Consider the following 288,358-nt stretch of genomic DNA (forward strand, 5'->3'; position numbering starts at 1 on the left):
TTTTTACATTTAAATATAATAATAGACGATATTCGATAATATGCATAATACGTTTTATATAGCAAATATTTATAAGTTTTGCCTAAAATACGTCTCACTTGATCACTAATTTTAAAACAATCTTTTTTAAATTACTAATGGAGATAAAATAATTTTGAAACACGTTTTAAAAATGTATTATCTTAATATATTAGGCAATTAAATTTGATTTAGTGTTCATTTGTGTATTATTTATGCCTAAAATACATATTGGTGTCTCTCAGAACTATGATTTGTTGTTGTGTTACTTTATTACATGATGTCAGTTAAGTGGTTAAGGTATTTAAGTACAAATAAAAATTATAATATTAATTATTATTAAGAAAATGTAGCCTCAAAAAGTGTTTGATATAAGTAAACAAATAATAAACCTTTTAATACTTTAGTAATTTTTATCTGTACAATGTACATAAATATTTGATCACTACATATAATTCAATACAAAAATGAAGGCACTAAGGTAGTTAAAACATATGACAATCTGGTTTACAATTCTTTATTTACTTCATTTACCTTAACCTATAAGTATCTGTGATGGATTCTTTGAATTCGAAAATGTACTCATGAACTGTATGATGATTGCAGAATGCCGGAGAAGCAGAAGAAATCAGCAGAGCACATAAGGCTAAACTGATTCTGCTATTTCTATACGTAAGAAAAGATTCCTTGGGGTGTATTTACCCTCGGGCCCCCAAGGACATCAGATAATACGAGCCCTTAAAAAATTGATTGGCTTCTGTAAGTCACGAGATTCCTGAGGGTGCAAACATAAGGGAGGTGCAAAGGTCTCAACTTCTACTGCATTTCCGGTAGGCAAACTGTTCCTCTTTCTCCTTCAGAAATATATAAAAAAAAGTGTAACTAACAACTAGTGTAAAACACATTTAAAAAATACGCCACACAATCCAAACACACTGAGGATTCAACACTCGCAGTGGTTAAACTACAACTTAAAAACTACAACTGTGTCAAGCGTATAATGCATTATCAACTCTGAGCGTGACTTTCCAGCCATAAATAGATACAGCTGTGCCCAGTCCCTGGGGATTTAAGGTACATTATACAGTCTGTGAATATTCCATGCGTGGAAAAACAACGTTTTTACCAATTACACTCCGGGTAAAAATTGAAGACGACAAAAAAATATATAGCCTAAACTTGTATACTTGTCAAAGGTGTTAAGAGCAAAAGTCATGAGATCATGTATACAAGTGAACTGCGTCTGAAGGTTTAATTAGAAATTCTCTTACATTTTGATATTTTCAACAAAAATTTTAAAAATCAAGTGCCTTAAAAACTACTGGGAATCTGTTTTAAGTGGAACCTAATCCCAAAATGAGTTTCAATTAATGTATTAAGAATAATTAAACATTGTTTAGTATATAGTTTTATAAACAGTAAAATGTTTTTTGTTTGAAATTGTCAAAGTTAAGGGGATTCCTATACTAAATTGGCCCTATTATACAATAATAAAGGCAAGTGCAAAGTTAAAATATTAGTTTATTTGAAGAAATTTTCACTCTTCATTGGGGTTTCATTACAACTTTTCAAAGGTGTAAAAGTTATTTTTCTACATTTGTTAATAGCCCCCTCCTCCCATATTAGTAATTTATATTTAAAAAGGTTTGATTTAGGAAATATAATAAGTTTTTGTAACTTTCATCTGAGAGAGAATTGACAAAGATCATTATTGCAAATCTACATGAAATTTCATTTTCATGTCAATATTGGAGCTGTGCTTTTTTAAATTTAGTGAATGAAAGATTAATATTCCTATTTTTCCAAGTGCAAGCAATTTGCTAAGTAATAAGAGAAGGTTTGTTCTGATGTTGGCGTAATTAATTGTTTGGATATAGATAGAATAAAATTGAATTTTGTTCTTGGACTTATTTAGTTAAATCCATTGTCTTTCAAAGCTTCATAAATATTGTTTATATTAATTTTCCTAATTATAGCAATAGGTAGTAGACAACTAAAAATCATCAGCACAATGTGAAATCAAGGAAAGAGGACCTCAGGATGATTGGTTTTATAAAATAAATTTAACACTTTAAGTGCAGGCCCTAAATAACATGTAACCCTATAGAATGCTGGCGTTTTTGGTGGTTTATTCCTTCTCATAAAATTAAATTAAAAAAAGTATTTATGGTATAAAGAACAAATACATGCCTTAAATTCCAGCTTAACTTTTTTCTTTCCTAGTGAAAATTGAAATTGTTAGTGTTTTTTTTAAAAAACTACACATAAAAAATGTTATTTGAAAAACCATTTTTTGAGACAGTTTTCGCTTATCTACCAAACTAAACTAAGCATATATACAAATATTTACAATGACCCATTTACGAATATACATCCTGTTCTTTGAATAATACATACAAATCATGGTTTTGTAAATTTTTTGTGTGTGGTACAAACCATAAAACATATTTTTACGCGTCAAACGTCAGCGGCACGTTAACAAAGCAAACCGCAGTTGCTTTGTCAATCAAGCCTCATTCAAATATAATCTGACGCTTTTCCTAGCGGTGAATAGGTGTTACTAAAACGACCCCAAAAAACATTTGTAGAGTAGGCAAAACCCTGTTTAAATACGGACAACGTAATATTAAGATACCAATTGAAATGACAACCACGTCAAACCTACGGAGATTAGCACTCTAAGTGTTAACAATAGAGTTGGTCCTATGATTGATTCTTATGGGACCTCTTCCAAAACTAAATATAGATGAAGTAGAACTGATGTGGTTAGAATCTTTTAAAACAAATTATGTTATCTTATTTTGCATTTACTTATATATTACTGTATGATACAAAGTGTATTACTCGTTATGTCAATACTATTTAATCTTAACTGGGCAAATATCTCTATTAACCCCTACCTATGAAAAGGGTGCCTAAGAGAGGTTACAAAAACACCAGCTGTTAACTACTGAAAGCGTACCCATTCAAAAAGACCTCCATACGCCATTAGCAAGTTGACTTGAGAGGAACCTGAATGTGTTCCTCTATTACTTCCTAAAATACAATATTGCGTGTTGTAAGATAAGATCATTTGTTGTATCTAAAAAGTTTTTCACTACGCAGAGGTAGTCAACATAAATGTTTCTGAAATATTTTTTGAAGTAATAGAAGTGGTGAAAATCTTATAACTTAAAGACTCTTGCATGCCCAATTACGTATTAAGTTACACCATAAATATTATAATTATATATTACAGTTACCATTCGATATAGGCCAAAATTGAAATTTAATGATAATTTCCCTTTCTCCTCTGTAATGGAATAAAAAAAAACAGAATGATTCCCTTAGTTTGTCATGTAATAATAAAATAAACATATTAAACCCAAAAAGTGTCCAAGGGGAGTAGTTACGCCAGTTTGGACATACTGTTGGCCACCAAGCCCTTGATACAAGGCTGCCTCTGCAATAGGGGAAAGACAGACATGTGGCTGCCAATATTTTTCATGATAGGACTTATAGGTATTCAGCTGGAAGCTCGGAGTGTGAAGGACCAAGGGGACAGAGTGGGGGCCGACACCTGGTCCCCTAACCACCAGCAACAGGATCTTGGTCCAATTTGTTGGAGTCTGAAATACATGTGAATATTCCATAATGAAAGAAAGTACAACACATATTTGCTTCAAATTTTAGATGGCTCCCGCCTACTTAGGAGTAGGCCTTAAGGGGAGATGTAACGCTCTATATTGTAAAAAAAAATCCAATGATTTTTTTATAATTTTTATCTTAAAGTATATTATTTTTCTGAGTTCAGTGATATATAATACATATATATTATGTGTTTATATATTTATAAGCTTAAAAAAAAAATTATAAACAACAATGCTAGTTCTGAGTGCGCACACGGATCCTTGTCCAGACATTATCGAAGAATTTCCTGACCGATATGATAATGTTTTTTTGAGCATATTAATATACATTAACTTGCACTTTTTAATATTACTTAATAATTATTTTAATAATATTTTACTATTAATTTTCACCAACCCTGCTTTAAAATGTTCTCCCATGGTCCAAACACTGAATGTAAACGAAAGTTTTAATTCTGTGTTGTGGACGCGTATACCTAAATTAAATTTTTGTAGGCCTGCAAACTACAAAGATTTGGTGTTTTTTGACAGTATTATTACTTTTTAATGAAGGAAGTCAAGGCAGAATAAAAGTGCTTTAAATGATCTAGGTATAAAGCTAAGGGCCAAAACTGAGTTTTATAACCCTACGTCAGATTGATGAGGACCGAGTGAAGAAAAGCCTAAAAGCTGGTGAAGAAGAGACAAAGCAAGCTAGGAAACGGGCAAGAATGGTGAGTGAAGAAACAAATTGATGATGGACATAAAGGCCAAGGAACAAGGACTATGAAGGCAGGAATGTTTTAAAATGGAACTTTTCAATCATATTTTTGTATACATGAAAGTGTTTTGTGAATTACCAGAAAAATTTACTTTTTTGACATAAATGTTCCTTTTTTTTCCCTCAGGAACTAGACTAGTTGTCCAATCTTCATGAAAATTTATATCATAAATATAAGCGTACCTATTCATTACAAGCCCTGCCAACTTTCATAAGTCTAGGTCAAAATAAAAAAAAAAAAAAATAAAAAATTTTTTTTTAAAAACAAATAATTGAAAAAAAATATTGAGTATCCCTTAGAAAATTTGCTAAAGCCAAAAATATTGATTGGAAAATCTTTAAAAAGTGGCAGGGCTTGTGAATAATAGGTATGTTTTTAAGAAGTGCTTAAAGAATTTCAATTCGTTAGGTATCATAGTTTCATGAGAATAAAGAACATAAATATTTGAAAATTAACAAAGCTGTGTATAGGGCGTACATCTGCCCTGCTTGGTCTTTAGTGTGGGCTTGGGTATTAAGATGTTAATGCTTAATTACTACTTACTCCTTGTTTTTTACAATACAGTTAGTTCCGCTAATCCGAACAGGTCCATAGAGGAGGGTGAAATTCTTATACTTTATTTTATAACAATAAGGCACAGTTCTATAGCAATCTAATTTCCTTAAAAAAATGAAAAATTTGTGCGAACATTATTATATAAACAACTTTCATTAAATTCAGGTGATACCAGAATTATAAGGATTAGGACAAATTGCGTCTGGTACAGTACAATACACAGAAATAATGCAGTTTAAATAGCAGACCCAAATTGAAACCTTACAAGGATATAAGTACAAAATTGTAAAATTATAGAAGTCGGAAATCAAATACAAACTGGACGTACAGAACTAATAATTATTGTTGAGTACACAGGAACTGTCAGTAAATAACAAAATAAATTTCAGTAAATATAATTGTCCATTTGGTTGTACGCAGTGCAAATATAGTCTATTGAATGGCATGCCTCCAAATGTGACAACAAACTCTGTAACCTAAGGGTTTACGATTCATGATGTATTGGTTTTAAAGAATCGCACTACACCTTTTTTGCTACTTGCATGCAAAATGAAATTAAAAGAGGGTAATAGGAATTAATGCTACACATTTACAGGAACTAGTTATGTGTGATGATGTACGAAGATATTAATATAGCGCTTATCGGGTTATTGGTTTATTCTGGAGGTGGAAGGTGCAACCAACACAAGGATGCGTTTGCGGAGTTCTAATAGTTTGCATCCAAGTTACAAGAAGGCAGGAGTTCCTAATAGTGCCTATTTTATTAAGAACGAAAGACCAGGAAGAGTTCCTGCATATATTACGGGCATAGCATTGAGAGTAAGGGCTATGTAAAAGCACACATGGATACACCACATAAACCAGATAGAGGTTAATAGATCTTGTCAGCATTTAGAAACTTCATGATACACATTAGTCACTATTCTTTTGTTTGTTAAATAGATTATTATAATTAAAAATTAGGAGAGGTTTTTGAGATCCTGAGAATTTGTATAATAGAAAAATCAAGCATCCACCTTGTTCAGATACCAAGTTTTTGCCTTAGAACCTGCCCTCCTTTGGTAGTTCAAGATCAAGGATCGTTTGGGGAACGACAATGCAGTTTTTCAAGCTAAGGCAGGGACTCAACAACCCTCAACTTTTTTATTGGGTTCTAGGCCATGGTTTGGAAATTAGAGGTAATGGACACTGATAAACGACAAATACTGCATCGACCCAACAAGTGATTCATGAGGTTACATTCATTCTGTGGGATACCCATGATAATATTAATGTGCTCAGTAAACTATCAATTCCTGTGCAAATTACAAGCCTTAAACAAAGTAGATTGGGCCACAACTTTTTAAGCTGTAGAACGAGCAATATTGATGTTTTAACAACTCTACACACACTCAATCCAGAGAAAATTTGCCTGTTGCAGGCACTACCAGCTGGAGAGAGATGTTCATGTGTCATTGTAAACCAAGTTCCTCTTACAGGTCACATCACTAATGTTTCTTTACATGTCAAAAGAATACATTAGATCCTTCTAGTGCCAGGCGTAATTTTTCCTATTGATGTAATCAAAAGTGCCGAGTATTTTAATACTAAGTAGTATAAAAAAATGCCAACCAGATGCTGCAGATTTTTTTTTTCCAAGTTTTATAATTAATTCAAAAGGTTTTTCTATATTTATGAGTTACACTGTATCGTAGTGAAGTCTGCTACGTCCTGTTCGGATGAACGATTGCTGATATCGGCAGTTGTGCAAATTACCAATCACTAAAACTTTTCTTGATAGGAATCTAATTAAAACACAAATATAGTCATAGCTTATAAAATAATATCTTGCCTTCCCATTCTGTAATTTATGTACATAGCTTTGCCGTGGTGTGATGTTGTATATTTGCGAAATGGCAGCGCAGATCGCAGTACAGAAATTTAATCGATTGCTGAAAACATATTAGTTGTCATAGAAACCTTTGTGTTTGAATAAACTGGTAAATATAGATAATCTAATAAACAAATTGAGCTATTGTAAATATTTTATCTCTTGGTAAATTTAAATTATTTCCTATATTTATGTTTGTGCCATCTCTGCAAGTCCTGCTGAGTTTTATTCATCGGATGATCACTGATTGGCAGTATACAAAATTATTTATGGCTCAAAGACTAGTTTTTGTTGTACTTTCTTTTATGAAACTGTAGATAATCTTAATCTAATAAATTATCATGCTTTTGTAAAGAATATTTTGCTTGCCAATTGTCTTTTCTGTGTTTATGGTTTGACGTGCAAATGTCACGCTTCTAGCTGCATCTATGTCACGCATGCCAGCTGATGTTTGTGATTAGACATTCGTAACTGCGGGGTGATCTGTAACGTCATTCAATTATCAGGCTAAATCAACAGTAACATAAAATAAATACTGATACCGCATAGAAACTGTGTCTTATGGCTGTACTTTTACTATTAAACCCTTAATATCACGTCACGAGACGCCTTACGGCGCATAAGACAAAACTAACCTCCAAACGGCAAAGACCCGCGGTACGGCGCATCGACACAAAACTGCGTCTATAGCAAATTTATAGTTCCTTTTAAATCCAATCAAATTCACTAACGGTAGTGCGTACAACCATGTGTGTTGGTTCTTGACATATGTCAAGTCGATCAAAATATAGCTGTCGCGTTACATTGTTTGAAACACTAGACGCGGATTTCTTAGACACCTTCCCCTCCGCCACAACTGCACAGACGCCGTCTACAGGCGCTGGCGCTTTTGTTTTCAGTTTGACTTCCAGTGTAGTGCGTGTCTAACCATCTGCTGAGTCGGTTTCCTTCGTCGAGTTTTTTCTATTTATATGGGTTTTTTTTATTTGTTAAAAGTATATGAGATCTTAGATTTAGTATTCAATTTATGTATGTATATATATTATTTTTGTCATGATTTAGTGTTTTTTTTAATGTGTCACCTATTTATTGTTCAGGTACATTGGGATTATACACGACAACACCATTATGAGAGAACACAAAGATAAAAATTTATAGCAAAACAAACATGATAGAAACGAAAAATACAACTCTTTAATTACAAAATTACAAACTTACAAGCCTTTCCTCCAGGACAATTGTGATCGGTATTGTTGTCGCTGTTATCTTATCTTTCTCGAGAATCCCGAATAACGACCCAGGTCCACCGCTCATCACATGATTTTGCGAGCGGTACATAATTATGCATTTTCCATTACAATTCAATTTATATTTCTGATCAGATCCTCTAGAATTTGATATTTTTACTGATTAGGTACTATTCTCGAGGGATGTTTTTCTTCCTTTCGTTGACATCCACAGCGAGAAGGTCATATGGCACCTGGCTCATATGTTTGGGTGGCGGAGTATGATCAAGAATAAAAACAAGTTTTGAGTGTTTTTCAAAGTTTTAGTTTGATCATGTTTGTTTTTATTGAATTTTTGTGTTTGGAGAAATGTAGAGGTAAAACACGGAAGTACAACAAAGCGATGCATCAGCTGAACGGGCGGCGAGACTCTGCAATCACGTTATCTACTAGACCGCTCGACTTTCCCCCCCCCCACCCCCCCCCCCCCCCACCCCCCCCCCCCCCCACCCCCCCCCCCCCCCACCCCCCCCCCCCCCCACCCCCCCCCCCCCCCACCCCCCCCATTATAAGCTTGAGAGTGATTTTGTTTTAAGAATGATAGTAAACAATAAGCATAATGTATGTTTAGGAGAAAGAGAAACAGCTGATTTTGCATGCCTGTGAACAGTTGATGAAGAGATGGAAATACATATCTGGAGATATCCTGGTTTATTCTGGGAATGTTTAGGTCACACTAATCTACACTCGACCTATAGCAAAAGTAATAAAGTTGGAAGATATGTTCATTTGAAGTTAAATTTGTAAGAAATTCCTCAATCCTTTTTTCTGATGTAAAAGAAAATAACTTTGCAGGAAATGATAACAGTCCATCTGTAAGTGTGATTGGATATGAAAATAATGACTTTTTGGAAACAGATCTGATGGAAATTTGGGAAAACTGCACATGATGGGAAAGAAAGTTGGGTTCATATCCACAAGATGATAACTGTGTGTCAGGACATGCGATAACACCACAGAATTCAACGTATGCAGTTTTGTCTCCAGCGTAAGTCCTCAATCCACTCCAAGCAACCAATCGGTAGGTGGGGCCATCTCCAGTTATAGATACTTGTACAGATATTTTACATCTAAACCCTTCATTATAGTATTCAAGATTTGTGTCTGGCCCTGAAATGACTGTAGATGTAAAATTTTCCAGATTGTAGTGAAAGAAATCAATATCCAATTTATGTTCTTGGAAATTTACACCAGTGATTGTGATCTTTTCAGAATGTGATAATGGTGTGCCACGCTGTTTTGTGTTGACAGTACTTATAAGTAACCTTGTTGTTGTATCACGAGACATGTGTGCCACAGCTTCTCCATCTCGTCCCTCATAAATGCCACTCCCTGTGTTTTTGTTTTTGGGATTGTTATAGCCAGCAGCCAAGAGATTCACATCATTGGCATAGGCCCAGCCAGCTTGGACTGATATAGCTGCAACACATAAAATCAGAAATAAATACAAACTTAATAATGTTACTAGTAATCATTGTACAAATGTTTCAACTGCTGATTTATTAAATTGTATCAACTGCAACAGTGTTGTGTATAATCACACTGTAAAAATTGATTGCTTTATTTACAATAATGCAATGAAAACAAAAGTATTATCATGTACTAATATGAAAAAAAACAAGAATTGACAACAATGGGCATAATGATGAGGTAATTTTAAAACATTGTATTCCAGCAACAATATTGTTTTGTTGTATATAGGAAATTACAAGTCCTCGTTGTTTTATTTTGTACAATCTCCTTCAGAACAAAACTTCAATAAGGTTAAATGTGGATTTCATGTAAGCCTATGTACAGTGTACACCAAGGCTGTAATGAGGAGGCATAACCTCTTTTTTCAAAATAATGTCATTCTTTGATATAATAAATTGATGGAAAAGCATATTTTTTATTACATTTAAATAAATTCAACATGTTATTGTTGCATTTTACTTCATGAAGAATGGATTCTGAAATATACATACCAAAACTTCTCATCTACTTGTTGAGGCACCTAATCATACAACTATTACTATTTGCAATAACATTCACGTGAAATGTTGCTTAAATTTGAAATAAAATACATTTTAAGTAAAAAAAAAAAAATCTGTGATTATCTCAATGAAGATTTAAACTGTAAATGAAACATGTTTAGGGTAGTCAATAGGTTGGAAATTATGTAGTATTTGGTACTATACATACATATGCAACAGTTAAACTTATTTTGTGCAAAACTTCTGAATCATAGTTTTATTTTGGTATTTCTGACTATAAACTATGACTAACCCAGGAGTATGCATTTGATGTTTTTTGATAATTTTAAGACAGAGATGTTGTGTTTTTGCTTAAAACATCTTCACAAAGCTTTGTGAGCTGGAACATTGTCCTGGTGGTATATTTATGACTTGTTTTTCCACAAATCATTCTGTTGTCGCTCACATAGGGTAGTCAGGACGCTAATGTAGTAATTCTGACATTATTGGTAATGTAGTAGAACAAGGTTACCGAATTTTTCAATGTTAGCATAAGTTTTTGATGACAATGGTCTGCCAATGCACTTGTGTATTCGCGGCAATCTTTAAATTGTTTATACCACTCAAACACTGTGTTAAATATAAAATTGTCCACCGCACACTTGTAACATTACAATTGTTTCATTTGAAGATTTTCCAAGGTTTGATGTTCACATGCTCTTAATACTTAACATTTTTCCGACGGAGGGACAAAAGTTTAACTGCTTATAATGGGCGGAATAAGAATGGGAGCTAGAAGAAACATAAGAAGGGATGGGATGGAAAGTCACGTGACCAGCAGTACGTTATTGAGCCATATTGTGTTCTTTTTGTGGCTTTGCCAATACTAGTCCAGTTATTTTATAGCCACAGCTCATAATGGAGGTTAGGGGCCTGCTGCTGGGGGGCCTGTGGGGGTGATGGGTGGTGCTGCTTGTTGTGGTCATGTGGTTAGAGGGTGTGTTAGAGTGATTGAATGTTCTTCATTTTGAATTTTTCTTGTATTTATTACAATACGAGTATATATATATATATATATATATATATTATTTTGTATTTCATTTAATATTATAATATATATTTTTACTTTAAGCTCATTTAATTTTGTGTAGGTTAAGAAAGTTTTGTTATTTTTATATTTAAATTGTAATATAATGATTTACCAAAATTGTATTAAACTATTGTAAATTTAATGTATATAATATGAGGTAGAGTGGTAGAGAGGGCTTAATAGCCCTAACTTCGCCTCTTTAATAAAGCCATTTTTCATTTCATTCATAATACGCTGTGAAGACAGTTTTATAAAAAAATATGTTCTAGTGATGGTGTGGAGGGACAAGTAGAACGGCTGGACAGCACACTTTATAAATCTATTCTCTACTGTATCAAACCACATGTTGTCACTACCCACACAATCTCACCTCGGCAACCTCACCCATGACACTAACTGCTCCAAATTACTAAGAAATTAGGTTATATTATACCACATATAACTTCATTATTTAATTCATTAATTACACTTTATTCATTTATATAGGTAATCATGAGCATAGAAAATATTTTAAATTCTTTATTCAGTGTCAGAAAAAAGTTTCAAATGTCGTAATTTCATTATTATTTTTTACTTTCTATTTTTAACTTCTTCTTATGTACACGCTTGCCGTTTCCTTCCTGTACTTGTACGGGAAACACCTCCAATTATGTTGGCACTGGTTTTCATCTCTTTTTGCCTGATCATATAACTTTCACATTCATATTATCAGTTTCCTTGAACAACTCAAAACCAGCATTTTGTGTTGTCACTTGTAATAAACATATCAGAAGTACTGTTGGATACATCATGGAACTCATTGTGCCTTCTCCTGAGTAGTCGTCACTGCACAGACTGCAACATGGAGAGGTCTGTAACTTGTCATGGCAGATACACAATCATGTCTATAAAACTTGTGACATTTCATAACTTAATTTACTTTGGTAGTTATGATTTGGATATATATATATATATATATCCCATCTTTATATTTGATGGTCCTCTATTGGTTTAAACAAAACCAATGAAAATTTATGAATTTCTTCCTGGTGACATTAATGTTTATGTGGTTGTATTTCATGTACATGTTTATTAGTAAAAGAGACATTATTGCCAACAGTAATAATAAAAATATCACTGATTACTTACCACTATAAAAAGGCAGTTCGGAGAACCATGCTGTAGGGTAGACGAAATCAGTAATGTTTTGCTCTCTGAGCAAGGTAGCGGTTGGTTCCTTAAACAGGATGTCAAAACAGGTGAAAATGCCAAACCTGACACCAAAGTCAGTGTCAAACCAGCTGTAGTCAGGGATCTTCATTATACTGAACTCTGGTTCAATAAACAAGTTGGTTTTTCTATATCTGAAAAAGTATGTACAAAGAGTTTTATACACCATAAAGACAAATAAAAAATGTTTAGATTTTGCAGTCTAAGCACGTAAATCTATGATAACTTCAATAACATCTATAATTATATATAATACAATTTTGAAAATAAAAATAAACTGACTTGAATACTTGTTAGAAATATCAGAGGGAATCCTATATCTAATCAGATATGTAATTGATTCAGTCTAACAAAACTGTTAATTCAGTGTTGGTTTTCATAGAACGGTCTAAGTAGCATTGCATCACTACTAGAGTGCAGCTTGCGTAAGTATGGTATTGATAGAGGCAAATAACGCAGACTTATCTGCGTTATTACTGTTTTTTTACTAATGGCCCTCAGAGCATTGTACAATGTAATTACATACATACTTATTACTAATTCATTAGGCATGAATATTTGAGCATAAATTATTTAACACTAAATTAATATTGATGTTTCATATAATTTACGTGATAGTACTGAATATCGACAATATTGAGTATATCAAATACAACAAGGGTACAAACGGGTGATTTGTTCAGGCAATAATGATAAAAATGTTATTCTACATTGGCAATACTGGTCCCATGCCACATGCTCACAGCTCATCTCAGTTTTGTTCTTAGTAATGTTTTTGCTGCGAGTAGTTTCTTATAAAGTCAGTCTGTTAGATTAAGTTGATTCTTTTATCTACCTACATGTAATACGGTACAGTTACAATCATATGGCATAAACAAGATTTTATACTAATCATGAAGCAAACTGTAAATGCGCAAAATATATCTTAAAATATTAACTAATAAATTAATATGCTTATAATTTTAACCCTCCTTATGATCATGATTGTCAGGCAGTTTAGTAACATTTGCATAGTAGTACTATTAAAATTAGGATAAGCTGAAAAATTAGTTATGACAGGTCGCTGCATTGTACTCGTGTTACATTTCCTCATTATCCCCAATAAACGTATCATGTAGGTAGATAAAGGTAACAGAATATATATGTGATCTCTAGTTTCTGTCATTACTGCATTGTATCTGTACAACATATCTTCATTATCCTCAATAAACGTATTACGTAGGTAAATAAAGCTAACAAAACATATGTGATCGCTAGTATCTGACTACTGCATTGAATATTTATAGTAGCTGAAGGAATTTTAACATGAGGGACCAGACACTAACATGACCACTCTCCTGCCCATGGTAATAGTTTGAAATAACATATAACTTCAGCAAGACTTTGAAAAATTTAAAATGTAATTATAATGCAATGCATCAGACAGAAAGTGCAATTTTTTTACATCTCAGACAACCATAAAGGGAACAGTGAGCCCATATTGCACCGATACTACAAATACAATACTGATTAGGTATATAAAAATTGATTTAACCAAGACTGAAGCAAGGAAATAGGATAATATAACTATCAGAGATTAGAAAGCGAAGACACACACTATATTGTATCAGATTTACACACATTCATACTTTCCAAGAATGTTACAAACAACACACGTGGCCTCTGAAGTAGGCTGATATTCCTTTTAGGAATTTAATGTAAAAATCATACATATTATAGATCGTTACAATTTGAATGTTTGTGCTTGTCACTCAAAGCTACTATGTATAATTATTGTGAATTTTTAAATGAATATTAAAATAATATGCACCTTAAATATGGTTAATTCCATTTAAAAATTATTTTAGGACTCCATCATAAGTGCTGTCACTACGAAAGCTAGAAAGCTACAGACTCTAACTTTAGGATTCCTCCTCACTGGTGTAAAATAGTTTGAGTGCTAATGAAATCTTTTGATCTATCAATCAAATATCATGGGATGTTGCATAGTAATTCGAGTTATTTCATTGACACCAGTATAGAAACTGTTTCACTCTCGGACTTCAAGGCCCTCAGCACTGACATTATTTACACTTTGTAACATATTCTAAAGCAAATATTACCACAAGTGTTTCATAATAAATTAACTCCAAAATGGTTTTTACTGATTTAAAGGATGTGTTGCATGAAGTCATAACTAAACAATACACTATAATGTTTTGTTTTCATTGGGGGATGAAAATTCTTAATGAGAAGCAAACAAAGAAACAAAACAAATGACTTTCTTTTATATCCCTACATGAGAGGAGAAAGCCAATTGAACACAACTTGATTGGTGTGACAAGATATGTATCCTATGGTATATTGAATCAAAAGAGCAATCTATTATATTAGAAAATAATTTCTAAACAAAGTTAAAAAAAAGGCATAAAACTATCTGCTAGAAAAATTATGGCTAGTGTTTTTGGGAGGCTAAAATTTGTTGCTTGTGGAGTAACTATCAATGCTGTATTCTTCTTGTGAGTCCTTCAACATCAGATGAGCCACCCTACACAAACCCTGTTTTGTAAGTTTCAGCTTGGTTTGGCCTCAAATAACATGTTTCCAACAATGAATGCCAAATTTACCATAATTGGTCGGTTACAATCATCACAAATGCTGCAATACTCGCTGATGATTAAAAGATAATAAGTGATATGATTTTTGAGAACGTTGATATCAGGGAGATTGGCCTGTAGCTATTTCTTTCAGTGGTTGGTCCAGTTTTGTTTTTTGGGTAAACTTTTGCAATTTTCAGTTTATCTGGGAAAACTTGTGAGAATGACTTGTTTATTAAGTCTGTCAAGGGTATTAACATTTCATGTTTACAAGATTTTATCACTTTGGCTGATATTTCATCAACTCCGGTTTAGTTTTTCGGTTTCAGGGAGTCAATGGCTGTTTGGACTTCGTCTTGCGTCAGGTCTGAGCTGGAAGATATGATTTGTTGTTGATGAGTCTAGTAACATATTAATTATTGCGTTATTACTACTTTGAAGTGTCCTTTCAGCTAAAAGTCATTCAGTTAGTTTGACACTTCTATTGGGTCGTCTACTATTTTTATTGTTAATTTGTAAGTGAAGCTCTATATGTTTAAAGAGCATGTGTAGAGAGCATCTTCAGCACATTTATTTGTTGAAGATTCTTAGTCAATTTGCACATAACATAATAATTATGATTTTGTACAGGCTGTTGACCTATACCTTAGTTTACTGATTATTTGAGGAACTACTAACCGTGCAACAATGTGGCCACTCTTGTTGAAGGCAATGTTAGTGTTGTAGAAGAGACTTCCATCAGGTGGGCAGTCAGTCTCGCCGACAGAACAGTGTGCCAACTCACTCAGGTTGACCACAACATAAATTGCATTATGTTTTGCCGCACATGATAATAACTGCAGAACCTACCAAGATTAAACAAGACATTTTCAATTTTATCTCAGCCAAAGCACTGATAAAACAATTGCTTTTTCCAAACAATTAAGGCAAAAAAGAAATAAAAAAAAATAATAAAGCCGCAAAAGTTGGTAAAGGTTTAAAGTTTATTAGTAGTTATCGAACTTCATACTTTATATAGTTTCAATTGAAATAGATTTGTAGTTTTTAATAGGTATTCATTTTTAGTAAAATAAGAAATCCTGTCAAAATATTCTAAAATGCTGTAACTTAATATTTAGAATTTACTATAAATGACTCAAATTAATAATAAATCATATTTTTTGTGTATTTTAGGGTTGAAATAGATTTAGTTTGTATACTTTATAGTGTTGAGTAATATTACCTTTGACAAATGTTTTGTCAGAATACAGTGTCGGAATAGTGAGAAAAGTAAACTCTGGGGATCAGAAAGGTCTGGACCATTGCCTAATTAATTTTGCAAGCATTAGCATCAATGGCCCATATCCAGTTACTTATAGAGGGTATTAAAAACTCAATAATAAAGTACCCAAAGAGCCACAATTTTGTATTTTTAAATTATATATTTTTTATTTAAGAATGGATTGCTATATTACGTTGAAATTTGTAATATAGCTTTAAGACCTAAATGCCTAATTACAGAAAAAAATTTTTACAAACTACTTTCACTGTTTATTTTTTACAATTGTGATGCATGGTAAAATTTCCATTGTTTACATCATCGTTAACCATGCATTATAACCGTTAAAAACTTATTAACACTACATTATTTACTGAGCGATTTTTATGACATAGGTGTCAAAATGTTTATAATTAGATTTAATATTTTATTATTCTTTAAAAAAATATCAAGATATTTTTCCTACAGTATTAAAGTTTCAAAAACTTCAATTATCTTCTTATGATAATATAATATTAATAGTTCTCTTGATTTAAGATTGAAAAAATAGTTGCACCCAATTTGAGTCCTACATCTTTACTAATTTTTGAAATACAAAGTAAAAACTAAAAAACACACATATGGTAACAAAAAGAGATAGACCATTGGTTGCATTTAATTTTTAGCTCCTCTTGGTCCATAGAACAATATCCTAAACTTTGTGTAGAGAGTTTTGTTTTTTTTATTACACACATACATATACATATTCTCAGTCACTAGGCTAGGCCGATCGCTACGACTATATCATTAACATTGGTGCGGCCATTTCTAAAGTCAATACACCACTGCCTTACTTTGCTTTCAGTCATTATTCCATTTTTATAAACTTCACACAGTTGGTCATAGATTTCAATTGGTTTATGTTTTTTGACATACAACACCTTATTACTGAACACACTTCACAAGTGGCAAGATTTTCTTGTGCAGCACACATTTTATTTAATCACGGTGAGTAAAAGTAAAAGAGATTCAGACCGTACGCAACTACAGCTTGATACATACTGAACTCCAGAGTGTTTTGACACCAAGATCGTGGCTGTAGCCTTACCCACTGCCGCACTATCAAAAAACGTCTGTTACTTTTTGGATAGCCCTTGTACATAGAGTCAAAATTCATTCCTATTTATTAAAAAGGTAACAAACAATTTCCTGATAACTATTACCCTATCTCTATTTTTGCTATATGTTTTAAAAACATGATGCACAAAAATTTTTAATTTTTTTCAAGCATTCCATGTTTTTTCTTAAGCCTTAATTTGAATTTCTAGAGAGGCACTCAGCAACAACTGCCATGCAGATCGTAAATAAATTCCTTAACCCATTGCTGGAAAAAGGCACAGTGTGTGTCCTACTGCTCAGTGAACTAAAGGCCATGAGGCACTCATGCTGTGTTCCCTTTTCTGCATTTAGCAATGTATTTCTTGAAATTTCCATTAGAATGCTATCCACTATGTTTGGTGTTTTGTTGTTTTCCACGGTAATACAATAAAAATCTGGTAGAATCAGATCAGATGTTCTGTTAAATTAATTTTGTTTATAAATGGTGTTTGGTTGTGTGCTTTGTTCATTTCAGAGTTTCAAATAAATGTGAGTAAAAAGTGTGTTTTGCTTCCTGTTTATTAGTTCAGATCTGTTTATCTAAGACATATAAAAATAATATATACAAATATTTTTTAGAATATCAAATTAGTGCAATAAAGAACTACTACGAGTAAGCTGTGTATGCTCCATGGATATTTCATTGTCTGTTGCCACTGCATATCCGTCACTGCAAATATAAGTAACTTCGGCCTCTAGGTGTCAAGTATTGATGTTTTTCATTGCCCGCAATTGGTTCATGCAATGGAACTGATAATGAGGAATCTGCAGCTCCTTATTGATTATTATGGGTGCAGATTATTTTATCGGATATATAGGATTTGTTTATACTTATACATTCTTGACTAATGCGAAAGAAGTTTGTCAAGGGAGAAATCTTCCATAGGAATGCCACAAAGCTCTATTTGGCCTATTTTCTTGAATATACATAATCAATATATGTTATTGGGTTTATCAAATACAAACAATTTTTCAAAGGTTTTTACACTCTAGAAGTGGCATATATGGCCCACTGGTCAACTAAAAACTGAGTCCTATAAGCTGCTGATTGGGGAGCTTGGGATACACTCTGGACTGTTCTTGTTGAATATAAAGACAGATCTTTGATAAAAAACTCAGATCTTTTTGTTACAAAAGGCTCTTTTCATCAGTTTCTAACATGATCAATAGCCATGTTGCCTATGTCTGCGGACTCCACAAGTGGTTTCGAGAAAGTCCACTACTGTGCCTGTTTAGCAGTATATAATAAGCTACATCAGACCTTTCGCAGTAATACTGAATTGTCTAGTTATACAAATTTAAAAACACTATGTGTAACACAACTATAGTATGAAACGTTAATTCAGTGTAAATATTGAGTTTAGCTCCAATTCACATTTCTCTTATGTGCAGCATCTGAAATCTTAGCTGTTGCAGACTTGATTCCTGAAAATTGGAGTCCATTCATCTGAAGGGATCTAAAAATGCTTGTCTGTCCGATGTAAAAACTATAGCAATTGGAACAACTTAGTTTATAAATTCAGCTCCAATTATTTGTTCAACACATTACTCCATCGTTACAGCACCCAGCCAACCAACCGATCAGCTGATGATGTAGATGCACCAGGAACTAGAATCATCTAGTGTCAGTTGTCCTGTCTTTTGCCGGCTGTGATGTTATATCATGTTAATATTTGTGTGTGATAGACTAATCAAGTGTTGTGTTTTTCATTTATTCACTGTGTTTTGTGCTGTGTTCGTTAATTTTTTAAATATGACGACTCCAGATGGATAATCCTCGCTTTTAATATTTATTAACCCTGATGTCAGAAGATGATTTGCTAGAATATGAAACTATAGTGGTATTATGACTACATATTAAACTGTTTGATGAAGGTATGTGTTATTGTTATTAGTCAATCTGGAGTTCAGGGCTGTATAATATGGAAAATAGTAGATTCTAATAATAAAAACAGTGTTACTGTTAAAAACGCTAATTTTGTAACATCTACCATTGACAAAATAATGTTTAAAATTCTGTTATACTTTCTTTGTTAAATCCAAAAATCTGCTCTACACAGCATAAAATTACTAACCTAAACTTTAACATTTATATGGAATCTAATAAATATTCCTAATATTTAAGTCTTGTACCTAAGAGTTTTGGTGCTACAGAAGTTAAAACACTAATATTATTAGGTTCTATATCGATAAACTAGATTATATGATGGTGGCCAACCTGGTGCGAATCAACGAGATCACAAGGATTGGTACCCACTTCTGGTAGTTCTATAAGAAAAGGGAAGATGTCCTGCCGTACAACTGGAATCTTTATGGTAGTTAAACCACATTCAGGGAACACCACAATATTAGCATTCTGTAACATCAGCACTGATTTAAAACAATAATTTTTAATAATTTCAATTATTACAAATTAAATAACGTACAATATGTTTGTTCCTACTCATATCTATCTAATGCACAATAGTTTATACGAGGCCTGTCTGGAAAGTATAAACTACGAAGCCCAATATTCAATGATTACTTCTTATCTACAGCAGCTACTGTTATCAGATTCAGTATGCATTATCTCTGTATCCTCCTGCTTGCACAGAGAATACATCTTATTCATACGTTTAATAAAGTCGGCTATCAGTCAGTGCTGATTGAGTGTTTCAAGCCTTCCTCAAGTTTGTTCTTAAAAAATGATGGAACATGTTGATCAGTGAATTTTGATCAAGTTCTTTTCAAATTTGGGAAATTATGCATGGAGAAGACTTAAATAATCCAGCAAGCCTTTAAGGTGAAAACCATGTTCCAGGCTTCTGAATCTGTGGTTCAATTGCTGTAAAAATGATTCGGTTGAAAGTTAACTGCGTTCTGTTCGGCCTTCATTAACACGAACCCCTGAAAATATTGAATGTGTGTGGTTAGCGATCAAAGCTAACAACATAACAGTGCATGAGTTGGAGGAAGTTTCGGACATAACAAAGACCACTGTTATCAAAATTCAGTCCGGGGATTTGATTTTGAAATAAGTGGTTGTAAAATTCGTCCAACAATTGTTTATTAAAGATCCAAACCCGCCAAGTGCCACATCCTGTCCTGATATGGTACTATGTGGCTGTCCTAAAATTGAAATCTCTCAAACGAACCAGATTTCAAACAGATGAAGAGATCAAACTGAATGTAATGGCGGAGCAAATTTTGATACACAGATGGACTTTAAAACCTGTTTTTTGAAGTAGGAGGATCATATGAACAAGTGCATTATGTCCAATGGAAAGTATTTCTAGGAGACTGAAGTTGTGATTTGTATACTAGTTTTTTGGTAATATAAAAATATTGGATACTTTTCTGACAGGCCTCATAATTATTTATTTTTATACTTGAATTATGTTAATTTTTAAAGAAATTCTGTATACCTTTTCTCTTAAGGAGTTCAGTTTCATAGAGCTACCATTCTTTTAAATGAAAACTTCCTTTGATTATAACTGTTTTACAGACCTTAAGTGAATTTAAGAGCTGGCCTTAATACTGATAAATTCAATGCAATACTTGCTATATTTTTTCAATGGCTAATGAAGGTAAGAGTACATCAGATCACATTACAGGCTTTACTGAAGTTTTCATGCAAAATTTCAAGTCTATAGCTCATTTCATTCTTGAGATGCCCTTCAGACAGACAGAAAAGAAATTTATACAACTTCTACACAGACAGAAGAAAGAAATTTTGCCAGTCTTTTGAGTGATGCTTGAATGATGCTCAGCCAAATCCCATGGATAGACATGCATCATCATCGAACTCATTCTTGTTTATGTAGAAATGAAGTTAAATGCACAATTTGAAATGCATTGGTCAGTTTGTTCAGAAGATATTGTGCGGATAAATAGACAGATACAAATTAAATTTTTCTTAGCCCTCAAACGATATGATTCACTAATGCTCAGCTAATAGGTGTCATCAGGCAGGTGACTTAATCATGGCTGTTAACTTCTACTGCTGGAGTTCTTAGACATATTTCTTTTGTTTCATGTTATAGCACTTACATGCGTAGCAGCTGTCTTGATAATATCTATGTATCTGCGGGCATTGTCAAGAAGAGTATCTGCAGGTCCATGATCCGATTGCGTTGGAGCAAACTCCACAACTGCTGCTGTATATGAAAGTCCACTCTTCACTGCTAATTGGAGACATATCTGAAACAATTTAGAACTTTTAGTTATTAAAAAAAAAATATTAATTATTTTTTTGGAATATTTTTGTTTAGTCTTCTCATTGTTTAGTAAAAAAAAAAACCCTTAGTCACATGTGTCTCCATCATTTGTAGCATCAATTTGTATGTACTTAGTATATAGGTCTTATTTAGCTCACATTACATATGTTCTTAAATTCCAGTATTTTTAATTTATTTTCTTTTTCTGTCTTCACCATAATGAATTCCTTTTCTATTACATGTTTTTCTTTTTTTATAAAATGTAAAGAATATAACAACGTGATCTCAGCTTGTTTAAGCCAAAGTGGTCCATGCCGTAATAGTTCATGGTTTACTATCTGAGTGGGCATGAAACCTCTTCAAACTGTCAGCTGAGTTAACCATGTTGTCTGCTTCATGCTCTAAAAATAAATGATTTTTTCAATATTGTTTTTTGGTTATTGAATTCTTAACTTTTTTCTAATTCATAATTTAAACAATACATAACTAGTACATACCCGAGGCTTTGCCAGAAATTTCTATGCTACATTCTGTGTATTTGTTTGAATAGCACCCACAATTTCAATAAAACTTGAACTATTTTAGGTCAATCTAGAGGAAATCCAAAGTTGAAGTTCATAGTTTTCTTAGTGAAAGCACTTGTGATGTAATATGATAGGATCCTGTGACATATTTAAAGTGAAATCAGTCATATATCATGCATCAAGTAACCATTTTACAGTGTTCATGATCAAGAAGACCAGAAATGAAGCAAAAGTGTAATTCTTATTTCAGATTGTGCACTTCCTGTTGAAATTAATTATATTTCCAACAAAAAATTGGAGTTTGCTATTTTGTCCCAAAAAACAATATCAATAGACCTATATGTAATTTTGTAATGAGGTGGATTCAAATCTGTACAGTTTTCTAAATTGTATGGATGTGAATATTGTTATTTAAAATTTAAAAAAAAGTCAACATAAATAATACTAACAAATTTCAATACTTACATTATGACAGGTGCCATCCATATGTAAATATAATACAATACAGTAAAGTTCTTGTTTCCCAATCCATGTTTGCTATATCATACTATTTCCCTGGTTCAGTCTACAGGTAGGAGTTAAATCAGTATTTATATATCTAATCAGTATTGTATACCTCATCACTGAGAAATGGATGCGATGTCACTGTGACGATTTTCTGTCATAAAAATTGCATTTAGTGACTTGTGTATTGCTTTATGACCCAGAATAAATAAATTGGTTTGCCTTTTTACCACAATATTGAAATAAGCAGTGTGTGTACTTTTTTTTGCTTTCACTCTATAAATGTAAACAAATTGAAAATATTGGTTAAAATAATTAAACGTATGGTCATACTGTCATAATACAATGTTTCCACGTAACAGTTGAATACATTTAACTGGGTCTTTGAATTAACATTACACAACTTAAGAAACCAAGATGGAAATTTTTTCTGCTTTAAAGACCAGTGGGCATAGCCTGGAAGGTTTTACGAAATAAGAATAGGCCTATGTTCAGCCTAGGGACTATAATGATGTCCATGTAAACTTTCAGAACAATCGATTGAATAGTTTATATGTGAAAGCAAAAGAAACAAACAAAAGCACGTTTGCATTTATAATATTATTAGGATTATACTCTTTACAGGATAAACTTAAATGAATTTGGATCTATTTTAATAGCATTATAAAATGATACATCTGCCACAACCAAAAATAACGGAGTAAGAGTTGTGAAATCTTTTGCACTCGGACAGAATAATTAGAAATGTCCCTGTAGGGAGTGGCAATGCCTTTTTCTATACCAACTCAAACTTAACTCCACAGCTTGTTCCTCCTAGCTTGTACAGGCACTATGAGTGGAGTCTTCATTTTAACTTTAGATAAAGGAGATAGCAGATGCATTCGCCACCAATGGGAAGCCAGGACACCCAACCTCCCAAATGACAAGCAAACCTCTTTCACCAGGCACAGTGTCACTTTCGGGAAACTCCTATCTTTAAATAACAAACCAAGTCCTAAATAACTCTTTAAGGCAATCACTGTTTTCTAATTAAATGTATTTATATCATTTTAAAAGGTTTGACATAATTTTTCTTCTGATTCTAAAATTCATGCTGTAACAGAAATTCAATAGTAAAATGCCATTTTGGTAAAAAAATGTACATTTTGTGGGAATTTCAGAATCACAGCTAACATGTTTTCTGAACATTGTTGAACTCAGGCTCTATGTCTTCTTTCATAAGCGAAAGATTTGCTCAATTGTTAGGTTTTAAACGTTAGTCTTCTCAATTACAGATTGTTAGCCTATCTCAAACTTCAGCCCACACTAAATGGCTCATTTGTGGAAATGGAATCTCTTTTTCAGGAAATGTACTGGCTCAACAACTCCCTGTACATATACTCGCAAAAATAGCTATTGATCTGCTTCAAATGTAATTGTGTTCTGAAGTCTTTAAAAAGGTTTAATCACCCCTTTAACGAATCCTAACAACATTGACAAGCTCCTTTGTATCTCAACTTGCCCCATATTCCTGACAAGCAGTTCGGCTATTCACATTCATTGGTACTGATCCTTCTTCGCATCCAATATAACCTACATCCATTCTCTCTATCACACTCCTTTCAATGAGTGATGTAGATCTGCATTATTCTCTCTAATTATTCTAGTACCAAGAACATTCCTTATGCAGGAAAAAACTGCTGAGGAAACTCAGTGATGAGTTTTTAAAGCCACTCACATACCTAATTCTCATCTAGTTGTATATTGACTTTATGTTAAAATATTATTCTCTTGGCAACATGGATAAGTGGTCATTTCCACTCCATGTTTCCAAAGCATACAGTAGTACACCACATTTGTGTAGCACCGTCTTTGACACCGATTGTACAAACTAGTCCAGGCATGTCTTTCAATGATGTTCTACTAACAGGACCAGAGCTAGAACACAACATTGTCAGCATTTCATTGAATTTTAGTCTCCACTATGTGTTTTCTCCTGTAACATCAGGAGCATGTTTTGTGTTATACAAGTTCACCCATATGGCCGTCAATACCAGTTAATCTTATGCCACAACAATCCCACTCAACCTCTGTCAGTATATAATTTGGCAACAGTCACTGACTGATGGGATGAAAAATGTACAATACTGAATCAATAAGACAAGGTAAAAAATTTCTCTATGTGGCAAAAATACTATATCAATTGTACGTAGATGATATATAGTCAGGAGGGCAAACAAAAGAGGATTACTCAAACACAGTGGTTTTGAACGATGTAAATGGGTGTCAAACTCTCCTGATTTTCGTCAAGGGTTACCCGTGAAACACCAGTTTTTTGCAAGCCTCTGCGGATCCCCAATTCTCCATTTTAGGTCTGCATTAGTCAGCTCAAAGTTTGCAATTTTCACTAATAGAATTGTTCTAAGTCATTGCAAGGATTTATGACCCTTGTAGACAGAACCAGATTGGTTCCAGCTCCCCCCTTTGGAGTGACTCACATCGAGCTACACTCCAACCAACCTTACCTCCCTTGGTGAAGTTATGCCCTTCACAGTACTTTCTCAATACAGACTATCCAATGGAACATCTTCACCAGGTTCTCTACATGACCCGAACTTCAGCATGTGATGGCTTATGTTCTGCAGTTTGTCCACAACAAGTCATCGTCAAAATCTAGTCTCTGGTAACCTGTTGACATAGTAGTTGAAGACTTCTCAGTTTAAGCTCATCCACTCTATGTGAGGATCTCGCTTCAGCCCAGAAGAATTAGTTGTGATCAACTAGACTTCAATGTCTCTCACCTGTTCATGACTAGGTTGAACTCCTATGGGTCGGAGGAAAAATCAAAAATTTGGATTTCTCTAATAAAAATAACTCCCTAGTTTACTTTCCAAAGAATACCACTTGTTAATTCTCATACATGTATGTGACCAGTAGCGTAGCCAGAAATTTCGTTCGGGGGGGGGGGGGTCCGAAACCGGGGGATCCGGGGGACGTTTTGTGTGTTATTTGCCAATGGGTTCACTGGTAAAAGATGCACCGGAAAAACTCTACTGATTAGAAGTTCGGCTACTTTCGATTTCACTGATTGAGGTATTTATGAATGAGTTATAATGACGATTTTTTGTATCATTACACTGTAGACGAGTATATAGGCCTAATTATCGGAAAAAAAATTAAAAAAATCACTTTCGGTCGGAAATAAAATACACCTGAAAAACTCTAATGATTAGAACTTCAACTACTTCGGACTTCAGTTATTGAGGTAAACGTGGTATTTTTGATTGAGTTAGGACGACGATTTTTTTAATCATTAAAACTGTACTCAACTACCTATATAATTATCGAGAAAAAAATCACTTCCGGTCGGTAAATACCGAAGAAAAGCTCTCTACAGATTCAAGTTTTGACGATTTTTAATTTCACTGGTTGAGTGGTTGAGGTAAAAGTGGTACTTATAATTATGTTAGGACGTTGGTTTTAGGTATTAATACAACACCGAATAATACCTATATAATTATCGAGAAAAAAACTAAAATAATCACTTCCGATCGGAATCTACTAAGGAAAATGAAATAATACCTCAGTCAGTGAAATCCAAAGTGGTCGGAACTTCTTATCAGCAGAGTTTTTCCGGTGTATTATCGGACCGGAAGTGATTTTTTCAATTTTTCTTTGATAATTATATAGGTATTAGTCAGCGTTCAATTTATACCTAAAATCAATGTTCTAACATAATTCTAAGTCCCACTTTTACCTCAACCACTCAACCAGTGAAATCCAAAATCGTCAAAATTTGAATCTGTAGAGAGCTTTTCTTCGGTATTTACCGACCGGAAGTGATTTTTTCTCGATAATTATATAGGTATAGTGTACAGTTTAATGATAACAAAAATCGTCGTCCTAACTCAATCGAAAACACCACGTTTACCTCAATCACTGAAGTCCAAATTAGTTGAAGTTCTAATCAGTAGAGTTTTTCAAGTGTATTTTCCGACCGAAAGTGATTTATTTTCTTTTTTTCGATAATTATATACACGTCTACAGTTTAATGACACCTAAAATCAACGTCGTAACTTAATTCTAAGCAGTCATTATACGTCCGCAAGACGAATTTGAGCCAAGTTGTCGCTAATTTAAACTGTTCGCCGTGTTACAGTTCAGGTTACTTTGCGACTTCACGTGACCACGCCCTATAGAAATACCGTGATTACACTACACTATCTGAAAGGCGAGCCCAAAAGTATTGTTTGATACTTTATGATTTACACGAAAGGACAATTAAATGTTTAACAACGGTCACTTTAATCAATTAAATCAATGAACTTAATGTTTGTAGACAAGAGTATGGTAACTCTCCCTTTTTCTCCTGCTCCATGCTTTATTTTTTTATATCCAAGTCTTAAAATTTCGGGGGGGGGGTACGGACCCCCTGGACCCCCCCCTTCGCTACGCCACTGTATGTGACTCACTCTTTCTCTTCTAGTTCAACATGTATGGACACCTCTTAACATGGTGCGATCTCGCATATTTCAATGTTTCGTATACTTCACAACAATAACACATTACAACTTATAAAAAAATCAAGTTGTTATTTTAAAACACATAATAACTTTTTAAATATTTGCTTTAGACTGTGTTCTACTTCAAGGCAAAAGTAACAGTTAGCTCATTAGAGGTATTAATTTTGTTACTCAATACAACTGCTTTAGTCAACATTTCTTATTTCTGAATTAATTTTATGCTTAATACGCTTACTCGTGTGCATAGTGCTGCTGGTGATAAATGGGTATGGCTTTACTCCTGAAAGTTAATAGATATTTTTGACTCGTAGCTTCCCACCTATTAATACAATAACTAGCTCACAATAACATGAAACAATTGATTAAGTATTACAATAGTAAAAAACTTACGACTGCTAAAAGAACAGAGGAATATCTGCACATAACCACCATTTTACCTGAAACATATTTTTCCAGTGAGTATCCTAATAATACAGTAAAGCATATACATCTATTTACAAATCACATTAAATGTTAAAGGGCTGATGATTGGTCATATTTTGCTGCATAGTCAAGAGGAAGAAGTTGTGGATATTTTGTCAAGGTGCATCATTTGCACGCTTCATATTTCTACAAAAATGGTGATGATTTTCCTGCTGAAACACTGGAAAATTTCTAAAGTGGTTATTGCATAAAGTTTTTTTAATTGTTTCAGGATGAAAATGAAAGATATTCAGTGTTTAGTTAGGGAACATTAACTTACACCGTTATTGTGACGAGCTCCTCACGCCTGAGATTTAATGGGGTGATCAACCGAGGCGGAGAGAAAGAGTGGGGACAGAGCCGAGCAGAGCCGAGCAGTACCGATAAATCCCGAAAATTCCTGACAAACTCTGTACATGCGGCTGATAGCGACCTCAGTTCGGAACGGTTCTGATTTCTATTATCTTACGAATTAATGAGTCGTTTTATATCCGAATTAATGAGTCGTTTTATATCCGAACATATCTGCAAAACATAGAAAATTATATCGAATTAATTATATTAATATAGAACTTTCTTTATAACTCCAAAGACACTTTACACAAACATATCTGCAAAACATAGAAATTATATCGAATTAGTTATATTAATATTGAACTTTCTTTATAACTCCAAAGACACTTTACAAAATGTGAGATGGTGCACAACGAATAAAATGTCATAATCTTTTTGTGCTATTGGAATATATTCAAATTAATAGGGCAAAAGCAACATATTATAATGTGGAGTCCTTAATTGGTAGTAAATAAATTAATAATTACACTACAAAATCTGTAATAAGAGTTATGTAATAGCTGTAATAAACTAAGGGTATTAAAAAAGATTAAAAAAGAAACTTGCGAGTAAATATTCAACCAAAAACATAATTATAGAAATATGACAAAATCAATGACAACTACCTGACTTAAATACCTAACATAGCACGTGACATCATTAATAAATACAAAATTTTGCTAATTATATTATATTACTGTAACTGACAAATTCAGCTTAAGATCATATATGAGTATATTTTTGGTTTACAATTTTAAACACTTATATTTATGTAAGAAATATTACACTTATATTACAGAAATTTTATGTAATACGGATGATGAAAATAATTTAGTCCTACTGATCTCTAATGCTACGAATATAAAGATTTATGATACAATTACAATATATATATATATATATATATATATATACATATATATGTTGTTGTACCAAATTACTGAAATGTGTTTAATTCAGAGTAGAAGCTAAAAACACAGTGGTACATTTTAAGAGGCTTGTCACATTGATTGCCTGCAATTAAATTGTGCTGCATCCTGCAACATCCAGCTTTGAAAATGTAATTTAAATATATGTATGCTGTACTAAACTACGGAAAGGGGTTTGAAAATACAGTGATACATTTTAATAGGTTCGCCAGGTACTGAACTAAATTAAATTCAGATGAGTACAGAGCGAGAACGCGCGGACTGCCCATTCCACTATTCTAATACACGGGCTATCTGTAGTTGGCAGGAGGGGCCCCTCCATCCCCACTCTTTCTCTCCGCCTCGGTTGATCACCCCATTAAATCTCAGGCGTGAGGAGCTCGTGTTATTGTGCAACACAGCAAAAAATGTGGTGGCCATATCCAAGAATAACATGGATAGGCGAGTTTGTAATATTGTTAGATCTTTCAAGCATTAGTGACCAAACATATAATACAATGTTTTTATCTTACCGATTGGCACTATCCTGAGAGATATTTTTACGGTCATTAAAATCAGCACGGGGCAAAATCGTGCTGTTGCAGCCTGTGCTGACGGCCAGCAGTATTACTGTCTAGCCCATTACCCTTTTATCGTCACAGGCTAATCTATTCGGCTGTCAGAACTGACTCGAAGTCCATTATCAGCCAATTTGTTTGGTTTGGGCATATTTTTACGGTCATTAAAATCAGCACGGGGCAAAATCGTGCTGTTGCAGCCTGTGCTGACGGCCAGCAGTATTACTGTCTAGCCCATTACCCTTTTATCGTCACAGGCTAATCTATTCGGCTGTCAGAACTGACTCGAAGTCCATTATCAGCCAATTTGTTTGGTTTGGGCATTCAAACTGATTAGATTAGTTTTGTGTATTGCGTTTGCTAAGCAGGTATCTTTTTACTGGTAAACGCAAAATTTATACTAAAATATAGGTAGAGAACCACCAATATTTGGTTTGTATAATATTATAAAATAAATATATCTAAGAGTGATAGACCAACAATAACAAGTAAGCCATACCACATCGAGTGAATGCGTACGTGTATTAAGATTGTTTATAACATTTGTAAATAGAATTCGAAACTGATTTTTACTATTTTATTTCTATAATGTTCAGACTGTGTAACTTGCACTGGTTTTTCTGTGAACTTTGGATTATTGGAATAGCAATAATAGAATTACGATATAACTTGACTAAAGAATTAGTTTTCCAGGATTACAGCTGTCATTGTTATAAACTATGTTTGTAATGGGAAATGTAATTTTAAGCACAAACATATACAGTGTAAGAACCCAAATGGCGTTATTGTAAGAAATTCTTTGTTTTACAAAGAATCATTTTTATCAAAAGTACATATTGTTCTTTTTTTACTTATATTTCTTTATTTGCCAATATTTCAGCTTATAATTGTTGCTGTATTCTTATAAGATAATTACGTTTACAAAAATATATAGTTAAAACGTAATCAAAATGTACATATACAATTTTTATAAATTAAAAAATAAAAAGTTTAGAGAACATTCTGTCTTATTTGCACTAATAAAATTTAAAAGTAGGTATAGACTTTTCAGTTTACACATAAATGTAAAATAATTAAAGATGAACAAAGAAAAGCAATAATCACAGCTCTAGCTATTGTATAGGCGGATTTATGAACGTTTCAACAGGTGTCAGTGTCAGTTCATTAACGAAATTCACCACGGCGGCGTTCGTAGCGGGGGAGTCTTCTAGTCGGCGACTCTCAGCGCCTTTGGTCGGTCTGCACCAAGTTGCGTGGTACGTCTGTGACGGTAAAAGGTTTAATCAATAGTTTATTTTAGATTTTTTCGGGTTTTTCAAAACTTAATTGTTTTCGGTTATTTTTCATTTTAATGTTCTTTGAATTTTTCTTTTCAAAGAACAACAAATAATATGATGTGGTTAAAGTAAAGGTGTACCTTGGGTTAAACCTTAGGCTATATTGTTTTCTTCAGTAAGACGTGTGTAATACAGTAATAAGAAAATAAAGATTAGCCAAATACCATAATATTTACCCCCTATCCAAGCAAAATTATTAATATTTGAACATAGTGAAAGACATAACTGAGAACTAAAATAATCATACAGTACTTACAATCTATAAAGTTAACTAACATTAATTTATTACATTAAACCTTAAATAAAAGTTACTCTTATTGTGATAATTATAAACAAGTGAAATGTGAATCACTAACTTTTTTTTTCTTGGGCAATTGAATAAGGAAACCGAAAGCCTGCTTTGGTTGGCTATTCCCCAATCAACTCAAGACCAAGGTCAGAGTACAGTACCCATAAGCCGACCCGGTTTTTATATCGCTTAGTACAATCATCGATACTTTATAAATAGAATAACAGAACTGCTGTTGTAAGTTAGATAGACATAACCTTATTAATCGTTATCTAAATACTAAATAAGTCATATGTTTCAATTTAATATTAATAATTTAACATAATTATACAATTACATAATGGGGGAACCATAACCATTAAACCAACAATTTAAATAATAGAGAAAACAAGAACTAACCTTGACTTTGACATTGCCTGATTAACTACAGTACGGTGACGGGTCTCGGGTCGGGTGTAGTGCAAGGACACGGGAGACATCAGGAGCAAAAGTGGTGCGCGATTGTTAAAGTCGAAACTTATGCAATTCGAATGGTTAATTTGAATTTAAAACGTTGATACGAATGCACGTTATTTTGTTATCATCAGCCTAATTTGTTTAATGCAATAATAAATTTAAGCATAACCTAAACACAGAAATCTGGTTATACAAACATATGGATTACTTTTAAACCATTTAAAAGTACTAACACAACAGCTACAGAGTTTGTGTTTTTTAATACGTATATATATATATATATATATATATATATATTAGGAGTTTTATCCCCTGTCGTTTCGTTTGAGTAATTAATAGTGAATATTGACGTACCCTGCATTATACAACATCGTATTAGTGTTTAACTAATTAATGTCACATTTTTATTAACAAAAGTTTTGCTGAAGCAGCCCGCAAAAAACAGTTTCAAGATCGCTGGTTCGTCAATCTTTCCCCTCTGCACCACACGCCTAACAATGATGCCTATGGAAATTCAACATCTCAACATCAGTTGTAATAAATAGACATCAGCTGATGCCGAAAAAAATATACTTTTAATTTTATTTAATGTATCTGTTTTGTAAACAACAGTAAATCAAGCAGATAGTATGTGACCAAACAACTCATAGCGGGAATAGCTAGTTTTGGCATCAGTGATTTGGCAACACCGCCTCTAATGTAATTAGACTTTCGTGCACATTAATTCAGGCTTATGCTGTGGACAGTACAATTGGTCTTATATTAGGAGACATGTTTATTGTATAGCAAAAACTTCTGCCATTAATTTTAGATTATCAAATTTTTCATAAACTGAATACCTAGAACATGGTTTGCTTACTGCAGTTAGGTTTCACTAGACTGCGCTTCAGGTCTGACCATGCAAGGCTACGGAATATTAGTATGGTTAATTAATATCATGTTTTGTTAGTTATATTCCCCCAATCATTTGATGTCCAGTATTTAAAGACTCGCCCACTGCAACCGCTTTTAAACCATGGCTGGCGCTATCTTAAGACTTTTTATGGGCTTCTTGCATTTAGGGCTACAGATTTGACGGTTCATATAAAAGTTCTGGGAGAAATAATTACTGCGTATTCTGTCCTTTGCTCTGCCAAATGCTTTTTGGTGTTCCTTCTGTTTTCTAATGTTATATTCATGAGTTGTCTTGTCAGTCAATTGATGAAAATTTACGCCCACATTTTCCAATGAATCTTGTTTCATAAACTTTACTGCTATCCGACATAATCCTGCTCAAAGTTTTTGTGAAATTTTAAGTCTTTTTATATTTTTCTTTGAGAGTAGTTATTTTCCTTTCAAAGAAATATATGTTTAACGTAGAAAAACTAATATATAACTAAAGCACTAAAATAGCCAACCAAAACATATAGTAACGTAACACAACATAGGAACATTGGCTAAAACAAATTTGAGGTTATGACAAAAAATGGGTTGGAAAACAGCTGACCCTGAGCTATTTTAAGACATCGCCGAGCTCTTAGAGTATACTGTCTCATCTGCGTTTCTAAGCATTCTGACAAACCAAATAAACACTTGCAGTAACAACTTTACAATATTTACTAAGTAACAAACATTGTAGTATCAGTTATTCGTCCCTCGTGTGTTCTGTGTTGATGCTCTGTGCGTCTTTACTTTTCTTACTGAGATTCGTCTTTTTCTTCCCCTACCTCCATTAAACTCGCTACATAGTCTTCATTCCACAAAATACAAATCAGTAGGAAATAGCCAACTTGAATGTAATAAGCCGTTTGATCATATTACTATTTGACCGATGTCCCAATATACGACAAAGTAAAATACATTTTAATTCATCTTTACCAAATGTTGCTTTTAACAATACCAATGGGCCTATACTTTTATACAGTCAGTTTAAATGTTACCCACTTTATTTAACTTTACTGTTATCGTTATATAAATAGTAATTAGGCCTATGCAATGTTAAAAACCCGTATCTTTTGGCTGGTTTTAAGCATATCAAGTAAGATAAGATAATATTACGTAACGTTTGCCAAATTTATAATACAGTAGTTATAATTTTTGATCGTCTAAGATGTTTAATTACTTCGATAAAGAGTTCTAGTTGTTATGTTCCTGTTGAGGACCAGAACTGATTATAAAACCATAACCAAATAAACTGTAATAAAACATCACTGTCTGATTATGATTATTTCGCACGGCGAGAGAGAACAGTATATTTTATGAAGTGTTCTGTTTGTCGTGTTCCTGTTGTTGAGCATAGTAACTGATGATAAAACCATAGTGGAGAAAGTAAATTGTAATACAACAACATAGCCTATAAAAGGTTATTATTGTACACGGTGAGAGAACAGTATATTTCATAAAGTGTTCTTTGTTGTCATGTTCCTGTACAGGACACTACCATGTTATGGTTGATTAAACCACAATTGAGCAAGTAAATTGTACAAAATTGTTATGAATTTATAGTGATAAAATCCTTAATGATGCTCAAAATTATCTTCTGGCATAGATGCATTGAGAATTCTAATTAAATATTGCACAACTATGCAATATTGGGCCATACTGGCTTTATATATATATATATATATATATATATATATATATATCCTCGCTAAACATCTGGTATTCCTATTTGGGGACGTTCTAATGGACGTTTTCTTATAAAAAGTACATACAAATTATTAAAAACTACAGCTGAGATAGTCAGGTAAATCTGCTTAAAATGTAACTTCTGACCTCGCCCTGTTTATATATTGTAGGAACGATATTGCATTCAAAGTTTAAATATACATAATTTGAGACTAAATTACCATGATCACAACACACGATATACTGTAATCAAATCCCAAGACCGCAGCAACGCAGACTAAATTTATTTAGAAATTTGTCACAAGCTGGAGTCAGACACAATCTTTCAGAATGTACAAGCGCCAATTTACACAGTATTAGCACACAACCTGGGCTTTCTTGACATCGACAGATGAATATTTCCTAAGAAAGAAATCGATCGTCTAACTTTGTTGGAGGTTGGAATATTATTGTTTAAAAAATGTTATAAATATGAAACGATATTTTTCACATTATAATTTTCTAGCTTCATACAATATGGAGTCTGACGTCAATTTTTGGAAAAGTTTTAGATTTTATTTTTATATGTTTTTCTTGTTCTTTATTATTGTCTGATCATTTTGATATGCAATACTTATATATTTCACTTTACTAAGCCACATAAATAAATTTTACAAAGTTATAACACATGTTGTTTGATTTTTACACTCTCGACTTTCATACTGTACTCATTCTGTAACTTTTGAAATATTAATATTTTTGTTTGATATTTTATGTTGGCTACACTGCTCCCTTTACTTACATCACCTGATTGATTTTAACAGCTGTTTGTTTGTTTTGGTTTCCGTATTGTTGGCTTCTAAAATTGCGCAATGACAGCAAAAATGAAAAACTTGAGGATGGTAAGGTGTTGTCAGGTAAACATCGGCTTACTATAGAAGCAGCTACTCAAATTGCAGACATATTATGGTCTAGCAATTAGAAGGAACATTGATAATCTTGACAATATGTACAAGGCTGTTTGGTCAACGTTTTTTCACATTCTATCAACTGATGAAAACCCACAACGTGGACTTTGTCCTAAGGGAGAAGATTCTTGGTGTAAATACCAACGTTCCCTAGTAACTAAAGATGCATTCATCGATAAAAAGTCACACCCTTTAGCTGTTATGAACAAAATTAAACCTATCTACAGAGATTTGTCTAACAAAACTCTACTGGGGAAATGCCTACACGGAAAGACTTAAAATCTGAACGAATCGTTCAATAATATTGTATGGTCACGGGTCCCAAAACGCGTGTTCGTTGGGCTTGAAACACTCAAAATAGGAGTTTGGGATTCTGTAATAACTTAAAACTCAGGTTATGTAGGTAGGGTAAAGATTTTGCAAGAACTCTTTAGTCAGGTTGGTGCAAATTGTGTCCTTGGGCTAAAGGCACTTGACCAACTGAGGTAAATAAAAACCGATAAAAAAGCTGAGAAAGTGACCAAGGCGGCCAGAGTAGCAGCAAGAATTAAAAAGAGGAAGCTGGAAGAAGAAGAGAAGCTGTATGGACTTGAGATTGATGCTGTTGTGTGAAAAAAGACAATATTTTCTTTCCGCTTCGTTTCCCGAAAGCTTCAAATTCTCAACTTCAGGTACACTTTTTTCCAACATTTCTCAATGTATTGCCTTCAAATATTCACCACACGTTCCTTTCAACCTCCTTTACATGTTAAACCTAACAAACAATAAATAAATATTTAAATCTTAAAAGTCTTTTAGCGGTTTTTTCTTACAAAATATATATAATATTTTTGTACATAATCCTGATCATATATAAATTTAATTTTAGGTTTAACAGTCAGTTGAAGAGTCATAACAACAATTTATGAAATTTGGTTTACCTTACTGTAGTAGTTTTTAATAAAATGGTACCGAAATATGACAAATTTAATATTAGGTTAAATGAGACGTCAGACTCCCCTTAAAACAACTGTAAGACAAATATACTCGTATAATAGTTATGCCATCGTCAAATAAACTAAATAAAAGGACAGGAACTAAACTATTTAAACGTCTATATCTAGTTAGCTAATACTGATTTAACTTTTATTTGCGTGTCTAACGGTTGGTTTTAAGCTAAGAAAAATATTACCACTTTTTATTTTTTTATACCCTAACGTTTCTCCCGCCACCAAAACGTACGCACTGACCAAGGTTACCTTGCGCACTGACGACCAATTTCTTTATTAGGAGACATTTTCTCTATTGTTTTCAAGCAACACTAGGGTGTGTGCTTATACAATGCAATTTTCTCCTGGACTATTCTACATACAATCTTAAATCTATGATACCCAGCTATTCCAGTGAATCAAGATTTTTCTGTTAAATGGTTCTTTTTTCGAATGTATACTTGATATAATAATTAGTTGTTATGAAATTAGACACAACATTATGTTTAAGTAATCTTTATTTCAGTATGACAAAATTTTCAACTCAATTTTACATTTTATACACATTTTTGGAGTTTTTCTAAGCTTGTTTTTACTATTGTCGCATATAATTTACTATATTAGAGGTGAGCTAAAACTGCTTGACAGATTAATATTTTTATAATAAAACTATAAACAGTTATATACACAGATACTATCAATCAAACTTACACCTAATTTTGCATTTATATACATTTCGACTAGTGTTATTAATACTGAATACGTATTATCAATTATGCATGTAAAATTACTTAATCATAGAAAACTAAATATGTACTGATGATTTATAATGCCAGTAAAAGTTGTAACATTGATGATTTATTATTATATTATTGTTAATTAGAGTGATTTAACCTACTCATACTGTGAACCAGTGGTACGATTATGTGCAGCCATTATCAATTTAAACGCCGTCAGTAATTCCGCCATCTTGATGTTTAACGCGATAAGAAAAAGGTTAAATCTCAAATATTACCTCGCCCTTATCTTGGATATTAGAATTATGGAAGTTATCTCATTTTGAAGATATTATTAATATGCATCTCAACAGTTTTAGGTTCTATATTTTCGTTGGTTATTTAGAAAAAAAACTCAAACTTTCTTGTATTTCACTGTTTAAATGCGCAGAAAATAGAAATTTCATTTTAAATAAACTAGGTGATTAGATGCATATTTATTATACCTTTAATTAGATTTATATAATAAATATACAATAAAAAATAATGGAGTAAAAGTGAAGTTATTGGGATAATGCCAAGGCCTTTTCACTACAGCCGGCGATCAGGTAGCCTTTTCACTCACAAGGTAGCTGCGATCAGCGGATAACATTTGATTAGGTGTCCCTACTGTAAGGTTAGGCCAGAATTGTAATGAACTAGTTTACGTATTGCTAGTTGATAGCACCGAGAATTTTCTCACATTTGATATTAAATACAAAATGTATTGCCGAACAAGTCAAAACCGTCTATAACAATAATAAATTCAACATAAATGAAATAATTTTTGACGTGACAACGTCTTAAATTAGGTTGCGGCTTGGAGTCACTCATGAAAAAGTGTAACGCCCGGTAACGTTACGATGCCCGTCCAGTGGGGTCCGCCGCACGGGATAAAGCAGATAACTATGTTTATTCGTGAAAATGTGGAGTGCTTAGATTCGTCATTTACAACAACTACAACAATAAAGGTAAATAATTGTACACTGATATTTCATTATCGTAAACTATGATTGATTGATTAATTGTTAGATTGACACAAAAGTTGAGAAACTGAGTTTATAGGTTATGTCATACTATTGACAAAATGTTGATAGTGTTAAGTAAATTATTAGTTTAAATCACTCTGCAATCAATCGTAATTCAGTCGATTGAGAAGAAACAGCGCGTATTGCTAGTCAAACATTTAAAATAACAAATTATAACCTCTAACCTGTCATAACAGTGCAACCAAACAAACGAACTAAACCGACCAATCACCACGCGCAGAGTTAGAATTTAACTGTGTTTAGCAAGAATTTCAAATTCCAATTTTAGTAAATGTTTTTATTCAACTTTACCATTTACAATAACAACTTTTAATTAATTTCAAATTATGTACAATGTTTTAGTAAACAAAATATATTTCTATAGTTAAAATTTGTGCAATTCTTATTTTCATTCAATTCCTTGTTCCTATTGTGCAATTTAATAATATTCATATCAATAAATATTCTACCGAGAAAAAGACGTTGTCACGTAAAATCTTCGCCCGTAAAACCGACTTTACAGGCAACCATAATTTTTTTTTTCCGGAACGTTTAAATCATAACAAGGCGTATATCGTATTACATTCAGTTGAAGTATTGTTCTAATCATATATTTAATGACTTTGTCGGTGTTTTAGTACGTTTTTACGTCAGGTTCCAGAACGTCAAACACAGATGACACTTGGTGTCGGTGGCACTCGTATATTACTTAAAAAGTTTATGCATACAGTACATTAACTTTTGTCCGTGACGTTCTTAAAATAAAGCAAAGGGATCTCGTCCACTGCCAATTATTTTTGGAGCCACTGTGCATTTTCCCAGATACCTTTTACCTTTAGTTCTTTTCAATGCAATTCATATTGTCGGGGATCTAGGAGAAGAGAGGTATGATAATTTACTAACTGTTTTTTTTTTCAAAATAATTTTTTGTTTCTTTATAAAAACCATCAAGTAAAGCTTCACAATAATTAAATAATTAGTTTTTTAATATGTTGACAAATTGTAAAACTTAATCTTGTAATAAATTATCGTTGATTGGGACGATAACCTTAAACTTAAATTTTATGAGATTTTCAACCAGAATACTACCTTGTAATCCTCTATGACGTGTTGCAAAATGTTTTAGTCCTTATTGTGCCAATATAAATTGGATTTATTGAATCTGCCATAAATCTAATTTATATTGGGAAAATAAGGACTACAGTAGAACGTTTTGCTACACATCATATTAATAACATTATAACATATTCATAACAGTATATATATATATATATATATATATATATATATATATATATATATATATAAAATGTTTGTAATGTTTTCTTTGAATTGTGATGGGTGGATACTTAATATAACTTAAACGTTAAAAATGCATTAATATTTGATGATGTTTTATACAGTTTTCCATTCATTACTGCGTGTTTATTATTTACTTCACGCATGTTACGTTCACTTATGTTACTCTAATTATATTCTTGTACAATAATTATATTGCTTTTGATCTTTGATATCCGCCACTTGCTGATTGACGACTAATATCACTCTATTCAAAGTGTCCAGATTTCACTCAGTCCAGGCCACGCCCACGTGTGCTACTGTCGGGAGTTGGCAGCGCTAGTGGGAGTGAAGGCGGATTTAACAGGGCCTGAAGACTGCTGCCGAGGGGGTGGTGTCTGCTTCAAAACCTCTCCCTTGCCATTATCGCGCCTTTCTCGCGCCCTTCGGTTTTGGAACCATATTTTTATCTAAAACAAAATATTAACAATTTAAAAATTATTTAACTACAATACCTTGGGTAATACATACGTTATATTATTTTGAAGGAGAAGAGATAATAAAGAAGAATAAGTATTATAAACACTGGTATATAGATAAATATTGATAGGGCAACAGACTCCATATGAGATAAATGTCGAAAGGCTCTCTACAACAGCACTCTCTTCACTAACAAGAACATAGGTCAGGGTATTTACAGTATGGTATATATGGTAGAGTAACACAAATAGTACTTTAAGACAGACTCACTTAAAGTAGAATTAAAATCTCAAAAACATTGAGCAATAATTTTAAACACGTAGAAAATACCTAACATTCAGAAAAATGTTCTAATCTTAAAAATCTCTTTAAATGGCATGCAGGTAACGTTGAATATGCATCTGGTACATGCGCTAAGTGTATTAAAATACAAGTGATGAAATTAAATTTTATATACATACATATAATATATATATCAAATTTTATGTTTGATTAATCCACTTGGTACTATAGCCTCCTGCTTATCTTAACTATGCTAATATTATAAATATTATGTACGTTTTATCACCACGAAGGCTCTTGTTCTCAAATATATGATAACTATTAGGTTTATTTATTTTTGGATTTAAATTAAATATTTGAATGTATGTTCACACTATATTCAAACAAGTATTTAAAATATACTTAGAAATTTGTTAGAGTTGAGTTACTAGTTTTAATCATACAGACTATTTATAGTTGACGTCAGCTGATTTTCAGGTTTTACATTTTTGACATCCACCTCCCATGTGTGTAATGATACTACAGTACTTATATAAGAAACAGTTGGGCAAGGTGCAAACAGTCGGTGGAGGGGCAGAGCCTGAAATAACAGATCAAATCGCCAAACTACCCCCAACAATGCGGTATTGTGAGAGTGCAAGGGGCGTGAAATATGTTTGTGTTGTGTGTGGGTGGTTCCAGTTTGACGAGCATCATTTCCTTGTCAAAACAGTAACAAGTTCCTGAGACCATCCTAGGTTCGCATCGCATGCGTTATTGTGCCTAGTCACAGGATGTTCTAATTTATTTTATATCGTTATTATTGCTCATGGTGGATATGTCATACAAAAAGAAGTGTGCAATAGAATAATTGTAATTTAATATGATTACAAAATTTCGAATTAATTGTTACTAAAATCAAGTCCAACAAAGTGCAATTGAATCAAGTACAAAACCTGCACCTCATAATCTTGTTTAATTGCTCTAGCTTGTATTGGTATTTTGCTTTGTTTGATTATTTTTTTAAATATTAAAACTTTAAGAATTTCTCAAAATATACCAAAGAATTGAACTTTTCTGATCCTACCTTAGATCTGATATATATATATATATATATATATATATATATATATATATATATATATATATATATATTTTTTTTTTTTTTTTTTTTATAGGGAGAGGCAGGAAAATGCTTTTGCGCATAGATCTGATAATGGTATGATTCGTAATGACAATATTATTATAGATTAAGACTCATATTGGCTTTATGGCTTTAAAATATTTATCTACAAAACACCATGTAAAACTTAGCATCTTAAATAAATTTATGGTGAGTGATGTCTCGCATGATATATTTCACGACTGTACATGTCATCAGTTTTCTTTAATAAATTGTACAGAAACTAATGATTTTATCAATGTTCAATTTTTTGGAAAGTAGAAAACCGGTCATGACCGTGTTCTAAGCTAATTTTACAGAAGCAGACAAGTCAGCAATAGGAATAATATTGCATGGAGACAGAGTAGTATAGAGAGCGATAACCCAGAGTTGACACTGACCCTAGTGTCTGATAACCTCAGTAGCGTAGACAAGTGGCTGACGTCAGATGCCGACAGGTAGGGGCTGGCTCTGTACTTGTCCTCTAGTACCTCCACCTGAGCAGCGGAGAAGGGGATGCGAGGGTTCCTGCCGAGCTTACGGCGCACCGATCCTTCCTTCTTCTTGGACCCTGCAACATTCCAGATTGGAACAAAATGAAATATTATCCTGGGCCTCATAAAATCACGACAAAAATGACAGTGTACTTGAATAATATATCGTTGAACCATATCTGTAAATTCTTATTATAAATTCATATTCGTAAACTGCTATTTCTTTCATATTAATTTAGTAAGACGATTAAGCAGTCCTTAGAAAATAATAAAAATGAAAATTAGATGCAGGAAAGCCATCGTTGACCTTGCCAAGCGTTGAGAAAATCCATAGTCCTTAAACCACGTCATGTCACTTTTTATCTCGTCCAACCTGAAGAGGGCGTTGAGACGCTCACGTGATATGAGCTAAATTTGTTTTACTATCTCGAGGATGTATTTCTTTTCCTGCCAGAAACATGGGGCCACAGTAGCCTGCACTGGTAGCCAGGAGAATTGTGGTCGGTTCTATTCAAACCGCAAAATCACATTAGATCACATTGAATGCACTGCAAGTAGAAAAACATCCTTCAAGGTACATGAACTCTTTGTTTGAAGTTTTTTTCACGATGGAAGGATTGTAAAGGAAACAGGATTTTTTCTGATATTTGCCATAGTTCAGTGATACGAAATCTCAGTAACACTACGTTTCGAGATCTGCAATCTGATCTTTTCTTCAGTTAAATAACTAACCTAACACATAATTACAAACTAAATAAAGTGAACAATCAAACCAGAGCGTTATGACATCCGTAAGTCAGGATTCTCGACTACCATGTTGTGTTTCAAACTTCACTAACTCCAAAACATGCACTTAATAAAAAAGAACATTAAAAACATGTTTGCGCTCAAATTTCGATGGGTATGACACCGATTAATTAAATTTATTAAAGATAAGTATACACTTTTATTCATCTTAATATATATTAAATTCACCATCACTGGATTGACTGATTTTATTGTTTTTACGCTTACCACTGAAAACGTGAAAATTCTGAACCTTCCCATCGCTCGCTATATCAGCGTTTCTTTCACACATTTCGGTTACCAGTGATAATGTGTGAACGCTGAACCTTCTTATCGCTCGCTATATCAGCGTTTCTTTCACACATGTCGGTTACCAGTGATAATGTGTGAACGCTGAACCTTCTTATCGCTCGCTATATCAGCGTTTCTTTCCTTTCACACATGTCGGTTACCAGTGATAATGTGTGAACGCTGAACCTTCTTATCGCTCGCTATATCAGCGTTTCTTTCACACATGTCGGTTACCAGTGATAATATGTGAACGCTGAACCTTCTTATCGCTCGCTATATCAGCGTTTCTTTCACACATGTCGGTTACCAGTGATAATGTGTGAACGCTGAACCTTCTTATCGCTCGCTATATCAGCGTTTCTTTCCTTTCACACATGTCGGTTACCAGTGATAATGTGTGAACGCTGAACCTTCTTATCGCTCGCTATATCAGCGTTTCTTTCCTTTCACACATGTCGGTTACCAGTGATAATGTGTGAACGCTGAACCTTCTTATCGCTCGCTATATCAGCGTTTCTTTCCTTCCACACATGTCGGTTACCAGTGATAATGTGTGAACGCTGAACCTTCTTATCGCTCGCTATATCAGCGTTTCTTTCCTTTCACACATGTCGGTTACCAGTGATAATGTGTGAACGCTGAACCTTCTTATCGCTCGCTATATCAGCGTTTCTTTCCTTTCACACATGTCGGTTACCAGTGATAATGTGTGAACGCTGAACCTTCTTATCGCTCGCTATATCAGCGTTTCTTTCCTTCCACACATGTCGGTTACCAGTGATAATGTGTGAACGCTGAACCTTCTTATCGCTCGCTATATCAGCGTTTCTTTCACACATGTCGGTTACCAGTGATAATATGTGAACGCTGAACCTTCTTATCGCTCGCTATATCAGCGTTTCTTTCCTTTCACACATGTCGGTTACCAGTGATAATGTGTGAACGCTGAACCTTCTTATCGCTCGCTATATCAGCGTTTCTTTCCTTTCACACATGTCGGTTACCAGTAATAATGTGTGAACGCTGAACCTTCTTATCGCTCGCTATATCAGCGTTTCTTTCCTTTCACACATGTCGGTTACCAGTGATAATGTGTGAACGCTGAACCTTCTTATCGCTCGCTATATCAGCGTTTCTTTCACACATGTCGGTTACCAGTGATAATGTGTGAACGCTGAACCTTCTTATCGCTCGCTATATCAGCGTTTCTTTCACACATGTCGGTTACCAGTGATAATGTGTGAACGCTGAACCTTCTTATCGCTCGCAACTTAAACATACATACTATGCCAAACTCCACATCTACCTCAATAGTATTTTGCAGAAGTTTTAATTTTTAAACATTTCTAGCATGAAAGTAAGGTGAAGGGTTCCAATGGCAAAACTGCTTTTTCTGCTTGTATATTATGTATCATTATGTTAATGCACGTGTTCAGTATAAAAGTGATGTAATTATCACTAATGAATTAGTCAATTGGAATCAGCATTTACAGCATCGCCGGTGTCTATATTTTGAAAGAATGAACAATAAAATTTCAACAGTTTAAAACCCATTTAACTGTACAATAAATACATGCCAAATATCATAAATTGTTTGTCCATCTGATTTTGACGTAATGCATTATAAACAGGGTATTCACAAAATGGTGTCACAAACTTCTATAGCTGTAGTACCCATGATTCCAAACAAAAAATATTCTATAAACGTAGGTCGATAAATTTGTCGTTTACCAGCTAGCCGCCATTTTGTATTAAACAATTATTATCTCTACAATAGTTAAGCTACATACTAAACTTGGCAAATAGGTTGTGACAAAGAGAAGAAACTCAAAAATATAATTGTGCAATTTGCTTTAATAAGTATTAACAAAATGGCGCCTGTTGAAATTTGTTTCAGACAAATAACAAAACAAAATCAGTATAGTTATAAAAATGTACGAGATACCAACTATTTTATATTCTTATAACAATGCGAACGGTAATTTTCTCAACGGAATCTGTCAAAGAATAAGCAAGCACGACCACTTTAGAGGTAGCTTGCACAAGCCGGGAGCAACAAACATTTTGTTACTTGAAAGGCATCAGCTGTTTTGCATCAGTTAAAAAAAATGTACAAGATGCAAAATATTTCGCAATTTTTACATGTCAACAAACCAACATATCACAGTTGAGTGGGATCAGCAGTTAATAATAGGTAACAATATAACGTTTCGGCAATTTGATCAAACACATACCAGTAGAGTTGCAGTGGGAAACTACTTATTCTACTGTAGGAGTCCTTTGAATGAAACATTGCATGTAGACGAGACGGAATAAGAAACAGACACACAGTTTTCTTCGAATGATCACAACACCTTGCAGATGCTGGGGAACAAATTCCCGTTGTTCACAGAAATTATTCGAATAACGTTCGAATAACGCCTGTTCGAGGCAATATGAAATTCCTGTTGGAGCAATGAAGTGCGGAGATTGTACTTCTTTAAATCACTATTTCTTATATAAATCTTCTGATGTCAGAGTTGCTGTGATAAGCTTCGTAGTATACTTTACAGTTTTACATAATGGTGAACTCCTTTGAAACCCGATGTAGATCAACAAGACAAATAAGTTGTTGAGATGTACTTTCCTTCCCATGACCATAATCTATCCCCTAAAATAATTAGGGGATGTCTAGTCTCTGTTAGAGTCAATCTCGAATCCGTCTGGAGCAATAAAAGAGGGCTTAGTGTTGATATTTTTAAATCATCACCTGAAACTCAGAGTACGACAGTAGTAAGACACTTCTCGAGTTACATCATGATTCGAAACGACATTTCCCTAGTAGCCGTTGAATCATGGCACGGAGCGATGAGACGTAATAAGTTGCTGAGATGTGTATTTCTTTTAACGACCACAATATAACCCAAAGCCTCTAGGGAATACATCTCCGTTCATAGACTATCCGTTTGAGTGTAATTTCTATTGAAGCAATTTAAAATCTGTCTTAGAACAGCAACATACGAGCGAGTCCTGAAAATAACGCTTTACATAGCTCACTCCACAGACACTTGGTAAATAATTCTACTTGTATCACAATTCCTCTCAGAGGCGTTTGAAAAATGAAAAAAAGCAACAAAATATACGGTTTTAGCTGTTACTATTATTTACCTAATGGATGCCAAGAAATATTTCAGTACAACAGTATGGATTATGTCAAGGTTCTTAGCTTTGTTTAAATTAACGCCCCATTAAGAATCGGTACGTTCTGCTATAAAATAACACATCTACTAAATGGAGTTACCGAATGTTGCGTTGTCCCTGAACATCTGTATCTGTATTCCTAAATACAGGAGAGAATACACATTAGCAACTAAAATTACAAGATTAATACAATTTTTTAAAATAAAAATTTTCCAACCCAACTTCAATACTTTTACAAAATCAAGGAACAAAAAAGTAAAACTAATTTTAATTTGATAAAATAAAAGTTACTCAAAGCCAACATGGAAACATTTTTGAAGGCGGAGCCAAATGTTAAATATACTCTAACTTAATTATGTTAAAAGAATATGCGATTTGAAGATAGAACGCGATTATGTAAAATAATTTTAAAAGGATTTAGTTTTCTTAGAAACATAGTCTTAAGAATTAAATGATGTTACTGAATTACCTCGCTCACAAGGCAGATTAAGTATTGAGACTTGCGAGCACATTACATATATTGATCAATTTATGAATTTATCAGATTACAATCTTATTAAGCTTTCTACATTCACTTAAAAAACACACACACACACACACAGATTAGTTGTTTTACCTCTTATATAAAAAACATGTTAATTAATTAATGTGTAGAACGTGTTTAATAGTTTATAACGCGTAGAAATATCCTACGTGTTAATAAAGTAATAAAGTTTATAAAGTAATATCTTCTGTACGGTTTGAAATAATTATATATGAAAATTTATAATATATATATATATATATATATATATATATATATATATATATATATATTTACAAAGAAACCTCCAGTAAAAACTTGGTTTGCGCTGCTGCTAGTTTAATAGCATGAGCAAATTCGTATGTATCTTTTATTTTGTTTTGCAATGAGGAGGTTACACTCCTTTAATTACTGTTTACGCCTTTTAATGGTTTAAACAAATCAGGCATTTCTCTCTGCAGTAAGGAATTGGAATTGTAACGCTATGGGAGCGGGAATATTGTTTAAGGATGGAGATATGCTTCAAAAGGAAATATTATGTTTTTACTTAGTTTTGATGAAATCATACATAGTGCAATCAATGAAACTAAAAATGTTTATCCGTAGCAAAGTGTAACTTCATATTCAGGTATTATGGAATTACTTGCCTAAATTCCTCTTCGTTGCTCATTATAAAAGATTAATTATTAGAATTGATTAGGATTATTGAAAGGTGTCACCAAGTGTTTATTATAAAAATGGCTAATCAAGTCCATATAAGCCCATAATTCAAAGCGCCGCTAGCTTTGAATTATGGGCTTATATGGACATTCTAAGTCACACTAGTCAGAAATCACATGTGGGCAGACAAAATTCAGCAAATTGGCTAAAAAATACCTGCATATTCTTTTCATTCCATTGAGTTGTTGGTTTTTATAATTTTAAAATAGTTAAACAATAGACATGGGGAACAAGTTACAAAACGGAAAAAAAACGTTGCTTATGTTATACGCTTTATCAAAGAGACAATTGTTTTCATAATACTGTATCAAAATTACATTTTTAAGATGTGCCAAACAAGTTAAATCATTCATGCCTTTTGTATACGAGTAAAGTAAAATATTACAGCTGTTTCTCTCGGTACGAGTAGAACACTGTAAAATCAGCTTGCACGCATAAAGCTTTTTAATCTTTTATGCACACGCGTTAGTCTAAAAATTATTTATGTTATGTTTAAACTCCCTCCTACGTCTGGTATTAAATAGATACTTGAAATTAGATACACGGAAATAGGTCGAACATGAAAAAGTTCTGAAGGAAATTGCGTGTTTTGTATATAAGAATTGTAATTTCCGTTAATAATATTTCATTAAAACCACGTCATTTTTGTACTGAGTAAAATATTAAAACATGTTATTCCTCATTGTACTAAGAAAATTCTTTTTTTACCGAAACGACCAATCTCATAGAGTGGTCATTATACGTTTCTCTCATCGGAGGTGTTATCTTAAATATTGTACTCTAAAATGTAAGAAAACAATACAATTAAAACCTACCGCTCTACCTTAAGCACACAATTCTGTAGGCCTACATGTGTATTATCAATCAATGAAAGCTTTGCAAACGAAATTTTTTACTCATGCATTACATCGCTAAATTGGGGATGTTTCATTATCTGTATTTCGATCATGTTTCACGGAACGTCTTACCTTGATGGTCAACATTATAATTTAAATGTTTTCTTTGAGACAATATTACTGTGTTTCTTATTCTTTATTCAGTTACAGTTATCCTAAAATATCTAGCGTTAAAATTAGTTAATATTATTAATTCTAAATTGAATTTAAACGTGTTGGTATACTACTTCAATAAATAACGTACAGTCAGAACAATATAATATTGTCAATAAGGTGTTTATTTACATTAATTTAAACCTTGAAAAAATCATGTGGTTTAGTGTTTTTAGAGTTTAGTTCCAAAATTTTCTGTCCTCACAGTAGGACTACCCGAACATCTTAAATATTGTAAAAGTTTAAAGAACTAACACAGCTTTAAAAACTTAAAACATAAAAAAGTTATTTAGTATACAGGAAATGGTTCAAAATCATCAGACTGGAAACGCAGAGCAACTTAACTATCGTTAATACAATTGCCTACTTGTTGTGTTGTGGTGCCTACTTAAAAACACCATTACCACTTTTTAGCAAACTTTACAGTTTTGCTACACTCCCTAAGAGATACGATGCACAGCATTCACATGAAATTCCAATTCAATAATGGAAGAAAATAAACATATCCTTCCGAAAATATAAATTAAATTAAAAACATAACCTTCAAAAATAATAAAATAGAATTATAGTTTATTATAATTTTCCGAATAATACCAATGTGATAAACAATATCTTACACCCCTCTATCTGTCAATGCGCGGTGATATTGATAACATTAATGGGGTACTTTAATAGTTGAATATAGGGAATGTACGAGATTAACTGTATGTAAATATGTATTCAATAATCAAAACTAATGTATGTGTATTACCATGAAAGCAAAATTCAGGTACAAAATTTTGTCTATCTGGAAATTTGATTTGTTTAGCAAATTTAGATTATATTTCTAGATCTTGATTACTTGAGGTGGTTCAATCACCCTATGTTGTCGACATGGTTGTTTTTTTTTTACTTTAAATACCACTTTAGCAAGCACTTTAAATGCCAACTGTGAACAGAGGATAAATAGAACGACTTCTTAACCATTCTATGAGTTGTAGGCATTTAAATAAGTAGTAATTTGGGACTTTTTAAAATTAGGCTTGTAGAAAAAGATTATATTAAAAAAAAGGAGGATGTTACATATTGGTAATATGTTGTATATTTTATATAGTACATATCTATATTGATATGAATGTGGCAGTGTACCAGTATTGTAATGGCACACAGCTCCATGTAAGATAGATTGAAGAAGATGGTTAGAAGAATACATTGTGTTGTGAACAGTGCCGTATTATTTAAATCCTATTAAATCCTAATTAATAAGTAATAATTAAAATATCACCTAAGTGATATTAAACACTTGTAAGGAGATAAAAAAGTAATTTTCTCACAAACATATGGTTTCCTTAAGTCCTACGTACATTATGTAAGAAACATGTACTTATTTTTAGCCGTTTTCCCCCCCCCCCCCCCACCCCCCCCCCCCCCCACCCCCCCCCCCCCCCACCCCCCCCCCCCCCCACCCCCCCCCCCCCCCACCCCCCCCCCCCCCCACCCCAAATTGAAATTGTTTGAGAATAATTTTAAACAAACATTTCAATATTATTGTTGGTCATATGTTTTATAAGGCAAGATATAATGTGGGAAGAGTAAACATATTGTTATATGTTAGTGTTTTATATAATTTCTAATGTGAGATATCACAAACGTAAGTTAAATTAATTTTTTATGTACTGTGGCAAGAATTTCTGATGTGTAAGAAGGACAACTTTTACCAGTTTGTGGATAGATTTCGTTCTTGTAGCCTATGTGTATGATACGATCAATAATCTCTTGCTCTAATTCTGGATCAAGCGGGTTTGTTTAGATTTAAATATATATTTACATCATGACTTATGTGATATAGAATAACAATTCATTACAATATTTTAGGGATCAATTTTAGTGTTATTACATTGCTAAAATGCTAAAAATTGGAAGAAGTTCAATTTGTCACATGACAATATGCTTGATAAAACTTTGATTCTAAAATGGATCTTATTGTTGGTTTATTACAACAATCATTATCATATAAATAGCTAAGGATACATAATTCTTGTTATTTGTGCATGGACTCTAATTCCATAATCGAGAAAACTACAGAAACCATTTCTTGTTCAACGTACTTATGTTTCATTCACAATTAGGCCTACTAGTGTTTGATAAAAAATAACTAAAACATGCCTAGGATGTTTGTTTCTATTTAAGGGCCACTGCCATATACAAAACGTTTCCCCACACCACTGTATGTGTCAATAGTTTCTCAACTTAAGTCTGAATTTTCCATTTGTTCAGGCCTGGCATCTTAATTTCCTTCCTCTATGTTTACAAAATCCCCAACTTGATCCTTATCTATCACAATAAAATCTTCACAATAACTATCATTATCTATCAGAATAACTTTGATCAAATTCAATCAGTGCACAAACCCACTCAGTTGCAACTGAATAACCGTCACTATCAATAGACGGTTGATTTCACTATTTGAAATATGGACCTGTATTGTTTCAATGTCTTTAACTTTTTGGACAACATATTACTATTTATATCAATAGCTAAATTCATAAACTTCACATTAACCCTTTGAGCCCCGGACCTAAAAATATAGTTTGTGCAAATTTTTACCACGTCTAGTTTTGCAAGTAACTGTCTAAAAACCCCAAGGCCTTTTCAGTATGATTTTGTACGATTTCATTTGAAAAATCATACCATCACTAATATACTAGCTAATGACCTAAATAATACATTAAAATGTTTGAAATAAGGTACTTTACAAATAAAAAATTCAGTAAGGGCTAAAAAATGTTTGTGTACTTTTATATATGTAAAATAACGCATATGTGCAAACTAAAAAAAAGAAAAAAGTTACATTTAACATTTTTTAGAAATAAAACAAGGAACAATTAACCCGTGGGAAATAATTTTATTTCATTTGTCATGTTATTGCAAACATGGAAAAAAAATTTCAGACAGATTAGTTCAATAACAAATATTTTTTTTAATCACACAAAACCTGTGACGTACTAGGCCTAGGTTGTGTAACAGGCTACATTCTGAGCTGATGTAGATGGTATCTCAGGTGTTAAGTCTTTAGCACTAAATAGGCCTACATTTCTGCCATTGTCACTATCATATTTAGGATCATACGTAGGATCAAGGTCACTATCATCGTCAAAAATATCAGATAATACTGAATCGTCATCTGAAAAGTCAATATTCAATTGTCTGTCAATGTCACTTGAATGTTCTGCTAGGTTTGAGGGTACTTTGGGATTATACCGACCACACCCAGACATGAACCGTTATTTGACATTTCGCTTCTGCTGATTACTAGTTAGCGTAGAACAATATTTCGGTAATATAAAACAGGAATTGTCTTATCGCAAACCCCTCCCCATCCTCAGACAGAGGTCAAAGTTGAGCGATCTAGTAGATAACGTGATTGCAGAGTCGCGTCGCTTTGTTGTACTTCCGTGTTTTACCTCTACATTTCTCCAAACACAAAAATTCAACAAAAACAAACATTACCAAATTAAAACTAAACTCTTTATTGAAAAAACACTCAGAACTTGTTTTTATTCTTGATCACATTCCGCCACCCAAAATGCGAGTGCCCCAGTCATCAGCGCGGGCTTCGGCAGCACCCGCGCTGATGTCAACGAAAGAAAAACATCCCTCGAGATAGTACCTATCAGTAAAATATCAAATTCTAGAGGGGCTGATCAGAAATATAAATTGAATTTTAATGGAAAGGCAATTATGTACCTTGCAAATCATGTGATGCCGCGCGGCCTGCCGTAATCGGGATTCTCGAGAAAGATAAGATAACAGCGACAACAATACCGATCACAATACCTGGAAATGCTTGTAAGTTTGTAATTTTGTAATTACAGAGTTGTTTTTTCGTTCTATCATGTTTCTATAAATTTTATATTTTTGTGTTCTTCATACTGGTGTGGTCGGTATAATCCCAAAGTACCGGTTTGAGTGACCCATTATTTACAAAATAAAACAATATTTCATACTGAAAGTACCGAAACAATAATATAACTGTCTACTCACACAAACGTAATGAACATCAACACAGTCTACTAAACGTAAACAATGTCACAGCAGATGCAGATGTTGTTCTTAGTAACAGCTGATCTTCTTACTCTTTCTTTAGGAGTAGTGTAAATATTATTTAGTAACATTTGACCATGAAATCATAATATTGTATATGTATGAAAATAAAATTATAAGTTCTAAAACCACTGGTGTCGCTAAAATTAAATACTTAAGAGCCATTTATAATAACTTATATCATGCCGACGACATATCGTCGGCTGGGGTTTCTCGCACTATTTTTACCGCCGGAATATCGTCGGCCTGGGGTTTTTAGACAGTGAAATTTACCGACGATATACCGGCGGCTGGGGCTCAAAGGGTTAATGTCATTTATGGATAGTCTGATACTCAAATGACCACCAAATAGAACATAGTTGATATATCGTCTCGTGACCCGGCATAGTGTGAGTATGTTAGGTATGTCAAAGTGTTAGGAAGAATGAACACATTGTATAAAGAAAGGATGTGCTACTTGGTAGAGTGTGGCCTTAGCAGAGTGAACTGAACATTACTTACTTTTCTTCCATCATCTTGTCCTCCGTTGCGGAAGAATGGTGGTGAATGGGGAATTTGTATCGGACTTAATCTCAGATCTGGAACAAATTTGATTACATCACGTACTAGTTCAACATGACAACTTTATGGAAACAAGTAATTTTTCAGTAAGAAAATAGTAAGTATATTATTTTGAATAGTGAAAATGTGGTACCTGGACCGCTGCGTCGTGGGGAGAACTCTAACCCTCTCTGAGCTACGTCCAGGGGGCTAGAGCCAAGTAGTCCAGGACTAATGCTAAGCAAAGGACCTCCTCGCACTGACAGTCCATTATCCTGTTAACAAAATAAGTCAATTATTTCCTTATAGCTATTTGATCTGAAAAGAGTGTACAAGCAAGTTATGTTATGCACAACATGGCACAAAATCTAATCTTACTCCAGCATGAAACTTATAATGAATTTAGACTTCAAATCTTACTTGCTTATAGGAATTATGGTTAGGTTACACCACAGCTGCATATGAGCAAGTAGATTGAAATGACACAGAGCTGAAGATGGACTGCCAGGTAAGTACAATAATAAAAGTTAATTACCTTAAACCATGCTATCTCATATCAGTTACTTTGGTTAGTGCTCTGTTTAGCACTTTTTTACTTATTTACTTTCATTTGCACTTCATTTTTTGTTGCTGTCTTCAAATTGCATTCATTACAGTAAAAACCTTTGATTGGCTGAGCGTTAGCAAAGTCTATCACTCAAGAGCCTAGAAAAATATAATTTCTGTCTGTCTTTCTGCATGATGTTTAAAAAACAAACTGATCTATAGATTTGAAATTTTGCCATGTTTGATGATGAGCATGTCCTATGTGATTTGACTGAGCGTTTACTTAGCCTATCAGCAGGATATTTCAAGAATGATGTCATCTATAGATTTTAAAGTTTACATAAACTTAATTTTCTACATGGACAAGAATGAGTTTCATGATGGTGCATCTCTCTCTCTATCCATGAAATTTACCTGAGCATGTACTCATTCACAATTTTAGATCGTTTTTGTCTTGAGTTGTAAAATGTCATTTTTTCTTTTGTAGGTAAAAATTTGATTTATGTAATCATCAGTATAGAGCAAATCCAGTTTACCCTCATCAAAGTTCACCAAATAATAATTAACATTTATTGACAATATTAACCCTACTATATTTGTTTTACAACCTTTAATTAAATTACAATATTAAGGGTACTGGTAATATCCAGAGGTCACTATTTTTGGAAGTGGAGGAAAAAACTACATTATTAGTAGAAACAGATTTTATTTTACTTACTGTGTGAAAACTACATGTCATTATGATGATCGACTTTTGTTTTCTACCACCCAAAAGGAAGCAATGTCTGCGAGGAGTAGGTCACACTTTCCCTATCTATTTCTTGTTATTACATATCAGTAGGTTTAGATTATGTTATCATAAACATGTTACTAGTAGTACCAAAGGTAAATATAACCTTACAAGCACTCATTTTAGCTAATATTAAATTTGGGTACTATCTCTAGGGACGTTTTTCTTTTACAGAAGTGCAGGGGGGCACCAAAGGTGTCACCGAAGCCTGGACTGATGGCAAGGGGCATTTCCGATCAGTACTTTCCCGAACTCAGATCACGCACCTAATTGTCAAACTTTTCCGATATCAGACTACATTGTAAATGTCGACTTTAACTTTTTATATTTATGATACGTACATACATGAAGACATGCTGGAAATGTGAGAACAAACTTAAGCATTGACAACTACTCGATTGGCTGGGTAGAAAGTGTTAAATATTTGGGTGTAACAATAAACAGCAAAAACGTGGAGGATATAGAGATACAAAGCAAATTAGCTAATGTAAATAGGTGTCTTGGGGCGTGTACAAAACTCTTTACGTCAAGATTGTTATCACAATGCTCCAAAATAAGAATTTATAAAACAATCATTCAACCAGTCCTAATGTATGGAAATGAAACATGGACATTAACGAAGAAAAATGAGGGGCGGTTGATTGTTTTTGAGAATAAAGTTCTCCGAAAAATATTTGGACCAATATGTGATGAAGGGGTGTGGCGAATAAGAAAAAATAGAGAATTACGCAATGTATACCAAGATCCTGATATTGTGGCTTTGGTGAAGGCAAAGAGAATTAGCTGGCTAGGACATGTACATCGGAGACAGGAGGGCACAAGGTTAAAAGAGGTCTACCAGGCGGTACCGGCAGGAAGGCGCCCTTTGGGTAGGCCAAAGATAAGATGGTGCGATCAAGTGGTCGAAGATGTGACCCGGTGTGGAGGGTCTGTGGATCTGGCGGAAGACAGGGTGGCGTGGAAGAGGCTCATAGACGAGGCAAAGAATCGACTGAGATTTGTTACGCCCCGGCAGTAAGTAAGTAAGTACATACATATAGCCAAATATCAAATAGTAGATAGGGACAAAGTGGTTTCTTTTTTTACAGACATTGCTTCTTTTGAGGAGGCAGTACACATGAACCGATCATCATTAATAACATTTAATTTCCACATTAAGTCAAATAAAGTCTGTTCTTCCTAATAATGTGTTTTTTAGGTCCCTGGTAAGAAAATCTGTTAAAAAATAGTGGCTTGTATACTACGAAAGTACCATATTAAGTAGTAACACAGCAAAAATAGAAATGAAATTAAGAAAATGTTCATTTTAACATGAATTTAGTTCTTACTCACATAGGTTACATGAGGCATTGTTAATTTAACTATATTGTATAACACAAACCACTAATACTTTACTACAAAATTAAAAAAAAATCGTATAACGTAATTTATTTTCAGTGACATGCAGAAGAGAAATATTGCTAGCCTATCAGTTAAACCGATCCTTGTAAGATAGCCAAAAACAAGAACTAAGTTATCTCAGAAAATTTAAAAGTTACATTACACTTAAATGATGAATCTAGGCATTTTGTATAGTTTTTTACATATGAAATATTTAAAACATATTCATGTCAGTAATATATTTGCCAGAATAAATAATTAAAGAATATTATAAAAAGAAGAACATACCTAAAACTTTTATGATTTACAGCTAATGAAACATTTAAACAGGCAATACTTGTAAAATTGTATTTAGTTTGTGAAAATACACACCTACTTTATTTTGCTTATTTAAAACAATGTCACAACATGAATGATGAACAATAAAATATCCAACTTGATGTGTTAACAGATTAAATGTTATCACTAAACAACAGCAATTAAGATGATATTTTGATATAAGCCGCAAACTACAATGAGATCTTACCTGAGCACGAATGTTGACATGAAGGGGTGGAGACAATTGGCGCAGTTCACCCGGCAGATCACCTGGATGTAGTGGGGGATAGTGGCTTGGACTTTGTCCAGCCACAGTACCTTGGGGCTTAGGGTAGAACACTGGATCTTTGCCAGGTGAACCTCCATCACTGGAACAGTATACACCCATTAAACTATTGTTCATTTCAATTTAATGATAAGTGACACAAGTTGACTAATGAAAAAACACAGGGCAGTTTATGTGGTGCTTGTAGTAAGGATTATTCTAACAGTTGTTGTGTCTCTAGCTGTATCACTGACACAATCTAGAGAAAGAAAGACAGGAAGAATGAGCTAATGTTCCATGAGCTAGTTGTGATCAATATTTTAGGCACTATATCAATGTAGCTCAGACTTTGCAAGAAATATCACCATCATGTTTATATAAATTAAACCATATTTACTGGCAGAAGCCCCAGTTGTCCTTGAAGGATGAAGGGTAATAGGACTACTCTCGTGTTGGTTTTGGATTTTCCATATATTAGACCATGTTTACATACCTCTGGTTGTAGCACTGATAGTCCTTGTGGGATGAAGCCAAGTGGGACTGTACTGAATCCAGGTTTTGGAGTTTCCATACATTAGACCATGTCTACATACCTCTGGTTGTAGCAGTGATAATCCTTAAGGGATGAAGCCAAGTGGGGCTCTACTGAATGCTGGTTTTGGAGTTCCCATACATCAGACCATGTTTACATACATCTGGTTGTAGCACTGATAGTCCTTGTGGGATGAAACCAAGTGGGGCTGTACTGAATGCTGGTTTTTGGAGTTTCCATGCATTAGACCACGTTTACATACCTTTGGCTATAGCACTGATAGTCCTTGAAGGATGAAGGCCATCGAGGTCGTCCTGAGTGCTGGTTATGACGAGAATTTCTCATGCTTGCGCCTCGATTGTTGGGATTCATTGTTTTTCTGAAAACAGAGAAATAGTATGATAAAAATTATAAATTTTTTTATATTCTATCTCACAAAATGTAGTAGAAAAATTTGGAGTGTAGATTACTCGATATAAGAATGTGTACCTGATGATGAATTCATAGAATTTGAGATGTACATTGTAGAAAATAAAATAATATATCAAAGTGTTCAAAGGTTTATTATTGTATATAATTTCATCAAACACTTTTTGAGGCTACATCTCTAATATGGACTTACTATAGTCTACATGAAATGTTAAGTGACAACTTAGAACATTTAAAGCTTTATACAATACCAAATAGAATGATCTATAGACTTTTAGCATAAGTATGTACTGTTATTTGTTTATTGATAGTCTAATAGAATGTAATAAATGTTTCAGAATTAATAATCTAGTAAATATTGTTTTATTTTTCTAAGTAATGATATTCATTATTTATGTTAGTTATTTATATTTGTGTTTATGCTCTGAAATAGCACATAAGAAATGTTTTATAATTAGCCTAAATATTTTAAAGATTGTTCTAGAATAAGCTGTCTTATGTACATGACAAGATACCTGTTTAATGTTATTAAATTATAACTATTTCATATGTCATGTACTAATAAAGACCAACTTATTTTGCAATAACTAAGGTCTTTCAGAATGCAGACCTGTATGAAATTACCAAGCTTCATCAACATGTCTTAAATGTATTATTAATCAGCAGTTTTTAAAATTTTCTTAAAAATACAAAAATTTTGTCAAATGTTCAATCCTGGGTTTTGCTCGAACCATAGCACTGCTAATGCACCTCTTAAGATATTAGATAATATCCATCTTGGCATTAGTAAGAGCCAGACAACTACTTTAACTCTTTAAAAGGTCTTTGGGAGTGTTTTTATTGCATTCTCTTCATCAAAATTAAGAAGGGTGGTTTCTCTGATGGTAGTGTTACAATCTTCCTAAGCTGTATTTCAGGATGATGCCAGTGGGTCAAGTTGGGTGGGGGAGGAAAACTGGCACTGAGATACGTAGGTTTCACAGAGATCTCTCATTAGGTAACTTATATTCTGAATGTACATTAATCAATATTACTAGCCGAATTACTCAATCCAACTTCCACTTATACACTTATTACTTACAAATACTTCCAATATTAATACCGTTACCCAATGGGCTTGCAAATGTTGGACTTAAATATTGATAATGTGCAGTGTATTATGATTAGCTATTCCAAACCTGTTAACCCGCTGCTACTCGCGCGTGTCAGACGAACACTGTTACTCGCGCTGTGCGTTAGATTTTATCTAACATAAGAACTTGTTTAAAAAAAACACCCATTTTGTTACAAAATGAACTTATTATTGAACATGTTTCACAGCAATATAAATGTATAAAAAGAAAAGACCATATTAACTTATTTTAACGATAAAATATCAGTTAAAAATGTAAAATAAAAATATTTTTTGTATTACGTTAAACAATACTTTAAAAACGTAATTATCTTTAAGTAAATATTAAGTAGTTTTAAGAAGTATTAAGGAAGTAGTTTTTAAAAGTCTTAGAAATAAAATATACATTGATTTCAATAATAATAAAAATAAAACTTTCTGTTGTAAACATAATCAGGGCCTTTCTAATCAGAGTCTGCTTCTACATTCTCGCACTCTAGGCAGCTAAGTAAAGTCTTCGCCGTGTGTTCTTTACATATTGGTTTCTCACAGGCATTGCACGATGTTGTGTGAATCTGTTTTTTCGAAGAGGGTAGAAAGCACACCATGGTTTTTGTCTTTCTTGACGAGGTGCAGGCTCAGGTGGAGGAAGTTGAGCAACATGTCTTATTTTCTGACGAAGTTCGCAAGAAAGGTTTGGTACTATTGCTCTTCTGACTAGATGCGGTTTAATCAGTTGTGTTGCAAGTTCTTTACGGTAGTTTCTTCTTACCATGGGCACTTGAGTGTTGCTGTTGAGGATGATCTGTGCGTTTATTCCACCAATGTTCAACATTGAACAAAACAGTGTCAGAGGCCACCGATGACTGATTCTGGATACGCTGTAGGCCTAATCACTCTTCATCCTGTCTACAACGTCAACTCCTCCTTTCGTCAGGTTGTAAAAGGATATCACCTCTAGTTTACAGAAGTCTCCAGAACTTTCGTCGATAGTATCATCTTTGTGCATTGTAGAGATCATGAGCACATTTTTGTTCTTTTTAGGCACATAAGAAGCAAGAAGACAACTGTTAGGGGATTTGCCATAAAAAATAGAGAGCTGTTTACTGGACGATCCTTGATGAAAGTGGCCTGAGGTGGCAACTGAGGGTTGTTTTTACGGATGGTACCAACTACCGTCAGTCTATGGTTCGCAAAAAGATCATTTGCAAGAGGGATTCCGGTGAAATAGTTGTCCATTGTGATGTTTCGGCCAGAATTACTTATAGGTGCAATCAGTCGCTTCACAACTCTAGCTGAATCGTTATCTACATAAAATGGCCCCGGAGGTTGTTTGGCAGCATACAATTCCAAATTGTATGTGTAAAAGATACGGGAATCTACCAGAGCATAAATCTTAATCCCATACTTCGATGGTTTGTTCGGTATGTACTGGCAAAACTTACAACGCCCTCGAAATCCATCTAACATATTGTCTAAGGTTGCATATTCACTTATTGTATAGGAACCTTGACACTTTTCTACAAATTTGACAAATAGATCACGAATTGGGGCAAGATTATCATATCTTTGTCGCTCATCTCGGGTGTTCATGTCATCAAATCTAAGAGCTTGAAGTAACGTTTGGAACCGTCTCTTAGACATTGTTGCCACAAAATTATCAGGAGCAGTTCCATCAGTACGCCACAATTCTTCAACATGTAAGTGACCAGCTTTTTTAACACCCATTAGGTACAACATACCTATTACAGCTAATAGCTTAGTGGCGTCAGTTTGAGGACAATCTCTTTGTCCTCTTGTGTACGAATCACACATCAAAAGTAACCTTTGATTCGTATAACGGACTATTTCTTCAATTACGTCATCGGGGAAAAAGTCTCCAACTATCTAAAACTGATTTACTGTTTTTGGCTAAGCCTTTGGTACCAGGCAATTTCGTTACTACATTTTGTGTAATAGTTCTTGTAGTTGCAGAGGTTGGCTTGTGATTGTGCCAAGATGTAATGCCATCTTTTCCAACAGTATGGCCTACAGTGACATTTTGACGTTGATTTATTTGTGGAGCAGGTTGAGGCTCGGTTGGTTCTTGATGCCCTAAGTCAACATTATCTATGTCCATAGATTCTATACCTTCCTCATCACACGTTTGTTCAGAAGCAGTGTCGTGATTGCTGTGTTCACTTTCTGCATCAGACACAGAAACGTTTCCATGTGGATCTCCATCAACAACTTCATTCTTGTCTTCCTCTTCATTCAACCATGATAGTATACGAAACTCACTATTTGGAAGATCCATTACGCCTCCACCTAAGCATAAAAACACTAAAAGAATCAGATTTATAGTATTAGTGTCCAAACAAAACTAAAAAAATACACTCACATGGTTACTCGCGCCCTTAGCATTTTACTAACATAAAGAGTTACACGATTACTCGCGTGTTAAATTCCTATTAACACTATGTGTGCGGCGCTCTTTTATCCCCTCCACTGCACCATGACGCCACTTAAGAGATGGAAAACTTCAAAAAATGGCAGCAGAATACTTAAGGGAGGCTATGAAGAAGCGGCGGCACTGTTAACATTTTTTTGCAACTTTTATATAAAAAATGGCAAAAATGTTAGATATTTTCTAACACGGGAGTAATCGCGGGTTAATACAAATGACTATTATGGCTTCCAGATCACACAGTAATTTGATGAACTAACAGCAGATTTTGTTTGGTGTGTAATAATGATTTTGATAGTGTCCATACTTATGAGGTGGACATCTCTCACTGGGATTCTAAAATAATGCTGATAAAAGACACTTGACTATCTCATTTCAATTACTGTGACGTAATCATAATGACACTTAGTGCAGTCATTGAAGCATTATTGCTCCGAATTTTTTTTACTGTGAACCGAATTGCATACAATTTTGGAATTAGGTTCATCTTACCCTTAACTTCAAAAGTGAAAATGATCTGAACTCCGCAACCACCCTGGGGGTGGTTGCCACCCCTTCTCGGGGGTGAATTTTTTTTGTTTCAAAATAACCTCGGATATCGATAGAAGGCATCATTTTAAGCAAAAAATCATCTATAAAGTTTTTCGAAAAATCCAATACTTTTCAAGTTACTGGTAATTGAAAATTCGCAATTTTGTCACGTTTTTCATCGGTTTTTTTGCAAATATCTCCAAAAATAAACGTTTTATCGAAAGTTTTATAAAGAACAAAATTGTAGCAGGTAATAAAATGAACAATTTGGTTTTTTATAAAGTATTCTAAGTGCAATATTAAGCTAGATATTAAAGATCAAAGCAGTTTTTTATTTTGTCTGAAATTTAATCAATGTTGTCAATGCCATCTAGCGGCGAGCAGATGCATTTTAGGCATTCTAATAAAAAAGAGTTTTGTAGTGCTTGAAATAAGCTTTAAAATGAGCACTATTAAATGTCTTTTGCACGTAAAGTAAGTGAGTTGTATTGCAAATAAGAGGAGCATCTAATGTTTTTTCTTTGAAATCAATGGGTTTCATAAGTGCCATTTCCACCAAAATTAAAATTAATTGGATTCCGCCTAGAATTAACTTTATTATGAAAAGTTTGATAGATTGTATCAGTTTTACTGCTTCTGGACACATATTTTTCCAAAAAGTCACGATTAAAAACAATTTCAAATTTTTAAAAAAATCACCTTTTTTCATAATATCTCAAAAATGACTACAGATACGTATAAAAGGTAAAAGGTAAATTTAGGTATGTTTTTGACAAACAATTTGGTTTCTTTGTTTTTTCTGACACACAAAAATTGACGGAGATATGATTGTTTAAAGAGCGCGTGGCAGCGCAATCACAGCCTCTCTTCAGCCATTTAACCCTTCACCGTTTGAGGAAAAGGTTTTTTACTATATATTTCAATAAAGGATGTTGTAGCTCTCTTAATTACCTTTACAATGGTTTTTTATAAATTGTGATAGCATGAAAATTGAAGGAGTTGTGGTCCAAAAACTTATCGTATTTTTTTATACTTAGTAACTGAAAATTTCGGAGTGTGAATATTTGGAGCAATGTGAAAGTACGCAGCATAATAGAGACCCAAAACTATTGTAATGTGTATATATATACATAATATGGCTCATATATTTTGGAAACGTAGGCATGAATACATACCAACGTTCTTATATGTATATATAACACATTTGAGTGAATTTTATATAATTTGTAAATTTTTTATTTAATAAATGGCAATTTTTTACTCTAAATAAAATGTTTTTAAATATGTAATCATATATATTTACTGTTTTAATTTAGGGGTAGTTTTAAGGGTAGAAAAGCTTAAGAATATGATAATCATTTTCGAGAGTGTGGAATAATATTTAAACCCTTTTCCTTTTTAAAAAAAAAAATGTTAAAAATTTTTTATCAAGGGGTAGTTTTCAAGGGTTGAAGGGGATTAAAAATTTGATAATTATTATAGAGAATATAAAATATTACTTACTCTATACTTACATCTTTTTATGTCATACCAAAGTATTTTTTTGTGGATTTTTCAATTTAGGGGTTGTTTGCAAGGGTTGTAAGATTTTCAAGGGGTTTAAAATGATTTTAATATGAGGTACTTGTGTTAGAAAACACTTTACAATTTCACCACTTACTATTAGACATGTGTTCTAGCGATAAAATGGCTCAATGTCAATTTTTCCATTAAGGGGTTGTTTACACCCCTTAAAAATAATAGGCGGAGTTCAGATCATTTTCACTTTTGAAGTTAAGGGTAAGATGAGCCTAATTCCAAAATTTCATGCAAATCGGTTCACAGTAAAAAAATTCGGAGGTAAGACCGTATTTTTCGCTTCAATGACTGCACTAACTACCGAAGAAGAAAATCTTGTTGTTTTAAGTATTTTAATATTCATTTTTTATCCCAACTTATGTTACAGACAAATATTATTTAAATACAGGTATGCAAAGGATGTTCTGTTTCAATATTCATGATCATATTTATTATAATTTTATAATGAGTATAAGTGGTACAAATTCTTGTAAGTAACTTGCAGTGAATCATTTAGACAAAATTACAATTTCTTAGCTATTGAGCCAAATTCTGAGCACTACCTATATAACTATTAGTGTTATATATACCTATACATACAGTCATAGACCTTTAAAATATAAATAAATCAAAAGCCTATTGAGTTGTTTTTAATGTTTAGTGATTTTTTATTTTCGTAAATCCTGTTTCTAGATAGCAATATGTGTGATTTTCCCAGATCTGATTTTGTTTTTAACTTATTTTTGGTGGAGATTGTTACTTGTAAACTAATCACCTTGACCAGAAGATTTTTTATTGTATCAAACTATGCAAAGTTTTATCTTACACTGTCTACGATACACTGTCCTTGATTCTTTTAATTGAATTTGTTTATCAATTATAGTTCACTTATATTGCTAATATATCATAATTAGCTTATCATCTTATTGTAAGCTCATGTAGACATTATTTTATTGTTAGAGAGAAGAATTGGTGCAGTCGTAAATATTATGGGTAACATCTATAATATTTAAGATAGGGTCCCCTAGAAGTGGTAATTGCTGCTTTTCAGGGTGTGGGAAGCATCAGAACTTTCACTCCCAGACGAGAATGGGCCTTTCATGAACCAAGGGATGTCAACCCCCAAGTTCATGGAAGGTCTCCTTGGCTTGTGAAGGGCAATACTTTCATCTCATTACAATACTTAGGACAGACAGCACAGCTATCTGTATGTCAATACAGTTCACTAACAATCGTTGTAATTATAGTTGTATTATAACATTATATAATTTCCTGCCTTAGGACTAACATTCCAAGACTCTAGGCGTACCACGTGCCACAATATACACTATTGATTATAATACTTCAGAACGAAAATAATCCTTATGGATTAAGTGATAGTAAGTTGTGATATTCTAATGGAATCTCATATAACTAACTTTGTGAAGTCTGAAGTAGAAATTATCATATATTGTTTTCTTTTTTGCTAATTTTAAAGTAAAAAAAAAAAATTATTGCTGTACTGTTTTACATCATGCTCATGTTATACTATGCTTATTTTATTGTTGTTTAGGTACTGAAAATGGTTATAAATTTACCACCATGCGCTTTTCTCTTAGGCCTACTATTGCTTTTTCTGAACACCGTAAGACTATATACTTGTTTTATTCACAACTAAATTTCTTACAACTTGGCTATTTTGGAATTTTGAAACACATTACACTTTTTTATGATGCAGATACTTTATTTAATATATTTTGCGTCTAACTTACTCATATGCTGTTTTTAAAAATTCTAAAACAACTCTGCAACTCCTGAAGTGGATAGCAAATCATCTCATTGACCGTGAATTGGTTGTCAAGTGTGAGTGAGCTCTTTTAGCACCTTTCTTTTCATGTTCTCTCCAGTATTCCTCAGGGTTCTCACTTGTGACCATTACTCTTAATGTTTGGGTCATTCCATATCAAATCAACACAGGGTATATACATGACTACCTCAGAATGTGATAAAATTTGGTATGAAGGTAGTCCTTATATAATTTAGGAAAATTTTTCAATTTATCCCCCAAATATTTAAAATGGTTACAAAATTTCTATATGAAATCCCTCCAAATGCACCAAAAAAACAGCAACCAACATATTTTGAAATAATCATATCGATTTTCCTAATTGAGCTTAGAGAAAGAGAGTAATGTCATTTTACTCAGTATTAAATTTTCTTTATTTTTATGTTCAACACAGCATAATTTGTTATAAAAAGTTTATAAAAATCAAAATCAACATTTTGATTTTTCAAAAAGTACATGTTAGATAATTAAAAATTCTTACACGTTGTTTAAACTTTTGTTAAGTGATTCTAAAAACTTAAAAGTGGGAGGCTAATGGATTCATAAGTACAATAATAATTTAAGAAAGGGTTCTAACAAGTTTTTGTACAAATGTCACTATGTATCCCTTACTTTTTGAAGGAAACAGGATTTTTCCGGACAATTGCCGGTTTTCAGTGATACAAAAAAGAGTAACACTACGTTTCAAGATCTACAATCTGATCTCTTCTTCAGGTAAATAACTAACCTAACACATAATTACAAACTAGGTTAAAATAAACAAATCATACCAGAGCGTTGTGACACGCCTTAAGTCAGGAATCACAACCTCAATGTTGTGAACATTAAAACATGCACTTAATACAAAATTAAACACAACACTAATTATTAAAACTGAACTACAGAATACAGGTCACAATAGCTCTGCATTCACTGACCAACAACCTGCATTCACTGACCAACAACCTACAACTGACCAGAGGCCAATAGCAAATGGTGATTGTCACGGCAGAAACAAGATGGCAGCAAAAAAGGAAGGGAACAGGAGTAGGCCTTCTTTTTTTATTATTGGTTCATGCTAGATGAACTTCTTAAAACCATACTGTGACTCAGCATTGGTTTATTACAAATATCTAATCTGTTTGATACTCTAAGTTTTCTCTTTAGTTCATTTTTCAGAATTGGCAACCAAAGCGGCCTTATCTCGGCCTCCTGACCCTCCACTTGATGCCGACCCTCCACCGGAAGCCGACCCTCCACCTGATGCTGACCCTTCACTTGATGCCGACCCACCACCTCATGTTGTCCCACCAGATATTGATGATCATGCAGCTAATGAACCTGATAAGTCACACCTGGGCCTGCACCTGATACACGTCTCTGGATCCCACAATCTCGATTCATTCGTGCTAAAAACAATCATTTATGGAACACACTGGTCCTATCAATATACGCAACCCGAGAAGAAACATTGTGGTTACAAAACGGGATGTTGTGGGAGCTGCGAGAGAATCACTCCGACACCTATCATGTTTCCTTTGTATGTTTGATAAAACAATGCTAAACAGTATTGTTGCAAACACCAATGATGAAATGATTCGTCTCAGAAATTATTCAAAGAATACAATAAACACACTACAACCATTAGACCTTCAAGAGCTGAAAGCTTTTATTGGACTTTTGGTGAATTCAGTATGGAGTAAAGACAACCACCAAGCTGTAAGGGAGATGTTCAACATTGAATGGAGTGGTTCTCGCTACAAATGTGTAATGACTAGTGATAGATTTGAGTTTATTCTGCTTTGTCTTCGATTTGACAACAAAACAACAAGTGATGAGCGGAAAAGGATAGACCCTTTCGCACCCATCATAGAGTTATGGGAATCTTTCACATTGAATTGTAGATCAAAGTATAAACCAGGCAATTATGTTACCGTTGATGAGCAACTACTGGTCTTTAGGGGAAATTGCCCTTTTATCATATACATACCTAACAAACCCGCAAAATATGGGTTAAAGATTGTGCTTTGCTGCGATACAATAACCAACTATTTGTTTGATGGAGAACCTTATGTGGGGAAGAAAACGCCAACCGGAGGACAACCTGTAGCAGATTATTTTGTAAAGAAAGTGACCAGAAGCATCCATGGATCAAATCAGTGTGACCACAGACAATTGGTTCACGAATGTAAACCTAGCAGATGAACTTTTAAATGATCCCTACAATTTGACAACTGTGGGCACCATTCGTTTAAATAGGAAAGGTGTCCCAAAACAACTGGCAAATACGAAACAAAAATCTATCCTGTCATCAATGTTTCTCTTCAACAGGGAGAAAACAATTGTGTCAATCAAGCCAAAGAGAAATAAAGTGGTAGTGCTTTTATCCACTACTATGCACTTTGGAACAGCACTGAACAACAACACTAACAAACCAGAGATAATCCACCACGACCAAAGGGGCTATGGATACTCCAGACAAGATGTGTGGAGACATGTCATGCAGCCGGAAAACTCGACGTTGGCCTCTTTGCGTATTTTTTTGAATGCTGAATATTGCGTTTGTAAATTCTTATGTGATTTACTGCATGAACAATATTAGACTTGGTAACAAGCCTTTAAAAAGGAAGGCCTTTATGAAGCAGTTCTGTAAGGAGTTGACAGAGCCGCAGATGCGAGCATATCTTGAGACACCCAACATGAGGAGACAAACTAGATCATTCATATGTGAGGCGCTTGGCATTCCAACTACCCCAGATGCTCCAAGGCAAGCAGGAGCCAGAAAAATGTGCTTTTACTGTCCACCTGCCATCAGAAGGATGACGACAAGCTACTGTGTGCACTGCAATCACGCAATATGTGGAAAACATCAAGCCATGTGCTGTCTAGAGTGTGACAACAACTAAAAGTGCTTGCTACAGGACAAAAAATGTATATTTTCTTCTATCCACCAAATTAATTAGACAATAGAAAAACTGTTTTATTTTATATAGCAACTATTTTATAACTCATGAATTGACTATTTATCTAGTTTGTTTGTAATAAATATGTGTTTTACTTGATTTTTGGTTTTTGTTTTACCCATACACTTCAGATCAACTCATAATTATTGTATTCTTTATTATTCTACAAATGAGTTTATTCTGAAATAAAAAAAAATGTTCTTGTATATTAGAGGTTGTTAGGGCATTATCATAATTATAACTAAATTAAAAATACTATTTTTGTAATTAAAAAAAAAAAGAAAGTTGAGTAGTAAAATTGACGATACATAAGTAATTCCGTGACAATAATTTGACTTCAGTAATCTAGGGTTAAGTTTGTCCATATCAAATTGTAACACCTGTTACATAAAACATACAAGTTTGTATAGCATAAAAGCTATAAATGTTTAGTAAATGAACATTTGCAAAAGTAAAGAACATGTTTACACCAGTCATATCTAAAAATATGACAGTCAGTCTCATGTAGAAATGTTTTCTCACTGATCTCTACATTGAAGTTTTGTTTATTTCTTTATGCTTTATTGTCATATATGACTGTAAATTTGATCATGTTTCATGTTAGTACATACAATAAGCTTACACTTATATTAATTTTAATTTTATTAAAAAAAAATCTAAGCCCAAAGATTGAAGCCTGTTCATATGCTACTCAGGATGCAATGGGTTAAGAGATATTATATTTATTATTATTTATTTTACTATTGTATGATAAATTAGAAATATTTAAGGTACTGAAATATAAAAATGACAATTTCATAACATTATCACTTTATTATTACAATACAAAAGCCACATTAATACAATTGGTTTCAAAATATCAATATTTCAAAGTGTTTTGTAAACACAGAAAAAATAAACAATTTAAATAGTGTCTTTATTCTTAATTGTGTTGGACGCTTAGGCCTATTATACTGCAGCAACTTTAACAACATTGATAGTATAAATATAAATAATTTACTTAGAGGTACTTTATCTCATTGAAAATATATCTAAGTTTGTACATGTAACACACGTTACAATTTATTAAATTAAAAATAAATAAAGTAAAATATTAATAACAATGTCAGTAAACATTTGTGAATTGTTATTTAATGATGAAATACATATTTTTATTCAGATTTGTAAACTGAGTAACTTTACAGAGTTTTGGAATTATTTACTAACACCTCTCTTGCCATGTCCAACTTGTAAAAAAACCCGTTACAATCAGCTTTTAATGTGTAGCTACAATTACAGCTGAAGATATATCAATATGATGCTTGGGATAACGATTTAAGGTTACAAAAAAAATTAATTTAATTTTTTTAATTTGGGGTTTACTGTAACAAAATTTAAATTCTAATGTTATATTATATTTGTGTATTTTTATAAGGTAGACTTAATTGAAAACATGTCCAACAGTAACACCCATTACCATGAAAGGGTAGGGTATGATAAGGTTGGTTTTTTACATAAAAAAATATAGTCATCGATACCTAATATTCGCATCTCATATCCTAGACTATTAATCGATATAAAAGTACCTATAGTCTGCAATACCAATCATATGTTTTTAATTAAAATATGAATTTAATATTTACGATCAAACAAATTATTAGGCTATAACCAAAATTAGGAAAACTGAAGACGACCATATTTGCTCCTCTCACAGTATATGGGTATGATTAAGTAATATTGTTTTGCAATTATTTCGATATGAAAAACTGGGTCCGCTTATCGTACCCTACCCCCATGAAATCCCTATATTATTGTCATTCTTTGTTATCAGTGTTCTATTTATTAACAATGTCATGTATTATATTGATTAATGTATTTGTCACTGTATTTAAGTTAGGTAGTTGTGATTGATTTTGTCATATTTATTATGTTTTTGTTCTCCATACGGATGTAGGCTATGCTTTATCAGATTAAATATAATGGCTTGCCCAACATAGATGAATGAAAGGTACCCAACAGCTAGCCACCACCATGTACCCAAAAGGGATACTCCCTCTTAACAGAGTTATTTCTTTATGCTTTCTAGGCCTTTCCTCACTTTATTTAATTAATATTATTATCCAAGTACACATAGGCTATGCTAAGTACTTTCGATTAAAAAAACCCAACAAATAATATAAAGTCTAGGTCTTGTAAACTAGTACCCTTATTAAAATTAACCTATTGGGTACATTTTCATGGAAAGTTAAGTTAGGTTTGTATTATGATGGATAAGTTAGCCTATGTGTCCATTCAAAAGGAAAGAATGTGCTTCCAGATTATTATTTGGAAATTGCAGAACTGGCCGTTCATAATAGTAATAGCAGCATGTGAAGCATAACCACAAGCAACCCATACAATATCCCAGCCTAATAAAATTGCAATAGGCCAAAAAATTGATTGAAATTGCATTATGTCTGCAGTTGTTCATGATGCTGGGTTTTGCCCACTCTTCTTAGGACAAGCAAAAATGAGTAATTATTTCTTTCTCTATCCATACAGTACGAAACTAACAATAATTATACAACTAATTATTTGTGCTTATAAAACTTTCATCAGATATTGACTAATGCATTAGATACGATTTTGTGGAAATTCAACCAAACCATACCTGTAATTGGTAATTCAGGTTGCTGTTAAGATTCTATAACTTGCAGCACAAGCAATATAATAAATAGGCACAATTCACCACAAGGACTATCTACTAGCAATCATTATTTTCGACCGAGGACGAGAAACAGAGACAGAATTTCGACAGATAAAACACGCCTATTTACAATGTCAACCAATCATGAAAGGGAACGCAAGTCAATTTAGAGAGCACTGTTGTTTGGATTAATTGTAATACTAAAATAAGGAATACGTGGTAATACAATTTTTACAAATTTGTTAAAAATTAATTTCAATAAATTTTGTCCAATTTCAACACGGATTTTACTAGGAGATGTCACTATTGAAGCTCAATAAATAAAAACATTTTTGGTTCGGCAATCTCCGATACACTTCGGAACTTCTCGGTAACCAGTTTATGTCACGTGACTGAAATACGTACATTCATTGGTCGATGGAAATCAGCTGGAAGCAGAATTTCCTTTGTTTATGACGTATACGTTCAAATTATTGTAATACGCAGTACTAGAGGACTGAAGAGGCAGTAGCTGCAGCAGAAGAAGAGAGTCGGAGTTAGATATTACAGTGTAGTTTCAGTTTATTGAAAGGAATTTTCCGTGTTGTACGTACTTAATGATTGGGGTTCATTGGAATTGTAGTGAAGAACGTGAACTTTGAAGGTACAGAGTGAGTAATGTATTATGCTTGCATATTGAATGTTAGTGGTTCAAAAGCTGGAAACTTAAAACTGCCAGCGCTAGAAGCCATCTTTGTTGTATAACATCGGTTAGTCCTTCCGGACGCTAAATGAAGCAGCTGTTATTTGCTCACGCACACAAAACAACTGTAGTGTGTATCCCTAAATTGTATTGTTTTGCAGTAAATATTATTGGGAGACTTATGCACAATTTAACACCAATAAGTGGAGAGCATAAGAGACTAAGGTTCAAGTAATGGCTCAGCCTTGAAACGGACGCCCCAATTTAGAAAGTTTTCTTTGTGTTATAATTGTTGTATATAAAACGTCAGTTTTCTTAATTTTTGTTGATAATTTTGAATGTTTGACTTCGAATTTACAGGTGCACTAGTATAAGTGAGGCCTAGGTACTAAAAGTAAACCATAATTTACATAATTCCATCCAAAATTAGCCTATACTTAATCTGCTCAGTTCATATCAAAGGACATAGCCTATGCAATGCACACACCAATCATGAAGTGCCAACCAGTCAAATATTCAAAACATTCATCACAAAACCAAATTTCCATTGTTCATCCTAAAGGAAAGCATCGCTTGAGTCAAGCTCATCAGGAGGCTTGTCGTGACATTCAAAATAATCATCAAGATCATAATATGAGACAAGGAACTCAAGGTGTTCGCCACAGTAAAACTGTTTCCAGTGATATTAGCCCAAGTTCGTCACCAACTTTTGGTTCCTTTTATGCTGGTGCAAAGTTTAGTGGAGCACCATCACCAACTGACCTTCCAAAACCTCCTCCACGTTGGACGACTCCAATAAAAATGTCATCTGGTGGTTCGTTTACTGATCTCCATGGCAGAGCTGACAAACACTATGAACTTCCTAGCCAGTGGAAAATTCTGGTAAATGCTCCAGCATGACTGATTCTAAGACTTGAACATCACATTATTTTAAGTTTTGGCATAACGATATCATTTAGCCTTAAGATTTTTTGTTGAATGCACAGATTAGACCATATTTAGCCTATATTGAGTTTGGTGCAAAACAATGTGTAATGAATAACCTAATCAGTAACACAGAATTTTATTATGACCTAATTTAAGTTTATATAAAAGTGTACACCGACTTAAAATTGGTAACTTTTATGGCCCATTTGGAATTTTCTATCTCTTGATGTGATATTATCGAAGTAAAAAATTTGAATAGGCCTAGGCCTGCAGATTTAATATGAATTGTGAAATAATTTTATAAAATAAATTTAAGTTTGTACATCATTGTTTCATTTATGTTTTTATTGTTGATTATTAAATTACTATCAATAGTTTATTTTGGTTTTAAGTTTGTAACTTAAGTTTTAAAAACGATGGCCTAAATAAGTCGCAGACACATATCCTACTTACAGGTTCTTGTTTAAAATTGGTTGCTGCTAGATTTTCAGCCTCATTATTTGATTTTTATGTTAAATAAACAACCTATGGTTCATTCAACAGACACTAATGAATTTTAAATTATGTATTGTTAAAACTTACTGACTTTAATAAACAAAACTGTATTATATTTTATGCAAATAACCAAATTTTATTGATTTATTTTGTGGTTACATAATACCAGGTAGTTCAAATGTCAATTAAGATATTTTTATCAAAAAAAAAAACTTAACTTATTGCATATTACTTAAGTGTAGTGGTTACCTTTGCAGTGACATATGTAAGTTATGCCAACGCACAATTTAAAGATGCATATTAAAAACAGGACTGGTTTCTGTATGAAATGGATGGTAACTTGGAACTTGTAAAATGAATTAACCATAGTGAAATCTCAAAGTAATTCAAACAATAAATTCATTATAAATATTGATCTCACATTGTTTTGCTAAGTTTTAACAAGGAATTTGTTGAGATCACGTTCTCTTCACTTAATTTCTTGCAACAACTTGGAAAAATGTCGTTTTCAAAAATTAATTTTAAATGTAAGAATGGTATGGAAATTATTAAGTGTAGTAGATTGCATGTTTAGATTATACAGTTTAAAAATTCAGAATAGCCCATAAGTATACAGGCTGCAACATTCCTTTCTAAGGAGAAATTTAAATTTTTCTCTGGGTTGATTGGCTTAAAATATAAAACAAGGAAATAAAAGTAAGTGAAATTATCCAGTTTAATATTACCCAAAAATTGGTAGAATGCATACGGTACGATATTCAGAGTTATTGCATCATATAGACATATTTAACTAGTTACATACAAAATTTTGCTAGCCTATATGAGATTATGCTGCCAGCTTTTAAGCTTAATGTTCATCAGTCAAGAAATAATTTAAAATTTACTTAAAACTTAATGCATTGTGCAAAATCACATAATTAATATCCTGTCATTATTAACCTGACCAGGCCTATTCATAGAACATGTCTTAAGTTAATATTGAGTCTACTCTTAAATTTGAGATAAATTAAGTGAATAATTGCAATACCCTGTTGTAAAAATTAAAACATTTTTTGTTGTTATCTATTATAGATAAGCACAAAGATTGCTTGACTAAGTTTATACTTATGGGCTGTTCTCTTGTAATGGTTTAATATAATAGTTATAAGTCTACCCGGTGGAAACATACTTTCTGTTGACAAACACATACAATTTCAAGAGTTTATTTTTTGTTTTAAAATAAATTTATTTTATTTCATCTTGTTCTAGTTATGAAATTAAAAGTTATTAAATATAGTCCATTTTGTTTCAAACTAGTTCTAAGACAATTTTAAATATTTCATTGATGAAATTTATCTTAGATTTAAAATTAAAATGTTCATACTTTCAACTATTATTAATTCTGAAAATATAGGTTGAATATTCTAGCGCTTTAGTATGACCAATTCAATTTTAAAAGGCTATTATTACTTTCAACATTTTATCATCAGCACATTATACAAGAAGTATATTTCTTAAAATCTTTGTGTAAGAGAAGTCTTTGTCAAGTGGTATGTATGGTTCCACCAGGAGTTAATTCATTAATGCATCATTGTACTAAATTCTTGCTGATATCAAACATTGTTTTATAATTTTCTTGATTTCTCAATTGCAGCTAAAATAATTGAATTATTTTGGCACTTTTTTGATGTTTTCGATTGATGTAGGCTAAAGCGTTTGTCGATGTCATCAATTTTTAACATTGCTGATATGAATAAGCTCCAATGGTAGATTGCATCAGATTTACGTTTTATCACAGATAGTTATTGACCTATATGACCGAGGGAAGAACAAAGATTGTTTTTTATCTAGATCTAGTCAAAGGTCAAAAAGATTGCTTTTCTTCTAACAATGTAAATATTTGTAAATAATTAAATGTCAGATTACCTATTTTTAATAAAGATGCCTGTGATTAATAAAACAAGATTGTCCACAAGCTCGAATGTGGTATGAATATTGTAATATGTAACAGCATCAGTACAGTAATTTGTTAGTGAGGTTCGAGAAAACTCAAGTCTTTCATTTCCTTCATGTGATAATTGTTCCTCATTTTCATAAAAATAGTTTACTCAAAATATGTTTTGGGTTTTATGTAAGTGAAAAAGTATTTAAATTTCTAAAATTAATCATAAAAACAGTATTATACATTAATAAATGTAAGTTAATCAGTATCAATATAAATTGGCATTGAAATTTGGCTAATTTTCATTGTATTATGAAAATGTGTTATGAAAATGGGGAATGTTTTGGAAGGTTTTGGGTAATTCTGGACAGTGGAATGTTTGGTCAGTGGACATTGGATAGACTGAGTGTGATCACATTCCATTAAATTTGGAGAGTGACCAATGTTCCTGAAGTTTACTGGCAAACTTCACATTTACGGACCAAGTGATAAAGTTAGTGTTGGTGGAAGCAGAAGCAGCACAGTACAAATCGCCAGAACATGAGGTTTGGCCGAGCCTAACGTCGGCTACAAGTGCCAGTTGTCAGTTTTTATATTCTTTGTAAGGACTTATAGTGAAGACAAATGAACTTTTTAGTCTTCCATAAATATTTTGCTATTCAAAATTATTGCGTTGTGCAATACTTTTTGTTTTGTTTAAATAAATTATATATATTTAATGAGTTTCCATAGATTATTTGATCAGTTGTCTATTTCTTGTTAGAAGTATTTCATGATATATTTTATGTGTACTTTGATCTCAAGTGATACCTGCCAAAAATGTCAGATTCTAATTCATCATTCATCACTCTTATTCTCATTATCTTGTATTCATTTTAATTTTGTAATGATTTTCTCTTAAGTTCTCTAGTCCTATCAATGATACTCTTTTAACCAAATATAAAAATAAAAATTACAAAAAAATACCCTTCTCTTCCCTTCCTATAATCCCTTAATTCTTTTGACCCAAAACTACCATTCAACTCCCTTTTCCCTCCTTCAATCCCATTCAATCCCCTCCCCGGGCCCTTATGGGCCCACCAAATTTTCACAAAGAGCAAGGATTATAAATCCTTAACCTCCTTTAGGAGGCTTCTCTTTCAGGATTCTGCAATACATGTGGTGCCGATGCTGAATTATATGGGTGAGTTCATAATCATTCATGACTTATTGTGATGTTGTATGTTACGCATGACTTAAACCCTGCAAATACCATAGACGCCTCATGCATCAATTCACATGCCGTTAACGTTTTATGTATTTAGTTCACTGGCTATTGAATAAAACCCATTTGTTATGTTCTGTATTCCTCTATTTAATACTCTGAAAATATCCAGACTTTGGCAGATGTTTTTAACTTCTTTTTTTCTGTCATGTGGTTGAGTTTATGTTTCCTTTTTTAATACTAATAAATAAAGAAACCCAACTAAAAAGTAAGGAAATACTTTGTAATCTGCACGGTACAGATAAAGTCTGAAAATATTTTATTGTGAAGGTGTAAAAAAGCTATATTGAACACAGCTATATTTACTGCAATTTTAAGTATACTAATTTTCAACAAACTGAATAAAAATATTGAGTTTCCAAACACTATTATATTTTTTTTCAAAGTAGATAAAATTTGAAATATAAATTACAGGTTGCCATGGAAACACAATTTTAGTATTGACTTCAAGGGGCATAATACAACATAATGTTTACTTTTTTAGTTTATTATAATTTTTTACTTGTTACACAAAAAACAGCTCATTATCAGTTGGATACTAATTTATTATTATTCAGCATCCAATACAGAATAAATTGATACATATCAACATAATTATGCAAGTAACATTATTTTTAAACAATTTTATTCCTAAGATTTTTAAATTCATACAAATCCACATATTCTGTGCAAACTGGCTGGTGTTTTTGGGGTGAAAGCTTAGTATTTCTATTCCTAAATCTCAAGAGTGCCACATTGATGTTTGGTTACAAATTTTCTATGGCAAAAAATATACATTTTAACAACGGCATATTCAGTTATCACCACTGTACATGAGAAATGCTAAGATGAGGTTTGTTCTAATCTTTTATTTTAGTAGTGTTTTTAACTTTTTAATTGTTATTAATTATTGTATTATTTTTTACCAAATACTTTTAATATAAGTATCTGTGGGTTGGGCATTACAAAAATCTGTATTTTCTGAAAAAAAGCAAACAATCAAAGTAGGCCTTTGCTATCTTTTAATTAACATTTTCCTGAAGTCTTTTCAGTGTTAAAATGTCAGAAGCAGAAGCCCTGTTTTCCTCTGCGCAAATGACAGCAGTGGCGAAGGTACAGAAAAAAAAAAACTGTGTGTAGTGGTTGGGGTGGGGTAGAGCTGTCTCCTCCCTCCTCACTGTTGGCTTGTATGTCTGCAATCTCATCTTCTGTCATGATTTGACTCTGTTCGTCATCTGCTCCTTCTAGCCAGGTATTTACATAAGCTTTTGTGAGATTATCATGTTTTTCTGCTAGCTGTTCAATCATTGCTTCTCTTAACTCATTTAATTCAACATCTGTGCCATCTTGTGATTGTGAATCACTTTCAGCCTTCTTTTTATAAGCCTGTAATACATCTAGAGAAAGCTACAACTTTTTTCAAACAAAAACTTGTTTTTGTAAGAAGATTTTTCCACGTGTTAGCCAAATTAAAAACAACATTTTCAGGTTAGTTTCCTTCAAAGATGTAACGACACTCTTATCTTTTGATAAAACACTGTACAATAGGTTTTTCTTGTAACGGTTTTTTACAGTTTGAATGGATCTTTTGCCAATTTGTGACTTGAGGCACTAGCTTCTGCCTTACAAACAAAGGTTTTTTTACTGGCAAAAGAGGCCAGAAAAAACCGCTCTCGTCTGTATTATATACTTGATTTGGGCCCAAACTCATTTCTTCGTGGGTGAGGGAGAGGAGAGAGAGGGAGGCAGGCAGAGAGGAAAGACAGACAGACAAAATGGTGTCGCCTTTTTTTTAGTTTTTATGGCTGTCTGGCTGTGTTTTTTAGAAAATGATTTGTAGCTGCAAAATGGTTTGAGGTATTAAATTAATGATGTGCAGGTTTAATAATCTTATTAGTGTACATCTTAAGTAAAAGTTTGTAAATAATACAATCTGCAGAAATAAAATGGTGGCTATTTTAAATATTGTTTAAGCCTTATAACTTTAAAACAAGTGATTTTCATCTAAAGTTATAAGAATGATAAAAAGGCCTTTTTAAATGGAATTTGTTTTAAATAAATAAGGTCTTCATTTTACAGCACTTTTCAGTAAGCATTTTTGGTTTACAAAACAACTCGAGTCTTATTACTAGTCTTAAGAATAAAACTTATTTTATAACATTTAAATACCAAAACATAAAATTAGGCATTAATTACAGGTATATATTGCTATATCAGCTTGTATAGTACATTAAAAACTTATATACGTGTTTTCAGACACATCCTGACCTGTTACGCTGGAGAACAGTTTATTATATATTTTGGGAGGAAAGTTCAAAAATTCTTTTTTTTCGCATACCGGCTAAGGCTAACACAAGGCAGCTCTAAAACATGGTCCTGTTTAGTACTACGAGATCGGACCTGAAACCAGTTTCTTAGTTTCTCCTTCAGGTACCAGGGCTGCCAGTGGTCAGGATTCTATGAACGAGACAGCGCAGGCAGCTCTAAAACATGGTCCTGTCTAGTACTACAAGATCGGACCTGAAACCAGTTTCTTAGTTTCTCCTTCAGGTACCAGGGCTGCCAGTGGTCAGGATTCCTATGAACGAGACAGGAGCGCAGGCAGCTCTAAAACATGGTCCTGTCAAGTACTACGAGATCGGACCTGAAACTAGTTTCTTAGTTTCTCCTTCAGGTACCAGGCCTGCCAGTGGTCAGGATTCTATGAACGAGACGGGAGCGCAGGCAGCTCTAAAACATGGTCCTGTCTAGTACTACGAGATCGGACCTGAAACCAGTTTCTTAGTTTCTCCTTCAGGTACCAGGGCTGCCAGTGGTCAGGATTCTATGAACGAGACAGGAGCGCAGGCAGCTCTAAAACATGGTCCTGTCTAGTACTACGAGATCGGACCTGAAACCAGTTTCTCCTTCAGGTACCAGGCCTGCCAGTGGTCAGGATTCTATGAACGAGACAGGAGCGCAGAGTACAGGTATCAGTTATAGTCAATAAACCCATTAATCGTTATGTCTCCAAGACATGGTCAAACTTTCTTAGTCCACATACTTTACCTGACGCACATACTTAGTACTCTCTGTAATTTTTCTAAATCTCTTTTAGATACAATATTGTCATAAATAGTTTTATAATAGTTCATGTCTAATAATACAATATTTTTGAGCATCATTGTAACCTCAGTATGCAGAAACGGTTTTCCTCTTGTCTTCCAAGGAGAGGTAAACATTTCTTTCTGGTATGAGTGTCGTATATGTCTACAGCCCATGTCTAGTAGAATAAAAAAGTAGATTTATAGTAAAGCCTATTATATGACACATGATATGGCGTATTCCTACCTTGTAGGCCGAATCCAGTGAACACATTTAAGACCAGGCTGATTCTGAACCAATAGAAGGTGGTGTATTTAGCTCAGAAGTAAAGCCGCCTATTCCGTTCTCTGCCATGACAAGTATGAGAGTGTGCAGATGTGTCGCAGCATTTCTTTTGTTATGACACTGTATCAGTCTGTTAAAAATATTCACCATCGAGTAAGGCTGATTCATATGTCCTGACTGATATATCTTTATCATAAATATTATGCAATTATTTCAAATATAATTTTACATGCCAGGCTACGTTTATTTTGTTAAATTGTTTTCTTTTATTTAATGAAATAAATATGTTGCAGTTGATATTATTTAGAAGACTGTGTTTAAGCTCTTGAATGCTGTAGCTGTGTTACCCCGTAAGTTGCCAGCCTGTGTGTTGTATACTTGCAAGCTTTTAAAAAACAATTGTTTAACAAACACTTGGGAGATTTGACTGAAATTTTGTTACAGTTTTTTGCAATAAAGTGGAGAGTATAAAACATATTTTTTCTAGTTAAAATTAAATTACAAAATATTTTTAATGTGTGTTTAATTGGAAATGATTTTATGAGTTTCATAAAAAAATTATCCATATGTATTATTTTTTAAGATTTTTAACCCTCTTAGTGTTAGAAGCCGCTCTAGCGACGTTCATTCATTTAATATGAATGATAGATGTCGATGCGTCGACGTTCAAACATGCCTTCGAAATCGTCATCGCTGCTCGGCTATCTTCGGTTAAATTCGGCTGTTATTTACTGCATTGTGTACAGAAACGTCTTCTCTTACCTCGAGATCTGTCTCCAGATGAATTGTTAAAAGAATAAACAAATAGCTGGTATTTGTTACGACGTTGTTTGTGTTTTACTCGCAGTCGCTAACCTATGACTTGTCTCGGCGTGTTTACCGGTGTTATTTCTTTTATTCCGATTGTAATACGTTCGAAATGGCGGATGATTCACGTTCACAAGATATTAGAAATGTTTTAGAAGAACAAATGAGTGATGTGAGTGACAGTGATATCAGTGCAGACAATTTTCCCGATGATTATAATTCAAATCCTGGTGCAGGCCATTCCCTCCAACGCTTACCAGGAAGGCAAGAGCGGCTATGTATTGTATGTGGCCACACAAAAAAGGGGAAGATCGCGATTCTAGTGTCCAGGATGATCGAGAGTGTTTATATAAATTGGATTATTTTTGGAGACCAAAGTATCAAGGGAGGAAGAGAAAGCATGATAGTAGTAGTGCCTCGGAGTGAATGCAAGGGTTTCTTCCATGTACATAGTGTATAATATTTCCATCATAACAGTTTTTTCAAGTACAATATTGTGCGAAAACTGTATAAATTGTTTATCTTCATGAAATTTAGAAAAAAATTGCTATCTTCAAATCTTTGTTTAGTGAGTTTTATACTATGTGGTTTTTGTGGTAAATAATTTTGTTAACAGTTTTTTAAATTTTTGAGCAAGTTTTAAGGGATATGTACAAAGGAAAGTAGTTTTATTTACTTTAAAATCGTTCTTTATGTTTTTATGAATATTTTGGTATATAATATATTGTATTTTCAATAAAATTAATAATTTTTATTAATTTTTAAGAAACCCCCAGCGAAACACTCCAAATACACCTATCATTCATAATAAACATATTCATCACTAGGAGGGTTAAGCTAAACCACACAAAAGGTCATGATAAAAAACTTTGTGTATAATATTAAATTTTTCAGAACAATATACCACATCCGATAAATTAATTGGCCGATGGACCATGTCATAGTTAATTATTCCAAAGACATACGAGGATAAACGGGCATTTACTGATATATTGAAATGTATCAAATGCAGCTATATGGTTACTTGGTTATTTCAACTGTGTACTTTATTACATATCTCCTTATACGGATCATCGCACCAATTGATACCAACAATTAAGCAAGGTTTTTAGTGCACCTGATTAGCCAATGCCACGGCACTCACAGGGTGTAAAATGTTTTATGTCTTAATTAAAGTTCTAATAGTATTAACAATTAACCCATTGCGAATCACTGACGAGCTGGGCCTAATGGCACGATGACGAGCTCAGGTCGCAAAGGCGGTCTGCGTTTAAGTTTCCCTCCAAATAGTTTTATTAATGTCCGATAGATCGGGCGATCGTCTTCACTTGTCAACTAAGAGTGTTTAACAACGGTCTACGTTTAGAGTTTTCAAAATTTTTATAAATATTCTACAGATCGCATATGTATGTTGAAGTTGAAAAATCATTCATATGAGTTTACTCTCTACTTTTTAGTGCTTCTGATTGGGTGTTTTCCTTAGTTGTTATTATAATACTTTTGAGGTTAGTGACACAGAACTAAACGACGCAGACGTACATGTTGGCGGGTTTAGTCTAGACAATGGCCCGGATGTTGTAATCGCTTCGCCCGAGCCGCTTTATTTAGACTATGATTCAGACATCATCCCTGCCACCCTGGAACCTTGCTCGCGTGTTATCATCCCTACATCACTGATACCCCAGCAGACCCATGTTCCATCTGAACGAATACCTTCACAGCTGAATTTTCTAGTATATAATAGCGAGCGATACCGTGGCGCACCATTGCTGTTTGTGCGGCCACTAAGCATAAATTAATTCGTGCCCGTGCGCCAGAAAAATATAATCCGCAATGGGTTAATTATTGCCGCTGAAGGGCCAGGTAGCCACCTCGCACACATATACCCCCTCACATTTAATAAGCGCAGGGGGGGGTTTGTGAACTAGTGTTACTGACCAGGCTTACAACTAAGCAATACTTTGGAACAGTTTTAGTGTATTATATGTGGTTTGGTATAATTTTTCTTGTTATGTTTACAATCTATATAGACTAATTGCTTTAGAATAAAATTGCAAATAACAAAAATGTGGATTTAGTTTGTGTGTGTGGGTGTGAACCAACCTAGGCTACAATCCCTAATCGCTAATACTATAATAGTTATATCATTATCAATGTAAAGATGAAGTAATACAATTATATTACAATTCTAATAATATGGTGCAAGTGTATAAATATGAAAGTGCAAGACCGACACACACAGCAGCAGACAGATGTATCCATGGGTACAGATGTGTTTGGTCAGAACCTAACCTGTCGTTAACCATCTACAGTAATCCTGGATAACCCCCTATAGTACTACTGAAACGAAATCTATTATTGACAACTTGGCATGGAAAGGTGATTCATTGTCAAGAGTGTAGTGTATGTACAGCAATTGTTCAAAGTTAAATAAAAAGAAAAATGTCTGTTTTATAGAGGTGGAGTTAAGGCTGTCAAGCCCTCTCTACCACTCAGTCTCATATAATAAAGGTAGTGTCAGTCTTCGTTTTTATATATAACATTATCATTTATACTTCTAGTGGGGTATATTTGTTAGTATTTTCTTGTTAGCTTTAAATTTAAATGATATAAAGAGGAAAACTTCAGTCTTGTTGATCCAAGTTATTTGGCATGCAGTTTTGCCACGATTTCTCATATTCACTGTGTTTTTATTTTCCAAGGTTTTTACTTTTGGTGTTTGGGTTTGCTACTATATTCATGCTAGAAGAAAAAAAATCATAGTGAGTTGTGTTAATGCAGGACTGCCAGAATCGCAGAATTGATCATGTCAAATCATTGTGCATGCTTATGTCACCTCTTATTAAAATATCAGTAAGTAACCTTAGACACTTTATTGGTTAAAAATTGTAGATTTGGAATTATATTTCAGTTGAGTGAAACTTTCTTGCTTTAATCAGTTCTTTGTCCAAAAAATGAAAGTTGTAAAAGCTAATTAATTGTTTTGTTTTAAATTTTAAAATTCATACAAGAGTAAACATTTCTACATCCATTTAAAACATATAGGTGTCTCTGTTAATGACTTTATCCCAATGTTATTGCCAGGTTCTAACGGTGAATATGCATGTGAAATGTGATGATACTCAATCCCAAGTGTGTTAAACTTTATGTTTATTTGAAGTCTATACATTAAAAATAACTGCTCTCTAAAGTCTGGTTTTCTCTTTCTATCCACTACAAGACAGTGGAGTTAGCAGTAATGCACTGGTATTGATATAACATTTATTTTATTTAGTTGAGACACAATATACAAGTTTAATTATTGTTTATTCTACGAGATGGTGCACTAAAAACCAACCTTAGTCTATTTAACCGATTGGCTTTATTTTTGCTTTAGTCTTAGTAACCTAGTTGTAATTTTAAACATAGTATTAAAGATTTAAAATTTTATATACTCAACTGATTGCTTGTTGTAAAATAATATTTCTTCCTGTACGCCAAATGTATTCAAATCATATACTAATATTTATTTTTCACTGAATTTGTAATACTAATTGCCTATTTTTATTTATTACGCAATGCAGTATCAATTATCTGATCTAAACTGTGGCCCTGGCATCTAAAGTGGGCTATAATTTATAAATCCACTAGGCTACAGTAAAAGCTCATTACGTTTTTCAAAGATATAAAAAGATTGAACTTAAAACATAAAACATCAAAATAATTCTCATTATAAGTTTAAGAAACCACCACTAAAAGATCAATCTTTGTAGAACTGTATTTCGTAGTCACCACACCATTGTAAGAGAATATACTTGAAATATTTAGATTTTTAGGTGATGATAAAATGTTTTATATGCATTTAAAATGTACAAAGTATTTGCAGTTCAGATGTTTTTAAAGATTTTATAACAAGTTTGTTGTTAAGTAAATGGAATTTTATTTAATTTCAATATCTATACATTTAAAAAAATAAAACTGCGTGCAATCATGTATCTCTAGGATTAATACAACTTTCTGGACTGACTGATAAGTACAATAACTAATATAGCGTAGTTTTGACAGACTAAAAGTAATCTTGGAGCAAATAATGCTGTTTAGGGTGCAGCACTCAGTATTCTCAGTTTTGTATTTGTTTGAACAGATCTTCTACCTACTACATCCTGAAAATCATTTAGGAAGCCTATGGAAAAGATTGGTGACGTGATGCATATTTCATAAGGATCAGTAGAAGAGCTCATTTTCAATGAGTTGGGCTACAGGAAGGTCGCAATAAAATGGGTTTTACATTCTGTTATGGGAGGAACAGAAATATCACCGGGTCATGACGTAGCAGTAATGGCTGAACATACTTTAGCGTGAATCAGATTCTCTAGACAAGTATCACCACATGTGATGATTCCTGGTTTTTATGGCCCCGAACTGTAAAGTCAAACTGCACAGCGAATATCTGTCAAGCCTTTGGACAAACAAGCTATAGTTACACCTAGTGCTGGAAAAGTCATGCACCTTATCTTTTTTGACGAAATTGGGATCATTTATGATCTTGTCATCAATACACAACTTACAGTGACTGCAAAGAACTACACTACTGTTCTTAGAGAACCATTATCTCTCAAGCTGACAACCGCCTTAAAGTGTGCGGTTGGTACATGATCTGTAAAAACACTTTTTATAACGTATTTCCGTCTTGTACTAATATATAGGCACCATTGTAAAGAGGACGAATTACTCTTTATTTTAGCAGAGTTTTCATTACCTGTATAATCTGTGACTCCTAATGCTAATCTTCTTTGGTTTATAACAGCCACTTACGTTCTATCTAAACATACGAATTCTGAGTTTGCAATGTTTGTAGTTGTTTGTTATTGTTTGAAAATCTACTAAAATGAGTTATATTTATATGAAGTAATTGTTATTAGTGTAATTTATGTTGTAATTTGTTGTGTGTTTTGTAATAAGTGTTAACTTTGTGTAAATTCATAAATAATGAATTAGTAGTTTTGGATTTTAGGTTTGCAAGCTAGATTAGTTGCTTGGGACTTTTCTCCTTTAATGCTGCCAAAACTAATGTTATATAGTAAAATTAATCCTTTTTTCTAACTAGACTTGCATTCTTAATTTAATAAAATAGAGCCACGGCTGAGGAAAACTTATATGACAGATCCTCAGATCTGAGAGAGCTTAGATTTGTTTTTGATGCTTTTTCATATCCACGTATTGTTTCAATATTCTGAAATTATAAACATTTAGACCCATCACACAAAATTATCATGTTACATATTTCCATAAACTAGATAAAATTTCTAACAATTAGGCTATCATCTTGAATTTATAATTAAACAATAAAAATGTTGTTTTCCAGGGATGACCCCAAATTTTATTTTTTTGCCTATAAGCTTTTATGTTGGGTACTCTGTACAGGATGGTTGTACAAAATGTTTATTTTTATGCAGATATATGTTTTGTACAATTACTTAAGAATACAACCATATATAATATATCATGGTTATATTGATTTTTATACTTAAACTTTTTTTTTACGCCATACACCCAAAAGTAGCCAAAAAATACTGAGTAATCTAACTGCCAGTTCTAGGGTTAAAGAAAATAGAGACTACACCTTGCTTGCAATGAATGAATTCTGCATCAGGATAATGTCCCTGTTCATCGAGTGAAGGTAACACAAGACACCATGCAGGATCTAGGCATTGGCATCACGCCCCATCCATGTACTCACTGGACTCCTCCTGTCACTTCCACCTCTTCCCACAGGAGAATAAGGAACTTCATGGACACCAGTTTAAGAGTTTTACCATGCTCTTTCGGATATATTTAAACATATTCAGATAACGATTTAGTGAATGTTTTTAGAATTAGAAAGAGCATTGGAATTGTAGTATAAGATCAAAATGAAAATACTTTGAATAACAAAAGTATTTGTTTATTTTGTTATTACATAAGAAGATTGTTATATAATAATTCTAGTCATTTTAAATAAATAACTGGGGCAAACTAATTTACCTGATAGAACTGTATGAGCATGCACAAAACCAAGGTTCTAGACACAGTGTCTTTTTAGCTAAATACTATTTCCAAAAGAAATGTATAAATGAGTTTTTAAAGTGAAGTAACATTTTATATTTCTCACAGTTTAATTGTATTTTTTAATTTTTGGTTTAATTTACCTTTGTAAATAAGATGCTGAATCTATTATACAGGGTGTCAATTAAGTCTGGAACCTCTTTTTTAATCTTTAAACCACAATATAAAAAAATACCAAAGTTCAAACGTGCTTACTGGTGATAGTAACGCATACATCTGCCCAATTACCGACCGGATAATCCCTTTGGGGGATGGTCCACAAGGAGTCAGACAAAATTCTTAAATAGCAGCATAGGTCAAGTTTGGTACCCAATTAAAGGTCTTAAAGTAGCAGAGTACAATGCTGCAAATCGGACTTCAAAAGGTGGATTCATTCAGTACTTATAGCTATTTGAATTTTAAAACAATTGAACAATGTCAATTATTAAGTATTACAAGTAAACACCAATTTTTAAGTACCTGTGATCAAAGTAAGTGTTCAAAATGTTCCCCTCCCATTGTCTGGCAATGTCCTAGGCGGTTGTAAAAGCCATCCACTGCATTTTGAAGGTAGTCACGAGGAATATCTTGAGCTTCTTGGACTATGAGATTTCTTAGGTGCGCCAAATCTCGAGGCTTAGTACGATAAACTTTATCTTTGAGGTATCCCCAGAGAAAAAAAATCCAGCGGAGATAAATCAGAGGAACGAGCAGGCCACTCAACTGCACCATGTCTTCCAATCCATCTGTGAAGGAATATTGTATCCAAGTATTCTCTAACAAGGAGAGCAAAGTGTGGTAGCGCGCCATCTTGTTGGAAATAAATTCTTTGAAATTGTCGACCAAGAGCAGCTTGTAGTACAGGAACTATCTCATTTTGGAGCATTGCTAGATACGAGTCACCATTTAAATTACCATTGATAAATAATGGGCCCATAATTTGATTTCCTGTAATACCTGCCCAAACGTTAAGTTTCTGTGGATGCTGTGTTTGACTCTATCTGCCACTTTCACATTCTAACAGTAGTTGTGTTATTGGTAATAATTATTGATTCCTGGCTTCGATTACTACATTGTCAGATGATGGGAGGGGAACATTTTGAACACTTACTTTGATCATAGGTACTTAAAAATTGGTGTTTACTTGTAATACATAATAATTTACATTGTTCAATTGTTTTAAAATTCAAATAGCTATAACTACTGAATGAATCCACCTTTTGAAGTCCGGTTTGTGGCATCGTACTCTGCTAAGTAAGACCTTTAATTGGATACCAAACTTGACCTATGCTGCTATTTAAGAATTTTGTCTGACTCCTTGTGGACCATCCCCCAAAGGGATTATCCGGTCGGTAATTGGGCAGATGTATGCGTTACTATCACCAGTAAGCACGTGTGAACTTTGGTATTTCTTTCTATTTTGGTTCAAAAATAAAAAAAGAGGTTCCAGACTTAATTGACACCCTGTATAAGGGTTTTTTTGACATCTTTGTTTTAATATGTTTGCCTAATAGAGTATAAAAATTGTATAACTGCCACTATACTTATTTTCAGTAATGAGTTGGATCTAAATAGCCGTGCAAAGTAACTATACTTCAGTTATTAAATAAACTTAGAGTTGAAAATATTTATCATTTTTAACATGGCATATTAATGGGTGAGAGTAATGGACAAATGAAAATGTAATCATGTGTTTTTAACTTGATCAACCATTTCTTGACAAGTATCATTGATTAATAAGCCAAATTACAGACTACAACCAAGAGATCACTATAGTTTTGAACCACAGAGGTTTCAATCTTGTAAACAGCTGAAGTACAACTTCAAATAGTAAGTTTGCATGTTAGTACTATTACTATTGTTATAAATAAATAAACATTTGCTCTAGGCTGGTGAGCATAAATTTCAAGGGTTTTACACTCAAAGCAAGTGAATATGAAGTTGAAGAGTGCTTGTCAAAGAGCATAACCAATATTTACTCTTGTAGTTGTTTCTCCAAGATTCAAAGAACTGTGTTACAGGACTTCATATGTTTCATAATAACATGGTACTCTCATTATCCCACTGAATGTTGTTTACATAACATGTTTGGGATTTATAGCACTTATTCCTGAATTGAGTCCAGTTAAAATAAAATGACCAAATCTTCTGTATAGTAAATATTCTGTTATATGACTTATGTATTACTGGTACTATGTGGTAGACAAGACAATTAATTGGTCTGTTCATTATATTTTTTCTGCTTTAATTTTTATTTTAGTGTAATATTTGTTCACTGAATTATTATTATTGTGTACTATAACAAATTGTTAGGTTGTCATTCTTTTTTAATTATTAAATTTTTTAAATTACAATGATACTCTTCACTTCCAATACGTAAATAAATGTATTTTTTGTAATCCAAATAGTATTCAGTAAACGCAAAATATGCTTAATGTCTGCAAAGCAAAAATGAACAGCTCTTACTATCTAATTTGTTTAAGTTTAAAGAGGTTATAATTAATTTTTTATTCTTTGACCCAGGTGGTCAATTACACCTCTAGCTCAGATAAGCAAAATATAATTAAAATCTCTTAATAGCATGACAGCAAAAGAGAATGCTTTAATATTTATTTCTAAATGTGCTTCATGACTGTAGTTCTGTTTTGTTCTCAGAAACTCGTGGATGCATCAATTATCAGAAGCAATTGCACAGGGATATAGGGACACCATACATACATGGATAAATCTTCTAATTTACTTTTGTAATTTGTGTTGTACCTTATGTATGTTCTTTTGTGTCACGTATTTCAAATAACGATGTGTAACTTATTAACTTGCTTAACAAATGCATTACAAAATGTAACTAATCAAAGTGATACTTTTTAACAAGTTTTAATGTTTTAGTACATACTTAATTCAACTGGAATTTTTTCCATTCGTACCTGAATAAATTTATAAGAACATGTCAGTTTACATTTTTTCCCTAATATCACATTTATTCTAGCTCACATATTTTTAAAGCAAGGCTAACAATGTCTCTTAATTTAAATTATGTGGGGCATGTTTTCTCTACCCTTTTAATTTAGGTCATACTGCATATTTTACTTATTTCCCATGATTAAAGCTTTCTTTCATTTCTGGGAGGCTGATTATTTCTGTTTGTTCCTACACAGTAGAGTGTCAATAATGCAGATTAATAGAGGTCAGATCCCTTCTGGATCACCGAATCTGATATGAACCATAAAACCAAAACAAGTGACGATTTAATGATGTCTTCTCTGGTGAAACCTCACTAAAATCGGCTGTAATTCGCTTTTAAAAATAATGATGAGAGAGTACATAAATAAAACCATTATTGTCATGTTTTATTTTGAAAATAACATTCATTGGTTAAGTATTGCACTTAATAATTGAATTATTTTATGGATAGCACATCTATGCCACTACAAAATACATCCGATTGCAGTACTAAAATGTCACTAACACATACTTTTTATAGTGTTTGATATTTAAACAAATCATTTACACAAAATTTAGATGCCTTTCAACTGTGACATGTTTGTTGCTCCCGGATTGTGCAAGCATACCTGTTGTAATAATGTTTAGCAGCTCCATTATTTTTTTCTTTATTTTCGTCAACTGTTTGAAATCTTCATCCTTTCAGGGGTCTCTTGAGCTTCGGGAAAAGAAAAAAGTCAGCCAGAGCCAGGTCAGGTGAGTAGAGGGGCTGAGGGATGACAGTCATTGTGTTATTTGCACAAAACTCACGGATTACTAATGCAGAGTGAACAAGAGTGTTGTCATGATGAAGAACCCAATTACCACTTAGCCACAGCTCAGGTCTCTTTCTTCTCACAGCATTACGCAATTGTCTTAGGGTTTCAAGATAAATAAAATGATTAATATTGTCTGACCTTGGGGAAAGAATTCATAGTAGACAACACCTTTACAGCCAAAGACAACCATAAGCATGACCTTCACATTTGATTTGACAAGCTCTCTTGGTTCTTGGAGAGCCTTTTGATGGTTATTATGATGGGCTTTTGTTTTCACATCATAATCAAAAACCCATGTTTCGTCTGCCATAGTGACATGTTTCAAGAAGCTCTCGTTATTTGCTATTTCAAGAAATCATGAATCCTGTTCCTCAGAAATCTGAATTCAGTGTTATTTGTGGTCTTTGGTCAATAGTTTTGAAACAAACTTTTCCATAACACGACGCATCTGAAGTTTTGGATTATTGGATCAGTTAACATTTCTTGACATGAACTTAAAGAAAATGTTACATTCTTCAGCCATTTCACGGATTGTTAATTAATGGTCTGATTGTACGAGAGCGTTCGCTTTAGTAACATTGTCATCGTTGATTGATGTTAAAGGGCATCTGGAACGAGCATCATCTTCTGTGGATGTTTAGCCATCGTTAAGCGTCTCTTGTACCACTGTTGACAAAATGATCGGTTTAAACATTCTTCACCAAAAGCATCTTGTAACATCAAAAAGTTTTGTTCAGTTTCATACAAACACGTTGCTCTTATTTCACATTCATTTTTATTAAACAAGAAATAGACAAGATCCATAAAACTAACCTCAGATAAAATGCTTATTTTTGTTTAAGTGATGTTTTTATATCACTGATCTGAAACTACTGTGTTACTGTTGAGTCAGAGAATGCACTTATGCCAACTGCATCGTTATGCAACATTTCTTTGTATCATCCCTTGTATCATTCTTATAACATCCCAAGCTATTTAACATACTATACTATGTTCCCTTATTGGGGAATGAGTTAGTATTCATGCATTTTTATTCATGCCTAGATGGATTGGACCTTTAATTTGAGTTTGCTATACCTGACACTATTATATGCTGCCACTATGACCAATTTGGTATATGATCAAATAGCTAAATCCAGTATTAAATAACTGTAGGTTTTTTATTAGGTATAATGATTTTAATATCAGTGTTTATGATTTGAATACAATGTTCTTAAAATATACATCATATTGCCTGTTATTATATAATAAACCGAAATCTCAAATCCATCAGATGTTTAAAAAAAATTGATCGTCGGTATTCTAATCGGCTGTCATTAGTTATCAGCTGATCGACTGTATACAATTAACTGTTGGAACGTTAATACGTATTTTTGCTAAATTTTTAAAACCGTAAATAAATAACCTACTCCAATAAACATAACACTTTTGTAAATAATATTTTTCTTGCAATTAGTATTTTCTATATTTATGTGTGCACAACGACATGAGTCTGCTGCGTTTATTCAAGGATGACAGATGATCGCCATTACGATAACTACCAATCACTTTTCAGAACTTTTCAAAACCGTAAGTACATAACATAATTAAATAATTATTTTACTTTTCTTAATAATAATATACCTGCCTCCAGTTTTTTATAAAATTCAATAGGTTGCGTTTATTCGTGGACGTCAGCTGATCCATTACGTAATTCACTGATTGCAAACATGTGTTTTTAACACTGTTTGTAACCCTGTAAATAGATAACCTAATTAACAAATTATCATTTTGTAAATAATTTGTGCAATGCCACGCGTCTGCTGTGTACAACTTTTGTAGTTTTATTATTAATTCCTTTATTCAATTATCTTCTTTATTATATTGTAAAGTATTCCTTCATAAATTTATGCCCATATTTTTTGCAAATCACAAGCATATATTCCAGAAGTTAATATTATATTGGTGATTTTGTTTAAATCTTACTTAGGTTAAGCTATTAGATTTAAGAATCGGGAACAGATTTTTTAAATTTGGAATCAGATTCAAAAATTCTGGATTTACCCACCACTACCTATTATACTAATGAAGTTGTCTTAATCTTGTATTTGAACAGAAGATTAACTTATTAGTCCGGTCAAATTAGGAGAAAAATTCTAATAGTTTTGATAATAGGTACATTTGTAACTTAAAGGGTCCTTTTAAATATACTAAAAGCCTCTCTGGAAGGAAGGGGGAAAGGAGGGTTCAAAGGTACAGTTTTCGCAAATATCTCAAAACCAATTTATTTAGCGCTAAAATTGTTCAGTATTAAATAAAAGAGAATAACATTTCATACAATCGATATTATGTGTATATATGAGGAGGCAGTAATACATTCTTTGAATATGATTATTAATGCCTCAAGTTATTGAAAATATTAGAATTGTTTATCTAGATCGCACTTTTTAATGGCAAATTTGACAGTCCTGGTATTGAAAACTGGTACATTTGTACAATAAAGTGCCCTAATACACATGGGCTGGAACTATAGTCCCAGATTGTAGGGGATAAGCAAAGGAGGGGAGGGAAAGTTCAAATTCAGCTTTGCACAAATATCTCAGAAACCATTAGTTTTACTATAAAAACTGTTCAGTGTTTAATTGAATGGGTCCCTCAAACAACGTTGTAACTGACAAAAGTGAAATTTTTAAGGAAGTGAAAAAAAACTTTCTGGTTGGGATATTTTCTGTGGAGATGAAGTTATTTTGATGTAAAACTATTCATTGTACAAAATAACAACTATATAACAAATATTAACTTTAAATGTATTGCGTAACTTGAGTTGTAAGTGGATTTATATCCAAATTTTATGGAACAACTTTGTAACTAAATTCAGTTACAATGTTATTCTTCGGACAAATCACAGTTTAAAATATGGGCTTTGAAAAGATGACACTAGAGTTCAGTTAAAACAGTAGTTTATTGTTATGTAATACTTAAGTAAGACACAATTGATATGTATTTATAAAAAAGACAATTGATATGTATTTATAAAAAAGGACTTTTACAATAGTCATTGTTTTCATTTTACTAAAAATATTCAATCATGTAAAATTTTACATTTTATTCATTGTAAACTTTGCACTATATTGGTTATTCCACTGCAATATTTTCGTAAAATGGAACAAACTCTTGAGGTATGTACCTGCGCATATTCAGTGTCTTTTTTCTTAGCAGCTTTGATTGGTAAGGTGCTTTCATATAACCGTGGGAATTGTTCAACTACAACGGGAGGATGTCTACGCACCTCCTTCTTTGAAGGCCTCTTCTTCTGTGAAGTGCTTGTCTTTGATGTAGTTATATCATCTCGTTCTCTGATTATTTTGGATAATACATGACCATACCATGACTGTAAGACATTGTGAGCCGTCATGCCGCGCAAAGTAGTTGGGTCGTCTGCAGTCATTTGATACCAAAACATGGTTTGTTATATTGAACTTATTTGTGGCCAAGCTATTCAGCACAATGTCTTGTGTTTTTAAAGTCCTCAGTGTTCATAAGACAAACAGTAAAAGGGTAATTTGAATTTGCAAAATGATCTATTATTTCAAACCCATTGGAAGGGGACATAAACGAGCTTGCCTTTTCTATCAAAGCAAAATCTCGATCGCATGGGAGGAAGCTATGACCTGTAGTCATGAATTTTTGTTCAACGGTAGTAAAGAAATGAATGGTCACCAGGTGCCTGCATTATACCAATCAAATCTCCAGTTATTGTTTTGGGCCAATGGCAGCGGTCTGACCAAAGCTTCATTGTACGGGTTTGGCCTGGTTTGAGCTTTTGAAAGTTGAGTTCAATATACTTTAAGATACATGATGCTATTTCCGCTGATCCCCGTTTGCCTACAGTTTCATTCCATAAAAACATACAAGCTTCATGCTTGCCCATGTCGTATACTGCTAAATTGTAGCATGAGAGCTGTCGTTGATAAAATACATTGTTGTTTGTGAGATTAGAGCAAAACAAAACCTGCTGAAGGTCTATACACAAAACTACATCGGTAGATTTTGTTTGAGCATCTACCTTGTCTTTATCCAGAGCCTTGTAAGCAGCATCTGCCCTAAAATGATGTATTTTAATTTCGGCCTCTGTTTTCTTTCTTTCATTTTCATTTTTACACTCTGCAAGTTGAATGTATAGGCGATCACAATAGACACATGTATCAGACCTTGGCAGACCAAATCGTAATTTAAAATCACTGTTAAAAATGTCACGGTATAAGTGAAGTTTTACATTGTTCTCTGGATGCTGAATGCGAAAAAGTTCCCACATTTTTTGTAACATTCAATGACGGATCCAAACATTTTGATTGGCTGTCTCTCCGTGAATAGTGATTTTCCATATATGGAAATGAGAGAAATTTGCTGTTTTATAAGCTCTTTGATCTCTTCAGAAACATGTCCATGTTTACCATGGGACCCACAGCAATCAGATAAGGGCTTATTAATTTTGGTTTTGTCTACAAGCATCTGGATACGACGAGGAGTGATTTGAAAAATGTGGCACATTGTTTTTTGACAAATGCGAATGTTACTATCTGTTCTGGGGGGAGAATACTCAACAGTACAATGCTTCTCGGAAATATCTTCACCTCACCGTATGGCGATTGATATCAACTACCTTGATACACGAGTTGGGCGAGGAATGCAGTCTGGCTGTTGTAACTCAATCCATGAAGTTCTTGAAGTGTTGTAGGATTTCCTCATGATTAAGTTGACCACATTGGAACTTGCAGCTGCATTGTCTACCCTGTAAGCAAAGTGTATTAATATAGGTGCCTTTTCAATTTATTATTTTTGTTATAACTGTTTAACATTTAAATTTTAGTAAAAGATTAACAAACACAAAAGGTTAAATTAAAAAATACATTGGAATCTTAGTTTAGTTATTATTATTAATTTTAAAAAAACATAGTTTTTTGTGAAGACATTGTTTATACCAGGTTGTTTTATACTATAAGTATAAGGTGTAGATACAACGTTGTTCTCCTTACCATTTCAGGTGGCAATTTTCCAGGAACGGGCTTCTTCCTCTTGGAAATGTAGCCTAGGGGTTCCTAGCATCCCTGGCTCTTTTGCGATTGGTGTCTTTCCATTGATTAATCTTCATTTTTCGTTTTTTTCCCTTATTCAAACGATTTTGAACGCCGGGTGAAATGACAACGCCAAGTTCCGGACAACATCATGCTAGATACAACGTTGTTCTGAGCGCGGATGCCAGCAGTTTCCCGCCAATTCGATCAGCCGTTCAGGGCGGTTTTATTCAAAACTAAATTTACCACATGATGCAGAATGATAGTTACAACGTTGTTCCGTGAAAAAGTCATTGTCATAAAAGTTGTTAGTTACAACGTTGTTCGAGGGACCCATTCATTTGTTTGAAAATAAAATTGTAAGTAAAAATTTGCCCCCAATTACAGCAACACAACTTAAAGGTAAAATGCTTGAAGAATTTTTTAATGGAAACACCTACAAGAAAAACAATCAAACTACCAGACATTGCTCAGGACAAAATTTCAGATACCAGCGCTTCAACTCATTTTTTAGAAAAACATTGACACAGAAAAATACATAACAACACCAAACCGGATCATAATGCAAGACAACCGGACCATGACCAGACTGTACGCCAACATAGAGTTAACAAACCTGCTAAACCCAATGTAACTCCCCAAAAATATCCTAAATAAAACAAAAAACCAATAGATGCAGCACCCAGAAAAAAGGAAAGACCCACAATTTCTACAAAAAAAAGACACTTCACTAACATTATTACATCAAAATACAGATCGAATCTCAAATAAAATAGATATGATGACTGACCTCCTCACCAATACCTATCCAGAATATCCTCATAATAACATTAAACAACAGAACACAGCCTCTCAAAGTCAAATCTAGAAAATACCAACCTAGAAGGCTATACAATAATAGAGAGTTTTTTTGTCGAGGGCACCACCAAAAAGGGGGAGTGGCGATACTAGTGAAAGATGAACTTAAGAACTACGCTTCTGGAAAGAAAGAAACATACATAGCCAGGAACTTGTATGTGAGCTGTCCGCAATAAAACTGACAGTAAAAAAACAAATCACATACATTGCGGAATCTACAGACCAAACACAAACTTGGACGAAGCCATTGACATCTTATCTAGCACGCTAGGAAACTACCTACATTGAATAGCCCAGTACTTAATAATCGGTGGACATCAACATTGACTGCCTTGGAGACAAATAGAAACAACACAACCAACTCCAAGAGACTCTTAATTCATACAATATCACAATCAACTCAACTACCACCTAAACGTATCACCCCGAACACTGCAACTTCCATTGATATGGTCTGCTCCAATCAAATTCCCTGCAAACCAACAGTCAATGTCATTACACCATTTCATTATCCATACCAGGACAATGGTCAATGAATAACTACAGGACAACTGTGACACTGAACAACAACAAGTTCAATCCATTTGACTAAATTATGTATAGTAGACATTTCACTGACAGAAACTTGGAACTGCTTAATAGGTTACTCAAACAGGAGACTTGGAATGACATTCTCAGATTGGAAACGGTAGAAGACACTTATAACATATTCCTAAGAACTCTGACGTATAACATGGATGTAGCATGCCCACATACTCGAAACTCGCACGAGGAAACCGCAACAGCCAACTGTTCTTAACCAAGAGACAGTGGAAAAGCGAAATCAGTTCCTAGCTGCACGGGGAAAAATATCTGCTTACTGGCTCACATGAAAGCAAGGTTAAGGCAACAGAAAAGAAAAGGGAATACGACATTCATCTCAAAAACCAAAAGGAAACTTAAGACATCTGAACACATTAATAAAGCAGAAAATAAAAGCAAGGCAATCTGGAATATAATTAATAAGGAGAGACACAAAAGTAAAAATGGTAATGAAACGATAAAACTTAACAATAATGGAACTTTAAATTTCAGATCCCATAAAGGTAGCAGATCACTTCAATAAATTCTTTGCTAATATCGCTAATAACACCGTACTACAAGCTACATATGACGGTCACCTAGTTAAACGACCTTCCACTATACACAACATTCAAGACACGCCTTACTCTCTCACCGACAACTGAACAGGAAGTTAGGAAAAACTATACAGACAATGAAACAGAAAAACTCAGCTGGTTTTGACGACATCTCAACTAAACTTATTAAAGCATGTAAAGATCATCTAATATTACCTCTGACCAACATAATAAAATAAGTCATTTACACAGGGCATCTTCCCAACAAAATTGAAGTTAGCTAAAGTGTACCCTAAACTCAAAAAAGGGGATCCAACACAAGCCAGTAACTATCGGCCAATATCCCTACTGCCTGCAATATCCAAAATTATCGAGAAGATTGCGTTATCAAGACTATTAAACCATCTCAATACTAACAACCTTCTTCCCCAAGAACAACATGGATTTATGGGAGGTAAATCTACATCAACTGGACTGACAAGCATTGTCAAATATTTAATAAAAGCAGTAGACAAAGGAGATACAACTGCTATTTTCTGGGATTTTACAAAAGCTTTTGACTGCTTAAGTCATGACATGCTAGTGGAAAAGTTGAAGGCTCAGGGAATGGTAGGGAAAACTGCTGACTGGTTTACGAGCTACCTAACAGACAGAATGCAAACGGTAGAAATAAGAAGCACAACACAAGGAGTGACAACAAAAACTACCTCGACACCACTGCCAGTCAGTAGAGGAGTCCCACAAGGCTCAGTTTTGGGTCCCATACTGTATATAATTTTTGTTAGTGACTTCCCTGACTACCTCAGAGAATACTGCTCTATGCTATTGTATGCTGACGATACAGTACTCCTGTTACAAAACAAAAAGCCCACCAGACTTGAAATAGACTCATATATAGCTATTAATATGGCAATAGAATATTGTCAAGCCAATGATCTAGTACTGAACAGCACTAAAACTCAGCAAATAATACTTGGACGAAGCAAAGGAGAAGTTTTGGAACTACCAGAGGCTGAAAGAATGCAAAATGTAAAGTACCTTGGACTAGTCAGACGAAACTCTCTCCTGGAATGACCAAATAGACCAGCTATGTGGAAAACCCAGTACATCATTGTATGTGCTAAGGAGATTAAAACAAGTTGGTAGTCCAGAAATAATTAAATGTGCATACTACGCTCTCTTGGAAAGCCACCTGAGTTATGGTATAGCCATCTGGGGCAGCTCCTCGAAAACTAACACTAACAGGATCATGGTGCTGCAAAAGAAAGCAATCCGCATATGTCAGGATTAGGACCAATAGATTCATGCAGGGAAGCTTTTAAAAACTTAAATATTCTAACAACAGTTGCCCTATTCATATTAGAAGTAACTGTCCATACCAGTCAACAAAACATACCAAGAAGAGGAGATGTACATTCACACAACACAAGAGCAGCAAACAATTACTCACTTCCCTCTTATAGATTGACTCTATTTGAGAAGCAACCTACTTATACGGGCGCCAAATTCCTGAGCATACTACCGCCTGAAGTTAAAAATCATACTGCAGACAAACAGCAATTCAGAAGGGAACTAACCAGATGGCTCCAAGAACGTCCCTTCTACTCAATTGAAGAATTTCTTAACTGGAGAACTGATAACTTATTCTTATTTACACTTACACAACCATCGTAAGCTTTATTACATGTAAACTTTATGACACCATTCTAATCTTGAAGATTATGAATAAAGAATTCTGTCTATTGTCTATAGCCCTATAGTAGTTTTTGAAAAATCTAAAGAATGTCAAGGAATGTTAAAGATTTTTTCAGCTGCCACATACTCGGTTGAATATTGAGAGTTTCACTCTCTCTAAGAGGACCATCAAGCCATGTAGAGGACCAAACTCTACTATGTTCATTCCGACCTAATCTTCTCCAGGGTCTTTCAGACACCCATTCTCTTTCTTCTGATTCAGAATAAAGAATGCAGTGACTGCATTCCAGTTGTTTTAAGTTTCAGAGCATTTTATCAACATAATCATCTATGTCAAATTCCCAGATTTATGTTGAGAACCCTTCTCATTACATAAAGCACTCGCATACAATACAGGTAAGCCTAGTATCATCAATCTTGTCCACACAGTACATGCACATCGGGTTTGCAACTTTGCGCATCCAGTGCAGGTACAGATGAAAGGAGCCACAAGTGATTAAGAACTGTGTGGGGTAAAACTACTTTCCCATCTGAGCGTCCTATCCTTGATCTTGGATCCCTAACAAGTCTTCAACTCCTTTAGTAGTCATTCTCCTAGCAACATTTTCAGGAATTCAGTATGTGATAAGAGAACCTTGAAATTTGAACTAAAATGTTTTTAAGTACAGTATTTGTAGTTTAAATTGTATGTTTTTAAAATATCCATCATATTGCATATTATATTAATGAAGTTTTCTTAATCTTGTACTTAAACGGAATATAAACATATAAGGATTAAAAAGAACAGACACAGGGTATGTAAACCTCTTTATTAATATTATAAAATAAGTCCTGACCAACTTTCACTTAATGGACAGCATCTCATTTGGCTAGTGATGTATTCAGGTTCACAGAGGAACAATTTTTGTGCAACAATCCCAATCTATTTGGGTTCTACAATTTCTAATCACATCATTATGAATGTGTAATATGTAACCATACAATGGCTACAACATAATACGTGTTAAGACAGAAACACGTGTAATCATAAACTGCAAGTAAAATTACGTGATATTTTAGTGAACTTAAAACTACTCCTCACAAATATTACAAATGCATAGGTTTAGTTGGTATATGTGAAGGTATTTTCCAGACATGTGTAGTACCTTCTATGTCACCAATAGCAAACAGTCGGGTACTGAAACAAAAAAAATTAAATTTGCAATATAAAATGAAAACTTACTAATCCAAACAAATAGTCCAAAATATCTTTCAAGTGGATAGTCGAGTGATGATCTTAAATAATGTTGTCATGTTTTTAGAAAATTAGCTGCATTATTATTTTCTGAACCATATGCACTCGAAGGCAGTATTTATAATTTGTCCTTGGATCTCATATGGCCAGCTCTACTAGCCACTGCCATTTTGTCGGAAGTGCGGATTAATTTTTGCTGTATTGTTATCTCAGCTTGTATGTCTAGCTGTACTGGCCAAGATATAATACGTCCATAGCTTGTAAGGCCATCACCTCTGGCTATTAAACACAGCAGTTATTTTATAATATTCTCTTTTTTTCACAGGTGAGTGCTGAAACCTATCGAGCAGTTTTATTTTCAAGTAATTTTTAAATAAAGCAATAAATATTAAATTAGCCTATTATTTTTCTCTAAACATTGACTGTGCAAACAAGATGAATGATACGTAGTGGGCCTATACACTGAAGTGATAGACGGGATAGAAACCTAGACAATTTTACTAGAAGACGTGTGCTAACTATTTTTGACTACACATTCATATGTATTTTTAAAAGTTTTATTTCGTAAAGAATGAGAAAAATGTAAAATAAAATATCTGAGTATAAAATAACTGTAAAAGTTTATTTTATTACATATCTTTGTTAACAATATTCGTATAAGAGTTATATTTCCTTAATGTATGTTTATCTTTTTATTAGAAAGATTCATTAAAAATAAATTAAAAATTATTTTTCATTTCTTTTTTAAACATTTAAATTACTATGAAAATAACGAATAGGAAATTGAAAAATAATTCCAATCTGAAGAGGCACTTATCGATGGAAGGGAGAAATGGATTAAAAAGGAGGCCTACCCTACAAAACAAGTCCTGAAGTTTTACACAGATGGTTCACGCCTTGACTCTAGGGCAGGATACGGATTATACGAACCAGGAGTTAACATGGCAGTGCCCCTGAGAAAACATGCCATGGTATTCCAAGTGGAAGTCATGGCAATAGACTCATACAAATGAGGACAAAAGGATTAAAATACAAGTCTTGATACTTTCTGATAGTCAGGCTGCACTACAGGTACTTGATATCTGATTGTTTGACTCGAAAGCAGTCTGGGAATGTAAGAATGCTCTAGCTTAGCTGGCAACGAATAACAGAGTAACACTCGGTTGGGTGCTGGGTCATGAGGGCATTCATGGAAATGAAAAAGCAGACATCCTCGCCAAAAAGGGAGCGGAGTCCATAATGGTGAGGCCTGAGCCAGGTTGCGGGATAGCTTTCTCCAACAGCAAAACTCTTGTTAAAGATTGGGAAAAAAGGATAAGAAACATTAATTGGAGTAGAGCCTCAGGATTAAAACTATCCAAAATGTTTATCTCTCCTAACGTTAAACGGTGGGCAGCTCTTGGATCAGAGTAAGGAGGATATAAGACTGATATTAGGGATGTTGACAGGACATGGCCCCCTAAGGAAACATCTTATGAGCCTTAACCAGACTAACGAATGTAGACTCTGTGGAGAAGAGGAGGAATCAGCAGAGCATATTTGGTTAGATTGTCCTGCCATCTTAGAAACTCTGAAAAGATTCCTGGGAGCATATCTCCTCAGCCCCAAGGATATCAGAGAACAGGAGCCCTCAAATCTGATAGGCTTGTGCAAAAGCCCTGGACTTTGAGGACACAAAAAAAGAGCGCAAAAGGTTAAGCTCTTAAAAACAATGCACATAAGTCGATTTGGACAATTTAGGTGGCCATAAGTATATTTTGAAGAGTTAACTGAGTAGCAAAACCGTTGTTTATTGATTTTCCTTATAGACAGTTCCAGAAACAATACTCAACTCCTCCTATCCCTTATCATTACACAGGATCAGTCCAAAGGTAGTCGGAACTAGATCGCCCTACACAGTTTACACACATTAATGACATCCCGTTTAAAGTTGTTATTTTTGCTACAGGTATCAGTTTTTAATTTAAGGTCATGGAACACGACACTTCAGGTAAGTACATATAAGATATTATTATTTTTTCTACATGGTATTTCTACATTTATTATTATTATTCTACATTGGGTCTTAAAAATAGGCCATCTAAAAAATTATTTTGTTGTTAAAGGATTAGTTTTGGAAAACTTAGTTGTGTTTCCCTCTCTCCCCACTGTATTTTCTTTACAACTCATTAATTTGGATTTTCAGCTAATATACATTAAAGATTACCCACAAGTTTTAATAATAATTGAGTTTAAAGATATTTAGTCACATCAAACAAACAAAATTATTTGACTTTTTCTGCAATAAAATTTGTTTTAACTGTAACAGACTCAAGTACCTAGGGTGTGGAAGTGGTGACGCACAGACATTTGTTTGAGCAGATGTGTGAGTAAAATTTGCCATCAACCAATGATAAACTTGAATACTTGGAAAATCATCTCTTATCTAGTATCCTTGATCTTCAATGATAAGGTCTGCAATGCAGCCATGGACATGTCTACAAATCCTTTATCCACAGGATTTTAAGGAGAAAACATGAAATCAGTCCAAATGCTCTGGATTTTGGAATTTCCATCCTACATGCCAGAATTCGGATATTTAAATGTATATTACATTTAACCTACAAATTGGCAATACAAATTTATCACAAGAAAAGGACCCAGGAGCAGAGAATTTTAGAGAAAAATTTAGAGCAGAGAGGAAACAAAAAATACAATAGAGAATTTGTCATGAAATTAGTGTCTTGGTAAATGCTCAGATCTCATTTTGGCAACTCCAACAATGACAACATTAGAAGACAGATTGTTTGATTTTTAATGATCCACAACTGGTTGCTGACATCTCAGGGATTAGCTATGATCTGATTTATGGACTGAAAGTTATATTGGAAGCTATCTCAAGTGGGCATTTAATAAATGTAGAAAAATATGACCCTTACACCTTAGAAACAGCAAAGCTCTATGTTGATTTATATCAACGGCATCCTATGAGTCCAACAATGCACAAATTCCTGATTCATGGTAGGGCTATTATAGAGAATAATTATAAGAGGTAGCAGAAGCCCAGAATGCACATTTTTGGTATAGCCTAAATTATGCTTGAAAGTTCTTGAGGGAAGGTTGCAATGAGAATATGTATAATAGACTATTCTTAAGCTCAGATCCATTTACAAGTAGTACGTAAAGGATTAATAAGAAACCAATGGTAACAACAAACCTTACCCAGCCAAATAAGGTTGATGAAGTGGAAATAATGAGATGATTTTCAAATATGGTGGTTAACAAATTGTTTTTATCGTGGAACATCCTATATTTAATTTATAACAGGAAATGAGATTTATTCATGTTAAGAAAATTTTGTTCATCCAAAATGACAGAATCGAAAATGGTGCTGTGTTCAATGCAAGCTTTTATTTACTTAAAACATAATCAGTTAGTGAATGGTTTTTTTAGTACAAGGAACATACAGTCGACTCTCGATAATTCGAAATTGGCGGGACATGCAAAAAAATTCGAATTAGTGAGAGTTTTGAATTACCGAGAGTTTCGATTTATTGAGAGGAAAAGAAAACTATTCGAATTACCAAGAGTTTTTTTATTAAACACACAATGTCATACGGCAAACTAACAAAAACTTAAAGAACATTAATTTCTAATGATTCAATCGGAACACACACTGTCGCTAACGCTAGCGCTCTCCCCACAAACTTTTTTAAAAAATATACCATTACGTTTTTTGAAATTAGTCAACCAGCCTTCGCTTGCTGCAAAGCTGGGGATGCCAAGCTCTTTAGCATATGCCTTGCCCTTTCTTTTAAAAGCGAACCTCCAACAGGAACATTTTTATCTCTACACTGTCTAAGCCATGTGACTAAACACTCTTCTAATCTAGGATATTCACCTTTTGTCGTTCTTTTTCTTCCTGCTACGGAACTCACTTCAACTATTTTTTGTTTATTTTTTAGAATGGTAGACAAGGTACTCGCAGGGATTTGTAATGTTTTTGCAACTTCTGACTTCGCTTTACCACTTTCTACCGCCGCGATCACTTCTTTCTTTTCCGAAAGAGAAAGATATTTATATTTTTGCTTAGTAGCCATCACGACAAACACTTCTTACACACAACAAACACGACTTCCACACAACATGGCGCAAACATAACCAACACTGCAAAGAGTATGCTCTGGGACACAGGATGCAAAGTTTCTTGTTATGATAGGAATAAGTTGAAATGCGTGTTTCCCACCGGCCGACTCTCAATTCGAATTACAAAGAGTTCTGTCGAGTGAACTTCGAATTACTGCGTGTTCTGTATCGGCCTAACCTCAATTCGTTTACGTCATTTCGAATTATAGAGAGTTCCGCCGACAAGACTTCGAATTACTGCGTGTTCAAAATTAGTCTGTCCTCTGTGGTAAGTTCGAAATACCGAGTGTATCAAAATGCATTGAAAAATTTCGAAATAGCGAGAGTTTTTCAAGGGACCGGCCTTTTCGTTCGAATTACCAAGAGTTTTGAATTATCGAATGTTTGAATTATCGAGAGTCGGCTGTATTAGTGTTTGAATATGCATTTACAAATATTTTAAAACCAATAGAAAATTTTAGAATTTAAAATTTTAGATTTACTGTTTTAAATGAAGGTCTGTTTAAAAAGTTATCTGTTTCAAGATAGCTTTCAGATTTATAGTCTGCAATACCATAGCCTATTTAAAAAGACATTCAACCTATATTTTTCTAACAAAGCTAATGTAAAAATCGTTTTAAAATTAACTTTTTTTTATAATTTAACTTATTAAATATAATTTTTAGGGATTTAATTAATGTATTTTAGTCCATTCAATTATCTTGACTGCCTAAATCAGCCAAATTAACCTAAGTGCGGCAGACAATATATCAGTTTTTTTTTACACCTGAAGAAGAGGGAGGATTTCAATCCCAAAATGTAATGTTATACTTTTGTGTAACATATACCAATTGTAAATACTGAAATCCTACTGTTTTCGAGTTTTTGAATGAGATACAGGTTACTAGTGACAATCTCTAAATAAGCGCTTTGTGACCATAGCGGAGAGAACCCAGAGTGAGGAAAAGGTTCAAAATCAAGCCTATATCAGAAACAACCAGCAACTTTCGGAAAGACAGCTCAGCACTTCTACAAGTATTGTAACTGAATGAAGGAAAAAGTTCCCCTGATTGAACACAGATAATAATTCTGTGAACTTTCTCACTCCACTTCATATACATGGCATGACATACAGACATATTGATGAAATTTAACAAAAGGCATTTGGGTTTGGTTTATTCCAAACCACAAATCCGTAATGAAACTGAATATCTATTTTAGAGCCACCAAAGTACATTTTCCACTATTATGTAACCAGGTTCCAGGTTGGAGTGCCGATGGCCGAGTGGTCTAAGTCGTTGGACTTTGGGTCTGAGTTAGAGATAGCGCAGGTTCAAATCCTGTCTGTGACCATTGCACTTTTTATCAGTACCATTGGCCTTGTACTGTATCGACTCTCCCCCTTATTCTGTTTGATAAGATCCACGCACAGGCCAGTGGCCCATGAGGGCGGACAGAATAAGGCTTAAAAGGAGATCGGCCTCTCCTTAAAAAAAAAAAAAAAGGTAGTAAACAATAAACAGTTTACATACCTTTTGGTGTTAAAGGCAGCAGCAGATATGTGAGCTTTATTCTCAGTGTTGTCTGGTGTAAGTGCACTGAGAGTATCTCCAGTGTGGGAGTTGTACAGTGACACTACAGCCTGGTCTCCCCACCCAGCCAGAACATGGGCCTGAGCAGGAGCCCAGCACAACCCTACCAGGCTTCCTACTCCACATATCTCTCGCTCTGCACGTCGCTACAACAACAAAAATTATTTCATCATATTAAACATTTTAAATCATTTAATGACCTGTAAGTGAAGGCTGAAAAGAAAAGTAAGACAATTGATATTAATTTTAATCTTAATCACTAGAGATTTGTGGATTTAAAAATCACTATCTGATACAAATTGAATACAATATTCTTGTTTGTTGAAAGTTTATCCATAACCAGAATAAGTTCTTTTTTATAATTCCATCACTATTAACTCACTCATTAAAATCCATTTTAGAGGCAACTGTTGTTTTTTTTTATGTTTAAGAGCTTATTCAGAAAACAATTTCAAACTTTGTTGTATTTCATAATTTAAGTACTCAATAAGTATACACTTTACAACAAAAATTACATTAAAAATATTTGGATGTATATTAATTACATCTTTAAAATTAGATATTCCATAATGCTACGATTAAAGTAAGAGCGTAAAATGCTTGGGATTTAACATTGTTTTTATGGGAAAAAAATCAAGGTAATTTTAATACAGCTGGGTCTTAATTCTACTAAATAACTGCCAATTCACTTCCTGTATTCAAACTTGTTAAAAAAATTTCAATTAAAATGATAAGAGTATTTTTTTTTAATGGTCACACTGACAAAAAATATACCAAAAAGATTATTTCAAATGTTTTGTTTTTTAGGGTCAAATAAATAAAGGAATTTAAATAAAATCAGGCATTGATATATTATTTAGAGCAGAAACTTCATCATGGATAGGATTTGTTCAGTTGCTAAACAATAACAAGTAATCTAATATAACAATACAAAATTGACTGGCAATGACTGAAAAATTCCCTATTAGAAACTTTATGAAGATTTGAGCATTGTTCATGTTTGTTTGTGCAAGGTTCCAAACATTTCATAACAGAAGAAAAACAAATAAGAATACATATATACAATACATATAAGTATACAAGAGGTATAGCTGATTAAAATAATAGTTAAAAGTGAGACAGGAGATTGACATGATTTCTTGTTAACCCTCGAACCAAATATTGTTTTTAATCAGGTATTTCAATGAGAATAAATTAATGCTAAGAATAAATACAGCCTTCGTTTTTAGAAATAGTATGCAGCTTTGTAAGAGGATTATTGGAAGAAATGCCTAAGGACTACACGCTTTCCACCAACTACAAGAAGAGAAATGTTACCCTGTGTAAACCAATCTTTGAATGTAGGTAACAGTCCCAGGAACAGTTTTGACTAACCCTAATAATTTGTCAGTTCAAGAGTTTGTAGTCGAGTCACTATTCTAAGAAATACCTGAAAGAGAGAATAAATCCTGATCGTCTGGTCAGTGGAGACAGTTGCGAACACGTCGTCATGGTGAGGAGAGAACTCTACGCATGTCACAGTTGCAGGCTGCGGCTCAAAACTACTTATCACTGGGTCCTTCACCAGATGCTCTGTGAAACAGGCAGCATTAAGTTTATACCACAAATAAATATTTCACAAACCTTTAATTATTTATTTATCAGGGAGGAAAATGTTGTTTTGTCATCCTGAGAGAAGTTTTACCATACAAAGCTGGAAGAGGTAATTGTTTTGAGAATGGTAAAGAACCTAACTCTTACAATGCACATAACAATGTTGCTCTGCAAAAACAATTTTTTATAAATGAAAACATATTAATATCTGTGTTCTATATTACTACTTAGTGTACCCAGTAATGATTTACGCTATAACCTCGATAGGCAAATAATGTTTGTTTTTTGTTAGCAATGTTGTAATCATTATAATAGAAACACAATGCGCATTTGGAGGGAATAAAGCTCCTTTATACAGCAGGAGAGAGAAAATAAATTTCTTACCTAAAAAATATTGTTTGTGGGTCAATAAATAGACTGATCACCTAACCTGAGGCCACAGGTTTGGCAGCTGAAGCTGAGCAGTGGTGGAGTGCCCCTCCTTCCAATGCCACGACAAACATGTCCTGCTTGTGGTGGGGGAAGGCAAAACAGCTGATCCCTGCCTGTAAATTGGTGGTATCACAGCAGTACCTGCCAACAACGTGAAACTGAAATATTTTATTCTTGGATATTTAATTTTAAATTTGTAACTTATGTAATTGAATTTTAGGAGAAATGATATGAAATATTTATACAGAGAAAATCTCTGGTTTGTTACGGAATTAAAATCGATATAAAATATTTAATGAAATATTATTATTCATATACAAATCAGATATACAAAAAGATTAATTTATAGATTCAATAAACATGCTAGAAACCAAAATTTATAGATTCAATAAACATCTAGAAACCAAAATTTCACTAATTTTTCTCTAGATTCACAGGAAAATGTATTTTTATCCACTAGCCTAAGATCGGCAAAACTTCTATGAACAATCACAAATTTAGTTTAAGACAATAAAAAAGTTCAACAAAACTTGTTTTACTTTATTTCCATATATTATGTATGATTTAAATTTTCAAAATTATAAAAATAAACCAATTACGTGATTTGACTGAGTACGTACAGAATAACTGGCAGTTCAAATGATTTAATACTTCTTGTCAAAAACTTCAGCGACTTTATTCAACTAAACTCCCAGTTCTCTACAAAACATTAAAAAAAATAATGAGAAAACAGATTTCTGTTTATTTTTGAAAACCATTGGAGATAACGAAAAGAGTACACACTTTAATACACTTTTCATCTTAATGAGACATTTAAAATTATGTAAAACATTATGATTGTTACTATTTAAACATTTTTACTTTTATGAATTTTGAATTTTTCAAAATTTTAGTTGGGGTCAACACCAAAATACTCTTAAAAGTAGTTATATGGCATATTAGAATGAAGCTGAGTTTCTTGTGAGTAAGAAATTGGAATCAGAATAAACAAAACTCAAACGAATAAAAAACATGGGGCATTCCGTAAATTTGAACATTTTTCCAAAAAACTGCCACCATTTTGAAACAGATTGAGATAAGTGAATTCTGTTTTCTCCAATGAGTTCCTTTTAACAAGACCTTTAAAATGATGTAAGATTTGCCCTAACCTTAAACTTAAAAATGTTTAGACTTGAACACTAGACTGATAATTTTGGAACAACTGTACGTAGATTCTAATGAACATATTTTCAACATGGGGGATTTATGGAGAAAACACTTTGTTTTATGTCAATTCACTAAACCAATCGAGGATATTATCATTACACCAAAATAGCTCATCACCTTTTCGAGGATATGTTCCGAAACTGCATAGACCTATTAGCAAATGTATTTCTAACAGATATAAAAAAATCATAACTAGAAGCTCAATAAAGGTAGAAAGCTGTTTTTAGTAAATTCAACAATTTTGGAACAAATTTTGCTGCCACATGTATTATACCCAAAACACTTAAAAAAATGTTATTCCATGAGCCTATTGATATGTCAACATCATCTCTCTGATTGTACTGTGGTGATTGTTCATAACTAATTTTTCCACTTTTTTCACTAATTAAGTTGATGTGCTGGGCGCATCCGGAATGTTCGTCATCTGAGTGCCCACTCATAATTCACACAGAGGGTGATCTTGCTTGTATATCGAAATCTCTGTACACCTCTTGCAGAGCTGGATTTATATATGGGCTTAAAGGGCTAAAGTCCAACACAGCAGATTTTGAGGGGAGGGGACAACTAATGGGGGAGGAAATTCACAAATATACATAAGTTCAAAAGAAAGTGATAAAATGTGTTACAAAGAGCCATTTAAAACATATCAGAACATAAAACCAAAAGGAAGGCTCTACCTCTGATAATATCTTTGGTAGTGTTATACGTACTGAAACACATAGTGTTTAAATCTACATAAAAAAACAAATTATGGAATTGGTGACAAGGTAAGGCACCATAATTTTATATAATTGCCTTAAAAACATAGACCACTATAGAGAAACATAGTTTTGTTTGTTGAACTGGCTTGATTTATTGAGAATTATTTAATATAAATTTACAGCATCTGCTACATTGTTATAATTATATTTTGTTTCACCTTATTCCATTTTATATCTATGTAAATTTTTATTCAATTATGACTAGCTGAGTGTTTAGTGAAACCTCTCCCACCTGTTACTGATAAATTAGAAGACAAAAATTTGGTATGAAACTTTACCTCTACATTGCTACTGAAAATTGTAAACATTGGCTCATCAGAAGTCTTGATCTCTGTCTGTCAGAAAGTTACTCTGTCTAGATTAGTCTTATGGGTAACCATGTTGCCAATGAAAAAAAACAGAATAAACAAATTGGTAAACATAATATATTATAAAGTTAATCTTATGACATTTTTCAGTATCAACACATGTGATTAAGTTAATTTCTTGAATTGGTTGGTTTCATACAGAGCTTGAATATTTCAGCTTAACTTATCTGTTAATCCTCTAAGAGCTGATATCGTGCCATGCAATGTCAGCGAGCCACTCAATAGTGCTAACTAAACAAGGTTACCAACCAGATTTCATACAGAGCTTGAACATTTCAGCTTAACTTATCTGTTAATCCTCTAAGAGCTGATATCATGCCATGCAATGTCAGCGAGCCACTCAGTAGTGCTAACTACACAAGGTTACCAACCAGATTTCAAACAGAGCTTGAACATTTCAGCTTAACTTGCAATGTAATTTTTATATCAATTTAAACAGTAAAGATTTTTTATCGTACAAGCATGGATCATGGATGGTGAATAGTTTCTGAAGCCTTAAACAATCTCATTAAGATTTTCTGGTATATTTACAGAGCCATCTTCTAACTAAAGTAACTTCTACCTGTCTCCTATGTCTAAAAGTAAGTATGAGAATTCATCAATTATTAGGACACTATTAAGGTGTAATGTTATATTAACCCACAAGGATAAAACTATAATTTTGTGCCACAGATAGGATGACTTCATAGAAGTCTTAACTTTATCAATGCAAGTTACACTCTGAAGTTTTTGAGATATCTTCGGACTACTCAGAAAGTAGATAACATTTTGCTCTGTAGTCACTAGAGGCCATGATCCTGAAGAAAACAGTGTACATTAGATTCTTTATCGATCATTGTTTGTTGACCATTAAGGGGGATGGCTCCTCTTATACACCCATACACAACTCTCTCATCCAGTTGGAAAGTCATTTAAAAAAATTATATGTATGTTTCATCACCAGTGACAATTTTTGGAAATAATCTGCTGATCACAATTATTTGTCAATATATCAGCTAGATGAGGTTATTACTATGGAATTAGCAAAAATTAAATAAAAATCTAAGCATAAAAAGCGATAAACATAGTTTGTTTTGCTCCATTATTAATCTCGATGTCAATGTCAAATTAAAGCTTAGCTTTCTGTTTCATGTAGAAGATAAGTTTTGAAAACTTTCTGGTCCCCTTCAAAGTACTCCCCTCCACAAGCCACTACCTTATTCCAATGCTCCTCCCACTTCCGGAAACACACCTTAAATTCATTTTGCGGAATGGCTAACAGGTTCTTCGTTGCATTTTGTTTTATTTGTTCTACATCGTCAAATGGTTTTCCTTTCAAAGGAATTTTTAATTTCGGAAATAGCCAGAAGTCACAAGGAGCTATGTTAGGACTGTAGGGAGGCTGTCGTAGTTGGTTGATGTCGTGTTTAACCAAAACGCTGAATAAGATTTGAGGAATGAGCTGGCGCGTTGTCGTGGTGCAGGATCCAGTCACATCTTGTCCACAGTTCAGGTCGTTTCCTTCGCACTGCATCTCGTAGCCGCCTTAAGACCTCAAGATAATACTCCTTATTCACTGTCTGGCCTCTTGGAGCATATATGTGATAAACAACGCCGTTCTGGTAAAAAAAAAACTGTCAGCATTGTCTTGACATTGCTTCGACTTTGTCTTGCTTTTTTCGGTCGTTGCTCTTCGCAAGTTTTCCACTGTGAAGATTAAGCCTTTGTTTCAGGGTCGTAGCCATAAACCCATGACTAATCACCAGTAATAACTTTTTTAAATAGCCCTGGGTCCCTTTTTATCAAATCCAGATTGTCCTGTGCGGTTTCAAGTCGACAGTTCTTTTGGTTTTCTGTCAGCAGCCGAGGAACAAATTTTGCTGAACACGGTTTTTTTAAATCTTCGTGTAAAATGTTACAAACTGACGATTTTGGTATTCCTAAAACTTCTTCCAGCTCTCGGGCAGTCAATCGACGGTTTTCATTAATTGCTGCACGAACACGTTCAACATTTTCAGCGTTTCTGGCCGTTGAAGGCCTGCCAGATCGGTCATCACTCTCCACTGATATGCGGCCATTTTTAAACCGCCTAAACCACTCTTTTATTTGTGTATCGCTCATAGACATGTCACCATAAACTTTCTGTATCATAGTAATCGTATCTGATGCTGAATGGTCAAGTTTTTGGCAAAATTTAATGCAAATGCGCTGTTCAGTTATATTGAAATGCGACGCACACACGGCAGTACTGTACGGAACAGAGCGCTGTGACTCACTGAGTGACCGGATCGTATTCAATGCCTAATATGGGAAAGAGTAGCCTCGCCCCTCCCCTCCAATAACCGGTTCGAGCCGGTCGGTTACGCCGCGGCTGCCTACTGGTCGGCGGTCGGATACTTTTTGGACAGACCTCATATTATCTGAACTGGCTTATATGATATTTTTACTAACTAGTTGCTAAATTGTAAAAAGATGTGTATACTTCTCGATTTTGGGTAGAATGAACCAGAACAGCATGTACCATCTGTCTGTCCACAGGTCATGTCAAAAATAAAATGAGCTATTAACTTGAAACTTTGCATTGCATGTAACTTCAGCGAAGACTATTACATGACACATGGTGTGACATACTCCCACCTTGTTTTATTACTATTTATTAAAAGTAAAATATTACACTTTAACATAAAATTAACCAACTTCAGATAACTTTGAATGATTCACAAGTAATTACTCAAGAATTTAATAACAATCTGAAGAAGGACTTTTGAGTACTAAAACAAAAATCACAATCATTCTCTGAAAGCAACCAATTTTATTAACGGAGAATTCATGCAGTATTTCAGATGAATACTGTCATAAAAATATCCAATCTCTTACTGTGTATTGATAATAACAACTTAATGAAAAACACAAGGGATTCTTCAAGGTGTGATTTATAAGAACTCATCCTCATAGCTTACCTTTCCAACACTTGGTAAGACATCAACTGTGGGGACACCTTCCAGAAGTAGAGATGACCGTCTGTCCCTGACGAGACCAGGGTAACAGCTGTTCCTGTGCCCAGGACCCAGCGCACTTGTGTGACTGAGTCTGCATGCGTTGTACGGCTCACATTGACTAATGATGCCTCAGAGCCCTCTCTTGCTGTGTCCCATACGAGCACCTCACCTACATACAAAGTGTGCAGCTGCTCAGATAGTTAATGGTAGCGAGACCAGGGTAAGAGCTGTTCCTGTGCCCAGGACTCAGTGCACTTGTGTGACTGAGTCTGCATGCGTTGTACGGCTCACATTGACTAATGATGCCTCAGAGCCCAATCTTGCTGTGTCCCATACGAGCACCTCACCTACATACAAAGTGTGCAGCTGCTCAGATAGTTAATGGTAGCGAGACCAGGGTAAGAGCTGTTCCTGTGCCCAGGACTCAGTGCACTTGTGTGACTGAGTCTGCATGCGTTGTATGGCTCACATTGACTAATGATGCCTCAGAGCCCTCTCTTGCTGTGTCCCATACGAGCACCTCACCTACATACAAAGTGTGCAGCTGCTCAGATAGTTAATGGTAGCGAGACCAGGGTAAGAGCTGTTCCTGTGCCCAGGACTCAGTGCACTTGTGTGACTGAGTCCTGCATGCGTTGTACGGCTCACATTGACTAATGATGCCTCAGAGCCCTCTCTTGTTTTGTCCCTTTACGAGCACCTCTACCTACATACAAAGTGTGCAGCTGCCAGATAGTTAGTGGTTCGAGACCCAGGGGTAAGATATTCCTCTTACCCAGGACCCAGTGCACTTGTGTGACTGAGTCCTGCAGCGTTTACGGCTCACTTGACTAATGATGCATCAGCAGCCCTCTCGTTGCTGTGTCCCATACGACACCTCACCTACATACAAAGTGTCGCAGCTGCTCAGATAGTTAGTGGTTGCAGACCAGGTAAAGATATTCCTCTACCCAGGACCCAGTTGTCCTTGTGTGACTGAGTCTGCATGCTTGTAACGGCTCTCATTGTCTAATGATGCTCCGACACTCTCTTGCGTTGCCCATACAGCACCTCACCTACATACAAAGTGGTGCAGCTGCTCAGATAGTTTAGTGGTTGCGAGACCAGGGTAAGATATTCCTCTTATCCAGGACCCAGTCACTTGTGTGACTGAGGTCTGCATGCGTTGTAACGGCTCACATTTGACTAATGATGCCTCAGACAGCCCTCTCTATTGCTGTGTCCCATACGAGCACCTCACCTACATACGAAAGTGTGCAGCAGCTCAGATAGTATCTGGTGCGAGACCAGAGTAAAGATATTCCTCTACCCAGGACCCAGTGCAACTTGTTGTGACTGATTCTGCAAGCGTTGTATGGCTCCACATTGACTAATGATATGCTCAAGCCCTCTCTCTGTTTGTGTCCCTTACGAGTCTCCTCACCTACATACAAAGTGTGCAGCGCCAGATAGTTAGTGGTTGCGAGACCAGGGTAAGGATAATGTCCTCTACCCAAGGACCCAGTGCACTTGTGTGCTGAGTCGTGCATGCGTTGTATGGCTCACATTGACTCTAATGATGCCTCAAGGCCCTCTCTTGTTGTGTCCCATACGAGCACCTCACACTACATACCACAGTGTGCAGCTGCTCAGATAGTTAGTGGTTCGAGACCAGGGTAAGATATTCCTCTACCCAGGACCTCAAGTGCACTGTGTGACTGAGTTCTGCATGCGTTGTAACGGCTCACATTGACTAATGATGCCTCAGAGCCCTCTCGTGCTGAGTCCCCATACGAGCACCTCACCTACATATAAAAGTGTGGCAGCTGCTCAGATAGTTAGTGGTTGCGAAGAACCAGGGTAAGATATTTCCTCTACCCAGGACCCAGTTGCACTTGTGTGACGAGTCTGCATGCGTTTGTAGCTGCACATTGACTAATATGCCTCAGAAGCCCTCTCGAGATGTTGTGTCCCTTACGAGCACCTCACCTACATACAAAGTGTGCAGCTGCTCAGATAGTTTAGTGGATTGGCGAGACCAGGGTAATATATTCCTCTACCATGACCCACTGCACTTGTGTGACTGAGTCTGCAATGCGTTGGTGGTAAACGGCTTCACATTGACTAATGATAGCCTCAGAGCCCTCTCTATGCTGTGTCCCATACCGAGCACCTCACCTACATACAAATGTGCAGCTGCCAGACAGTTAGTGGTTGCTAAGACCAGGGTAAGATATTTCCTCCTACCCAGACCCATGCTCTTGGTTACTGATTCTGCAATGGCGTTGTACGGCTCAAACATTGACTAATGATGCCTCAGAGCCCTCTCCATTGCTGTGCCATACGAGCACACTCACCTACATACAAAGTGTGCAGCTGCTCAGATAGTTAGTGGTTTTGCGAGACCAGGAAAGATATCATCTACCCCCAGGACCCAGTGCACTTGTGTGTCTGAGTCAGCATGCGTTGTAATTTACGGCTCACATTGACTAATGAATGCCTCAAGCCCTCTCTTGCTGTGTCCCTACAGCAACTCACCTACATATCAAATTGTGCAGCTGCTCAATAGTTAGTGGTTGCGAGACCAGGTTAAGATATTCCCTCTACCCAGACCCAGTGCACTTGTGTGACTGAGTCTGCATGCGTTGTATGGCTCACATGACTAATGATGCCTCAGAATGCCCTCTCTTGTTTGTGTCCCTTACAGCACCTCACCAACCATACAAAAGTGTGCAGCTGCTCAGAAGAGTTAGTGGTGTGCGAGACCAGGTAAGATATTCCTCTACCCCAGTACCCATGCACTTGTTTGACTGAGTCTGCAATGCGTTTATGGCTCACATTGACTAATGATGGCCCTCAGAGCCCTCTCTTTAGTTGGTCCCAAACGAGCACCTCACCTACATACAAAGTGTACAGCTGCTCAGATGTTAGTGGTTGCGGAGACCAGTGGTAAGATATTCCTCTTACCCAGGACCCCAAGTGCACTTGTGTGACTGAGTCTGCATGCGTTGTACGGCTCCACATTGGACTAATGATGCTCAAGCCCTCTCTAGTGTGTCCTTACGAGCACCTCACCTACATACAAAGTGTGCAGCTGCTCAGAATTGTTTAGTGATGTCGAAGACCAGGGTAAGATATTCCTCTAGCCACCCAGGACCCAGTGCACTTTGTTGACTGAGTCTGCATGCGTTGTAACGGCTCACATTGACTAATGATGCCTCAGAGCCCTCTCTTGCAGTGTCCACATACGAGCACCTCACCTACATTACAAAGTGTGCAGCTGCTCCAGATATTTAGTGGTTTTGCGAGACCAGGGTAAGATTATTTCCTCTATCCAGACCCAGTGCACTTGTGTGACTGAGTACTGCATGCGTTTACGGCTCACATTGACTAATGATGCCTCAGATCCCTCTCGTTGTTGTGTCCCTTACGAGCACCCTCACCTACATACAAAGTGTGCAGCTGCTCCAATAGTTTATGGTTTGCGAGACCAGGTAAGATATTCCTCTACCCAGGACCCAGTGCACTTGTGTGACGGAGTCTGCAGCGTGTTAACGGCTCACATTGACTAATGATAGCCTCAGAGCCCTCTCCCTTGCTGTGTCCCCATACGACACGCCTCACCTAACATACAAGTGTGGGCAGCTGCTCGATAGTTAGTGTTGCGAGACCAAGGGTATGATTATTCCTCTACCCAGGACCCAGTGCACTTGTTGACTGAGTCTGCATGCGTTGTACGGCTCACATTGACTAATGATGCCTCATCAGCCCTCTCTTGTTTGTGTCCCTTACGAGCACCTCACCTACATACCAAGTGTGCAGCTGCTCAGATAGTTAGTGGTTGCGAGACCAGGTAAGATATTCCTCTACCCAGCGACCCAGTGCACTTGTGGACTGAGCTCTGGGCATGAGTTGTACGGCCTCACATTGACTAATAAATGCCTCCGAGCCCCTCTCTTGCTGTTCCCATATAACGAGCAACCTCCCACCTACACATACAAAGTGAGCAGCTGCTCAGATAGGTAGTGGTTGCGAGACCAGGTAAATATTCCTCTATCCAGGACCCAGTGCACTTGTGTGACTGAGTCTGCATCGTTGTACGGCTCACATTGACTAATGACGCCTCAGAGCCCTCTCTTGCTGTGTCCCATACGAGCACCTCACCTACATACAAAGTGTGCAGCTGCTCAGATAGTTAGTGGTTGCGAGACCAGGGTAAGATATTCCTTTACCCAGGACCCAGCGCACTTGTGTGACTGAGTCTGCATCCGTTGTACAGCTCACTGTTTGGAATATTATAAATACTGAAGTAGGAAACAAGTTACAACATAATAATAGAGAATATAAATTGGAGTTAAATGGTTCCACTGTTACTAATTCTAACTATATTAGCAATATTTGTAATGATTATTTTATAAACTTAGCCAGTTACACTATAATGTATAAAGTTTTACTGAACCTAAACTGATTAACAACAAATTTGACTGTAAACAAATCTGTTTTAGGGAGGTTTTTAAAACTATAGACTTGCTAACGAATAAGAACTCTTGCAGTCATGATGAGATAACACTTAAAGTAATTAAATGTATTTAAAATAAGGTTGCTGGAGTTTTGGTACATTTAATTAATGAATATTTTTTGTTTGGAATATTCCCTGATGATTTAAAAATATCTAATGTTATTCTGCTTCTTAAAAAAGGAGACTCAGAAAATGTTACAAACTATAGGCCAACCTCATTGCTCACAATCTTGTCAAATATTTTTGAACGAGAGCTATGTACAACAAATTTATTTCTTATTCGGAGCAAAATAAAATAATTTTTTGTGCAGCCTCTCTTTAAAAAATAAACGTTTAATATGTTATTCCTCAAATTAATATTACAATTTTTAGTATTTATTGCAAACTTTTTACCAGTGTATATATTTACGCTTTAAATAAACAATATTCTACTTAATTTTTTGTACATAAAAAAACCATTAAATTAGCATTTCTATAATTTAAATCAACCTACTGGTGTAGCTTTTGTAGATTTGAGCATATTTAATATGAAATCAAATTTAAATTTAAAAATCTGAAATATACAATGTTTATAATATAAATACCAAATCTGATATAACAATTCTTAATATTTGATATTAAGTGTTCTTTTAAAATATATAATAATGCTTTTAGTTGCTTATACCATGTTATTATATTGTTACACACTTTGCCTGATATTTCATACAAAATCTTTAGTTCACACATTTCATAATTGGTGTTTATATTTTGCTTATAACAAATTCTCTTACACCACAACCCCAATGTGTAAAAATAAAATTAGAAATTACATTGCTGCAAAATAATAGTCAAGTGTCTAACATTGTTTAAGCAATTTCAATACATTTTTACCCACTTTTTAACCAGATAAATCACTATCAACGATATGTATTAACCTAATCTTTGGTTACATATGAAATAACTTATACTTTAAATCAACCTTGTACTATTAGTATAAAAAAATGATTGATTAAAAAAATATTTCATCCTATAATAGCATTTATGAATACTAATACTGATACTAGTGCATACTGTTACTAATATTTTGTGCATTAAGTTTTTATATTTTATGTATATTGGATATACTTTATCAGTTATTAAATATTTTTTGCATGCTTTAGTATCCAGGGAACCACACTAAATAATGTATTAGCTGGAATGCTAAAAAAGTAAAAGACTGTCTTACAAGATAGCCAAGAAGGAGACGGGGACTAGTGGACTAATCCACCGTCTGCTCGCTTAAATTTGTTAATGCAGCTGCGTAGGTTGTTGGGCCAATGCCCGGTTGTGTCATCGGCCCACTTTTAATCATGGTTTGATTTTTGTCATTTAGGTTCATTGGCCCAACGACCAACTTAAATTATTGTTGCTTAATATTAATTCATAGTCCAATTACACCACTCATCGTTGGGCTAACGTACCTATACCAGTAAATTAAATCCATAAGGTTCGTTGGACCAACAACTCTAGTTTGTACAATTTGCAGAAATGAAACAAATAGGGTCGTTGGGGCAACGAGCCAGTAAAGTAATCGAACCTCTATATCTTATAAAGTAGGTTGTTGGGCCAATGACCCTCTGTGCAAATTATATTTCTACAAGAAGGGATATTGGGCTAACGATAAGTGGAGTAATCAAACCGTTCCTGGCAAATCGAACTCAAGATCTACAGCATTTTGCTTGGAACAATTGGATAAAATTCCTTTTTTATCAGAAGAAGTATCTGAAGGTCACAATGACGACAATAGCGTCAAAATGATCGCGTTGCAGTCACTGTTAAATCAGATGGCAATACTCTATGACATCAGTATACAAAAGATTTTTTTTTAAGTAAAACAATAGACAAAAGTGTGAGCTTTCATATAAAAATAAAATTGTTACTTATTTTTATATATACCAAAATGGTACTCACTTCCTGGTATTACAAACTAACCAGAGAATGTGCCAGCCACAACAACAGATGATAGGTAAGGATGCATGCTGATACTCCTGACACATGACATGGGTTCTAGGGAGCGGCTTGGACTCTTGCTCTCTCTGTCAAACCAAAAACCATTTGGAATCTATAATATGAATGAGTTTAGGAACAGAAAAATAACTGTATGGTTGACTGGTTCCTATTTGTAAGTTCTGGTTTTTAGATTTTAGTTCTTCAGCAACTTAATAATTTTTTAGGTGCAATCATATTTTTAAAACATTGTGCCTTACAATCCCTTACAACTCAGCATTGAAACTGAACAATAACATAATTAAATGTCATTATTGCAAGCACACATAAAAGAAGAACAAACATTTATAATAAGAAGCCTTTAACATGAAATTATTACTACATACAAATATCATTTTAATGAACAAAAGTAGCAATTATTATTTTATGACTAAAGGATTTTTTGGTTGTTATTATACTATTTCCAAGTTCACTGTCAACAGTTCTCAGTCTTCATTACAGTTCTTTACATTATATTCCTTTATGAATTTCAAATTAATCAATCAAATTGAACTACATTTATTTTAAAAGGCAGCACAATTATTTAAAATCACAACAAAATTGTCCAAGGTTTCTAAAAGAAAATGAGCAAGTAAAAATTCATTTTTATGTTTTATAATAATTGAAATGTCAGATCTAAAACCTAAATTTTTCACTGCCAACTTTTCACTGCAAACTGAGAATGTGATTGATAGATAAAATCCTGATTGAATGAGTTGTTAACAATATTACATGTTAACGTTTACATACAAAGCCATTTAAAACTAATTAGAAATAGACAACACAAACTTACAATACGATAAACTTATAATAGTTACACATTACTAATTGTTAGCAATATATATTGATATTTTTACTATTCAGCAAGATTGTTCATATATAACCCTCTCCCTGGCAAACCGCATTCCGAGGAGCTAGGAGCTGAAGTCCAATCATCAGAAATCACTATGATCTGTTTTATTATATCTATCTGCTTTGTGCTAACATCATGTGACAGTATTTTGAACTTCAAGTGAAATAATCAATTCACAGTAATGTTGTCCTTGCTTATTCATTGTTGTTCACTGAACACTGACTGACAGCTGACTTTTAAAGGTATGAATGAAAACTATTCTTGAACAAGCAGGAGGTACATAGATAGTGCATGCTGAATCTGATAACAGGTGCTGCCATAGATAAGTAATTGTCGAATATCGGATACTTTCTGGACAACCCTCCATTGACAGTGTGGCAGTCATTTGTCATTCCAGTTCCTTCTAACTTGTGTTGCTATCTCCCTTGATTATTGGAATTATTTGCAATTTTGTATAAATAATGTTTACTGAAGACATTTAGTATACTTGTTATGTACTACAAAGACAGCAGGTCTTCTCTTAAACTGAATACTGACAAATGCTGTTTTAAATTTACTGCAATATAAGATTTTACCCATCTTTAATCCCCTAAAACTGGCAACTACTGTATATATAGGTGTCATAAAAATTGTACTTCCCACCTTAACTTATAAGTTGAAAATTTACCAAATTTTAAAGTATTTTATTTACATTATGAAATACAACTAGTCTCAAGTAGGTCTCTAATATCAACGGAACATAAACCTATTTCCATATTTTGATGTCAGGCTCCACCAAATGCACTATTATTTCCATAGACTGATAGAACATACTGTAGCAGCTACAGTGACACTTGGATAAAACAATTACTCTAAATAATGAAATGAAATGAAATATGCCTTTATTTAAGAGGTGGAGTTAGGGCTATTTAGCCCTCTCTACCACTCGAACTCACATAATATACAGATATATATGTACATTAAATGTTGACCTTAACTAATAACTAATTGAATTTTAAATAAAAATAAATGCTTAAAAATTAACCAAAATATATACATAATATGTAATAATTAAATATCAAATTTATCATATTAATATCTTAATATGTAGAAACATTACAAAGTTAAATTAAAACTTAAATTAACAGTTTACTTTTTAAGAATTTATCGATTTTGCTACATTCATTCTCTCAAACACACAGCCTGACCACAAGCACACCACGAGCACCGCCACCCCTACAGACCGCCCAGCAACAAGTCCTTGACCTTTGCCCCAAAACAAGCTCGACCTTCGAATAATGTTTACTATGGTAAAGGATCTAAACAGTGAAATGTTATTTTTATTTCTGATTTGGTTGAGAGATTATAGCACTTTTATTAAGTCTCGCCTGGATAAAGATTAAATTTTATAACTGCACTATACAGCCACACGTAGTAGCCTGGAGAGCTGAACAAGAAAGTAGTAAGGGACACTAAGAGAGGCCGAGCTGAGGGACCAGATGTGGTCATAGATCTTTCACCTGACACAGAGAACAACCATGGCCACCCGCAAACAATCACATAATTTGACAAAAGAGTGCAAAGTGTTAATGAGACAATATCAAGGATGTTAAGAAAACCAATTTCATTCTTCTTTATCCCAAATTTACACCATTTGAAGAAAGGTAAATTCTAACTTTAATTGGAAGCTATGTTGGATTGAGTTAACTTAAAGAACTTTAATTTTTACCATTATACTTCTTTTATAAAGATCTTTAAAATGGGGAATCACACAAGTGGATTACTATTAAAAAGTGCTCACTCTTACAACAAAGATGACCACCAGCTAATTTGTTACATTCCTAATTAACATTATTGTTTGTCATTTCCAGCATTGGATGGTATATTCCAGAAGATTTTGATATTGGTCTAAGATTTAAGTTATTAAATCCTTCCTTTTTAGGTGTAGACTGACCTGTCAACGTTGTACAAAGCGATGTGGCCCTGGTGGGAACACCAGCTGGGATGAAGAGTATGTGAATGAGCCACAGCCAACACACTTCCTGCATACAGATATATTACAAATATGCTGTGTCCACACAGTTTCATTATAAATACTGCTTATACACAGAGCTATTACAAACACACTGCTTAAGCAAAGATATATTAAAAACACACCATTACATATATATGAAGTTAAATCAAATTATGATTTCCGACTAGTTTCAATGCAAATTCAGAAATGTTATCTGACTTGAAATTACAAAAAGTACTTAGGGAGTTTTTATCAAAGAAAGCAAAGTAAGTTGTATAGTGACATATTGCTTACTATACTACAATACAAATGATTTTTTATGTGATTTGGGTATTAAAAAAAAACTTATTGTCATTTCATGACAAACCAACAAGGCACTCAACCTGACCATTTCATATTTGGTTAAAACTTTGTGTATTTATACTTTCTGACATCTTGAATGTAAACGTATTTTTTTAATACTATCCCTCATAGTTCTTTTGTATACATTTCTTTAAATAACAAAATATCACATTTTTTAACATGTGCTTAAATCTAAAATCTGCTTTAACTATAGTCCCATTAGTGCTAGAGAGCTAAGAGATATCTCATTTTAAAGAGGGTGTCATGGGTTTTAATTTGATACCCAACTTTAACACTTTGGGCAACAATTTGTTTAATTTTTGAGTTGATGTTTTTAATTTATATATGTAACCCTCTTTAAAATGAGATATCTTAGCTCTCTAGCACTAATGGGACTATAGTTAAAGCAGATTTTAGATTTAAGCATATATATATATATATATATATATATATATATATATATGTGTGTGTGTGTGTGTGTATGTAAATTTTTTGAGTACATCATACAAATTTTAGAGTGGGACTAAGATAGGATCAGGAGATATATTAAAAATGCATCACTGGTATCACATTTTCAGCACTAATAAGCCTGATACCGATATATAAATAGGCTACAAGAAATATAACTGTGGAAATGAAATGCACAGATTTTGTTCTGCAAATCTGAAATGGTCAAGTTAAAAACTATTTTTTATTGGTTGATTTGACACGGAATGACCCTACTTTCTTTTAAAGAGCTTCAAATTTAATAAGTATATATTTCATAAAAATTATAAATTTATTGTTTTTGTTGACTTTTGGTTCAACAACTTTCACAACTCACACCGAAGTTTGTATGGGGGAGAGGTTACAAATTTATTGAGTCTAGAAGCCCAAGAAAATAAAATCCCACCCACTGAGCTTGGAACTCAACTGTAGTGGTGCCAAATCCAACATTTTACATTATGTTCAAAATGTTACACAGTGCAATTAAAAAAAATAAGTATTATTTTATGTAAGTCAAAAGTGTAGAAATATTTACTAATTTTACAGTTATGAAAATCTGCCTACCAATTTCTATAACAAGTATATTTCATAACTAAAAACTACAAATAACTACCTGTGCAACTCCATGAAAGCTGGCTCACTTTCATATTGTCCGCGGGTGGACTAAGTTTCAGTAGCTCTCTCACGTCAGAGTCCGGGTCCTGTGCCAGTGTGTAGGTGTTTAAAGCATTGCTGCGACACACACGGTCCAACTCCTGAACCACTGCAGGGCACACACGGCCAAGGAATGCTGCCAGTCTTGTCTCGTCATACGCAGCGGACAGTTGTTGCACATCACTATACTCCGTTTGTACCTGAGATAATAGCACATCAAACAATTGAACATAAATGCTTTGAGTAAAATATCTTACAATACAGGTTATTGAGTCACATTTGATTTACTTTTAGGAAGGACATTCAATAAATGAAATTTTATTAATTTAAGAAAGGAATCGTACAATGGCTTGGCTTACTCTGTTAAGCACTATAGTCCCTTTTTCACGAAACTTTAATAAATAAAATATGTACATTCTTGGTTCTTTAAATACTTTGTTGGTGTACATAAAAACAACGCAGATTAATTTATTAACAGAGAATGTATTCGCAGACGCATAATACATGAAGAGAAAGTAACCTTGAAATCCCAATGCACAGATTAAAAACTGTGTTTAATATTTCATACATTTAATATTATGTAATTAATACTTATTATATTATCTTATGGATGTTTGGAAGGATTTTTCTGAGTGAAACATGTTTTGTATAGATAATAACATATTTTTAGATACTTCTAACCCGGTTTGTTGAGATAAAGACAATCGATTTATATTTTTAAAACTAAAACAAATTTTGATACAAAATATTTATTTCTTAAAGTTATATTTAATTTTTAATGCATGGATAAAATGACAAAGTTGTGGTTTTGTTTAAGTAAGCAAGTATGTAGCAACAATGTAAGTTTAAGCATGACAAAAATAAATAATTAATTCAAAATCAATAAGTGTTACCAAAGTCACATAAATGGTGTTACTAAAAGGCCTTTCCATGAGGGTATTTTACATGTCAATTCAATTCAACATAAGGTTGTTTTATGTACAAAATTTCAACTAAATTAGAGAATATATTTTGTTGGCACTATGATGTTAACATTTGATCAAGTTAGTATTTGTATCATAATTTTATCAGAAGATATATTGAAATCAGACTGAGTTTGATAGGAAACACTCAAATGGAGGCTTTAAAAAAATCTTTTTTACATAATACTACTGAAGTTTTTATTTTGCATCATTATTTCTTGTTTTCAGGTTGAAACAAAAAATTTTTCCTGAATGAGAAGTACTAACCTTTGATTCAAAGGGCTAAATGTTTTGGCTGAAATAACATACTTAGCAGTTTGGTAGATACATTTATATGAGTTAAGTAAAACTATTCTGATATTTTATTTAAAATTGTTTTTTTTTCTGATCAAAAATCAAAATACACTAAAAATTGTGACAGAAGATATTCTCAGAATTAGATAAAATTTTAAAGGTAAAGTACCCTCAATGGGGGAGGGGAGAAAAATTTGTAATAAGAATTATCAATACATAAATAAAAAAAAGAAACTTGAGAAACACATTTGTAACCTCTGAGTTTAGATTAAATACATGAATTGAGCTTTTGACATTCAAAAAATAAGTTAAGTTTTCCACTTTATCTGATAAACATGTGATGTACATACCGCTGTGGAGGAAGTGTCTACAGCCTGTAAATCTTGGTCTGCTGTCCGCACCTCCGTAGTCTGCACAGAGCTGTCCTCACTGGCTCTATTACAGGACAGGAGAATGAACAACTTTGTTTAAAAGATAAAATTTAATGTATTGTAGTATAGGAGCAGTTCATTTTAACTAATGAGGTATACTTAGTTTTTTGGAACTTGTTTGACTCAGACCCACTGCACTTTTCTGTCTGTCATCACTGTAACTATAGCAATCATATTCATATTATGAACTGGAATCAACAAGCACTAAAGCCATATTGTACATGGAAAGGAGGTGGTATCAAGGAGGCGACCAGCAAGCATTTCACAACTGATTAACAGCATCAGGCATGCTACTACTTTATTTAATTAGTAACAATTAATCATCACCTCATGGTATTCTGGAGGGTTGATGGTTGTATAATTTATACATAGGAATGAATCTGGTCACATGAGATGCAATGAAGACATTAATGAGACAGAAAAAACAGAAAATAAGGAAATAAAATGGTTTAAACAAGTATTGTTCTTATCAAACACAATTTTACACAACCACTACCCTTAAAGCTCTGTATAATTGATGAATAAAATAAAACTATAATATTTCATTCAACAAATTACCTAGGCTACAAGCTTACCTAGAAGAGTTCCAGTTTGAGGAAAATCCTGCAGACTCAGTTTCAAAATCAGTAAACATATTAGACATTTGATTTGTCTCACATTGTAATCAAATCAGTAATTCTTATTCCTGAAAAATAAATATGTTAATCATTAGTCTTTAGGTTGGGCTAAATATAAAAGGTCTGCAGTATTGGTATAGTGGTTGAACTCAGATTATGAATGTTATGCATGGTCTACGATTGAACAGAGGGTATAGATTAGTTCAAAAATAATATTAATGAAGGTCTGATTTATGCGTTAACCCTGTTTGAAAATCAAAGACATTCCCATCCAGTCAGGATTTAGTTTATATTATTACTGTATTACAGTAGGCCCAAGTTTAATTTGTATGATAATTATAAAACCGAATATACAGACCAATCACTTATATTAATATGTTAATGTAAGTTAATATCAATTGTTAGAGACACTGTTTAACTATTTACATCAAGCAATAAATTTAATGTGGGTTTAATTTGTATCCTAGAATTCATTACAGACCTACACCTTCAGCTCAAAGGGTTCACATGCTATAAATTAACCAACCAGGCCCTAGGGATTACCCCTGCCCATGATTCAATTTTCTTGAAATTTTGCAGGTCTGTATGTTCCTATTGTCAATAGTAAATAACATATGATGTACATTTACCCCCTTTTTATGGGGGTACAATTAATCATCTTTTATAAAAGATGTCTGATTTTGATCAAATTGTTTCTAAAACATATGTTTCCGTGTTTATTTTCTGGAAAACTAATTCAAAATAATTAAAACCCCCCAATTTACTTTGAGGGGCTTAAAAATCCCAATGAAGAAACGTGGCAAGGAGTGTGGAGTTATAAATATTTATACTACTTCCAAAAAACGAAACGGTCAAATATGTAAGCACGGAGAAGCTTAGTTTCTTTAATAGTCCATGTTGACTACATCCAAAATCTCCTGTTCAAAGGGAAGTTTTTGGGTACTGTCAACTCAAGACTTATAATAACCTCCACTGTGCTTACATATTTGTACAGCTGTGTTTGTGTGGAATACTTGTACCCCCACAAGTAGTTAAGTTTTTCATTATCAAAGTAAGTTGGGGATTTTAAAATGTTCTGTTGTTTTTCAATAGACATTATAACACTTATTTTAGAAAACATTTGGTCGAAATCAGACAACCTTTATAAAAAGGAAGTCATGGTATCCCTTGAGGATGGGAGGTCTGGAAATTAAATGTACATCATTATATTTACTATTGGCCACAGGATCAATCCTACAAAATTTCAATCAGGAAACAAATTCGATCATGGAAAATGGGTTAACCCCCAGGGTGTGTAGAAGATAAAAATAATCCACACCACCAGTCGCTAACAAGCTTCACATAGGTTGCAAAGTCTATAGCTCATTTAATTCTTGAGATTTCCTGCAGGCAGTCATAAAATTGTGCAGAAATGACAATTTTACAGTCTCCAGAAGACGAACGGGAAATTATGCCAACCTACTGAGGCTTCTATGACAGGCATCCTAATCCCGCAGATGGACATGCATCATCATAGATCTCAATCTTTTCTCTGTAAAAATGAATTTTAATGAAAAATTTAAAGTCTACTAATTAAATTACTCTTGAGATATCTTACAGACAGTTAGGCCATATATCTACTATCTTATATGTTAAAATTTCATAGTTATACTTAATTACTACCAAATTAATTAATTCTGAGATCATGGTTAAACCATAAGACCACGAAAAAACATTTGGTAACGCTCAGCCAAATCTCATGGACTGACAAACACAATCATCGATCTCGATTTCCTACATAGAATGAAGCATCATGCCAATTTCTGGTCAATAGGTCAATTTATTCCTGAGGTATCGTATGAAGAGACAGAAATTACATTTTTTCCAGTCACTTGAGTAATTGATTTTTCTAATGCTCAGCCAATAAAAGTGGTACTAGCCTTACATTTATTCTTTGTGTGGTTCGTGTTTTGGTTCTAGTCTCTATACATAATGGTAATATATTAGTGCTTTTGTATTATATAATTCCAATTTTAAGCTCTAATTTTAAGGGATATTTAAAATAATCTAACATAAAGTGAGGCATAGGTCTACATTATTATATAATGTTTAATTTAGGCAGGCTACTACTAAAATGTTCTACAACTATGGTATGGCAAAAATTACAAAATGATTAAATATCACATGACGTCCTTACTTGTTTGGGCCACTCTCCAAACAGATGTCATATGACGTTCTCATCTCACTCATTTTATGCAGTTTTTATGCACCCCTTAACAGGTTAAAGTATACTACTTATTGTGTCAGAACGGATAGAAAAGACGTATTGTTTTATTTTACTTTGTAATGTAAGTAAAGTGTTTTCTTTTACTTGTTTGTGGACTTCTGCAGTAATGGTCTGCCACGTAGAATTATATGGTTAAGTGAGTTTGTAATATTTTTAGCTCTTAACCATTGGTGATCAACTTTTGGAATTTTATATTTTACTGATGAGTACTATCTTGCGGGATGTCTTTTGTCATCGCCACAGCAAGCATTGATAGACGGAAGCATTACCAATAGCCCAAGTGGCTAAAGTAAACATTTGCCTTTGGTAATTATTTACTTTAGCCACTTCACACTTCTTACCAAAATTTCAACTTAAGATAAAATAATAAATGTATACGATACATTTTATACAATTAATTTACAAAATAATAAATCAAATTAGATTTAAATTATAATTGATTACAGTTGCATTGTCGATAACTAGAAACGTCATACCTTTTTGTGCTTGAGAAATAAATCAGACGTTAATTTCGAATTAATAAGCCTATAGTTTGTGCTTGTTAGTCTTGGCTATATTACAAATGTATGTGTGGATGTGTTATGTTATTTGAATCACAGGTTCACACTTATTTGGTTACTAAAACATTCAGAGTTTGACGTTTGTTGATTGTTTACCTATTTCCCTTTTTTATATTTCTTCTCTCCCGTCAGCTGTTTACCCACTCAAGCTCGGCTTCAATGTAAGCAGTGTAGCCACCATACAAATAGTAAATTGACATTTAAATGTTGAAATCACTTCACATGCCACTTGCACTCCTTTGAATGCAACTGACTCAATTGTGCATCTGACGAAACGATGAGAATACCAATTTTCCTAGATTACACTATATTTTTTTAATTTGGATGTATCTGATGTCGAAACGAAGTAAATAGAAAGTAGAAGTAAAAGAAAGTAGTTTTGAGCTTCTTCGTCATCGAAGTTTTTTATCTCTTTTATTTATTTATTTATTTCGATGGCAAACGCCAATTTTATACAGAAATAACAAAAAATAGTTATGGACAAGATGTAATAATGTTTTCTTAGGGCAAGTTTAGCAACCAGAAGACGATGATGGACTTTGTCGAAGGCTTTGGCGAAGTCGAGGTAAACGCAGTCGACTTGGTGGGAGACCCCAAAGGCAGACATTATGTACTGTGGAACTCAAGTAAGTTGGATACAGTAGACCTTTGACGCAGGAAACCGTGTTGAGCAGGCGAGATGAAAGTAGAGGTCGTCCAGAATGACACTTTCAAACACTTTGGCAACGGTTGATTGGATAACAATTGGCCTATAATTCCTCACGTTGCCACGATCACCAGATTTAAAAATGGGAATAACAAATCCACTCTTAAGTGCAGAGGGGAAAATACCTTGGGCTAGCAATGCCGAAAACAGAATTGCAAAATGAGGAGCCAATGTATTACACAGTACTTGAGCACAATTGGAGGTATGTCGTCCGGTCCAGGTCCCTTGCTGTGGTCGAGCGATTCAAGTCTTCGTTGAACGTCAGTGGGGAGAATGGAGCAAGTAGAGATAGACATATTCCAACCAAAGTCAAAGTCAGGAATGGGAATCACCGCATCATTGAAAACAGAGGAGAAGTAATCAGAGAAAAGATTACATCTGTCAGCAGCAGAACCAGCCTCTCTTGTATCGAAGTGCAAACAAGAAGGAATGGATGGGTTTTTCTTTAGGCTATTTACGTGCGACCAAAAGGATTTGATGTTCGACGGTATATCATCTTCGATCTTTTTCAAGTAATTGCTAATGCAGACCCTGGCAAGGCATTTGCACTGGGCTCTTAGATTCCGAAACTCGTCCAAATAGGAGACAATGCCAGCGGCCTTAAACTTCCTATGAGCAATTTTTTTCATGATGGTTAAACGTATAAGTCCCTTAGAAAACCACATAGGGAATGAATTAGAGCAGACTTTTTAAAGGGGTATTTTGTCTCACAACAAGTTTCAAGTGGTTGCAGAACTGATCAAAGTCAACGTCAGCATTAGAACAACTGTTCAGCAACGTTAAGTCGAGGCTTTGCGTAGCACGATATATAGATAGCATCAAAGTTGCATCTTCTAAATTCAAGAACATATCCAGATGCAGCAGTGTCAGCGCTCCTTTTACCCAGAATAGAAAACGATAATGCAGGATGATGTCTATCCTCAAAAACGAGAGGTTCTTCAGCAGAAGCAACATCAGATACATGTACAGAAGAGAAGATCAGATCGAGAAAGACCCCTCGATAGTTGAGAACCGTGTTGATCTGGGTAAGATTGTGAGTAGCCGCTAAATTCCTTAAGTAGCTAGATACATCATCAGCATACAAAACATCCGGAGAGCTCCAGTCTGCATCAGGGAAATCAAAATCACCAAGCAAGATTACATCGTCGTAGAAACCAGAGGACACGATAGCTTCATCAACAGCATCACAGAAACTTGAGTAAACATTTGCAGGCTGGCTCGGAGGAATATATGCGCATCCAATTAATATGCGGCGAGAAGCCGCTATACAAGCAGCAAATACATATTCAGTACCACAAATCGGAACAGTCAGCATGTGACTAGATATAGTATTGCGGGCTGCAAGATAACACCACCGCCGCTGAGTTTGGAGCTTGTAGCAGCCTATCTGTCGCATCTAAATATGCTGAAATCATGCATTTCGAGCTCAGAGGTGTTGAAGTCCAGTGACAAGTTAGTTTCAGTCAAGGCCAGGACATCATAATCAGAAGTAGATACATTTAGCAGAAAATCAGTCAGGTTACTTCTCAAGCCATTAACATTTTGGTAATAACAAATAATGCTACAAGTCCTGCCATTAGGGTTAACTAGTTTTTTTTATTCAGGACAATCTGAGGAACGTTGTTAATAAACTTGATCGTAAGGTTTTTTTCGCCACGAGCCAGTCGGTCGCTAAGCTCCATGTTAAAGGTTCTGGAGATGCTTCATTTCTCGAGGCGTTCTGTCACGCGAAAGTTTAATTGATGAGAATTTCTGATCAATCTGAGAAGCACGATCAGATGAGAAATTACTCATGATGATTGAGACATCTGAAGGATTAGTTAGAATAACCTTAAGTAGTCTAAACTTTCCAGTCTGCTTCCTGCCTACACGGAAAGTCTTAACTTTCGAAGGAGTATAAGAAGGAAGAAGTGAAGTAAATAGCCTATCAACCAAATCAAGATCATGAGCTTTTTTGCAGTTAGTATCGCCAGAATCAGATTCCACCAAATTGAAGACCATTACGTTCTTTGAACGGCGAGTTCGCTCATCGAGTTCAGCAATAGTAGATTTAAGATCAGTTGAGTCATTTGGAGCAGTCGAATCCAACCGGTTTTCCATGGATGATAGCCAGCCTTCGACCTTTTCAACTCTAGGTTCAAGGGCAGAAAGCCTGGATTTAATAGTCGACACCTCGTTTTGTATAGCAGTCACATCTGCGGAAATGGCATCGATTTTATTTATTTTTCTCAGAAGCTCATCAAGTTTGGAGAGGACAGCATCCATTTTCGAGGAGAGAACATTGAGAGGCTGGTTAGAGGGAGCCAGGCAGTCAGCTCGCAAACAAAACCAAGTAATAGTTGAGTTCCCACAAAAACGCTGGTATTCAGTTTTAGGCATATTTAAGCAAGTTCTGTGGAACCAACGCTGGCAAGCGCCATTACATCCGATTCCCTCCTCCGAATCAAGCACCTGTTTGACACACAAGTCGGGCAGGTCGCAGACATGCTGAGTAGATATAGTATACAGGTTGCGTACAGTATATCACAAAGGCTGTGGCCAGGAAGAAGTTTAGCGAGAACCGGCCTTCGAGTCACAACCTGAAAACCTGCCTACAAATGATCGGAAAGTTGGATTGATGAGGAAGGTTATGTGAGTTAATACAGATTATATGTGAGATTCACGGTGAGTTAAAATGATAAATAAAAAGACTCACGACAATTTGCGCTATATCAGCTGTAAGGCAATAACCACAAGAGTCTCTACAAGCACTGATCACAAAAGTAAGTAAGACGTTACTCTCAAGCAGCTAGCAAAAACACCATCTTGAGCCAAAAAAAGATAAACATGATTCCAGACACTGCACTAAGAGGAAGATGAACTGGTGCTAAACTCAACATTCGTATTGAATCAACCCTTCCCACCGTATAAGTTACGTTATGTGTCGAAAATTCCGTTCTTTCAATGTGTTAAGAGATCGTATCAGAATAATATTGTATTGCACACAGTTTTAGACCTGATGAGACAATGAGAATACCGATTTACCTATATTGCACTATATTTTTACGTTTTGTATTCTGGGTCTATCTTATGTCGAAATGATCAAAATTGTTTGTGTTGTGCTTTTTCGTTGTCGACTATTTGGGATCTCTTCAAACAAACATGACTAGGTTCTAGCAGTCAAGTCTGTAATAACGTCAGATTCCAGACGCTGCACTAAGAGGAAGATGAACTGGTGCTAATTCAATGTTCATATTGAATCAACCTTTCCCACCATAGCTACGTTATAAATGTTTTATACGGTACTTCTTATAATAATATGAAAAAATCCCTTGGAAAAATATATAAATATAATATTTAGATAACGAGCTAGATTTGAATAAATATACTAATAGTTTCCAATAATAACTTTTTTAAATGCAATCATACTAATTTAATAAGAATTAATGTGTTGAAGTAACAGATACAAATCTTCCCTGTTGACTATTAAAGACTTGCTCTTGCAACGATCGTCGCAACAACACAATCGACAGTTTGGAAATTTGCACGTTTAAACGAGCAGGCGCCGGCCGCGGGAAAGTAACCAAACTTGATAATTGTACGTTAAAAATTTAAACGTGTTAAATTGTGGTTTTAAAAATTACACGACCAGGATTATAATTTTTGTAGCTTCATAACGCACATACCAATGCCGATTTCGAAGAACCGTTTGGTCAATAATAAACCTTAGAATTGCACTTTAATAAAAACATTTGTTAATTCTAAAATATTATGCCCAAAAGCAGTACACATGAACCTATCCTGAATAAGAATTTGATTTAAATCGGATTAAAAGTTTTCCAACATATAAATTATGTTGAAAAGCGCCAACCCGCTACCCTTTTCTGTTGTTATTAACTTAAAAACAGAAACTTATTTTTTGTAAATTATTTGCTTTATATATCTATCTATACACAGAAATAAACAAGCTAATATAACGCGCGTTGCTGAACCTCAACTGGTTAGTTTGTAGTTAACTTACAGAACATAGTACCTAAACTTTTTTATTGTAGATTAGGCTTCTACCTTGGGGTTAGGTCCTTTGGACACCTCTTGGTTCTGCTATTTCTTGTCTGTGTATCTCCGAGCTGAACTTCACTCAGCTAAGTCCTCTTTGTAGAGAATAATCTGACCCGTCCTGTGTTCCACAGTAATTTCTTCATGTCAGTAAGGAATAGCCCCAACGCCTGAATATTTAGGAAAGATTTTGCTACTGCCCTACCTACGTTCTACCTCCCTCTTTCTGCTGAATTCTTCTCGCCTCCAATGAAGTTTTGGTTGGCGAGTTGTGTTTGTACTTCAACGTCATCGCTCCAATAGATCAGCTGTCTAAGTTGAAATGCTGTTCTACAGCACTACTGGTATTTTTGCTGTATTCCTTTTTACGGCCCAGGAGTAGCAAGACAAAGGCAATCCGCCACATGACGTAAATAAGTTCTTGCACTTTAAGAATTCGCTGGTGTCTTTAACCCTCAATATAAGACGTAAGATTGGGATTGAGCGGGTCATTCGCCACACTAAATCTAAAATATTCTATGATAACACATCTCTTATCGGATGTGGTTCTTCACCACCTCGTATTGCGGTTTTGTAATGGGATCCGCTGACTTAGTTACATTAAGCAAACCAGAACACTTTTTTATCCATAAATAAGGGAGTTGTGAAATTTTAAGTTTAAACAGATGACATGTTGGAATGAAATTGTGTACCAAGTTAGTCAATGAACTTAGCCGAAATGTTTATGATAAGTTTTCTTTAAGATTGCAAAAGAAAAGTAAAATTTACACGCAACTGATGTTGTCGTTGTTAAGAAATGAATGTCAAATTACATGGTTCCTATACGTTACGACACTACTTTACTAGCTGTAATAAATGTACAACAACAAATAGTCTACTAATCTAGGTTTCACCAAGAAAAAAATATAACAAAGAAGTCTCACTGGAATAACTTTTCACGATGCAATCCTGCGGCCAGGTTTAGTACTACCATTAATGTGACCAGACACACACTAGATAAGTTTGTTGGTGGTCCTAGTTACTAACCTCAGTACGATATAATGTACCATACGTATTTGACTTTGACAGTGAAAAAGATTGCATTATAATTTAGTGAAACACTGTAAGGGATTGACAGTGAGTGATATAATACAGGGAGGTTCTAATATATGGACACAGTGTAACATTAATTTTTGTTCACAAAATTTAAAAAATATGGCCATATTTATTTATGTCAGGTAGAAAAACTCAAAAAGGTTTTTAGTGTAACTTAGTAAAATATCGATGTAGCCATCGTTTATGGTCATGCAGGCTTGAACTTGAAATTTAGCATATCGAAAACCTTTCCTGCATGAGGATGATGATTTCTTACAAAACGTTATGTTTTAAGACTAAGCAACTTTTCACATTAATGGCCATGTCTGTACAACTTCATAGCTATGAATAGGAGGGTCAGAACTACCAAATGAGTTTGTCGAGCATGAACGTGATAATCCAAAAGTCAATGTTTGGTGTGCTTTACGCACCATTGATGTTTGGAACCATCTTTCTTTGCAGATAATTCTGTGACTGGTATTATTGCGATATGCTGGAACTTTTTGCATTTACCCAAATATACGAAATTGAAACTAGGGAAGTTCCAATTTCTTTCCAGCACGATGGGGATCCACCAAATTTACATAACCATGTTCGGAATATTCTTGATGACAAGTTTCAAGATCGATGGATTAAGAGAGAGGAGGACTGATACATTGGCCACCGAGGCGTCCAGACTTAACTCAAATGGGGTTTTTTCTGGCCCAGTGTCAAAAAATCGTGTATTCAGAGAAGATTAGAAACACGGACCACCTACGAGAGCGGGTAAGGGATGCTATTGAAAGCGTTACTCAAGAAATGCTGAAACATGTTTGGCAGGAGATCGAATCCCGGTTTGATACCTGTAGATCCATATACGGTGGCCATATCGAAATTTCGAAATTTATTGAGAACCACCAGACTATAGATGTTATGTGGTGTCACTGAAAATGTATTGAGATTTTCTATATGTACTTTTTTTTAAATGTTACCAAATAGTAAAAATCTTTGAATAAAAATGGATGTTAAAATGTGTCAGTTCTTTATGAACCTCATTGTATAAGTCTAAGCATATTCATTTTCAGAACATATTTTAAAATATAATACTTTTTCTGCTCAAATTAATTTCTCTGTGAAATAGTTTTTTGCAATAAAGAGTGTTGTTTAGTGGATTACTTTGTTGATTTCCTTAATACTGTCTGAGAGAATGTAATTGTATATAATTTAACTTATTAGCAGCTTATACTATTAGGCTAATGAGCAATTTTAATGAGTATTAGTTTAATTTAACTTGCAAATTAATATAGTTTATATACTGGATGTACGATAAAAATATTATAATAGAAATATTAGCAAGTATACGGTAGGATTACCGTTTTATTAAATAATTACTACGGTAGTGTTAAATTTAAAAAAAGGTATTATCTGTTAAATCCTACAAATCACTTAAAAAAAGGAACTAATTAGTTTTGTTTGTCGTATTCTACGTTAATTATTAATAATTATTATTCTACGGTTATTGTCTAACCTATACGAACAACTCTATAGTAGGACTATTCCTACTACACATTCGTGTATATTGATGATTGAGTTCATTATTTTTTGTTGCTTTGCAAAGGTTTGCCCCATTACTGTGTTACATTGTTATATCAATTAACATTAATTATACTTCTATGTTTGTTAATTTTTTCAGACCCATATTATTTTTGTTTCACTTATTACAAAGTTTTGTTATTAAGTAAATAATCCAAAGATAATATTTGATTTATTAGGGTCGTTCTAATTCTATAATATACATTATTATGTAAATCTTTATTGAATATTTTTAAAGAACCATTGGTTTTGTTTTCTGTTCTTTCTGTGACCATGTGCAGTTTACGTTTTCCTTGTGCATAACAGATATCTATGTTTTTCATAATTATTTTGTTTTAGGATAGTATAAAATCATTAAGTTAATTGAAGAACGTGAAATGATTTTGATGAACAGTTTTGTGCTCTTAAAATCTCTATTTTCTTTCAATAACACGAAATAACTGGCAGGGCTTTTTTTAGTTTTAAATGTTAAATGAAGCTGTAAAATTGCAACAAAAAGAGTCGGAGTAAAGTTTAAAACATAAAATACAAACTTGTATTCATGAGAAGTAAGTAAGTGCACGCTAGAATGTATAAAGATTTCCTCAGTATAGATGTCAATGACTTTCAGGAAACCGCGGCGGTAAAATAAGAGATAATGAATTGATATTAATTAACCACTGTCATACAGATATTCTGTTTTGACTTAATCAGTGGTAGTATTGATAACTAGAAAGTATCTGTTATCTCATCTTTGCGACTGCTAGTGTAGCATTACAAAATCTTGTTAGGTGTACAGGTAATATTCTATTATATTATTATAAACGTTTTCAAACATTCAGTTCATATCTTATCGGTATCTTTGGAGTTTTCAAGCCTTATATTACTAATGTTATATTTGAATTTCAAAACCCCGTCAAAGTTTAATGATATTAGGAAATAATTACTGAAAACGTTACGAAATACACGGAAGATTTGAACGTTTAGAAACTTGTATTTTAATACCACCAATGCAGGGATTGAGATAAAAATTAGTATGGCAGAAAGGTACTGGTTTTATAATTGTATTAATTTGTTTTCGAGTAACGTGATACTGTATTTTTAGCAGGTACTAACACTCATTGATAAACGTGGTAAACCATAGACTAGAAAAGTATTTCAAGTTTATTGCATGATAGGTGTAACTGATGAGCTACGGTAATTAACATAAAACAATACTCAACAGATTAACTGTCGAGCCAGTTAGTTATTAGGGCAGACTGATCACGTGAGTACAATGACGAACACAGCTTTAGACGAGATGCATTTGTAATCTGGCAGCGTTGTGTGTAAGTCTTTTAAATAAAAATTAAATCACTATAAAAATTAAACGCCGTGTGTTTTGTAATATTACAAATTTAATATTATGTAAGTTTTAATACAAACTATACAATTATACAAACTAAACGTGGTGTGTTTGAGAATCTGGCAATGTTGTATGTTTAATGTTTTTATTTCGATATTTTATTGCGGTATAAATCTTAATTGAGTTTACCATACCAAGATTGTTTAATATGTTGTAATTATACGTCTTTTGAGTATACGGTTTTATTCAAATATGTCGTATGTTTTGAGATTAGAGCAGTCTATGATTTTTGAATTGTATGAAGCTATCTTCTTTTATCCGGTAAACTATTAAACACGTTATTTTTGTAAAAACATTTTCAAGACATTGTTTTTTGTTTTGGTGAAATGTAGATAAATTTAAGATGGTTTAACTAAAAGAATATTGAACTTTATCATTTTAAATTTATGTTTCTATAAAGTACGCCCAATTCGAGAAACAAATACTACTGATGTTTACAGTCTGGGTCCCATGGCGCAATGTGGTTTATTTGGAAATTATATCTTCGGAATGGTTGGGTACTGTTAAATAATACAGTATACCAGAATATTATGCATCTGTGTGATGTAATATTATTACTCTGGCACGGTGTTTTAGGATCGGATTTTCTGCTAATAGACGTCTATACTTTAGTTTCTTTTTACTCTATGGTCCGCACTAATTTCTTCGCTAACGTATTTTATTTTAAAGGCGTCTATGTTCTTTAATCTATGTCCATGTCACCTTTACGATGTACGGTTAGGATATGGCAGTGGACATACATGTCAGTAGGCTATATTATTATGCTCCTGAAATTAATTAAACTATATCAAACATTTTCGTAGCTTTGATTCTATAACAAGTAATAAAACTTCCTACTCTAGGGTTTTGGGCTCTGGAGGTCATGTTTGATGAAGCTATGCAGAAATTTTCGGTAATTGCTACCATTAGGACAAATTGAATGCTATATGTAAAATTAAATACGTATTTTTTTCTAAAATTTAACATTTTATCTAACTAAAATATCACTCCCCATTTCCTTCTACACAGATGTTATACTACAGAATCATTTAAATTTAAATTTACATATGTTTAACCAAACAAAATTTACATGCCATCTAAAACAGTAGAGCCTGTCCAGAGTAACACGACTGCCAATCTTCGAAATAAGTTTTCCTCCACCTGGTTCGTATTGATATGGACGAAACAAATGTTTACATTTTTGTTGTAAACTATAGGACTTAAATTTAATTTAATAATAAGTTATTACATGAACATATATAATATTTATATAAGACTAGTACTTATAACTTCTACTTCACCAGTCTTGCGTACGTTTGAAAATTGATTGGTTTTGCTGTCTTATTATATTTTTAAGAAACGTCCCTAATGTATTGTAATGTATAAATATTGAATTATAAAGACTCGACGCATTCATGTGTTTAACTTGTCACAGTATTGGCAGTAGTAAAAATGATATGTCTCATGTAACGATTAATAAATAACGTTGTTTTCGTCATATTATTTCTTTCCACTTAGGTATGATACTGTGACATACTCTGAGGATTTGTAACGTCAATGTAAAATATCTAAAGTACAACCATACCCATTTCTTAGGGCAACCCCTGCTTGCTCATGATTGTAGAGTTCATGCATGATTGAATGAATGATTGACTATTGTAGAGCACTACTAAAGGTGAGAGTGAGTGTTAGCTGTGAATAGCTACAAAACTCTGTAGTAGTTGTATATAATATTTTGACTGTACCTAGTGTGTTTATGTCTCTGTATTCACATGAGAGATAAAAACCAGACTCCTGTCTACTGAATTATTCCACTGTAGAAAATAATTTTCATTTAATTTCTGGATTTGTGAAGAAACCATTATATTTGTCTTAACCGACGGGTGTTCATTACTCATAACCAGAAAATTAATTTAAAATTAACTATTTCAATAATATTAAACAATTTAAATAGTAATGAAGTAGTTCTTTGTACTCTTTAAAGTTACCCAGAACAAAGTTTTGTAGTTATTAACTATTAAAAATAGTTTTCAAAGATTTACAATTTTATTAGAGTATTGCACTTCAGAGTTAACCTTTTAATATACATAGCTGTAGTACTACGGATATTGTCACATGTTGCAGGTATCAGTTTGTAGAATGCGGTTTGTAGCATCACTATGTGTTCTTGTTCTCTCGATGGTTGTCCACGCCACTAACAGTGAGCAGGGTAAGTATTCTCACAGCAGAAAGTATTATTATACTTACCCTTGTTAAAATGTTTATAAAGTATTCAAAACCAGAAGGCTTTGTTAGATGAATTAAAATGTAACATATAAATAAACACACACGACAGAGTTAATAAAGAAAACAACTGCATACCAAATAGATAATTTAATAAATAATGACAAGTCTCTCGACATAACCCCGACCATTGCGCGGTGCGGGTAAGGACAGAACACAAAAGTATTCAACAGAATCCACGTTTTCAAATCGCTGTCTTTTCTAAGTTATATTTCAAATTATAAAACAAGAAATAAAAACACTAGGCGCCAAAGATGAACAGTAAGTAGGTCGATCAGCAAGATAACCTTTATATTAGGTTGGCCATAAAGTCTTCAGGGACGTCTTGCCATACTTGGATCGCTTCACGATTCCAGTGAAACTCATTGACCGCCTAGTTACAGTATAACACAGAGGAACACTCCGCGCTATATATTCATTATTCACTCATAAATGTCTGACGAGGAATCCTCTCTCTACAATGCAATATTCAGTTTTAAACTCATTTGGATTGCCATATTTATCAAATCACTACATAACTCAGACTGAACCTTATATGATATTTCTGGTGTATTATTTTAAAGTAGTAATATTAATGGTTCATACTACTAGATACCTTAAGGCACCTTTTATATAACTCAGTCGTGAAGTGTTTTTATCCTATCTGATAAATAGTTGCATTTTTACATAAAACGCTTTGTTTTTTATTAAATAATCCCTTAAGCACCTGATATAATTATTTGTGCTAAATTCACAAAGTTACATGGCATTAAGCAAAAACCTTCGTTGTTGTATAGAACAGTATTTATTAAAATCTAAACTAAAATTTACTTTCGCTTGAAACAACGAACATATAGTTTTTAACTTACAGATTTTATGCTCTATTAATATAGTTTATATATTTTTATCCAAAACCTATTTTAGAAATACATTATTTTTATATTCTTAATAGATTCTGATTAAATGCTAACAATTTACAATCCATACGGAGCTAAATATTCTAAAATCAGTGACTACGAGAATTTTAGTGAGCTATACTTTTTAAACAATAATCTTAATAAGGTTGAATTTTATTTACAGATATCGCTCAAGGATTGGAACACGGACAAGAAGCAGAACATGAAAACCAACAGTGGAAGGTATCCATCCATACAATATAAGGATTCTAAAACAGAATATAAACAATAATAAACTCAAAGTTTGGTGGAAATAAAAGCATAAAAGCGTAATAATTTTGATTATTCAGATTATAAAACAAAATTATACAATAAAAGATAAATATATTGGCTAAAAATAAATATAATCTTTAATTTTACTAGTATTTATACCAGTGAGCATATAATATGCTAGTTGCATATTAAACTGCATGAAAACAATAAAACTTCGCACACAGTAAACAAAAAAAAAAAAAAAAAAAAAAAAAAAAAAAAAAAAAAAAAAAACTAGATACGGTTACTTTAGTATCTGGAACTGTAAAGGAAATTGAAATATGTGTCACGCTTACACATAAAACGATTTAACTGTCATACGGAATCAATATGGAAATCTGAAGTAAGACCTAAACAAGTAGGGATTTTCTGGCTTGAGTTGACAACCCAGTTATTTAAAATATCAGGCATTAAAAATTGAACCAAAGTATCTGATTTCCGGAAGTTCCTTGAGTGTAGACTTTGCCACCTCTGGAAATACCTTTGAAAATGCGCAGTCTATACTGGCAATTAGGATCATTTTTGTATCGCTAAACGTTTATACGGTACTAGAAAACACGTTATTTACTTATCTAAGCAAATATGAGTAAGAATATTTATTTCTGGTTGCACTGGACTGTCGCAGGCTTATGCCTATACCTTCCACACAAAGGTCTATTATGTGCTATCTTCCGCTTGTAGGAACTCTGCAAATTTTAACAGCCTTTTTAATTAAGAAGCTTTCGGTATCTGGAATCTCTTTGCCCTCTAGGGCTGTCTGCAGCTCTCTGAGATAGGCATTCAAAGGACGCAGAAGATAGTACTGGGTCACTACGTATTCCGAGATAACTAATTTTGGTTAAAGCCAATAAAAAATTAGGATGTAGTATTGGTATGGAGGTAAGCTTTTGTAATGGGGCTACCCCCACATAGCTCTGGAGTACATCACGAATTTTCTCAGTTATCAATAAGTTCAAATCAATTAATTCAGATGATTTATGGCGTTGTGAAGTATAAATTTTAAAACCCTTGAGCTCCGCCTGCTTGGCTCAAAGAGCGCCAAGTCAATCTATTTTACATTGTTCATGCCAATTTTGGTTAAAATCTATCCACAACGAGACCTCTATAGCAGTTATGTAAAAAATATTTTTGATACAAAGCGGTATAGTTAGTACCACATATAATTAGTACCAAGAATGAATGACCTTGTTTTTTCTTTTAGAACCTCCCCATCATTATTGATGAAGGTGCGTTTAGAATTGAAGCCGTAATCGTGATGATACAGAAATAGAGAATTGTTACTAAAACACATAGTTTGGATTAGAAAGCTAACAAAATGATTTGCAGTTTTTTATATTCAGCCATTTTTCATTTAAAATATTCTGAATGTAACATGTTGGTTTCCGGATTTAAAGCACTTTTGTTCATTTTAAACCAACCTCTTGAAAAGTACAAACAGGATTAGTTTTTAAGTTAGCGACATTGTATTCCCCTATATAGCTGGTTAGAGCAAAGAATTCTCTACTTAAAAAAAAATGAATTGCCTGTTTTAGTTCAAATTAATTAAACTATTTTATCAACTATTTTTCAAGATCAATAAAGTTTATGGTGAAATCTTAATGGAAAATACCATTAAGATAAATTGTTTTACTTTAAAAGTCAGCAGACGGATGTGCGTTACACACTTTACAAATACATAGATCGAAATCGTTTCCTGTTATACAGAGTGTTCTGCATTATACTAATAAATGTGATAAAAGATCATTTAGGTTAGCAATTATCCAAATAGATAGCAAACTAGCTGTTCCCCAGGTTGTCTGCTACTTCACGCAATGGTCTAAGTGGAGGCAAGGAGATGGAAAATACACACCGGACAATATAGACCCTCATCTCTGCACTCACATCATATTTGCCTTTGCCAAGATTGAAAACTACAATCTGGTCCCATTTGAATCTTCGGACCTGCAAGTCTACAAGCAACTAACGAGATTCAAGAAAATAAACCCTAACTTAAAAATCCTCATCGCTGTAGGTAAGGATTAAATTCTCCAAAGATGAATCAGATATGTTGATCAATAATTCATAATGCACAATAATTCATGGTTATGCCTCCAGAACTGAGTATAGTAATAACATAAAGTTACAAACCGTATAATAGACTTCACTTTGGCGCAACTACCGGTGTCGTGATTAAAACCTATCAACAGTTGTAAAACATATACATATCCTTGGCCTTCATAGAAACTCTAAAAGGCGACACATTAACAAATAATGAGCGAGTAAATAAAATAAACACATTTAAAATTAATAATAACTACAAACATAATTGGGACTAAACACGACGGTGCCCGTCAGGGTGAATAAATAGTTCCAATTCTTTTTACTAAAATTTGGGATTTCAAGACTAAAATATTCTGAGAGCGAGACATTTAAATATCGGTTGGTAGATTATATCTTTAGACAAATCTATGGTCTCTCACCTTATCTACAGTTCAAAAATTTGTCCTTGACAACTTAACCGAAGTGTCAGCGCTGCCGACCGAGTGTATTGAGTCCGTAGTTATTCGTGTGCAGTAGACCTACCATGTGGGTATACCGTATATAATTTGTTTGTTTTATTAAATGTTATCTTACGTGTTTTAACTTCCGTTGATTTCCAATTTTTTACACACTCAGCAATGGGACTTTCGTCCCGAAAAACTGTTAAAATCTGTCTATAATAGTTTTTTGAACTGTTAACAATGTGCGATACCATTATTATATTTGTAAACAGTAGACTATATTATATTAGTTTTCTAGCTATTGTATAAATTAATTGAAATATTGCCTTTCTTTTTTTTTGTATTTTGTGATCATAGAGCCTACGACAATTTTCCATTCTTTACTATATTCTTAACTATCATACAATTCTTAACTATCTAAACATTAATAAAGGAATAGCGGATGAAAATATTGTTATATAAGAATTTTGTTAAATTTATTGATACATATTTATTATTTGTTATGGTATTTATTCTAAATTCTCTGCAAATAAATCGTTGCCTATAAATCTAAGAGTGTATTTACAAGTATTATAAATACAGTCTAGTATTTCGACAGTCAAGACACAAATTTTGATTTTAGTAACAGTTTAGAGGCTTTATTTTAGGGTGCAAGTACGTTTATTTTATTATTTTAAAGAAGAAGCAATCTATCATTTCCTTAACTGCATTGTTAACACTATCATGCCTCATTATCCTGTGTGATGTAACAATTATTGTTTATCATTCCATAATACAATCGTGGTGTTGTAAGGCGGTTACAACGCAGGATCTGCTCCCTTCAAACAGATCTCATCTCTTTATTCTGCTCGCAAGAAGTTCGTCTTCAATGTCATCCGCTTCCTGCGCCACCACGGATTTGACGGGTTCGACGTGGATTGGGAGTATCCTTCGGGCAATGATGACAAGAAAAACCTCGTTTTTCTCATGAAAGGTGAAGGATGATAGTTCAAGTTGCAAAAAGCTTATTATTTCTTAATATTATTATTTTTAAGTGTAGAGTAGATGCAGCTTTGTTAAATCATTGAGCAATTGCTGATACGGGATAGTGCGAATCATTCTTTTTGTAGTAGGACCGAAAAACCATAGAATCTAATTTAAATTTTCTTTATTTCCAAAAATACAGGAAAACCCCTCTGGGGAAAAGACTTAGGCTTTTTTCTTACATTTAGTTCGTAACCACTCAAAGTGTAGTGCTTAGAATATATTTATCTATATTATTAATATTTTGAGAATAGAAAGTAAAACCTGTAGAAGTATGAAAACTGTAACTAGCTTTTGACGAGATGTGTATATTATTATCTCTTTCTGTCTACAGACCTAAGGGAAACGTTTGAAGCTGAAAGAGCACATTCTCGGCTACTGTTGACTGCTGCAGTGGCTGTGGGTACGGAGAAAGTAGAAGCTGGCTACGATATTCCGGCGTTATCCAGGTCAGCCAGCGTTATTTGTCTCACATTGTAATTTTCTATAACAATTATTTACTAACAGTTTAATTTTTATTCATAGATTAACAGTTTTGTTTTAATTCTTTCACTACGCAGAAAATCACATGTATTAATATTGTCACAGGTTTGTAGACTTCTTCAATCTGATGACGTACGATTTTCACGGATTCTGGGACCACCAGACCGGGCACAACGCCCCTTTGTACGCTCTCTCTTCCGACAGTGAGTACTTCAAGACGCTGACGGTGCTCTATGCGGTAACCATGTGGGCGAACAAGGGAGCGCCGACGAACAAGCTGGTAGTAGGCATACCCTCATACGGTCGCTCGTACACGCTGGTGAATCCGGCTAACAGCAGCATTGGCGCACCAGCTTCCGCCGGCCGACCTGGTGAATATACCGAAGAGGCCGGAGTACTCGCTTATTATGAGGCAAGTAAGATTCTAAAAAAAAATAACTTCTTCATTGCTTCAAGTTGGTTAAATTGTAAATACTTCACTGCAGGAAATCGATTAGAATGATTGCTCGTGCAACTAACCATTCACGAACCATTACATTTCTGAGACATCAACCGTCTGTCAGGATCAGATAATTTGTAAGTAGTTTCAAGATTCCATATTATGATTTCCGTTACAATTTTAAATGTGAATATGAAAAGCAATTTTACAAAGTTGTAATTTTACGCGCTTACGACTCAACCTAACCGTAATTATGTGTTTAGAGTGAAATATACAACAATGTCGCCGCTAAAGTTTAAATCACTGCTCTTGTATAGGACCAGCTATACTACTGCTATCCGAATTGCACCTAAGATTTTACTGTTATTGAGTTTGTTACCATCGATGAATAAATGCCAATGGATAATAGCATTATATCAACGCTCCTTGTTATGCGCTGGTCCTCCTTGCTAAGTTCTCATTTGTTTCTAAGTGCTATTTTTTATCGGTGTGAGAAAGACAAAACCAAATCATCCTCCTGCATTCTTGGCTTTCCTCCAAACGTTAAACAAAAAGTGTGAATATAATCTAACAATGATAAGGTTTTAAATTTAAATTGACATCTTCCGAGTATAACTGAGTGTACTATCTGTGAAAAATACTTGTATGGCTTTTTTAATATTTAGATTTATAAATCTATTAATGCGTATATATTATGTTGAGAGATGTGTGTCCTCTTGTAGGTGTGTCAGATGCTAGGCAGTGGAGCGAGGTACATATGGAACGACGAGATGAAGGCACCGTACGCTGTCAAGGACAATCAATGGGTGGGCTTTGATGACGAGCGGAGTGTCAGAGAAAAAGTGAATTTTATCAAGAGGTTGGGTTGCGCTGGAGCCATGATGTGGTCGCTGGATATGGACGATTTCACCGGCAAAATGTGCAGCAAAGGGCGGAACCCACTGCTGACAGCAATCAAGTAAGATGACTGCCTACTTCGATCTGTACAATGGGTTTGAGCAGTGTATATTCAAACTATACATTATTTTTAAGTGATACTTACTTGTATAAATAATGCTTAGGACAACTCTAAGAGGTAACACGACCAATGAAGGGGACGAGCCAGATTTTACTACGCCTGATGCAGCAACAACATCTTCACCAGAAACCTGGAGTACAACTACTACTTTTTCGAAACCTCCTTCAGGTTTGTTCTCAGCTGTATTGGATGTATATGTACAAGGCAACGAGTTCGTTGGTACAAGGTAGTTAATTTCATTTCAGTTGCGTTATATGCGGCTTACATATTTCCAAGGCTTCTGCCTTTTGCCGTTTCTACTGTTGTACATGGACTGTATGTAAGCGTGGGACACGGTAAGATCATTTATTCTCAAAACAGAAAACAACATTTTCAAAGAGATAGCCCGAAAGCAATTTCAAATCTTTTTCGTCATCCAAAGTCTACGTTCATGTTACATAACTACAAAATTAGTCCTCCTCCGTAGACTAATGATTATAGTCTCGGCTCTCTAACTGAGAGATCACAGGTTCAAATCCCGGGAAGGGCCAATAATGTATAGACACGAAACAGTGTGTGTACTATGAAAATTAACCAGTGTACATCGAAGCCGACATAGCTAAAGCTGAGGCTTAAAAGAGAACACAAAAAACCTACAAAATTACATATTCAATTTTGCATCCAAGATTACTTATACTTGTCATCGTACAAAATTTAATGTATTGATTTGTTTAACGGAAACCATTATGAATATTTTATATTGATATCTTAATAATTTAATCTACAATATCTTATAATTGATTCAAAAGTTTAGATCCCTAGTTTGCAAACATAAATTCAATTGTGTCTTCTGTGTGTTGAACTATATACATACATGATACACTACAACAGCATTAAGTTACTTTATTTACAGAAAGTTGTGACCACGGAGCCTACTATCCTCATGAGACAGATTGCCGACAGTTCTATCACTGCAGTCACGGGACCAAGGTTTTGAAGATTTGCGGCCCTGGTTCCGCGTTTAACCCAGATTACAATGTTTGTGACTGGCCACAAAACGTGGCGAAATGCAAGTAAGTATTTGAATTCCATATGGTAAGTGCTAAGTGTCTTTTATTAAACCAGAAAGGGTTTATTCAAACCCTTAGGTGTTAGGGGATATTCATTCATTCATCCATTAAACATACAACTATTCATACATTTTGTATCATCTACAAAAATGAATACTTTTTACATTAAAAACACATGAAATTTATTTATTTCATCTCGTAATGAGCTTGAAATACATTTCCCACTTTTAAAAATTGAAATAACAAAAATGAGCACTGATCTTGTTTCATACGAGTACAATAGTATTTTCATAAAAGAATATAACATTTTTTTTAAAACATCGCAATATGCAATCTAGTAATAAACTTTAACTAGGATTGACTGCTACTATAGTGTATTTACATATTTTAATACATATTAATAAGAATTATTTTGACGAAAATTGTATTGATTTGGGCATGTAAAAATAAAACATGAAGCGGAAGCTTTAAAAGAAAACTTTTGCAACAGTTACAGGTTTTAAAATGGCAAACATATAACTTAATAAACAAAAGGGATATTGTGAAAACTCGACTGTTTTCTTAGTAATTAATTAATAAGTAATACTATGAATTATTTTTACTAGTAATTTGGACCGGACCGCAAGTCCGTGTGTGTGTGGAGTAAGATCACATGGATTACTAACACTATTGTAATAAATGTTGAATGTTTAAGGGAGAATAACAAAGAGAACACACCCTCTGTGACATGTGAACACGGTAATTACATCCCCCACGAGACCGACTGCCGCAAGTTCTACCTCTGTTCTCACGGCACGAAACATGTCCAGAGTTGTGGCTACGGCACAGTGTTCAACCCTTCTCTCCTCGCCTGTGACTGGCCTCAGAACGTGCAGATGCAGAGTTGCCAACACTGACACAGCTTAACATTAGAAAAGTGTCTTGATCGTTATCATGCATAAATCACATAAGCACATGTTCTGGTTATTGCAATTAAAAAATGTTATTATTACAATAAATAAACCTACGGTCTTCTTATATTGGGTATTCCAGAATCCATTTAAACCTCTCAGGATTATTATAAGATTCAGCACTTTTCAACATTTAAACTGTTCAACATTTCTGTATTGAGCCGCGTCCTATGGAAAGTACAACAATGGCAAATTGCAATGGCAACAGCGGCAATGGACAACCCCATTTTTTATCAATGTTCAAAAATAAATTAAGTATTTTGTAAATAGATATCACGAACCGTTAGTAAATAAGTTTTGAATTAAAAGTTTTTCTTACATGTGGATTGATGGTGAAGCGAGCGTTTGAATGGGTTTTATATGCTAGCTTTGGACTGTTTTTATTTCTGGAACCAGGCAATTGTGGTTTACAGGTAGAAAAATCTTATATTTACCTCAAGAAAACTCTCCCTGAAGATTTAAAATGTATCAGAGACAATCCTACAAGCGTTTTAAAATGTATAGAAGTCATCAAGATTGTGTAAACATAACTTTACAATAATATGTTAAAACGTTTAGTAGTTAGAAAATTATTAAGATTAAAATATCTCTTCTGACATAATCGAAAAAGGTAGATTTCACGTGTGGCTGGTCATATCGAAATGGTAAACTAAAGATGCATTATTAGTTTAGACGGTTACTTTTTGATGATATAATGACTCTAAATACTAATATAATCGTATCACTTAAAAAAAAAACCTGCATCTTCTTTGGAACCATATAAATTTCCATTCGTAACCTAGCTATGGATAAATATATGCACTATACGAATCAATTAAATATATTTTTGCGACAGAATGGATTTAAGTAACTTTTAATTAACAAACAAGATGCATAATGACTAACTTAATTCATAGACTTACCTATGTGTCTTTTTATCTTTTAATTTCAGTTCTTAACTTTCTGAAGTGAATACATGCTATTTAAGCTACCTATAATCGGTGACGTTGCAGTATGCTGTTTCTGCATGTGAAAGTTTCAGCTGTAAATGATAACTAACCCAACGAATTATACTAACGAAGTTTACTGTGAGTATATTGCATTGTCCTTTGCTGTTATAAAGGTTAAAGATTAGAAATGAAAAAACCATATATTTTGTCAAAAACATTTTGAACCTCCTCCCGTCAATGCAGTAATTGTAACGAGTCCCCGTCATGTAACTCCCTCTCGCGTCCCTCAGCTGATTGATAGAAGCTAGCTGAAGTAACATTCTAACAAGTTCCTGAAAACCTTTCTACAAGATAAATTGTAACTCAAAAAAATATGTAAAAATTGCATCGAATTATGCATTATTAAAAATTAAAAATAAGACTACTATAAAAGTTATTGGTTGAAGCGCCCCGTTTGCAAAAATAAGGGGTTTAATTAATAATAAATGTTAGAGACACTACACCAGGTGTATAATTATATGAAATGATTGAATTAATATTAAATTTTATTAGCAAATAATTATTCTAAAAATTGCCATATTCGTTATCAGATCGTGCATCGTTTACACTATAAAAACTGCAGCTATAAATCATTGAATTTTTTATAGCTTCATATTTAAGATCACAAAACAGTTAAATTTAATTTTTCTTTTTTTTCCTGAATTCAATTATGATTTATTAGCAGTATTAAAATGTCAGTGATAACCCTGTTTTATGCTTTTGATTACATCTTCCTCATGCGAGCAAAGTACGTTTTCCCATCTTTAAAAATTAATTACTGGAAAATGGTGTTTTCTCTCTGATAATTATTTGCGAATGTTAAAGCAAACTGAATTTCACCAACATTATCTCACTACCCTTGTAAAAATTATTTTATTTAGTGATTTACACATGTTTACTATTTAGAAAAGTTTAAGCAAACTGAGGTGTGTTTATGCCCTTACACAGAAGTGAACCCCTCTTTTTGCTATTAAATAACAATTTAACTGTTTTAGATCATTTTAATCAATTCAACGAAACTTTCAAATTCGAATTCTCTAGCAGAGTTTAGCAACTCACCAAAATTGATGGCATAGAACATTTAGGAATGAACACAATCAATTCCTGACAGCCAGAAACTATGATTTTCGTCCAGTTTGGACCGGTTTGTGATGCTGTGTACGCATTGTTTATGTATTATGATTTAAAGTGTCATAACAATGGAGGAGGATATAACTTTTAATTGATAACAACTATTTAGCCTAGTAGAGGTAATAATCATGTCAATAAGTACGAGTTTAAGGATATAATACAGTTTATGAAATATGCACCATTTGCAAATATTTAGCAAATTATCAGTATGTATTTTATGACAGAAACAATTGATTGAGATTGAGATCACAAAGGTTTGGTCCAGATTTTGAAGCCGATTCCGATTAAAACATAATTACCAAAGATATATTATAGTATTCAAAATATTTTTATTCTTATTTCAAATTTGTTATCCATTATTCAGCGTATGGGTTTAACTAACCATTTTTTTGATGTAACTGTACTTATAAAAGTTCAATTTGACTTGCTAATTAATTTATAAATTGTTTTAATAAAAACTCAATAAAATGGGGCTGTTCTTAAGTTTGAATTTAAACTTTATCTCTTCTTAACGTTGTCATTATCTGTAACGGGTAACTTATTACAAATTTCCAATATCGATAGTCCGATGCAGGATTCACGTTTGTTTCTACTCAAATTGCTCTTTGCACATATACAATCGATAGAAAATGAAATCCTACAGTCCAATAAACTGCCTATAGTATGCACGGTAGTTTCATCAATTTTCTTCGTCACTCGGGCGTCGCCTGTATTTGACAAATCCTATCTCTAAAATACATATCTGAACAACATTCAATAGCTCAACTTCTCGTGTTACAACTCCAAAGTATCTCGTGGGTCGAACATTCTTATTTGTTGTTTATGTTTTACTATGAGTACAGTTAAATTAAAACTTATGGTAAACTACCTTATAGTGGCAGCATAAAAGGTTGTAAATTAATTACACAATGACATATAATTATACTGATGCAATGGTAATGCAAGTCCACTCTTGTTAACTTTTGTGTAAACATTACTTGCATTTTCAAGGGAGATTTAATCATTATCAGTATAACTTTAACCTGTAGTAGTGTATATGTGTCTTTGTTACTATAAATTAATTTTCTAAAGTTACTCGAAGGAGTTCACTCCGTATCATAAATCACGATACAGCTTTGCAGGGAATCTTCTAAACCCCATAATTTAAATGGGTGTAAATGATGTATTTTATTAGGAAACATAACGGAAACGACTTAACCAAATACGACGATTGATACTACATGGTTGTTATAGGTACTTGAGTTAATTTTCTGTTACAGTCAGATCTGTATGAATTAGTTAAAATTCCAATAAAATTATTTAATTATATTATCTAAAAGTCTCTACCAAAGAATAATCTTACAAGTTTCCATGTATTTTTTAGAATGTAACACACAGGTGTTGTCCCTTATCGTCATTTCTGAGTTTGCTATTAATAATATTTTCGTTCATACGAACAAATCTATTCGCGTGTTCCAATACAAAATAAGTCCCTTTGATTACATAAAAATCTCTTTATTTTAAGTAAATACAATTAGCAATGGTGTTCCCTGAAGCTTTCATATTTTTTTAAACTTAACTTATTTTTAAAGTATTAACTATCGCAAAATAAGTCTTTCCACCTAAATAAAAATAGAAGAACGTTAAATAAACAATTTTAAATATAGTATTTATTAACATTTTATCTAACAAGAAATATACCAGTGCAAGAAAAAACTTATCACAATAAGAGCAAATTTTGCTTATAAAAATAAAACAGAATTGTTACAATTATGTGAAACATAACAAAGACAAATATGCAAGGAATTTCCTTCGATAACTTTTCGTTGAATCGTTAGTCGTTCAAAGCAAACTATTATTCAAATCCCTTTCTGAATTTAAAGAGAAATAAGGAACTATTACAAAAGTAAGGCTAAAAACTCTATGTTTATATAAGAACGCAGGGGTCGAGTGTAATACTTTACTGTGAAAATCTTGGAACTGACCTTTATCAACAGCAGTAAAATTGTCAGAATCGCTTCAGGCAATTGAGTTCGAAAATATAGCAAACACAATACGGAAGAGTACGACGTTTATTAAGGTATTAACAAAGATTTTATTGACCCACAATGTCGTAAGATACCAAGTAGATTTATTTATTGTTTAAAAAAAACAGTGGTGCACTGTATACAAATTTTATTCAATCACACTTTTATCTATAGGAAAGGAGAAAAACGTTGGATGAATAATACTGAAAAATTTAAGACTTTTGAAAACATTACGGCTTGTGGTAGCAAGGTATTCTAATCACGAATTTTTAGTATTAATATTTTTTGGCTGTTTAGAAATCCCCAAAGATATAGGAAGTTTTTTATTTGAATTCATATTCAACACACACAAAACGTGCACTATTAAAAGAAATTTCAAAAGGCGTTCTACATTTACTGTTTGAAACATTTCACGTTTAAAGATCAAGGTTTTTAAAATCTCTAATACCATCCTACTACTGACGGGTTTACCTCTATTCCGTCATCTACAATGTTTATATGACCTTATAGTATACACCATTAGTCAAAGCTGTTTGATTCCTAAAAATTGGGCATAATCTTCCACATTAATTTCACTATGTCAGATATTAAACACGTGATTATGAAGCTATTGTACAAAACTGTATTATCAGTCTAGCTTTGACATTCTTTACACAGCCATTCTCGTATGTAATAAAACATTTTCATTTACTTTTTACTAAGAACTCTTTATGTATTTATACACCCAATATAATTTCCAAAAGAGGCTTGGTACTGTATTACCTATTTGTATATAGTATTTCTCATTAAAATCGACCCATTTTGGCAGACTGTATGAGAAACATAAATAAGTGAATGTATAAAAGCCCTTAAAATCTTGTGTTTAAAGCAATATATTTTTGGATTTTTTGAATCTTTTAGAAATAATGATTTTTTTATTTTATTGATATTCTTCATTATTGTATACTTTTTATTTGTTGATTCTGCTGCGAAAATCACTGTTTTAGATTTTGATTACTGCATTAATTAGGTGAAGTGTTGTCTGATATTGTTTATAAGTGGTTTCCTAATAATAGAGTCCGCGAGTGTTGCACTCACCAAAGTGTTTGTTTGATTGATAAACAATTATGACCTTGGTGATTTATGAATATAATGAACCTGATTATGATTCTTAGTCATAATCTATTAATGTCAGGAGAACTAATTTAACTGTTGTTGATAATACGGCTTTGAGCAAATAATCTTTGACCCATGTAATCTGTAACTTTAAATTATGACTATATTTCTTGTTTTTACTAATGTTTATTGATTGTGTAAACTCTGCAAAACTCTGTATTCGAAAACAAAAATCTTTCATTGAACTAAAATTTCTTCCGAATTTCGAAATTTGTTGCGTTTCAATTCAATTTTTTGTTTTAGCATTTTCTACCGTGCATTTCAAGTCTGTTTTTCCATAATACCATGAGATCTCCGGAAATGCATTATACAAAATGTAGATTTTAAATTACTCAAAAGAAGTACTCATACTTAATCATTAACATAATCATTGCCTTTTGTTCTACTACAAAATTCATCTCTTTATGTACATTACAATCTCTTCATTTTAAGTAAATACAATACGCAAAAGTATTCACTGAAGTTTAAATATTTTTGTAAAACTTTACCTACTTACGTTAAATACGACTATATCATTATCATTTATAGAAAACATACTATTCAGAGTTCATAATTGATAGTAATCAGGTTTTATTACGACATTAAATTGCACTTCTATGAGATGAGATCTTGGATATGACATTAGGTATATTACCAAATATCCTATGCTCTTACTGAATTTGAGAATGGAAATATTTACAATTTTTCTAAATTAAAAGTTACTTCGTATTCTAGAAGTTAGCAGTATTGGTCTAATTTACTATTTAAATTAGTGTCGTTATTTTTACAAACGTATTTTTTAAATCCAAATTTTCATTTTTAATCCATAAGTTGCAATATAAGAACACTAACAACGGTAAAAACATTAACTTTCATATTATATAGCCCTAAACTGCGGATTGACTAATAACAATAAGTACTGTACGTTCCTTCGTCAAGCAGTTCAAACTGTAGTCATACACTACTATAGTTTCGACTTTTAATAACTCATCTTCTATGATCGAATAAATTGTACGAGAAACGACTTTTGATAGGCCTATCACACACGAATATTAAAACATGATATAACATCACGGCGCGGCAGAAGACAGGACAACTGACACTAGGTGATACCAGATCCCGGTGCATCGATGTTATCACTGATCGGTCTGTTGGTGAGACGCTGTTGCGACGAAGTAACGAAGACATTTGAGATTAATATCTGTTAATATAATAAACATTATTGAGTATGAATAACCACATAGAAAGAAATTAAAGTTTGTGGTATATGACGATATTTTGACCGCATATACAGGATGTGTATGCAGAGTTCTATTAACGACCAGGTAATTTATAGTCACATTATTCTCTGCAAGTAATTGTACTCTCTTTTTGTAATTTTTAACTAAAATGGTTTAATCTGTTCCTACATAGTAAGAACTTTATGAGATGGATGTAGAAGAGTGATGTGCTCGCCAAAGTTTAGTTGCTATAGGCTAACAATAAGCCTAGGTCAAGACAAGATCATGCAACCGTTGTTGGTAATTATTAAACTTGGGGTAAGCAGCCTGTGATCCGTGTAATCTGCAATTGATCTCTTGTAATTAAGTGTGAACTATCTTCTCTTGCATGCAAAATTTGAGAAAATATATATTCCTCTGAAAAAAAAAACCTGAGCTTATACACGACAAACATTAGCTATGTTCTTTGTTCTATAAACAGAATATTGAACTGAAGGTTACTGCTTCTGTATATATATATGATTGTGTACTTTCTTTGGAGGAATCTAAGTGGTCCTTGATTTTTATATTCTTTGAAATATATTTACTGTAATTACTTGAGTACTTGAGATCTGAAATTTATCATGCCAAATATCGATTTTGAACTATTCAAAAGATATACTTAGATACAATCATCTCATTTAATTTATAGAAATAATATATCTATGATCATAATAGATCATAATCAGTTTTTGTTCTAGTGGTACTAAATTCTCTTCTGCGGAGATGAGATTCATTACCAAGTATCCTATGATCTTACTAATGATCCTAACTAATAATATGAAAGTTTACTACATAAAAGAGTAACTTAAACGCTAAAACAATTTCTATTCTACATTGTTAAATCGATTTATGGCCTGTTTGTTACTTAAGGGATGTTTTTCGTCCATCGCAATCATTAGTACGGGGGTTATCATAATAAATTCTGTTTTCTTGATTAACATTACTATTTCAGTAGTTAAATTATCATGGAAAGGTATTTGTAGGAGTTTGTAACAAATATTACAATTTAATAAAAAGGGATAATAAAAAATTACCCACTTTAATGTAACGTCCTCTCAACACTTCGAAATTTTACAATAAAATGCCTTAGGTTCTAACTATCTAAATCTAAGTTCATAATTACCCTACTACTTGAATTCTCAAGCTCTCACGTGTGATGCCATGGGTTACAGTGATCCACAAATGACTCGAGGTAGGCCCTACATTTTGAAGACGTCGTCCTGGCATGTCTCCTTCTTCTGCTACAACGAGGCGAGATGTGGCGTGGAGTTGGAATTGGCTTTTAAATATTTACTTCAGTGTGTTTGACGTCTTGCTACCGAAGAATTTCTTCAATCATCTCGACATCAATAACGAGAGATGAGTCAACAACTTAACTGCCAAACAACTTCAGAACAGAATGAAGCCAACGCTCAGCGTACAGCAAGAATGGGCATTTTAAGAATAGCGTTACGAGATATTCAGCAGAATTAAAAAGAAATAGATTTTGTTTGAAAACTGTCGCGTTATTTCAATTGAACTAGAAATATACTCGTGTTATTAAAAATACAAATAAAATTAAAAATAAATAATATTCTCCAGAAGTATGTTATATAGACGCAGTTGATGGCTGATAGTTTACGAATGACAGCCAACCAATATGGATTTTATATGAACAAAACCTAATTTTATTTAATCGATACAGAAATTATACTGAAGAAGAAATTGATCTTGAGAGAGAAGAGTCACTTTGATTTAGTGGGAGCTGGGAATTGCACGCACGGCCAGAAATTCAAGTTTTGCTCGCATAAACATAAACATGTAATAACAAATCGACAAAATATCCCTCAGTTTCTTGTATAGGTAAAGTCACAAGTTCCGACAACTTAGTAGTTGTACTTGGCAAAGCATAATTGTGTAATAAATTATCAAATACATCCCATATAACTCTCACACGTACGAGATCTACCACGTAAGATGAAACTTGCCCCGCGTATATATATTATTAAAAAATATAAATGATTATTTAAATGTTCATAAGTCATGGAGCAATGTCTGGCAGCAAAATAGGGATAATTTTAAAAACAGCAATAAACTGTTAAAGCTTCCACTATCACCGATAAATTATTAGACAGGGCATGATTATCTTTTTATTTCTATTCGATTGCACCATATTGATAATAACAGCCTATATACTCGTATAAGTACGGGGCGAACTGGTTAGAAATTCGTCATTTGAATATACGAACGTCTACGGTTTAGATGCAATCGTGGGCGCAGCATATTGAAGGATTATTTGTATTGTAAGTCATTTTATAATCATTATAGTATTTATGCATACAATCCTATCCTATGAATTTTATAAATGCTTTTATAATATTATATTATAATTTGTGTTATTATAAATATTATAAAATTTGGGTTTTATTAAAATAAGTTCTTTGATGTTTGAATAGTTAGACATTTTTAGTCACAAAAAACCTAGTAACATAATTTGAAAAAATTTGGCATACACATTGGTTTTATAAGAGTAAACATATAAATTTTGAAATGCTAATCAACGCTTTGAGTAGTTGTTGAATGTAAATGTAAAAGTAAATGTTCTTTAAATTACTTAATTTAAAGAATATTCAGAATAAGTTCAAAAATGTTAATATTTTCATATAGATGATTGAAGTTGTAAGAAGTATCACAGAATGGGTTATTTGCATGATTAAATACAGTGATCAAAAAGAGCTGGTGCGCTCTTACAACAGAATTAGCTGCTTCCAAATACGGAAAATTCCAAGCATTTTGCGAATATAAACCTAATACAAATACCAATGATATTAGTTCTATCCAATTCTTACTGTACGTGGTGGCAGTGACGAATTAAAACCACTATAATATACGTTGTATGTTATTTGGATAAATGTTAATAAAAACTTTATGAACGAAATTGTTGATGTAGGCACGTAAGGTACTCGAAATTAGCTTTGCTTTACATCGTGGGATGGCATATTTACAGTACACAGCTGAATGAATGAATGTATAAAAACTGAGAATTTGGTCACCAACTCTTTTGAGTCATTTGGTCCGTAATTACAAGTTGACGATGTTTCCTCACAAGCGCAGTCAAAGACCTATAATGTCTCTGCTGGAATATAATAATGTAAAGTGTTTAAAAATATATGAGTATGACTATCTGCAGTCCAAAATATGTTGTTGAATGCTCAAATGGCTTTCTCAACGATTAATTAATATTTTTTATAATCTCCAATAATATGGCAGAAAAGTTACAAAAGCTCTCAATTTTGACTTCGTTAATCACTCGGTTTTTTAATTAGACGTGAAAATTATGGCAATGGAGCTGATTGTTTTCCTCTTCAAAAATTATCGCACGTTCATAAGTCAAACTGTGCAACTTTCAATGAGAAGCACCAAATGTTTGATGCCATGTTTATCTGTACTAAATCACTGAGGTTCTGCGCCTGTTCATTCCCCATTCAATGATCTCTATTATATTCCGTTGCACATAAATATGTAATATTAATAATAAGGCAATACAATTTTCAAGAACCGTACCAACCACTTTGCAACGATTCAAAATCTTACTATACTTACTCTCTCCACACATATGAATATTTGTGCTTTATATAAAATATTCATTTGTCATCATTTATTTTAACTGACACCTATTATAATGTCTGCAACAATACACGACATGACTTTCTCCTTCATATTACATCCAAAAACAATGTTCTTTATTAACAGAGTGCATTTTACATGGGCCATACGGTTTTACATCAGAGATAACAATAGAATTTTAAAGTAAAAATAATCCGACTTCAAAGACTTGTAATTTACTAATAATAATCAAGGACCTAAAAAGTAAAAAAAATCATCTACTGAACCGTATCTCAAAAAATATTTATTGTTATAGAAACGTGTGGAAATACTCCATGTTGTAAAATACCCTGTAGATGTGCTGTGAAATACAATGAAAATGAAGTGATTCAAAGATTAAGCATGATAAAATAATCAAACATTTTTTAGATTATTTATTTTTTCTTCATATATTATTTTGTATTTAAATACCTACAAGCTCAGAATTGCTTTATAAAATTTAACGTTTTTTAAATACTACTCTATTCCTGATAATCTTTTCTTTGTTTTCTGTTGTTTTTTATGGTGTGATTATAAACATGAAAATATTCTTTGAGTGTTAATGTCAATGATGTTACAATAATTAAATTAATAGCCTATATAATGAAATAACCGAAATTCTTCAAGTATGAATATAAATAGTCGCCAAACTATGACCATCGCCAAAGTCGGATGGTTTCATTTCAAATAATATTAATCTACTATAAGTTGTAGTAATGTGTCAGCGCTCATTTAACGATGGTACCTATGGTTTATCTGTATGTTTATACATCGTTTTGAACTTTGATGTTTTGAGGTTAAATAATTGTAGTTCATTCTTTCTGAATTTAAATATCCTTTTCGGCAGAGTTGGAAAGAAGGTAAATTTCATGAGCGGCTGTCATCTCGAAATATCAAACTGAGGACATAATGTTAGTTTTAAAGGTCAATTTATATAGCATTTAAGACATAACAACTCTAATTATAAGGTGATAATAAACTAATAATACTTTCATAAATTTAATGACTTCTTTATCTTGAAACATTACAAGATTAAATTCATTACAAGGGCTTGTAAAACGTGAACTTTGATTGTAAGTAGTTAGCTTACAAATGTTTGAAAACATTTCTCTTTTAGTATTTACAAATTAAAACCTACGAGATATACAAAAAACCAATAAGAATAAAAACATTGCTTAAAAAAGATAAATTACTGAAGATAACGGAAACACTGTTTCGATTTCCTCTACGATAACTAATAGATAAACATTTTCTGATTATGTTATGGTTTATTTTTGAATATTGTGGTCTGAGAATCGCGATCGGTAAAAATATAAAATCAAGTCTTCGAAGTTCCATTATGAGAGTGATTGCAGTAGGCAGATTTCTACAACACCTACCTAATTACAGTGTCATAATCCAAACTATGTTTTTGGATTGTGTCCGTCGTAAGCCAATCAAATCGTTTCTACTGTGTTCAAATAGTTTGTAAAGAATGTGTACGTGAATGTCGTGACTCGTGTATAAAAATGAGTAATACAAACATTGAGTTATTACGGCCGATTTTCTTCTACAGATGTTTTAAACGATGTTCTGAAAATAAAAAAGAAATGCTTGCATTTCGACGCTGAAAGCCAAGATAATAAATTTACCTGATGAGATATATAATGAAGAAAATTAAAGAAATTGCCGAAATCAAAGGGAGTAAGTAATTGGAAGATAATATTAAAGTAAGGAAAAATAAAATACTTCTAATTAAAGTTGTTTCAAATTAATTGACAGTTTAACCATAGAAAATAAGTAAAATAAGGATAAAAGGGGATAAACTCAGGATATCTTTGGGGACATTTTGGTGATAAGTTTTTCCTGATGATGAAGATTATGTTTTACACTAAACTCAGCTGGGACGTTTTAAAGTTATTAAGGATTGAAGATTTAGAAGAGCTTACATTGGGTTTCTGTCGATAACGTTGTAGTAAGTGTTGTAAGTGCTAAGAACAAAGTTTATTAGGTTAGATTAAAAACGTGGTATTTGAAAGTCAAGAGTCAAGTTCACTACACATGTATAACATTGGTTTTGTCGTATAAAATCGTAGGATAAACACATTTATAAACAAACTGAGTACAATCATATTACATTTTAACATGTGAAATGTAGCCTAAAGAAATGAGCAATAGAATTGTAATTCTGCATGTAACCTCCGCGTAGTCAGTTACACGGCACTTGGCGTACTTCTTTTTCATATTACAACGTACTGAATGAGAAGACAAACACTCAAGCCAATTCATTGTTTAAAATGGTCACTAACAAAGTCCATAGCCACCGAGGCCTTTTATACTTAAATCGATAAGGTTAATTCAAAGTATAACAAAACGTAATCAAATTCATGTCATTCCAATATACAATTAAACCAGAATTATTATGATCTATAATCCTAAATTCCGTTGACGAAAATTAAACATAACACTTAGGTATTCTTGTTCGGAAAAAGGTTATTAATGGACATTTTTAAGTTCTGGATGTTTAAACGGAGAAAACGCTGGCCTAACCTCATACTTCAGCAAGAACAAGACCAACACAGTTTATACCCAAAAATGGGACTATTAAATAAAATAAACAAACACTACCTGATCTCCTAACCTGTAAATCATAAAATATCAATTTTAGATTTTTAAGTTTAATAATTATCTTCTTGAATTTGTCTCAGTGGTGTCGTGAGTTGTTCCAAAAAGCGACTGAGGAATGGAGGAAGGTAAGATCTGGAGATACCTGATGGTACTGATAGGAGCGTTCAACCTGACAGTGTTGTTATGCGCCGTCACATGGCATTATATTGACCACACCTCCATCTCTGTCTCTGAACCGTCGTCACTCACCAACAGCATGTTGACTGTACCTATTCCATTGGTACACGGCCCTCGAGTGGAACCGTCTTTACAGTTTGTCGTCATTGTAAGTATTAAACATAATATAATTTAACTTTTACATTTTATTGCAATTGTTAATACTTACAATAGTAAGTATTAACAATTAGTAGACGTTAATTAATAGTTGCAGTTTGTCGTTATTGTAAGTACTAATCATAATATATGTTAACTGTAACAGTTTAACGCTAATATACGTATTAACAATTAGTAGTCTTTAACAGCTACAGTTTTTCGTTATTGTAAGTAGGCCTATTAATAATTAATACTGTAGACGTCAACAGTTACAGTTTGTCATTATTGTGAGTATTAACAATAGTAAATATTAACCGGTACTACTTTTTCTTTGGGAACATTATAGAACGCAATCGACCAGCAGTAGTTGGTAGATTAATAAAATATAAATTAAATTGTAATGCGCTATTTAATTTTCAATATTTTAACTATAAAAACTCGTGTTTAAAGTTCGTGATCACACAATCTACCACTCAGTGATGGCCATAAAGAACTAAGCATTTCTCTTACTACAAACTTGACATATTTAACCTATAATTTTAATATTGTATATAGGTAGTGGTATTTATTTACTGATCTCTATGATCTCTAAACAGTGTGTCAAAATATATGACACTGTTGTTTTCAGCCGAACAGTTCGCCATACCCATTGACGAATTTTAATTATTTAAAGCATTAAACATACCACTTAAACGCAGTTACAAAACACACCTTCCTGTTGAGAAAATATGTTAATATTTGCACGTAATGTTCGCGAAACTGGTTGACTTTCTTGAGATTGTGATATGACAATTTTATGGGAAAAGGAGGAATGGACATTGGACAATAACATGAACCAAGGAGCCATCGTTTCCATAAGAGTTCCATAGGAGACTACAGTTCGAAAACCAACATGGATGACTACGGACATCGACTTTGAAAGTGCGAAATCACGAATAACCGCTATTTATCATTATATAATCAATCTTGCACGATTCCCATAATGCAAAACCTATATACGATTATTATGAAGTGTTGCATGACCTTAGTAAGGGTTTCCACTCTCCCCTTATACAGTAAGTAGAAAGTGCCGCACCAGTAGTTTATGCTTTTTAACAGGTGTGATTTACTCGTAGGACTGGATATATCTTAGACCGAAAGTAGACGCTTTTCGAACGAAATAAGGTTTCGAACCTACGTATATATCTATAATATATTTTAATTATTATGGCAACAATGCAAACCGAACTATTGAACATAACAGCCGGAATTAATGTAGGGATAACACAAGCAAAACTCAATTAAGGTACTGGAAATATTTTAGACCGGAAGTAGATTACAAGGACCAGAAGTGGAGACTTTCTGGCCAAAGTAGGTTTCCGATACCTGCATATGTACATGTTTACTTGTTCGAGTTAATAAAGAAAATTTAATTTAAGGTCGGAAATAGAAATCATTCGAATCATAAGTGTTTTTATATCCAGTAAAACCTAGAATAACGAACCAGTCGCAATTTTGATTAACCTCTGATACTCTTAACCATGAATACTAAAAATAATATATTTTCTACGGATACATGCCTGCTTCCGTAGAAAATATCATAGGGCCCCAACATATTACATCGTAGTGTTTCCACTAAGAAAACTAGGAACATCTATTTTGAAAATGTTTATAATTAGTAACTGCTAGTTACCATATCAGGTTTCAAAATAACATCCATATAAACTTTTAAACTGTAATAACTAAAAAGGGAGTGTTTTTGAAACGTTTACATGAATAATCATATATGGATTCCTTTTAGAAGAATTTTTTGATACAAAGCTAATGTTTGTCATTTTTAACACTTGCTATGAAATATAGCTGGTATATATATTTAATAACTGGTGTTGGGTTACTACCTTGTTAATCTTATTGTTGTAAAGTCTATTGTCCTTTAATAATTGGTAACTGCTAGTTACCAATTATATAATTATCCTGGTATGATATTTTATCAAACATGTAAACTTGAAACAAAAAAAGTGTGGCCTCAAACATCGGATTTTTTAAAGGATAACGTTTATCCAAAATTGTCCAATAAAACTAGATTTAAATAAGAATATCATCTAAGTATACAGTTTTACACCGGCAAGGTTGAGGCCCGTGCAGACATGAAATTGCATGTATAATTACCAGTCAATAGCTCAATTCGTGCTCTGAATATCATGCACATTGAATATTTACCAGCCTCTTGAGTAATAAATAATCTTTGAGTAATAACCATCTTTGAATTCGAATCGGTGCAAATAAAGTACGGAGATCGACTTTTGTAATCGTCGTTAATTTGTGGTTCGACTCTGTCAGAGCCTAGGGTAAATGGACTTATCTTTACAATTTGTCTCATTCGTCTTTGGTTTGTTTATTAGTTTTCTCGCCATGGTACACGAAGCCCTTATGGAGATTTTCCAGCGGTTCCTTATCCCGCTAAAAACAAAACGATATGGCCGCATGGGCGCCTTCAGCTCACGCAGGTAACACTTCTGTCTATCAAAATAATATATAAATAATATATATATATATATATATATATATATATATATATTAGTGTGTTATCAAAATAACGAAATTTAGTGTTATTATTAGTTGTATCTTTGATACTGAACAAAACTCGAAAACATGTAAAGCACAGATATTATATTGAAGTGAATATTTTACATTTTTCAAGTCAATTTTTAAACTAAGTTTACACGCATACACTATCACACTAGTCATAGCAATGTATAGCTTATAATAACGCTATTTGAATTTCCTAGTACATTAATATTAAATCTTCTCATATTAAAATATGTTTTTAACCCCATAAAATTTTATTTAGATTAAAATAACTACTCAGTTCATTTATAAATCTTCAATAATTCATACAACTTATCTATTGTAACAATATTGTTTTACACATTGACAAAAAAAGTTTTATGGCACATAATAGATGAAACACTTTAATCCAATTTTCAAAATATCAGCTAAGATCATTGTTATAGCACTGTTATCATCAACTTCAATTGATTTATATTTATATGTAAGTTAGGAGTACGCCACTCCACGTGTCGCACTACAGACTCAGCTAATGTTGTACGCAAATTTTAAATATTTAGCTCACTTCATTCTAGAGATGTCCCACGGACAGATAGACAGGCAGAAAAAGAAATGTTTACACCCCCCGTCAGACAAACACAAATTTGTCAGCATATTGAGCTTTAACGACGGTCAGCTTAATTCCATAGTTGTATATGCACTGTCATAAAACTCATTCTTGTCTGTGTAAAAATGCAATTTCATGCAAAATGTAACGTCAATAAATGAAATCTTTCTCGACATATCTTGCCACACGATACATTCACATTTTTGTTCATTCATTTGGGTTCCGTAGCAGCGTTAGGAAAAAAAATGTCTGCTCAACTTTTTCGTTCAATGCTACACACAAGCCACTAATAAATAGATGATGGATTTTATATGTGTTGGAGTAGTTAGCAACATGTGTTAATATGTCGTAATATTTAGAAATCTCATATAATATTATTTAGATTCCGTTTGTTTAGGAATTTATTTATTCTACAATATTCTTTCACTGCTATCATGGTTACTCAAAAGAGCAATGTAAAAATGTTCGAAACCACTCAACCAAATCCCATACAGTAACGTGCACATTCATGAAACTCTGTGTCCTGTACAGAAATGAAGCTTCTTCAAAACATGTTATGCCTATAGGTTCGTTTTCGAGATATTGTGCAAACAGTGACACAGATAGAGAGAGACAATTAAATTACATTTTTCCAGTCCCTCGAGTGATAAACTACGCTAACGCTCAACCAATAGATTTCCACCCCACCAGCTCTATATAATTTGTTACATTTATGCTTAAAGTGTAATTACCAATTTCATAAATATGAACCTCGCCATCAATAATCTTACATTTTGATAACACTGCTATCTCAGGTAAATTACTCAATTTCTATTTTATTATTCTTTATAAATCTGAGTAACTTCTTTTGATAATCTTAAACTATACGTAACTTTACTTGTCAACAGAAAAATACATTAACTATAGACTTACTCTATACTTAATTATACTTACTGTACTGTAAAATTAAATACTCAACAATCAATCTTGAATTGTCAACAAATTAAAAATGAAATAATACTTTTTTTGTAAAAATAACCTCGATAAACAAAACTAAATCTTTAATATTAATCCACGTGAGTCGCCAAAGTAAGTCACATAATATGTGTCAGTATGTGGAGGTCCTAGAGACTGAGAGCACTAAGAGGTCGGAAGTTGCCAGAAACTGGTAACTTTCAGTAACTGGGAGCACCCTAAGACTTGGACATGCCACACGGTGAAAGCTGTTGGATGCTGGGAACTCACAGAGGTCAAAAATAATGGATATCCATACCTGTCAGAGGCCAGGAACTCTCAGAGGTTAACATAAATAAGGAAACTGAAGGATATAAATGCTATATGCTACCAGAATTCGGGAGCTCCCATAGTTTGACTTGTGCCAGGGAAAGCTCGTTATTGGCGATTTGGAAGGATTATAGGATTTTGGACAGTTGCCGTTATGTAAACAAAAACTTAAACACTACGTCCCGTAAACTGTGATCAAAGGGCTGTATCGATCCTTCAAAAAGATAACAAAGTCAAAATCATACCACACAACACTTCTCAAACACTGAACAAAAATAACTTATAAAGAAAAATTGTGGAAACTAAGTATATGTTTCCTATACATGTTTTTTTGAACAACTTTTGCATATATCCATATAAAGTAGCCGAAACTAACTCTTAAAAATGTATAGACCAATAGTTTGGGTGTAGCCGATAGTTCATCAAGGTTTAGATTCACCACAAAGTTGGAAACAAATGTGGAAACTAAGTATCTAAATATGGTAAAAATAATCAACCAAATACAGGAAGAATGACCCTATCAATGTTTTTCTATAAAATTAAAATTCTCAGTGACTTAATCATTAATGATCAGACATCCTGGAATTTGTGTCCACCCCTAATAGGTATAATGTCGAAGGATGTGGTAAGATCTCCGCCAACTGCGGGGAAAGCTGTAGTAGGTGGCACTGATGGCCGGTGGCATTCGTGATCAGACGAACTCAACACATGATCAATTAAAGAAATTATATTGTTTTGACAAATCTTTGACCCGTTATCAAGCAAATCTATAATGCGTTGTTATATAGCACTAACGACTGTTTTTGTTTGAAGAGGCTACATGTTTTCGGGGTTGAAAATTTTAAACCCCGAGTAAAACGGACTCTCTCGTATTGGAAGTTTTATGTCCATGTCTTTCGTGATACTCATGGAAATCTCATGACTGTACCAGCTGATTGTGCTTGAACGTGAGCACTAGGACTTCACACACACACACACGCGCGCGCGCGCGCGCGCGCGTACGCAGAGAGACTGGTGTGTGTGTGTGTGTGTATATATATATATATATATAAATTGATTCGTGTGTATATATATGTGTGTATATATATGTGTGTATATATGTGTGTGTATATATGTGTGTGTGTATATATATATGTGTGTGTATATATACGTGTGTGTGTATATATATATATATATATATATATATATATATATATATATATATATATATATATACACACACACTGCTTGCTGGTGTATTCATAGTTTCTAAATTAAAAAACAAAATGTATACCCGCTGAACGGTGGTTGTAAGATATACCGTACACTGATAAATACTTGATGTATCAAAGAATACATAGAGCCTAGTCACTGTCGAAAGTGAGCAAGTTGAACTATATGGTCGTAAATAGTATTAATAAACGAGAGCTTTGATCTGAGTTTTTAAAATAACCCATTTACTACGTTACTTTTAGGATCAGTTACGTAATACTTGATACCAGTATCTATGTTATTGGGAGAACATTAGCGGAATCTATCACTCGAGGGGCTGGACAAATCTACCTATGTATCTGTCTGTCTCTCGTAAACGAACTGAACTATATACTTGATATTTTTATGAAGCTTAATTTCTATACAGGCAAACCGAGTTCCCCCTATATAATTCTCCCTTTTATTATTTGGACACTAAAATGAAACCTAAATGTTACTGAACAAAAAGTGAGTGTACCATGTGGCAGCATATCTTATGAAAGAGTTCATCTGAAGAGTTGACGTGAAACTTCATTTGTACATAGACAAAATGAGTTCTATGATGATGATGTACAACCATAGACATTGGATGGCGTCATTGAATACTAATACTCAATAAGTTGACATAATTTCTCTTTTGTCTGCCGGAGGGATGTAAATATTCTTTCTTGTATGATTGATTGATGTCTGTCAGCAGGATATCTCGAGAATCAAATGAGACACAGATTGGGTATTTCGTATCCAACTCAGTGAAGCCTGTTGCCTGACACGTTGTGTAGCTTACTTCTACATTGTTTTAATATATCACTTTTTATATTTTGATGAGGATTGTTATGGCTGTAATGTTAGACTTTTGCTCTTCAAAATCTATGTTGTGGGTTCGCTCCTGTTCACTTATCTATAAAGTTTAACCACTTATTTTCCACAGCCCGGGCGGCAACAAGCTTACAAACTAGGGATGAAGATTAGAGCGTTGTACAATGGGTTCCTGAGTCCGAACTACAGTCCTGAGCAGATCAGAGCCTACAGCACAGATACCGACCGTACCCATATGACCGCTCAGCTGTTTCTGGCCGCTCTCTTCCCGCCCAAGGACCACCTGGTCTGGAACAACAATATATTCTGGCATCCTATCCCTGTGTTTACCACCTATCTCGATCACTGGGAGGTACGTAATATTAATGATATTTTTAATGTTGCCAACAACACGAAAGAGTTTTGCAATTAATGAATGAAACATTGTTGGAATCGAGGTCCACAGTATTGAGTTGATGCTTTGTTACCAAAGATTAGTTGATGCTTTGTTAGGATATACTAACTAAGTATATTAATCACTTGCAAATGTAGAAAAACTAAACCATGTTTCCCTGAAAAGTCAAAACGTATTTGTAGACTACATGCAATTTTAAAATAAAATAAACATAATGATTTTGTTGTAATTTACAATTTAATTTATTTGAAAGAGATACCGGAACATTAAATTTCTTTAAATAATACAGTGAAATATAAACAACTTCTCAAACTTTTAGTGACACTCAATTTTAAACTTTTAGTGAAGTTAAAACTCAATCTAAATTAACATCATGATGTGAACATGTTCCTTTTCTCCATCATTTACATCCTCTGCAGTGCAGTTTAAAATTTCTTCGTAGAAAGGAACATACTGATCTTATACTTAAGGAAAAGTGATTGAATGTAATTTTTATTTATATTTTCCCTTATAGGAACTTTTCCCGGCAGTTCATAGGCACCTGTTGATGGTAACACTGGCCTTGGATCTAAATAGTTTGTACGTTCGTACTAGCAAACCATCGATATTTGATCTAGCAATAATATTCTCTTTATCAGAGGGTTCTATATGAGTAAGTTGTGTGATGGAGCTGACTTAAAACTCAAAAGTTATCTTTAGTTTGTTTCGAACGCATTTCTTCTCATATTTGGGCAAATAATTTTTAAATCAATTACATTTGCGGTTCAAACGAAGTTAACATTAGGCCTACATTTAATTTACATAATCATACAGCTGGAATTTATGATAATTTTGGTTAGTTGGTGAACAGAATACAATCGATAGTTCCTTCTCAGTATTCTCTTTGTTGTAGAACATCGATGACAAGGGAGAAACGAGTGACTCCGAATGTGGATATATTGTTTAACTTTGTTTGATCTCCCAGAATTAGTTAAAAAACTCTACTGGGAGCATGGTTCTATACGAGTATTAAATTAATATTATGCTACATATTATATTATATTTTAATTTCATAAAAGATTACTCTAAAAACGAATTCAAACACAGCTGGACAAGAACGTAGTCAGGAAAGAATTTGGGGGGAGAGGGTACAGAAAACTGATATTTTCCCGTAGTGGACATAAATAAGGCCCCATTATTTTTGCTTAAGAAAGTTTTGACGCGTTTATATGTTGAAAACGATCTTTCAGCATTACATGTAAGTAATACTGAATTCTTTAAATAATAAACAATTAAAAATTTGGGGGGTCCTGACCCTTGGACCTGTATCCTGGGCACATAACTTTGTTGTATGAACTGTGGATTCTGTAACCCTACAGATAGTTACTACCAGCTTTTCAGTGGTTGACTAATGCCTAAAAACATGTTTATCCGAAAAAGGATTCCCGAATAAACATAGGTATTCAGGTTTTACGGGACGTTTTCTTTATAACTCGTAAAATATAAAACTCATTTATCTAAACTTTTTGAATTAGTAAAAGAAAATTAATATAATAAATTCTATGGTTATATTTCAACATGAAACGTTATTGCAGGTGTGCGTCAATGCCAGCCAGTGTCCGAGGTTTTACTGTTCCCAGAACAGATCAGTAGAAACGTTTCGAAAGAAATTCAAATCTGACATAGATTTCTTAATGAAGCATATTGGAAATATAAGTGAGGAATACAATGAGGATTTTTCATCTATGAAATTTGTGTTGTACTATTTATGGGAACAACTGCATGCTGCTGTAAGTATCTTATTCAATGTAGAATTTATTTTAATTAAGAAAATATAATTATAATAGCTGCTACACGTGGTTTCGCAAGCAGTTTTGAAAATCAAATTCCGTAGCCTAATTATCCAAAGCAATAACGAGTGATGTAAATTGATGATCTATGACATTATCAAACGTAAGTAGGTATACGATCACGTACATATTATTTCAGTGTTTTTGGTTTGACAATCAGAGGCTAAGGGGATAACACTTATAAAGTGTTTTGCGCATATAGAGGCATTTTAAGTTCAAATGAATAGTATTTCCCTCAGCTACTTCGGCCAAAAAGCATCTATTTCAGGCCGTTAATTAACTTCCAGTCTAATTTATCTTGCCAGTTGAGTTTTGTCTTGTTGTCACAATGAAGAAAATATACATACATACTTAGGACTGAGAAGTCTACTACAGTAAGAAAAACTCCCGGTATTGGGGTGAAATCCTTAGGAAGTTTATACAACATTTCGGTACTCATTTATGTCAGGGTTTGCGTTGTAGAAGTTTTGTTTTTCGAATAGTAATCTGAGAAATAATAGCTCGTTGAAGGATGTTACTCTAAAAATGCTACATCACAATGTCAAGCAATCCATACAAGTCTTGAGTATTTAGAAACTTTTGCACATAATTATTAATAGTTTTCCTCATTAAGGTACATCGTATTACAGTGTTTAATAGTATTTCCAAGAACTTCTTTAAAACAAATATTTCCAATTTATAAGATGATTTTAATTTGTCATTGGCACAATCTGGAATAAAAATTATGTGGTATCATTTGATATATGCATTACACTACTAATCAAGCACTTAAATGATACAATTAAAATTTGTATCAATAAAGAGACTGAACAATTTGTATACAATAAAGAGACTGAACAATCAAAGAAACTTTTATTATGTGTCAACAGTTATTTATTGTCAGCTAAATGTGGATTATTAAACATAAATATTATCAATAATATAGTGGTTAAATTAATTTAACATATGGTTGTGCTGTAAAAAATGAATGTTTATACAAAACAGTTAACTACATTTAACAGAATTTTTTTATTATATTAATATTCCACAACTTTCGGGACCGAGATGGGATATTTTGATGCTTTAGATACCAGAGGGCGTAAAGTAAATTATATGTTCTTGCTTTTCCAATTCATGTTCTATGTCATACTATTTCCTTGGTATAGTCTAGGAATTATATTAGTATTTATATACCCCATCAGTGAAAAATGGATGCGATGTCCCCTCGACGATTTTCTCTCGTAAACATTGCATCTAGTGCCTCTTGTATTGCTTTGTGATTCCATTTGCTATGATCACGGACTCAGTGCGCTCGCTTGTTTTCTTAAATCGTAGTCACGGAACGAATGGTTTGTTGAATCATACTAATGCCCAATCCCTCCGATTTTATTTCTTCAGCAACTGAAAATATGCCGTCCCACAACGTTTAAGGAAACCAAATTCAATGCCCCACATGTATACAGTCAAAATTTTGATAATTTATAAATACTAGAATAAACTATCAGTTTACCTTGTTGCAATGATGTTTTAATAAGATGTGTCGTTACTATCAAACATACTTATTAGTAGTTTAATTAATTAAACACATGGTCGAGCTGTCATACTGCAATGTTTACACTAACAGTTGGTTATATTTAACAGGACCTTTCAATTAACATTTCATAACTTTTAGTCTTATGGAATTTAGTCAAGATGGAATTTAAACTGCTGTAGAAACCACTGTGGAGTAGCTTGGAGGGATTTTCGAAATAAGAATAGACCTATATTCATCCCTGATACCATAAGAATGTTCATTTAAGATTTAAGTACAATCACTTCAATAGTTTATGCGTGAAAATTAAAGAAGAACAAAGGCACTTTCAAGTTTATAATATTATTAGGATTAGAATACGATTAATATTTTCACCTATAATAAAAAAGCACTAAAACTACTTTGAAATTAGGTTCCGCACTGGTTGAGACACCAAGTTATCAAACTTTGAGGGTGATAAACTCTAATACTATGGAGATTGCAGTAGATGGCAGTATCTTAGGTACTTTTGTGTGTTTAGTAATTCGTTCAGATACAATCACGAAGGTCCTTACGTTCTTTTATATTCATAGGCAGGTCATAAAAGTGTATTAGTATTATTAACCAAGGAAACGCTAAGCTAAAGAATTTTTGGTTCATTATCCAAACAGTCTGTCGAACCTCTCGCAAATATTTCAGCGGACTCGTCATCTCTTCAGAATACAGGCATTACTGGAAACCGAAAATTCTGATGTTGTGATGTTAATTTTAAGGTATTCCTCAAATTTAAGAAGTACATCCCACTGTCTTTAAAATATGTCTAGGAACATATTTTAAAATATTACATGTAATATGGTGAGTGATTCACGTTTAACTGATGGATCTTCCGTTTTCCCTGAGAATTTGTTTGGTTTTTACTTCAGGACTAGAATATTTTATAGTTTTTCTTGTTTGTTTTTTTGCCACAACTAAAACTGAGACCGCTTATCTCATAGAGAATTTAAGTGTTCTGAAGTTGCATACGACTACGAATTCTATTGTAGTCTTAAATGCGGAGTGAAGGTATAGTTGGATAGCTGAAGAAGAGAGTATTTTTTAAAGAGAAATGCTATTTAAAGTACTAGTAGATCCTTATAGTACAAGATTTTGTGTCCAAAAGCTTATTGCCAAGCGCAGTCTCAGTACAAGGTTGACACGTACAAGTCTAGAACAAACATGTTTATGGCATTAATTGTGTTGTGATCTATATTTTTGAGAGTATATTACCACCGTCCACCAATATTATGAAAATGAACAGTTCTGTTAAGAATCTGAGATGGTAGACATCGCTATGAAACCACATTGACCATTGCATTTGATGCATATTGGCAATCATCCTATATCAATCAAAAGATCATCGCTATACAAGTTCTAAAAACACGTTCTATTTATAGTATATCCGAGTTCATGCTTTTATTGTCAAATTTAGCTTATATTATCATTAACGTTATCAAATTATCCTCATTTAATTTTTAGAAGTTAACCTAAATAAAGGGTGGAGTTTATTGTTAGGCTAGGTACTGTCTATTTTGAATAAAGCATTAATAAAGGTATCGCTGTATCCAATAGAGCTATTAAGTTTCCGATTTGCAGACTAATTTCTCTTACTATCTTATCACTCATAACTGACAAAGTTCTGTGGTTTCTTTATAAAATAGTCGGCTATCTAATCTCTCAACACCAGTACAGGTTCATGAAAGGACGTTTAACTACCAAAAGCTTATAATATGTAAGAATGGCTGCTCCTGTCTTTGAAGAACTCCTCTATTAATGCTTATTGAGGTGAGTTTTTAAGCTTTTGGATTTGGAATTAATATTCAAGAGTGCTATAAGGCTTCTCGGTATCTATCAACAACAAGAAATATCTTAAAATCGACATCTAGTTTTACGCTGAGATTAGTAAAATTTCTCCACAGATCCCAGTATCTAAGTTGGACCTGCTTACCAAAATAATATCTTTGCTATTAGCCAGTTTGATCCCCTGTGCCTTAGTAGATAGTTTACTTTTAAAATTAATTCTTTCTTTATTCTCAGATTTGAGAAATTACGATCTAGATCAGATTTATCTAGATATAAGTAAGGTGGAGAATGTTTGAGTTACAGTATTGATTTTGATCTTTTATTCTCTGATCACATAAGCATTGTTTTTAAAGATATGAAAACTTGTTTCTTTTTGTACTGATCATCCGATTTTTGAAGATAAAGGTTCTTGTCTGACATGTAAAATGACCTTAATCATTCGTTACATTAGATTGATGTTACATAACAGTCGAGGCCGTGCAGAGATTCCTTTCGATGGTGTCCTTGACAGTTTCTCGATCTGGTCGGAGTAGATGTGCGAAAGGAGATGCCTTCGTGATAACTTGCTGTTTTAAGGCAGTATTTGAGTGTTTAGAACTCTGCATGGATACGATAATACGTCTAAGTCGGCAGAAAATGTAGACCTAAGAGCTTCAGAATAAAATGTTACACGTGAGACCCGTTGGTTTATTCCTGCCTTGTGCATATGAGTCAGTTATCAAATGTGATGTGCTAATGTTGCAAACAATTTTAAGACGTTGAATTCTCTCAATAACTATTATCTGTGAGAGACTATTCAATCCTTTAAGTACCTCAGCACATAACGACTTGTACTGTACTGAACGTGAACATATTATGTGATCTTGTTAGTTAGTAACTTCACATTACAGAGTTATGTTTATATTAGTACAATGAATGGTCAACTAAAACCCTTTTTAAATTATTTTATTACGATACACGTGTTTTGGTATTCAACTATGATGACAATAAAATAATTTTAAAAAGGTTTTAGTTAACTATTCATTATACTAATATGTGATATTAATATATCAACCTGTTATCTTCACCTCAGTCATATGAGTGAATGATTCTCACATTCAATTGTTTCGACACTTGTTCTTGAAGAAGCCAAGAAGCTTACTGGGATTGAGCTTAACTACAAACATTGAATTTCAATTTAATAAAAACAAAACATTGTGGTTTTCTGCCTAACATTTTAAGGTGTGTTTCCGTTAACGTGTATTAGAGATTTTGAAATCTTCTGGAAAGGAAACCACGTGGTCCTTGGAGAACTTTCCGAGTGAGCATCTCTTGGAAAACTTAACTTCTAGAAACCCTGAGCAGATATAATCACCTAATAGAGCATTATATCGGTAGGTGGCAGGTGACGGGTCTTTTACACTACTATTCGTTGACTCAACGACCCTTTCTGAGAAAATAACAAATAAGACAGGGTCATTTAGTCTACAGGTCGTTGAGACAACGACCCCATTTTGATATTTAAGATTTTCTACATAGGTTCGTTGTGACAACGACCCAGTAAAAGGAATGAAAAGGGTCAATTACTCAACTGGGTTCGTAGCAACAACGCCACATTTTGCCTGTTTAGTTGAATATTTCAAAAGATGGGTCGTTTGTCTCAACGACCCTAAATTATATTAAATGCTTATATTGAGAGAACCAGGTCTTTTACTCAACCATTCTTTGTGTCAACGGACCAAAATGGAGAAATGTATAAGCAATGTGAAGAAGGGTCGTAGCAACAACAACCCATTTTTTCCACTCAATGGATAAAATATAGTAAGAGGGTCGTTGAGACAACGACCTAATTTAAACTGTTCAGAGGTTCTTTTAGTCTACTAGGGTCTTTGTGTCAACTGCGTGCAGCCGGACAATGTGGCGAGATGTTGCCGCGCACCAGTCGTACGGCGCTGAATGTTGCGCTCGTATTGATGTAGCGTACATTATTCTCTTGCCACTATAAATTTACAAATGTAATTTTTTTTTTTTTTTTTTTTTTTTTTGTATTTTTTTTTTATAAGGAGAAGCCGATCCCTTTTAAGCCTTATTCTGCCCGTGCCTCATGGGCCACTGGCCTGTGCGAGGATCTTATCAAACAGAATAAGGGGGAGAGTCAATACAGTAAGGTCAATGGTACTGATGATCACAGACAGGATTCGAACCTGCGCTATAACTCAGACTCAAAGTCCGACGTCTTAGACCGCTCGGCCATCGGCACAAATGGTAATAATTTGTATTAATTTAAAACTATATTAATATAAACCCCTTTTACGGATACAGATATACTTTTAAGCAGTAATGATAAGACATTACCAAGTAAGAGTGATAAAAAATGGAAATACAAATTAAATATTAAAAATGGAAATTGTAACGATAAATAGCAATTCTAAATATCAATAATATAGATCAAATTAATAATATAGATAAAAATTACATATAATTTTGAAAGTAATCATAATTTAGCTTATATACAATGAATTATTAAAACGTAAATGTTCATTATTTAAAACTTACATTTTTACTAATTAGTTTGATTCTCTATATAAAACTATACAATTCATGCCAAATAAATATATAGTTTTATAAAATTAGTTTATTTGTAATATTTAAATAAATTAATAGAATTTTAGTGCTGTTCACAGCAAAAATTGTACTTTTATTTTTCGCTCACTCCTCTTCTAAATTTCAATATGTTATTAACTCTATCTATATCTCTTAATTTATAAATAATTTACTTTTGTGGATTGAATAAAGTTGATACTTGAAGTTTAATAAATGCTTCTAATACCTGCACGGAATATTGATATATACATGTTCATACACATTTATGCTTATTAATAATGTTTGAGGTGAAAAAGAAGTCATGGAGAGTTTCTTTAGAGGATTAAGATTTAATATATTAAGATATAATCGTATCTAGTAGTCTAAGGAGAATCTTAACTGTAAGAATAGGTTAAGTGGCTACCATCAATTAACCATTCTTCATTGTAGAAAATTAATTAAATGAAGAGAATTACATTTCGACTATGCCGACAAAACGTGTCGTCAATACATCTTTTAAAAAGGAGAATTGAAAATAATCCCTATAAAGTTATATGCTAAATGTATTAGAATGTGACTAATAATAACTACAAATAAATTAATGGAAGCTAAAAAAATATGTTACAAATTACATCATAAAACTTCTTTTTCCGTTTCAAACCACCATATAGAAATCATGTGGTACAAAATTTTTTAATTTTCAAATGCCCCTTCTAGCATTTTGTGATTCTTCTTTGCTAGTTTGTGATTCTAGCATTAGCTCTTAAAATTATGATTCGATCTAATCCTTAGGGTTTGTTATTTGATTTGTCAGTTTATAGAGTTAAATTAAAAGATATATAAATACAAAATACTATTTATTATTTCTCAATCACCAGAGATCTAACCATATACTTAGTCTAAAGGAACAAATCATTAAAGAATTACGACATGTTATATATTAACGTTCCAGCTCTCTAAGGTCTCTATACTACAAGAGTCCACTGCAAAAGGGCTATGGACTTAGACCTCAGTATTCAACCAATTGATCTAAAATTTATTTATTAACAATTCATTAATATTGAATCTTTGAAACTGTTCAAGCAAGCAAAATTTCAGTTATTTAAATAGTGCAAATAGAAATGTTTCACTTCCGACTTCAGAATTCTAAAACATCTTTATTGTCATATGTAATTAGTGGAAAATGGATTTATACGTGGAATTTTCTTTCTTAACCACCATTTATGTCGGAAATGCCTGCTTTGCCATTAAAAAGGATGTTTCCGTAACGCATCTGTCATGCGAGCAAAATTGAGTGTGAATCTAAGGGTATCAGTGAGGGTAGCTAGTGTTACATGCAAACCAATTGTACTCATATTTTAATAACAGCCACTAAAAGTTAAATTGTTAAAAGATAACTAGCATAAATAACAAATAAAATATATTAATTGACAACAACAATTAACATTGAGTATTGATACAATTGTATCACTTAAATTATTGAAAAATGCAGTAATAAGTATTGAGCCTTTTTAACCGTTACATACATATGCGGTTATTTTAGTAATTGAGCAGTAAAAAACACGTTTGGGTGTATATAATTTAATCAGTAGGTTATTTCAGTCAATGCATTTTAGTAATACAAATAAAGCCAATTTCTCTCTCAATCAACTACGAAGTAGACAAATGTCTGGATATATCTCGCCCATTCCAGTATTCGACCAGCTTCCCGACTTTAATATTAATTTTAGAAGGACGATTTTCAATCAATATTTTTCTAATTACATTCTCTTTAAATTAGATTATGTTTTTAGTCCCCTGATACACTCGTCAGTTCCATACAAAATCACCAAAATGTTAAAATTTGTATGTTTTAAAAGTTATAATTTTATGTTTTGTACTTTAATTATTTTATTTTTTTACGAACTGAAAAATACTACATATATAAAGCATGTTTTGCATATTTTATGAAAATATTTTAAATATAACTTAACCTATAGTATTATGTAAAGAAAAGAACTTGGAAAATGGCTAGAAAACGAAAATATCCCCAATAACATAAAATTTAAAATTATTACCTTTAACAGTTAACTTACCCTCTGCAGTTCCCTCGACAATAGTAAAAAAGTTGATTAAATAGAGTAACATTTCAAATATTTTTGTTTTAATGTTGCAATGTTAAAGGCGTTTTAACAAATACACTTTTCCTTTCTTAAAAGGTTTACTGTTAATAACTATATAAACTAATTATGTCAGATAGTATATATATATAAATTATTTTGTATTTTAATATTTTAGTCGAAAATAACATGTGTTTTGTTTATAAAAAAAGCTCATGCTAATGGCTAGTTTGTGAAAATGCTTATGTCTTGCAGTTTGGAAAAAAGTTGGAAAAATATTTATGTGTTTTCGGATAATGTTTTCGCTATTTAGAGTTGGATCTATTAGTATAGATGAAAAATAAAATAGTCTTTCAAAATCTTTAATAATGCTTACACCTGTTTCATAAATAAGCAATTAAAGTATAAAGGTTTCTATTGGGCCGAACGCAGTAAAACCTATGAGGGCTGGAAAGATATAATTTATTTCTGTTCACAGGAAATCTTGAGAACAAACTGACATTATATTATATATAAATAGATATATACATTATAGGATTAGCTAGCCCAAAATATATAAAACGCTGCAATAAATATAAGATATACATACTCGTAATAACGGGTAACTACGAACTAGTTGTGCAAAGAAAAAAACCATTCTTTTAGACACTTTTAATAGAACAATATATTTTACAGTTACATTGTTTTAAAAACGGTAAAGATATGATTAAAATGGTTTTACAAAAGCACCAACAATTGCTCTACAAATAGGGCATGTTAGTGGCAGCTCGGTTCTTATATGTGTTTGTAAATAGTTCCATCGCCATTATTGTGACCTGATGAAATATTTCATACTCGGTCATAGGGACGGCGCACAGCCTGCACACTACATTGTGTCCATAAGGTGTGGCCATCCTGGTTGCCTTCATCGTAAGACACACGTTGCAACGCGTGTCTCCCACTTCCTGGTTCTGAAGCCCCTTCGTCGTTTAAAGCGAGGCCCATTTTTTATTTCGCTAATCTGCCGCTCGATTTCATGAGATGTCATAAATTCAGTAGTGTCATTGATGGTCGGCACGAGCCTGTAATTTATATACCTCGATGGTCCTTACGTCGGATTGTGCTCGCTGCATCTTTAAATGACGTTGCCTCTTATATCCATGAAAATAGTAAGTAAAATTTGTAGGCTAATTAACAATATATTTTTTTCTAACCTCACATATATTTAAAAAACAAATAATTTTAAATTTCATTCATTATTTTGCATTCAGTTTATTTCTGTTTTTATCTGCAACAAATTTATTTTCAAATGTGTCCATCAATTGTTTTACTATTGTAAAGTTTTTAACTATTGTTGAGGGTTTTTTTTGTAATCACTGAATCTTATTTACAGTTATTATATCGCAGGGTTGCATTGTATTTAAATGTCGTGTGATATAGGATATTAGGGGTTCCCTAATTTCTGCTAATTTTTTCAGTGTCAGATGTGGTTGAGGCTTGAGAAATTTATCTTATTGCTGACACCTGGTAGGTAGGAGCAGATGTTATAATATGGAAGAAAGGCTATTATGCAGACTTATCTCTTAACCCTCACGGAATTCTGAGAATAGTTTTATAACCCCTTCCACGTAATTTCATTAGACCCATTCAGAAGGGACACGTAAACTCGAGACCGGTTGCAATAAAACTATTGCATTGTCTGCTAACGACACCATTTTGAGGAAGGAACCACCTCACCCGAGCCTTTACCTGAGACTACCTCACTGTTTTTTCTGTAGTTGTAGTTAGAATATTTAAGTTTCATTCCATTGATATTTGACCATAGATTAATTTAAAACTGTTAAAACTATCCAATGCTAACAAACCTCTTTTAACAACTTATACACGTAATTAACAAATCGATTACATAGGTATAGTTGATACGCTAAATATTCTACAGTTACACGATGGGATTAGCTACTGAGTGGTAAGAAAGGTTTGATATCAGATGATGTATATAGTGTCGACTACAGTAAACTCACCTAGACTTATAAATGAACTCAATCAGATATAATAAAAATAACATACGGGTAGTGAAGAGCACAGAATTCAAGTACGTATATGTTACAATATACCTAATATATTACGCTTAGCCGAAAAGCATGAGTATACATGCGCCAAAATGGAGCTCCTTCTTGTCTATGTATAAATAAAGATTCATATAAAATTTAAAGCATACAAAAAAAAGACATTTTTAGAAATATCTTGCGGATGGATAGGGTACTTGTGGTACCATGCCACATCTAAAAATGTCATATGACTGTACACAGTTTGATTACAAATTTATTTCTTCTGCGATTTTCCCGTCACTGTACGGTTAACCGCAATAGCAATTTGAAAGTGATTGCTATAAATCAATAACCATATATAAGTCAATTCGTTTTCGATATATGTCGGTCATACAGACATACAGAAATTAAATCTTTCGTCTTTCTCAGATGAGTGGCTTCGGCACTGTCAATCGAATTCCTCATAGTGCATGTTTGGAGTTGTAGTAGTTGTCAAAATCTAGTATTAGTTTTTTCATTTGTTTGCAACGTTTTCATTTTAACTTTAATTTTAACGTTGGGTACTGTTTGACTAACCATTTAATAATAATTAGAAACCTCAACCTGTTTCCGACAGAAGTAGAAATATGAATGACAGTTACATTATTTCAGTTTATGTACATGAGTGAAATATATTTTGAATACATAAACAAGAGATGGGGAATCATAACAAGAAATGTATGTCTTAAAAATATTTCTTATATTTTATAAATACAACTATTACCAGACTTTAAATCTAGTTCAATAATATACACGTATAATAAACAAAATATTTACATATAATACTTATACAAAGTATTTACCCTTATATCAGATGTTAGGACTAAACTCGGCACAGACGCAGCCGCCTTCATGCCTACCGGGCTAGGAGTTGACTGATTGACCCTGTGTTTCGTTTTGAAAGCGCTTGTTTGGGACGGAGGGGCGTTGAGACAACGATCAGTTGAGTAAACGCCCTAGAATGTCTTATTTGAGGTTAGATGCATTATAGGGTCTTTGAGTCAACGACCCCTTAATACATATATTTTCAACTTATTCTGAAACTAGGTTGTTGATTCTACGAACCTTTTTCTACTTTTTCTACTTTTAATTTATATTTGGGCCGTTGACACAAAGATCCGTAGTGTAAACGGCCCATTTTAATGAATTAGATAAAAAATATGGAAAAAAAAGGGTCGTTGTGTCAACGAACCCACTTGTAGTTCTATTCTTATATTCGGTATAATGAGTCGTTGTGACAAAGAACCATTGGATTGAACTTTTAGTTTTCTTAGTAAATCGGGTCGTTGCCACAACGCTTCGTAGAGTAAAAGACCTCTGTTATTTGTTATTTTTTCAGAAAAGGGTCGTTGAGTCAACGATTAGTAGTGCAAAAGACCCAACACTAATATTGCAAATACAAAAATAGGGTCGTTGAGACAACGATTCGTAGAGTAAAAGAGCTGCCCCCGACGAATGCAGACGTATTTTGAACTGTAGTCTGTAGTTTAGTTTAATGATTGGTGTTTTGTTAGAACTCTGTCAACTTCACGTTCACTGTTAGTGAAGTTGACACACAACATGGTGGTTGTGATTCCTGACTTACGCGTGTCATAACGCTCTGGTATGATTTGTTTTTTTTAACCTAGTTTGTAATTATGTGTAAAGTTAGTTATTTACCTGAAGAGGAGATCAGATTGCAGATCTCGAAATACGTTTCGAGATCTGCAATCTGATAGTAAAACAAATAATCAGTAACACTACGGTGTTACTGATTATTTGTTTTACTGAACGATGGGAAATGTCCGGAGTCTAGACCGTGGCTTTTTATGACTCTGGGCTATTAGTCCTCTACATGCTAAACTTTTAAACCATTGATATACACCAAGTGTCTTACTGATATATGATATTTTACTGCCTCTAGTAAAAATTGAAGAGGAACCTGATACTTGGTTTTTTAATTCGAGAATCTTCCATGCTATAGTAATATCATGTCTGTCTCTAGATATCCCTGGCTATCCTACCACTCCTCAAGGTGTTTCTTGGACCACCCGATCTTTAAGAGCATCATCAGGTTCTACGATTATCTAGTCGCACCTAGTCCCTAAATCCTACGACAGCTAAAACTAGCTAGATTAATAAGAATTTCCTTTCTGTCACCCTCGCATTTAGGAATAGCCAATGGATATAATCCTGTATTTTGATCTACTGATGAACTGTTAACAGTTTTAAAATGTTATGCAAAGAATTAAAGAGGACAAAAGACAAACATGGCTGAGCTGGTAGTGTTAGAAGAACCGTTACTACATACATTAATGTCTATACTAGAGTATCTAAAAAGATGTATTTACAAACTGTTGTATTAGGAGTCTCAAGATCTACCGATACCGGAATTTGCAAAGAACATTTACCCTGAACCTCTAAAAACCCTGATTACGGAGTTTTATTATGCGTCCACAGTGGGGACAGACGACATGATTAAACTCACAGAAGGTAAGCTACAGTATGCATGTTCTTACATATTTTCAGGTGCATCATGAAATTAGCAGGCCTATATTTTCCTCGCTTATGTTTATCCGTTTTGGAAGCTTTTACTAACAACGAATGTAAAAGAAGAATAAAAATATAAACGTACAAAATCAACCAAGAGTAGCCTATTATTGAAATGAAAAGTTTTTATACATTCAGACATAAATAAGCTGTTAAAATTATCTGTTGCTAAATTGTATTTTAAACTCATGTACTGCAAAACCCCTTTGTTATTGAATCTACACCATATCACATGATAAAATATATTTTGTATATTTTATCCAGAGTGTATCTAAGTAGTTCGTAGTTCGTTTCTAAGTATTACAAACTGGTTAACGGTGCAAAGGTTTGATTTTAGATGGTTATTTTGTCTTATTAAAACGTAACTGAGGACAAAAAATATATATATTCTTATAGTTTCTTAAGTTATCTTATCTTATCTTCTTAAGTTTCAAAATTAATTGTGACAGACAAAATTTTTATACTAAATTTTATGATTAAACATTTAATAAATAATTAAAGAAAGCTGAGGAACTAAAACTTGCAACAAAAATGTCTTAAAAATAACCTAGTTAATCATTTGTACTGTGTCGCAAATGAATTGCTGTGTGGGAATTAATTTACTATCCATATCTTTTCGAACAGGTAAAAAGTATTTTTAACCTGATCTTGTGAGATAACAACTAAAAATGTCTTTGTAATTTTGCAATGTTGTCTTATACCCTTTTGCTATTTATAGAGGGGTTTTATTTTTATTTTCAAATAGCCTCTACTTAAAAAGCCCTTTATTTTAGTTATTATTTCTTAACATAACACATGACCGTGCAAAATTTAAATATTGTAACTTTAGATTTGTTAAAATTGGTTCAACCGTTTATAAGAAAAAGAAACAGACAGACAAAAGTTAAAAAACAGATATATATATATATATATTTACAGAAACACTATTGCTTCTCACTTTCAATTGCAAAAAAGGCTAAAAAAATACACGGCTCGTATTCGTACAGTAAAATTCTGCTATACCCTGTGCTCTATTGTTTTAGACCAGGCGAGCATGTATGTAAGTCGAGTGATTTTTTTGGGAAGGGGAGGATTATAATAAAACTAATTTTTCTGCCATCAACTTAGATCATATATAAAAGTGTTTGGCTAAAAGTACTCTCCCCTACCTCTCTTCCATATGCATCCACTCGCACTTAATGGTCACGTTTGCTTTTGGTCTACACTCCATATTTCTGTAAATGTTCATTCTTGAAGTATGTTATTTCAAGAGTTTTGCCTAGATAAACCATCTAAAAATAAGATTGTGTTTTCTATTTTTAATTATTGTTTTTAAGTATAAGTTAAACGTTGACAATTTCAGGCCAGTTGTTCAAGGAACTCATCGGTCTAATAGAAGCTAAAATCGACGGAACGCTGAAACCAAACCGACGGATGTTCTACTACTCTACACACGACTTCACACTCCTTAGTCTCAAGGCCATACTAGAGGATGGTGGTATCTCTACACGATCATATGTGGAAACAGGATCAGCTTTGATCTTTGAGCTTCACAAACATCTCTCTATTGACGAGTATTATGTCAAGGTAAGCGATAAGAAACTTCTTAGTACAACTTGTGTACTAAAGGATGGTGGTATCTCTACACGATCATATGTGGAAACAGGATCAGCTTTGATCTTTGAGCTTCACAAACATCTCTCTATTGACGAGTATGATGTCAAGGTAAGCGATAAGAAACTTCTTAGTACAACTTGTGTACTTGAGGATGGTGGTCTCTCTACACGATCATTAGTGGAAACAGGATCAGCTTTGATCTTTGAGCTTCACAAACATCTCTCTACTGACGAGTATTATGTCAAGGTAAGCGATAAGAAACTTCTTAGTACAACTTGTGTTCTCTACAGGATCATTAGTGGAAACAGGATCAGCTTTGATCTTTGAGCTTCACAAACATCTCTCTACTGATAAGTATTATGTCAAGGTAAGCGATAAGAAACTTGTTAATTATAATATTGCAGCAAATAAAGTACTACTCAACCAATACTGTGTTGTCCTCCAAACTGCTATCATTTAAATTTCAAAAGTATAACATCCTTTTCGTAATTTTAATTCAATTAAGTCTAGATACTTTGAAGGAGTTAAACTCGTTTTGTGACAGCTGAGTTTTTGGTTATCAGTATCACTTCATTAAATATAAATAAATATTATATAATGTAAAAAATATATATATATATATCGTAATAGTTGAAATTAATTTAAATGAAAGTAAATAAAAAATAAAATTACATTAAAATGATCATACACATTGTAAATTTCTCGCAGTAATGAAAGTAAATATTAATAATTTTAGGCTTACATTTAGCTCTTTTAGATTCGGACGCTTTGCTAAACAAACATTATTTGAGCCTCTGGCTTATAATGAAAAACATAAATAAAATAATGAGATCGTGGAGTCCTTTGATAAGACATTTAAACAAATATAATCTAACGTATCGATGTACCAGTATTGTGTACTGGTATAAGGATTGTGTACTGGTACATTTGGGTTCACATTTGGTTTCAAAAAGTTTAAACAGTTATGTATATAAACATAATAACTTTAATGTTTGATAAAAAAACTTATATACCTTTTAAATTGTAATGTTATTTTAAAATATGTTCTAGCTATTATATATAGACGGAGGATCTAAGGACATGGAACCATCGGTCATAAACATTCCGGCCTGTGGCTACCCCTGCGACTTCAGAATTTTGAAAAACTACACTAACAAGTATATAATTTCTGATTGGGATGAAGAATGTCAAGTTATTGTAAATAATCTTTAAACAAACCTCCTTCAATTGCTAACATCCTAGTGGCTACAATCTCTTATACGATATACTAGATAAACTAAATTACGAACAGATACTTATTTATTAGAAAAGGAAATAACTTGTAGATTGTTATTGTTATGTTGTATGGCCACAGTAGGTATAACATTAATATATTTGAACACATATTATGTATTTTTTACTATATTTATCGATAATTTTATATTCATTACAATTATTGCATATTATATTACACAGTTTTCTTTTGTTGAAAATAAACTGATATAGTGTTTTCTGTACGTTTCACCCTCAATTAAGTCTTAATGGGTTATAAACATTATAAGGAACGTTACTTTACTTTATACTCTTTTGGTTATTAGTCTGAACTGGTGAGCTAGAAATTTCAAATATATTAACTGTTTTATCTTATGGTAACGTATATAGCATTTGATCAGTTTATTACGTACTTATAAATTTAAGTCAAAATCAAAGTGTGCAAGAACCTGTTTTATATCAAAATTATTGAAAAGAGGTTATATATTTATTGCACGTAGTACCCCAATTTTTATATAGCTCCGGGCACCATTATATTAAAAGCAATCTTTTTTGCAAATCACACATTATTTGTTCAGTAGAAAGAATCCGAGTATCCAAGATTGTAGGAAGTTCAGTCATTTACTGGTGGACTTTTTCTTCACGTATCATAGGTCATGCAAAATGTAAAACTGCTTCTCCTGAAATGTTAAAAGTACACAATAGATTCTTCTGTATATTTGGAAAAAGTAAACCGAGTGGTTTGATGTTCATAGTACGATTACCAAGATTGGTTGTTGGCATTTACGTTATTAAAACCTTTACAAGAATGCAACATTTGTAAAATGTGCCACATTTTAGTTTTAGTTTGGGGTCCTTTTACTTTATCCGTTGTTAAGCTTAATTGTTACATATGTAATCAAAAGCCCTTTAAAATAAATGTGGGTCGATGCAGATGTTTGAATTTAAATTTTCAATTGATCGCCCAATACCAAAACTAATAATAGTGATGAAGTAATAACTATGATATGAATCATATCTCCAAAAAATATAAGTTGAGTCGAATTGCTATGGATTCATCAATTCGTCATTGAGATAATATTTATGTTAAAGTTGTAAAATATGGTTCTATAATTTCAAAAGAAATACGTATTAATTATAACAAATGCAAGATAATTTATATCCTAGATGGTTGCATATGCAAAACCAGTTTTATCCTTTAAAATGTGTAAACTAAATCATACCATTAGCAACAATGATTTTCCTTTTCTCTGCCTAGTTTCTAATAAGAACAGTTGCAAAACAAGTTTATTCTTCACTTTATTCTGTAGTTAGGTTGAAGAAAAACTTGTTTCATAAAGTTATACTTTGTTTAGATGATGTTATGTTTTCTGAATAAAATTTTTTTAATGATTTAAATCAACTTGTTATTGTTCTCTCTTTTTGACTATGTTTGTATTAAAACTTTTAAAGTTTTTAAACATTTCTGTACTACAAAAACCAGTTGTATCTAATGAACCAGTAATTTGAATATTATTTTTTTAGTAATTAACTATAATTTCTTACCTTAATTTCTTATAGTAATTATCATCCAAAATATGTGAAGTTTCTAGTTTTATTTTGATATTCCATTACTATTTTGATACGCCACATATTATTTAACCTGTTATTATGTACAATATTTCTTAAATTTCGATTTAATTCATATTTCCACATCCAAAATTATTCCATTTCCTGTAGCCAGTTATAGATAGTATGGTGCTAAGTGTCCAGAAGAAAAGTGATGTGATCACCAGCGCGTACTTCCCATTACACTATTGTAACAATTTATTATCAACTCTTTCCTGCAATTCCTGAAGATATTGACTCTCTGCCTGACCTCCAGCAACACCAGCAGAGGAATATGTTTTATTTGCATTTCTGAGTATTAATCCATTACATTCCCAACATAATGGTATATTTGAGCAAACAAGTAAATGTTTTCATTAAACTACAGTTTTAATTAGTCCTCTGCAACGTCATGACATTTCTGGGGGCAAAGAGGACTTCTGTTTTGTGAGAAAGACTGCGATAAATTATAAATATCATCCTTATTTTTAATTAGAAATGTTCAACCTGAATAAATTGAAGAAGAAATGTTCATTAACATGTAACTTGAGATAGAAATATAAATAAAATTTATCTTTTTAAACATAATCAAATTTAAATAAATTTAGGGTCATATTTATTGTATCTCCCAATTGTAATTTTTATTTTTTATATATGAATATGTTTCGTGAAGTTTCAACACTATCAATTGACATGGATGAAGATCGAGCTACTGATTTATATCAATACTTAATACATATATAAATTTATGATCAAATACATATATAAATTTATGATCAAATTAAAATTAAAACTAAAAGAATACCTTTTCAATAACTCACTCATTTAATAAAATGAGCAAATAACAATTCTGAATAAGTTAAAAAATCTCTATTTTGAAATTCACTCAAAAAATCTAATGCAAACTTTTAACAAAGTTCCTCTTGATTTTATATTAAAATAAATCACACAGTAAACGTGGTCTAAAAATCAAAACGTAGCTTTTAAATAACCAGTAGATGGTCAGATGATAGGTCTAGGGATGGCATCAACCGTAATAATGGCAGGAAGGTCGCAATGAATTACAAAGTAAAAAATGTCACCTTGATTTTTTCCGGTCATGGTCGTGGGTTGCAAGCTCAGGGACGAATATCGTCACATATGGACGATCTATGAAGTGGAGTACGCGTCGACATTCTGTATTGTTGGCGGCACTACCCCAAGATCTGTATTTTTTACAATTAATTGAGGTTTCCTGTGATAATAAATGGGTACTCGATACGTAAATAGAGAAGAATGAGGCGACATGGCGGTGACTTGTAGATGGGAGATATTTTGATATCGTCCACCGAAGCAGACACGATGGAAGTAAGTTCTGTAGTCAGGCTGGGCGAGGGATGTGCCGGTGCGGCACACGCTGGTGTACGGGAGTGCAGTCCCGCCAGCAGTTGTATTATTCCTGTCATGTTGGAGTGGACAATCTGTGCGGTATATCGCGTTGTAAGGAGCGGTGAAAGTGCGTCGAGGCGTCAGGGGGTTGTCCTGCAGTAGGGCGATGTCAATTTCATATTCACACAAACATTGCAGCAACTAGTGCCGCCTCCATGGCGTAATTATGATCCTAGACCTCCCACCATAGAATTATGAACAACTTCTATAGACCCCATTGTTAGAAAATAAAATTGTCCAAGCGCCATTTTTACGTACGGTGGAAACAAATCATTTTCGTTTTTCTGGCGAAAACGGGATGTCCTCAATGTATAAATTATTTTTTGTTTAGCTTATAAAAGTAGAAGCTTTTGTATTATTTAATGTTTTATCATCATATGTGATCAATTTTAAATTGATATAAATTAATAGGAGATACACGTCAAATAATAAGAAAACAATATCATTTTTCTTATTATTCTCAGCTCACATGCAGGAGGGAACTCTCATCCTTATAGGCTAATAGTTGGTTCTTTGTCCTTTAATAAATTCAATAAATTATAGTTGCAATGAAGCTTTAACGTCTTAAGTCTGTAAAATATAAAAATTCAAATTATATTAAATAACTTTTTGCAAATTTTGCTTTATTAATTCGGTAGAATCACAAATCTAAAAATCTGTATAAAACGGCTATTTACAATACAACATAAAAGTATGTGATGTACTAGTTAAAAGTTATTCCTTAATGAATTATTTTATGTTTCGTTGTTTCAGGTATAAATAATTCAATGATTGATGTAATTATTTTGATGCTTCCTATAGTTGTGTTATTTACGAAAAATGTGAAGGGCGAGGAATATACAGGTATTTTATTTTAAATGGTATTCTTTAAATGAAAGTAAAACATCATTAATAAAAAAATCATCACCATTTATTATAAATTGTAATTTAATATAGGGTATATGAGACCACTCTTGTCGAGTATTTAAAGATTGCCGATTGCTTCTATTGTTTTAAATTAGAGCGCACAATTATTAACTTTTACGTCTGTTCATGGCATTTATTGTTAAATCAGTAACAGAAAGTGTCTCATTTCACTATCATATTATAGAAATGATAACAATCTATCATACTATTGAATTATTTCAAATACAGGAAAGATTTAGCTATTCAGTAAATAAGTAGTCTTCTAAGAAAACCCTATCTACAACATTATCTCGATTTTTTATCATACCATCTAGTAATGTAGAAGAATCTTTACCTACAACATTTTGATGAAGTTATGCGTTTTGCTAACGCTCTGCCAAATCTCCTGGATGGCCACGTACCATTATCGAACTCGATCGTTTCTATGTAGAAACAAAAGTTTGATGCAAAATGTATAGTACACGTATAGGTTTAATCGTTCTCGAGATAGTTTATAGAAAGCTGAGCCATGCAAACGTTTATTCAAAATCCATTAAGTGATATGTACAAACATAAAAATCGAAGTTACAAGCAATGTTTCAATATAATAGCTCAATTAGTTCTCAAAATATTTTGTGGACAAAAAGACAGACAGATAGATATTTAATACAGATAGAAAAAGAATGATGCCAGAACTCTTAGTGATAGTAAACATATAACTTGTCTATTATTTACCTCGATTCGTTCTTGAGATATCTTGTGGAAAGTTAGTTAGGCTTCGCAAAAAGATAAGATGAGATAAATTATATATTTACTGACCATTCAGAAATTACCAAAATACGATAGGTCTCGTTAACAAAATCGCTCAGCCAAATCTCATGAAAGGGACATCTTAGGCTAAACCGCTCGTTCCATCTAGTCCCCTCCCTCCAAAAGTCGAAAACTTCATTCCAGACTTCTACAACCAGGCTTTATTCCATTTTCATTATACGTCTTTACATTGTACACATTTATTAGTACACATCCCTCTACATACACCCAACGACCTTAGTACTAAGGATCAACTTTTGTTTTCTTTTCTCTTCCTTTTTATCTTTCTTGTTTTTCATTCGCCTTTTCACGCCTGTTTACACACCGTAGTCTATTGTCTCTTTTGCCACCTGACACCTTCCTATATATTCCTCCGCCCTGCAACACGGTGGTAGTCGACGTTCTCCCTTGCATTTCACACAGGCTAATCTATCTTCATTATCCTCTACCTTGCATTCCTTGTATTTATGATCGTCTCCTCAGTGTGAACAGTTGGGAATTTGGTCTATTTCACTGCTTAGCAGTGTGACCAAATCATTGCACTTGCAGCACATATTCTTTAAACCTCATTCAATGTACAATCCTTCCTTACCTTTCAAATCACTCCGCCACTACATGTACCTATAACCTAACGTTCTTTCTCTAACTTTTATACCGCTATGCTTATTTTTAATTTCGAATCCCTCCATTAAATACTTAACACTAATCTCACTAATCTACCAGAACCTGTCGTTCTTCTACTTGGTTTCCTGCTCCAGTCGTTTCTCTCCTTTCCTTCTTTCCTTATTACTCCTGTCCTTATCATTTTCATTAGTCTATCACGGGATTACGTCTGAGCTTCTACATCTTCAGCCATTATAGCTGTCCGCTTCAACCACTTGGACTTTGAAATTATCACAGAATCAACATTTTCTAGGGGGCCCACTCGCAGTGTCTCGCCTTCTTGCACACTATCACCGTCCCACAGTTTCTTCCTCTCTGAGGGTAGATTCTCCTTTACTGATCTCGTTCTCCTTCTTCTTTTCGTTTCAATACGGAGTCACCATGACCTGAATTTAATTTATCACTTCCTATGTCCCTATTACCTTAACTATTATGTTTTCCTCTTCCATTGTATACCTTAATTCTGCACACCTTAGTTTTTCTTCATCTATTGCGTGTTGATAGGAACAATTAACTACTAACCTTTCAGTAGCACCGAAAAGCCAATCATATTACACGTTTTAGTTTTTTTCTGTTCAAGGGAGCTTTCGACCCCTAAATCGATGATTCCTCTGGCCTTATCCTGAAGGTCGAACCCTGTTAGACACCTATCAACCCGACTAGCATAGTCGCGGGAATCGGGTTTAGAAACCTGGACTATACCCATAATCTCTCAACTAGATTCTGGAACTCATTATAAGGCTGCTTACTGAAAATAGTCCATAGTGAAGTCTATTTCACTTCAGCAGTTGCTACCAAGCTTGGGTCCGGAGTTTGCATACAAGATGTTCCTATTAGGCGCCGCCAAGAATCCCGATCAGATGTACATATGGAGGGCTCAAACATCCTCTTCAAAGGGACTAGGTTCGAATGGGTTACATTTTCTCGCGATCAAGCCACAGTGTACCCTCATCCTGAACCCCTATCCGCGTTTTTAAGGGACAACCAGATGATTGCCCGAGTCTTAAACTTTGTTGACTGCGGCAGGCAAGCAGTTTCTGTCAAAGAAGATTAGGCTGCTCGCATGACAGAGAATCCATCGCGCAATCACGTAAGAACAATTTTTACCGGAGTGTTAGCTTCCCAACAACAGTCTATATAATTGATAATGAGTCCCATCCAGGCTCTAAAAGCAGCTTGTGAATGTGAAGAATGATTTTTGTTGTATTTTATTTTTCACTTTTTTATTATATTTAAGAATTCTTTTAATGAAAGAGGAGATAGAGCTAATGGTGGGCAGATATGAAAATATTTAAAAAGACTCAGGACACAAGATAGTATAAAGCAGTGAAGGTGTAAGCTATAGCTAGACGGTGATTGTACAATAATTACAGTTACAAGTAGGTGTGAATTTATTTGTACACTTGATACATATTTGTGCAAAATGCACGATAAAACCTTCTATTCCACACAGTGGATAAAACATTTATCTCAATAAAAAAAACTACATTTACCCACAATGTATATTTTAGAACTTTTAGAATATTTGTATGCATCCGTCAAACTTAAACAATGTCATTGTTCTGTGACTGTACAACTTGTTGGGTCCCGTGATTGCAATGTTTTGTTATACACGTTTCTGTTGATATTTTTAGAGGTTTAGGAAACATTGTGGCCAAGTTAATGAAGCCTTATCGTTTGCGGGGCTGGGAAGATTGCTGTCGGTCTGTTCGCACGATATATCGAGAATGAACTGACCCATACACTTTTCGCATGAAGCTTCAGTTGTTAAGTAGTTAACATCAAGTACGATGATGGTTCATGTCACTCCATGGAATTTGGCTGAGCGCTAGCAAACATTTTATAAGTACAATTATATTGTACCACATGTAGTCTAACAACTCGCTAGATATATTAAGTTTGATATCATTTTTAACTTTAAATGTTCCATGAAATTTCGTTTGTACATAAGATAAGAATGAGTTCTATGATGATGCATGTCCACCCATTTCGCTAATCGATTTCTCAGTAGGCTGGAACTGAAAAAAATCTTTCCTGTATGAATGCACGTCAGTCCGTAGAACATCTCAGGAATGAAACGAGCTATAGACTTGACACTTTGCTTGCAAGCTCAGCGAAACCTGTTATGTGGTACGGCGTAGTACTTCTATCTTGTTATGTATTCACACGGTTATGGTTATAGCCGAATGAAAAACAAACGTTCGATAACGACAAACAAACCAATTATTTTTAACGAAACTCCTTTTTTGTGCCAGGCACAAACACCATCTAGCAGTTTCATCTAGCAGCTATTTCGCTAATGTCTCGCGTCTCCATACTCCAATCGGAAGCTTTTAGTCCTTTCATTACACGTTCTTAGAATTTATTTGCCAGTGACAAACCTACAGATTTGGACCACCTCCTGCCTGCCTTCTACCCTACAGATGTTTTCAGAGAGAATTCGGAATACATCTGTAAGGTAGAAGGCAGGCAGGAGTTCTCTTCAGTGTGGTTTGGAATATTCTCGAGTTTATCATAACCTTTTTATGTTGGTTAACTTTAGCCTTACACCTCGGTATTCCAGGATCTTTCTGAATAGGACATTCTTTTCACCGGTGCACTCCATGTCAGACTTTAAGGCACCGACTCTTGTTGGTCCACTTCTATAAGGACCTTCATGTCATCTGTATCCTTTTCATTTTCATTTCATTTCATTTATCAGATCAAAGTTATTTCCATGGTTCCCATCATCATTGCCGACCCGGTGCCGCTTCAGGTTGACCTGTATTTTTTAATTTCTGGATTACGGCGGAAACTGTTCTACCTTTGAAAGCACAGGGCCCACACAACTGTCTATTCTCTCGTACTAGGGCTTAACGTTAAAGGCGTCTTCATTGGCCTAGCGTCTTGTATACACCATTAGAGCTCTGACCCTCTTCTACTGATTTTATTCCCAGTGAACTCATCGTCTCAAGGGAGTGAGATATCAAACTACTCAAAAGTGATTTAAAGTTTCCATGGTATGTCAATGTCAGTTTTCAAAACATCTTCTAGCACACAAAATCTTTCTCTTGCAAAGCGAAAAATTGAGGATTGCATTTATATTATAGGTTTTTAGATCATCCGTTTACTATAGCTTCCTGCCAACAGTTCCTCTGATTTACTCTTAGAGGCAAACAACGGAAAATCATAAACTTCATAGAACAGTTGCAGGTTTGTGTTGTCATATGCCGATTGCTTTTCAGCCATATTGCTAAAATGTTAAATCACGCTTTTAGACGAGAAGGGATTTGTGAAGATCATACTAACCTAATAAAACCTTAATACACGTGTCACGTCATTTGCTATTCTGGCTGCTCTAATACATACCTATTAGTCTAATATAGCTACGTATACCTCTAAAGTTAGATTATACTCCTGGCTATGGTTAAAGGAAATATAATGGTGTCTGGACGCTGCCAACACGGAGAGTATCTCCAGCATGAATCGGACTGTCGCAAATTCTACCTTTGTGATCATAGTTTGAAATATCTGATGGTATGCGGAACTGGTACAGCGTGGAACCCTCCCTTAAGGAATTGTACTCCAGAAGGAACCGAAATAAATTGCAAGTAGGTATAGTAAAGTTGTGGTTCGTCTTTCTTGTCACTAATACTACAATGGAATACCGTTACTCTAAGATCTAGACAGATACTAAGATTACCAATCAAGAATTGCAATAATTTGCAATTACTTTCTTCGCTAAAATATAAAGCGCATCATTCTCAATAGATTTTTTTATTTAACTCCATTGAAATAATTGCTGATACAATAATTTATTTAAACAAATACCGAAATTCCAATTATTTATCATCTAATGACTAAAATATCGCGTATCTTTGTGTCTATTACATGTAAGGTAAAGCATAAACTTATAATTAATATTTATTTTAATATCAGTAAATTATTTAAAAGAATAAGGTACACGTCACGTGTACAGTTTTACACAGATTTTAATGCTTCAAATTAAAGTTGGCTTTATAAGAAATTAAAATAATATAAATATAACTGATTGATCTATATAGTAAAATTCTATCTAGTGAGTTCCTATTTGTACTATATTTAATATACCGTAGTATAATATATATGCATCCCTAAAAGTAAATAAATACATTTGAATTGATATATTAGAGATGTATGCTAATAAACATAAAAAATTATTTATACTTATTCTAATTTGAGTTGCTTTTTTCTAGGACAAAAATATTCAGTACCTCAATGAAAATTGAACCCACCGATGAATCTAGAAACAACTTTAATATGAATAAAACAGAAACGACTACAACACCTGAGAAACTCGTTAGTATGGAAAATAAAAATTATATTGAAAAAATTACTGAAGCAGCGAGAAGGAAGGTCGAAATAAATAATACAACGAACACTACTGCTGTAAACACGATGATTAAGAACCAGATTAAAGAGAGAACTGTTTCAAAAAGTGTGCACGACCCAAAACAGATGGGAGGAATCAGTCTTGCAAGGGGTGTAAAGGTCCCCGAATACATTACAATCAGAACTGTAGCTCGAGTACCGAGAACGGCTAAGGACAGGAACGCAATGGGCACAGGAACAAATGTGAGAGCCAATAAACGTGACGTAGAGAATGAAGATGACCAAAAGAAAACAGACATCAATGTAAAATTAAAAATACATATCCCTAAGAGGAAAAAAGGAAAAACAAAAATAAACATAGATATATCCATATTAGATCTAGGAAGCAATTGCATGGCGTGCTCAAAATCACATACAAACTCTAAAACCAAAGAATTACCTGAAAGTACTAGCCACACGGTCACATCGGAGCTCCCGAACGAGAATACAGACAGCAAAGTCACGCCATTCCTTAGAGAGTCTACCGAAAGAACTATGGGCACTGTCACTAAGATCAATGAACAATCAACCGAGGCAAATAGTTACACTACAATCACAAACTCAAAACTGACATCAGAGAGCACGATCTACCATACCACTCCAACCCCAGGGGAATTATTTCCAGGCACAAGCATTAACTCCTCGCCATCATCCGAACAATCAAGTGAAGGTACAACGAGCTATGTAACACCAACACCTGTACAGTCAACAGAGGAGACAGGTAGCACGAATACTTCAAACACAGAAGAGTCTACCCAAGTTACAAATCCTGCTATAGTCCCATCCACAGTAGATTTCACAGAGAGCACAACCAGCTCTCTTGTACCAACCTCACAAGAATTACCTGAAAGTACTAGCCACACGGTCACATCGGAACTCCCGAACAAGAATACAGACAACAACGTCACGCCATTCCTAGGAGAGGCTACCGAAAGTACTTTAAGCACTGTCACAGGTGAATTATTTCCAGGCACAAGCATTAACTCCTCGCCATCATCAGAACAATCAAGTGAAGGTACAACGAGCTATGTAACACCAACACCTGTACAATCAACAGAGAAGACAGGTAGCACGACTACTTCAAACACAGAAGAGTCTACCCAAGTTACAAATCCTGCTATAGTCCCATCCACAGTAGATTTCACAGAGAGCACAACCAGCTCTCTTGTACCAACCTCACAAGAATTACCTGAAAGTACTAGCCACACGGTCACATCGGAACTCCCGAACAAGAATACAGACGGCAACGTCACGCCATTCCTTAGCAAGGCTACCGAAAGTACTTTTGGCACTGTCACTAAGATCAATGAACAATCAACCGAGCCAAATAGTTACACTACAACCACAAACTCAGAACTGACATCAGAGAGCACGATCTACCATACCACTCCAACCCCAAGGGAATTATTTCCAGGCACAAGCATTTACTCCTCGCCATCATCAGAACAATCAAGTGAAGGTACAACGAGCTATGTAACACCAACACCTGTACAATCAACAGAGAAGACAGATAGCACGAATACTTCAAACACAGAAGAGTCTACCCAAGTTACAAATCCTGCTATAGTCCCATCCACAGTAGATTTCACAGAGAGCACAACCAGCTCTCTTGTACCAACCTCACAAGAATTACCTGAAAGTACTAGCCACACGGTCACATCGGAACTCCCGAACAAGAATACAGACGGCAACGTCACGCCATTCCTAGGAGAGGCTACCGAAAGTACTTTAAGCACTGTCACAGGTGACTTATTTTCAGGTACAAGCATTAACTCCTCGCCATCATCCGAACAATCAAGTAAAGGTACAACGAGCTATGTAACACCAACACCTGTACAATCAACAGAGAAGACAGGTAGCACGACTACTTCAAACACAGAAGAGTCTACCCAAGTTACAAATCCTGCTATAGTCCCATCCACAGTAGATTTCACAGAGAGCACAACCAGTTCTCTTGTACCAACCTCACAAGAATTACCTGAAAGTACTAGCCACACGGTCACATCGGAACTCCCGAACAAGAATACAGACGGCAACGTCACGCCATTCCTAGGAGAGGCTACCGAAAGTACTTTAAGCACTGTCACAGGTGAATTATTTTCAGGCACAAGCATTAACTCCTCGCCATCATCCGAACAATCAAGTAAAGGTACAACGAGCTATGTAACACCAACACCTCTGCAGTCAACAGAGAAGACAGGTAGCATGACTACTTCAAATACAGATGAGTCTACCCAAGTTACAAATCCTGCTATAGTCCCATCCACAGTAGATTTCACAGAGAGCACAACCAGCTCTCTTGTACCAACCTCACAAGAATTATCTGAAAGTACTAGCCACACGGTCACATCGGAACTCCCGAACAAGAATACAGACGGCAACGTCACGCCAATCCTTGGCAAGGCTACCGAAAGTACTTTAAGCACTGTTACAGGTGAAATATTTCCAGGCACAAGCATTAACTCCTTGCCATCATCCGAACAATCAAGTGAAGGTACAACGAGCTATGTAACACCAACACCTGTACAATCAACAGAGAAGACAGGTAGCACGACTACTTCAAACACAGAAGAGTCTACCCAAGTTACAAATCCTGCTATAGTCCCATCCACAGTAGATTTCACAGAGAGCACAACCAGCTCTCTTGTACCAACCTCACAAGAATTACCTGAAAGTACTAGCTACACGGTCACATCGGAACTCCCGAACAAGAATACAGACGGCAACGTCACGCCATTCCTAGGAGAGGCTACCGAAAGTACTTTAAGCACTGTCACAGGTGAATTATTTCCAGGCACAAGCATTAACTCCTCGCCATCATCCGAACAATCAAGTAAAGGTACAACGAGCTATGTAACACCAACACCTCTGCAGTCAACAGAGAAGACAGGTAGCACGAATACTTCAAACACAGAAGAGTCTACCCAAGTTACAAATCCTGCTATAGTCCCATCCACAGTAGATTTCACAGAGAGCACAACCAGCTCTCTTGTACCAACCTCACAAGAATTACCTGAAAGTACTAGCCACACGGTCACATCGGAACTCCCGAACAAGAATACAGACGGCAACGTCACGCCATTCCTAGGAGAGGCTACCGAAAGTACTTTAAGCACTGTCACAGGTGAATTATTTTCAGGCACAAGCATTAACTCCTCGCCATCATCCGAACAATCAAGTAAAGGTACAACGAGCTATGTAACACCAACACCTCTGCATCAACAGAGAAGACAGGTAGCACGACTACTTCAAACACAGAAGAGTCTACCCAAGTTACAAATCCTGCTATAGTCCCATCCACAGTAGATTTCACAGAGAGCACAACCAGCTCTCTTGTACCAACCTCACAAGAATTACCTGAAAGTACTAGCCACACGGTCACATCGGAACTCCCGAACAAGAATACAGACGGCAACGTCACGCCATTCCTAGGAGAGGCTACCGAAAGTACTTTAAGCACTGTCACAGGTGAATTATTTTCAGGCACAAGCATTAACTCCTCGCCATCATCCGAACAATCAAGTGAAGGTACAACGAGCTATGTAACACCAACACCTGTACAATCAACAGAGAAGACAGGTAGCACGACTACTTCAAACACAGAAGAGTCTACCCAAGTTACAAATCCTGCTATAGTCCCATCCACAGTAGATTTCACAGAGAGCACAACCAGCTCTCTTGTACCAACCTCACAAGAATTACCTGAAAGTACTAGCCACACGGTCACATCGGAACTCCCGAACAAGAATACAGACGGCAACGTCACGCCATTCCTAGGAGAGGCTACCGAAAGTACTTTAAGCACTGTCACTAAGATCAATGAACAATCAACCGAGGCAAATAGTTACACTACAATCACAAACTCAGAACTGACATCAGAGAGCACGATCTACCATACCACTCCAACCCCAAGGGAATTATTTCCAGGCACAAGCATTAACTCCTCGCCATCATCCGAACAATCAAGTGAAGGTACAACGAGCTATGTAACACCAACACCTCTGTACAATCAACAGAGAAGACAGGTAGCACGAATACTTCAAACACAGAAGAGTCTACCCAAGTTACAAATCCTGCTATAGTCCCATCCACAGTAGATTTCACAGAGAGCACAACCAGCTCTCTTGTACCAACCTCACAAGAATTATCTGAAAGTACTAGCCACACGGTCACATCGGAACTCCCGAACAAGAATACAGACGGCAACGTCACGCCATTCCTTGGCAAGGCTACCGAAAGTACTTTAAGCACTGTTACAGGTGAAATATTTCCAGCCACAAGCATTAACTCCTCGCCATCATCCGAACAATCAAGTGAAGGTACAACGAGCTATGTAACACCAACACCTGTTCAGTCAACAGAGAAGACAGATAGCACGAATACTTCAAACACAGAAGAGTCTACCCAAGTTACAAATCCTGCTATAGTCCCATCCACAGTAGATTTCGCAGAGAGCACAATCAGCTCTCTTGTACCAACCTCACAAGAATTACCTGAAAGTACTAGCCACACGGTCACATCGGAACTCCTGAACAAGAATACAGACGGCAACGTCACGCCATTCCTAGGAGAGGCTACCGAAAGTACTTTAAGCACTGTCACAGGTGAATTATTTCCAAGCGCAAGCATTAACTCCTCGCCATTATCAGAACAATCAAGTGAAGGTACAACGAGCTATGTAACACCAACACCTGTACAATCAACAGAGAAGACAGGTAGCACGAATACTTCAAACACAGAAGAGTCTACCCAAGTTACAAATCCTGCTATAGTCCCATCCACAGTAGATTTCACAGAGAGCACAACCAGCTCTCTTGTACCAACCTCACAAGAATTATCTGAAAGTACTAGCCACACGGTCACATCGGAACTCCCGAACAAGAATACAGACGGCAACGTCACGCCATTCCTTGGCAAGGCTACCGAAAGTACTTTAAGCACTGTTACAGGTGAAATATTTCCAGCCACAAGCATTAACTCCTCGCCATCATCCGAACAATCAAGTGAAGGTACAACGAGCTATGTAACACCAACACCTGTGCAGTCAACAGAGAAGACAGGTAGCATGACTACTTCAAACACAGAAGAGTCTACCCAAGTTACAAATCCTGGTATAGTCCCATCCACAGTAGATTTCGCAGAGAGCACAACCAGCTCTCTTGTACCAACATCACAAGAATTACCTGAAAGTACTAGCCACACGGTCACATCGGAACTCCTGAACAAGAATACAGATGGCAACGTCATGCCATTCGTTAGCAAGGCTACCGAAAGTACTTTAAGCACTGTCACAGGTGAATTATTTACAGATAGAGGCATTACCTCTTTGCCATCATCAGAACAATCAAGTGAAGGTACAACGAGCTATGTAACACCAACACCTGTACAATCAACAGAGAAGACAGGTAGCACGAGTACTTCAAACACAGAAAAGTCTACCAAAATTACAGATGTTACTGTTGTTCCATACACAGTTCCATATGTTGTTCCAGCTCCAGGATTATCAACCGAGATTACAGCAGTCACCACTACCACTTCAATCCCAGGAAAGACAACAACGAATTCATCCGCAACTGTCATGTAATGAAATTCAGTAATAACCTCTAACTGGAATACGGTTTTATTAAGTAAGAATTTTAATAGGTTATTGAATACGTTGAGAGAGGTTAAAAATGATAACTGCTTAAAAAGCAGCACCTTGAAAATATATGATTCTATATATTAAATTCTTCCCCTTTACTTGAGAAAGTAGTCAGCCAAGTAAGTATGAGATCGTTTAAGACGTGTATTTATTTCTTATCAATTTACCAGTATTATGTCAAGTTGGCTTCAAAGTCTCTCCTAAAGGTAGGAAAGGGTCCAGGTTGAGTGATAGGCTCAGGTCAAACAGTTTCTTCGCTTGTCAAAGTTTGGAACAGTTTATGAGTATGGTAGAGTTGATCTCAGAAAATTGTCATCAGGTTCACCTGCAGAAGCCAATAGTCGAGTAGAAACAGTGGTTTCTAGACCATCTGGAAACCTAATGTGCGTACTCTGAGTTAGCTTGAATAAGATCTACCTTCTTAACGTTTCTTCTATGGGTCATATTTACTTCTTTAATGCAGAGGATTGTTATTGCACGATATCCCAGTTCCAAACTTTTATTGCTCTTGAGTTTAGAACAAGGTTAATTCATTCTATATGAATCCACTGTAACTTACACACTTTAACTGACAAATTCCTCTCAGATTATACGGCGTAGTACGGTTGTAGCAACTCCATAATTGCAACTCCATAAAAGATTTTTTATTCAACTGACATGAATGCAGTTTCTTGGTTGGGAATCTATGTGCAGGAATTCCAAATAAAGGATATAAATAGAATAGGTGAGTTCTTAATGTCAATGAAGAAATATCTGAACAAGAGAACCTAGAAGGAAATTTAGAGTACTCATCCACAATTGTTAGTATTGTAACGGTTCTTATTCGTAGAAGGAAGAGATTCTTTAAAATCAATTTTGAGAAACTCCAAAATGAAGCTGTCTTTATTAAATGTCCATTTTCCTTTTTGTATAAACTACGTTTGACTTTACACAGATAGTGCTAGACGAAGTCATAGATTCCACTTCCTCAAAAGTGAAAGCTGTTCTTGGCCTGTATATAATAAATATTCTTGTAATGCCAGGATGACACAATATAAATTAAGAAGTATTTGGTTTTCAGTACGTGCACTACTCATAATGATGTATCTGCAGCAAGGTTTTGCCTCCCAGGTCTATGCACAATATCATACTTGTAGTGAGCTAACTCCACACGCTATTTCATTATTTTTTTATTTTAGTTGAACGGTGATTGACAAACATTAATTAATGCTCTTTTGGTTGGTAATCAAACAAGAGCATAACCCTTCTTTACAATGATAGGGTCTTTGCTTTGTAGGAGACAGAGTTCAAGAAAAGAAAGCTACACAGAGTCCTTTTTAAGATAGTGTATCAGAAACCGCAAATTCAGAGGCATTAGTCCCTACCGAGAATGGAATACTCTTCATCTATAGTAGTAGAAAGTATGGAGTTGAATAGACCATCCTTGAAGTATTAGAAGACAACCAAAGTTTAAGAATAAAGAGGAAAAGACTTGAATTGTACCAAAAGTCTGATTTTGTTAGATTAATTCTGAATCCCTTTAGAATAGTGTAAGAATAGTCCCAGCATACGGAGTAGAGAAGTAATGTGTTTAATGGGTAATTAGTAGTAGGCACCTTGTAAATCAATGCAGCTGAAAATAGAGTACTTGGGAATTTACAGAATTGTGTCATCAATACATGAAAGTGGATATGCATCCAGTATGATATATATATATATATATATATATATATATATATATATATTAGTTATATCAAATCCCAACCACAAGAAAAGAATGACAATTCACTAAATGCAAAGAATCAATATATATATATATATATATATATATATATATATATATATATATATATTATATATATTATATTTTATATATATTTAATATATATTATATATATTATATTTTATTATATATTTATATTATATATTTAATATATTATATATATTATATTTTGATATAACTAAAGCTTGGACATTCCATGAGGGCTGAATAGGTTCAGTTATGCGTTCATTTAGGAAATGGTTGGTTTTATTTGTTATGAAAGCCGAATCTGTTGAAATGTGGAGTCCAGATTTCTATAGCGATGTGTTTTGTTCCTTTAACAATATTAGAGAAGAGATACACTGGAGCAATAGAAGCTACCACCAAAGTACAATTTTTAGTTGTTCTAAAGGGCCTCCAACTCCAACTCAACTGAGGTTTTGTTTAGAAGAAAATCATAACCTAAGATAACATCAGTGCAAAGTTCCTTTACAACATTTAAACAAAGTCCACTGTAGATATTGCCATCTATTTAATTATCCAACAGAAAAGAACCAAATATTTAAGAAGTTAGTGAAGTTGATGCTATAGAAACTTGTCCCTACTGAGGAGCAAATTCTTAACTATGGTCTTGGTTAAATGTATTAAACTAGGGGAACTTCCTGTATTGATAAGAGCTTCACATGAATTACCATTGACTTTAATAGATTCAACGGCCTTTTGCACACATGCAGGAGCAGCAGCAGATGCAATAGTAGTCTTGTCCTCGGTTGAAGCAGATACTAGTAATACTCGAGATTCAGACCGAGAAATCATTTGGTAGTGCCCAATTCTTCCGCAACTATTACAGGTGGCTTCTCTAGCAGGACAAACAGTATGAGAATGGACTGGTTTACTCCCATAAAATAATAATTTGTGGCCTAATTGTAGAGGAAGTGATAGTGGAGGAATGAGTTTAGGGCTATCAATATGGTAGTCAGATACTTGTACATCTCTGAATATTAATTTCTTTCCAGAGACTGCTAGATTTAACTCAGATAGTGGTAAAGTGTATTATTGTGAGTGTTTTGTGCTGATTAGGAGACAGTGTTTGTGTATACGCCTATTTCAAAGTAAGAGTGTTACTTTTTAATAGTCTTTGTTGAATAGTCGTTGAAGTTAGGCCATGGATGAAAAAATCTTATACACATTCAGAACGATTCTTCTCAGCACTTATAGATCAAAATTCATAATGTTTACTTAGTAGATTAAGAGCTTGATAATATCTATCAATTGTTTCATCAGACTTTAGTATGCGTGTGGGTAAAATAGATTATGTTTTTGGATTTTATACAGAGACTTTGTAAGTTTGCCATTTTTTTGAAAGTTTTAGCTTCGTTTAATTTAAACACACTAAAACTTAAGTAATTTATTCAAATGTGTAATTCATCATCAGTTATTTTTGTAGCAGTAATAAAGTTAGTAAAAGTCACAAATCATATCCAATGATAGACGCATCATAGCTGATTATGCTTTGGCAAGTAGAATCCACATCCAATCGTTCAGGTTTTAGAAACTTCTTCGTGTAAAGGAGATTTTGTTTTGCTTAATAAATTGTAATGAGAAATTCAATAATATACTTTAGCTAGAATAAGGATTTATCAAGTAAGAGCACAACTAGGTTAATGGCATTTAGAAAGAATAAAATGGTAACTGAGTAAATAAAAACAACATAAAAACATATGATTCTAGTATACCACACGTCACTCCAACACCTAGGAAGTCGACGAAGATTACAGGCAGCATGATCACTCTAGCTTCAGCAATGCCAACCAATAATACAGTCACCAGTGTCACTCCAACTCCAAGACAGATAACTAAGAAAACAAGCACAACTGTAACCCCAACTCCAAGAAAGTCAACCAAGAGTACAAGTAGCTCTGCCGTTCCTTCAGCAAAATCGTCATTGTGTACACCTCTTTATCAAAATGAGGTAACAGTCATGAAAGAAGGAACTTGTATTGAAGGAAGGAAATATTTTCATGAGTCAGCCGATTGCCGGAAGCACTATATATGTGTTAACGGGGTGAAGCATTTAAAATTGTGTAGTGAAGGAAATGGTTTTAATCCTCATTGGTGTAATTGTGACTGGATGAAAGATAAAAATAAATGTACATTTTACACTTAGATCTACAGGAGCAACTAAGGATATGTCAATGTTATTGAAATGTAAAATACTACTATTACCGACTTCAATTGAATTATTAATTAACATTATATACCCTGAAGTTATTCTATTGTAATGCATTGGTCTAATTTATGTGGCTTAACTACTATTGTTATACAATAACGGTAAGTTAGAGTTCAATCACGTCTGAGATAAAACTCAGAAGACTCAATGGATCTACTGTATATTACAATCAAATGGTCATGTATTACTTTTACTATTATTGGAGGATTCTAGCAGAACGCTATCAACTGTTGTATGACCCGTTTTACTAATAGTCTATAAGCTGCTATACCATTTGCACCTTGTAAGCTCAAAACCTGGTTTTGATTTACATACAGAGGACTTGTTGCTAAGAAAGAAATTAATCTTCAGCCCCGCTGGTTTTGTGGAAGTGGAAATGGGAGGGTACCTACCAAAAGGATTTAAAATATGACATTTTTTCTCAGGTTGTATTTTATCTAGTTTTGATACACTCACAACCGACCGTCAGAAACTGAAATAATCGTTACATCACACAAATATGATATAAGGAGATATTATCTTTTCATCTTTTTAACATTTTGATGCCTACTATTTAAACCTCCAAAAAACTAGTGTGGCTGACTATCAATTTGTTTTTAGGAATGCGTTCTCTATTGATTTTAAGAAAGAAAAACAAGTTGTGTTCTTATACAATGCAGATTGGCTCGATCGACTCTTGGACTATGGAACCTTCGTGAGACATCTGTATATGTTTCAGTTGCTTGGCCACAATAATTATGAATAATTGCTATATTTTATCTATATACAACTTTGTAGTCATATAAACATTTTACGTGGTTTTTCATATTACACTGTTAAAAGTGTAGAAAGTTGTGAAATTACAGTTTTAACTAGTGGTTATGAGAATTAAAACTAGAATCTGTTAAATTTTAAACACTGTAATCAAATACTATTATGCATTGAGTCTATTTCATGAAAAGAACAAGTACTTATTGTTTCACTGCCTCTCGCGAGTTGCCATTGGCCAATCTGTAAATAAAATGAACGTCTGTTTACACTTCTTTTGAATAAATGGGCATTTTGGTGTATTAAGAACCTAAATAAGATAATAGAATAATAGCAACATAACCAGAAAAACAATGGAAACCTCACTGTTTTGTTTAGTAATGAATTCTAATTAATACAAAATAAAAATGTGTTTTTCAACAATGAACCGTCATTATTACAGTCAGCTGATGATCCCTGATAGTTGAGTATTAAGAGGTTGCTTATGCCAAATTTTTGCAGACACAAATTACACATATAATGAATGTAATTTATTAACTATTTAGCCTACAATCAAAACGTTTTGAAAGTAGCGTTTTAATTGTTGTTTAGTTTTAGTTTTTAATTTTTAATTTCTTATTAGTAACAAGTAAGTTTTATTTGATACAAATTTCAATTTCTCTGTTAATAGTTAATAGTTTTTGTTAATAGTTAAGATGTTAAAAATCTTTATACCATAATGTGTAGGAATAAATTCTTTAACAGTTTTCTCTCTTACAGGTTTTTACTAAAATTTAAGGTTTTGAAATATTTAGCTTTAAAAATTTAAAATTACCGCCATTTTAAAAAGGAATAATTTTAATTAACTTCTGAGATATTAAGCCTTTTGTAAAAATCACATACAAATACATACAGATACAAGGAAAACTGAGCGACATAGACCATATGTTCACATGACATTTTTTGTTTGTTTTACCTATGAAATAACCTCCTGAAGTTTGGTTGCCCACATACGAGACACTGTATACAGCAGCCAACAACACTAACTCAAAATTACTTTATGTTAAGAGTAAAATCTTTTATTTTAGCTTCTTAAGTTCTAAAGTTACAGCAACCCTAATTGGCTGAGCATCAGCGAAGCCTATCTATCACTCAGAGGGCTAGCCAAATTTATCTTCTGTTGTCTGTCTAAACGATATCTCGGGGACAATTCAACCTATGGATTTGAATATTTACACAAAGCTTCATTTCTTCGTAAGCAAGATCGAATTCGTTGAAGGTACATCTCATTCCATAACGAACCTCATTTCCGCAAGATCCTCAAAAACGAATTAAACTATAGATATGAACTTTCTACATTTTCATATCACTAAGGGGGCAGGTACCATCCCTCGTTTGTCTCTCTGCCTTTTCTCTGCATTATATCTTGAGAACTTAAAATGATGCATATAATTTCATTTCTAAATAAAAAAGATCGAGTTTGATGATTATACATGTGAATCTATGCAACTTTGTTGAGCATTAACGAAGCCTGTAACTCAGAGGGATATCTTGAGAACGAATTGAGTTAAGGATTTTAAATTTTGCATTTATCTTTATTAAAGAACCACATAGCCTTCTTAAAACCGTGTTATCTGTTCATCTCTCTCTCCGTCCATGTGATAACTCTTGGTAGAGGGTCCTAGAGAATTGAAACTTGGTCCTACGTTCCAAAATTAAACTTTATTGATTTTGGTGTCAAAAGGCTAAAATTAAAGATATGTTTACATATATATACTCGTTTGTATGCATGTATATACCCCAGGACGGGGTATATATATCGGGGTTCTGGCTGGTTTGTATCATTCAGTTGAACCTACACTGGGTACAGCAAAACCGATGTATCACTTTATGTGTACAACAATTGAGGTGCAAGGGTTGACTGATAGGTCTAGTTTACTGTGGGAGATGAATGTTGGAGTTGAAGAGGCTCCTTAAGTGTTAAGGGCTGTTGCTAGCCTGGACATAAGGTCATGCCACCCCGTCTGCTTTGACTAGAGAGGCTGGTACAGAGCTGGCTTCCCTTCCTTCCAAGGAGACATGACTGAGATTAATGCCCACAAGTCTTATTCGTAGATAGGAAGCTGCATCTACCAGAAGCCATCCAAAACATCCTGCCACTATGGAAGCAGCACAACGGTCCTTTTAGGACTAAGTGCAATATCTCAGGTTCTTGTCCTAAGGAAACAAAAAAGGTAAAATATTCAAGTATTATTCATCAAACTACTCAGAAAATAACAAAAACTTATGAAATGAAAACAATTTTTTAATTGACTCAACAGTTCACCAGCAGCAACAACTACATTGTCCTCCCAACCTACCCTTGAAATTCATCGCATAACTGTAAATCCACCACCTTTCTAAAAAAAAAATAAGCCCATTGCTCAACTAAAAACACAATTCACACGTGTGAATAGGAAACAACTAAAGTCTCGCACAAGGTATTAAGTACCTCGAGCAGAATTACGCAAAGGAGGATATTCTTAGCACTCCTCTTACTACTAATCCATAGGCATGCTCAAGATCGAGCTTATTGCGTGTCTGTCAATGTCAGAAGAAAAGCAAGTCTGACAATTGCTTATGGAAGAAAAACTCGACAATGGTAAAGCCAGCTAATATCTCCAACACCTCAAGTCTCTTGCTGGAAGTACTAACAGCAAAACATTTAGATAGCATAGGAAGAGCCGGCCTACCTTTATCAGACTGGAAGGAGTCCCTCTTCTTCAGAGAGACATTATAAAGAATATACTTTATGAAGAAGAGGAATATCTTTCCGATTCGGTAAAGGTAAGCTGCCCATCCTATCCTTTCTATATTCTCATTTTAAAACCTGGCTTTTGCCTCCTGTAACCATAAATAGTAATTAAAAATTTAAAATAAACACTATGATTATAATATGCTGAATGGTTTTGTTTTATACCATACCATAAAACATGACTGGAGTGGCTAGCAAAAATTTCAAAGCACAGGAATCAATTGAGTTTGAAATAGGATTCAACATTCAAAAATCCCTAATTTGACCATCACTACTTGGAACTTACCTATTAACAACTCACTTGTGGTAAACCATCATTGCCAGACAATTAAGAAACTCAAGGATTATAAATGATACAGAACGTTAGATTAGATTCTTTACAACATTGTTTATTATATGGTTCTACATTGATTATATAGCCTGACAGAAGAAAATAATTGTACTTACAAAAGAATACCATGTTAACTTAACCCTGTTGTTTTGATATTTTAGTTACATACTTTATCAAATGAAATCAAAAGCATCGATAATGTTAAATTGTGCTACACCCAAATATAGTTATTATCAAATAAAAAAGTATCTAATTTCTATCTCCAATCAATAAAAAAATATTGTCTTTAATACTAATATCACTTAATAAACATATAAAACAAGGGTTAACTCACAATAAAAATAAAAAATTAGTGTTTATAAATTACTTTGAAGAGTATTCAATCATAATACTCTGCACACAAATAAATACATTTTTGTGAATGAATACATTGTTAAGTGATGTAACAGTTAATTAACAACCTAAACAAACTTCATATAATCATAGCAATTAAACATTATTTACATGGGTAGAATATATTAAATATGATACACAAATAAAAAATCTTAAATAATGCTGTTTTTACAATTTTACTAAAATTTACATACTTATCTAACAGTCTAAAAATTACGTTTCCATAAAATCACTTTGTAAACATTTACTTTTGTGTTCACAACAAAGTGTAAAGCTTTTAAGTCTTAAAGTTTTAAAGCCCCATTTTTACTAGTTTAGCCATGAATTAAATAAACATCAATGTACCAAAAACTGAAACTGTATTAGAGCAAAGCATAGTTTGATGAGGGTTTATTGTGCTGAAAAAAAAAAACAACCACAATGTACTACAATTAATATGTAGGAATGTATGAGAGTACTGTACAAATAAAAAAAAAAAAATTAAATGAACAGCCAAATCATTTAGAACTCAACGTAATTCATAAATTGATAAACAGAAGATCAAACCAACATTATTTGTAAATAAAAGCAATTAAACATAATCCCTATTCATCAGTAAAGTTCTTAAGATATTACATTACACCATTAATTGGATCTGGTACCGAAAAACCACCTTGCTGCTATAAAACCGAGACCTGACACATATAGAAACTATCTACTATTAAACTCTTGATAATTAACCCATTATTGATTCTGCAAATGATAAGGAAGAGATGCTGGCAAGTTCATTTGTCATGCACCATTTTCCTTTTACAAAGTTCTTTGATAAGGTTTGGATGTAAGTATGACTTCTTTAGTGTAGCGTTATATGGTTTGGGCATGTTATCTGGCTTTGTGTTGATGATCCAAGTATTTTCATTTCTGGGACCACAGCTCATGTGTGTGTCAGTCGTATTTCTTTATCACACACACATTATTTTGAGTAACCTCGAATTGAATTAGTTATATTTGTTTAAATTGCAAGTTGTACGTCTGTACAGCACACATATTTTTGTACAAAACTATTTACGCATACATTATTCCCACAATATTATTTATACTTGTGTTTTCAGTTTCAGTGAGTAGGCCAAAGCTAGACAAATTTTTGGTTTGTCAGGGCTTTAAGTTTCTTAATGATGAAGAATTAAATCATTTCCCATGTGATACTGACATCTGGTACTGACAGTGAGATGCTAATATGTGAGAAGGCAATGTACTGAGCAGGACTCACGCTATTAATGCTGTACAAATGTACTGCTCCTTTACATGTTATATACTGCAATACTACTGGTACCCAGTGGCTGGAGTTTGTTAATTATTGTATGTAGGGCAAAATTTGTTTTTGTATTTTATGATAACTAAAAAACCTGGATACACCAAAAATAGATGAACTTTTGGTCATATTATAGTAAAGATAGTCAATTAAACATTTATTGCAGAAAACATTAGTTAACATAGTCCTCTCAAGGGGCACTCATAGATTACAGAGGAAGGTTATGTCGCTTGTTACTTGTTGTGCCGGTCCATGATATGTTTTTCATAAGACCGTTGTTATTAAGTCCACTTTTAGTGAATCGTCGAGTGTTTTTTTCATTCTGAACAATGGAGAACGCCATATGCCTAGGTGAACCAGGACTCTGTAAAATATGGTGCTTCAACATGTTCCACAAAAACATTTCCAAGTAAAATATATACTTACAAGTAAATGAAGATGGATGAGGTTGTAAATAGTTTTTTTTGGTACAAAAATATAAAAAAGTGACAGTGGCAAAAGAGAAAAGTTTCCTCATAATGATTGTGCTATAATATTGGCTACTGGATTTCAAAACCCTGGATGAGTGACAAAGACAGCATCCACCGGTGAACAAAATTGAAGATACGACATCTCCTGATGACAATTTAGTAGCATTGATGTCACTTTTAGTGAGTAATCAATAATCATACATTAAGCATTAAGATATACAATGTTTCATATTCTCAACAATAAACATGTTAAATTACATAGGTATAACAAATAGTAACTGATAATTTCTTTTTATAAAGTTGAAAATTGTAAAAATCTGTTAAGGAATTAACATTATAAAAAGTAAATTATAACAAAAATGGTTAGTTACTTTTAGTAGCATGTTAAATCTTGACAAATTAAAAGTGTCAGGAATATATAACAACACAGATATAATAAAAATGGTTCTTCCTTGGAGCAAGAGGAACCTATGTAACAAGATTGAAGTCTCTACGGCTTTTCTATCGAGAGTTATCATACAGACAAGCAAACTGACAGGCTGCCTTCTGACCCAAATATCAATGGCATTCTAACTTGTAACAAGAGGAACATTTGTACCAAGTTTCAAGTCTCTTGGACCTTAATAACAAGAGTTATTGCATAGAGGAACAAACAAGAACATGATTTTAATAAGGCCCTTTTGGGTTCTTAATTTATTAGTTGTAGTACAATTTCAGTAATTATTGTTTTTATTACGTGTATGTTTTAGAGATAATGTGCACAGTATTGATACATATAATTTTTGTTGTGATTCCTGAGTTATATGTGTCACAACGCTCTGGTATGATTTGTTTATTTTAACCTAATTTGTAGTTATGTGTTAGTCATCTACCTGAGGAAGAGATCAGAATGCTTCACAATACAAGTTAGTAAGAAGTTTAACAAGTAAGTTAGTTTACTTATATAAACATATCTTACAAAAGCAAAAATTATGTATTTAAAAATTAAAAAATAATTTAAGGATTTCCATAAAATTGTGGGGTTTTATGGAACAATATCAAACAGATTAAACAAGTTATAATAATTATAAACTGCACTAACAAGTTTTATTTGTATGCCTCTTAAAAAATGACATTATGGTTTCTATTTCTTGTTTCACAAAAATTAAAGAGAGTTTGTGAATATTTATTACTGAACATGTCAAATGAGAAAAATTGTATGTTTGGCCTTAAGAAGAAGAAATTATAAAATGAGGCCAAGTATTATCCATTAGTTTGGTACTAACTGTCAAAGGCATCCCTAATTATCTGTTGATGAAATGCATTTAATCACCTACTAAGCATTTGAATTAATAAGATAAGAGTTAATTTCTAGATAAGAAAAATAGCACAACCGAAGTGTAAAATTACATGACTAAGTATGATGCTAACAAACATGTGGGTTGAAGTTGTATCTGGAACTTAAAGATGTAAATTGATCAAAAAGAGATAGTTTTATTGAAAAATTGGTAGTAATTTTAGTCTCTCCAAACCACCTCGATTAATTGAATTCACCATGTCATTTTCAAACTCAGTGGATGTGTAAGAGACAATGCGTTTGTCTTTCCATTTGGTGACAACAACGCTTTCAGCGAAGCGGGCGATGGTTTCACCCTTTTTCAGGGTTGCCGATTTGACTTCAGGAGATACGTATTTTCTGTCCAGCCGAAGAGTTCCAGTGCAATATGTATTCCTACGGAGCAGGCTTGAGGCAAGAGTAAAACTATTATAATAGTTATCCATAAATAAACTGTGGCCACAATTGAGTTTCCCTTGCATCAGCTTCAATACAATGTTGGCTGCGTGTCCCTTACCACCGTAATCATCTAAAACTCCACAATACAAAAAAAAACGAAGTATTAGGCCATGGGGGTCACACAAACTGTACAGTTTGATGCCGTACTTATGGCGTTTCCCTTTTATATATATTGCCTAAAGTACAACCTTCCCCTCCATAAAACCATTCCCTCGTCAATGCACAACTTTTTTTGAGGATAATAAATTGTGTCCATTTTATTGTTGAAGTGTCAATTAGAAACTGTACTTTAGAAGCTCTGTTATTTGGGTTAGGGTACCTTTCAAAATTAATGCATCGCAAAATAAGCATGAATTTGTCCCTGGCCATGAATTTGGGGAAGCACGTTGAAAACAGCATACAAGTTTTCCAATAGTCTTGAATTCGGGGTAATTGTAATATTCCCATGTGCAGCAATAGGCCCATAAAACATTTGAGTTCCTCTACGGTAATGTCTTTCCATTTATGGATTCGTGAGCCTAGGGTTGTATTAGGTCCACAGAATAACTCCAACGCGTATCTATTCGTAGTAGCCACAATACCCTCTAAAAAAAATCACATCCATCAGCAACAAGAAAAAATTGATTGGGGTAATCTCATTAGGCAAAGGGACTAAAAACTTTTCCTCTTTTGTAAACGGTACATCTTTCATACCTATAGTTTGAGGACTCCATTGTGCTGGTCTTACGTCATAGTCTGGGTCTTCGACCTCTGACTCATCAGTCTCGTATTGTTCATCGTCGAGGTCCGGAGCATAACCAGGGACACCAGGGTCGTCTTCATAATCAGAATCACTATTAGCCACAAACTGACGTCTATTCTGGATTCCACTAGTTCCAGGAGGCAAATCCATGTCTATTGTATTACAAGAATAACACTAAACACACAACAAAAACGGTAAAATTTGAAGTAGTCTAAAAACTAACCACAAAACGCTAACTGAGAATGGCGACCACAAAAACGCGGGAAAAGTATGTCCCCACGAGCGGCAAAACGGACAACCATACATGACGAGTGCTGAGAGCACACTGACTGGGTTACTAAACAATGGCACTGTGCAGTAGATCTACGTCATGCGTTCCTGGCGCGAGGCAGCCGTGCAGTAGATCTACCGGACCCGCATTGAACGTGTTAACCAGTAAATCATATCTTTTACTGTAGTTTTCTTAAGTTTTGAAAGATTGTGAATTCATCTTCATCCTCTTCAAATAAGATGAGAAGCAGCATTTTTCTGTATTTTTGTTTAATGGCCTGTAACACACTCTAGTCCATAGGCTGAAGAATTAAAGTAACATTTGGTGGCAGAAAAGTTGTTTTGATGTTTCCACAAATAAGTTTCATTTCTCCTGGGTAGGACGGTGCATTGTATATAAACAGCAGAGCATGAATAGCCAATTTCTTTTCTTTATTGAACACAATCACTTTAAGGACAAATTGGTGATCGAACCATTCATTGATCAAGTCACATTCCACCCAAGCTTTTTTTATTCTTACAATACACAGAAGTTAATGTTAATGTTTTTGAACGCTCATGGTTTCGCTGATTTGCCTATTATCATCAGCGGGGAAGTTTGTTTGTTGCAGATTTGTTGCTGCAAGCTAAGACAGACGTTTGTCCATTTTAAACTCTGAGGCAGATTCCTCTTCTTAAGAAGCAAGACTTTTAGTAGGCAGAGCCTTAAAGTTCAGTCCAGTTTCATCCGCATTATAAACTTGCTGTGGCAAGCAATTTTGAGAAGAAATGAGGTCTTCAAATTACTTTAGATAATTGGCAACTGACAGCTTCTACCCAGCAATCGTGACCTGTCTAATTACGTAAATTTCCTTTTAACAATCCAAAAAAACCACGCTAGCTGAAAATGAAGGTTCACCATCCATAAGCTTGTTTAGGGGAAGCGCCCTTTTTTTTACCACCAAGGACCAAAAATGGGAAATGTCTCAGTTGAGTGAACCACAAGAATAAGGCTTCATCAGGTTTTTCATATGAAGACACAGTCGTTTTTTGTTGTTTTTTTCAGGAATTTTTCTTACTTGAAGCAGAACAAAACTGCTCAATTTTAACACAATGATTTTTCCAGTCGCTAATCGTTGCTTTTCCACCACCATATTTAACTGACAATTTATTAGCACTTTCTCTTTTGTCCAGTCTGTTTAACACTTCAAGTTTTTTATACAAAGTACACGAAATAATAATTTGTTTACTTTGCGTATTTATGTTTAACAGTTAATGTCAAGGACTAAGAACATAAGTAAAAAAGGCACAGTCACTTGGTAAAGTAACTCAACAGTCACGGATCAAACCTTTAACAATAATTTTGCTTTAAGTGCACACAGTTCATCAAACAACGCTAGAATTAACACTAACGTAAATACGACTAATGAGTCATGTGTTTGAAAAGTGAGAGGGGAAGGGATAGGTAGGCGCCGAAAGATGAACATGTAAGTCACCGAAGGTCACTGCCTTTTCTTTCCAACTTTTACTTGTTCACGAGCCACTCAACACCAATATGTAGATATTATTCATGAACTCTGCCTATCCCGAATTCCTGCAAATACAAACAATGTTCAGTCTCAATTAATTCGGATTAGTGGGACTCTACTGTACTACCAAATTTTAAGCATCTAATTTTGTACGGTAAAACCCAAAAAGCCCATCATTCTTTTATGAATTAACATCATCTGTCTTATAAACTAAATTGCTTTGCAATTACAAAAATGTAAGTTTTTCAATTTCTCCAGAGAAATAAAAATGTTTAAAGAACATTACTTTTATCTTTTATGCAGCACAATAGTTAAGAACTTAAACTGGAAGTGGCTAGAGAAAGGAAGTAGGACTAGTAATCAGGCTCTCTTATCCTCCACCAAGAGACCAATGAGATGAGTAACTATGGATGGGTATAATAGTCTACAAGGAGGTCTCACTAGTGGTGGAATTCTGGGACTGCCTCGTCTGCTGCTGTTCCCTGGACTCCTCTAAAGCTGCTATCCGTTGTTTTAGTGTGCGAACCTACAACACAAACAGATCAAAACTATCTGATATTCACATTGTCTTAGCTATAGATGGGATCATTACCTAAACTATAGGAGGAAAGTTTCTCACTAGGAATGGGTCAGTTTTTAATATTCGTTTAGCTTCTTCTTGACAGAATCTACAATGGAGGTCCGAAGGCAAAAAATTCATGTACAGTTTTTTTCTTCTTTTTTTTCTGATATTACTTTTAGTTGTTGATAATATATTATACTGTTTATAACAATTTGTTGACTATGAAGGTATAAAACCCAATATAATGTATTATTTTTAAATTTGAGAAGAAATATATAAAAGTTTCAAAATAATTACATGGAATTAAAATGAAATAAAAATTATTATAAAAATAGGAGGGAAATGCATAAGTGAGATCTCAAATAGTCAATTGACAGCTCCTTTGATCGTTAACTCAAATACAGGCATATTGGTGATCAGAGCCCTGAGAGACCAAGCAAATTTGCAGCTGGTGTGTCTGCGCGTGCACAGAATGAGCCAATAGGCAAAATGTAATTACATGCTTAGTCCAGAAATAGCAGTGACGAAAGATACCGTTGGTGTTGCTTATTGCAGACAGGCCGACGTCCATCACTTATATTACAGTTAACATTTATTAGTAATTTGAAGTATAAAAGTTATCGTTTACATAGAAGGTTTGAGGAAAAGTTACAAATAATATAAAATGAGTTTGAATACAGTGCCATATGACGGGAAAATTATAAAAACAAAGAGTAAGTGATCTAAATTTTGTCATCTTGTGCTTAATAAAATTATAAAGGTAGTATAATAGGTTATTGAAGAATAACAATTAAATATTTTATTTTACAAGGAATATTTTATAACAAAATTTAACTGAACCCACTTCAACTGAAGAAATCATTAAATTGAAGGAAATGCTACATAAATTTCAAAGATAATATCTATCAAAGGCAGAGGAGAAAAGTATGTGATGTTTTTATTTTATTACTTGAATTTCAACTAATATCCAAGATTTTTAATATCAAGATTTTTAACTGTACAATAACAATCAAAAATTAAATCAATAAAATGTTAAAGGTATATATATATATATATATATATATATATATATATATATAAACATTTTATTGATTTAATTTTTGATATATATATATTAACTAAACAACGCTAATAACCTCAACCTTTTTTTATTCAGTGTTTCAGAATAATGTGCAGATTTTCATGTGGTGGTAGACAATAGCCCAAGCTTTATTTCTGAGACAGGAATGGATCACATATCAATAACAACACTACCATAGAGAAAGGAATACTTTGAAACTACACTGCAGAGATAGGCCTTTCATTGCATGTAAGAGTAGGTAAATCAATGAAATTTTTGTGTACAGCTTGTAATTTCATTCTCAAGCACATTTAAAGAAAAATAAACATAAAGTAAATAAGCTAGTTAATAAACTAAACAAAATAAGACTAAATTATCAACACAAAAAACAAACAAAATGTAACATAGCAGTAATTGCATCACAAAAGGTGTTTAAAGTGCTCGCCAATTTGTTGAATACACAATAATTCAGCCCTTTTTTTATAAAAGTTTTTAGATCAATGACACTGCATTTCACTAGCATATGCTGCATATTTGCCTGCATGAATAGTGTTGTAAACAAAGAATGCTCAACACAGTTACAATACTAAACACCTAGCTTTGCCAAAGACACCTAATTAGAAAGACCTATTAATAAACACGTCTAATAACAGAAAATGTGTATTTTTTTTGTCTGTAAAAGCACTTGAACTGTTTATTTGCAAATGGTGTTTTTTGTAAACTTCAAAATAAACCCTAAAAGTCCTTCTGCAGCATTGTATTGGACGGAACTAGGGATTTTCTGTGTTAGCTGATTTATGTTTTGTTGCTTAAACAATCTATTAAAGATACTCCATGTTAGAGAACATGTAACATAATTGTTACTGACCTGAGCTGCATGTCGCTCTACCATTGCCAACATTTGAGTATCCAGCCTCCGCAGCCTGGCTTGAGACTTACGTTTACACCTCTCCAAACTTTGTACCAGAGCACTGAACACATACAACATGTTATCAATACAAATGCTCCAAAAAGTTATCACTGCTGGTAACCTTAATATCTTTATTTGTTTTTAAACAATACTGTAATTAAATTTATGTAAATGCTTGTAAAATGTTTTCCTACATGATTTTACATGATCAGGTTAAATGTAAAGTTGAAGTAAACCCCTAAAACAATTGATCTTTTTAAAGAAGAGTTTGATTTATTCATCTTGTACCAGCTAGGGTCAAAACATTTCCTTAATCATTCTATACTCAATTCATGATTTAATAAAGGGAATCTTTTTTTTATTAACCCTTTGAGTGCCACGGGTATTTTCCGAAGGCATATGCATAAAGTGCCACGCTGTTTTTCGCATATTTGTAAGCTTTTGGGAAAAAGGCTGTTGTAAAATAACTACCAAACAGATTTCCATAACTTTGTTGTTGTTTCTTTTCTTATTAAATGCAGAATATGATACATATCGTTACAAATAAAATTTGATTTATAAAAATATAAAAATTTCAGTATTTATAAAAAAAGTTTTTTACTTTTGTATAAAAAGTTAAGTTTCGACCTAATTTGTGTGTATACAGTATTTTTAAGATTTTTTTCTTTATACCATGATAAAGGCCATATGATTCTAAATAAAACCCATGTGTAATATCTTATTCTAGAATTTTAAAAACATGGCATTATATGTATTAACAAAATGCTGCCCGGTACCGACATTTTATAAACTGTACTTCATTTGTCAGAGTTTAGAAATTACTTAGTAATGATGTAGTTTTCCCAATAAATCTAATAAAACATTAATACAACACAAATAAATATGATTACTACATTTAGAAACAAATACTTGCTAACATATTTACATAAAAGTTTACATTTACTAAATAATAACCCTAATAATATTTACACTGAAAATTCACGTTTTTCGCTTGAACACAACTCAAATCATATATTACTTTTGTAAAGAAATACAGTAAAATACTGTATAAGTTACTATTTTATTTTGTATTTACTCAAATGCTTGGTTATCGGCACATAAACAACAAGAAAGGCCATTACGCAACACGGTACTCATCCGCTATGTCGCTTGACTAGAAGACAGAATCATCGTACAGGTACTTATCACAGCCCACTATTTTTGGACGAGTTTTCCTTATCAGAGATCAAAATAAACTTCATTATACGTTCCTTCTTCCATAATGAATCGAAAAATACTCGATGAGTCATACTTCCTATCTCCAAATCGTCTCCAAATAGACACACGAATGACCTGACATTTTCGAATAATGAAACGTTGTTCTTATAGTTTTTGATTTAATTGATTGTCGTAATAACTTGTAAATTCCAAAATAGGTGAAATAAAGTCAGTTGTTTTTAATACTGTAATTTATTTTGTCCCCGATAAGGAAAACTCGTCCAAAAATAGTGGCTTCTTGATAAGTACCCAAACAACATAAGTTTCACAGATAAAATAGTAGAGAAATAACATAAAACTCGTATTTATTGATACAAGTTTGGAACCTATTGAATACAGCCATCTGATTATTTGGCCAAAATAATCTTGTACTTTACCAAATATTATCGAAATACGAAACGTCAAAATTGGCAACGCTGGCACTTTATGCACTTTTCGTACCGTCAAAATTAGCGACGCTGTGGAACTCAAAGGGTTAATAGTAAAAGTGATGAGCTGAGAAAGGTGTGAAGTCTTCTAGCATTAAGTCTATCATTGCTGTCAAAAGCTTAAGATAGTTTCTCACAAAGAACTATGTTTATTCTTGTAATTTTGATCTCTACATTTCTGACATTTTGTAAAGTTTGCAAAGATGTTGAATACAAGCTTTACAGTAGAAACCACTCCACATGACTACAGATTAGCATGTTCTACTTTGCATATTCATAGTCGGATAACTAACAGTGATATTGCCACTGAATTAAGAATTTCACAGTGAAGAGTTCACAGCATTCTTCATTGATGGATTGAACATACATCATTTATATGAATTTTTGCAGCGTTCCAAAAATGCCATCTCCTGCATGAAAATATATGAGTATAAACATGTCCAGGGACATGATAATATTGTTAATAGAGAAAACAACTTACTTAAGAAAACTGTAACAAGTACTGAATGAGACATGGTGCTGCTATTATGACTATGAAAAAATTGCAATAATTTTTATCATAAACAAAACCAAGGAAGGAGAATTTCCACTTGGCCAAAGATAATGTTGGGAGGTTTATTTAAAATACAAGTGTCTCATTCACTATTCAATTGTTACAAGGCCAATACATAAAGAAAGAACTTTGTAAGAAATGAATACACTGAAAAATAACAACATTTTTTTGCTAATTAATTCTGAAAAAGTACCTAGCCATGCACAATTGTACAACTTTGAAATCATTTTTCCATTCTTTTAGCCTGCCACCAAATTGTTTTATAGCGGTTTTTGAGCCTGATAATGAAATTGAAAAGACAATATTTTTATTATTCAGATAAGGTGATAGGAAATATGACAAATCAGATGAAGAAACTTTATAAAAATGGATTCGATTCCGTGAGTTTTTCAAACAGTTACACCAGATGTACCAAAACCTCTCCATGGAGGGTTTAAATTTTATAATGTTAACTTATTCCCATCTCTTAATTAGGGTTCTCATATATCCCAATAATCATGATTTTTTTGCCTAACAACAATCGCCCATGGATTATTGGTATATATATAAATACATATGTATATATATTAATGTTCCAAAGTTAAAAGGGGTGGGAGTGGGACAGTGGGACTATATATACGTATGTATATATTAATGTTCCAAAGTTAAAAGGGGTGGGAGTGGGACAGTGGGACTTTCAGGACACCTGGTGTTAAAAATAGAGCAAATGTATAAGTGCAAAAGGAGAATACTTTAAAGGAAAATAAGGTAAAATTACTATAGCCTACAACTGATCAATTTTGTGAACATTTGACCATATGTTATGTTGAGCATTTCACTATTAAAAGTTTTGAGTCACCTGTTAGCAGTCTTCAACTCTGTGGCCAGCTCGGAAGCTTGTCGTTGCCTCAGCTCGGCGTTGCGACTGACACGTTCCAACGTGCTTGCAACCTCCTTCAGTCTCTCACGTAGTCGACTTTCCCTCCCATCTGCATCCAGCTCCTGCTGAAAATTATCTTTGAATACAGAGGCTTGCACGTATGCTGTTCATTTAACTTAAGTAAGAAATATGGGATATGTTAATCTTCTTCAAGTAATAGGGACCTAACAGTAAAGTAATCTAATAACAAAATTAACTGCTTGATAAAGTAAAAACTTTTTAGATTCAAAAATCGATCCACGAGTTTTTTTTACGATAGAATCTTGAATCTTCAAAGATTTGCCACATCCCTAATTATTGTTCATGTTCTACCGCAGTCAGGTTAGCAACATAGTGGCAGGTGAAATCTTTCTTTGCCTTAAATACAGGTTTTTGTTTAACACATTAACTAATAAAAAATATTCAAACTCAATAGGCATGCTAATAATTTTTAATTGTATATTGCAACAATAGCCGAAGTCTCCAATCGGAGATGACAGCACCTGGAGTGTGTTCCGCGTGTTTTTAATAGGACATGATAGCAGTGAATGTGTTTAAAGAATCACTACATTATATTCTGGGCAAAATACTTGACAAAAATTGTCTGTTTTTTTTCTAAAGTGGTGTAGCATACTTTACTTGACGGAACAGCAGTACTTAAGCACAAGAATGCATAAAAATCCTCATTTATTTCTATTTATTTACACTACACACAAATTTATGGTGGATCACAACATACAACAAAAATCACATGCTTTTAAAGAACCCTTATGGACTATCATTAATCAACTTGTTCAAATAATTTCTTTAATTTATAAGATCCTGCTTACAGAATATTTTATTAATACAATGAGCAGGAAAATATGTAACATGTTCCATTTTTCAAGCCATTATAGCACATTAATTTTCAAAAAATTCTATTTACATTTTTGTTCTTAAATAAATTTACCAGTTACACCTCTCCATAAACATTAAATCTATTGTAAATGAGATATCTTTTAATATCATAACATGTATTTTTTAAATTGTTTAAATATACAAAAACCCTTACAGTATTAAAACACTATTGGAGTACTATTCAGAACTGTCTAAGGTTTTTTGGAGTATTATTATGAAATAAAGATGATTTTTTGTATTTTTCAGGGTCAATTCTCAAAGAAGTCCTATAAAAATCCCAAACTAACTTTATAACATGTCTATTAAGTTCCCTAAAATCAAAATATCAAAGGTTTTTTAATGTCATGCCATACTGTTTGTTGACTGTTGTGACTGATACTGATTGATCAGCTGTGTTTGCACAATCTATACATGTTTTTAAAAATAAATTGTGTTTATGTGAATTTATTTAAAATACAATTAAAACATACAATTTTACATTTTCAGTTTATTTCTTTTTTTAAATGTCCATAAACTGGATATTGATAATTGAGTTTTAAAAATATCAGATTATCCTGTTGACACTTTATGCAAGTTCTTAACCCTAGAACTGGCAATTGCCGCATATGCGGCTTATTTGGTCTCCCAGAATTTGGCATCACCACATATGCGGTCCATTTGCACTGTTTTGTTTTCATGACTCTTGAACGTGTAATTACTAACCAATCACGTTTTATCTCACACCAATGTAAAGAAGAAGAATCAATCTACATATTGATACCGGTTTCGTTGGCCTTTGCTTTTATGTTGCATTCTCTTTGTACATTGCAAAATGTTATTCCACCCCGCACGTCTATCGGTAGACAGCTGACGACAACAACTGTAGCGCTTGTTACACAACGTTTGTTTCATCGTATTTGATCAGTCATTGCCGCATACTTTGTATAGGTTATGTTTGTTTTGTTGTATATTTCATTATTAAATTATTTAGTAAGATTCTGAATCATGACGATCAGATGAGTGGAAGACCTTCAATTGTGACTGACGAACTTGTGAAAAATCGAGATTGCGGTCCGTGATGATCGCAGATTGACGTTAGATGAACTTTCTGCAATGTTTCCGCGAATCTCCAGATCCCTGATACACGAAACAATCACAGAAACTCTCGGATATCGGAAATTGTCTGCGAGATGGGTCCCAAAACAGCTGACAGAACAGCACAAGTTGAATCGAGTGCAGAGCTACAAAGAGTTTTTGGAACGCTACGAACTTGAAGGCGATGATTTTCTCTACTCTATTGTTACTGGAGACGAAACTTTGGTTACCCACTACACTATGAAACTAAGAGGCAGTCTAAACAGTTTTCACCTCATTATAAATTTCAACCGGAGCTTTTCCCTTCACAACAAGGTAGCGAATGACAGCGCGAATTTCGCACTTGGCAGGAGATACGATCGAAATTTTTCGCAAAAGAATGGTACTGCGTCAAGAATTTTCAACACACTAACCTCGAATTGGTCTCGTTTTGAAGGAAAGGAGTCAAGCTATGCGGCAGTGTTGCCAACATGTCGAAAAAGTATTCCCTACAGCTGTGAGAATACCAGTACACTTACTTTCTGGACGTGCCTCATAGAATAAAATACGGGTACGGATTTTTTTATAAACTACTATAAGTATAATTTTATGCATTTAAAGTGCAACAAACTATATATTTACGAAATAAGTATAAAATTTGGAGCAAAATGTATATCTCAGATTTCTTATTTGATACACAGGAACTTTGCTAGGCAACGGAATATTTTGGTAAAAAAGTAAAACAAAATTTTTGTGGTTTTTTTCTAATTTATCTAATTTCTTTAGGCATATTTAGATTCTGTAGTCTTTTCTGAAAAAAAATCATGTATAATATGTTACATTTGGAGTAAGTTAATTGGTATAAATACTTGTCTAAAAATCCCATTATATATCGATCTAAAATACTGTGGCATTTCAGGAACAACCATTGCCAGTTCTAGGGTTAAAAAAGTCTGGTCACCTGGACGTTGGTACTGAAAGGGTTAGTTAGTAAAATAACAAAACAGCATCTCTGTTTAGATCTCAGGAACATTTCAAATGTTTTTGCATACTATATAACAAGATTAACAAAGATATGAGTATGAAAATGTGCTGTTTTGTAAATTTCCTGACCTAGTTAAAAAATGTAATTCCATATAATCAAACCAGTCTTATAAAAAATTTAAATGTTTAAGATTAAGGTAAACACATATACTTCATTAGAGAACTGTACCAAAGAGTAACTATTTATAGGGAAAAGCGTGTTAAAAAAGTATTTAATGGGGTTATTCATGGAATTATAAGGAAGAGGATAAAAACAATGTATTTTGGTAGTGTAAAACAACAAAATATCTTTTAAATAGACAAAAATAACTACCATTTCTTACTAATATTAAAAGTTTTCTAAATGATTTATTCTTTTGTATTGAGAGATTAAATAATTTAAAATAAAGCGTAATTCTTTGATACATTTTCTTCTTCAAAATAAATTTCAACTGTTTTGTACCTCTGTGTCAGCATCCTGTAGTTGTGCCTGTAAGTGTTGTATGGTGGCTAAATGAGCCTGCTGTTGGGACTGCAGTGATGCCACCTTTAGCTCCTGGTTTTCCCTCTCTCTTTCTAACAGGTATATCTTGGCTCTCAACTCACACTTATCCTCTCTCATGGCCATCAGCTCCTAAACAAGAAATCAGTAAAATCCAGTTTAAAAAATACATGTCTCCGGTACTGTAATGGAAACAAGGTAAAGACTAGTAGTATAAATTTATTTTGATCCAATCAGTACATTCTACAGGAAACTTTAAAAACCATGACCGATAGCATACAAGTAAGAGTTATGTGAAGTAGCAAATGAAAACATCATACTCTGTAACTCAACATAAAAAGTAAAACACCATAAATAAATCAATGTGAAATCAAGATAATACATCAACTGAGATATTGGTATTCTACATATAGGAAATTTTACAGTATAGGTCACAAACTCTCTGACAAACCTTATTCTGCATTTTTGTAATATTCAGAGGCTAATTTGATGAAAATAGTTCAAGCAGGTTGTTATAACTATTGTATAATTGATTAATTATGTACAATTAAGTACCTACTATCAAGTATAGAAATACAGAATATTTTATGAATATGTACGTAAAATACATGTATAAGGAATAGATTCTGCCTATGCTAATGCTGTGTAAAACACTTATCTGGACCCAAGTTTTTTGGTAAATTGGAGTATACATTTCTCTGACAGATGTATTAAGATATCTTTGCTCAGCGGATCAAGCAAAGTTTTTTACATTCTAGAAGAATGTCTTAATTAAAAATTCATAGGTATATGCCTCTCTTGGATTAAAACATCTTGCATCCATCACACTGTGGTATGCCGTTACATGTAAATGTACAGGCAAATAGTAAGCTCTTGACATTCTAAGGTAAGCTCTAAGTCTACCTATAGGTAGAGGTAAAAGGAATTTTTATTGATAGAGCTAAAGGAATTCTTGTTAATATGCTCACGAGTTCATCGGAACATTTGTTTTTTATTTGTCCCTTTAATTGGATTACTCTGCTGTTGTTTTGCTGGTTGGTGTGATCCGGGGTTGGGGTTTGTTTTTAGATCTCCTGGAGTTTAAAGATACGTTCTGATCACACTACATACTTCATCTTGTTCTTCAATGCAGCCCTCAAGTGCTTAAAAAGAGTTCCTCAATGGCAGTGTAAATGTTTTAAGTTTTGTCGTCTTCATCGAAGTTTCCTTTCTCGTTATTTTCAGGCAACATAAAGGAGACAGTGAGTAGGAGAGGCTGCTGGTGTTTTGATTTAATCATTTCAATATTTCTTATTCTTTTTGAATGACTGATATTTCTAGATTATTGATGTGCACCTTAAGTTGTTTGATTTCTTCATTGGCTGCTATTTAATATAAATCCATTCTCTTCATCATCATCGCCTTCATCAGATTTAATTTCCAATAATTTGTATATTCCACACACATCAGATACATTATTATTTGTATGATGTCATATTTGTACACATATGACAGACCAATTTGATTTGGATTCTACAATAATTTAAAGTTGGAAGTAATTAATGCCTGTACAATGCAAGTGATACCATTGAAAACACTGGCCAGAACATTTTATAGATGGTTTTTATTTATCAGTTTTTTGAACAGTCTTCACAATTATAAGACTTTTCTTTTCTTTTCATTTTTTAACTTATTTATTAATATTATAAAATAATATAATGAAATAAATAGTAAGTATTTAAAAGATAGTATGGAAATAATAAATGTTAATATATCAAGTAAGAGAGGATAATTTAATTATTTTGTGTTAATGGAATTAAAAGTTAAAAGTAGTTTTTTAAGTTAAATTTTGCGACCAAAAAAGTACAAAGATATTGTGTGGTTTTGAATTTGGAACCCTCAGATTCAAAGTCTGTCTCTTAATCTAATGAGCCATTCAGAAGTCCTGATGGTAGCAGCAGTTGAAATGTTAATTCCTGGGGAATTTGGGTTCAAAAAGCCAAGGCCTCACTGGAAGCATATTTCCATTTGTGGAACAGTGGATCTATCCTTGGAGCAACAGAGATAAAGATAGAGTTATGGTCAAATGAAAATACTTTAGCACCCTATGTCTAGCCTCGTCTTTGACCACTTTTTCATTAATGGGTACTCTATCTTATAGAAGTGATTCCGGTGTTCCAAAGTATGTTAACTTTCTTCCGTCTCTCAATTACTCTATATTTTCTTTTTATTAAATTAAATTTTATTTGTTAAATTTTTCTTCAACAGAACTGACCCATTCCCTCCCTCTTTAATTCATCCCAACTTTGAAACATAACTTGTTCTAGAGACTGAATTTTGAACATCTATCATGAGAAGAGAATTATACAACAAGGTTCTAAAAACACAGCAAAACTCGTAAACTACTGCTGTTGTGTTATGGCCTTTCAAACTGCTGACACTAAAACCCGATGTTTCTGTCTCTACCTGCATAAGCACAGCAGTCTCCAGATCCAGTTTGCGGGCCTGTGAGGTGGAGGCAGGGGGCCTGGGTGGGGGCTGCTCCACTAGACTCTCCAGCTCCACCACAGTGTTGCGCACTAATGCTCGCTCTGCCTTCAGCTCAGCTATCAGCTGTCGCAGCTCATCTGCTTCCGCACATCTACACAATATACATTGACAATCACTACAGTAAAAACGTTAAACAATGTACTTCAGGAGTGGCATTACAGACTGGTAAAGAGTAGCTTTGAAATTTTAGAGTTAGATTAATTTATGTTACTAACTGATTATTCAAGATTTTTTCTGGTATTAGTAAAGTATTTTCCCAATAAGTTATTAGCTTTAACAGGTTACAGCATTTCTTTGGAGTGTGATGTATATTTTTGATAATTATATTTTGTATAAAAAGTTAAATTTTATTATACAAACGTGTTCAAAACTATGTGCAAAAATCTATCAACCTATATATTGTTGATTTGTAATCATTTATTTAACATATTTTAATTATTAATTCATAAAATCAGTTTTTAATGTTTCAAGTCTGAATATTGGTCTTTCATGATGTGATTACAGCTTGAAGCAATTAATTAAGTCCTATTCAAGTGATGTGTTGCACATTTACAGCATTGTTAAACAAAAACTCAAATATATAATGTAGGCCTAATCACATAAAAACATAACACAGAATAAATAAATTAAAATTTCACCTAGGCAGGTAATAAATTTTAAAAATTAGGAGAAAGACACAACGGTAACAGTCCAACAGTTGAACGTCATGCACGGATTGGTTGGTTTGTTCATAATCTTTTTCTTTTAAGATGTTTTACAATCTTTCCCTTCAGGCATAAAGACCTAACATGTTTTAATTTGAAATTCAGGTAATATACTAAAGCATAAAGATGTGTTATCAAATGATGAATTCAATCAGCTGAGTTATGATCCCAAAAGTAATCAATGACAAGTATTATTGAAATAAATCAAGCAATCAACTAACTATCAAATGAGCTGAAACATTTTAGTTTCAATATTTTATCACATGAAGAAAGACCTTATAAACTAAAAAAATATAGCACCTGGTAATTCTAGTCTAGACATTTTGTTATTAATTAGGCTACACTAGGGTCAATATAATGAACCCCTACTTACTTTATTATGTACTTCTCATTGTCTTTAAACACTACCAAAATATACACAACGCTCAAAACATACAATGAAATTACTCTAAACAGAAGCTTATCAATATTTGATGGGAAAGTAGTGTACTAACAATAGAATAATAATATGTAAATAATGATAATGAAACTCTTCACATTAGTTATTATTATTGCCTATTAAAATATTTGTTTACAGTTCAACTGTCAGATGTAAATCACTACAACACATAAATGTACTAAATACATCTTTTCAGCAAACCACAATTTATAGCTCTTGCATTCAAAATACATCACTTAGCAGAACTTTTGAGAAAATTTAATTAACATTTTCTTCATGTGAAGAAGTTTTCTAGAATTTATAAGGTGATCAAGTAAGCGTGCTTACTTCTCGTTGTTGGTATGTGCATCCAGCAGCGACACTAGCAGGTCGTAGGCTTCTATTGCTCGGTCGCACGATGTCAGGGCCAACCGCAGAGCTGTAACGTTGGACTCATACTTCCCTACTAACAGGCACAACCTACACAAAAAATACATTTATTTTTATTGATACATGTAGATTTATTTGTTTTCAATTCAACAAATTACTTTTACCTCATACTTTAATAATAATAACTTTTTTCCAAAAAGGTGTAATTTTTTTTAACACACTTTAATAAATGTAGAAATATTTCAATATTGAGATCGATACAGAAGCAAGCCACCCCTTAGGTTCTACGAAATTATTAAACCACACAATTGTTAGGCTCTAAAAATAATCAATAGATCACATCAGCTTGCACCTGTCTCACAATCTAGCCTCATAAAAAGAAAGAGATTAATTCATGAAAGGCTTTTGGGGTCCTTACTACAAATTTTAAAGTACCACTTTCTTTTAGCTATTGCAAACATGTATTTACTAAGGGTAACAGTGATAGGCATTCACAATTTGTTTTTTTTCCACGAAAAGCAGAAAATTACATGCCCTGATATTTTACTACTAGATTATGCTACTTCATTGTTATGGAATTGAATGCAACTTCCATATAAAAATTACTTTTAAAATACAAAACTAAGAATGGAGTTATCAAAACATAAATTCAGCTAGTTATTTTATCCTGAAGATAAACAGAATGTTGGATGAGATTTAATGAATAGTTTATTATGCACTATTTATTTGGAAATTCTGAAACAAAAAAGTTAGTTATTTATCTGATTTTCTTCTAATACCATATTTTTCCACACCAAGTCCTTCAAGTAATTGGTGTAATATTCTGAACTCAAATGAACTAAAAATATATACAAATTTTCTCATGCTTCAATCTAAAAATCTTGACAAACTGTGTAGATTTTTTTCCCAATAAGAAGTGTATATTATGCCACTTTCCACTGTATAATGACTTATGGTTTAATCATCTCTGGCGGCTCAACATTGAGTAGTTTTAATAAAATATTATTTTGTTTTACAGAAAAGAGTGTTAAGAATTTGACATAATAAACCATTATTTAGATCCTTAAATATTTTAACTCCGTCTTATCAGTATATTCTAGATATTTATAAATTTTATGTTAAGAACAAGAACAGGTTTTCAAGAAGTTCAATTAGTTCATATAACATAAGGAGAAACCTTTTAACAATTCCTTTACATAATACTTCCAAAATTGGACATTCAGCTTATTTGATGACTTGTAGAGTAATTAATACAATTTTAAATCTAAATAAAAACGTTGAAAAAACATAAAAAGCATAACAAACATCAAACAGATACTAATAAACAAAACCTATTACTCTGTTAATAAGTTCTTTTCTGATGTTAAATGTTTTATAAATTGACATTATTCAGTTTTTCCTACAAATAGTTGAATTTCTTTTAAAACTTATAACACATTTTAAATAGTTCAAACAGAGATTACGATTACAAACTAATCTATTAGCTAATGCCAATTCTCTATGAACTGCATTGTATCCAAATGAGAAATAAAGATTTGATTGATTGATATAAAATATTACTGATTGTATTCTGACACGAAAATAAATGCTAACACTCACATTTTTTACTGTTTTACTGCCAAATCTTGTTAGGTTCAATGTTAGGTATATTATATTTTTCTTAACAGGCTAAAAATACAATATATAGTATTGATCTAACAACAAAAGAAGTGGTCATACTACCTTTCACAATGACTCTTGCTCTCATCCAATGTCAGTTGCAGCACATTAACCTGTGATCTGGAATGTTCCAGTCGAGCAGAGAGCCTTTCTGTCTCTAACTCCAGTTGTCGTCGGTCCCGTAAACTCAGTTCCTGCTGATCACACTCTTCCTGCAGCTCTGACACCAGCTGCTCCGCAACCTCAGTCCTGGTCACCTGTAGCCAACTCTAGCCATTATAGTCTCTCTCTACCAATATTTTAATCACACAACAGACCAAAATTAGTTTTGTCTTACCCCAAGAGAGATGAGATCAGAGCCAGTGACATGTCTGTCCATCTTACGCAGTCGCACTCTCTCCGCCACCTTGAGCACTGGAACTTCCTGTCTGGGAGGAGGAGGAGAGCTGCTCGGACGCAGACTGTGGTGACCCTCCCTTAACTGTCAACATTCCCAGCCTGGGTCATTAAGAGTTATCTACTGATTTGCAAGTTTCTATTATATCTATATTTATTACATAATGTCTGCAATCTATAAATGATCAAACTTGATTATTGTTGCATTAAATGTTTTCTTGTAGCAATTTTTTGTTGGAACGCAGGTAACAATATAAGTTTATACGCTTATGAGGCAAATCTACTGATATGTGTTAAAACTGATCCAATAACTTCAAGTAAATCGTTGAATTTTATATACAAAATAAATTAATATTTAGATAATCTGCCATTACTAACAAATTTTAATAAAACTAACTTTTTAAAACAAAACTAAATACAAAATTTTGAATTCCAAGTACATTGTTTTAACCTAATTCTATAAAACAAGAAACAAATAATATTTGAGGTTTCGCTATTATAGCTGAACATGCTAGTTGGATTAAGCATATAGATTGTGTAAATCAGATCCAATAGAAAAGCACAAATCACATAAAGGGGTTTAATTTGAAAATTTATTGTTGGTTAAACATTAGCAAAGCTTAGGGGCTTGCAACATTTTTCTCCTGTCTATCTGCATGATATATCAAGAACAAATTGATCAATAGATGAATTTTTGAATAAAGCTTCATTTTTATTATAGGCAATATCAAGTTTAATGATGGTACATTTAACTGCATGGAATTCGGCTAAGCGTTGGAGAAGCAAAACTTTCTGCAGGATATCTTGAAAACAAATTAAGCTATAGAATTGAAATTTGTTATATTTTATATCATAGAATGAACTAAACTATATGGGGTTACAGTTTAGATGAAACCATTTGTACATAAGCAACATTAAGTTAGATAATGATAGATGTCTCTTTACTAAACATCCCTCATCTAGCTAGGATGCTATCAAGGATGTACCTTCTGTCTCCTAAAAGCAGTTAGGGAGGATATCAGTTCTGACTTGATTAGAGATAACTTGTAATTGTGACGGTAGTTAGGTTAAGGCAGTTTTTCGGATAATGGAAATGTCCACCTGGATATTATTTAGTTATGTCCATAAACTCGCAGCTTAGCAAAGACTGTTATGCAAAACAATCTGCTATGTTGAATATACAACTGGTATTATTTTGAAAATAACAAAATATTAATTACATTTATTCTGAGGCAGGAACTGCCTCACTTGGGACCTTTCCTTTTCATTTCCCTCTTTTGTAATTGAAATTATTGAATTTAATTTTCACTATTTTTTGTTAAGAGGTTAAGCGGTGGAGAGGACTTTTAAGTCCTAACTTTGCCTTTACAATTGAGGTATTTTTTCATTTAATTTATAATCAATACAGAGCATTTCATTCCAGTATTTTCTATAAATTATTCTGTAGAAGGTCCAAACAAAATATAAAATACACTTTGATCATAACTTTGCAGGCTGGTTTTGGGCAATATACAGAATGTCTAAGTATTCTATAGAATGCCTGTTTTCACAAATTGACAGTAACATATAACAGAAAATGCAGGTGGAGGAAGAGGAGACCTGGAATGACAGACAAAAGTGGAGGAGGCTGTGTACGACGACCCGTGATAACAGAAACGTCAGATGATGATGATATCTGACAAAAAAATGTACTTTTCAAAACAAATACTGTACTTAACAACGTAAATCTTTAATGTGAACACATCAACAAAGAAGTTATTATTTTCCACACATAATTACTGTATGTGACTGCACCTTGTTCCTCAGTTTGTCTCTGTCCTCACGCACGCTGGCTAGTAGTGTCTGTGTTTGCTGTAGTTCTGCCTCTGTCTTGCTGAGCTGTTCCTGTAATGCACTGTTCTCAGCACGCAGTTCAAACAGTTCCTCCTCCAGAAAAGACTTCTTCTCCTTTTTTGATGCTGCATCCGTAATTTCTTCGACTTGCAACTAGAGAACAGGAAATGTATGCTCAGACAAGTAAAATCAGAACAGACAATATTGGTTGAATTTATGTTGTAACTAGCAGTTGCCCGTGGCTTCATACACAATTCCATAGGTTTTTCCACCTAAGTATATATTTATGGCCATTTTAATTTACTCCAGGCTTTGTATTTGTTGTTCCATATTTGATTTTGCCTTTTTCCCGATCAAGAAAATATATGTAGATACACAGCTCTGAGAAGCCTACTTCTGTCAAAAACAGTTAAGATAGATTTCATAGCAGCCATTAAATGTATAGTCAAAGTTAGACAACTTTGCAAGCAATTTAGTAGGCATTCCACATGTATGACCACAGCTGGTTCACATGAATGAACATGAATTCTATTTCCGACGCCAATTTTGAGTTTGCCTTGTTACAATGATCAAGAAATACGCCAAAAAGTGTATATTTATGGTCATTGCAATTTACATTAATTTTAGTATTTTTGTTTCATAGTTGATTTTGCTATGTTTCCTAACAAAGAATATATATCACAGATCAGAGAAGCCTACTTCTGTCAAAAGACAACTAAGATGGGTATTATAGCAGTCTTTAAATTTACAGTAAAAGTTAGATAGTAACTTTGTCTTTTATATCTGATACTAAATATTTGCTAAAAATGTACAGTTAAAAGTACATTAACAATGACAGTATGTAAATGTTTGTTTCTTTATAAACTGAAAAATAGTTTTAATATTTTAGAACATTTAGAGCAAAAATTGGTACGTTAGTTCAAAAGAAGTCCAGCGAACTTTCATCTAGCATAGTTCTTCTCCAACTGCTTCAAAGGAAGTTTTCAGAGTCAAAGTCTCAATATCTTATATTTTAGGACATTTTCTACGGTGTGAATACTTTTATCTGTTTAAATAACTATACTAACATATGATCGAAAGACCAAATACTTGTCAAACGAATTGAGATGTCACTGTATGCACTAATTGCTCATGATTACAGAGTGTTTGAAGATTATATTTCTGTTGCTTCCCTGGTAATTCACTTGTTAGCATGTTATAACTGTCACTCACTTTAGGTGCATCAGTGATTTAGATTGGGCTTTAGAATCTCAAAATTTGTCGCAATCGCAACAATGTGTATTTAATTTCATAAGCAATATCTGCACCAGATGTGTATCTCTACTTATGTTATTAACTTTATAAAATGTTATTGTCACTGATTGGGAAAAGCCTACCTCGCTTTCATCAAATGCAGGAAGAGTGGATTCCTCTACAGCCAACGTCTCATCTGCTTGGGAACACGTTTCTATACTTTGCTCTGTTTCTGTAAAGACATTTTGATATACTGTTATGTAATTTCACAAATTTAAAAGTTAATGAGACTAGAAATATTTATTTTAGAGAGCTAGATCTTTGAATTCCTAAAGTGTGCAAAGAAAAACTCTTACCAGATTGTACGTCCTCCTCTTCGGCAATAACAAGAGTACGCTGTCGCTCCATCTTTCGGCTGAGCTCGGCAATAACAGAGTGTAGCTCGGTGAGACGCTCCTCATACTGCTGAGCCACTGAGTTCTCAGCCTGTGCAACAGCACGCTCCAACACATCACGCTCCTGCGTCACCGCATGCAGACGTGATGTCAGCTCCAAGATCTCTCCTCGCAGGGATGCCAGAGCCGCCAGGTGTAGCTGAGGACAGAATTATCATTTCTTAGTATGACTTTGGTGAAAATAATGGCTAAAACAAGTTATTGGTCATTTTAGCACTATTGTATTTCTATAAAAGACATATTTAAAAAAAACGTTATCTTCTTTTCTGAAAATTATTTGGCAAACTTGGAAAAGTTTAAATTTATTAAAAACTTATTACTTTTCCCTGTAAAATATATATACAGAACTGAATAATAACTTGTCTGGAGCCAGGTTAAAAAAAAAAAACCGTAAAAAGTAAATTCATATAACAAATTGAGTTAAATAAAACTATACAAATCTATATTTAACCCTTCATACGCTGTAAGCGGAATATTCTGCCGAGTAAATCTAACTCGAAACGTTCTAAGCGGAATAGATCGCGGAATCCTCTGACAACACAATATATTTACGTTAGTTCTACAAATTTCCGCCAGAATGCTTGAGAGTAAATATTTGGTGTTCTAATATGACGCAATGTGAAGCGTGACTCATCAAAACAGCAGGGACCAAATCACAACGGAAGCCCCTTTGTTTGCTTTGTCAGTCCGCGCCATCGCCAGTGAGCAAGCTGTACGCTTTAAGCGGAAATACTCGCACGTGACAGTCAGCTTCCGGTGGCCGCTGTGTATTGTTGTTTATAACCTGCTATGCTGCTTTAGCTGCGTGTTGTGCAAGGTTATCCATATCGATAATGTGATAAACTGTATATCTATGTAAAACATGTGAGGCCAAGCCTGCCCTCCACCCAGATGAGTGTTTTGAGATTTACCACACACAAGTCCAATATTAGTGTTCCTTTTTTATTTTTGTTCCATTTTGTGTTCTTTATATATTCCATATTTGTCATGGATTTGTTCCCTTCATTAACTACTAATTTTGTATAAATAATATATATTACTGTTGTGCTAACTTTTGCTACTTTCAGAAAAGTTTATTGTACTTTATATACTGCCATGTATATTTACATGTATATGTACTCATATGTAAATAAATTAAAGCAATACAAAAACTATCATGTGTTTTCATCTGTTGCAACACCAATAAACCTAAAAAAATGTATAACTTTGAAACAATTAAATTTTTTTTATTGAGCATTAGAGCAATTTTGTACAACTTGCTTTCAGCGTACAAAGGGTTAAACCAAGTAAAATAAAATAATCAGCTTTTAAAACCCAAAATGTGCACTGTACAAAACAAAACCCTCTGAATAAAGTAAGTATTTTTTTTAATTTTAAAAACAGAACAGAAATAAATAAATAATTTCATCACAGAAAACTATTTTTAGCGAAATAACTAAATATTTATCAAAAGGCAATAATTTTTATTTAATTCAAATATGTAATTGACAAAAGGAACATGAAACAAAATATTTTAATGAATTGATAAACAGTCAACTGCACAAGCTACATCGGTCTGCATTACTTTAATATTTCCTCTATGTCTGGTCTTCACTTGTCCAATACGTTCATTACACAATAAATTATTTGTGTCAGATTTCAGACACTGCACTAAGCGGAAGGTGAAATTGAACATAATTCAAAACTCCTCTATTGCATACTGAAGTTTGCTTATAGTAGCAGACTCCACTTTGCTTTATTACAGATCACTTACAACTTTATTTTTTTATATAGCATTCAGAGAGCAAAATGAAGTCCAATGAACGTTTAAAGGCTAATTAATGAACAAAATATAACAGTTGACATACAATACCTTGTTAGCCAGCTGCAGTAGACTGGCCGTGTTGGTGGAAGTGAGAGAACAGCCTGCCGCTTCCACTAACCTCTGCAGTGTGTTAGGCTCCGGGCTCAGATCCCGAGCACCACTGTCAAATTCCCAACTCTCCCCACACTTGCCTCCTGACGCTCCACCTGCAATTACAATTTTGTTACACTTCCAGAAGCATAACTGGAAAAATGTATACAGAAAAAAAGCAGAAATAGGAAAAAATTAAATAGGCCGGTACTGGTATTCAGTAATATGAATTTGTCACCTAATTTCCAGACCACATCAAGTTTGGAGTGTTCTTTTCATCAAGTTAATATTTGGCTACAGTAGGCTGATCATGCTGGACAACTGGTTATTTTGGACAATGGAATACTTCTTACATTATGATACTTACAACCCTTCTACACTGAAAATATATAAAATTCAGAAACTGAAAGTAGACTACGATAATAAGCTCCTATGAGAATATCACAACTTTCATAAAAGTAACAAATGTTAAAGAAGGTATTTTATGAATGACATTAATTATAATTACAATAATGATTATTATAATAATTACTAGCAGTTATCTGCAGCTTTGCACATAATTTCCTACTTACCACACTGAGGTAAATGGTAATCATTTTTGTCAATTAAGGTGAATCCATATTTAATATAATTATCACTATACAGTCTTTTATTCTGCAGTGATTTAGTTATTTTATGACTACTACAAGAGTACAATATTTGCTTGTCCCACTTTTAATGTTTACTGGTCCAACAAACTATGCTAATAACAAACCACACAAGCATAAAAAATCACAACAAACATGGCAAAAAAAATTGCATTGATTCAGTTGAGCACTAGAAGAATCGCTTGCAAGCCATGTCTTCCCACCACTTTCGGACGAACTAAGCGTAGCTGAAAAGTTACAATAACTTACAAAGGACAGTGACAGGAGGTTGAATAATGCTTGAGTGAAAATAACTAAAACAAAGTAGCTGAGCATATAATTGTCAGCCTGCATCACAGAATTCAATTGTACTACACAGGAGGCCTCTCGACTATTATTAATAATGAATTTATTTTCTCTGACTTTTAGTGTTAACAGATGTATAAATAAAATAGTGGTGATATGAAATATACAGACAACCATCAACCTGGGTTAATGATTATAATCTTGTTTTTATTATTGAAATACATCGACGCCTTCCTTGAAGATCTCCTACATCCCCCAAGAGGGGGGTGCGCCCCCCAGTTTGCGACCCGCTGTTATACATAATTCTTTACATTTACAATGAACAAAATTATGAATATGTACATCTGGGGTACTCAAAATTACTTTCCCTTGAAATAGTGAGATGGCATATTTACAGTATGCTGAAGGAACAAAATCAGAGAGACCACATACTAACATAGTTAAATGAACCAATCGCTTCTTGAATGATATTCAGGATAAGTGAGGTTGAACAACAACCTCCCGAAATTCCATGTTACATCCATCATGAGGAGGAATAGTGGGTACTATCTCAATCATGTCATCTTGGAAAAATAGGAATGTACAATATTTACAAATCCAATAGTCAAGCCATCTGATTGGCCAATCGAAATCACGTAACTCTGACATACATTTTTGAGCGTGGAAGTCTATAGTCGGTGCTTTGTCTTCAACCAACAAAAAAATGTAATGTAACAGCTCTTGCTGGCCATCCCTTTTCTTATTGTGGTGTTTGTCCATCAGCTGTGGTCTCACTCATGAACACTACTGGGTTTCCACATGCAAGTGACATACTGTATATTGGTTTTTGCTATATTCACAAATCCACAGTAGGTTCTAATGGCAGGAATGAAACAGACAGAACAGAAGCCTCCTGGGGGAGAGCACAATTATTTAGTTATATAGGAATTAGATCACAAGAGAAGTTAGATTTTTTTATATGGCACTAAGATTAACTCTTCAGTGATTCATTGATGTTACATTGGAAGCAATAATGCTAATGGAAATATTTGTTGCCAATGTATCAACCCAACTTATACTGAATAACAGCTGAGGAAACATAATAGAACACATATGGAATAGCAGTATATGGTCTATTTTTATGATAATAGGCATTTTCTACATAGTGTATTAGTTTAATTTTTGGATATAACTTTTTTCACAGTTTGAATATTGTTCTAAAATGTATATTTGAAAAATTGGCTAATTATAATTTTTTACAGTATGTAATCTTTATTTAGTGATTTTTGAAAAGCAAAGTATACTGTAACAATATTATCAGTTTTTTTTATATTCTACCTAATTAAATGGTAAGTTGTAATATTAATTATATCTCAATAAAATTATGCATAACAGTGTATAATTTACTTTTAAATAGGAGTTTTATCAATTAAAAAAAAATAATAGGTATTTCAAATTGATTAGTTCAAAAATTATTATGGGACTATAACGCATTGTTAATATTTTATTGATAAACAATAATTGTATTGTATAAGCAAATACTTTATTATTATTACTTACCAAGACTATTATCACTGCTTGTTGGAAGATAGTCTGGAGTGACTGTTTCTCTTGGAAGATGAGGAGTGCTGCGAAGAGCTTCTATTTCTGGCCGCAAAGCTAATCGCCGTCGTAAAAATTCTTTGTAAGATATTCGTCCATTCTCATCAGCTCCCAGTTCTTTCATCAATTCCTCTAGTGAATCCTCAAGATTAAGTTCTCGACAAACTGTCAGTAAGTCTTGACTGTAAAAATAGGTTTGATCTGTTATTGAACCAATTTCATAAATCATAGTAAAATTCAACAGGATACAGATTTTCATAAGCTTTTTATTCATATTCAAACAAAGGAAATATACAAAAAAAGAATTTAAAGGAATAATGTGAAATTGAAATGTGTTTTACTAGGACACTACATTAAAATTTACTGAACTACTGCATTAACTACCAAGATAATGTTGTACTCTTTCTTGAACAGCTAAGTAGTTGAATGTAAGTAATGCTTATGTGTTATGTGAAGTGTGCTGCAACTTGTTCTTATTCTGATGAACTACAGACATTCTCTGATTATGATACCGCTACTAAGAATGACTACAATTGTTATCCAACAGTTATTTTGCAGTAAACTTTTTGTTGTATTAATACTAGTTTCGATAATTAAGTGTTTCTTCCAGTGTCTCCTACTGCCAACCTTGGTTGACGCAACACTAGCAACAGAAAGTAAATACCTGATCTAGCCGGCAGCTATATTTTTATTTAAAATTACAAAGAAAATTGTTCACTAACCAGATCCAACCTTCACTATAACAACATTATATTAGACTAATTTCAATAAAATTTAATAAAAAATTGTTCTTATTCAATATAGGATAACGATTACATAGTTTTCAAAACTTGGCAGTTACAGAGATGGATAGTCAGTCAGATAGCATTTAGAGGTAGTTTTCTGCTAGTTAAATCTGGCCTTCGTGTTAGTTAAAGTGAAAAAAGCTTATTTCACCGACAGCATATAAGAGGGCTAATGAGAGACAGCTTGATAAATATATTAATTTCTACATTGTTAGCAATATCTCTGGACTAATGATTTTCAGAAAGTTGATTCTATTAAAGATGCATAATAGAACTATTGCTGCTAACTTTAGTTCTCAATCTGTTCATCAAAGCAAATTTCACAATGCATCTTTGACAATTTGGATAGTCTCTTCTGCAGGACAAACTTAAACCTGGATATAAACAAAAGGGTTTTGTTTTACAAACACTCATTATTTGTTCGTCTCACCAATCGCCATTTTGGCAATCCTTCTTTTTAGTTGTCACTAACTATGCTGGTTTTATAACTGAGATTTCCCATAACTAACTTGTACAACATCAGGAGAGGTTAAAAAGTTTATTCCTAATCTATAGTCTAATTAAATCCTTGAGCCCTTTATTTCAGCTGTCCCATTAACAATGCCATCTACCTGCAACACAAGAACCTGTCTAGTTCAAAGGACCATCCAGTCCAGTTGCTTCTCACTTTTACATAAAGATTCTCAAAAGATGACAAATTAGCAGAATGATGTAGAAGGGAAGATCATTGCTTCTGCTCATAAGTCAAGTTCTTAGATTAGTATTTTCCTACATTCTAAATCAGTTTACATTTTTGTGAATTCCTTGTCAAGAGACTCAAGAACATTGATAGTTTTTAATTGGCGATCTATGTGCCTGAAATCAGCTCAGATATTAGCATATGTAGAAGTATTTTGGCTGAATTATCAAACCCCATAAACATTTGTATCAATAGGGCTCTCAGTCAGAACAAAATTCAGTTTCGAAGTACAAACTAGAATTCCATTCCTATGCTAGGCTTTTGACTCTAAACACTTAATGCAGTAGTAAACTTTGAGATTGAAGCACCTTTACCAGCTTCCATAATACAATCATATCATTTAAGGTGAGCATGATAATCACAAGATCTGCAGATTAATAACTTATTACTGCCATATATATTGTGACAGTAATAATTCCTGAAAGGAATTAGATGTTACATTACCAAGCAGCCATTCTACTTGTTACAGAGATGTTGCCTACTAACAGAAGCCAACATTCCAGCCTGCCTTCCGCCAAATATTGTTCAGAAACTCAAGCACACAGCTTGGCTAAAACTGCCTTGATTCAACTTCTAAAAGTATTAAAATAGGAATACCAAGGCAGGATGACAAGTGAGCACATAAAGCCAACTAAGATTTTATTAATACATGACTGTCATATAGGTCTAGCCTAGTACATACGATTAAGCGATTCGAGCTCCAGATCTAGGTGACGTACAAGTTGATAAATTTCTCAACTTATCACTAAATACTGTTCTCACACAATCCCTACCACCCTGATGTTTATTCTAGTAACAATCTTCTGTATATTCGCACAATTACACAGTCTGTTGAGTGCTAGTGTCATGTTATGTGGTATGTATTGGAGTATGTCATCTAAACATGAAATGGATGGAAGAAGAAATGAAAAAGTGTAATAAGCTATACCATAATCTAAAAAGTTATGGAATCTAAGTAATATACGAACAAATCTGCTTGTACAGTCATGTAAAATTCAGCAAAAACAATCTAAATTACAAACAAGTAAATACCAAAAAGAAACAGCAAACAGTTAAAAACTATGTTTTACAGTTAAGAAATTCTAGTTTTATATTAATAAATCAATTTTTACTCTAGAGTTTAAATTATCTATATTATATCACAATTTTTTGAATATAAACTAGGGGGAGAGGTGTTGGTAGCAGCATTACAAAATTATCGAGAGGTGTTAATTTTACAAATTTGCAAGCCAATGATAAGAGGAGGGAGATGGATCTGAAGTCAGATTTTAGCATTGTATAATTAAGGGACTTATGGTGATCACAGGTATAACTATGATTGAGAAATTTATGGCTTTGGTTCATGATAGGCTCACATAAAGGCTCCTGTAATCCTTGAGTTTTTAACAATTTGAATTGTTTTAGACAAATTCAAACTTTTAATTCATTGACACAATTTATCTTTTCTCAAGAATGAAGGGGGTAGGGTACGATAAGCGGACCCGGTTTTTTATATTGAAGAATGTAATCATCGATACCTAATATTCGCATCTCAAATCCTAGACTATCAATCGATAAAAAAGTATTTATAGTCCGCAATAACCAACATATGTTTTAAATTAAAATGTGAATTTAATATAAACAGTGATCAAACAAATTATTATAATCGAAATTAGGAAAACTGGATGACCATATTTGCCCCTCTAACAGTATCATTTGTTTCTTTAACACAACTTTCACATAATGGGTTTTTCGGAACGAGTCCTACATGTTGAAGCCACAAAAAACATGTCTTATCATCTTTCAAAGCAATTTCTTGTAGTTTTCTAAAATTGACTGCCATTTTTAATAATCAAATGTTACTTGTGTAAAACTGAAATATTACCTTACGTGTATTATTTGAAAGTGTTTACAGCTGTTGACACAGATTATTTAAGTTAATTGTTCAAAATAATTAATTAAGTTAGTATTGATTGATTATATCGATGGTTATGATTAAGTAATATCGGTTGCCAATTTTGATTAAAAAAACCGGGTCCGCTTATCGTACCCTATCCAATGAAGGTAATCAAGAAATATATATGCTAAATAAAATAAAAACAAACTTAGTCAGCCTACCTGTCAATGTAACCATCACCGTCACCATCACAAGCTTGAAATAATTTCCGAACTCTTTCTTCATCACAAAGAGAATTGGTTTCTTCACTGCATGCAGAATTTTGTTCTAACTCTGCCATTATTATTGAATGGCAGGTTCATCCACTATTTATTCAATTAATATTTAATTTATTTAAATTCTTATACAAATTCATAAGCCTAGGCATCACGGGAATTGAGGAATTTGAAAGCAGTCTTATAAACATCAATTTCACACTGTAGCTTATAGGCTAAATGAAAGTTTATAATTGTATACTATTTTCAGCCAGTGCATAAGTTTTAATAAATTCATATATATTTCAATTAATAAAAACGACTAAATACCCTTTACCACTAATAAATAAATAAATATAGTCTACTTTCAAAAAACAATTTGTTGTTTCTACAAAATAAAGGTATATAACTCGTGTATTTCGTAATAAAATCCTTATTAATTTGTATGTAACACCAAACTAGTTAATTACACAAAACATCACTTTCACATATCAATTAATAATGTCCCATAAGTAACAAAATACTGATGGCAAAATATACCACTTATCATAACCAAAAACTTTCAGTCTCGTTCTGTCATGGACGGCCATTTGGTTTCTTATATTTTTCTTCTTGAACAGCAGAAGCTACATAGTAGCCAACTATTGCGGTTCAATTCAGACATAAAAATTCAACTAGGGTGAAGATAATAATTTCTTTCTTGGTTGTTTACGATTAAACTTTATTAAATGACACTGATTTCCGGAATTAATTTGTCTAAAGTAAATGTGTCTTTACACAAACAATAAACATACACCACCCAAAAACCTTATTATTATTATTATTATTATTATTATGGAAGTCTACTCTCGAAACTATTGGTGATGCTGTTGTGCATATTGACAACATTTAGTACTTAAAATTAATGGTCTCTTGAACTATAGTTTGATAGTTAGAAAGATTATTCGTTCGCTTAGTATAAAAAGGAAACTAATCCTTGACCATCTTCTTTTCTTGATTTACATAAATAACTTGTCAAGAATTATGTGATAAGTGTTTTAATTTTTCCCGATGACACAGTCTTGGTTTCCGTTAACTTCACGTGGTAGGACAAGTGGGAAACATGCCGTAAGACGACTTTTGTTTTTGTTAGAATAAGGGACCGATTTTACCAGGACAAAACGTACCCTTTTCTATTAAAACAATTATCAGAGCGAATAATCCTTCGAATTCCTGTGGAAGTTGTTTGCGACAGTACAGTTCAAAACATGGAACAGTAATACCTTGGTTTGATAATAGATAAACAGTTAAGCTGGGAGCAACAGGTTCAACTAATTACAAAGTGTTTGAATACTAATATCCAAGCCTTCATGAAAGTTTGTCCGAGAATTTCTACAGTATCTTGCAGTTTGCCTACGTGCAGTCGGTTGTGGCGTGGGGTGAAGTTTTTTTGCCACAATGGAGCACTTGTTATAGCTTAGAGAGCCACCATAACAATATTATTAATAAAAACAGAATAAATACAACATATTGGCAAGTTTTAGATTTTTCTGTCCTTCGCAATAACAAATCTTTGTTTACGAATTAGGTTTGTATTATATGATATAAAATACAAAATACAAGTACCACAAGTAATAGTAGTATTAGTATTGTTTATATATATATATATATATATATATATATATATATATATATATATATATATATATATATATATATAAAACAGTACTAATTTAATAGAATAAAATGAAATTATCTTTATTTCTACAATTTTTGGGAATAATACGCTCTCGTCTTCTGGAAATTTTAAATACAAATTAGTAGGTACATAACAATTAAATGAATAGTAATTAAAAAAATATAAAATCCAACACTCCGTAGCTAATTGGACATTTGACAAAATCCAGCTAACGCTGAAATGTTTACAACTAAATATTTATTGAACATCTTATTTTAAATAATAAAATGATAGAATAATAGTGATTTTTTATAAATTTGAACCCTGAAACACTTGAAAGTTTTTAAAAATATCTTAAGTTTAGTCCAGATGAATTTTTTGTTTCCATCATAATTTGATGATATTTTTCATGTTCATTAATTTTAAGCGTTGTAGTTTTCGTCAGGGCATGTTAGTATGTATGGATTCCTTTGAACATAAAGCACTATTCAATTTTGTTCTCGATTGTGAAATGAAATGATTTATTAGCCCAATAGAACATTACAATGTTATAAGGCTCGTCAAGAAATAATAACACTAAATACTAAATAACAATTAAAAAAAAATACTAACTACAACACAAGTAACATATAGCTAATACTAGGTGGTATGATATTTCACATCTTAATTATTTTCTGGTGAATTCGGACGAAAATCGTCAAAAGTATAAATTTCAGTTTGAAGCATGTATTCTTTAATAGTTTTTTTGAAAGCCTTTAATGTAGGAATCTCTCTCCATGCTAAAGGTAATTTGTTAAAAAAAATGCTGACTATTGTAAGAGAACGATGTTTTAATATGGGTTGTTCTGTGTATAGGAACAGGTAGAGAATAACTATTACGTGTTGTGTAGTTATGATGGGAGATAAAGGGATTGGACTGTATTCTTTTATATGTTTGAGTTAAAACTTCCATTATGTAAATACTTCTTACTGTTAAAATTTGAAGATTAAAAAAATGTCCTCTACATGATTGATTAAATTTCAAATTTCCTAGAATTCGGATTGCTCTCTTTTGAGTTTTGAAAACCTGTTCAATAAATGGTGAACTTCCCCAGGAAACAATTCCATATCTCAACACAGATTCGAAATAGCCAAAATAAATAGTTTTTGCTGTTCTTAAGTCAGTCAAGTCTCTAATTTTACGAATAGCATAACATGCTGAATTTAATTTCCCATTTAACTGACTGATGTGATTTTCCCATCTAAGATTGTCATCTAAAGTAACACCAAGAAATTTACAATTTTTTGTAGAAGTAAGTTTACTTTGGTAAAAAGTTATTTCAAGTTGTTCTCTAAAGTTTCTAATAAAGTGAAAATTAAGTATGGATGTTTTGGAAATATTTAAGGATAGTTTGTTAGCTTTAAGCCGGTTAAAAATCAAACTAATGTTATCATATAATTTTTGAGATAGTTCAGTTTTATTGTCAGATTTAATCAAACTAGTGGTGTCATCAGCAAAGAGAATTAATTTGTCACATAAATTGAACTGCTTGGGTAAGTCGTTTATAAAAATTAAAAATAATATTGGACCTAAAACTGACCCTTGGGGTACGCCTGCCTCCAAATAGCGGGCAGAAGATAGATATTTATGGACAGAACCAGCACTGTTTTGAACTATTTCTACTACCTGGCTGCGATCCCTCAGAAAGCTACTAAACCAATTGAGAGCAACTCCTCTGATGCCATAATACTCCAATTTATTTAACAAAATTTCATGGTCTACACAATCAAAAGCCTTCTGGAGGTCACAGAACAGGCCACAGGTCGACTGTCCCTGGTCCAAGGCAGTTAGCACATAATCAGTTAAACTTATGATAGCATCTGAAGTTGACAAATTAGATTGAAAACCAAATTGATTTTTATTTATTATTGAGAATGATTTAAAAAAATTTTCAAGCCGTAATTTTACAATAGTTTCTAATAATTTTGAAAAAACTGAAAGAACTGAAATAGGTCTGTAATTTTCTGCAAGATTTGAATTATTGTTTTTAAATATTGGAGTTACTCTGGCTACCTTGAGACATTCAGGGAAGACTCCGTGAGTCAGGGAGCTATTCACCAAAGAGCAAAGAGGTTTTGACAGGATGTGGATGTGTTCCTTCAATATCCTTGGAGGTATTCCATCCAGGCCTGGTGACTTAATTGATTTAAATTTACTTATAACTTCAATTATCTCTTTTTCACAAACAGGATAGAGATAAAATGAACCATTAACAAATGGATTTGGCAAAAGATTTTGTGGATCGTAATGCCTTGAATTCAGCAAGTCAAGTTGGTTTGAGATAATATGAGGTACACTTGTGAAGTGCCTGTTAAATGCTATTGCAACATCCATTGGCTCAGTAATATCTTGTCCATTAACAAATTAGATTAATGTTTTTTACAGAAGCGAATGATTTAGTCTCTGAATTAATGATATTCCAGGTTGTTCTTGGAATATTTTTAGAGGATTGTATTTTATTTACTAGGGGTTCTCTTTTTGCATAAAGGACTATTTTCTTATGATGTTTAAGGTAAGTTTTATATTCTTTCCAGCTATTTTCTGTGTTTATTGACTTGGCTCTGGCAAACAGCTCCCTTGACAGGACAGCACTTGCCCTAACCACATCAGTTACCCAGGAATATGGACTTGACTTAAGTTTTGTTATTGTTTTTAATGGAAATGCTAATTCATAATATAATATCAGCTTATCAACAAATTTTGAGAAATTTGCATCAACCGATTCACCAGAAATCACATCAAACCAGTCCTCCTTTTGCAGAAAGTCATGAAACATTCTATGACCCTGCTCAGAAAATATCCTATGTGTAATTATTTTACTATTTTCATTTTTTAGTAATAAATTATTGACATTTATTTTCAAAATTTGAGAAAAATTATGATCTGAAAAGCCAGAGTGAAGGTTAAGACTTGATAGCAGATTCTGAGGTATGTTACTAACAATATTATCTAAACAAGATTCAACATTTTTGGTAACTCTAGTAGGTTCATTTATCTATAATATAAAAATGAAACTGTTCGTGTGTAACAGCATCACTCACAAACGGCTGGACGGATTCGCCTAATTTTTTTTTTAATTTGTTCGTCTTGATCTGTAGAAGGTTATAGGATACTTTTTATCCCTTTCCCGATTCAGGATTCCGCCCCACTGGTTACAGAAATACCCGTAAGAAATGCATTGCAGCAAACATATGTTATTAAGTGAAAGAGTCTTTTCAAATTTTTAATCAGCTGTTCTTTGTAAACATATTAGAGTAAGCTTAAGAGAAACGACAAATTTTGTTTAAACTGTTTCTGCAATCACTGTTAAACATAGACTTTACTATCCAGATAATACAATTCAAATTTGACGTAAAAATTCACCTTTAACTGCAATATTTATTTAATATAAACCATGCTCATGCTTGATCAGAAGAGCAATGCAGATATCATAATTACTATCTTACGTTGGCTACAAATATAAAGAATGTTATAAAATCAACCTTAGTTGTTTTTTTTTGACAGAAGTATCAGGAATGTGGTACATACCTTCATAATGCGCCCAAGAAGCTCACGAAGGAACGACTATCAATTATCTCAGCAATGTTTAGAATGTGATAGAAAATGAATAAGTGAATATAGTGTACTGTTTTCAACGGGAAATTGCGTGCGAAGCCGCGGGAAACTTATTGAAATGCGCAGCGAAGCGCGCCGGGTCCGCTAGTAAAATATCTAAAATTATAACATTTTAAAATATTCTTAAAAGCTAAAGACTCTGAGTTATGGTTTAATAAATTAATGTTAAAATCACCTAAGACAACTAAGTACTTTTTCTCTTTCAAAGCTAATTCAAATAACAATTGCAACTTGGAAATGAATATATGAATATCGGAGTCTGGTGTTCTGTAACAACTAACAGTTAAAATATTTAATTTATTAGAATTAGTTGAAATTAACTCTATAGAGGAACATTCAAAAACAAAGTCTTCACTAAATTTACAAATATCATTACGTTCAATAAATTGTATATGATTTTTTACAAGAAGACAAGAACCTCCCCGTGTCAAACTAATTCTACAATAAATTGAGGCTACAACGTAATTTTTTATCTGAAAATATTTTAGGTTTTTTGCTGACAACCAATGTTCACTTATAGCAATTATATCTACATTTACATCATGACTCAGATACTCCAGCTGTATAACTTTATTTAGGATACTTTGAGCATTTTGGTGTAATAAGGTTAAGGTTTTTATATTATTAATATTTGTTTTTTGTGAATCTATACGGTTCTTACAGGTTAAAGAAGTATTGTTTTGTGAATGTGATATACAGGCTAGGTTACTGTTAATATTTTCTTGCGCTGGATGTTTTTTGGTTTATTTATGCATTTTGCAGAGTTCTCATTCTAAGGTTGGGACACACATAACCGCACCGCGCCCGACACGTCAGTCGGCCGTATGCTGGCCGTCATACGGTGAAAGAATTGCAGCGCAGTTTTCAACCTGCAAATCCACACATGTCCGCAGCGACACCAGACCGTCGTGGCCGCACCGTGCCCGCACCGTCACCGATATGTTTAGTTTGAATTTTGACGGGCACGGTGCGGTCTACGAGCGGCATCATATGTTGTTTACTGTTACGTTCTTCTTTTTAAAACTATTTAAGTAGTCTACACGTTCTATTTTAGTGAATTATTTAGTATAGCCTACTAACGCTAAATCCTGTGTTCGCGTACAAAATCATATTTATTATTATAAGTATTACATTTTCTTACTTTAGAGTAAAAGTCATATTTTCTTATTGTGCATATTTTCTTATTACAACAAATTTGAAAACCATGTTGTACGTTAAGTGATTTTAAACAACTAAATTCGAATTATGAAAAATCTATAAACATTTTTCATTAATTAAAAAATAACAAGCATGTAATTATTTGCGCAAAAATCTATTTTTCTTTGATGTATTGAAGTTACTTGACAAATTTATTCCGGTATTTTGTAAGGGTCATATTTAGTATGTTTCTATGACATTTTTATTTTTGTATTCTTTTCACTTCAATAAAGTAAAAATAAAAATATTTTATTTACAATAAGATTTTCAAGCAAGAAAAACCCATGTTAAAAATAAATAATAATAAATTATTTATTTCCCCATAATAACAAACTGAATATTACAAATAAATGTTATTGCCAGTGCTTAGTAATAAATAATACTATAACATAACGTATTTACAATAGCAGTAAATAACAAATACAAAAAAATGTTTTCTACTTACTTTATTTCTAATTTATTTACTTAGAGTAATAAAATATAAAAAAGTAGGTTACATCCTTTTAGATTTTTCTTTCTTTTTTTTTTAAACTAATAATTAGGCCAATAGATTTACAAAATAAGGGAAATTTAGGTACCCCATAAGAGGCTGTGCCTGTGTTGGGGATACTATATGCAAAAAGGGTACAAAATAAAAATGGCGGAATCGAGCAAGAATAAAATGATAAAAATTAGTTATTGTAGCTTATGTAGTAAATAATGTAATATTACGTTTCAAAGTTTAAATTTAGTATAACTAGTGTGCTGTATTAAACAAAAAGGATTTATGCATGATTTACAATTAATTCAAATATTAGGCTTTACACATGTAACATTAAATATTATATTATAAATAATTATTTTATAATGCTCTAACGTGTCTATTTAAATATTATTATAACTTAGCAGCCAAGATTAACCATACACTAATTTATTATCTTAAACATATACTCAATATCATTTTGACCGATCAACCATACTCTAATTTTTTTAGAAAATATATTTATGTTTCTACTATTTTTGACTAATTCTGGCAATAAATTATTTGTCATCGGAGCTATGAAATAAAAGCATTTGGTAAAATCTGTTTTTTGTATGTTCTCCAGTATATATTTTACAAATATTTACTATGTTTTACAAATTATTATAAACGGGCTTGCAACATGGCAAACTCTATAGCTTTTGGGTTTAATACAAAAAACACCAAATATACTGTTTATAGTGTATTTGACCAAAATTCACTGCAATGAAACACAATGAACAAGAATTATAGGGATAAAACATATAACCAAGATAAAGATATTTACAAATTGTACATACTAGCTGATTGTACAAAGCTTTACTGTAGCATTGCAATATTTCATTCACCACAGCGATTAATAAAAATAACAACAATGAAATTAACAATTATCTCCAGCAATACTTAATCTTCCGAATATTTTTTAAGTATCTGTCACTTCGAATTCAAAAGAAACATGCTCTAGTACAAACAGTGAGATTGTTGCGCTCGGACTGCATACGGAAATGTGTGGCCTCACGGTAACCGAGCCGAGCCCGCACCGATACCCGGCCGACTCACGTGTCGGGCACGGTGCGGTTATGTGTGTCCCAACCTTTAGGTGTTGATGCATGGATGTTATGTAGAATAATGTCAGCTGATGGATCGTTAGTTGCCACATGAAGTGTGAGGGGTTTATTGATTAAAAAAGTGGAGTTGTTTTCCGGTGAAGGAGCTTTGCTTTTACTACATGTTTGTCCTGGTGTTTGGATGTCTTTTTGTACAATTGTGGGTGTTTTCACCTTTAAAGACTGATGAATTAGTTCGGCTAAAAAATGTTTACCTGATTTGTTTAAGTGTAGTCCAAATTTAGTATAATGTGTAAGATGTAGTGAACTCGTGTCAATAAAATTACATAATTTTACATTACTAGCAGCCTCCTCAATCTTTACATATTACATACTCCTTACATACTTTACATATTGTGTTTTAAGACAATGGTTTGTCTTTCTCTTGGTCGAAAATGTCACATCTATGTCCTGTCACATAAATTCTTATATGGTTGAACATTTTGTCAATGTTTTGTTTGGAGTAAAACTTACAATTAATACGATACATTACAGGATATAATAGGAATATTAATAAAGATCAATAGTAAATTAGTTGTTTTCTCTATCTGAGAATCGAATGAACTCGAGACTCGTAATTCATCCCGTCTAAATAAAAGTTATAGTTAATAGCTCCAATGTGTCTAATACAAATCTTCAATCCTCTATGTTTAGCTTCTACATTTTTCTCATGTTGGTTGTCTGAGCGGATGAAATTCCTTATTTTGATTTGCTACCCAGTTTCCATGGTGCAAAAATTTGAATTGCAGTTGAATTTAGTGAACATTCCGTCAGAGTGAGGGTAGAGAATAAAATAACAATGATATTGATGTTACATTTTTTCCCCAGCTCTTCATCTCTTGCTATCGGACATTAATGTTATAAAAGTAAAAGTTTTATAAATTTAGAACTGTTAAAATGTTGAAGCTTATTTTCCATTATAATATCTACTAACCTTTGTTGAGAGTACCTACTGTAAGTTTAATACTAAGGAATGTGTAATTATTTATAAGTAGCTCCTAAATCCAGTTATTAAAATAGACATGAATAAAAATAGACAAATTATCTCTCAATCTGAAAATTATCATCCAAGTATTTGAAGAGAAACTTATTTGTATTTAATTTTCTAAATAGGTCTAGTAACTATCAGAATTTGGTTTAGGTAGCCTAATGATAATTTACTGAACCTCTTAGTAAATAATAACTAAATTATGACTAAAACTACCTATAAAAGTGTTTGGAGAGCCTGAATCCTTTAATAACTTAACTTGCAAATAATGAAAATTCAATGTATGATTTTCTTAATTTAGTAGCATTTTAATTTTTTTTTTAAGCAAAATTTACTATTTATCATATTACCTTGTTGTATTTATTGCAGGTAGAGTATGATAAGTGGACCCGGTTTTTATATCAAAATTATCAAACGATATTTAATTATTTTACACATTGATATAATCAACCGATAGTAATTATTTTGAATATAGTAACTAAATCATCTGTACCAACTGTATGTACAGTCATTTTTATATTCTAAACACAATTTGTTCTATAAGTAACTTCTTTTAAATAAAAAAGATAGTTCACTTTAGAAAACTAAACACAATAACACTTAAAGATTATTTACTGAGTCTTTTTACCTTCTCGGTTTTTCAACACGTTTTTGTTGTTAGATTTTCTTTATTATTTAAATGATATTTTTCCTGTCAACTGTCTTAATTTTATTCTTTGATTAATGGTTATGGTTTCTTTATTATTTATAACATTACGTAATTGTTTAAACTTTTTTTATTAATTTGAATCATGTTACTTTAATTAAGTATTTTGGATATGTTGTTATCGATTGATAGTTCTGGGGTAGGATACGATAAGCGGACCCGGTTTTTATATCGAAATTGGCAATCGATATTACTTAATCATAACCATCGATATAATCAATCGATACTGATTATTTATTTTGAATTATTAACTTAAATAGTCTATATCAACAGCTGTAAACACTAAAATAATACACGTAGGGTAATTTTTCAATTTTACATAAGTAATTTTAATTATTAAAAATGGCAGTCAATTTTAGAAAACTACACGCTTTGAACTATTGCTTTGAAAGATGATAAAACATAAATAAAATATATTGTTTTTGTGGCTTCAACATGTTGGACTCGTACCAAAAACCCCATTATGTGAAATTTGTGGGAAAGAAACAACTGTAACTGTGAGAGGAGCAAATATGGTAGTCTTCAGTTTTCCTAATTTTTGTTATAATAACTTGTTTGATCACTGTAAATATTAAATTCATATTTTAATTTAAAACATATGATTGTTATTGAGGACTATATAAATATACTTTTATATCAATTGATAGTCTAGGATTTGAGATGTGAATATTAGGTATCGAAGACTACGTTCTTCGATTTAAAAAACCAGGTCCGATAATCGTACCCTACCCATAGTTCTGTTATTCAACATATAAGGTATCGATGATTGTAATAAGTGATATAAACCGCTTATTTTACTCTGCCCTTTATTGCTATTGTGGTTTAATCTGCCGTTTCTTTTTTTAATTTTAAAGGCTTATGCTAACAACATCATCTTGTGTTTTACTCTTAATAATTACATATTAGTTTTTAAGTGAATAAGCCTTTGGAAAACAAACAAATGTGTTACATTCCTATGCCTCTGTCAGGGAACATTAGTAAACATTAAATAGCTGAACATAGATGTTGGAATCTTCTGGATATTCTTGGATCTAGTTCCTGTTAATTGAAGTCTATATTGCTAAGTAATCTAGGGCAGTCCAGAACGTTGTCAACCTCGTTTTTTAGAATAATTCAATAGCAATCAATCACACCAAAAAAACTCAATAAGTGGCCTACACTTGTTCCAGCCAGACATAATTAAGTCACATGAGGTATCATCTTTACAATCTTAAAATGTGTTTACTTTCATACATACTTAAATTAATTATTAATTAATCAGTATCAATTGACTATATGAATGAGTGTAACTAGAATTGATTCAACCACTAAGTAGGGTCTAAAGAATTTGGATGTTACCCTTTATACTGATCTCTCCTTCAATGAGCATGTTTATAATTTATGGCGACGTGCACTCAGGATGTTGGGATTCATCACAAGATAAACTCATGTCATGACGAGCCCTGCTGTTTTAAAAACACTTTTCATTCTTTGTAGGTCAGCTCCTGTAGTATACTAGCCATGTTTAGAATAGAATAGAATAATATTTATTGTCATTTTACAAAATGCATTGACAAAGTCATAAATACACCTAAGTGGCATAGTCAAAAGAGATATTACTCTAATATATAAAAATATAAAAATACTGTACATATATTTTAGGTTTGATGTTAAATAAAACATAATTCCAGTATACAGATGAAAGCTTTAAACCACTAGATTAACAAATTGGAATATGCAATTGGACAATCTAGAAATATACAGTATATCATTAATACTAAAAAACTCTGAAAGTTCATAAAATGGGTTCTGTATTAACCAGTTATATAGCTTAGTTTTAAAAATATTTACAGAATACTTATTAACTAGACCTATTAATTTGTTGTAAATCTTTTGGGAAATTAAAATATGACTTTGTTGGGTTTTGCTTAGCCTACAATGTTGCATTACAATATTATTTTTATTTCTGGTATTATGGCTATGTAGATCTCTGCTAAAAGTTTGAGATTGAATATATTTCATAATGTATAATACTGAGTCAAATATATATAGGTTAATAACAGTTTGCAATTCTAGTTTTATGAAAAGTGGTTTGCAATGGTCCAGTGGTTGTGCTTGTGCTATTACCCTAACTGCCTTTTTTTGTAAGATAAGAATTTCATTGATTTTAGTGCTATTACCCCATATTACTAAACCGTACCTTATTATAGATTGAAAAAATGCATAGTAAGCACATTTTATATAGCTTTCAGGCACATATTTCATTATTCGTCTTAGTAAAAAAATTACACGGGATAATCTCTTGGAAATATATTCAATATGAGGATTCCATGTTAAATTTTTATCAATAAAAATACCTAGAAATTTTACACAAGAAGAGAAATCATTTATTATATCATATTGAGGAGTTCGTCTTAAGGTGAATAAAATATTTTGGGTTTTTAATTCATTTAATAAAAAGCCATTTGACCTGAACCACAATGAAGCTTCTTCGACTGTTTCATTCACAAGGTCTTTTAATGCTGCAAAGTCTGTATGACTATTTAAAAAGGTTGTGTCATCTGCATATAACAGAGATTTGGCCTTAACAGCAGTAGGAAGATCATTGCTTTCAAAAATAAGAACAGCCTCGGAAAGGATGGAAATTTACGGCAACGACCCGGCAATTGTTTAAGGTTAAGATTTGGTACAATACATAGAGAGAAGGGGACTACCGAAAATACAGGTGGATGAAGAGGAGACCTGGAAGGATAGACTAAAGTGGAGGAGGCTGTGTACGACGACCCGTGAGAACGGAAACGTCTGACGATGATGATGATGATGAGGAATAAAAGGGGGCCCAAGACTGAACCCTGGGGCACTCCACTCTCAACCACTAACTCATTGGACCAGCTTCCATTAATAAGAACTTTTTGCCTCCGATTTTTTAAGTATTCTTGAAAAAACTTAGCAGAAATACCAGTAATGCCATAATAGTTAAGTTTCAATATTAGTTCATTATGTTCAACGCAGTCAAATGCCTTGCTCAAGTCACAGAGAGTGACTTGAGCAAAGGATCCATCCTCAAAAACATCAAGGACTTCTCTAATTAATGTGTCAACAACATCAATGGTACATTTATTTCTCCTAAAGCCAAACTGTGATGAATTAAGATAGTTATTATTTTCTAGATAGGCAACAAGTTGATCATGTACTAAGATTTCTATAATTTTTGACAGTACCGGTACAATTGATATAGGGCGATAGCTTTCAGGTAGATCTCTAGGCCCTTTCTTAAAAATTGGACACAATCTTGACAGTTTCAATTCCTGAGGGAAAACCCCTTCATTCAAACATTTATTAATACATACAGTTAAAGGCTTCAAAAATGTATGACAAATTTTTTTAAACAAATTATTAGACAAATTAAAAATATCTTTGCTTTCTGAGTTTTTAAGTCTTTTGACAGCTTTAGTGACATCTTCAGTTGAGACTTCTGTAAAAGTAAAATCTTTTCTTTCAATATGGTGATTTATAATAAAGCTCATACTATCAATATTTGGGCTTTGCAATACTATCCTTTATTTGCTTAACTGAACTAATAAAAAAGTTGTTGAACTGATCTGGGGTGATATTTATGTCTGGTTGAGACGGAAAGTTATTTGTATTTTCTTTTATTAAGTTCCAAGCAGTCTTACATTTGTTTTTACTATTTTCTATTTTCGCTGCATTATGTGCCAATTTTGCATCCTCTATGGACTTTTTATAAATTCCTTTCAGATCAGCGTAGTGTGTGTGAAGCCTATCACAGGCAGAATTTTTTACTAATTTGTGCAGGTACAAAAGCCTCTCTTTCATTTGCGCCAGTTCCTTTGTATACCATTCATTATTATTTTTTTTCATCTTGGTCTCAGAGAAATTTTGTTTCTTTAATTTGGAAAAAAATTCCATTTTATTAATTATGACTGAAAAAAAGACTTGAAAAAAGGTTTGTGCGCACAATACTTTTTTATTATAAAGTAAGATACTCCAATCGTGTGACAATAGGCTATTGATTAGTTCATCAGTAGATGACTGTGGGAAACTGATTATGAAAGGCATTATTTGTTGGTTGTTTTCGTTTAAATTTCGGAAAGTTTTTGAGGGTGTATAATTTTGTATGTTTAAAATAAGGCCATTATGGTCTGAGAAAGGAAAATTAAAGATGTTACATGAGATAAATTTGTCTGGACAATTTAAAAAAATATTATCAAGACAATGATTTCCCCGTGTAGGTTTGTCATTGACACAGAAATAATTATGTTGCCTTAAAATATTTAAAAATTCGCTTGACGTTTTCCTGCACGTTGTTATGTCAAAGTTGGCATTCATGTCACCCCCAATTACGACTGAATATCCACGGTAAGAGGAAATGAAAGTTAATATATCATCTAGGGCTTCCAAGAAGTTCTTAGGGTCACCTGCAGGGGAGTGATAAATTGAAACTGCTATAACTTTAAGACTATCCACAACCGCCACAGATGCTTCAAAGTTTAGTTCTGAACAAAAACGAGACACATCAATTTTTTTGGAGTTAATTTTTTTGTTAATGAGAACAGAGGTTCCACCTCTAATAGTATCTTTCCTGCAGAAATCTGCTGCACAATAGAAATTTTGTGGGCATGCTGCATTAGTCAAGCCTTCCTTGAGCCAATGTTCAGATAAGCAAATAAATGAAATTTCATTACTTTTATCATTACTGTCATTGATAAAACTGTCCAGGACTTGTATTTTGTTATTCAAACCTTGCACATTTAAATATAAGAATTTTATATGGCACTCAGATTGTTTTAAGTTGGGAGAAATATTCTTAACTTTTACACCTGCTTTTTTAACTGATTTGTCTTGGACAAAAAATTAGAACTAATACTACAAGCACCATTAATATTTGTCTCTGGTGATAGTGTTGACTCTAAAGTTGAGGATGATGTTTCCAGTTCGGCCAAGATGGTAATTCTAGAAGAAAGCTCAGAGGCAGTTTCAATGGTGTTCCTGTTGTTGTTGGAGTTTGAAGAAACTGGGGGAACTTGTTGACTGGCAGTTACTTCTTCTGCCACTTGTTTGTAGATTTCATTTGGAATGAGCATAGTTGTCGGTTTTACTCCACTATGTAATGTTGAGGTTGATATTTGAATTTCAGCTTCGAATTCGACGACTTTCTTCATGGCAAGATTCTTTATCATTTCAGCAACCCGGTTTTTACCTCTTCGGTTCATGTGTAAGCCATGCGCTGTGAACATATGTCGTGGCAGGAGATGGAGGGGAAGAAGTTTCACCGTGCCATCGTGCACTTCGTTTGGTCCCCTTACTAGCTTGGTCTGATTAATATGCTTTAAACTATCCAAGGAAGCACTTAAGATTGGTGTGGATGCATCAGGGACTGTGTTTTAGGGAGGTGCTATTTGCTCAACCTCAGGCTGAGCTTCTCCTCCTGGATCTTTATCTCTATGATCTTTAAGTGTGAAGTTGCCAATATCTTGTTTTTGGCCAAATTGATAAACGGCCTGCTCAACTGTTCAATGCTCCTCTCCCAAATGGATTTCTGTACTACATCAAGGACTTGGTCACTTGATCTGTTCGGCAGATGTCACTACTCACGTGGTTATGATTTCTATGGTCCACTTTGCAAGAATGACAAGGCTGGAGAATATTTCTGTCATATCAGTGATTTCTTCAATGAAATTGCTCAAAAATTCAAAGAAAAGTTCTTGCTATCTTCCGAAATGCTCCTGCATAAATATTTAAATTAAATTTACAGTATATTCTATATTTTTTTGTCATCCATTGTTATGTATTTTTAGTTTATCATTTGTTATTTATTGTGTGTATACTTATTGGCTTTACTGTTGGAATAAAATAAAAATAAACTATGCAATATTTCCTATTATTATCGATATAAAAAACCGGGCCCACTAATCAAACTCTAGGTCCCATAAAATAACTTTACTGATGTTACACTTTTCCCAGTTCCCAGTTACAGACAATAAAAAAGTTTGTATAAGTTGAGTGTTGTTAAAATGTTGAACTTGTTTTCTAGTTTAGTATGTACTTTCTTGATAGTGCTACAAGTTGAAATATTAATAAATATGTTTCATTTCTTGTAAGTAAAAATAAAAATGCAGTTATTTAACATAAACATTATTAAAAACTAAGCTGACTATCAAACAAACTAAATAGAGTATTAGTATTGTGGATGAAGAGTTGATAGTCTTCAGCTGAGATGATAGAAGACTGCTGACGTGGTGAGGGAGTGTTGAGCCTGTAAAAGCTAACTCCTAAAACAGTGGTTATAAACTCTAGGCCAGACAAAATACGATCATAAGTGATAAACATGTCTAAAATGTTAAATTATCATTTTCCTAGTACATTATAGGGACTAGCTTTTTATGTAAAGTGATTCAATTGTACACAAGTTCTCTTTATGCACCTGTAGTAGGCCTATAGGTAGTAACTCTAGTAACAGTCAATGTATTCATTTGAAATTTATTATTTCTGCCACCTAAATAAAACAAACTTACTAGAACTCTTTCTATGGTGGAATCTTTTCTCTCGTTATATTTTGTAATGCATTTGTAGATTCTACATCAAGAAGAGTACATAAATTATCAAACCATAGACCAGCTATGATTATATGATTACCATCCCTGTTGTTTTACCATTTTGTGAAAGTTTTTGTCTCATAGAAAATATGTTTACTGTCTATAGTTATTAGTGTTGTATACCATTTTGTATAGCACAAAATATATAATGTAAATATATAAAGTATAGTAGATTATATGTTTATACAAAAAATAGGAAATGAGGAAGTTTGGATTTAAAAAACAATAATTTCCAAATCAAATTATGTTACAAATAGAATTAGATTTTAGCACTACTATTGTAAATGTAAAAAGTTTTGAAACATTTCCCTGTGTGACGTAGTATATATGTTTTTGTAAATTACTCCATATATAAAATGTTATGGTGTAAAACAAAAATGCATTTAAAATAAAAAGGTTATGTTGAATAAAATATAATTGAAGGAAATTTCTCTATACAATAGCGTATCATTCTGTAGAGAGTCATTGTAATAAATAAGAAATGTATAGATTTTAGTACATAAGAAAAAAATTGCTTAAAATTGTAGATGACAATATTAATTGAATTAATAAAAAATAAAATTGAATTTAATTAATTCTGTTGTTCTGTTGAATTATTTTTGTATTCAACAGATGGTTGTACCAACTTTATTAAAATACACAACAAATTTGACAGGGTTTATAATAATTTATTAATTGCAAAATTAGCTGGTTATGGCGTTCAGGGTTCTATGCTTTCCTGGCTGGTAATTATCTTCGTAACAGAAACTAGATTGTGAAATGTGATTGGAGCTTCTCAAAGCCTTTCCCATTCTTGTCAGGGGTTCCCCAGAGATCACATTTGGATCCCCTGCTCTGCAATCTATTTATTAATGAATATCAGTACGCCATTTCTAACAACTACCTCATGTTTGCCAATGATGATCTCTACGGTCCACAATGTTGAGTCCTTCAGAGTTTACTGCTAATATGGCGTACTGATGCAGTTCTAATGCTATGAACCTCAACATCTCTAAATGTCAAGTTTTTTTCTTCAGGAGTAGCAATATTACTCTACTCTTCAACTACCATATAGATGGCATATTTAAGAAGAGAGCATTTAAGATGAAGGATCTGGGAGTCAACATGACTCCTAAATTCAGCCCACATAAACACTTAGCCCATGTTTATTCCAGAGCAAGTCAACTCTTGGGGTTCAACTACCGTTCAACCAGAAGATCTCCTCTGTCACTGATTTTTCTCTTCTGATCCTCGGTTTATTTATATACTTGAATGTGCTTTGTGGTGCCCTTACCAAATTGGCCATATCAACATGCTCAAAGAAATCTATATACTGTCTGTATATATATATATATATATATATATATATATATAGTACATATATATTCTTGTTATCATGGTTATCATGGAAGGGAAATAAATAAACGTTTTTATTATACTTATAAAAATACTTGATTTTAATAAATGTCCAGATATTATACAGAGTAAATTTTAGATTTAAGGTAATCTTAACCACACAGAAATTTTTCCTCGGAAAATGTATTTCACCGAATGGTAATGTTGATTTCCCCATTACTCACCTATAATGTTATTTTCCTTTAGCATTAAAAGTTAAATTATGTTCTGACTGCTCTATAGCATACTTTCAATCCACCATTGAGTGGTGTTTAATCTTGTTTCATAAATTTATTCATATACCACTGGTTGCCATTTTAATGTGATTTACTTTGAGAGCAAAATATTTCATAATGACATTAATCAAAATTCTATACATTTTAATGTTTAAGTTCAATCTTTTACCCCCAACAAAAATTGTCTCTGTACCAGGATATTCCTTACAACCTTTCCCTGTCACTTGAGGTTTAACTTGCATGAATCCTTCCAAATTGATTCCCTACCTTGTGCTTTATTATTACATTACATAAAACAGATTTTGGCAATGAAGTTTTCCTATGTAATCATCAAAATATGTATCTGGTGGACTTTGAATTTGATTCAAACGAAGCATAAGTGTCACAGATATATGAGTGATGAAATATCACTTCATGAATTGTGTAAGTAAGGAAACACTATATGGCTACAATACATAATATGATTATTGTTGTATTCATCTAAGAATTGTAAAAACCTGTGCTGCACTAAATATTGTAATATGGTTCAACGATGATAATTATTTGTTTATTCTTTATTTTATAGGACTATCATATTAATCTATAATAATTTTTGACATAAAACAAATTCATGGGAAAGAAAGGAAAAGGAGGAGGTAAAAAGAAGCAGGCCAAAGAAGACAAAGAAGTTTTACCAGAAGTTGACAAGGAATTTTATGAAATCCAAATTACTGATTTAAATCAGAAACTTGCCAGGTAAAAGATTGCTTTAAGAAAAATATCTTTGTGTATTTGTTTAAAATGGATGGTTTTTTCTAAAACAAAATGTTTTGTAGAAGAGACAAATAAGTAGTGTAACAGTTTTTTTCTTAAACGGTTTGAAGTAATATACGTAAATACATGTAGGAATATTTGAAAATGTCCAAGGAAATTTCTTGAATTTATTTTTATTAAACGGGATGTTTTCATTCTTTCCAAAAATTTCACTTAGTCCAATCATATATCAGTTTAATTGTTGTGGCGCATGGTACACCTTGAGTATCGGAATTAATTAGTCTTTAAATGAAACACTTTGGTAACTTTGAAATTGAATTTATATGAAAATGACTAACATACATTCCTTATTGGTTGCTGTCTTAGTGGTTTGTTCAATATGTCCCTGTGCTTAAATAAATACCTTAGACTATCATGTGCCTCGTTGGGCTCACTATTGCTTAATTTTTAGGGTAAATTAATGTTTTAGGTACAATTTCATGTTTATGGAGAAACATGGGAATAATCTTTTTGTGCAGAATAGTGAAGCCTATAAATATTTATCGTTATACTTAGACCATTAAATAAAGATACAGTGTTTTGCCATTATTATTGAAAAATTAAATGGTAAATAAAATAGTCAGGAAATAAGCAGTTGTGAACGTGTTAACACCCCAAGGTGACTACGATAAACTTGGGTGATATCCTTTGGTTCATGGAAGGCCTATTGCTAAATCTTTCAATGATTGCAGCCTGAATAAGAGTGGCATTTTTTTAAACCTGTCATACTGATATATTTTATGGCTCTTTTTACATAAGGGACAGCATGTTGTATTGCTCATAAACAATTGTTTATGATTCAAATTAAATTTTCTAGGAATGTTGTCAACTGATCAAAGCTGAGTAATTGTGTAGTGAGTAGTTGATTTTCCCAAAGTTTGAATGTAGTCATATCTAATTTTTTAATGATCATGTGTATAAGAAGTGTGTCCCACTGGTTAGTTGGTTGAACAAGACATTTGAGTGCTCTCAAATGTTTGTTAAGTAAATCCAACAGACTTCTCAATGCTGCCCCGGTATCTTTCTCAAGTTGTATGGCATCAAACAAGGATAAGATGTAATTATTTACAATGACACGATTGTTGTCAAATCTATTTTTCGAGTCCAGGCTGTTGTGTAATTTGATGCTGATACTTCCAATGATTATATTACGTTGAGCGCTGGACCTTGCAATTACGATTTTAAATAGTGAAATTTCTGTATTGGTGAAAGTGAAGTGTTGTCATCTGTTATGGAGTTTAAAAGTTCATAAAACTGTAGCCATTATTCATAAGTTTCACTGAAGGTGGCCAGGTTTATTGTCGGCAGTTTAACTTGTATGGGTAATGAGTGTTGTGTATCTACATTAGAATTTTGAGACAAGTATATAGCCATATCGGAATTTTGTTTTGGAAGAAGAGCCTATGACCTAACTAACAATTCAAAGTATAGACCTTCAAGGACTCTCTCAATATCATGATTGCTATCAGAGTCCGCTGATTCTGTTTCAGACTGAACAGATTTGTACTCAGACAAACAATCCCGAAAGACACTAAATCTGTCTTTTAATTGTGATACGTCCCCATTTAGTTCTATTTTATCTAGATAAATCTTAAATCTAGTAAGTTTAGATTTAATTCCTACTTTTTGGCCATAAATTTCTTCAAATTGTCTGACATGATTGCTTCCTTAAACTATAAGGAATAGAAATTGGAATGGACTTACATAGGTGTTATACCAAGAATCGCAAAAGTACTTGATCACTGGACACAACACTGTTTGTTGACATATGTTCCACTAAGTCCGATTATGCACGCACAGATGACACTTGTAGTCTATGATAGTCTACCTATAATGTTCTATCGAATCCCCGAAAGACTATGTTGCGGCGCGTGTGGTACGCTTTCAGTATTGAAATATTAATTGTCTATAAATAAAAACACTTTAGTATCTTTGAAACTGGATGTATGTGAAAATGACACTAACTACCATGAAACATAACTAATAATAAAGTGGACTATATTGCAAAATGATATTCAGAGAGCTGCTGCCCTCTGTCCTTAACTATATGAAATGTAGAAAGCTGTTGCTCTCTACCCTAGCGAGTTTCAAACTGGACTAATTTGAGGAGAATGGCTCTGGGCCCTTGTCCTTAGGTGAAAGTATTACTTTTCCCACAAGGCGTAGGGTCCAGCCCTTAACTTAACACCCCAAGGCAACCCTACTATAAACTCGGGGGTTACATCCTTTAGTTCATGGAAGGCCTATTCTTGTGTGGGAGTGAGAGCTCTGTCGCTTCCCATGCTGTAAAAAGTAACAATTACTAACTCTGCTGTCATGAATATTATAGATGTACTCGTAATATTTAAGACTGTACTTCTTTTCTTCTGTAATAATAAAATAATGTCTACATGTGTTTACACAAGTTGATAAGCTAATTATGATATATTTATATGCAACATAAGTGAACTATAATTAACTAATAAACAAATAAAATGAAAATAACTAAGGGTGAGCTGTAAAGTTAATTCTAAAACATTTTATGTTAGATTTTGGTTCATTCACATGATACACAAAAAACCGTTATTATAATAAAATTCAAATACATGTTTTTTTCTTTAGTAATCTCTTGCTTCATATCCAATTTAAATTCTTCTTTAAATACAGATTACGATCCCGGTGTTCAGAACTAGAATCAGAAAATGAAGACGTCAAGAAGAGCCTTCAGAAGTTGGATGAGGACAGGGCTGATATTATTGCTTACCTCAGAAGAACGCTTCAATCAAAGGCTGATGAAATTGCAGAGTTGCAGGAACGGCTGGTGGCTCTCCAACAGGTAAACCATACAGAGGCAGTGCTGCTCTTAGTAAGCTTAGGAACAGCTGCAAAACATTACCACAGGGCCACCACTTTTTTCCCCATTGGAAAACTCATTTATTCCTCTTTCAACATTGGCTAGTATGTACTGTAATATACAATACCTCTTCATTTCATTTCATAAAAATATCTAAATGTAATTTCTGTTGGTAGGTAAAATTTGATCCTATTAACCTTTGCGATCAACTTTTTAACACTTGACTTGACAGGCTGTTTTACCCTAATGCTGCTTTACCCTAATGCTGCTTTTGTGTAATTTACATATCATTTTTATAAAATTAAAAACAAATATTTTACTATTCTTCTACCTATAATTTATACCATTTGTTCATAATGACCTAGAGAACAATGGTACATAATACAAATCATACAAATTTTGTTTATAAGTCAAAATTAAAAATTTCATTTGCCGTTTTTCTATAATTGATATGGTCCATACATCTGACCATGCCGGTCTGTTAAAGCTCGAAAAAACCTAGATTTGGACTTATTGTGTCATATTTTTACTTCTTATAACATTTTTCCTGTTGAATCTAACTACCCGGTTGTTTAATGCTTCTCCCTATCTGGAATGTTATGAACCAACTCAGCAATATGTGTTGCTTGCTATATTCACCAGCTGATAGTTGTAGTGTTATAGTTCTGCAATATGTCAGTATTCTCAAACATAGTGTCCTGTTACGTCAATTAATTACTAAAATATGTCCTATTTATATTTAATTATGAAATGTAAAAATGATTTATCTTCAAATATAATTAGTTAAACGTTAGAAAGTTATCACTAAAATCAAACTTTTATAAAGAATGAAGTGAATAGTTATTGTGATAATGACATAAATAACTCAAGTAAAACTAAAATCAGGGGGAACCTCAAGGGGAAACCATCAGGGGGTGTCCTGGTACAGTCACAATTAAATAATTAAACTTAGGAGAAAACAACTGACAGTCCACATGCTGATCCTTTTGAGCTTTAAGAATTATGTTATATATTGTGATTGTGAAAGTAATCAACTTTAGATAGCTAATCAATAGCAAAATTTATTACTCTAGTATCAATTAGGATCCTATATTAAGATATGCATTAATTGTAATGGATAGCTGTTGAAATAAATAAAATAAAATAACTCTCTGGGCCTTAGTTGACAATTCTATTGCAACCGAAATAACATTTCTTAATCACCTGATTCAACATGAATGACAACTAAGTTAATACTAGCAAGTCACAGTTTAAACTGTTTTAAAAGCTTAAAAAACTGTTTATCTTCGAGCAAAACATAAAAATCAATTATCATATTATTCAGTGATTTGTGCTACACTTTTGGATACATGGCTTGTAATGTAAACGAAAACTGTTGTTTAAGAGGCAATACATGAACTTTAACAACTCTGGTTTGAATGTTTGAACACACTGTAAAGACCATGGGAACAAATTTAAAGCCAAGACCAGGGGTGCTGCCGATACTTGTATGTGATTCAGTGTTGTGCTATTGGATCGGTTTTCTAGGCAACCATTTAAAATTTTGTTTAGTAATGGATGAACTTATTGATACAATAAAATAAAATAAAAATAAAAAAGCAAATTTAACTGGTAAGATTTTTTACGAAATATAAAATTTGACAATATTCTTTTTTGTATTTCTTTCACACATTCCTTTTCCTTTTCTTAATTATAGGTTGGAGTTCCCATAAATATTAGCTCAATGCAACAGCACATTCTGGAGGATAGTAGACTATTTAAAAATTAAAAACAACTAAAGACATGATATGTAAATATCCTGTCATAATATTATGCATCTCATTTAGATATGTTATTTGTAAAATCGTGGATTGATGAATGTGTTATTTTAGTTGCATAGTTTTATACTTTGTATTTATGTTTAACACATGCACCCGTATACTGGTATCAATAGCCGGAACATTAATATTGTTGTAGGCAATCTTCTGTATTCAATTTACATATTAATTGTTTCAGACAAGAGAGGCAGAGAAGACAGCATTCCAGGAGAAAATCAAATCCATGGAACATGATTTTAAGAGCATGCATGAACAGCTCAACTCTGAAATAAAACTGCTAAGTAATATATTTAGTAATACTTTAATTGTTCTGATAAATCAAGCAGCCTATTCACCAACACATGTTGCACCTATCCATAATGTTTATATGTCAACAACTCATTTGTTGACATAGCCAAGGATAAATAAACAATATAAAGATTTTTTTAAATTTCAACATCCTATTTGAACATCAACGAGTGATACAGCCAATGTGTGATATAAAGACTTTAACTTAATCACTACATTTAGAAATACAAGCAAATACTTAAAACTTTTATTTTTGTGAGGCCTTTTGATAACAAGGCTATCTTTGTCAGACACATCACAAAAACATTACTCCACACATGACAAATTAATATTAAAATCACATTATGTCTGACTATTATTAAAAACAAATTTACTTTTTGTATTTACTGTTGTGGTGTATCTGACGAAAATAGCCTTGCTATCAAAAGGCCTTAAAAAATAAAAGTTTTAAGTATTGGTTTGTGTTTCTAAATGAAGTGATTAAATTAGTAGTAGCCAATACAAGCTCATCTTCAACATTTGAACAAAGATTTTAATTGATTTTTTACAAAGTGTAAATTACATTTCACTGCAGTAGCAAATTATAGTTCAAGATTTAGAAGTGTGTAAACTACTGACTGATTCATAATTCATGAGAATCTTTAATAGAACCTGTACAATTGGCACAAACAACTTGGTGCTACTGAATACAAAATCAGCATATTCCAATTATCCTCATGATTAAGAAAAATTTCTACATAACTTTAGAATGTTCAAAATGTTATTTATATATAATTTTAATACACATTATATCACAAAAAGTACTTGCTGTGCCGGGTGAATGCGCTACCACTACACCACAGAGTCCTTACTTTTTACGATTCAACTATTTTGCATTTGGCCATTTCTATTACATATTTGTTTCAATAACTAAACTAACATATTATTGGAAGACCAAATACCTGTCAAATGACTTTTATTTTAATTCATTAAATTTGTATGAATGGCAATGGGCTAATTTAATTTCAATAAACATTGAATCACAATAAGAGCTTGCTCTGCCGGAACTCGAACCCAGATCTCTCTCTTGCTGGGTGAGTGTGCTACCACTACACCACAGAGCCCTTACTTTTGACTATTCAATTATTTTGTATTTGGCCATTGCTGTTACTTATTTGTTTAAAACCAATAAGTACCAATAAGTTAGTTTAAACCAAACTAATATATGATTGGAAACCAAACACAGTGGAGTCCCACTAATCCTAAGCACAGGTAGTAAGTTACAGTACATCGCAGTTCACTTTTGTAGTGTGAGAGTTCTATTGTTATGCAACGTGAGCATACATTGCACATGTCCACACGCTACAGACCAGACTGTACTACCCCTCCCCTGGCATACCAACAATACACATACACACACAGACTTATAGAGCAGCTGCACATTGTGCTATAGTCTGCAGTGGTCAGCAGTGTGCCATCTGTTGTCTCAGTGCAAACATCGATTCCACTGTTGTGATTATTTGCATAATAAAAGTGTGAGAGCTGGTTTTTATGGTGAGTAAACAAAAGCGTACCACTCTTACTCTTAAAGACAAGCTAGACATCCTAAAGCATTTAGATGAGAGTGAAAGTGTGATTCAATTCCCTGCAGAGTTTAATGTTACCAAATCTACAATTTGTGACTGGGGAAAAACCGTGCAAAGCTTGAACAATATTGTGCTACATCTTCTGGCTAGACTCTTGAAAATAGACAAACAGCGAAGCAATCCCAGTATGATGAAGTGGATGAAATGCTTTTTGTTTGGTTTTCCCAGGAATGAAAAATGTCTTTATTAGAGGCGAAATTAGGACTATAAAGTCTTCTGTACCACTTAGACTCATGAGAGAGAGAGAGGAACTCCTTTAAGTGGGTCTACTGTTCAAGAAAGGCGATTTAATTGAATGAATTATTGAATGGCAGTGAATTTTTCCATGGTAGTACTTGATGGCTAGATTGATGGAAGAAGCGCCATGGAATACAACAGTCGACAATTACAGGAGAACAACTTTCTTCTGACCATGATGCAGCAAAGGAATACATTTGAATACAAGTGAGTACATTTGAAACTTTGATATCGGAAGGAAATTATTCTCCACAGCAAATTTACAATGCTGATGAAACCGGCCTCAACTTAGGAGCACTGCCTACAAAGAGTTGAGCTCTAAAGAGGAAACCCGTGCTCCTGGCTTAAAAATGAGCAAAGATGGAGTAAAATTAATGGCATGTTCTAATGCTTCTGATAACCGCAACCTCCCACTAATGTTGATGGGCAAATTTGCCTAGAGCTTTTAAAAACATCAATATGAAGTCATTTCCAGTTTATTAAAGGAACCAGAAAAAAGCGTGGATGGTCGGACAGTTATTTACACAATGGGTTCATGACAAGTTTGTACCCTGTGTCCAAAAATTCACTAATGACAATGATTTACCCTCACATGCGATTCTCTTGATTGTCTATGAACCATCACACCCAAATACCACAGAACTTTCTAGTAGTGAAATTAAAGCATAATTTTTACTTCCAAATGTTACAGCCTTATTACAGCCAAAGGACCATGGTGTGTTGCAATCACTTAATCTGAAAAACCGCAAGCAGTTTTTGTGAACCCTGATTGAAGATGACACAGTCTCTTTGGTTTAAAAAATAGAACAAACTAACATCCAGGTTGTGGTTTATTGGGCTGCTGATTCTTAGGAGAATATTACAGACCAAACTTTGAAAAAGTCTAACAAAACTATGATGTAGGCCTACCCCTTTTTGAGATATTGAGTATAACTCCATATCAGATATTGAGATTGCAGATCCCATATGAATAAATTAATAATATTTCACTTATCACATAATCTAACTTCCTCTGACTGAGCTGAAAAAACTATTACAGTTATGTTGCTATTGTCAACTTTGATGATTGTACACTGCTAAAATAATGAACAATATATTCTTTATTCATTATAATTTTATTTAAAATGTTCACTGTGAAAATATTGCATTTGATAATGTATTCTAAACTTAAAATATTTCTACTGAATCATTTTAGAAGATATTTTACTAAATACAAAACATATATGAATTAGTACATTGTATAGTATTTGTTATATACATACATAAAAGCATTTTTTGTGAATACTAAATTGTTCCTGTAAAGCTACAGATTTTTAAAAATTATTGTTTAAGAAAAATGTAGTATTAATTTAGTTTAAAAATATCTGTGAAGCTAATTCAAACCTCAGTTTTAAAATTAAGAAATTTTTATTCAAATTAGCTTATAGTTATTTAAATCAGTTTGTTAATAACTACTTCTTAATAGCAGATAAACAAAATGTAGACGTTAAACACTCTTTCTTTAAGTGTTTATAACCCCAACATATTTTTGGTCAGATGGCAAACTTAACTCATTGGAGGAGTTCCGCAGGGAGAGAGAAGAGCTGATGAACAAATTTACAAGGCAGGAAGAAGAAATGGAGGAACAAGAAAAGAGGCATAAAATTGCACTATATGAAGTGGAGCGAAAATTTATAGTTGGAAAAGATGAGTGAGTAATTTATTTCTCATTTTTATGATAAAATGTACCATCAAATGTATACCACTTTTTTATATTATAACACTATTTTTAGATATAAACTATCATGTTGAGTGATTTTCAGGCTAAAGAAGGACATGGAAAATAAATTACTACAATTATCGCTGGATTTTCAAACCACAACTGACATCCGCATTGCCACCACAACACAGAGAGTCATACGAGAGAATGTTGCTGTTAACAACGAGGTGAGGATAGTGGGGATCTGTAGCAGTTCAATGTTTTTTTCAAAGAAACTGTGATATTGCTTTATCAAGCCCCAAGTTGTTTGGGTCAACTTGAAAACAGTTCATTTTATTTTCTGGAAAGTGTCTTCCGTGTAGATTGTAGTGAAAGCCTTACATTGTGTTTGCCAATTTGTAGTAGTTTAATTTAAATTATGAAGATAATTTTTTTAATGTAGAATATTATAAGTTCCATGTTGGTAATGAAAATTAACAAAAGGTTGATGATCAATTGAGTTCAAAAATATTACTTGAAGATATAGAACTTTACAAGTCTCATGGTTTTTGGACTGGTTTGAAAGTAATCAGTTAATTAGATATTTGGAGTTACGAGTCGCTAGAGTCAATTGATTACTTTTCAAATATTACTAAATGTTTATAAAATTCCTAATTTAAATTCTAATTTTATCACAGAAATTTCTATTGAGTGTCATTAGGTTGTAGATAAGTTATTTTTTTATTTTAAATTAAAAGTAAGAAACTGGTCACATTGGGGTGTCACAATTTACTGTAGTAAAACAGATTCAGTGGTAGTAAAGCACTTCTTATATGGTTTTTAATGTCTAAAATTTAAGTTTAATAATAAACCTGGTAAACTTTAATGATTTATTATTGTTTAATTTTATAATAATTCAAAATTTTCAAAGTTCCGATTTATTATTTTTGTCATTGAACTGTATTAGCTTACAGGTTATATGTAAAGATCAGAACCAGTTAAACTCTGTATGAACAAACATTTAAATCTTAACTTCCATAATATGAAAGTTTTAAAAATACCTTGTCTTTTAGAGGAACTCTAAACTTCTAAAAAATATATGCGTTTATGCGGTACGGTTCAGTTTCAATAGGAGCCTGGTGTAATCTTTGAATGTTTTGTGTTTAATGTATTGTTTTTATTGTGTAATTTTTTCTGTACATTATTGGTGTGTGTGTTTGTTTAAAATAAAAATGGATCCTGCAGTGCAAAGTACCTCCGTCTGGTCAAAGTACCGTCCACACCAACAATAAACAAAACTATGAGAATAATGTTTCTGTGTACCTCATACAAAGAGTCGTGATTGTTCCTCGGATTCTTCATCTGGTCATTCTGAAAGTGATGAGGAGTCTAATGTTATTGAAATTCCAACTTAGAGTATTTAAGCAGCAGTTATGAAACCTATGAATTTTTAAGAACTGAATCTTTGTTAGTGCCAGTCCCTGGGGTTAGTTCCCAATAGATTTTTCACACTCCTACTTGATGATATTTTCCTATGTATTCCTATTTTCTTATGCATTCACTGATGTTTACAGTAAACCAATATTGACACTGAAATCAAGAATCAATGTATGGAAAGACATCACTATTCCTGAGCCAAAGACATTTTTATGCATTTTAATGCACATAGGCACAATAAAAATGAATCAAGTACAAATGAATCAAATACAAGACTATTGGAAAATACATTATTTGTTCAATTTCAAGTGTTTTAGCAATTTTAAGTTGAGGGACAGGTTCTTATCCTTTATGCGTTTTGCTAAACAAACGACAATGTTCTTGACCCCAGTACTGCCATAGATAAGATTCAATTATTTGTAAGTTACTTCAATGTCAAAATGGAGTGTTTACTACCCTCAAAAAATCAATCTCTTGATGTGGCTATAGTACTATGGAGAGGAAGATTGCACCTCCGTCAATACATAAATGGTAAAAGGTACAAGTTTGTTCTCAAATTATACACATTGACAGAGCATCAGGAATCTATTCTAAGATTCCTCAGGTACACAGGCAATTCAGAGACTACTGTAGGTGGTGCAGGGCGTACAGAGAAGGTTATTTTACACCTTTTGAAGGATTATTTTGGGCTAGGCCATTCGGTGTATATTGAAAATTATTATAACAACTATGCTCTTGCTTCTAAATTATTAATTGAAAAAAAAAAAAAACTATCACAGGGAAATTACATGTTGGTTGAAAGTTTACACCTCAAGGAGTAACTACAAGGTTTACACCTCTGAAGGAAGGTGAGACAATCACACGCTACGTAAATTGTGATGGTTGGGAAATGAAAAGACAAGAGAACTATCTTATACATCTCGACTGTACACAAAATAACATGACGGGTTTTGTGAACTAAAGAGATCATACTAAGCCTAAACCTCTTCTAATAGTGAAGTATAACACTCATATGAGTGGTGTTTTTCGTGATGATCAGATGATGGCTTACAACCCATTTGAAAGTACTGTAAAACCTTTAGATGGTACAAAAAATCTTTGTCTACACAATACGTACGATTTTCACAAATGCACATCAACTGCATAACATGCAAAATTAAACAATGACACTATATAATTTTCGATTAGAAGTGATCAAAGGACTTTTACCTCCTCTCCTAAATGTCGTTGAATATTCCTAAATCTCCAGGTCAGTAAAGATTGAGGAAAGAAGCTCACAAGTTAGGAAAAATTCAAGACCAGAGACCAGAAGGCAAATGTCAACTGTTCCAAGAGAAAGAAGTGTACAAACAAATGGAAAACCAAATGTCAAAACTGATTTTCATTGTGAAACATGCCCTGAAAAACAAGGCCTGTGCATGGGGAAGTGCTTTGAAGCTTATCAAGTCTCTCTACAGTAAAAGACTGGATGGGTGGTGGTAGTGTAAATAATATTTATAACTAATAAGAATAATGATAAGGCCATTACTCGTATATGCGGCCGGCTACTACAGGGGCCGAACTTGTAACATCAATAGGAAAACAAATGGAAACATCATTTGGACAATCATCCTATACATTCAATGAAATAAGGCAGTGAGATCAGCAGCAAGGAAATACAACTTTTGACAGTATGGGCCCAACTCAGTTTGCACTCGGCCCCAGTAGGTGCTGAATATTGTGACGCCACTGATTCAGGGAATTCTGCCGGAAACGTCATTTATACCTTCAATCCTGCTTTCCACCATACAAGGTAAAAGGCTAGGAAATCCTGCTAGGAGACAGAGCCTGACAGAGCCGTAGCCTACCAGAGGCCAGGAACCACGAAAAGGCTGGGACTTGCCAGAGGCTAAAAGGTTGTAGATGGGAGACCTCCCAGAGACTAAGATGTGCCAGGGATCGAGCCTGTTAGAGGTTGGGAGGGTGAAAGCTCTCAGAGCCTGAGAAGTCCTAAATTCATGGATTTGACAAAGGGCAGAAGCTCTCTGAAGAGCTTTGAAGATTTTTATAGTTAGTTTATTGTACTGAACATTCTTGTGGCTTTTATGGTACCAGGTGCTTCAGTGGCATAAGTTTTAATGTACCAGGTTTATGAACTGCAATGGAAATCCTTCTAAATCTTGTGAACGGTTAGCCAATTTTTAGGACAAATAAAATGAACTGAATTACATTGCTTCTTGTTTTTCTTAATCAATAATTTTCTTGTTTACTCTTTAATTAGTAATTAATTATAAATCAAGTCTTATATCAGTCTTATATAAAATGTAATTTTTTATCGTGTATTGTTTATCTTTCTATCTGTTGTACATTCCATTCTGATTCCTAAAAATTGTGAGAAATCATATAAAAAATATCTATTCCAGATCAACGTGTTAATGGAATCTTGGAAAAGTCTACATGAAGAAAATGCCGATCTTAAGAAAAAAGAGAGAGATCTCAAAATTGAAGCAGAGATACAAAGAGAGGACAACAAAATCCTTTTAAAAAAGAATTTGATTCAAAATAGGGTAAGTACTGTTCTATGAATTTGATCATAACAATGTGTGCTAAATCAGCACTGAGTAAAAGCTTACAATATATTATAATTGTTAAATAGAAAATGTATGTGCTCCTGGAAAAAGGTGTAGATGATATTATTCTAGATTCGTAGTTCAAAATTAACTATAGTTTGTGTTTACTATATATTGTGAAGTAAAGGTGTTGTAAGAGAAGTTCTATAATTAAATTTGATTAATTCTAAGGTCAGATTCTTTTTTTTCTTTCATACACTGGAATTTAAATCAATTAGTTAGGTATTAGTTAGTTAATATATAAACTGACTTGACTTAGGCTTATTCTGGTCTTGTTATTGGCTAAAATTGACTAGTTACCTGATCTTTCAAATTATATCATTTATTATTCTGCTCAGGATTAACCTTGGAATTTCTAGATATTAGTTTTAATCACTATACGAGGCATATTCAGAAGTAAGTACTGTTTCATTGTATTGCCACCGTAGTACTGCTTACTAGGGTTCCTTGTTCACTGAATGTCAACTGATGCCATTTAGGTTGCTCTACATTGTGTTTTCAGTTTGCTGTGCAGATTTTAAAATGTTTAAATTAATTACTGATTCCACTGACTTTGATATTTGTTTCATAATTTGTTTTTTGATCACAGGAAATATGAAACCAGCTGAATCTTACCATACCTTTTTTATTTATTTTTTATGAAAAAAGAGTCTAGAACCCTGCACTTAGTCCTAAAAAGACATTAGGACCCTGAGTTTCTGTAATTTCCTTTGCATTCATGATATAAACCAGTAGGAGTTTTACAAATAGCAGGATATTTTAGTCATATGTGCTCCGCTCATTTTTCTGCCTCTATGTAGAGTCTTAGTTCATCAATCTAGATTAAACTCACCTTCATCAGATGTTTTCAAAGGGAGCCGTGTCCTGTTAGCATCCCAAGTAGTAGTTGTATATCCTCCTTGTTCAGTGTAATCCAACTTTTAGCATATGAAGAGAAACGTTTTTGATTGCTTGAGTCCTTCATATCTCGGATCTGATCCTCTTTTCCCAAGCTTTTACAAAAGCTTTCTGTATGAGAAAGCTACTCTACAGGCCATCTGGTCCTACCAAAAGTCTTTCAAGAGTTTATCGTGGCCAGAGTGTCTGCTTTTTCATTCCCAGAAATCAATCAATCAATCAATCAATCAATCAATCTCTTTATTTGTTATATCGTAGAGAAATACAAAGGCGTCAATACTGTTTTCCAAAAAGTACAGAATAACAAGAAGTTTGTTAACAATTGCTTGTCAGAGGTTAAAATATACTTAAGTCAATGAAAAATATTTCACAAAATACAATTGTTCAATTGTCATTGAAAAACTCGGCTATGCTGTAGAAAGGCCGTTCCGCCAACCATTTGCTGAGCTCTCTCTTCAGGTTCTGTCCTCTTATTCTTCTCAGTTGATCTGGAAGATGGTTGTGGAGTCTGCAGCCAATGTAGAGTGGTTGTCTCTCGGATAGAGTGAGCCGATGTTGTGGTGTTGCAAAGTATGAAGCATTCCTGGTGGGGTAGCTGTGGACGTTGCTGTTACGAGGTGGATCTTGATTTTCGGCATACATGATCACTTCTCGTATGTAGAGGTTGACCACTGTCATTATTCCCAGCTCTTTAAAAGATGTACGGCAAGACTGTAGTGGCTGCAGATCTGCAAGTATCCTCACAGCTTGTTTCTGCAGGATCAACACTCGTTCCATGGTACAGATTGAGGTTCCACCCCAAATAATTAGACCATATCTAATATGTGACTCAATTAGTCCAAAATATGCTGTTTTGGCAGTTTTGATATCAGCTATTTGTTTAAGTCTTTGCACAGCGTATAGGCCAGAGGAAACTATTTTGCACAAGTTGTCGATGTGGGGGGTCCAAGTGAGCTTTGCATCAATTGTCATTCCTAGCAGTTTTACTTTCTCTTCTTGTACTACATTGTCTATACCTAGTGTGACACTTCTCCTTCCAAAAATTATCTGCTTGGTTTTTGTAGTGTTTGCAACCAAGTCGTTTTCCCTGCAATATTGATAGGCCTTATTCAAACTTTGGGAAGAGTTTTCTTTTAAACTAGCAGCTGATTCACCGCTAACTACAAGAGTAATATCATCAGCATACATTAAACAGGTGCTCAGATTACCAAGATGTTGTGGCATGTCATTGATGAATAAAATAAAAAGGACTGGTCCCAAAACAGAGCCCTGAGGTACTCCTCTTGTTATTTCTTTGGGACTGGATTTTACAAATTGTACCATGTTGTTGGATGTAGACTTTATTTCAACTACTTGAGAGCGTCCACTCAAGTATGATTGGAACCAAGATTTTGCTGTCCCATGTATGCCTAGAGCTTCAAGTTTTAAGAGGATAAGATCATGCCCTAGGGAATCGAAAGCCTTACTGAAGTCAAGAAGTATTCCTGTAACCGGTTTCTTGTCTTCAAGCTGATCAATTACACTCTTCATGAGGCTGATTATTGCTGTTGTGGTCGATTTCCCCTTTACAAACCCATGCTGCTTCTCAGTTAACAGGCTGTTAGCTTCGAGATGATCCATTAATCGTGCTAGGACCACCTTCTCAATTACTTTAGAGAAAGTGGAAACTAGAGATATGGGTCGATAGTTAGTTAGATCTGTTGCAGAGCCTTTTTTGTATTTAGGATAGACTTTTGCACATTTAAGAGCACTTGGGAATTGTCCTTCTTGAAATGATCTATTAATTATGCTGGTTAATGGAGTTATTAGTTCTTTGAAGCAGATTTTTACAAGTTGTGAGGGAACCTCATCCAGTCCCGCAGACCACTTCGGTTTAAATGTTTGAATTACTTTTGATACTTCTTCAGGATTGGTGAATGACAGCTCTGAAAGATATTTGTCACATGTGAATGTGATAGGGTTAGCTCTGGCAGTTCTTGTCACGTCACTCTTTTTTAGTGCTTCATCAGCAGCTTTTATGAAATAGTTGTTTAGTTGTTCTGCCACTTCAAGTGGCTCGTCCAGTAACTTTCCGTCCACTTTCAGCTGTATCTGTGGCTCCCTTTGTCCTTGCTTCTTTCGTTCCTTATTTATTGTATCCCACATAGCTTTTGGTTTGTTAACAGATTTTTCTATGTATTCTACAGTTGCTTGTTTGCGCAGGGATTTTAGTTTTAGATCGTACCTTTTCTTTGCATCAGTGCAGATTGCTTTGTCTTCAATATCTCCTGTCAGTTCAAATTTAGAGAGAGCTTGCAGGTAGGCTTGCTTCAGTAAAAGTGCGTCTTTATTGTCATACATATCTAAGTTTTTCTTCTTTCTTGGTCTTCGTTTCTTTTTTGGGCAAGCCATCTCTATAGTTGCAGTCAGTGATTTGGAGAAATTTTCATAGGCTTGGTCAACATTTATGGCATTGTGAACTTTGAGCCAGCTATTTTCTGCTAGGAGGTACTTCAGGTGATAAATATTCTCCTCACGGAAGTGTCGGATGATCTGACCTGGTTGAGTTGAGTTTGGCAGTGAAATTTTGAGGTTGCATATTTGGGCCTTATGGTCAGATATGCCAGTATGTATTACCTGAACATCCAAATCTTTTGTGTAGTGATTTGCACAGACACAGTCAATTGAAGTTGAAGTGGTGTTTGTTACTCTGGTAGGAGGTATAGATAGTCTCTCAATGTCAAAATTGGCCAGTGCTTCATTTAATTTAGCTGTGTTGGTGTCAGTCTTTAGAATATCAACATTAATGTCACCCATGATGATCAATGGATACTTGTAGGCTGCTGTTTCTTCTATTATTGTAGAAAGCCTTTCCAAGGCTTCATCTAAATTAGCCTTTGGTTGTCTGTATAGTCCAAGCAAGAACAGTTTGCTGTTTCCTTTGTTTAGTTTTATCATTGATGCTTCCAAGTTTAGTTCTTTGCACTTATTTAGCACATCAATGGGAGCAATATGTTCAGCTAAGCAGTCTTTAGCGTATATTGCAACACCACCCATTTTATGGTCTACTCTGCTAAAGTGGGTCAGGAGAGTGTAATGAATCAGATTTGTCATGCTCAGTTCATCTCTATTTAAACCATGCTCTGTTAGGATTATGATGTCTGGCTTTGTTGTTTGAATCAGGTGGTTAACACGGTCAATTTTGTTTGCCAGACCCCTAACGTTCTGGTGGAGAATTGAAAAGTCTGTCATAGATGAATTGGCCTTAGTGAGGAGTTGATGTATATTCTCGTCTTCTGATGGTGCCTCATTCTCTCTTCTTTTCTTTGACGGAGTTCTAAAAAATCTGGTTTGCGAGTTGCCTGCATATGAACAGGAGGGGCAGTTGGGGCCAGAGCTTGGTCCCTGGGAGTTTTTGTGTCAGGGGCTCTTCCATCCTGTATAATTTCCGGGGAATTTTGTATTGGAAGGTTGGTTCCTGGGGTCGGCAGGGTCCGTAGAGGAGGACTGATACAGGCAGTGTCTTCAGACGTGCAGTATGTACTCTTTTGCAGGAAACCCTCATAGGTCTCATTATCTTCTAGTATTTTTGCACTCAATGGAGGGCATCTACTTATATTAAAGGTTCCATATTGCTTGCCGTTGACTAAATTGTCATTTTGGAGCGTGTTTTTTACAACTTGTTTGGGGTAACTTTTTATTTTTTCATTATATATTTTATTTTTCTTAACCTGAAGAGACACGCTGAACTGGTTGGTTTTAGTTTCTGTTGCACTCTTCCTGCCCTTATTTGAGCCATGAGGTTTTGAGCAAGATAGGTTTCTAATGGGTGGTCCTTTCTTAATGGTCTCAGGAGTATAAGTAACTCCAGAGGGAGAATTTGGGACGGCCACCTGTTCAGGGTTGGCTTCAGTTTGAGTACCTTGCTCGTACAGGACTGACTGATGTGGGATGTTTGAACAGTGACTCTGGGGCCAAGAACTGAAGTTTCTTATAACTGTATCAAAGTTGTTCTGTCTGGCCTTCAATTGGGCTATTTCCATTAGGATAGTAGTAAGGTTTTGGGGTGTAGTTTGAAGTGATTCACAGCCTGTTGTCTGGGTTTCAATGTCAATTTTTTGCAGTTGGGCTTTATCTACTTGTTTTGGTAGATTTCTGTCAGAAAGTAACAGTTGTTTTTCAAGGTCACTGATTTTTTTAACATGTGCTGCGATAAGCTGTTCTTGTGATATGTCATGATCTTCAAAAATTTGTTGGATTTTAACTATATTGTTTCTTTCTTTTTCAACCTGAGCCTGTGAGTTACCTAGTTCTTGAGTCAATGTTTCAATTTTATACAGATATTTTCCTTCCTCTTCAGATATTTCCTCCAGCTTTGCTTCATAACTTATAAGTTTGCATTGCAGGTCTGCTAGTTTGCATTCTAAACTTGATAGTTGTTCCTTTAACAGTGTGTTTTCATCTAGCAGAGCAGAACCTATTGTTGCAGCCATAGTGAGTTTATCTTCTTCACTGGTTGAGTTATGTAGAAAGTTGTTTTCAATGAGGCCATTTTCCAAGGTTTTAATGGAGCTGTTTAGGGTTTCATTTTCAACATTGGGGAAGTCAAGTGTTAAATTTCTGAGGTTTTGGGGACTTTTGGAGCTATTTGTTATTAAACAATTGGCACATTTCCATAACTGAATTTCTTGTTTAGTCAAGCTTTTAAAATATTTGTCACTCCAGTTCAAGCATTTAGAGTGATGCCATTGTTCACAGGGTCCATTGCATTGAATTGCCTGGTATTTAACACCAGTTTTGCAAATGCCACACGGATACTTTGGCATTATTGCGCCAGTACAATTGTTGGTTGTTTGAGTTTGGCCTGTGTACACAAGTTGGCCGTTATGTAGTAGGCCAGGCGTTATTAATATAATTATAAACTAATATAATTTATTATTATATCATTTATTGCTTAACAGTAGTAGTAATAAATTCAATATTCAACAAATTCAACAGATAAGCATAATGTAAGACATCAAGTTCTAGACTTTGGGCTGTAGCACAGTAATAGTTGTTTACTTTGTTGACTGACAGTTAGTAGGTAAGACTAGCCAATAATACTGTCTGCAGCTGTGTCAATAAACAATTAAAACATGGATGATTAACCAGGTAAATATTGAGAATGTCGCTTAAAATAACACACTTGCACAGTCAGTTTCAATAAAATAATATTTGATATAGATATAAACTCTCAAAATGAAATTAGTTCATTTTGAATTTTCAAGCAAAAAGATATTGCCTTGGGTGGGATTTGATCCAAGTTCCTTGAGGTTAGAAGCAGGATACTATACCCCTGAGCTATATTAGTAAGTGATAGTCAGTTGTCAGATGTTGGTAAGATTATTTAGTTATCTAGCAATCTTTACTTGTTATGACAAGACAGGCCTTATGGTTAAAATTAGAGTTTTTCACCAAGTGGAAATAAAAGTGATCACAGGTATGAAAATCTTTAAACTATTTCAAGCTGTTAGATTTAAAACTTCCATTGTTCATATCATTAAAATCTTGTCATGCACTTAAAAAAATTCATGCAGTATACATTTTCTAGGTTATAATTTTCATGCAATTGTCTTTGGAGAAAATAAATTAAATGCTTAGTAATTATGTGATACCTATGAATTCAGTTCATTTATGAGATGAAACACTCACTGATTTGGTGTAAAAGTGAAAACTTTGAAAAAGTTTTTAAATGAAAACTGTCAAAATATTGAGTACACACAAACTAGTCACATTCAAAAGGCTATAAGTAAGGCAAATGTCTTCATAACTCGGCACACAACCCAGGACAACTTTGTTCCCCTTTGCTAGTTCCTTTAGATCATTCCTGCATTGTCATATTACCCTTGTATCAAAAAGCAAGTGCCAAGTGCCATTAAAGCTGCTTGACTGACTAATGGTATAAGGTATTCCATACCTTTAGGTCCATTCTGTATGGGTCTTCTGGCACATGCTTCAGTTACCATGACTTTTCATTGAAAACCATGGCATAATTTCGTAAGAGCTCCGTCTGTCTTGCTTCTGGACTATATACACCAAACCTTGCTGTTGAGTTTAGACGTGATCTGTCAGTATAAAACTTCAGAACACCTTTGGTAATATAGCCTCATTTCTATTCCATCCATTCTATTTTCTGTGGAGTTATCGTACCTGTATGATTTATCGAAGGAGTATTTCTTTACCATGCACTCTGAAATGTTCGTTATCATTTTGGCATCAGGAAATTCATTTATTATTGCCATGTATCCTTCTGAGTCAGTAGGCATCATAAACTTTCTCCCCAGGATCTTCATTGCACTTAATGCAGCTGCCTTTTTAACCTCCTGTCCCAAAGGAGTGTATCTTAGTATTTTTTCCAGAGCTACAGTTGGACATGAGCTCAAAGCTCCAGTAATACTAACACATGCAAGTTGCTGAAGACTCCCTGAGGGCACTATTTCTACTTTGCTGTAACTTGGCGACTGTTTAAGAGCGCTACAATCCACTTTACATCGTCTAGAGGAACTCCTATCTTTTTCAGTGCTATCTAGGTTGATCGGCCTCTATGACAGCTGAGAAGAGTCTCTACCTTTCTTCAACACAAACGTAACCATCCTTCAGTTCTTTGGAATGTAGCCAATAGCATAACTACTCCTGAAAAGGGTTATTAGGTTACTTTTTAGGATGTTCTTCTTATAGTAATGCTGAAAAGATTCCGTCCATCCTCTCTGATTTAAAGGGTTTATCTTTTCAGCTGAAAAGATTTTTCTTGAATGTTGCCTGAACCTGGCAACCTCTTGGCCAAACTTCCCTCTCCTAGTGGGTTAGATTAATTCTTTTTTCATGAATGTAAATAATTTAAATTATTGTTGTGACAGATAATAGAGAAGATCTCAATGATGCAAATGAGGCTACAAGACACACTACGGGCAATGGAAAGGGTGCAGTGGATGAATAAGGTGGCAGAGGATAAGCTGATTGCAGCAAAGAAAGCGCTTCATGCAGAGCGTGAAATCAGTCAAAGATTAAAGCAGTTGCTTGAAGCTCGAGATGCAGAGGAGTGTCAACATGTGGTGGACCTGCATGAGCTTCGTCAACACTGTAAAACACTGGAGACCATGATTGAAACTGCCACTGAAGCTGTCAGGCAGGCACTTAATGTAAGAGTCTGGAACACCAATTTTTAAAATTATGTTTCCTTGAAATCAGTGAGAATGTATTCAAATAATTAGGAAAATGCATTATTAATTTTGCTCTCTAACTTGAAGAAGACATACACACATGTGTGTGTGCACGCACACACACACACACGCACACACACACACACACACACACACACACACACACACACACACACACACATATATTATAATTATTTAAGACTTTATAATATTTGATGAGGCCATATCAGCAGATGTAAGGGAATGAACAGCTAACTATTAAAACTTAAAAAATGTAAAATGGTGAGGTAATTGATTGTGTTGATTTTATATGGAATGATCCTAGAGGTCTCAATATCTTAGCTAACTTTGGTCAGGTATTCATGATATTTCACTAAAATACTTATTATGAAACTAACAATATGTCTATTAATTACAATAATTTTGCTATTTAATTATTTTTGTATGCTTAAATTTATTTATTATCAACAATAACAAAACATTGTCTATACAGTGGTCAACTTCACAATCCTACGCTGTTATTTTGACAACTTATCATAGCTTTGAGATAACATATAAAATATCAAACACTTTTCTAAAAAGGAATTAATTTAATAATGTAAATAATTCACAAATATGCCCTGGTAGGACAATGTCACCAGTTCGTTTACTCATGCTGCCATAACTGCAATCAGCTCACATAAGCCTGTTGAATATTGACGATATTCAGCAAAAAAAAAATGCATAATGTAATATTCCTTGTTTTGTCTACAATTTCTCTTATAGATACTTAGTCAGAATAGTTCAAGAATCAGCTGCAAGATAAAACATGACGGGTTGTCGCCACGCACTGTATGGATGTAAAACCATATGGTAATAATGTTTTAAGTGCATAAAACGTCAAAACACATCAAATGGTTAACATTAGTTTATATAATTTTATCTGCATTTTAAAATTCATATTTATTTATGTTTATGTGAATTAATTACAAGATTCTTTCTCTATTGTCTCTAAGCTAGAGAGTTAAGAAAATATCTTGTAATGTGATGTGCAAATTTGGTCAATAAAGTTGAAGGTAAACAGAAATAAAGTTTCTTCAGCTTCTAAAGGTAATAAATAATAAAATAATTAACTATCACCAGATTGGAATTTTAAATAATTTACTAAAACCTGAAAACACAAGAAATGAATCAATATTTATTTTGGCAGAGTAAATTAATCTTATTTGTTAACTGTTATTATATGCATGTAATTGTATGATAGAAATATCGATGCTCAATTTAAAAACAGCTGAGAAATGAGGTAAGTAGTTGCAACAGTATATGAATACATAGAGATATGCATATGTGACAAACAGATGTTATCGTCCAGACCTTGATCATGTAGGGAAATTTAAGGAACTTCGTAAATATATGATAAACTAACTTAATACAATTCGTCCAATCTATACAGCATTGATGCATGTGAGAAATCCTAAATTAATATATAAGAAAATTATTTCAACAGTACAAAATGTAATTTTGAACTGAAATAGTGCTACAGTTCTATCCAGCATGTAACAAATTATTTGAACATGCTTACCATAACAGTTAATCGTAATGTTTTTTCTTTAGCCCATTTAATTCTTGTTTGATTGAAAATTGCTGAGAAATATACAGAGACAAACATATCTTACAATGTATGTTAAAACATTACATGATTACAGATCAGGTGTGATTTCAGGTGCAGGAGGAGCCAGACGAAGATGAGGCATATAACTTGAGCCAGAGAGAATCTCTACTTTCAATACTTCTGGAATTGTTTGACAAACCTGAACTGCTGACGACAGAACCTACCGAACCGTTGCAATCGTATGTTCATTTTGTCAATACTACAGAATTCATGGACTTTATACACATTTATCTTATCATTTCACAAAATAATCTAACTGATATTGGTTTTACGACTTTTTAAAAAATGGAAAATTACCATAATCATCATCAGCTTTGGAGCAAAATCTTAATTTTGGTTCTAGTCCTCCATCTGTAGGTGAAATTATCTGGACTTAAATAAAGATAGATTCTTACAAATAGGAGCAGCAAAAAAGACGGTTGAGGTCTGGGCGATAGTGGTGCGGTGTGTGTTGTAGCTGTTGCAATATTGCTTCTCGTCTGGTAAAAACATCTCTTCTTCGTTTGAAAAATCCACTTAGCTTCTTTCAAAAATCCTATATTCAAACTAACATGACGAATGATGAGACACCTTCCATTTCATTTTGTATTAGATTATTTTACAATTACTATTAAATACTGATATATTTCAATAGTTATGGATTGTCATTGTATTAACATTAAAAGTGATTTATTAAAATTATTAACAATAATTTTAATAAATCACTTTTATTACTTTTATTGTGTTGTAAGCTACTCGAGTAGCTTACAACTAACAAAAATAGCAAATCCTAAGAAATGTCTGCTTATGTATATGTATAAAAAAAACTAAGGAAAATCATATATAATAGGAAATATGAGTAATCATTATATTATATATATTAAAATACATTATATTGTAATATTTTATGGCTTTAAAACATCATTGGTATAAATCTGATATATTTTCATGACATGTTTATAACGGAACAATATAAAATTGTAATTTAATAACAAATATGGACACAATTTTGTGTGGAACTCTAGGAAATACAAATTGAAAGATATTAGAGAGAAAGTTAGAACATGTTTTACATAGAAATATACAGTGGTAGTATAGTGTAAATTAAAAATTAACAAAATAATTTCCATAATTTTGATAAATTATTTTTTTCCAAAACATTGATCATTTCAGGCGTTTTTTTTATACAGCTTTCTGATTTGGAACAGCTCTCATACTTTTTCAAAGTACCAATTTTAAAAATTGAGAACATCATTTAGTTAAGCTGCGTGTCTGTCAGACGGGAGGACAGTTTGGCATTACAGCACAACTTTGGCTGGATGAAGCTGAGTGATTGGCTGTAGGAGCTACGGCCTCAACTGCCTTCTTTGCTCCACTCTTGTATAGGAACAATTAGTACGATGTATTTAATTTATTGCATAAGGAGACCTCACTCATTCTATGTAACATTCATGATACTGCTGAAGAATACAACACTTATTCTACACTATACATTATTAAGTAAATAAAAATCAAAAGTGAGAGAGAAACTTGTATTTACTTCATATCCGTTTGCGGTTGGTTAAGTTTTTCAAAATATTTAGTGCCTCTCTCGCAATCTAATTAAGAGTAATTGGAAAGACCTGAAAAGGTACATAGGATTAATTTCAATGATTGTTTACAAAACAATAAGTAAAATTTGGGATTCATAAATAAGGGGTTTAAAAAATACAGGATAATCATAATTTGTAAAAATTTTCAACATGAATATGATTAGATATTCAAATATCCAACAAGTGGCGTACCTATACAGAGTGAGTTTTATATCCCGGCACACCTGGATATAATTTAAATGGCCCGAGATATCTATGTGAAACCTTGACCCTACCTATTATAACATATTTTTTTAATTTTTCAAGTTGTTGAAAATTTCCCCTCCCCTTTTCTAAAGGGGGGCAACTAAAAATTTTCAAATACAACCCCCTATCATGTGACCCCTCATTTTAAAGGGAATAAAAAAGAAATCCAATAATGCAAACTAGAGGTCTCTACGTTTATTTTAACAGATGCTATGATAAATTTACAATTGAGTAAAGGGGGGCAACTAAAAATTTTCAAATACAAACCCCTATCATGTCTGAAGTTTTTACACACGTCTAGCACACTGTCAAACAGCCGAAGGTGAACAGTTTGAACACCTGCTACATTAAAACTGGTAACTGTTTTTAGAATTTGCGTTAGTGTTTACTCATGTTACGATAAACAGGACGAGACAGTTACTGATTTTATTATTGTAAATTTGTCATAAAATCAGTTAAAATAAACGTAGAGACCTCTAGTTTGGATTATTGAATTTATTTTTTTATTCCCTTTAAAATGAGGTGTCACATGATAGTGGTTTGTATTTGAAAATTTTTAGTTGCCCCCTTTACCCCCCTTTAGAAAAGGGGGGGAAAATTTTCAACAACGAAAAATTAAAAAAATATGTTATAATAGGTAGGGTCAAGGTTTCACATAGATATCTCGGGCCGTTTAAATTATATCCTGGTGTGCCGGGACATAAAACTCACTCTGTATATAAACCAACAATTCCTACTCAATTTTTAGAGTATATTGCCTTGTAGATTATGTGATTTTTGTGGAAGCATTCCGGTTGTTGGGAGGCCAATTCTTTATTAGAGTAATACGTGATTGTCAAGTTATATATGAGTTGAACAGAGTAATTTTGATGTAGGCTTAGATGATTCTAAAACTATATTAATTTCAAGAATAGTGTTTATTTATTCTATAGAATGTGTATACATATTAAGATGTTTGCTGTGATAATTTTCTCCAGGTATCTGAAGTTGAAGTTTTAATCTTGGATTAAAAGTGAAAACCACATGGGTGTAGTTTTCAAGAAACATCATGTTTTGAGAAATTTGATAATGTTAATTGATTGATGGTTTGATAATTGTCAGCTTAGCTCCTGAGTAATATGTAATCAACTTTTTATGGGTATTAAACAAGTTAAACAATACAAAGAGACTTAGTATTTTAATGAGTTAAAATATTAAAATAAAGTGCAATTAAACTGTGGTATTGAAATTCAAAGGTATAATAATAACTGAAACTCGTGTGTCACACCTTTAAAACTGATTTCTTCTGCTTTCCCTCAGTAACTTTGACCACAATAACTAATCAGGAGTTAATGTTATTTTTTTAGAGAAAACAAATGTGTAATAATACAATTAAACTCTTTTTGGTTTTTTAAACATTAGATTAAGACACCTCTTGAAAAAATCTTTGTTCTGTTGTTTGAGGGAATAGATCTTAGATATCCCCCTCCTCAGATATTCTTGTTACGGACTTAAGCCAATTGTATATTTTCTGTTCAAGGATCGACACTATAATCTACACCAAAGGGAATTTGGGCTTGATCAGCAAACCTGAAGAAGATACAAAGAAGATAGAAGAAGATATACCTGATGGATCTTCTACTTCAATTGGTTCTGATAATAAAGAGAAAGATGGTGATTCAATTACAGCATTATCCAAAGCACCAAAGCCAAAGAAGTCTACACAGTCTACATCTTCCAATACAAGTAAAAAGCATTCTTGAACTTCAGTTGACTATGCTGCTTCCTCTGTATTCAAGGTGTGGGAATACATAGTTCAGTTAAAATATAAATTTGTTTGTAGAATATAAATTAAATAAAAAATGTTCTAACCTATTACATGCTTTGTTCTTTACACCTTGTAGTATAACTTTTAACCTTTATACCTATTAACTTTTAAGAGTAGCAAACCCAACTATCAGAGTCCTTGATTATAAAAATATGTCAATTGTTTCTAAGCCATTCATTTGTAAGTATGAGATACTTTTAATTCTCAGAAATTTTCTCATCGTACATTTTAAGTAAAAAACTAGACATAAGATAAAAAACGCAGTAACGGTAAGTTGGGCAATGTTAAGGAGGTGGTTAACATAGTAACAAGACATTACAATTTGTTTGCGATTCCTACTCCTTCCTAATGATCGTTTGTCATCAGTGTTGTGGGTTAATCCAATGTATCAACTTGGTAATTCGCCTTGGCACTGAGTATCACAGTTATTTTATAATATTAAGTTAAATGTGGTGTGTGTCTATTGTATAATGTATTACTAAGATGTAATTACAGTTGTATGGGATTAGAATTAAAATATCAGTTATAATTCTTTCACCATACAGTTATTCAAAATGGAAAAAAACCTTTAAATTTTGGGTAAGACTCATGTGTAAAACTAAAGTGCGATCATGTGTAATATGTGGTCAGGCCACTATAAAAAGTAATGTGTATAAAATGAAGCACAGCTTGAAACAAGTTTCAAAATAATTGGAAAGAGAAAATTGGGTCGTCAGAGAAACCTGATTTTGGTCAAAATGTTAAAGAAAAACAAGACTAGAACTAAATGAACTCTGATAATCCAGGCAATTAAAATATTTATTTTGTTTATGCTCAATAAAATTAGTGTCAATAAATGTCAGAAAAAACAACAAATTTTATATTTCCCACCTTTACTGTGTGTACGAGGCAAGAAATAATAATCTATTTTTAAAAACAAAACAAAAAACCGACAACATAGCATATTGGAGTTATTACTACTTTCAGTATTACCTAAGAAAAACATAAAATCATATACAGTCATGATGATTGTTAAAATTGAGATGATCTTTGAAAGTAACTCCCCTTTCCTGATTGATGGAATAGTCCAAAACTATAGAAACTCCCCATATAAATACACAGTCTATGATGTATAGAAATTTAATTTCTTCAATACAATTTATTTTCACACAATGTAATATTGTGTATCTACTGCAGGGTACCATTTGGCATTAAGACAATGGATGATTTAACAGAAAATGTGTGTCTGTCACAATTTACCTATATGAAAAGCTCAGGAACTGATATTATACACAATCCAATGAGTTTTATTATACACAATTTAATATCACATCCTGTCATAATAAACCTCCATGGAATTGTGTTATTAGTGGAGTGCAGTTAATAATTTTATATATATATATATATATATATATACATATACAGTAGAACTCCGATTATCCGAACCCCTATTATCCGAATCCCCAATTATCCGAATCACGATTCGGTGAAATTATGTAAAATTTGAAAGTCGTCAAATAACAGTGACGGCGCCCGCCCGACGAAACGTGCCATGACGTAGACAGGGGCAGGAGCCCGGCGCGCCAGGCGTACGTGCTGTTACCGTGGTAACGTGACTCCCGCATGCTATATTTAGAACACCCCGCCCTTCCACCTGCACATCGACTGCAGTCTCGCCGCCCGCCGCCGGTCAGTGCGCTTGAGCCGTATGCCAGTTCCGTTCGCGTGTGTATTTAGCAGTCGAGTTGCGTTGTACCTTGAGAGTTGCGTTGATGTGTGTAGTGTTGCATAGCCTGATATTATAAAATCATTAACGATGAGTGCAAAACGTAAACGAGTTGTACTTTCTCTCAGCGATAAAGTGGAAATTATTAATCAGTTAAATAAAGGCGTCGCAGGAAAGCAACTAGCAGAGCGGTTTGGCGTAGGGGCTGCGACTATATGTGACATTAAAACTAACAAAGCAAAAATTTTAAGCTTCGTGAAGATGGATGTTCATCTAGAAAAGTGATGAAGCACGCTAAAAGTGAACCTATTGAGAACGCTGTTTTTACGTGGTTTCTTCAACAACGGTCAAGTGGGCAACCTATTTCCGGACAAATTTTATGTGAAAAAGCTCGAATGTTTAGCGAAAAAATGGGTGTGACTGATTTTAAGGCAAGCCAGGGGTGGCTTCGGAATTTTAAATCTAGGCATGGCATTCGAGAATTAGACGTAGCGGGAGAAAAACTTTCTGCCGACCGTG

General features: G+C 33.4%; 9 protein-coding genes and 1 long non-coding RNA gene across 21 annotated transcripts; 5 read left to right on the forward strand and 5 right to left on the reverse strand.

The window, feature by feature from the left end:
- Positions 1-8,755: 8,755 nt before the first annotated feature.
- Positions 8,756-31,439, reverse strand: LOC124374471 (vanin-like protein 2). Of its 4 annotated transcripts, none has more exons than XM_046832685.1 (7): positions 31,374-31,439; positions 27,458-27,504; positions 21,371-21,520; positions 19,560-19,697; positions 15,625-15,791; positions 12,290-12,504; positions 8,756-9,538 (listed from the first exon to the last, which is right to left on the reverse strand). In XM_046832685.1, exons 2-7 carry the CDS (start codon positions 27,497-27,499, stop codon positions 8,796-8,798), a joined length of 1,455 nt encoding a protein of 484 aa, XP_046688641.1. In that variant the 5' UTR covers positions 27,500-27,504; positions 31,374-31,439; the 3' UTR covers positions 8,756-8,795. The 4 variants fall into 4 exon arrangements, with proteins under 4 accessions (XP_046688641.1, XP_046688648.1, XP_046688635.1 ...); XM_046832692.1 differs by lacking the exon at positions 31,374-31,439 and adding an exon at positions 31,042-31,307; XM_046832679.1 differs by lacking the exon at positions 31,374-31,439 and adding an exon at positions 30,942-31,048.
- A 7,656-nt stretch (positions 31,440-39,095) lies between these two features.
- LOC124355637 (homeobox protein MSX-2-like) lies at positions 39,096-41,617 on the reverse strand. Its single transcript, XM_046806802.1, has 2 exons — positions 41,318-41,617; positions 39,096-39,483 (listed from the first exon to the last, which is right to left on the reverse strand). The coding sequence occupies exons 1-2, from the start codon at positions 41,585-41,587 to the stop codon at positions 39,331-39,333; spliced, it is 423 nt and encodes a 140-aa protein (XP_046662758.1). The 5' UTR covers positions 41,588-41,617; the 3' UTR covers positions 39,096-39,330.
- A 10,550-nt stretch (positions 41,618-52,167) lies between these two features.
- LOC124374499 lies at positions 52,168-70,260 on the reverse strand. Its single transcript, XM_046832707.1, has 5 exons — positions 69,884-70,260; positions 56,676-56,792; positions 55,825-55,984; positions 52,737-52,857; positions 52,168-52,620 (listed from the first exon to the last, which is right to left on the reverse strand). Exons 2-5 carry the CDS (start codon positions 56,783-56,785, stop codon positions 52,496-52,498), a joined length of 516 nt encoding a protein of 171 aa, XP_046688663.1. The 5' UTR covers positions 56,786-56,792; positions 69,884-70,260; the 3' UTR covers positions 52,168-52,495.
- Positions 70,261-86,860: 16,600 nt separating this feature from the next.
- On the forward strand, positions 86,861-88,371 carry LOC124374509. Its single transcript, XR_006923566.1, has 2 exons — positions 86,861-87,256; positions 88,082-88,371. It is a non-coding gene; the product is annotated as an uncharacterized LOC124374509 (long non-coding RNA).
- A 10,333-nt stretch (positions 88,372-98,704) lies between these two features.
- On the reverse strand, positions 98,705-128,258 carry LOC124374535 (cytoplasmic dynein 2 intermediate chain 2-like). Of its 2 annotated transcripts, XM_046832745.1 has the most exons (12): positions 128,054-128,258; positions 127,488-127,562; positions 125,270-125,379; positions 124,614-124,698; positions 122,967-123,207; positions 121,466-121,553; positions 118,626-118,729; positions 112,139-112,346; positions 106,863-107,005; positions 106,269-106,411; positions 104,780-104,985; positions 98,705-99,086 (listed from the first exon to the last, which is right to left on the reverse strand). In XM_046832745.1, exons 3-12 carry the CDS (start codon positions 125,335-125,337, stop codon positions 98,996-98,998), a joined length of 1,377 nt encoding a protein of 458 aa, XP_046688701.1. In that variant the 5' UTR covers positions 125,338-125,379; positions 127,488-127,562; positions 128,054-128,258; the 3' UTR covers positions 98,705-98,995. The 2 variants fall into 2 exon arrangements, with proteins under 2 accessions (XP_046688701.1, XP_046688696.1); XM_046832740.1 differs by lacking the exon at positions 127,488-127,562.
- Positions 127,497-147,866, forward strand: LOC124374515 (chitinase-3-like protein 1). Of its 3 annotated transcripts, none has more exons than XM_046832731.1 (11): positions 127,497-127,638; positions 139,012-139,096; positions 140,230-140,288; positions 142,149-142,368; positions 143,631-143,810; positions 144,195-144,309; positions 144,449-144,755; positions 145,505-145,740; positions 145,844-145,968; positions 146,693-146,852; positions 147,544-147,866. In XM_046832731.1, the coding sequence occupies exons 2-11, from the start codon at positions 139,027-139,029 to the stop codon at positions 147,743-147,745; spliced, it is 1,674 nt and encodes a 557-aa protein (XP_046688687.1). In that variant the 5' UTR covers positions 127,497-127,638; positions 139,012-139,026; the 3' UTR covers positions 147,746-147,866. The 3 variants fall into 3 exon arrangements, with proteins under 3 accessions (XP_046688687.1, XP_046688679.1, XP_046688675.1); XM_046832723.1 differs by lacking the exon at positions 127,497-127,638 and adding an exon at positions 136,216-136,302; XM_046832719.1 differs by lacking the exon at positions 127,497-127,638 and adding an exon at positions 136,735-136,831.
- Positions 147,867-160,617: 12,751 nt separating this feature from the next.
- On the forward strand, positions 160,618-198,739 carry LOC124374553 (prostatic acid phosphatase-like). 4 transcript variants are annotated; one of them, XM_046832770.1, is made up of 9 exons: positions 160,618-160,856; positions 163,225-163,329; positions 167,419-167,658; positions 169,275-169,469; positions 181,930-182,056; positions 183,456-183,679; positions 184,760-185,337; positions 188,729-188,818; positions 193,746-193,924. In XM_046832770.1, the coding sequence occupies exons 1-7, from the start codon at positions 160,647-160,649 to the stop codon at positions 184,919-184,921; spliced, it is 1,263 nt and encodes a 420-aa protein (XP_046688726.1). In that variant the 5' UTR covers positions 160,618-160,646; the 3' UTR covers positions 184,922-185,337; positions 188,729-188,818; positions 193,746-193,924. The 4 variants fall into 4 exon arrangements, with proteins under 4 accessions (XP_046688726.1, XP_046688712.1, XP_046688720.1 ...); XM_046832764.1 differs by lacking the exons at positions 160,618-160,856; positions 163,225-163,329; positions 167,419-167,658; ... (1 more) ...; positions 181,930-182,056; positions 183,456-183,679 and adding exons at positions 194,548-196,136; positions 197,172-198,739 and having other exon boundaries at positions 185,241-185,337; positions 193,746-193,923; XM_046832756.1 differs by lacking the exons at positions 160,618-160,856; positions 163,225-163,329; positions 167,419-167,658; ... (1 more) ...; positions 181,930-182,056; positions 183,456-183,679 and adding an exon at positions 194,548-198,739 and having other exon boundaries at positions 185,238-185,295; positions 193,746-193,923.
- Positions 198,542-204,339, forward strand: LOC124353733 (flocculation protein FLO11-like). The gene is made up of 3 exons (XM_046803721.1): positions 198,542-198,558; positions 198,695-200,302; positions 203,836-204,339. Exons 1-3 carry the CDS (start codon positions 198,542-198,544, stop codon positions 204,269-204,271), a joined length of 2,061 nt encoding a protein of 686 aa, XP_046659677.1. The 3' UTR covers positions 204,272-204,339.
- Positions 204,340-208,217: 3,878 nt separating this feature from the next.
- Positions 208,218-242,055, reverse strand: LOC124374580 (colorectal mutant cancer protein). 3 transcript variants are annotated; one of them, XR_006923579.1, is made up of 15 exons: positions 241,422-242,055; positions 237,759-237,982; positions 235,246-235,403; positions 233,295-233,532; positions 233,082-233,170; positions 231,667-231,858; positions 229,814-229,957; positions 229,540-229,733; positions 227,776-227,907; positions 226,222-226,396; positions 223,738-223,908; positions 220,242-220,387; positions 217,124-217,226; positions 214,920-215,159; positions 208,218-214,698 (listed from the first exon to the last, which is right to left on the reverse strand). XR_006923579.1 is itself a non-coding variant. In XM_046832783.1 (14 exons), exons 1-14 carry the CDS (start codon positions 241,538-241,540, stop codon positions 215,058-215,060), a joined length of 2,184 nt encoding a protein of 727 aa, XP_046688739.1. In that variant the 5' UTR covers positions 241,541-242,055; the 3' UTR covers positions 208,218-215,057. The 3 variants fall into 3 exon arrangements, 2 of the variants coding, with proteins under 2 accessions (XP_046688739.1, XP_046688734.1); XM_046832783.1 differs by having other exon boundaries at positions 208,218-215,159; positions 220,242-220,384; XM_046832778.1 differs by having other exon boundaries at positions 208,218-215,159.
- An 8,239-nt stretch (positions 242,056-250,294) lies between these two features.
- LOC124374599 (cilia- and flagella-associated protein 157) lies at positions 250,295-286,182 on the forward strand. The gene is made up of 10 exons (XM_046832789.1): positions 250,295-250,522; positions 260,034-260,203; positions 262,907-263,075; positions 265,089-265,191; positions 268,597-268,750; positions 268,863-268,986; positions 272,578-272,721; positions 280,557-280,838; positions 282,562-282,689; positions 285,847-286,182. The coding sequence occupies exons 2-10, from the start codon at positions 260,079-260,081 to the stop codon at positions 286,067-286,069; spliced, it is 1,452 nt and encodes a 483-aa protein (XP_046688745.1). The 5' UTR covers positions 250,295-250,522; positions 260,034-260,078; the 3' UTR covers positions 286,070-286,182.
- Positions 286,183-288,358: the final 2,176 nt, after the last annotated feature.

This window comes from Homalodisca vitripennis, chromosome 1 (genome assembly GCF_021130785.1).
Source record: "Homalodisca vitripennis isolate AUS2020 chromosome 1, UT_GWSS_2.1, whole genome shotgun sequence".
Lineage (NCBI taxonomy): Eukaryota > Metazoa > Arthropoda > Insecta > Hemiptera > Cicadellidae > Homalodisca > Homalodisca vitripennis.

What these genes read in the sequence shown, in the direction of transcription:
- LOC124374580 (XM_046832778.1), bottom strand. Translation starts at nt 241,540, where the DNA reads ATGGCAGAGTTAGAACAAAATTCTGCATGCAGTGAAGAAACCAATTCT. An exon ending in AAGCAGTGATAATAGTCTTG is followed by an intron (nt 235,404 to 237,758) that starts GTAAGTAATAAT and finishes TTGTAATTGCAG; the next exon opens with GTGGAGCGTCAGGAGGCAAG. An exon ending in TACTGCAGCTGGCTAACAAG is followed by an intron (nt 233,533 to 235,245) that starts GTATTGTATGTC and finishes TTCTGTCCTCAG; the next exon opens with CTACACCTGGCGGCTCTGGC.
- LOC124374499 (XM_046832707.1), bottom strand. Translation starts at nt 56,785, where the DNA reads ATGAATCCCAACAATCGAGGCGCAAGCATGAGAAATTCTCGTCATAAC. An exon ending in TATCAGTGCTATAGCCAAAG is followed by an intron (nt 55,985 to 56,675) that starts GTATGTAAACGT and finishes ATACTGTTCCAG; the next exon opens with TGATGGAGGTTCACCTGGCA. An exon ending in ATGTCAACATTCGTGCTCAG is followed by an intron (nt 52,858 to 55,824) that starts GTAAGATCTCAT and finishes TTTTGTTAACAG; the next exon opens with GATAATGGACTGTCAGTGCG.
- LOC124374515 (XM_046832731.1), top strand. Translation starts at nt 139,027, where the DNA reads ATGCGGTTTGTAGCATCACTATGTGTTCTTGTTCTCTCGATGGTTGTC. An exon ending in GATATTCCGGCGTTATCCAG is followed by an intron (nt 144,310 to 144,448) that starts GTCAGCCAGCGT and finishes ATATTGTCACAG; the next exon opens with GTTTGTAGACTTCTTCAATC. An exon ending in CCACTGCTGACAGCAATCAA is followed by an intron (nt 145,741 to 145,843) that starts GTAAGATGACTG and finishes AATAATGCTTAG; the next exon opens with GACAACTCTAAGAGGTAACA.
- LOC124374535 (XM_046832740.1), bottom strand. Translation starts at nt 125,337, where the DNA reads ATGTCTAATATGTTTACTGATTTTGAAACTGAGTCTGCAGGATTTTCC. An exon ending in GCTTTGTACAACGTTGACAG is followed by an intron (nt 118,730 to 121,465) that starts GTCAGTCTACAC and finishes TTGGTTTGACAG; the next exon opens with AGAGAGCAAGAGTCCAAGCC. An exon ending in TGCCAAACCTGTGGCCTCAG is followed by an intron (nt 106,412 to 106,862) that starts GTTAGGTGATCA and finishes CCTGTTTCACAG; the next exon opens with AGCATCTGGTGAAGGACCCA.
- LOC124353733 (XM_046803721.1), top strand. An exon ending in AATTCATCCGCAACTGTCAT is followed by an intron (nt 200,303 to 203,835) that starts GTAATGAAATTC and finishes ATATGATTCTAG; the next exon opens with TATACCACACGTCACTCCAA.
- LOC124355637 (XM_046806802.1), bottom strand. Translation starts at nt 41,587, where the DNA reads ATGGTTCAACGATATATTATTCAAGTACACTGTCATTTTTGTCGTGAT. An exon ending in TGAGGTTATCAGACACTAGG is followed by an intron (nt 39,484 to 41,317) that starts GTCAGTGTCAAC and finishes ATTTTGTTTTAG; the next exon opens with ATAAAAATATGGTTCCAAAA.
- LOC124374599 (XM_046832789.1), top strand. Translation starts at nt 260,079, where the DNA reads ATGGGAAAGAAAGGAAAAGGAGGAGGTAAAAAGAAGCAGGCCAAAGAA. An exon ending in TTAAATCAGAAACTTGCCAG is followed by an intron (nt 260,204 to 262,906) that starts GTAAAAGATTGC and finishes CTTTAAATACAG; the next exon opens with ATTACGATCCCGGTGTTCAG. An exon ending in CTCTGAAATAAAACTGCTAA is followed by an intron (nt 265,192 to 268,596) that starts GTAATATATTTA and finishes ATTTTTGGTCAG; the next exon opens with ATGGCAAACTTAACTCATTG.
- LOC124374553 (XM_046832756.1), top strand. Translation starts at nt 188,743, where the DNA reads ATGATTGATGTAATTATTTTGATGCTTCCTATAGTTGTGTTATTTACG. An exon ending in GAAGGGCGAGGAATATACAG is followed by an intron (nt 188,819 to 193,745) that starts GTATTTTATTTT and finishes CTATGGTTAAAG; the next exon opens with GAAATATAATGGTGTCTGGA. An exon ending in GGAACCGAAATAAATTGCAA is followed by an intron (nt 193,924 to 194,547) that starts GTAGGTATAGTA and finishes GCTTTTTTCTAG; the next exon opens with GACAAAAATATTCAGTACCT.
- LOC124374471 (XM_046832679.1), bottom strand. Translation starts at nt 30,963, where the DNA reads ATGTTAGTTAACTTTATAGATT. An exon ending in ATCTCGTTGATTCGCACCAG is followed by an intron (nt 15,792 to 19,559) that starts GTTGGCCACCAT and finishes TAATCTTGGTAG; the next exon opens with GTTCTGCAGTTATTATCATG. An exon ending in AGTGGCCACATTGTTGCACG is followed by an intron (nt 12,505 to 15,624) that starts GTTAGTAGTTCC and finishes ATACTTTTTCAG; the next exon opens with ATATAGAAAAACCAACTTGT.